We start from the raw sequence: 288,358 nt of genomic DNA, 5'->3' as shown, positions 1-288,358 counted from the left end.
GCGGAGGGGAAGAAGCTGTTCCTGAATCCTTATTGCCAGGATGAGCTTCACTGATGACACAAAAACTGCTTTTTTCCAACAAGACCTTCAGGGAATTTTTGGTTGTTTTTTTATGGATTAAAATTGAAAAAGTCACGTGCTTACTGGTAAGGTTGGTGCTCTCATTAAGACATTTTCCATCAAATAATTGGAGCAAAAAACTGCAGACAGTAAAAATCCAAAGCATAAGCAGCAAATGGCAGAAATACTCAGCAGGTCAGGTAGCATCAGAGGGGAGAGAAACTGGAGTCAACACTCAGGGCAAGGATCCTTCATTAGAACTGGAAAAGTGAGTAAATGTGCATGTTAATCACCAGGAGGGGAAGAGGTGGAGGGAACAGAGGCAATGTTAGTGATAGGGTACAGACTGAAGTTGCCAAGGTAACAATTACTGACCACTAATTCCTGGAGGGATCATCAGTCAGCAGAAACTCAACTGGGCCAGTCATATAAGAAGTGTCTTGACAAGGACAGGCCAGAGGCCGGGTATCCTGCAATGAGTGACTCATCTCCTGACACCCCAAGACCTTTCCACCATCTTCAACTCAGGAGCAGGATGGAATGTTCTCCACTTGCCTGGATGAGTGCATTTATGCAAGCAATAAAGAAAAGGAAGATAGATTATGAAAGTAAACTAGCACAAAATATAAAAACAGATAGTAAAATTTTTCATAATTATATAAAGCAGAAAAGGGTGGCTAAGGTGAACGTAGGTCCCTTGGAAGATGAAAAGGGGGAATTAATATTGGGTAATGTGGAAATGGCTGAGGCTTTGAATGACTATTTTGTGTTGGTCTTCACAGTGGAGGACATGTGTAACATGCCAAAGAGAGATGTTATTGATGCAATGGGAGGTGAGGATTCAATCACTACAATCTCGCCACTCGATACAATCGCTATCACTAAAGAGGTAGTGCTGAGCAAACTAGTGGGCCTAAAGGTAGACAAGTCCCCTGATCCTGCTGGGATGCATCTCAGGGTACTGAAAGAAATGGCAGAAGTTATAGTAGATGTGTTTGTGATAACTTACCAAAATTCTCTGGATTCTGGGCAGGTCCTGGCAGAGTGGAAGACAGTGAATGTCATGCTACTGTTTAAAAAAGGATGTAGGCAAAAGGCAGGTAACTATAGGCCAGCTAGCTTAACATCTGTAGTCGGGAAAATGTTTGAAGCTATCATTAAGGAAGAAATAGTGAGGCATTTGGATAGCAATGGTTCCATCAGGCAGACACAGCATGGATTCAGGAAGAGCAGATCCTGTTTGACCATCTTACTGGAGTTCTTTGAGGATATAATGAGTGCAGTGGATAGAGGGGAACAGGTGGATGTTGTATACTTGGATTTCCAGAAGGCATTTGATAAGGTGCCGCATAAAAGACTTATCTATAAGGTAAGGACGCACGGAGTTGGGGATGAAGTATTAGCATGGATAGAGGATTGGTTAACCAATAGAAGGCAGAGTGTTGGGATAAATGAGTGTTTCTCTGGTTGGCAATCAGAGGTGCCGCAGAGGTCGGTGCTGTGTCTGCAACTGTTCATGATATACATTAACAATTTGGAAGAGGGAACCAAGTGTAGCGTATCTAAATCTCTGACTTTCCACTCGATCTATGCCTCTTATCATCTTGTACACCTCTGTCAAGTCACCTCTCATCCTCCTCCTCTCCAAAGAGAAAAGCCCTGGCTCACTCAACCTATCCTCATAAGACATGCTCTCCAATCCAGGCAGTATCCTGGTAAATCTCTGCACGCTCTCTAAAGCTTCCACATCCTTTCTATAATGGGGTGACCAGAACTGAACACAATACTCCAAGTGTGGTCTGACCAGAGTTCTATAGAGCTGCAACATCACCTCATGGCTCTTGAACTCAATACCCTGACTAATGAAGGCCAACACTCCATAAGCCTTCTTAACAACCTTATCGACCTGTGTGGCAACCTTGAGGGATCTATGGATGTGGACCCCAAGATCCCTCTGTTCCTCCACACTGCTAAGAGTCCTGCCATTAACCTTGTATTCTGCCTTCGAATTCGATCTCCCGAAGTGTATCACTTCACACTTATCTGCCACTTCTCAGCCCAGCTCTGCATTCTATCATTCTATATTCTATATTTTATATTCTAGGAAACTGCCACCTCAGTGCACAACCACTCCCCCACTTGGTTTAACAACCTACGCCCCCAGAATAGACGGTGCGGTTGCGATCATCCAGGCCATACTCACGTGGGTGGTCTTCTCTTTCAGCCCTTATAACCGGGATGACAAACCAACCTACGTGGCCCCCAAGGACGTCAATCTGGTCAGCGCGTCTCTGTTGAGCTTGCATAAGGCCACGGTGGAAGAGCAGAACTTGGGCCACGGCAGGTTGCCGAGCAACAGCGCGGCCACGGTGAAACGCACCCAGAGCGCGCCAGCGCGGAAGAGACCCAGCGTAGCGCAGACCTCGCCCACTTGCCAGCCAGGTTCGGACAAGGGAAGTCACGCTGACCGAGACACTATCGCCAGTTTGCCAGACAGAGGCTACAGCACCTTAACGAAGATGCCATACTCTGGCACCCACTCGCTAAGGTCGCCACACCCTCGCACGCACATCAGCCCCCATCCGAAGATGCAGGTAACTAAATAGTCCCTCAGCAAACTTTACTCAGTGATTTTGTGCGTGAGTCAATAGGCACTGCTCACATTGAAATGAAAAAGCAGGAAACTGGCAGCAGATTGCAGGACAGGTTAATATTTTCATCAGAGACCTATTGTTCGTCAAGGACTTGCTCATTTCTGGAGGTGAAGCTGTGAGGCAGAAACGGGATCCTGTTTCGACTTCACGTGGAGGATTGTGCCGAGTTCTGGTCTCCAGGTTGCAGTGAGGTAGAAAGTCAAGGGAAAGGGCAAAAAAAGATTCACAAGGAGTTGAGAAAACGTAGCGAACAGGAGACAGTCCAGGGCTCTTGGTGTACACGTTCAAAGATCGTTGAAGGTGGCAGCGCAGGTTGAAGAAGGTGGTGAAGAAGGCCTTTGTTAGCCAGGACATAGAATGGAAGTGCAAGGATGTCTTAATACAACTTTATAAGACATTGGGTAGGCCACAGCTGGAACTTTGTGTTTAGTTTTGGTCACCATACTATAAGAAGCATGTAGTTGCGATGGAGAGGGTCCAGAGGAGATTCATCAGGACGTTGCCTGGGATGGGCTGTTTACAGTTACATGGAGAGACTGGATGGGCTGGGCTTGTTTTCTTTGGAGCAGAGGATGGTGAGGAACGACAGTGACATATATATACAACATTATGATAGGCATAGATAGGGGATCTAATAAGAAAGTTTTCCCAAAAACAAGACCAGAAGGCATGGGTTTAAGGTGAGGAATAAAAGGTTTAGAGGGGATCTTGAGGAAGAACTTCCTCACCCAGAAGGTGGTTGGAATCTGGAACACACTGCCTGGAGGGGTGGTGGAGGCAGAGACTCTCACAACACTTAGGAGTCAAGCATTTGAATTGCCACAGCACAGAAGGCTATGCTCCAAGTGCTGGTAAATGGGATTAGTATAGATAGAACTTGATGGTTAACATAAACATAGTGGGCCAAAGGGCCTGTTTTTATGCTATGTCGCATGATTTCTCAGGGAGACGGAGGAACATGCATAGACTTCTGAAGAACGGTGCATGCAGGAGACAGCCTCACAGTGCCAGAGACCCGGGTTCAATCCTGACCTTAGGTGCTGTCTGTGTGGAGTTTGCACGTTCTCCCCGTGACCGCGTGGGTTTCCCCCGGGTGCTCGAGTTTCCTGTCATGTCCCAAAGACGTGCGGATTGTTAGGTTAATTGGGCGCGGTAAATTCCTCTAGTGTGTAGCTGAGTGGTAGAAATCTGGGGGAATTGATGGGAATGTGGGGAGAATAAAAATTGTGACTAATGGAGGGGTTTAGTGTAAATGGGTGTTTGATGGTCAGCATAGACATGTTGGGCTGAAGGGCCTGTTTCTGTGTTATATCTCTCTGTGATGCGTGCTCCTTTTATCGGCCTGGACTTTGGGGACAATGCTCCCTCCAGCTCTGAACGTTAAAGCATTAACCAAAAATGAAAGGCTGCCCATTGTGTTTGTTGAAGTTTTATTTTGACTCCTTCAATGCAACTGTAAGCAGCAAATTGTTATACCTGAACAGAAGCAATCTGCAAGTATGAAACTTTTGTTGGGCCGCATAGAGTATTGGGTGCACTTCTGGTCGCCCCATTACAGGAAGGTTTGGAGAGGTTTCCATGATGTTGCCTAGATGAAAGGGTATCAGCCTCCTACACTCCAGGGAAAAAAGTCTCTCGTTATAACTCAAACCTTCCAGTCCTTGTGAATCTTTTCTGTACTCTTTCCAGCTTAATGACATCCTTCTACGACAAGAACTGCACACAATACTCCAAGTGTGGTCTCACCAACTTTTTGTACGGCTGTAACATGACTTCCCAGCTCTTGTACTCAGTGCCCTGACTTCTTCATCACCCTGTCTACCCGCATTGCCACTTTCAAGTAACTATGTACTTGTATCCCTCGGTCTCCCTGTTCTGCAGCACTCTCCAGGGCCCTGCCATTTACTGTGTAAGTCCTGCCCTGGTGTATAAAAGTCAGGAAGTAATGTTTGAGTATAAAAGTCAGGAAGTATTGTTAAGACTGCATAAGACTTTGGTTAGACCACATTTGAAGTATTGCGTGCAGTTCTGGTCACCCCATTAGAGGAAGGATGTGGAGGGTGTGGAGACGGTGCACAAAAGCTCACCAGGATGCTGCCTGGATTAGAGGGTATTAGCTTCAAGGAGAGGTTGGACAGACAGGAAGAGCAAAACCAGGGTATACATGTAAGGTAGTCCTCTATAGGTCAATATAGAATTCAATCTAGTTAACTGTTCCTTCATTGGCTGAGGCCGATTGTGGCACTCTGTTAGTTGAATCAAATCGTAGCACGAGGCAAATCGTGTTGTCCTCTTGGATAAGGAAGCAAAATGTCTCATTTGCTGACTTGGTTGGTGTCACCCCATCTGTTTCCTCCTGCCACCCTGACCACCTTTGCTGTACCTTGAGATCTCAGAGCAGTTCAGAAGAATTCCTCTTGGTCTGTATCCCGGATGCATTAACCACCTTCTTTTTGTGACAGACCCACCACCCCCGCCTAATGCCGGTCGATTCATTCAGGAAGTCCCAAGTCCCTTGGGAACGCAACGCTGGAAGTGAGAAGTGGTCTTCGCAGACAGAGTCAGAAAATCAAGGCAACAAACCTTTCGAGAAGGTAAGTATTGCATCTAATAGTTCCTAGTGTATTACTCTATGACTCTATATCTAAGGCACAATTTCTCTCAATGTGAATATTCTCAGTTGAACATTGTTTGGAGCCATTTACCTCATTAAGTTTGTTGTCTGAAACTGCAGCCACGTCCTATCTTGCACTAATTCACGCACCCCTGCATTTTCTGACCTAACTAGTGCCAGTAACCTAAAACCTTGATATTAAAATTCTCATCCTTGTTTTCAAATCTCTTCATGACCTTACCCCTCCCCATTTCCGTCCTCCAACCCTCTCTGATCTCTGTGCTCCTCCATTTCTGGTCTCTTGCTCTTCCTTGAATTCGCTGTGCCTTCAGCTGCCAGGGGCCTAAGCTCTAGATTTCCCTCCTTAAACATTTCCCTCTCTCTACCTTTCTCTTTTCTCTTCTCTTGACCAAGTTTTCATGCACTTTCCCTAATATCTTGTTATGTGTCTTGGAGTCAAGTGTTATTTGACAACACTCCCGTGAAGTAACTTTGTTTGCTTTGCAGCTAATAAGTTATTGAGGTAGGATGAAGTAGGACTTCAAGTCTCACATTGGTAGTAGTGGAATTTAAATTCAAGCTTATATTCTCTTATGAAATAGAAGGGACCATTTGGCTCATTTAGTCTATGCCAACTCTCAGATGAAACTTATCCCCCCTTTTATTTCACTATAACTTAATCTGCTCCATATATCCATCAACTTCACCCTGATTCTTCTGTCAACTACCTATACCAGTGAAAATTCTCCTCATCTTAGTCCTTACCCTACATCCTTGGGCTGTGATCCCTGGGTTCTGGACCATCACATTATTTGGAACATCCTTCCTACCTCCTGTCTGTCCAGTCCTTTCAGTTTCTCTAATTCTTCTAAACTTGAGCAGACTTAAGCCCAATTGTCCCAATCTCTCTTCATATATCAGTCCTGCTATCCCAGGAATCAGTTTGGTGGACCTTCACTTTACCCCTTCGTTACTGAGAACACCTTTCCTCTGATACAGGGACCAAAACCATGCACAATATCCAAGGTGCAGTTTCACTGAGGCTCTGTATAATCGAGCAAGACACCTCTGCTCAAATCCTCTCACTATAAAGGTTAACATATCATTTGCCTCTTTGTAGAGGGTATGTATTAACCTATCATTTGCTTATTTGCCTGCACTTGTTGCATATGCATGCTTACTGTCATTAACATGTGCACAAGGACATGCAAATCTTATTGCACTTCCCCATTCCTAATTTAGCGCTATTCAGATAATAATCTGCCTTCCTGTTTTAGCCACCGAGGTGGAGACCTCACAATTATCTGCATCATGCTGCATTGGCCATACATTCCCACACTCCCTCAACCTGTACAAATCACACTGGAGCTTTTCTGCATCCTCCTCACTGCCCAGCCTGCCACACAGTCTTTGTGTCATCCACAGACTTGGAAAGATTCATTTAGTTCCCTGATGTAAATGATCAATACCTAGGGAATAGCTGTGGTCCAGCCACCGAAACCTGTGGAACCCACTGTCACTGCCTGATACTTGGAAAGGACCTGTTTATTCCCATCCTTCTGTTGTTATACAGCCACACAACACTGAAACAGGCCTTTCGGCCCATCATGTCCATGCCGACCATCAAGTACCCAACTACTTTAGTCCCATTTACTAACGTTTAGTCTGTACTCTTCTGTGCCTTGACAACTTAAGTGCTCATCTAGGTGCTTCTTAATGTTGAGAGAGTCTCTGCCTCCAACATAGGCAGTGCCAACTTGTTCCTTGTCCATGTTACCCCCCAATTCCATGTGCCTTCATTTTGTGCACTAATCTCTTACGTAGAACTTAACAAAAGCCTTCTGAAAGTCCAGATAAATCACATCCATTAGTTCTCCCATCCATTCCTCCAGTTACATCCTCAAAAAACTCCAATAAATTTGTTAACCATGATTCTCTTTCATAAATCCATGCTGACTTTGACCAATCCTGTCACTGTTATTACACATAACATTTCCCCATGACCAATGTCAGGCTAACTGGTCCATAATTCACTGTTTTCTCTCTCCCTCCTTTTCTAAATAGTTGTGCTACATTACCTCCTCTCCAATTGTGTTACGTTAGCTCTCCATTAGCTCCCCTCCAATCTTCATGTACTGATCCAGAGTCTAAAGGATATTGGAAAATGATGACCAATGCATCCACTATTTCAAGGGCCACTTCCTCAAATACTCTAGGATGCAGACTATCAGTCCCTGAGGATTTAACAGCCTTTAATCCCATCAACTTTCCTGACACCATTTTCCTAACATAATAAAAGATTTACTATCAGATATACATGCAGAATGGCTTTCGTTTCCATTCCAGTTTTCTCTCTTTGCCTAGGTACCCAACCCCTTTCCATTTGTTTGACCTTCTTCAACAATTCTATATTCACCTGGGTGAGTGCAGCTTCAACAACACTCAAGAAGCTCGACTCCATACAGGACATAGCCACCCATTTGATAGGCACCCCATCCACAACCATTCACTCACTCCCCCACCGACACACAGTAGCAGCAGTTTGTACCATCTACAGGATGCACTGCAGCAACTCACCAATACTCTTTAGATAACACCTTCTAAACCCACAAGCTCTGCCAGCTAGGACAAGGGCAGCAAAAGTATGGGGGACACCACCCCCTGGAAGTTGCCCTCCAAGTCACGCACCATCCTGACATGGAAATATCTCGCCGTTCCTTCACCGTCACTGGGTCAAAATCCTGCAACTCCCTCCCTAGCAGCAGTGTGGTACACCCACACCTCAAGGACTGCAGCGGTTCAAGAAGGCAGCTCACCACCACCTTCTCAAGGGCAACCAGGGATGGACAATTAAATGCTGGCTCAGCCTGTGAAACCCACATCCCTTGAATGAATAGAAAAACCCAACACAGACAAATACTCTCCCCAGGAGATCAGTCCTTCCTGGTGCAGTCATCCTGTTTGTACAGGTCCCACTGTCCCGTGAGACGCCCAAGGCAAGGTGTTTCTTAAAATATGTAGCCGGCCTAGAAATCGGTAATGTTCATTTCAGTTGAGCAAATAAATAGCGCCTCCTTTGTTTTCCCTTGGACCATCCCACAGCACGAGCAAGAAATCGCCAGTCTGCAGGAGGCTGTGGGGACAATCGACCAGGAGATGAAGGATCTTAAAACCTGCGTGACCGAACGTGTTGAGCAGACACTTCAGGAGAGTGAGGAGAAGCAGAAGAAAGAACTGGGAGAAAGGGACAAATTGATCACAAAACTCACCAGCAGGTGAGGGGGAGAAAAATCCTCTTTAATATGATCAACTGAGAGTATATGGCTATTAGCTCAACAAAAGAGGAAGGATGTATTTGGGAAGCTTATTTCAAAGTAGATTTTCAAGGGTGGTTACTGTTAAAAGCAATCTGTGCACTGCCACCACTAACTGTGTGATCATGACCAAATCATCTTTGTTTAGCAGTGTTGGTTCAGGAAGTAAATTATACCAAATTAAAAGAACACTAAAATGCTATCAATTAAAAGCAAGTGCTGTGCTGTACAACTCTATGTCTCTATGACTGATGACAAACAGGTATTGGGGAATCAGCCCGCTGTTCCAAAGTAGAGCAAGGAGATTTATCTCTGGGAAAATGGCTGATATTTATCCCTCAAACATAAGAAAAACATCTGGTCGTTATCATATTGTTGCTTGTGGGAGCTTGCTATGCATAAATTGGCCGCTGAAGTACAGCAGTTACCGCCATTCAAAAGTACCTCATTGGCTTTAAAGAGCTGTAGATATGCAAGTCTTTCTTTTGATTGAAAGACAGGCATATGTAACAGCCTTGTGGTAGTCAAGTCAAGTTTAGCTATAGACTTGACTTTAAGTCTATAAGTACCGTGAGGTACAGGTACAATGAAAAAGCTTTCTTGCAGTGGTATCACAGGCAACACACAGAACATAAATTATACATATGTTATACAAGATCATGAAAGAAAAAAAGGACCCTGAGAGGGTAACGGTTAACATGAACGTGTGGGGCTGTGGATTAGTCACCCTCAGCCTCCTGAATAGTCCGGCAGTTTTCATCTGCCACCTTGCTCTTGATGGCCGTCTTCGTTTGCTGTGTCCTGTGGTTTCTGTATTAACTGTGCCATAGCCCGATCGCACATTGAAATGTTTTCTGCTTCTCCAGGCTCGAATCGATTGAAGAGGAAAGGAAAAAGGATATTGAAAAGTTAGAAATCGCTGCCCAGAACCAGCAGAAGATTGAGAGTTTGGTAAGTGACATGTCACTAGGGCTGCCTGCTTGCTCTTTATGAACCACAGACATATTGCAGAAAAGGACTATTTGAGCCATCTTTGCAGAATCAGTCTTTCCTCAAAACTCTGCAAATTTATCTCACTCCCTCTGTGTGAAAGTCATTGGGTCTCCACATTTGCCCTTCGTAACTAAACCAATTACTTTAGTGGTTTGCCCCATGAGGAGAAATTAAGCAAACCGGGCTGTATTCCCTTGAGTTTAGAAGACTAAGGTGATCTCATTGAAACATATACATTTCTGATTGGTCAACTCTGTTAACTGTTCCTCTCTCCATCGATGCTGGCCGACTTGCTGAGTATTTCCAGAATTTCCCACCATTATTTCCAATTTCTTGACTTTCATTGATACTCTTATCCCTTAGCCAATCATGTATGCAGGTTTCAGACATCTCTTTAAATCCCACATACTATTTTCCAAATAATGTTGCTTTGTGGGATTCAATCAGGTGCCTTCTGAAAATCTATAAACACAAAATCCACTGCAAGACCTTTATCAACCTCCTGTTAATAAATCAGTCCACTTACAGATGTTACTTGCTTTTAACAACAACTAACTCAGTTATTAGTTGCAATTCTCCAATGACTTTATGTTCAACAGTGGTTCTTTTCCTATCAGTGGCCTTTGGTTTCTTGATTTGTTGTTCTTCCCCTTCCTGGAGAGGGGTGTATCACTGACAGTTCTTCCACACCAATTCTCCCATATCCAATGAGGATTGGAAAACTGTGTTCCAGGCATCCACTGTCTCCACTTCATCATCCCTTGCCCAAATGACTTGTTAACTCTTGAGATGATGTCAACATATCCAACACCACCCTTCTATCTAGGGTTATTCGTCTTGTTTAATATAACCTGCACCTCCCAGCCACTCCTTCCCCATCCCACCAACTCCCCTACAACAATGAGGCAAGTTGGATGTGAGTAGCTCTCTCTAAGAGACAAAACATGCAGAATGTGCCAAATGGTCTCCATTGTTCCATTATACTGTTTTCTTGTCATATTCTTTTATGGGATGTGGGTGTTGTTTGCAAACTGAGAGATTATTGCCCTTGAACTTAATGTCTTGAACTAGGTGTCTTGCACTTCAGAGGTTGACTATGTTGCTCTGAAGTGTTGGGGGAATGGGTGGGATATCCCAGATCATGTATCTCCCCCCAAAAGAAGCAGGGACAGGACAAATTTCCTTTGCTCAAGGGCATTTGTGAACCAGATGGGATTTTATGACCAAATTCTTTGCTTACCCTTATTAATATCAGATTTTAAATAAACTCCAGATTTATTTAACTGAATATGTAGTGACAGATTGATCCATGTCTATCACTGTCTAAATTGCTCATCTTATAACAACCAGTAGAATTGCATACCTGACACTGGTTCAACGCTTGATTCCAAAGAGAAACAAGACCAGGGAAATAGGCCTTTCGAGTGTTTAAGAATTACAGTTTGTTCCACAACCCAGGGGTTCTATTTATGGCTTGTGTGAAAACAGGACTGGATCTGTCAATAAATGTTCTCTTATTCCTGTGCTAATCCCCTGCAGTCTTGGACTTGGCCATGGTGGGAGAGGAAGCTCAAGACAAATTTTTAGTGCAACTTTTTTTACTTAAAGCAGAAAAAAAAACAAACAGCTACAATATAAAACGTGACAATGATATAAAAAGCAGAGAAATGTCTGAGGTATCTCTGACTACCAGTGTAAAGCGATACATCAGTTCCATTTTCATGTGCAACTGCAGTAATATTTCGATGCAGCCAGATTTTTTACAGTCCAAGAATTGTCTGAATGCTAAGTAGCCCAGCTTCTATTATTACACTTTCTTGGACGAGGAATGGTGATGCTTCTCTGAATCTTGAGACCAGTGTCCTGGTGCTATGGTAATTACAAAGTCAGGTTTGCCATGTTTGTTTGCAAACCATAATGGTTAGTTTGGTCAAGTTTATTGTTTTCTTTAGAACACTTGGTTCTCATCTATAAAATAATGAGGGGATCTATATAGAGTAAACGGGAATATTTCCCTTCATAAGTTTCAAAGGAAGCTGGATATCTATCTGAAAGGAAAGAATTTACAGGGCTATGGGGAGAGGGACTAACTGGGTTGCTCTCTCATAGAGCTGGTATAGACTTGATGGGATGAATGGCCTTTTTTCCACGCTGTAACATTTCTGTGATTCTGAGGATTCAAAACGAGGGGACAACATATAAAACAATTGGTGGGGAGGTGAGAGGGGGAGCTGAGGGAAAAAAATTACCCAAGCGGTGGTGGGGTCTTGAACTCACTGCCTGAACGAGTAGCGGAAGCAGAAGTCCTCATCACATTTGCTGTGTACTGGAAGAGCTGTGATCTGCAGGGCTAAGGTGGGATTAGACACAAGAGGTCTCTTTCAACCAGCCTGGACATGTTGGTCTTAATTGTAAATTACGTACGATTCAGATCCGTGGTTTAACCCGAAGTGCTTCATTACAGGAGAGTCGCCTGCTTTCAATGGAGGAACAGTACATGGAATTAATGAACACTGTCAGCAAGATGAGGGACAACCAGCAGCCAGCAGTCCCCAGCCAGGTTGCTCCTACAGATGCCTTGGTCGAGGCTCCTTCAAGCCCCAGCCTCCCTTCTCCATCTGAACCCAAGACACAACCAGATCCCACTGAGCCTCAAATCATGGAGAATGGCCAAGTCGAGAATGGCAGTGTTTAAGAACTTCCTTCAACCCCTGGACTGTGGTTTCACCATGTGAAATTTCAAAGAAAAAAAATCACATGCATTCATAATTCTTCCTGGTTACACATCCAAGTTTATTGTCATGGGCCTACATACCTAGGGTATAAATGCCATGAAACTCTTTAAGTGTTTTCATTATGTATGGTCCAAGCCTCGGATAAAGCCATCAATATTCTTAAGGACCAGGTGGCCAAACTCCTTTGAGGTCAGGAGTGTTAGCAGAGGGGTAGGCAATCATTGCTGGAGCATAAAAATGGGGATCCAATTTGGAGCTCAACGTACATGGAGTCCCATAACACATACACCACAGAAGCAGCTCACGCGACTGGAAGTCTGTACTCTAGTTGAATCTCCACACACCGTTCCTACTTCAAACCCATTGCATCTTCAAAAGTCTGGGCCACATTAAATTTCTGATTTTGCTTGTCACATTTGCTGCTGCGTTTTTCACCATATTAGCTTACCATCTGAGACCCTTCCTGCTGGGCTCTGTACATGTCACACCCCTCCTCATGCTGAGACTGCTGTTACACAGATCTTTGAGACTTTCAGTCAAATTGTGACCAACTTAAATTGAAAACATATTGTAGGTTGCAATTAATCTAATATGTCTTGCTGTAAATAGTGTGTTTTTTTAAAAAAAGAAAATGGTTCTCAGGGCATTTGTTACTCACCTATAATTGTTCGTTGAGAAAGTGACGATGAGCTGTCTTCAACCACAGTAGCCCCACAGCATTGCTAACTAATTATATTTCCTGTATTAAGCTAGCAGCAATAAAGGAATATCAAAATGTGTCAAAGATGTTGTGGTCTGCATTTTAAAAGCAAACGTTGGAAGGGGTGTAATTTTGGAAGAAATATTATTTTGTAAACAGTTTCAAATGTAAGATTTCTATAGTTTTGTACAATATTTTGATCAACAGGTGATTAAAAATGTGAAACATTGCTGGAACAAAAAGCATATTTTGCTTTGGATTAGCAAGGTTCAGTGTTTGCTTCCTGATTGGCATTGATACGATGAGCTGGAATACCTTGTTCGTTTTGCAACATGATTTAAGAAAGGTTGCATTGGCAAATCCTTCATTCCCCGAAGTTGTCACACAGGAAGAACAATAGCTCAGGTGAATAAACCTTGATCTTCCTAAATGCTTTGCAGATGAATTTTGAAAGATTTAACAACATTTTATTAGATATTAAAGTGGAGTAAAGGATTTGAAGGAGAGCCTTAAAGTAAAAGCAAGAGATGGAGATGAGGGAATGGCTGCTAGTGGTTTTGTGATTAAACTTGGGGATGTACCAGAGGTCAGAATTCAAGAACTTAGAGGGATATGGGGGCTGGGGGGAAGTTGCAAAGACAGGGAGAGACATTGAGGGATGTTAAAACAGGACTGAAACATACAGGGAGTCAGTGTAGGTCAGTGAGTACAGGGATGTTGGCTGATTGGCAGTTGGTGAATGTCTGACAAAGCCCGCAGAGTTTTGAATGGTCTTCAGTTTACAGAGATTAGGATGAGGGAGTGTATCTGATTAGTTGAATCCGGCAGGGATGAGGGTTTCAGCAACAGATGGACTGTGGTATGGAGGGAAAAGTGCAATGCTGAACAGATAAGAAGTGCATGGTACCAGAATTATTTGTGATCTCGGTGTTGCCTCATGAACCAACCCTTCCAGTTTCACTAGTTGATTCATGTATATGCAACTATCATTTGTTGACAGTTATTTATTTTTAATTTGACTTTTTCTTTTTAGATTTTGAGTAATCATTGTTGTAAGCAAATGGTGCACAGATACTAATGATAAATTGCAACGGATACCTTCAGAGAAAATGGCCACCATTTTGTGACATGATCTGTGTGCCCAACATTTTGTCATGTCATTTGGCTTGCGCATCATTTTATGAAATGAGGTGTGTGCCAATCATTTTGTGATGTTATATGGGAAGGCCATGCTTTTGTGAGATAATGTGTGTGCATCTACTATATTGTGATGTAATATGGCATGACCACTGTCATTTGATAAGGTAATATATGTGTCCACATTTTGTGATGTCATAATGTATGGCTATTACTTTGTGAGGTGTTATATGCACCCACCATTTTGTGAGGTGGGAAATGCACCCACCATTTTGTGAGGTGGGAAATGCACCCACCATTTTGTGAGGTGGGAAATGCACCCACCATTTTGTGAGGTGGCACATGCACCCACCATTTTTGAGTAAACAAGTACTGAAAAAGTGTATATTTGTACCAAACTGGCCCTTACTTTGTTTTGAAGCATTTCTAACATCTGCATAGCTACTCAAATAAATAATAAAAAATATGTTAACCTCCAATTTTTCTTCAATTAATGTAACCCACAGAAATAAATAGACAATAGTCTAGAAATTGTAAACTGCCTAAATCCTCACATTAAAGTAGTGCTGTGTAGGGATTGCACTGGTTTAGTGAAAGGCCCCAATCAGCGATATACTCTCAGGCACTTGACCCAAGGTATCATGCACAAAGGATAGCCCTTGCACATGGGAACATCTGCGAATGGTAGGTGCCTACAGTACTGGTTTAGGCCTTGCACTTTAAGCATGCTCAGAGCCATATTCTTAAAAGGGAAATACGCATTGTGCCTGGATACAACAGTGCAACTTTGCAGCTGAGAATGTGGAGGAACTGAGTCAGGAACCGGGGTGATAGGGAGGGTGATCACTAGGTTGGGGGCAAGGATGGACTGGTGGGGAGAGCTTGCCAGGGAGAGGATTCCCAGTGAGTGGGCATTGGCAGTGACAGCAATTGAGGGCTGGTGGGTTTGGACCTGATTAGGATTGAGTGGAAGCTATGTGCAAGCCAGCATTAACAAAAGAAACATGAAGAAGACACCATCCTGGAAGAAGTTGCCTGTCCTAAGCTTCCTGGTTGTTTAAATAATGGTGTGGCAGCCTCAACCCTTTGATCCATGCCATTCATGGACGCTCTGTATGAGGGACAATTTTATATCATCTACAAGGACTGCATACCATTTGCTATCACTGCACGTGACTGGAGTGTGTATAAGCATTTTATGCTCCGTAAACCTCCTTCCAATTTCAGGAAGTGCATTACTAGCATTAACTTTTTTAGAACATTCCATCCCAAAGTGCACAAAGCACATTGCGCTGCTCGACAGAATTTCTTGGCCACCATTTTGTGAAATGAGATTGTGCGACCACCATTTTGTAATGTTATGTCATTCAGCCACCATTTTGGGAGATGATGTGCACCCACCATTTTGTGAGGGCAACCAAGCACATACAAATGCTGTGTGCTGGTGCTGTGCCTTGGAGATAGGCAACACAATAGGGCTGAGGACATACCTGGTATAAACCTTTAAACTCTGGATAGCTCAATGGAGCTCAGTGGCTCCAAACACAGGAAGATATAGTCAGTCTGCTTTTCATATTTTCACTCTTTCCAGCTTAAAGACATTCTTCCACAACCAGAATTGGTCACGATGCTCCAAGTGCAGTCTCAGCAACGTCCTGTACATTTGTAACATGACTTCCCAGCTCTTGTGCTCAATGCCCTGACCAATGAAGGCAAGCGTGCCAAACACCTTCTTCATCACCGTCTACCTGTGACACCACTTTCAGGTAACTATATATTTGTATCCCTCGGTCTCTCTGTTCTGCAACACTTTCCAGGGCCCTGCCATTTACTGTGTAAGTCCTGCCCTGGTCTATAAAAGTCAGGAAGTAATGTTGCAGCTGGATAAAATTTTGGTTAGAACCACATTTGGAGTATTGCGTGCAGTTCTGGTCACTGCATTACAGGAAGAATGTGAAGGGTTTGGAGAGAGTGCAGAAGTGGTTCACTGGGATGTTACTTGAATTAGAGACTACTTGCTATAAGGAGAGGTTGGACAGACTTGGGTTGTTTTCTCTGGGACATCAAAGGCTGAGGGGAGACCTGATAGAAATATATAAAGTTATCTGAGGCATAGATAGAGAAGATAGAGTCTTTTTCCCATGTTGGAAATGTCAAATACTGGAGGCCACAGCTTTAAGGTGAGCGGGGGGGGGGGGGGGGGGGGGGTGGTGGGGAAATTTTAAAAGAGATTTATGAGGCAAGTTTTTTAGAGTGATGGGTGCCTGGAATGGGCTGCCAGGGGAGGTGGAGGAAGCAGATGTGACAGCAACGTTTAAGAGGCATTTAGACAGATGCATGAACAGGCAAATGAAGGAGGGATATAGACCATGTGTAGGCAGATGGGATTAGATTAAATTGGCAGCATGGTTTGCACAGACATTGTGGGCTGAATGGCCTGTTCTTGTCCTATACAGTTCGATATTCTATGTTCTACACATCACACCAACAGGCCACTCAGCCAAACCAGTCCATTCAGTGACAAGCTCCACTCGAGGCTTCTTCCCCCCTTTCCTCAGCTAAATCCGTCAGCATAACTCTCTATCTCTCTTCCTTCATATGGCCTCCCCTTAAATGTATCTACACCGTTCACCTCAACTACTCCCCATGGGAATGAGTTCCACCTTCTTCCCACTGTTTGGATAAAGAGGTTTCTTCTGAATTCCCCTGCAGATTTCTCATACCAACAGCTTCTCATTATGCTTCTTGTGGCAGATGCAAGCATTCCCCGTCCAAACTTTTGAAGCCTTGCATCATTTTAGAGTTCTCCCCTCTCCCAAACAACAGACTGAGTTTGCTCATCATTTCCTGACATTTACACCCTCGTATAACTGGTATCATCGTTGCATATCTCCCCTGCAGCCTCTGTGACAACCAGAACTGGTAAGTGTGGTCCATTTGAGGTTTACTACAGGTTTATCATAACTTCATTTTAATTCCGTCCTCTAGAAGTAAACTCTGTTGCTAGGTTTGTCTCTTTAATGACCTTGCTATCTTTAATGATTAGTGTGTCTGTACTCTGAGATCTCTTTTTTCGTCTATTCCACCTAGATTCAGACCTTCCGAACAATAAATGATCTTCTCATTCTTCCCATCAAAACATGCCACACTCACATTTCTCTTTGGTGATCTTCATTTGACAATAATTTGCCCATTCTGCTCACAGCAGTGGACCATCTGGCCCCTTAAACCTTCTCTTGTGTAATCTGTTACAATCCTTCTTCGTATCTACGATCCCTTCTAATTTGGTATCTCTGCAAGGTTAGAAATTACATTTTTGATTTTTTATGTAAATTGAAAAGTTCATTGAAACTAAACTGATCAGGGTCTTCAAGAGAGACTTGGGAAGGCAGCACATGTGGGGGGAAGTGGACAAGTCAACGTTTTGAGTCAAGACCCTTCATCAGTGATCTTGTCCCCACCCCCCCCCCCCATTCCCCATTCCCCATTTCTCATTTCTTTTTTTCCCTTTTCCTTGGAGCAGACTCGATGGGCCGAATGGCCTGCTTCTGCTCCCTTGTGATCTTGTGATCAGGACCAGTTGAAGGGTCTCAACCCGAAATGCTGATTGTCCATTTCCCTCCACAGATGCTGCCTTACCCGATCAACCTGCGCAGGCGCTTTGAGTGTCCTATGGACTTGGACCCCAAGATCCCTCTGATCCTCCACACTGCCAGAAGTCCTACCATTAATACTATATTCCGCCAACATATTTGACCTACCAGAATGAACCACTTCACACTTATCTGGGTTGAACTGCATCTGCCACATCTCAGCCCAACTCTGCATTCTATCTATGTCCCTCTGTAACCTCTGACAGTCCTCCAAACTATCCACAACACCCCCAACCTTCGTGTCATCCGCAAACTTACTAACCCACCCCTCCACTTCCTCATCCAGGTCGTTTATAAAAATCACAAAGAGTAAGGGTCCCAGTACAGACCCCTAAGGTAACAAGCACATGGTTCCTGAAAGTGGTGTCACAGGTAGACTGGATGGTGAAGAAAGCTTTTGGCATGCTGGCCTTCAGTCAGGGCATCGAGTATAAAAGTTGGGATGTTATGTTTCATTTGTACAAGATGTTAGTGAGACTGCATTTGGAATATTGTATTCAGTTTTGGCAACTCTGCTGTAGGAAGATACCATAACGCTGGAAAAAGTGCAGAGGAGATTTACAAGGATGTTGCCAGGACTCGGCACTGAGTTATAGAGAGAGGTTAGGCAGGCTAGGACTTTATTTGGTGGAGTGTAGGAGGGTGGGGCTGTGTGACCTTAGAGGTGCATTAAATAATAAAGGGCATAGAGCATAGCTAGGGTGAATGCACACCGCCTAGTTCCAAAAGTTGGGGAATCAAGAACTCGAGGGCATGAGTTTAAGGTGAGAGGGGAGAGATTTAATCAGAACCTGAGGGGCAACTTTTTTTTACCCAGAGGGTGGTCACTATATATGAAATGAGCTGCCAGAGGAAGTGATTGAGGCAGGTACATTAACAACATCTAAAAGGCACTAGGACAGATACATGGATAGGAAAAGTTTAGAGGGATATGGGCCAAATGTAGGCAAATGGTACTAGCTTCGATGGGAATCTTGGTCAGCATGGACAAGTTGGGCCGAAGGGCCTGTTTCCATGCTGTATGACTCTATGACTCTATGACCTGCTGAGTAGCAGTTTGTTTGTTGCTCCAGTTTCCAGCATCTCATTCTCTTGTATCTCGACTTGGGAAGGCATTTGAGACAAAATAATTTGTAGGGTTATGGGAAAAGACTGAGGTCGACAGGATTTCACTGCAGCATAGACTTGATAGGTCAAATGGCTTCCTCCTGTGTTATAACAATCGTATGATTGTGTAATAATTCTCTCTTGAAGACCCTGAACTTTACAATCTATGTTAATGATTTAAACTACGATTTAACCAACAGAATTAAAAGTGTGATTTCTAACTCTGCAGATGATACCAAATTAAGAAAGCCTGTCAATACTGAGTTGGACTGTAATGTTTAGCAATTACAGAATGTACAAAAAAGCCCTCTAAACTACAATTGAAATTTGTCCATTATTGGAATTCTGCTCAGCTCCGAAGAACTTGGACAAGTAATCTTCCAGTGTGACTGGATGTCTTCCAGTGCAGAAGAATAATTGTTAATTTGGGTGAGTCTTGAATGAGAGGTCAGAGTTTCAAGATAAGAAGCCAGTCATTTAAGACTAAGGTAGAAATTTCTGCTCACAGAGAGTAGTGAGTCACTGGGATTGTGGCAGCTAGATCATTGAGAGTTGTGGAGGACAGGTCATGGGACATTTCAGAGACTCTTAGATAGACACATGAATGATAGAAAAATAGAGGGCTATATGGGAGGAAGGGTTAGATAGATCTTAAAGCAGGATAATCCTCATTATAGGAAGGATGTGGAAGCGTTGGAAAGGATGCAGAGGAGATTTACCAGGATGCTGCCTGCTTTAGAGAGTATGCATTATGAGGAGAGACTAAGGGAGCTAGGGCTTTACTCTTTGGAGAGGAGGGGTTAGATAGTCTTAGGCGAGGTTTAAAGGTCGGCACAACATTGTGGGCTGAAGGTCCCATATTGTGCTGTACTGTTCTATGATTATATGAAAACGTCGGCACAACATTGTGGGCCAAAGGGCCTGTGCTGTTCTGTAGTGTTCTATGTTCCATGTTCTAAGTATTCAAAGTGGAGGTAAATCATTTCTGAAAGATTGAGGGCATTGGTATCTGGCACAGAAGAGGAGATGAGGCTTGAGATCAATCAGCCATGATCATATTGAATGACGGGGCAGGCTTAAGGGGTCTGATGACCTACTCCTGCTCCTATTTTCTCGTCTTCTTGTGCTTTTGCTCCACTTGTTGAACAGGGTAAGGACTGGGCTGGGCAAATTATTTTCTGATGGGGCTGTTCCCTTCTGAACTCTGATGATCAGGAGCTATTGATCATTGGTAAATTTGATCTAGCTGCCATGGGCTTGAAATACAATTAAAATTTAAAAAAGGGAGAAGAAATTTTTTAAGCATAATGCTGTAGCAGGAAGAGGAAGAAGGAATTAAATGTGGAGCTACAAAGGTGTTGAGGAAGTGGGATTGTCCTCATTAACAACGGAGAAGATTAAGCAGAGAACTGATTGTTCAGAGTTAAGGTGGATTTTGATTGAGCTTCCAGGAGAAGCTGCTTCCACTGACAGGAGGAGTGATTCCCAAAGTTTGGACATCAAAGGTAATTGGCAAAAGAAGCAGAAAGGACTATTTTACAAGGAGAGTTGTTCAGATCTGGATTATGCTGGTTGAAAGGACAGAGGAAGGAGATTCACTGGGAATGTTCAGAAGGAAAGTGGGCAAATATTCCAAAAGATAAAACTTGCAAGGCTCTGGAGAGAAAGTGGGGAATGTGGCAAAGTAGATGGCTCTTGCAAAAAGCCAGCGGAGGGGCAAAAGGGCCGAGTGCCTGAGACTCTATGACCTCTCTGTTGGATAGTACATGGCCTCCAAGAAGCACCATATTGATTGGGAGTTGGATACGTGGCTTCAGAAGAACTTCCAGCTGTGGCGTTGTAGGTAATTGTCTGAGTTTTTCCTGAACCCCTCTGGGTGGGGTCAAGCTAGTTCAAGGATCATCATCCAACACAACCCAGAACTCATTCTATTGAGCAAATGTCATAAATACAATAAAATGAATACAAACATTACATATAACATGACATTGGATGTTATATGAAGTTACTGGAGATTACACAGTGTAAAATATTACCAACTATTGTACAGTAATATGACCACTTTACTGTGTACTTTAACCAGCTTTAACCTATAACGGCAACTATCACATCCACTCAAATGTACTTGTCGCTGACTCTAAATGTGACTCCACCAATTACTTGGAGCCTGCTTTCATTTCTGTAAGGATGAGCAACCACATCTGTAGTTTGCCTGCACACTGCTCTTTAAATATTACTCACTCTTTAACCTGGCAGAATGTCTTTGGTCCTTTCTGCAGCCTCCTATGGGTTGCTCAAGTCTTTCTTGAACTTTCCATTTTATAACAAAAAAAATCACACCCACAACAATTTGACTGATGCAACCTTCCCTGTTATGGACCATTTCCATCTGGATTGCCTGCTGCAAGACCATGAACTGTTTGATATAGAAATGTTTGATGTTCAGCAATTATTATAACAAGAATTCTTTGATGATGAAAGATCTAAGCTTATCAGCATTCTGAAAATTTGGTGATAGCACCGTTTCTGATGTTTACCACTTTGAAAGGACTGTTGGGGTCAGAACCAGACATCACCGCAAAATCTTTGTTACTTATGACTTTCAAATCCACGGTGACAGCCACTCCACAAAGGTCTGGAGAAGCTCGGCCCTGATGCAGCATCTCGACCCAAACGTCAACAATTCTCCTTCCCCCACAGATGCTGCTCGACCCGGTGAGTTCCTCCAGCAGATGGTTTGTTACTCTGGGGAAGCTTGTTTGTATAAACTTTAAAGGTGGTGGAAATAGAATCAGTCAGGGTCTTCAAAGGGGAATTGTATAGGCACTTGAGAGAGGGAATAATGCAGGGATACAAAGAAAGATCAACAATAAGTCCTCTCAGCTCAGGGACTGTTTGAAAAGTTCATTAGAGAGCCCCTTAATCCTTCACAAACGATGTGAATTAAAATCAGGAGTGGACCATCTGGCCCCTTAGCCCTGCTCTGTCACAGCACACTGAGACAAAGACATTGGCTGATTTTTAGTCCAAGATGGTTTGCTATGAATCAAAATGAATGTTCTGAAGAATCTTTTAGCTATGTACGTGGGTACTATGTTTGACATAATATACTAACCTTTTGTATATTATGTCAAACATAGCAGCTCAGACAAGATCGGTGGAGGGAAGCTGTTCCCATTAATGGGTAAATTAAAATTGGTAAATTGGTTTATTATTGTCACATGTACCGAGGTACAGTGAAAAACTTTGTATGTCACTGCACTTCGGTACATGTGACATTTAAATTTTTGAGTAAAATCATATAAAGGAGGGGCGACATGCATGAGGAAAACATTTTTTAATGGAAGAGTAGTTTGGGTCTGAAATTCATTAGTTTACATATAAGGGAAAAACAACACAGAAAAAGGCCATTCACCCCAACAAGTCCATACTGATGACTATGCTGCACTTGAGTCTCCTCCTATCCTCATCTAGGTTGATTAGTGTAATCCTCTATTCTCCCTTATATGGTTGTCTAGCCTACTCACTCTCCTGGTGAGTTCCACTTTCTTCAAATTTTCCCCTCGGTAACTACCGGCTGTGGTACAGCTGTACAAGACACTGGTGAGACTGCACCTGGAATTTTGTGTGCAGTTTGGTCGCATTACCATAGGAAGGATGTGATTAAGCTGGGAATGGTGCAGAGTAGATTGGATGTGGCCAAGTCTTGGGTTCTAAAGAGAGACTGGATAGATTGGACCGTTTCCCCGGAACGAAGGAGGCTGAGGGTGACCTTATAGAGGTTTATAAAACCATGAGGGGCACAGGTAAGGTGGATTGCTACAGTTTTCCCCAGGGTAGGGGAGTATAAAATTAGGTTTAAAGTGAGGGGGAAAGACTTAAAATGGACCTGAGAAGAAAGTTTATGGTGGTGAGTGTATATGGAATGAGCAAGTAGTAACGGTGGGTACAATTACAATGTTTAAAAGACGTTTGGACAGGAACATGGATAGGAGACGTTTAGCTGGATATGGGCAAATGGGACTAGCTCAGGACGACACCTAGGTTGGCATGAAAATTGACGCAAAGGGCCTGTTTCCGTGCTAAGACTCGATAATTATATTTTATTGGTGATTTCTAGTTAGTTGATGATGCAGAATTGAGGTCTAAGCCCATTGCAAGGGCAGTGGGACATCCATTTTGCCTCAGACTCCCAGTATATTCCATTCCAAAAGGTACTGAGGGCACTGGAAAAAGCCACTGAAAAGTGCACACACTGTTAAAGCAAGCATCTGCCAGATTCAGGAACAGAACAGAAATTTAAATAAAATTCTTAAAGTAAATAACTACACTTGCTGGGAAACTGAAATAGAGCTCGTTTTGATGAAAGATCATCGACTTGCATTGTTACCCCTTTTCCCTCTCTCTCAACAGGCGCTGCCTGACCTGCTGAGTTGTTCCAACATTTTCTGATTTTATATTACACAAGACTAACAGTGGTGGAAGACAGAGGCGTAATCTGATCTTTTCTGATACCAGTTCCACTATTTTTTTTCTGGTACATCATTGAGATAAGCAGAGGAAGTGTTAAAGATAACATCAGCTCCCTACTGAACCCAGCTCAGAATTAAAGTGCCTTCAGAGTAAAATTCGACTGACGAATAAAATCAAAATAGCAACACCCTGCCCACCTGTCATTTAAGTAAAACCCCCAGATCAGCTTCTCATGTGCTGGTGATTCTGTTTCCACGAGTAAATTGGGCCAGACTTATCTACGGTCGCAATTTGTCCAGATACATGGCTCATGATCCAACCTACACCAACTTCCAGGTTGCCCGTGGAAGCAGGGAGGACGACAATGTGTACAGCAACTTCTGCAATCACCAGCGGCGTAGCGACATTCATCGAGGGAAACAAGGTAAAAAGCAGTTTGTAAATAGTCCGCATCCCAAGCAAGAGCAACCAGGGCTTACCAGGTGTTCGTAATAGAAAGAAAAATTAAATTAAAACTGCAGATGCTGGAAATCTGAAATAAAACTCTGAAAATGCTGGAAACACTCAGCAGGCCAGGCAGCATCTATGGGAAGATAAACAGCTCCAAGAAAACATCCCAGATTTGAAACATTAACTCTGTTTCTCTTTCCACAGACGCCACCTGACTTGCTGAGTGTTCCAGAATTTTCTGTTTTTATTTCATTAAAGGAATATCTGTGGGGTTTCTGTCAGACTTTACAGGGAGAAGCCCTTTCCACCGGTGAAGGTTTCAGTAACCAAAGTGGACGGAAGGTTTTATAATGATTCACCAAAAATTAGAGGGGGAGAGGGGGAGAACTTTTGTCAAGGTGCTAAGGTGTCGCTGATCTGTGGTGCCCGAAAGGAGGGTGAAAGTAGATTTAGTTTAAAATCTACCTGTCTGAAAACCAGACATTTTTGGAAATATTCCATTGATAGTGAGTTGAATGAAATTCAGTCTTATTCATTAAATACTGGACAATCCAGCTGGGTGCTAAGTGTCAGGGGCAGCCCAGAGCAGCTCCCAGCTTTGCTCTTCGCTTACACATCTGTGCTGTTCTGGCCTTTGTGCTTTGAGTTGACTTGACTGACCCTCGAACCCACCTGGCCTGGTCTGAGCTGTCCCTGTGAAATCCCTGTGATATTCTCTGTGACTTTGCCATCACAATCAGTTGAAGATGTCAACATGTAGCACTACAAATAAGAAGAATGACCCACAGTTTATTTGGTATTGAAGTAAATGTTCTTTTTTTAACAAAACCTCCCCATTGTCAAAACTCCAGGAAAAAATCCAAAATTCAGCGCAGTCCTCAATCCCTAGGGTGCCACATTTTTGACTTGGGACAAATTTTCAAAAGAGAATCTACAAAGAAGAAAAGGCTGCGGGTAAAGGGCTGGGGGTAGCACAAGTAGAAGATAAAGAATCAGGTCTGGCATGATGGGTTGAATGGCCCTAATTATGTGAAGTGAGCTTTCTCAATTCTAGAGGTGGATGCTCAGTTGCTGCATATTGGAGTCTGAGGTTGATGGGGTCCTGGTGGGAATGGAGGGGTATGGGGAACGGATAGGGAAGGGGAGAGGCAGCGGGCTAGCAGTGGAATGGCAGAACAAGCTTGCTGGGCCACATGGCTGACCCCTAGTATTTATTACCTTGAATATTTAGAGCCATAGATCCATTGAGTTATACAGCATGGAAGCAGGCCTTTTAGCCCAACTGGTCCATGTCAACCAAGATTCCCATCTAAGCTAGTCCCATTTGGCGACGTTTGGCCCGTATCCCTCTAAACCTTTCCTATCCGTGTACCAGTCCAAGTACCTTCTAAATGTTGTTAATGTACCTGCCTCAACCACATCCTCTGGCAGCTCATTCCATATACGGACCACCCTCTGGGTGAAGAAGTTGTCCCTCAGGTTCCTATTAAATCTCTCCCCTCTCACCTTAAACCTATGCCCTCTAGTTCCTGATTCCACAACCCCTGGGAAAAGACTGTGCGCATTCACCCAATCTATGCTCCTCATAGAACCATAGAACCACAGAAAAACTACAGCACAGAAAACAGGCCATTCGGCCCTTCTAGTCTGTGCCTAAACATTATTCGGCTAGTCCCATTTACCTGCCCCCAGCCCATACCCCTCCAGACCTCTCTCGTCCATGTATCTATCCAATTTACTCTTAAAAGTTAAGAGCGAGCCCGCATTTACCACATCAGATGGCAGCCCATTCCACACTCCCACCAATCTTTGAGTGAAGAAGTTCCCTCTAATGTTCCCCCTAAACCTTTCCCCTTTCAACCTAAAGCCATGTCCTCTCGTATTTATCTCTCCTAATCTAGGTGGAAAGAGCCTACTTGCATTAACTCTGTCTATGCCCCTCATCATTTTATAAACCTCTATCATATCTCCCCTCGTTCTTCTCTGCTCCAAGGAATAAATCCTAACATGCTCAATCTTTCCTTATAACTCAACTCCTGAAGACCCGGCAACATTCTTGTAAATCTCCTCTGCACTCTTTCAATCTTACTGACATCCTTCCTGTAGTTCGGCGACCAGAACTGCACACAATATTCTAAATTTGGTCTCACCAATGACTTATACAACCTCACCAAAACATTCCAACTCCTATACTCAATACTTTGATTTATAAATGCCAGGATGTCAAAAGCCTATTTTACAACCCTGTCTACCTGTGACTCTACTTTCAAGGAATTATGTATCTGAACTCCCAGATCCCTTTGTTCCTCGGCACTCCTCAATGCCCTACCATTTACTGTGTATGTCCTCCCTTGATTTGTCCTTCCAAATTTTTTATATTTCATGATTTTATATTTGGACCATATTTGCATTTCTCTTCGGTAATGAGGCAGAATACCCTCCACTAACACCTCCACCCAATCCTGGACTCTCACACCGTAAGAGGCGGCTTGTGCGAGAGATGACCTCCTCATCTTCGGATCATAGTCCCTTCAGACTGAAAGAGCGCTGGATTTACAAAGGTTTTTTTTCTTAATTGGGATCACCATTGCTTTGACCTCGCCATTTATCAAGAGACTCTCGCTGCCTGTGACACAAATGAAGATCTCACCCTCAAATACAATGTCGAAAAATATATTTACCAGGGAGTGAAACTGAAAAATACTTAAACTAACAATAATGATCTCACAGAGGCTTCAGATGGGAGGCATAACAGTATAACAATTTTTTATATATATATATAAATATATAAAATATATCCTTGGCTAGTGAGTGAAATCATGAGCTGGGGAATTTAGATACTTTTAATTAAATTATCCGGAATATAAAAAAACGAGCTTTAGTAATGATGTCCACGAAACTATTAGATTGTTGTAAAAACACTCGTGATACACTAATGTCCTTTAGGGAAGGAACTCTGCCATTCTTACCTAGTCTGGTTTACAAGTAACTCCAGTGGCATGGGTCTGGATCAGTTGACCAAGCCAATTAGTGTCAGGAATGGGCAGTAAACGCTGGTCTTGCTGATGACTCTCATATCTGCAGAAAAAATTTAACAAAAGGGTATAAAACATTTATAGAATTGTACAGCACAGAAACGGGCTCTTTCAGTCCACATTGCCAATCTTGACACCTATCAACGCTCGTCACGTTGGCTTGCATTAAGCCCGTATCCCTCTCTGCTTTTCCTGTCTAAGTACTTGTGCAAATGCCTTTTAAACATAGTAAATGTTGTAATTATATCTGCAACACTGTAACTGTATCTGCAATTGATAATCAACAGCTCAACGTAAGTAAGCGAAGGCAATCGTTGCTAATGAGTTGGGAATGAGTTCATTTTTCAAAGCACTTCTTAATAAAAGAAAAATGATATGGGATTAAAAAATAAAAATGCATGGTGGATTTAAGCTCACTCATTTTACATCCCAGACATTCAAAGCAATAAAATGCAGAGACATTGTTAGGGAAAGGCTGGGAATCTTTCTCCTGGGTGACCATACAACCAAGAATTGTTGCAGTGCAGAGAGAAGTCATTCAGCCCATTATGTGTATGCTTGTTCCTAGAAGAACACGCTGGCATTTTTATTCCCCTGCACTTTCCCCATAGCCCAAAAGATTATTCTTGCTTAAATAGTCATAAATAGATAGAGCACGGAAACAGGCCCTTCCCCACATTCCCATCAACTCCCCCCAGATTCTACCACTCACCAACACCCTTGGGGCAATTTACAGCAGCCAATTAACCGACTATTTCTCGGGCATGAGAGGAAACTGGAGTTCCCGGGGGAAACCCACGCAGTCACAGGGAGAGCATGCAAACTCTACACAGACAGCACCCAAGCTCAGGATTGAACCCGGCTCACTGGCGCTGTGATGCAGCGTCTCCACTAGCTGTGCCACTGTGCCGCCCTGTCCAATGACTATCCAATTCCCTGATTCAATCCATTTCCACCATTCCTACAGAAGGTGAATTCCAGAACATGACCGCAGTCTGGATAAAATGTTTCGCCTTCACCCCTCCTGCACCTCTTGCCCAAAATTTTGTCTGAGCCCCTTCTACTCCTCCATGCACTTAAAACACCCGCTAATGGGAACATCTTCCCTCTGTCTTGTCTAAACCCGTCAGATTACCTAGACACTAAAACTGATGAGACTTTTCGCCTCGAACAACCTAAGCTACAAAGAATGGCTGAATTAAATTTGATAACATTATTAACATTCCCTTGTTGTGGGAGGGAAACCAGAGCTCCATTGCATTAGAGCCACCCAATTAAAGAAAAGGACATACAGAGGAGGTATAATTGAGGATTACATAATTGTACAGTTAGGGTACAGAGGAAGCAGCCATTTCCTTTACCAAAGGATAAGTAACTACAGAGCATAGACTTAAATTATTTGTACGTACTAGAGAGTAGTTGAAGAACAATTATTTCACTCAGTTGTTAGTAGGCGCCTGGAAATCGTCTGAAAAGATAGTGGAAGGAGAAAGCTACAATGAAAGGTATTTGGATAAGCCGTGGAGAGCTTGACCTACCTGGCTAGAAAGGGGATTAATCTAAAATCATGTTTTGTCCAGCAGGGCTAAAGTGCACAGAATTGTCTCTTTCTGTACTGTACATTTCCCTGATTCCCAATAATATGCATCTAGGTCGGTAACAACTTGCTGAAGAGTTAAAGCAATTAACAAGAGATGCTAGAATTTGTTGTGCAGGGTCTGAGAGATTTGTTGTGGTGCTTTCACTGAGGGCTGTCATCAGAAGGATTCCTTCCTTCCTTTGAATTCTTCCACAATGTATAAGCTGAACAATGTTCCCAGTGTGAGAACGTCAAACCATGTGCCTCCACTTCAAACTAATTGCCTTTAAATAAGGATATACTGGCACTGGAAGCAGTTCCAAAAGGATTCATGAGTTTCCCAATTTCTGGGGTGAGTGGATTGTCCTATGATGTACAGCTAAAGGAGGGATGGGATCCAGGGAAATGTGGCTGTGTGGATTCAGAGTTGGCTCGCTCATAGAAGACAGTGGGTGTGATAGATGGAGCGTATTCTGCTTGGAGGTTGGTGACCAGTGGTGTTCCACAGGGATCTGTTCTGGGACCGCTGCTCTTTGTGATTTTTATAAATGAGGTAGTGGAAGGGTGGGTTAGTAAGTTTGCTGATGATACAAGTTTGGTGGTGTTGTGGATAGTGTCGAAGGTTGCTGTAGATTACAACAGGATGTTGATAGAATGCAGAGCTGGGCTGAGAAGTGACAGATGGAGTTCAACCTTGAAAAGTGTGAAGCGATACACTTCGAGAGATCGAATTTGAAGGCAGAATACAAGATTAATGGTAGGACTCTTAGCAGAGTAGAGGAACAGAGGGATCTTGGGGTCCACGTTCATAGATCTCTCAAGGTTGCTGCACAGATCGATAGGGTTGTTAAGAAGGCATATGGTGTATTGGCCTTCATTAGTCAGGGTATTGAGTTCAAAAGCCATGAGGTAATGTTGCAGCTCTATAGAACTCTGGTTAGACCACACTTGGAGTATTGTGTTCAGTTCTGGTCGCCTCATTATAGGAAGGATGTGGAAGCTTTAGAGAGGGTGCAGAGGAGATTTACCAGGATGCTGCCTGGATTGGAGAGCATGTCTTATGAGGATAGTTTGAGTGAGCTAGGGCTTTTCTCTTTGGAGAGAAGAAGGATGAGAGGTGACTTGATAGAGGTGTACAAGATGATAAGAGGCATAGATCGAGTGGACAGTCAGAGACTTTTTCCCAGAGCGACAATGGCTAACATGAGGAGGCATAATTTTAAGGTGATTGGAGGAAGGTGGGGGGGGGGAATGTCAGAAGTAAGCTTTTTACACAGAGAGTGGTGGGTGCATGGAACGCACTGCTGGCAGAGGTTGTGGGGGCAGATACATTAGAGACATTTAAGAGACTCTTAGATAGAAATATGAATGATAGAGAAATGGAGGGTTATGTGGGAGGGAAGGATGAGATAGATCTTAGAGCAGGATAAAATGTTGGCACATCATTGTGGGCCAAAGGGCTTGTACTGTGCTGTAGTGTTCTATGTTCTACGTTCTGAAGAAACTAGATCTGCATTCTTTGGAATTTCGAAGAATGAGGAATGACCTTACTGAAACTATACCATCCTGAGGGGACAGGACAGGGTAGATGTTGAGATGTTTCCACTTGTGGGGGAATCTCAAATGAGGGGGAGTAATTACAAGATAAGGGGGCAGTCATTTAAAACTGAGGTGCACAGGAACCACACAGAAGGTGGTGAATCCATGGAATTTTCTACCCCAGAGGGTTGTGGAGGAAAAATCACTAAGTGTATTTAAAGAGGAGGGAGAAAAATTTTGGAAGATTGGGAAATTGAGGGCCGTGGAGAACTGGCACAGAGAGGAAATGAGGCCTGGGACAGATTAATCATGATGGTATGGAATGGTGGCTAGGCCTTCAGGGCCGAATGGCCTACTCGCAACTATTTTATGATATTCTTATGTTCACTCAGAAGAGGAACTGTAAGAGTTAAGTTCTGAATTTGCTAGAATCAGCCGGAATTCACAGACAATTGAAGGGAAGGAGAAGGATTGAAATCATTTTTGACACCCTGTCTTGGATGCCACATTCACAATCAGAGAGCCCACACAAAATATGGCCCATTAAACTTTTCCCTGGGTGAAATATTGGGGGACACTGCCCTGCTCCTGTGGCTGTGGGTTTGACATAGAAACAGGAAATGAATATTAAAAAAAACTGCAAATTAAAACAGAGGATGCTGAAAACTCTCAGCAGGTCAGGCAGCATTTGTTGAGCATCTGAGATGGAAATGTTTCCGACTGAAAGACCCTTCATCAGAACTGGAGTGTTCAAGACCCTTCATCACTAGGAGTATTGTGTGGAGTTCTGGTCGTCATGCTATAGGAAGGATGTGATTAAGCTAGAGAGGGTAAAGAAGAGATTCACAAGGACGTTGCCAGCACTGGAGAACTTGAGTTATAAGGAGAGATTTGACGGGGTGGGCCTGTTTTCTTTGGAGTTCAGGAGGCTGAGTGATGTCCTTATGGAGGTTTATAAAATTATAAGGGACACAGATAGGGTAGATGGTTACGGTTTTCCTCTCAGGAGAGTTTAAAACTAGAGGACATAGGTTTAAGATGAGAAGAGAAAGATTTAAAGGGGACCTGAGGGACAAGTTTGTCATGTAGAGGATAGGGGGTATATGCAACAAGTTGCCCGTGGAGGTGGTTGAGGCAAGTACAATAACAACATTTAAAAAACACTTGGACAGATACATGGATAGTAAAGGTTTAGAGGGATATGGTCCAAATACAAGCAAATGGGACTGGCTCAGATAGGCATCTTCTTTGGCATGGACAAGTTGGGTCAAAGGGCCTGTTCCCATAGTGTATAAGTCTATGAATCTATAACCTGAGAAAGGGTCTCAGGCCTGAAACGTTAACTGTTCCTCTCTCCACAGATGCTGACAGATCTGCTGAGTGTTTCCAACATTTTCTGTTTTTATGACATAGAAAGATGGTGGACACAAAGGGGTGCCAACCTCAACCTCATTTTCCCAGAGTAAACCAGTGACCATGGCAGGCAGTTGATGTGGCTGATACACTGGCAAGCTCAAGGGATATGAACAGACTCAGCCACTTGTATATAGAATGAATGGAAATATCCCTGAGGGTTAATAATATGTTGAGGTTCCAGGGAAGGTCACAGAACAAAGAAACGTGGCCGTACTCAAGGTGGTCAAATGGAGTGGCCAATAAAATCTCTATTCTAGTCTCTCCCAACAAATTCATTCTCAAATGCAATGAATGTCTTCAACCCGTGTGAATCCCCTGTTACTAACCTCAAATAACCTTCACCTATTGGACCGATGTTACAGCACAGAACCAGGACATTTGGCCCAACTAGTTTATGTTGGCATTTCTTCCCCACTCATGAACAATAATCCTAGTTTCATGTGGGTACAACTCTTTTCTATGAACTCTTTCAACCATTGGTCAATTTATTCAAGATCTCAGGTCCAATTACTAAACCCGGGAATGTGATTTAGGTCCCGCTAACAGTTGGTTCCTGGTTTGTTTATAACTTCTCTTTTCTGAGGTGAAAATGCCTGTCACTTTCACATTGAATTGCACTCCAAGTAAAGTTGCCTCCTGTTCTCAGCCACCATTGACATACTGGTGGCCAGTCTGCATGCTACTCCAAGCAATAGATCCTCCAGTTTTACACGGACATTCTCATCAACCAGCCCATATACCAAACAAACCTACGATGCTTTATCTCAAATGGTGAGGAGACTGCACTGTTCTGTAACCGCTTGCAGCTGACTATATGTTCACTCTTTCCTCTGGTTCCTGGTTGCAACTTTGCTCTCAGAAATGGTGCCAGGTTAAAAATGTGCCTTTGTGTTCACCATGTATGACCTCTTGTCTGTAGTTTGCCGTGGTAGTGGATTCACCAACATCACAAATCTACCTGGCTCCGTGACCAGCAAGGATTTTGCCTTCCTCTTCCATGTTTCTCTGTTCCATGTCCTTCCCTGGAAACCCAACAATATTGTTATGCTAATTTGCCTATGTTAACTTACGTTTGTCATGTTTGTGATGTACTGTGTTGTTGCAAAAAGCTAACTTTCATGACATTTATATCCTGGGTATATATGCCTTTGACAATAAACTTAAAGACCTCAGGAACATTTCCACTTGTTCTATACAGTATATCAGGCAAGTGGCTGACACCTCTTGTATCCCTCGAGCTCGCCAATGTATCAGCTACATCTAATACCTACCATTTTCACTGGTTTACCTAGAGCACGCCATTCTCTATTTACTTTGTTTTGGTATTGGTATTGGTTTATTAATGTCACTTGTACCGAGGTCCAGTGAAAAACGTGTCTTGCAAACCGATCGTACAGGTCAATTCATTACACAGTGCAGTTACATTCAGTTAGTACAGAGTGCATTGAGGTAGTACAGGTAAAAACAATAAGAGTACAGAGTAAAGTGTCACAGCTACAGAGAAAGTGCAGTGCAGGTAGACAATAAGGTGCAAGGTCACAAGGTAGATTGTGAGGTCAGAGTCCATCTCATCGTAAAATGGATGGATACGATGTCGTGTCACATTCACTGCAGCAGAAACATCCCACCCCCATCTCCAGTGTAGTGTCTGTGGGCTCTGTACTGTACTTACTAAGGCAAATAACAGGGGCAGAGTAACGATGGAACATCCTTTACTGAAGGCAAAACCCTCAACGAAACTTCAGAACTGGTACAACAATGTACCAAACAATGTGCTGCAATCCATTCTTAAAGACAACCTTACATTTATACAGACTACACATCCCTCTACAATTTTAAACATATCTCTCCATCCATCCCAAAAGCCCTTCTGCACCAATACCCACCCTGACCTGTTCTGTTCTTCGCGGACTGTATCTTTAATAAACCGGCAAGCATCTGGTAATGCCTGGTCATGTTACTTTTTAATATTTTATAATTTTGCTTATTTGTGTCTTATTTTCCTCAAAATGTCACTTTCGCCCTTGGCTCCACTCTTGCGCTCTCCCTTCTCAAGGCAATCACTGGAAATGAAGTGACCACAGCCTGCAATACTCATCAAACCAAATCCTTCTTGGAACCCAGTAATGGTGTTTGAAGCGGAGCAGATCCTTGTCCAGAACCTCTTCCTGATCACACAGTGCTAGAAGTTCATGGCAATTAGAGATAAGATAAGATAAGATAAGATAAGATATCTTTATTAGTCACACATACATCGAAACACACTGTGAAATGCATCTTTTGCGTAGTGTTCTGGGGACAGCCCGCAAGTGTCGCCACGCTTCCAGCGCCAACATAGCATGCCCACAACTCCTAACCCATACATCTTTGGAATGTGGGAGGAAACCGGAGCACCTGGAGGAAACCCACATAGACACGGGGAGAACGTACAAGCTCCTTACAGACAGCGGCTGGAATTGAACCCGGGTTGCTGGTGATGTAAAGCGTTATGTTAACCGCTACACTACCATGCCTGCCATCATAGGTTAATGGTCACCCATGAAAATTAAAAGTCAGGAAAAAAAAATCTGCAGAATCTATAAATCTAAAACAAAACCAGAAAATGTGGGAAATGCTCAGCCTGAAGCATTAACTATGTTTCCCTCTCCACAGATGCTGTCTGATCTGCTGAGCATTCCCTGCATTTTTGTTTTTGTTTTATAATACTACTCTTCTCACTGCCTTGGTAAAGCCTCTTTGTATCTTCTATCCTGCTGTTATGAGACTCTTGAACGATTCCCTAGTATGACAAAATGGACTCTTTACCTTACAATCTACCTCATTATGACCTTGCACCTTATTGTCTGCCTGCACTGCACTTTGTCTGTAACTGTAACACTTTATTCTGCATTCTGTTATTGTTTTCCCTTGTACTCAATGCACTAATGTGATTAAATAATCTGTATAGATGGTATGCAAAACAATGTTTTTCACTGTACCTCGGTACGTGACAATAATAAACCAATTTACCAATTTAATAGACACCCGTTGTTGTGTACACTGGACTCACATGCTAGGTCAGACTGAGTAGAGAAATTTCACTGGATTACCTGGGATTACATGGGATATTTATTACAGAAACAGTCCATGCAGCTCAATCAGTTTCTGCTGGCATTTGTGGTCCAGTTGAATCTTTTCCTTAAACCAAGGAACTGAGGTGGAATCATTCATAGAGACACTGATGGTTGACAGACTCAGAGCACGGAAGTATCAAGCCACATTTCTTGGTGACTTGTATCAACTACCTCTCGTTATGCTTCTCACCACAAATGGAAACATTCTCTTGAATCCACCCATCATCATTTTAAAGATCCCTGTTCAGACAAAGAAGGAAAACCCCAGAGAGTCATGAGTGAAAAATCTGTCGTCACAACAATCCTGGCAGTTTCATGCTCACCATTACTGAGACTGGCTGTTTATTCCACAATTAATTCAATTAACACAATTTAAGTTCATCATCAGCCATAGTTCCCAGAGGTAGGGTGGACAGAGTCTTTTTCCCAGAGTGGAAATGTCAAATGGCAGAGCTCATAGCTTTAAGGTATTTAACAGAACGTTTCCACTTGTGGGGAGAGGCGTAACAAGGGGTGGTTGATACAAGGTAGTCACCAAGTGACATGGCCTCCTACTCTTCTGCTCAGTCCATTAACTATCGGCATCTCTGTGAAGGTGAGAGAAGTAAAGTTTAAAGGAGATTTGTGAGGGAAGTTTTTTATACAGAGAGTGGTGGGTGCCTGGAAGGGGCAGCCAGGGGAGGTGGTGGAAGCAGATACAATAGTGGTGTTTAAGAGGTATTTAGACAGGCACATGAACATACAGGGAAAGAGGGGATATGGATCATGTGCAGGCAGATGGGGTTAGTTTAATTTGGCACCGTGGTTGGCACAGACATTGTGGGCCAAGGGGCCTGTTCCTCTTCTGTACTGTTCTATGTTCCAGATCAATTGCCTAGGGCTCTGATACTAGTCCAGTAACACAGCCACCATACCCCCAGGATTATTGCGAATAACTCCTGTGCTTTCCTTCAAAGTAACGTGGGGGATTTTTCACTTCCACTCGAGAGGGAAGAACCTCATGCTTAAAAAATATGATGAAGGGAGTGACAGAGGGTTTTCTAACAAAACTTTTCTCTGCCATAGTATTCAGGGATTTTGCATACACCATTCACTTTATTCTCCCAATGTAGTCGCTGCTGCCAAGGCCAGCATTTAATGTCCCTTCCTGACTACTCTTGAGACAGTTGTAGTGAGGCATCCTGTTGAACTGCTGCAGTCCATCAAATGAGAGTTCTGTTGGGTCTGTTGTTCGACCCAATGGTAATGAAGGAACAGCGATAAATTCCCAAGGTAGGATGGTGTGCAACTTGGAGTAGAGCCTGGAGATGTTTCTGGCACCCATTGCCCTGGTTTTTCAAGGCACTTATAAAGTTTTGGGTTTTGGGAAGTTCTACCTTAATGAGTTGCTGTAGTGTATCTTGCAATCTGTCGATTAACCAAAGACATCTGGTTTACTTATTTCTGTCATTTTTATCTGTTCCTGTACATCTACATATATTTTGTTTTTCGTTGTATCTAAAATGTGATATCTGTGCTGAAAAAATATAGATACACAGACCTAGTGGTTATGCTAGCCAGTATTCTGGACCACTGATACAGAGACGTGAGTTCAAATCCCACAACATGGGCTGGAAGTTAAAATCAAATAATTAAATAAATCGGACACTTAAAAAAATGCTCAGTAGCTGTAACCATTATCGTAAAACCTATACGGCTCGCTAGTACTCTTCTGGGAAGGAAATCTGCCATCAAGTGTAGCTTATGTGTGACTCCAGACCTAACAATATGATTAACCAAATTAAGGGATAATTATGGATGGACGATAAATGCTGGTATTGTCCTCAGTGTCTATATACGTGCCTGGAATGTGCTGCTAGGGGTTGTGGTTGAGGCAACCGCGCTAGGGGTGTTTAAGAGTCACGTGAATGTGCAGAAAGTGGAGGGATATGGACATTGTTTATGCAGAAGGGATTAGTTTTGTTAGGCGTCTAATTATTAGTTTAATTAGTTCATCACAATGTCGTGAGCTGAAGAGCCTGTTCCTGTGCTGTACTGTTCTATGTTCTATGTTCTATCCTGTGAAACAATAAATTAAATGATTTTGAGTAAAGGCTGTAAATAGTTCTCAAAGCAATCCTCTAAGTTCTGGCTAATCATGTCTCGATGGAGTAAATAAGTTAAGGTTCACAGAGCAGCACAACTCAGAACTCTTTGAAACAAAAGCTTATTAAAACCCAACCAAACACCACAAATAAAATAATATAAATACACACAATATGAATAATATGATATAAGATGTTATATGAAATTACTAAAAGTATGGCATAAAATACCACAAGCTCTGTATTTTAGTAGGATCTCTGTACCTTATACAGGTTTAACCTTAATTGTAACTTCTGGCATCTCTCTCTCTCTCTCTCTCTCTCTCTCTTACTCTATATACAGATGGTCAATTCTGTTTGCAGTTCCTTTTGCAAGTTACCCTTTAACCAAAATTTTACTTGTTCTTTAATTTTAGATCACTTTAGGCTGAACTCACCATGCTGACTACTCAGGATGTTCTATCTACAGCTCCTTGTAGGTGGCTCCCTCTCTCTGTGCCCTGTTTATACATATATAATCCAAAAATCACACCTGTGACAATCTAATCGACACAACCTTCTCTTTTGATCGTATAGACCAGCCATGGTCATGTTGAGTGGTGGAGCAGGCTTGAGAGGCTGAGTTGTCTAGCCCGCTCTTATTTTCTTGTGGTCTTGTGTACCACTTCCATTCTATTTGTCCAAAATAGGAATGCTTGATGTCCTTCCCCTCAAAGATCCTTTGATGGAGAAAATTTTGAGTTTGTCACCAGTCTACCAAGCTGTTATGAAGTATTTCTCCTGATATTTAAACTCGCAAGTGCCTTAACCTCATTGGAGCCACCTTGCTATTTATGCGATGACCTATTGCAATCTTGTGTTTTCATAAACACAAAACTTGGGGCTGAGCTCTTCCCAAACGGCAAGCTGTAGCAATATTTACTCAGCAGTACAGTATGAAGGTTATTGTTGGATCACCCCTCCAAAGCAGCTGCTTAGTGCTTATCTATTCTATGTGGTGAAGGAACAACAGACACTAATTTAAGCCAAATTTAAAAGTAACAAAGGATTGCTCTGTTTGAGAAATTAGGTTTCAATAAGGAGCTGGGGAGATACCATCACCATCACCGCTCAATATTTGAGATTTCGTTACTGAACTCTCCAACTTTAGGTAATTCACTGCTTCCAACAGAATCAGAATCAGAATCAGAATCAGGTTTATCGTCAAAAACCTTATGGTGGAGGGGGAGAAGCTGTTCCTAAAATGTTGAGTGTGGGTCTTCAGGCTCCTGTACCTTCTCCCTGATGGTAGTAACATGAAGAGGGCATAATCCAGATGGTGAGGGTCCTTAATGATGGATGCCGCCTTCTTGAGGCACCGCTTCTTGAAGATGTCCTCAGTGGTGGGGAGGGTTGTGCTCTCTCTGTATCAGACCTATAACACCTCAGGATAGGAATTTTAGCCAATATTTTGTTCAATTTTTTGTTCACTGTGAGTTATAGAATGATAGTTACACAGCATGGAAACAGGCCCTTCGGCCCAACTGGTCCATGCTGACCAAGGTGCCCATCCAAACTGCCACATCAAAGTCCAGGTGAAGGGTCTCAACCTGAAACATCGACTGTCCATTTCCCTCCACAGATGCTGCCTGACCTGCTGAGTTCCTCCAGCATCTTGTGTGTTGCTCCAGATTCCAGCATCTGCACTCTCTTGAGTCCCTCTCTCTGGATGAGAGTTTAGTCAATAGATACAGAGCTTGGGCTGGACCGCTTAGGGCAGAGTTCCTAAAACCATGCTCCTTGGGTATCAGCAGCCCTGATTGTGACAGAATTGTAGACTTACCTGTAAACATTATCATGTTACACCTCAATCAGACATCTTCCTCTTTCTTTTAAAGGTTGGACAGGAGAAGTTTCGTGTGGAGGCTGGACCTTCCTCTGTGGAAAAGCTTGCATCTTCTACTTCATTCTGGTGATCTCTTTCTTAATCACACTGATCCTGCTCATTACCTGTCTTGTAAACAGTAAGTTCTTCAAAACAAACTAAAGGCTTGTATTTATGGAGTACCTTTCACATTGCTATAACGCAGGAAACAGAGGGCCAACATGTGCAGAGTAAGATCCCACAAGGAGATGTGTGATGATGACCCAGTTCTAATGCTGTTGGTTAAGGGATAGATGTTGGGCAGGACATTGAAGATAACTCCTCTGTGAAATATTTCCATGTATTCTGAGAGGTCTAAGACTTCAGATGACAGTGGTGTCACTAATAGTGCAATACTCCCTAAGTATTGCACTGTAATGCCAATCTGGATTTTGTGCTCATGTCGTTGGAACGGGTCCTGAACACATACCACTTTGTCTCAGAGGCAAGTATGTGACCTACTAAACCATCCCAATGATGTATTGCACTGCAGGTAAGTGCCTGAAGGCAAGAACCCCAAGTAGCTCGACAGGGAAGTTAGATTATCCAATACCTTCCTGGGAGTCAGCACTCATTGGCAGTCAGGAGCCTATAACTTGCCTCAGTGCTTTTGGATTAAATAAATGAGTCAGGGTCCCATGATCCAAGGACCCTTGTTAGATGTTCAGAGCAAGCAGAGAGTAACCTAATTCCCACTGGGTTAAATATTTTGCTTCCACTCAACGTCGTGGCTCACAGCGAAGGTCAGGGGACCCATGAAACAAGGTGAAGGTCGGTTTGGATTCATGAGAAGCTGATCCCAACTCCTCAGAGAATGATGGGAGGGAAGGGGAGTCCAGGGAATTGGAATCGGTTCATTATTGTCACTTGTACCGAGGTACAGTGAAATACTTGTCTTGCATACCGTTCATACAGATCAATTCATTACACAGTGCATTGAGGTAGATCAGGTCAAAACAGTAACAGAATGCAGAGTAAGGTGTCACAGCTACAGAGAGTGCAGTCCAGGTAGACAATAAGGTGCAAGGTCACAAGATAGATTGTGAGACCAAGAGTCCATCGTATCATGCTAGGTAACTGTTCAATAGTCTTATAACAGTGGGATAGAAGCTGTCCTTGAGCCTGGTGGTACGTGCTTTCAGGCTTTGTATCTTCTGCCCATGGGAGAGGGGAGAAGAGAGAATGTCCGGGGTGAGTGGGGTCTTTAATTATACTGGCTGTTTTACCGAGGCAGCGAGAGGTATAGACAGAGTCCATGGAGGGGAGGCTGGTTTCCGTGATGTGCTGAGCTGTGTCCACAACTCTCTCCAGTTTCTTACGGACCCAGGTGGAGCAGTTGCCATACCAAGCTATGATACATCTGGATAGGTGCATCGATAAAAATGTACAACCCACCCAAATGACACATGGCTTTTGTACTGAAGAACATCAGGGTATCATTTTGTCCTCAGCTGCCAGTGCTGAATGGAAGGCATAAGAGTGGCTGGGCACCATACACAACTTCCAAGATATTGGTGAAGCCATAATCATATCACACATACAGTGTGATGTCTGAGGATGCACTGACGTCCCATTGAGTCCACAGCTGTGAAATAGGCCAACAATCTCCTTACCATGAGCAGGTCACTTTTCAAACTTCTCTCTTCAAACCCTGCACCTTCAGTCTATCCACACCGCTGAAGTCTCCCGTTCCTGGAATCATCTCTTCTGCACCATTTCTAAAACCCGAGCACTTTTTTATAGAGTTATATGGCATGGAAACAGGCCCTTCGGCCCAACTTGTCCATGCCAACCAAGGTGCTCTCCTGAGCGAGTCCTATTTGCCTGTGTTTGACACATATCCCTCTAAACCTTTCCTATCCATTATTTGTTCAGATCTCCAGGTTAGACCATCACTATTACATAGGGCAGTACAGCACAGGAACAGGCCCTTCAGCCCATTATGTCTGTGCTGACCATGATGCCAATCTAACTAATGTAGCGGTTAGCGTAACGCTATTACAGCACCAGTGACCCGGGTTCAATTCCCGCCGTTGTCTGTAAGGAGTTTGTACGTTCTCCCAGTGTCTGTGTGGGTTTCCTCCCGGATGCTCCGGTTTCCTCCCACATTCCAAAGATGTACGGGTTAGGAGCTGTGGGCGTGCTATGTTGGTGCCGGAAGAGTGGCGACACTTGCGGGCTGCCCAAGCACATTCTCAGTTACGCAAAAAGACGCATTTCACTGTGTGCTTCGATGTACATGCGACCAATAAATAAATACCTTATCTTATGCCTGTGCATGGTCAAATCCCTCCATTCCCTGCCTGTTCATGTGTCTGCCTAAATGCCTCTCAAACATTGCTATTGTATCTCCTTCCACCACTCCCCTCAGCAGCCTGTTCCAGGCATCCACCAGTCTCTGTATAAAAGAATTTGCCTCACAAAACTCCTTTGAACTCCCCCCCCTCGCCTTAAACCTGTGCCCTCTAGTGCTTGACATTTCCACGCTATAAAGTGTGGCCCCCAGAATTGTACACACTCCCCATTTGTGGCGAAACCAGTGTTTGCAAATGTTTATTATGACTTCCTTCATGTACACGTTCCTGTTTATAAGGATTAACATGGGATCTTAACCAGTTTCACAACCTGCCCTGCAATTTTCAATGAACTGTGCACATATAGAGTCACATACCATGGAAGCAGACTGTTCAGCCCACCATGTCCACACCAACCAGTAGACACCCATCCAAGTTAAACTCATCTTCCAGCACCTGGCCAGTAGCCTTCTATGCCTTGGTGATTCAAGTGCTCATCTACATACTTCTTGAATGCTGTCAGCAACTCTGCTTCCACCAATCTCTCAGGCACTGTGTTCCAGGTACTCACCACTCTCTGGGTGAAAATGGTCCCCCTCCACTCTCTTCCAGATCTCTCTGATTGTATCCTCCTTTTGGAAGTCTGACCACAAATTTATATTGCTTCTTTTTATTCTTCCTACAATGTAATACTTCACGTTTCTCAGCATTATGGTTTATCTACCATTAATCCACCACTTCACCATCCGATCTATATCTCCTTGAAATAGGTTCCTATCCTCCTCTTAGTTCATTGTACATTCTCGTTTTGCATCATTTGGCAACTTGGACACCAAATTCCAAGTCATTCTAACGTAGACTGAGGAAAGCCCCCATGCCCACCCTGGGGAGCTCAACTGGACACTTCTCTTCTGTTCAAAAAGCAACTTTTCACCACTGCTGTCTGTTTCCTGTTTCTGATCCAATTCCCTCTCCATGATGGCACAACACTTTGTATTCCATGAACTTCATTCACAATAACAAACCTATTATGTGGCACTTTATCAATCATCGTTCGGAAGTTCATATATACTACATCAGCCGCAATCCTCCCATCAACCCTCCCTATCATTTCAAAGAAACGTTATCATTAGTTCAACACAATTAACCTTGAACAAATCTATTCCAGGTTTCTCCAAACAGTCCACATTTGTACAAGTGACTGGTAATTCTATCCCTCATTACAGTTTCTAGAACATCCTCAACCATCAAGATTAATTGTCTACAGTTACTGGATCTATCCTTTTATGAAAAGGAATGCAATTTTCCAGTACTCAGGCACCACCTCTGAACCTAAAGATGTTTGGAAAATTATGGTCAGGTCTTCCTCAATTTTCTGCCTTTCTGCCCACAGAAGTATGGGATGAATTCCATCTGAACCAGGTGATTTATTTATTTAAGTACAGCTAGCTTTCCTGTCACATCTTTATTCATCTTCAACCATTTAGTTCTTGAACCAGCTGGCACAAACCCTAATCACTACAGTTTAGCAACACTGTGACCACTTTGATCACTTTGCACTAAAATGGACTTTTGTTTGTTCAAATTGTGTTCTTTCTTGTAAAAAAAATTTTGTATTGATGTAAAGTGCACACATATTACTTCATTCAGGCCCTTTATCTACACAACTAGGTTTCTTTCATGGTCTTTGATCAGCTCCACTTCTCTCTGTTTACAATCCACTTCCTGTTCATGTGTCTACAGAAAATTTTCACCTTCGCTTTTATGTTTGCTGCAAATCTTTTCTCACCATCTCTTTTTGCCTCTCTTGCTCCTTTTGCAACTTTCCTTCTGAACTTGCATGCTCGTGTTAACAACCGTTGTCTGTTTTTTTTCTTCCCTCAGGATTTAAAGTTAGGAATTAGAAACTAAGTGTCAATAAGAGTGGCTCTGAGGGTGTTGGATTGTTGTAAATGTCCTTTGGAGAAAGAGATTTTGATAGAAGTTTACCCTGGGAGAAATTTATAAAATTATGAGAGGCATTGATAAGGTAGACAGCCAGAATCTTCTTCCCAGGGTAGAAATGTCAGCTACTAGAGAACATAGAAAGTGACACAAAAAGTTCTGCAGATGCTGGAATCTGGAACGATACACAAAAGAAGTACTGGAGGAACTCAGCAGGTCAGGCAGCATCCATAGAGGGAAATGAACAGTCGATGTTTCGGGCCGAGACCCTTCATCAGGACCGGAAAGGAAGAGGGCAGAAGCCAGAATAAGAAGGCGGGGGGAGGGGGAAGGAACACACTCAGGCAGGGGATAGGTGAGTTCAGGTGAGGGGGGAAGGTAATGGGCGGGGGAGAGGGGGAAGATGTAATAAGCAGAGAAGTGATGGGTAGAAGAGGCAAAGGGCTGAAGAAGAAGGAATCTGGTAAGAGGGGGCAGTGGTCCATGGAACAAAGGATGGGGGAGGGAAGGAGAGGAGATGGGGGAAGGGAGCCATAGGAATAAGGGAAGACAAAGGAGTGGGGGGTGGGGGGGGGTTAAGAAAAAGAAGAGGTAGAGTTACCAGAAGTTAGAGAAATCAATGTTGAAGCAATAGACGTGGAGAACATAGAACAGTGCAGCACAGGAACAGGCCCTTCAACCCACGATGTCTGTGCCAAACATGATGCCAAATTGACCTAAATCTCTTCTGCCTGCACATGATCCATATCACTCCATTCCCTGCATGTTCATGTGTCTATTTAAAAGCCTCTTAAACCCCACTATTGTATCTGCTTCCCCCACTACCCATATTATACAGGCAATCCCTAGGTTATGACAGGAATCCGTTCCTGAGAACTGTTTGTAAGTCGGACACAAACAATAACTGCGTGTGGCAGAAGATCACAGGTGACGGGGGGAGAGAGCAGATGTGGGAAGAGCAGGCCTCACTGACTCAGCGAGTGAGTGAGTGAGTCTGCTCAGGGCTCCCAGCTCTATTCAACTCAACATGTACTCCAGCAATGATCTTCAGGATCTAGGACTCGGAATGCATCTCGAACCCAGCCAGAACTAACCTCTTCTCTGTGGCACCACAGAAAGATTACGCTGTAGCCCACATCAATCCCTCTTAAGAGTTTTTAGCTTGCTGTTTGATCCTCAACTATAAGAAACTGTGTTTCTATGGTAACCGTGCTAAAGTTTCACCAAGGGAGAGAAAAAGTGAGCAAGTTTTTTTTTCCTCCACTCTATCACAGCCATTAATTTGTCCAGTTGAATTTGTCAATAATTTCATTCTGATATGTAATGGTTAGGTCCAATGTCTCTGCTATTGCTTTTATGTCTACGAAAACATTTCTTTATCAGAATCAGAAAGTGCACCCCCATTTTAATCTTGGTTTCAGTTTTAGCTGCCAACCTCATCATCTCATTTACTGGTTGCGAGATATTACTGAATATACATTTTCTTAACAAAGGTCACAACTAGGATTTCACGCCCTTTACCGGTTGCTTTTAGAACATAGAACATTACAGCACAGTACAGGTCCTTTGGCCCATGATGTTGTGCCGACATTTTATCCTGGTCTAATATCTATCTAACCCTTCTCTCCCACATAGCCCTCCATTTTTCTATCATTCATGTGTCTAAGAGTCTCTTAAATGTCCAGCATGTCACCTCTGCCAGTATTGCATTCCATGCATCCACCACTATCTGTGTAAAAAACTTGCCTCTGACATCCCCCCTCTCCCTTCAATCACCTTAAAATTATGCCCCCTTGTGTGACCATTTTCGCCCTGGGAAAAAGTCTCTGATTGTCCACTCAATCTATGCCTCTTATTACCTTGTACACCTCTATCATCACCTCCCTTCTTCCTTCACTCCAAAGAGAAAAGCCCGAGCTCACTCAACCTATCCTCATAAGACATGCTCTCCGATCCAGGCAACGTCCTGGTAAATCTCCTCTGCACCCTCTCTAAAGCTTCCACATCCTTCCTATAATAAGGCAAACAGAACTGAACACAATACTCCAAGTGTGGTCTAACCAGAGTTCTATAGAGCTGCAACATTACCTGGTGGCTCTTGAACTCAGTACCCTGACTAATGAAGGCCAACATGCCATACGCCTTCTTAACAACCCTATCAACCTGCCCAGCAACCTTTGAGGGTTCTATGGATGTGGACTCCCTTTGTTCCTCCACACTGCTAGGAGTCCTGCCATTAACCTTGTATTCTGTCTTCAAATTCAATCTTCCAAAGTGTATCACTTCACACTTTGCTGGGTTGAACTCCATCTGCCACTTCTCAGCCCAGCCTATCAATGTCCTGTTGTAACCTACAGCAACCTTCTACACTATCCACACACCACCAACCTTTTTGTCATCTGTAAACTTACTAACCCACCCTTCCACATCCTCATCCAAATCGTTTATAAAAATCACAAAGAACAGGAGTCCCAGAACACATCCCTGTGGAACTCCACTGGTCACCGACCTCCAGGCAGAATATACTCCACCTACCACCACCCTCTGTCCTCTATGGGTGAGTCAACTCTAAACCCACACAGCCAAGATTCCCTGGATCCACGCCCCTTGACTTTCTGTATAAGCCTTCCACAAAGAGCCTTATCAAATGTCTTACTAAAATCCATGTACACCACATTCACTGCTCGACCTTTATCAATGTGCTTTGTCACATCCTCAGAGAATTCAGTCAGGCTCATGAGGCATGACCTGCCCCTCACAAAGCCATGCTGACTGTCCCTAATCAGCCTATGCTTCTCTAAATGCCCATAAGTCCTGTCTCTAAGAATCTTCTCCAGTAATTTGCCCACCGGTGAAGAAAAACTCACTGGTCTGTAATTCCCAGGGTTATCACTACTCCCTTTCTTAAACAAAGGAACAACATTTGCCACCCTCCAATCATCTGGCATTACTCCTGTCGCCAGTGAGGATGCAAAGATCATCGCCAAAGGCTCAGCAATCTCTTCCCTAGCTTCCTGTAATAACGTTGGATATATCCCGTCTGGCCCTGGTGACTTATCTATCCTAATGTTTTTCAAAAGATCCAGCACTTTTCTCAATCATTTAATCGGCTCAACAGTGAAATGTATCTGAAGTTTATTAAATATATAAGACTGGGTCTTGAAGCCACAATTTGTGCAGAGAGACAGCACACCAAAACCTTTGGGTGTTTGGAGTCGAATCAAGATAAGATTGTCCCCCAGTAACAACAAAGTTCGGCATGTACAGGGGTACTGGAATATCTCTCTGTGCTATAGTTCAGAGTGCAATGTATAAACTAGATCGAACAAGCTTAAACTAAACCGTATAATCTTGACTAAAAACTCTCCACAGAAGGATAGAGAATGAATGACATTTTATATATAATTGCTGACAGGTAGGAGCTGGATGAGGCCATTCAGCCCATCAGTGAAACATATTCTATATCCTTATGATTTGGCCCATCTAGTTTATGATGGCTCACAGAGCAATCCCATTTCCCTACTCTTCCCATGACTCCCCCTACCTGTGCACAATCTTACCCTCAATATCCCTACTTTACAGAGAGAGTTCCATATTGCTGCTGTCTTTGTGTAGAAGTGTTTCCAATCTTTCACGAAGCATGCAACAAACAGAGCTAAGGGATCTCACACCGAACAAATCAGAGCTCAGCGATCCTGCCACATCCAGTCGTGAATGGTGGTGGATAATTAAACATTGAAGAAGCAGGCCCCACATATATCCCCATTCTCAACGATGGGGGAGACCAACACATCACTGCAGGGGAAGCTGAGGCAATTGCAAGAACCTTCAGCCAGAAGTGCTGAGTGGACAATCCATTTCAGCCTCCTCCAGGACCCCAGCATGATAGACAACAGTCTTCAGCCAAGTTGATTCATTCCATGTGTTAACAAGAAACGGCTAAAGGCATTGGATACAGCATATAGAACCAGAAAACAGGCCATTCGGCTCTTCTAGTCTGTGCTGAAACATTATTCCACTAGTCCCATTGACCTGCACCCAGTCCATAACCCTCCAGACCTCTCCCGTCCATGTATCTATCCAATTTATTCTTAAAACTTAAGAGTGAGCCCGCATTTACCACGTCAGATGTCAGCCCGTTCCACATTCCCACCACTCTTTGAGTGAAGAAGTTCCTCCTAAACCTTTCCCCTTTCACCTTAAAGCCATGTCCTCTCGTACTTATATGCTATAGGTCCTGACAACATTCTGGCAGTAGTACTGAAGACTTATGCTCCAGAACTTGCTGTGCACTTGACCAAGCTGTTCTAGTACAGCTACAACACTGGCATCTACCCAACTATGTGGAAAAATTGCCGAAGTATGTTCTGTCTGCAAGAAGCAGGCAAATTCAGCCTGAGCAATAACTGCCCCATCAGTCTACTTTAGTCATCAGCAAAGTGATGGAAGGGATAATCGATGGTGCTATAAGGCACCACTTGCTAAGCAACAGCCTGCTCACAGAAGCTCATTTTGGGTTCCGCCAAAGTCACTCATCTCCTGACCTCACTACAGCCTTGGTCCACACATGGACAATAGAGCTGAACTCCAGAGGTGTAAGTGAGAGTAACTGCCCTCGACATCAAGGCAGCATCTGATCGAGTATGGCATCAAGTAGCCTTGGCTAAACTGGAGTCAATGGGAATCCGCTAGATGGAATCTTACCAAGTGTGAAGGAAGATGGTTGTGGTGGTTGGAGGTCAATCATCTCAGTCGCAGAACATCTCTACCAGGAGTTCCTCAGGGTGTCCTAGGCTCAACCATCTTCAGCTGCTGCATCAGTGACCTTCCTTCAATCGTAAGGTCAGAAGTAAGGATGTGGGCTGATGACTGCACAATGTTCAGCACCATTTGTGACTCTTCAGATAACAAAGCAGTCTACATCCAAATGCAGCAAGACCTGGACAATATCCAGGTCTGGGCTGATAGGTGGTGAATAACATTCACACCACACAGATGCCAGGCAATGATGATATACAACAAGAGAAAATCCAGCTCTCACCTCCTGACATTCAACAGCATTACTGTCACTGAATCCCCCACTATCAATATCTTGAGGGTTACCATTAACCAGAAACTGAATTGGAGTAGCCATTGACACAATGAGGCTCCAAGAGCCCGTCAGAGGCTTAGGATCCTGAGGTGAGTAACTCCCCTCCTGACTCCCCAAAGCCCATCCACCATCTACAAGGCCCAAGTCAGGAGTGTGACGGAACACTCTCCACTTGCATGGGTGAGGGCAGCTTCAACAACACGCAAGTAGCTCCACACCATACAGGACATAGCAGCCCGCTTGATAGGCACCCCATCCACAATCATTCACTCACTCCACCACCAATGCACAGTAGCAGCAGTTTGTACCATCTACAGGACGGCACCACAGCAACTCACCAAGATTCCTTCAACAGTACCTTCTGAACCCGCTTCTACCAGCTAGAAGGACAAGGGCAGCAAAAGCATAAGGAACACCACCACCTGGAAGCTGCATTCCAAGCCGCACACCATCCTGACAAAAGAAATATATGGCGGTTCCTTCACCGTTGCTGGGTCAAAGTCCTGGAACTCTCTCCCTAACAGCATTGCGGGTGTACCCACACCTCAGGGACTGCAGCGGTTCAAGAAGGCAGCTCACCACCACCTTCTCAAGGGCAATTAAGGATGGACAATTAAATGCCAACTCAGCCTATAAAACCCTATTTTGTTTAATATATAAAACAAAACATAAAGACTCAGGATGGGTGTACGAACAATCTTCTTTCTGTTGTATTAACTGGATGAGGTAGTGTTGATGCTGTAATACAGTACTGCCAGTGAGAAGTCCCCAGGACATGGTGAGATATACCCCAAGTTATTGAGAGAGGCAAGAGATGAGATAGCTGGGGCCTTGACCAATATCTTCGTGTCCTCTCTAGCCACAGGCGAGGTCCCAGAGGACTGGCAAGTACCTAATGTTGTTCCACTATTCAAGAGGGGAAACAGGGACAATCCTGGTAACTATAGACTGGTGAATCTCACGTCAGTGGTAGAGTAGTTATTGGAGAGGATTCTTTGGGGTAGAATTTGTGAGCATTTGGAAAACCATAACCTAATTAGGGACAGGCAGCATGGCTTTGTGCAAGGCAAGTCGTGCCTTACTAACTTGATTGAGTTTTTTGACGAGGCGACGAGGGTGATTGATGACAGTAGAGCTGTGGATGTTGTCTACATGGATTTTAGTAAGGCGTTTGACAAGGTCCCTCATGGGAGGCTCAGCCAGATGCATAAGATCCATGTTGAATTGGCCATTTGGATTCAGAACTGGCTTGCCCGTAGAAGACAGAGGGTAGTAGTTGATGGGATATATTCTAGCTGGAGGTCTGTAGCTAGTGTTCCTCCTCAGGGATCCATACTGGGACCTCTGCTGTTTGTGATGTATATAAATGACCTGGATGAAAATGTACATGGGTGGGTTAGTAAGTTTACAGGTGATATGAAGATTGGTGGTGTTGTGGATAGTGTAGAAGACTGGCAAAGGATACAGCAGGATACAGATCAGATGCAGATATGGGCAGAGAAATGGCAGATGGAGTTCAACCCGGCCAAATGTGAAGTGTTGCACCTTGGGAGATCAAATATAAAGAGACAGTACACTATTAATGGCAAGACCCTTAACAGTATTGATGAGAAGAGGGATCTTGGGGTCCAAGTTCATAGCTCCCTGAAAGTGGCTGCACAGGGTGATAAGGTGGTAAAGAAGGCATATAGCATGCTTGCCTTCATTTGTCGAGACTAATGTTTGCACATTCCCTGTTAATGGTAAAGGGTTGCCCTGTGATTAATTGCCTTGTTTAGAACTCATCATTACTGAGTAAGTCTTCAATTTTTTGACCATTTTTTTGATGTTGATGCTCGGCTGGTGTTTATTTGATAATTGAATTATTTCTCCTTTAGTCTCATCACTGGCAACAAACGTGCGTGACACACAGGAGAAGCTGACCCAGATTAAAACAACAGGTAAGTTGATCAGATCAGTTCTGAAGGTTGTTTAAATCTTTGCAGAGCCCACAAGACAGCCTGGTCAAGAGAGAAGGGGAGATTGGGGATCAGTCACTTATAGTGGGGGAAGCGTTCTCTTGATTGACAATGTAGGCATGTTTAATCCGCTTATGGGATATTTCACAAAATATTACAAATAATAAACCAGTTAAAACGGCCTGCAGAAGGATTCACAATGGGTGTACGAGCAATCTTCATTCTATTATGGTAAATGGATAGGGTGTAATTGATTCTGTAACATGGTAAACCCAGTGAGGAGTAGCAGTCATACCCACATTGAGGTTCCCTGGTCCTAATACTTACATAGCCAGGCTTGAATTCAATGGACAAGGCATCACACTGGTAGCATTTTACAGAGATTAACTCCCAGTGAGCAATCAAAAACACCAAGTTTTTGAATGAATTCCCACAATCTGCTCGACACAAGCATGAAGATAGGAAATACTGAGCAAGTTGAATATTATCCATGAAGAGATAATCAGTTAAGTTTTGTGTCGAGGACTGTGGACCAAAAGGATCAGAGTTTATTCATTGTACAGAGCCAGGGCGGGATTATTTGTAACTGAATCTGTGCCTCTGAACACTGAGGCCGAGAAAGTGCACTGAGGAACCAATGAGTAATGTTTGTACATTAATTGTAAAGGGTTGCTCTGTGATTAATTGTCCTTTTTAAAACTTATCAGTACTGAGTAAGTCTTCAATTGTTATGTCGTGTCATCTGATGTTGATTCTTAACTGGGGTTTATCGATAATGGAATTATTTCTCATTGGCAACAAACATGGAGAAACTGACCTAGATTCAAACAGAAGGTAAGTTGATCAGATCAGTTCTGAAGGTTGTTTATATTTTTGCAAAGCACCCAACACACACTGATCAAGAGGGAAGGGCAGACTGGGAATCCATGACACATGGAGGAGGAACTCACAGAGTCACACAGCATGGAAACAGGCTCTTTGGCTCAATTGGTCCATGCCAACCAAGATTTCTGTCTAAGTTAGTCCCATTTGCCCACATTTGGCCCACATCCCTCTAAACCTTTCCTATCCATGTAACTGTCCAAGAACCCTTTAAATGTCTGTAATGTTCCTGCATCAACCACTTCCTCTGGCAGCTCATTCCATATACTGACCACGCTCTAGGTGAAAAATGTGCCCCTCAGTTTGCAAATAAATCTTTCCCTTCTCACCCTAAACCTAAGACCTCTAGTTTTTGATTCCCCATCCCTGGGGTAAAAACAATGCGCCCTTGCCCGATTTTACCACTTTGATTTTAGAACTTCATGAGATTACCCCTCATTCTCCTACGCTCCGATGAACAAAGGCCCAACCTGCTCAACCTCTCTCCATAACTCAGTCCCTCGAGTCCCGGCAACATCCTTGTTAATCTCCTCTGCACTCTTTCCAGCTTAATAGCATCTTTCCTATAGCAGGGTGACCAAATCTGAACACAATATTCCAAAAGAGCAGCTGATGTCCCTAGTTTTGGACACGTCTACCTGGGGGAAAAGACATTGATATAGGTGACAAATAGCAATGGCCTAGCACTGACCTCTGGTTAACACCACTACTCACGGGCCTCCAGTCCGATAAACACCTTCTACATCACCCGGAAGTGTTCTTCTGATTGGCAGAGTAGGCACTGGATATTTAATATCTTTGTGGGATATCTCACAGTATAGTATAAATATTAAACCAGTTAAAACAGCCCACAAAGGAATTCAGAACAGGTGCACAAGCAATCATTATTCTCTTGTGGTAAGTGGATAGGGCAGCACTGATGCTGTAACATGAAACTCCCAGTGAGGAGTTACACTCATACCCACTTAGAGGTGCCATGGCACTAATACTGACATAACCAGCCCTGAATTTAATGGGCAAGGCATCGCACGGATTAGCTCCCTGTGAGCAATTAGGAGCACCAGGTATTTGAATTAATCCCCATATTCTACTGGACACAAACATGAAGATTGGAAATATTCAGCAAGTTGAGGATTACCCGTGGAGAGAGAATCAGTTATGTTTTGTGTCAATGACTGTCCCCCAAAAAGATCAGAGCTTATTCATTGTACAGAACCAGGGCAGGATTATTTGTAACTGAATCTGTGCCCCCGAACACTGAGGCTGAGAAAGTGCACTGAGAAGCCAATGACAAATGTTTGTGCATTAATTGTAAAGGGTTATTCTGTGATTAACTGGCCTTTTTAAAATTTATCACTACTGAGTAAGTCTTCAATTTTTTGACCATTTTTTTGATGTTGATGCTCGGCTGGTGTTTATTTGATAATTGAATTATTTCTCCTTTAGTCTCATCACTGGCAACAAACGTGCGTGACACACAGGAGAAGCTGACCCAGATTAAAACAACAGGTAAGTTGATCAGATCAGTTCTGAAGGTTGTTTAAATCTTTGCAGAGCCCACAAGACAGCCTGGTCAAGAGAGAAGGGGAGATTGGGGATCAGTCACTTATAGTGGGGGAAGCGTTCTCTTGATTGACAATGTAGGCATGTTTAATCCGCTTATGGGATATTTCACAAAATATTACAAATAATAAACCAGTTAAAACGGCCTGCAGAAGGATTCACAATGGGTGTACGAGCAATCTTCATTCTATTATGGTAAATGGATAGGGTGTAATTGATTCTGTAACATGGTAAACCCAGTGAGGAGTAGCAGTCATACCCACATTGAGGTTCCCTGGTCCTAATACTTACATAGCCAGGCTTGAATTCAATGGACAAGGCATCACACTGGTAGCATTTTACAGAGATTAACTCCCAGTGAGCAATCAAAAACACCAAGTTTTTGAATGAATTCCCACAATCTGCTCGACACAAGCATGAAGATAGGAAATACTGAGCAAGTTGAATATTATCCATGAAGAGATAATCAGTTAAGTTTTGTGTCGAGGACTGTGGACCAAAAGGATCAGAGTTTATTCATTGTACAGAGCCAGGGCGGGATTATTTGTAACTGAATCTGTGCCTCTGAACACTGAGGCCGAGAAAGTGCACTGAGGAACCAATGAGTAATGTTTGTACATTAATTGTAAAGGGTTGCTCTGTGATTAATTGTCCTTTTTAAAACTTATCAGTACTGAGTAAGTCTTCAATTGTTATGTCGTGTCATCTGATGTTGATTCTTAACTGGGGTTTATCGATAATGGAATTATTTCTCATTGGCAACAAACATGGAGAAACTGACCTAGATTCAAACAGAAGGTAAGTTGATCAGATCAGTTCTGAAGGTTGTTTATATTTTTGCAAAGCACCCAACACACACTGATCAAGAGGGAAGGGCAGACTGGGAATCCATGACACATGGAGGAGGAACTCACAGAGTCACACAGCATGGAAACAGGCTCTTTGGCTCAATTGGTCCATGCCAACCAAGATTTCTGTCTAAGTTAGTCCCATTTGCCCACATTTGGCCCACATCCCTCTAAACCTTTCCTATCCATGTAACTGTCCAAGAACCCTTTAAATGTCTGTAATGTTCCTGCATCAACCACTTCCTCTGGCAGCTCATTCCATATACTGACCACGCTCTAGGTGAAAAATGTGCCCCTCAGTTTGCAAATAAATCTTTCCCTTCTCACCCTAAACCTAAGACCTCTAGTTTTTGATTCCCCATCCCTGGGGTAAAAACAATGCGCCCTTGCCCGATTTTACCACTTTGATTTTAGAACTTCATGAGATTACCCCTCATTCTCCTACGCTCCGATGAACAAAGGCCCAACCTGCTCAACCTCTCTCCATAACTCAGTCCCTCGAGTCCCAGCAACATCCTTGTTAATCTCCTCTGCACTCTTTCCAGCTTAATAGCATCTTTCCTATAGCAGGGTGACCAAATCTGAACACAATATTCCAAAAGAGCAGCTGATGTCCCTAGTTTTGGACACGTCTACCTGGGGGAAAAGACATTGATATAGGTGACAAATAGCAATGGCCTAGCACTGACCTCTGGTTAACACCACTACTCACGGGCCTCCAGTCCGATAAACACCTTCTACATCACCCGGAAGTGTTCTTCTGATTGGCAGAGTAGGCACTGGATATTTAATATCTTTGTGGGATATCTCACAGTATAGTATAAATATTAAACCAGTTAAAACAGCCCACAAAGGAATTCAGAACAGGTGCACAAGCAATCATTATTCTCTTGTGGTAAATGGATAGGGCAGCACTGATGCTGTAACATGAAACTCCCAGTGAGGAGTTACACTCATACCCACTTAGAGGTGCCATGGCACTAATACTGACGTAACCAGCCCTGAATTTAATGGGCAAGGCATCATACGGATTAGCTCCCTGTGAGCAATTAGGAGCACCAGGTATTTGAATTAATCCCCATATTCTACTGGACACAAACATGAAGATTGGAAATATTCAGCAAGTTGAGGATTACCCGTGGAGAGAGAATCAGTTATGTTTTGTGTCAATGACTGTCCCCCAAAAAGATCAGAGTTTATTCATTGTACAGAACCAGGGTGGGATTGTTTGTAACTGAATCTGTGCCCCTGAACACTGAGGCCGAGAAAGTGCACTGAGAAACCAATGACTACTGTTTGTACATTAATCGTAAAGGGTTGTTCTGTGATTAATTGTCCTTTTTAAAGCATATCTCTACTGACTAAGTCTTCGATTGTTTTTCTGTGTCATCTGATGTTGACTTTTAGCTGGTGTTTATTTGATAATGGAATTATTTCTCTGTCTTTTAGTCTCATCACTGGCAACAAACGTGAATGACACACTGGAGAAGCTGAACCAGACTCAAAGAGAAGGTAAGTTGATCAGATCAGTTCTAAAGGTTGTTTATATTTTTACAAAGCACCCAACACACTCTGATCAAGAGGGAAGGGGAGATTGGGAATCCATGGCACATGGAGGGGGAAGTCATAGAGTCATACAGCATGGAAACAGGCCTTTTGGCTCAATTGGTCCATGCCGACCAAGATTTCCATCTAAGTTAGTCCCATTTGCCCGCATTTGGCCCACATCCCTCGAAATCTTTCCTATCCATGTAATTGTCCAAGAATCTTTTAAATGTTTTTAATGAGCCTGCATCAATCACTTCCTCTGGCAGCTCGTTCCATATACTGACCACCCTCCAGGTGAAAAAATTGCCCCTCTGTTTATGAATAAATCTTTCCCCTCTCACCCTAAACCTAAGAGCTCTAGTTCTTGATATCCCATCCCTGGGGAAAAAACGATGCGCCCTTGCCCGATTTTACCCCTCTTGATTTTATAGAACTCATGAGATTACCCCTCATTCTCCTACGTTCCGATGAATAAAGTCCCAACCTGATCAGCCTCTCTCCATAACTCAGTCCCTTGAGTCCTGGCAACATCCATGGTAGTATAGTGATTAGCGTCACACTTTACAGCGCCAGCGACGCGGGTTCAATTTCAGCCATTGTCTGTAAGGAGTTTGTACGTTCTCCCCATGACTGTGTGGGTTTCCTCCAGATGCTCTGGTTTCCTTCCACATTCCAAAGACGTACAGGTTAGGAAGTTGTGGGCATGCTATGTTGGCGTCAGAAGCGTGGCGACACTTGCGGGCTGCCCACAGAACACCACGCAAAAGATGCATTTCACTGTGTGTTTCGATGTACATGTGACTAATAAAGATATCTTATCTTATCCTTGCTAATCTCCTCTTCACTCTTTCCAGCTTAATAGCATCTTTCCTATAGCAGGGTGACCAAAACTGAACACAATATTCCAAATGAATTGCTGATGCCCCTAGTTTTCGACTCCCCTATCTTGGGGAAAAGACATTGACATAGATGACAAATAGCAATGGCCTAGTACTGACCCCTGGTTAACACCACTAGTCATGGGCCACCAGTCCGATAAACAACCGTCTACATCACCCAGAAGTGTTCTTCTGATTGGCAGTGTAGGCACTGTATATTTAATATCTTCGTGGGATATTTCACAGTATAGTTTAAATATTGAACCAGTTAAAACAGCCCACAAAGGGAATCAGAACAGTTGCAAAAGCAATCTTCATTCTGTTGTACCAACTGGATGGGGTAGCACTGATGCTGTAACATGAAACTCCCAGTGAGGAGTTACACTCATACCCACTTAGAGGTGCCATGGCCCTAATACTGACATTACCAGCCCTGAATTTAATGGGCAAGGCATCGCACGGATTAGCTCCCTGTGAGCAATTAGGAGCACCAGGTATTTGAATTAATCCCCATATTCTATTGGACACAAACATGAAGATTGGAAATATTCAGCAAATTGAGGATTATCCGTGGAGAGAGAATCAGTTATGTTTTGGGTCAACGACTGTCCACCAAAAGGATCAGAGTTTATTCATTGTACAGAACCAGGGTGGGATTGTTTGTAACTGAATCTGTGCCCCTGAACACTGAGGCCGAGAAAGTGCACTGAGAAACCAATGACTACTGTTTGTACATTAATCGTAAAGGGTTGTTCTGTGATTAATTGTCCTTTTTAAAGCATATCTCTACTGACTAAGTCTTCGATTGTTTTTCTGTGTCATCTGATGTTGACTTTTAGCTGGTGTTTATTTGATAATGGAATTATTTCTCTGTCTTTTAGTCTCATCACTGGCAACAAACGTGAATGACACACTGGAGAAGCTGAACCAGACTCAAAGAGAAGGTAAGTTGATCAGATCAGTTCTAAAGGTTGTTTATATTTTTACAAAGCACCCAACACACTCTGATCAAGAGGGAAGGGGAGATTGGGAATCCATGGCACATGGAGGGGGAAGTCATAGAGTCATACAGCATGGAAACAGGCCTTTTGGCTCAATTGGTCCATGCCGACCAAGATTTCCATCTAAATTAGTCCCATTTGCCCGCATTTGGCCCACATCCCTCGAAATCTTTCCTATCCATGTAATTGTCCAAGAACATTTTAAAACCTTTTAACGGGCCTGCATCAACCACTTCCTCTGGCAGCTCATTCCATATACTGACCACCCTCCAGGTGAAAAAATTGCCCCTCTGTTTGTGAATAAATCTTTCCCTTCTCACCCTAAACCTAAGACCTCTAGTTCTTGATACCCCATCCCTGGGGAAAAAACGATGTGCATTTGCCCGATTTTACCCCTCTTGATTTTAGAACTTCATGAGATTACCCCTCATTCTCCTATGCTCCGATGAATAAAGTCCCAACCTGATCAACCTCTCTCCATAACTCAGTCTCTTGAGTCCTGGCAACATCCATGGTAGTATAGTGATTAGCGTCATGCTTTACAGCGCCAGCGACGCGGGTTCAATTTCGGCCATTGTCTGTAAGGAGTTTGTACGTTCTCCCCATGATTGTGTAGGTTTCCTCCAGATGCTCCGGTTTCCTCCCACATTCCAAAGACGTACAGGTTAGGAAGTTGTGGGCATGCTATGTTGGCGCCGGAAGCGTGGCGACACTTGCGGGCTGCCCACAGAACACCACGCAAAAGATGCATTTCACTGTGTGTTTCGATGTACATGTGACTAATAAAGATATCTTATCTTATCCTTGCTAATCTCCTCTGCACTCTTTTGAGCTTAATAGCATCTTTCCTATGGCAGGGTGACCAAAACTGAACACAATATTCCAAATGGGCAGCTGATGCTCCTAGTTTTGGAATCCCCTATCTTGGGGAAAAGACATTGATATAGGTGACAAATAGCAATGGCCTAGTACTGACCCCTGGTTAACAGCACTAGTCATGGGCCACCAGTCCGATAAACGACCGTCTACATCACCCAGAAGTGTTTTTCTGATTGGCAGTGTAGGCACTGTATATTTAATATCTTCGTGGGATATTTCACAGTATAGTTTAAATATTAAACCAGTTAAAACAGCCCACAAAGGGAATCAGAACAGTTGCAAAAGCAATCTTCATTCTGTTGTACTAACTGGATGGGGTAGCACTGATGCTGTAACATGGTACAACCAATGAGGAGTTACACTCATACGCACATAGAGGTGCCCTGGCACTAATACTGATATAACCAGCCTTGAAATTAATGGGCAAGGCATCACACGGATTAGCTCCCTGTGAGCAATTAGGAGCACCAGGTATTTGAATTAATCCTCATATTCTACTGGACACAAACATGAAGATTGGAAATATTCAGCAAATTGAGGATTATCCGTGGAGAGAGAATCAGTTATGTTTTGGGTCAATGACTGTCCACCAAAGGATCAGAGCTTATTCATTGTACAGAACCAGGGCGGGATTGTTCGTAACTGAATCTGTGCCCCTGAACACTGAGGCCAAGAAAGTGCACTGAGAAACCAATGACAAATGTTTGTGCATTAATTGTAAAGGGTTGTTCTGTGATTAATTGGCCTTTTTAAAGCTTATCACTACTGAGTAAGTCTTCGATTGTTTTTCTGTGTCATCTGATCTTGATTGTTAGCTGGTGTTTATTTGATAATGGAATTATTTCTCTGTCTTTTAGTCTTATCACTGGCAACAAACGTGAATGACACACTGAAGACGTTGACCAAGACTCAAAGAGAAGGTAAGTTGATCAGATCAGTTCTAAAGGCTGTTCATACTTTTACAAAGAACCCAACACATTCTGATCAAGAGGGAAGGGGAGATTGGGAATCCATGGCACATGGAGGGGGAAGTCATAGAGTCACACAGCATGGAAACAGGCCCTTTGGCTCAGCTGGTCGACGCCAACCAAGATTCCCATCTAAGTTAGTCCCATCTAAGTTAGTCCCATTTGCCCGCATTTGGCCCACATCCCTCTACACCTTTCCTATTCATGTAACTGTCCAAGAGGTGAAAAAATTACCCCTCAGTTTGCAAATAAATCTTTCCCCCTCATCCTAAACCTAAGAGCTCTAGTTCTTGATTCCCCATCCCTGGGAAAAAGACGATGCGCATTTGCCCTATTTCACTCCTCAGGATTTTATACACCTTGATAAGATCACCCCTCATTCTCCTACACTTCAATGAATAAAGGCCCAACCTGCGCAACCTCCCACCATAACTCAGTCCCTCGAGTACCAGCAACGTCTGTGTTAATCTCCTCTGCACTCTTTCCAGCTTTATAGCATCTTTCCAATAGCAGGGTGACCAAAAGTGAACACAATATTCCAAGTGCAGCCTCACCACCGTCTTGTACAATTGGAACCCAACATCCCAACTTCAGTACTCAATACCCTGACTGATGAAGGCCATCTTCCCAAAACCTCCTTCACTATCCTGTCTGTGATGCCATTTTCAGTGAACCATGTACTTGTACTCCTGGGTCCCTCTGTTCTACAACACTCCTCAGAGCCCTACCATTCAGTATGAAAGTCCTACCTTCATTTGTCTTCCCAAAATGCAACAACTTTCACTTATCTGAATTAAACTTCATTTGCCATTCCTTGGAACATTTACCCAGCTGATCAAGATCCAGCTGTAAATCCTGATAGCTACCTTCATTGTCTGCGAACTCATCTATTTTTGTGTCACCTTCAAACTTACTAACCATGCCTTGTACATTGGATAGACCCATTGTCATGCGGAGTGAGGATTAGCTGGAAAACTAACACATTCACTACATATTCTGTTCTTGCATCAGCTGATAAATATATCCTTTAAGATGTTATCCCAAGGTCTTCTGATAATTTTTGTCGCCAATCTCAACCACCACACTTTGGCCAAAGGCACGAGAGGGCTGGGATGGGGCAGGGTTGGAGTGGGCAGGGGTGAGATGGGGGTGGTGGAGAATGGAGATCCTTTCCCTCAATCTCTCTGTCATTCACTGTGTCTCCATTCATATTTTTCATGCTTGTTTCAGTAGGCACTGATATGCACTGTTTTATAAATGGGAGCTCCTGTGGTGGGAGATGCTGCCTCTTGTTGAAGCAGTTGGATGGGAGAAAGGCCGACAAACTATGCCCATCGATAGAGGTTCGGCTTGTAACAAACAACAAAGGGAAGGAACAGGTAGGAAAGCTGTTATAAATTCCAGTCACACTCCACCAAGTAGCTCTTCAACTGATGGTCGCAAACCAAATGCTGCTGGGTACAGGCCTTGTTGGGGTTGGGGGTATATCCATTCCTGTGGGCACCCCTTGGCTTGCCAACTCCCTGCCCATCCAAGCCCACCACCCACCCCACATGGGGAGCAGACGTACCCCATCAACACTGGGCATCATTGGATGGGCATCTGGAGCTCCCACAAGGTTTTCTGTGGATTGGAAGGGGGAGGGTGGGGTCGGTAGGATAGATCTTGGGTGGCATAGTTGGTAGGACCAGTGGTTTGAGGGGGGACTTGGGAAATCTGTGGTCAGGGGGCAGTTTCACCCTGGGATAGGTTGAGGGTCTGGAAGTTAGAGAGTTGTGGGGAGGGGGTTGGAATTGGTGGGAGGGGTTTCGTGGGCGCAGTAGATGTGAGAGAGTGGCAGGGAGGGGCGCAGGATTTGAGTTGGGGGGTGATGGGAGGATAGGGTGTGAGTGGCAGTGTAAGGAAAGTGAGTGTGGGAGGGGCAGTTGGAGTGGGGAGGGGATGGGGGAGTAAGAGAATGGGGATGTGTGGCAGAGGGATTGGGAGCTGGGGAGGTGGAGAGTGGGGGGAGCAGGAGTGGGAGGGGGTGAAAGTGGGGGCAAGTGGTAACGTGGAGAGAGAAATGGGAGAGTGGAGTGCGAGAGAGAGAAAGGGAGGGCAGTGTAAATGTTGGGGGGGACAGAGAGGCAGGGCAAGGGGGTTGGAGAGATGAAGGGAAGGAGGAAGTCAAGGTTCAAGAGCAGGTGATGAGATTAACAGTGCGGTCTGGGTCACTGCTGTTGGAAGGGCACCTTACAGAACTGCCCTCCCCAGAATTCCTCTCCTCCAGACCTACACCACTTCACTCATGGCCCAGGTATCTCACTGGAGGTCCTGATCTGAACAATTTCAGAGTCTCCAATACTGAATACTGAAAGGCTTGGATAAAAGTGAACGTGAAGAGGATGTTTCCATTAGTAGGAGAGTCTAGGATCCGAGGGCACAGCCTCAGAGTAAATGGATGTCCCAGTTAAAACTGAGATGAGATGGAAGTTCTTCATTGAGGGTGGTGAATCTGTGGAATTCATTGCCACAGATGGCTGTGGAGGCTGAGGCAGAGGTTGATAGGTTCTTGATTGGTAAGGAGGTTGAGGTTTACGGGGAGGAGACAGGAGAATGGGGTTGAAAAAGAAGATCAGCCATGATTGAATGGTGGAGCAGACTTGATGGGCTGAGTGGCCTAATTCTGCTCCTATATCTTATGGTCTAAAGTTCCGTGTGCTGAGCTTGTGCTGAAGTTAGTGCCTAGAAGTGGAAGCATCGCCCTGTTGATATTCAACCCCATTGTGCTCCAAGGATTAGCTCTCTTGTCTGCCTTTTAATAGTAATCATGCACAAATTGCCTTGAACAGGACTGCTCAGAGACAAATACTGATAACTCCAACAGCATTGGAACCCAATACGAGACAACATCAGTTAGTGGTGTTACCGCATCCAGCGATGACCAGGTCAGTTATCTTTACATTTCCAGCTATCGTAGTCCAATGAATGAATCTTCTTCTGGATTCTGAGCTTCCTCTCAACCTATAGCCCAGGGAAAATCACCAGTGGTGATTTATTTATTAATTATTCTGGATTGGGGGAAATAGTTATCAACAAAGCCAGAATTTATTGCATTTGTCAATTGCCCTTGAGAAGGTAGTGGTGAGCGGCCTTCTTTAACCGTAGCAGTCCTTCCTGAGAAGGTGGTACCACAGTGCTGTTGGGTAGGTGGGGTTTAAGGATTTAGACCCAGCAACGATGAAAGAGCTGCAATAAGTTTCCAAGCCAGGATGGTGTGTGACCTGGAGGGGAACCTGCAGGTGGTGGTGTTCCCTTGTGCCTCTTGCCCTTGTCCTTCTTGATGGGTCTGGGAGAGCATCAGGGTGAGTAACGGCAGTGTATTCTGTACGTGGCACATTCTTCAGCCACTGTCCGCCAGTGGCAGAGGGAGTGAATGTTTTAACGTGTTCGATGGGATATTTAAAATGGTCTAAAATTAAATGGAGGTAAAGAATGAGAGAATTGAAGAAGAAGAAATTGGAAATGCAAAGCAAATTGGTGAACAATGGGTTAAGATTTCGAATGAAACCTTTTTTAATAGTGTGACAAAACTTACATACAAAACACTCCCAGTTTTTCTATTCAGAACCAATTGATGAAAAGACTTGACAACATTCTTTGGATTTTTGAACTTGTTTATCTTGCAGGTATTTTAAAATTGACATCCTGTTTTCTTGATCAGTCATGCTCTTGCGAAGTGCTCTGTCGACTGAGGGAGTTGTCCTTGGTGGTGGGTGGATTTTGACTCAGGAAGTGCCCTTGAGTGGAGGCCTTGGGATGTGACAGTGAACTAGGGAAGATGGTGTATGGGGGCTTGCCCAAGAACTCTGTCATAAGAAGATAAGAGATAGGAGTAGGAGTGGACCATTTGGCCCCTCAAGTCTGCTCCGCCCTTCAATATGATCATGGCAGATCTGATCTTGGCCTCAGTGACTATTTTCCTGCTGTTTCCCATAATCCTTGGCTCCCTTTAAGACTGAAAATCCAACAGGGCATGACTACATCCAATGACTCATCATCCATGGGTCATTCTAGGGTCAAGAATTCCATACATCCACAACTCAGAGGAGAAATTCCTCCTCATCCCCATTGTAAATGGGTAACCCCTTGTTCTGCAGTTATGCCCCCTGTTCTAGATTTCCCCACTAGGAGAAATATCCTTCCAACATCCACCCCTTCAGAACCATACACTTCAATAAGATTCTTCTAAACTCCATTGAGTGTAGAATCCAGCCTGCACATTGTAGACAACCCCTTCACTCCAGGATTCAACCTAGTGAACCATCTCTGAACTGACTTCAATACAAGTATACCTCCCCTTCAATAAGAAGACCAGAAGTGCATGTATTACTCTAGGTGGATTACATCAACCATTGTAATAAGACTTGACATGTTCATACTCGACTCCCTTTGCTATAAAGTAGGGTGTAGAGTGAATGATGCATCATGATATCTTCTGAAACTTCCATCTTGGTTTTGACTTAAAATTAACTATTAGCCTCTTGATTCCCACATGAATGGTACTGGAGTGGTGTTGTGAGGCAGGGTTCTTCGGGATCTTCTGGGATCAGTGAGTGGCCATCCTTTTGAGCTGCCAGTCATGAGGTCTGAGCGGGATCTTTCTGGATGTGAAGTTGCATAGCTGTTTGGTATTGAGGAGAAGGTAGTCATCTCTGATGTCAATGGACTTTCTTCTTTAGCTGAGGGTATTATCCCCATTTCAAATGACGTCATGACTAAATTTTTGGAATTGAAGGCAAAATATGGTCCACTGGAATGTCAGAGCACTACTCAAGGGCTGGGGTTCAATGCATCACTAAAGAAGGAACAGACTTGCAATCATTTTGTATGATTTGATTCCCAGCATTATTCCAAAGTGAAAAACGGCTAATACATCACATTGGAAGAACTGCCTCTATTAAACAGGTGAGCTACCTAGTTATTTTGATGCTCTTTCAATTTGTTGTAAAGGTAGACGGTGGTCCTGCTAGAAATACTTAAACATATTAATGGATTGGATAAAGAAAATATTTTCTTTTTTGGGAAAAGCCACAAGACATTGAGGAGTTACTTCAGTAGAGAAAAGAGGAACAATGAATTTTCCAAGAGAATGATTGGAACCTGCCACCATAGTGCTGCTTCAGTGCATTTGAAAAGAGACTAGATTACATGAGAAAAAAGGGAATAGAAAATGTGCTGAAGGGCTGACAATGCAGATTGAATTGGAGGATCTGTGCTGAGGATAATTACAAACACAAACTGGATGGGGTGCACAGCTTATACATACTGGCTGTACATTCTTTATGCAATTTGATCTCATAAACATCTGATTCAAGTGAAAAGTATTGACAGGGATGGTGGGGCGAGCTTAGTGAATGATCTGACTGTTATTGATTCTTTCTTTCTTGGTTCTTGGCGGACCATAAACAGACACATTCTAGGAAATTAGCCTATGTTTACCGACTGCACAATTACTAACATGGATTAACACGGCAAGTACACGGGGCTACAAGAGGATCTGCCAGAAGACCACTGATGGAAGAATTGGGATAACATGTTAAAGGATATATTTATCAGCTGATGCAAGAACAGAATGTGTGTTGAATGTGTTAGTTTTCCAGCTAATCCTCACTCCACTTGGCAATGGGTCTATCCAATCCTACGTACATTTCCACATCACTTTCCATAGGGAGCTGAGTGAGCCAGTGACCTGATCGTTCTTGGCTAAACTCAGCCACACCCATTAAAATCCCACCCAGTCAAAGGGTAGCTCCCTCCAATGGGTGAATTGAAGTGTTAGGGGTCTTCATTCAACCCTAGCCTCACAATGCATGCAAACACAGATGTAAACACACCCACCCAAACACACACATAAGTGCACACACACAAATACACATGTGCACATCCCCACACAAAAATACACATGCACTTCATACAAATTCATGCACACATACATAAATGCACACACATTCACAAATAAACATACATACACAAACATGCATGCACACATGCATACATAAATACACACACATTCACAAACATACACACACACACACACAGACCAAGCCAAGGGCAATATGTTCAGTTTGATTTATTCACCACTTTTGCAGAGTAGAGGACAGGATGAGGTGATTGGGACTGATTATGGTGAAGGAGAAGAATCATAGCTTAATTCGCCTGAACAACCCTGCAAAGCTTCATCTCATCAGAGGAAATTCCCAGGGAACTTTACCTCTGCCTAAAGCGATGGAACTTGACCCTACTTTCCCAAACATCACCCACTCTCACTGTCAGAGGGATGGAACTGCGAATGAATCTGCTCCCATTGCCCTTCCAGATCACAGCTGCTCACTGCATTCAAAACAACATCTGCCTCCTTGGCTAACCCGATGATGAAGGGAAAGAGTTCCCCGTTGTCAGAACTCTGTAATATCATGATTTAATCTCTCTTTCACTCTCCTTTTCTCAGGTTCCTACCCAATCGGGGGAGGGCTAGGTTGATCCAAGGGGTAAATGACCTGCTCTTGCTTTTAAATAACAGAGCAAACTGCTTAAAACTGGTAAAAGGAAAATTTTGGGTTACTTTGCACCAAGAATGATCCACATCTGAAGATGTTGATTTTGTTAGACTCAAAGCCAACACTGTTGGAACTGGGGCCTAGCTTCAAACTCTAAATCATCTCCAATTCTCTTACTTCTCTCCTTATTAAAGACAAAACTTGTTTCTTTAACCAAGCTTTTTTGTCAACTGTCTAAATAGTTATGTTATTTTGTTTTTGGCTAAAGCAACATTTTATTATATTAAAGATGTCTTATAAATGCAATGTTGTTTCTTTCTCTGAACTAAGTTGGCCTCATGTATTTAACTTGATGTACGCAACTCTTTTGTAAAAGTACATGCATTTCTGGTTGTTTTATGCTAATTATTCACTGATGTATATTATGTTCTTCCTTAATTACATTCTGAGTGTGTTTAAATTGATTATTTTTTTCTGAAGTGTTGGTGTGATGAGCACTTGGTGTTTGGTTACTGGAGGAGCCAGGATCTGGAGAATAGGTAGCGAGACTGATGGCTCTTTCTAAACTGAAAGATCAGATTAGCTTTGCATAATTTGATTTCAGTAGAAGAATTTTAATAAAGTAATTGCTTTTAATGAAAAGATAAATGAAGCTTAACCACACAGTTTATTAGGAATCTCCAGAGTTTTTAAATATAATTATGACTGAGGGGAATTTCAAACATTATTGATTCAGTCAATGCTACTAATTTTCTCTCTCTCTCACACACACTCTGTCTTTCACACAAACCAAATCTACCCTATCAATACCCCTCATCATTTTATAAACCCCTATAAGGTCATCCCTCAGCCTCCTGTACTCCAGTGAGATTAATTCAACCTATCCAATCTCACCTCGTAACTAAAGCCCGTCATTCCAGGCAACAACCTCTTCTACATTCTTTCTAATTCTACCACATCCTTTCTATAATGTGGGTGACCAGAACTGCGTACAGTGTGGCCTAACCAACATCTTGTACAGCTGTAACATGATGCAACTCTTATACTCAAAACCCGTGCCTATAAAGGCAAGGAAGCTAAATGCCTTCTTTGGTACCCCATCCACCTGTGTTCAGACAGTGGGGGAGGATGGGTGGGTGATATAGCAGGGACTCCATCCCTGGGCCTTTACACACATGGGAACTTCTCCAGACTGATGACCTTCAAAAGAAAGACCTCAGGTTCGGCTTCTAACACTCGGCCTGTGATCCAGCATTTGTGATGGTCATGTAGTCAGAGTGGAAACAGGCCCATCAGCCCAACCCATCCATGCCAACAATGGTGCCCATCTAAGCTAGTCTCATTTGCCCACATTTGACCCATATCCTTCTAAACCTTTCCTATCCATGTACCTGTCCAAATGTCTTTTAACTGTTGTTATTAAACTAAATTACAAAAATTGCAGGGAGATCTTGTTCAGCTGAGTAAGTGGGCCAAGGAATTGGCAAATGGAGTTTAATTCAGTTAAATGGAGTTTTTGCATTTTGGAAGGTCAAATAAAGGTAGGACTTTCACAGTGAATGGTAGGGCCCTGAGGAGTGTTGTAGAACAGAAGGACCTTGGAGTTCAAGTACATGGTTCTGAGAGTGGAGTCACAGGTAGACAGAGCAGCTTTGGCACACTTGCCTTCATCAGTCAGGGCATTGAGTATACAATTTGGGAGGTCATGGTGCAGTTGTACAGGACACTGGTGAGGCTGGACTTGGAGTACTGTGTACTGTTTTGGTCACCCTGTTGTAGGAAAGATGTTATTAAACTGGAAAGAATGCAGAAAAGATATACAAGGATGTTGCCAGGACTTAAGGGACTGCATTATAGGGAGAGGTTGGACAGGCCAGGACTTTATTCTTTGGAGCGTTGAGACTGAGAGGTGATCTTAGAGGTGTATAAAATCATGAGGGGCATAGATAGGGTGAACACACAGCCTTTTTCCTAGAGTTGGAGAATCAAGAACTAGAGGGCATACGTTTAAGGTGAGAGTGGAGAGACTTAACAGCAACTTTTGTTTTACACACAGAGGGTGGTATGTCTGGGGAATGAGCTGCCAGAGGAATTGGTTGAGGCAGATAAAATAACAGCTTTTAAAAGGCATGTGGACAGGTACATGGATAGGAAAGGTTCAGAAGGTCATGAGCCAAATGCTGGGAAATGGGAGTAGCTACGACGGGCATCTTGGTCAGCATGGACCAGTTGGGCTGAAGGGCCTGTTTCCACATTGTATGACTGTTTATTGAACTCAATGTTATCAAGTCATCACATTTCAAGATGTGTGGAGAAACCTCCTAAAAGGTACAAGTACCCAGGGCCATTTCTTCTCCAAGGGCCCGAGTGGTTTGAATGCCAGACGGGGAGCTGGAGTTGACCCATTTACCAAACTAAAGTCTGCAGCAACTGCTCTGAAAGCAGTGGCTCAGAGACTGTAGAGCTGCAAAGCACCACTGCCTGAGGTGTATGAGGGAGGCTGACTACTTCCGTACGTCATCGCTCCTCTGCCGCAAGATATGGTAAATGCAGCAGATTTTATCAGTATGCCTCTTGCACATCTCGCTTGGAAAGATTTTGAATCAGCTTAGCATTAAACCGCAAACGAGCAGAAAAATAGCAACAACATTTGTCTGATTAAAGTTTCCGTTCCTCCGTTAGAATTTCGGCACTGGTTGGAGACAATTTCAGGGTTCTGGCTGTGGGATGTGATAAAGACATTCAAATCAACCACATTGGTCCTTTATGGATATCAAGGCAACAAAGGGGACTAGGTGCTTACTTTGCTCTGGGCATCTATATATCAATTCTTCCTTTGTGTGGGTCCTTCAAGTACAATTACAAATTTAGAAACATAGAAAACCTACAGCACAATACAGGCCCTTCGGCCCACAAAGCTGTGCTGAACATGTCCCTACCTTAGAAATTACTAGGCTTACCCATAGCCCTCTATTTTTCTCAGCTCCATGTACCTATCCAAAAGTCTCTTAAAAGACCCTATTGTATCCACCTCCAACACCGTTACCCATTCCACACACTCACCATCTGAGTAAAAAAAACTACCCCTGACATCCCCTCTATACCTACTCCCCAGCACCTTAAACCTATGTCCTCTTGTGGCCACCATTTCAGCCCTGGGGAAAGGCCTCTGACTATCTACCAGATCAATGCCTCTCATCTTATACACCTCTATCAGGTCCCCCCTCATCCTTCGTTGCTCCAAGCAGAAAAGGCAGAGTTCCCTCAACCTGCTTTCATAAGGCATGCTCCGCATTCCAGGCAGCATCCTTGTAAATCTCCTCTGCACCCTTTCTATGGCTTCCACATCATTCCTGTAGTGAGGTGACCAGAACTGAGCACAGTACTCCAAATGGGGTCTGACCAGGGTCCTATATAGCTGCAACCATACCTCTTGGCTCCTAAATTGGAAAAAAAACAGAAGTCTGATATAAAAGCAAACCTGCTGGAAGCCCTCGGTTGGTCAGGCAGCATCAGTGGAGAGAGAAACAGAGCTAACGTTTCAGGTGTGAAGGTTCTACAACCAGAAACATTAACTCTTTCCCTCAAAGCAATTGCCTGGTCACATTGTGACATTAAATGAAAGGAAGAGAGATTGGGTTAACAGAGGAAAAAGATAAAAAGGAATGTTTAAATTCTAAGAATATACCTATAGAACTGATGCTCAGGAGTTAAAGTTGTTCACATACTGGGTCAGAGAGGCTGATTGGTGGTGTTGCAATATTAAGACAGTGACTCTTCCTTGAAGTGGCTGTAACACACTGTGGGAACTGCCTGTGGCACTACAGAAATGCACTTTTCTTTTAGTAACCCACAGTAACCAACCCAGGGGCCTCTGGGTAAGGTAGCAACTTGGCGATGATCATCAATAACTGTTGCACATCTTCTCACGATTAGCAAGATTCATGACTGTACATAGCCAGAGGAGGACATAGTGAAAATATTGCATTAGATGCCACTGCTTGGTTTGCAATTCAATGCCCAGTTTTAGGTCCCATCTGAACCAGTGTTTTTGCATCTGCTGTTCCAGAGCTCCCAGAGACTGAGATGGAATAGCAAATCCAACCGCGGCACCTGTGGCTCAGGGCAGACTCAGAGATGCTCTGCTCTTCTCTCTGCCTTGATCACATACCCTTTTGACTCAATGACCCCTCTGTGCTTGATGATTGCTGAGTAGCGAAGGATCCACCTTGGTACCCACTCAGAGATGCCAGGGTCCTGTAGGCTGGCACTGAGGGCTTCCTGGAAGAGTTCAACTGGGAGGATATCTGGTCAGGGGAGAAAACCTCAGTGAAATATTGTTACCCATATAAACCATGTAGTTAAAGCTTTACCAGCTATTGGTCCCTGCTGTTGTGATTTCTGACCACAAATATTTTTCAGCCGATTTTAAGAAAGGCTACATAATCATAAATCTGACATCATCCAGTCCTGATTATGGTTTCCAACTTTGCAGGAGTCTCTAGAAATTCGGGGGATCGTTGCAATGAACCCAGGAAATAAATAATGGGGGGAATTAATAAGTTGTGTTCATAAGCAGTCTCGGTGAACAGTTTTGTGAACTATACCATTAAAAGATTATTGGATGTGGGGAAAAAAATGGGTTTTCATGAAGACAGTACACAGTAAGAGGCCAGGTTTACTTAACACTTGGTTGGACCTGCAGCAGATATAACCTGACTTAGAACAGTTGCACAATGGGTAAAGAGTCAGCCAATTAGTGAATAAAGAGCCTATTTGCTTTCTGATTGGACAGGTGAATGCAGGGATGGACAACATAAGCGACCAATGGTGGGAGAGTCAGAGGCAGGAGAATAAAGCTCCAATAAAGTAGTCAAGTATGATTAGCACTTCTACTCTTGGTGGTGCTGGTTACTCTGTAAACTCAAACGGATAACCAGCCTGATTAATCTGCTTTCATTAATGTCACTCCATTTTGGAAGGATGTGGAAGCTTTGGGGAGGGTGCAGTAGAGGTTCACCAGGATGCTGCCTGGATTAGAGGGTGTTAGCTATAAGGAGAGGTTAGACAAACTCAGATTGTTTTCTCCGTAGCGGCAGAGGCTGAGGGGAGGCCTGATAGAAATTTATAAGATTATGAGAGGCATAGCTAGAGTAGACAGCTGGTATCTTTTTCCCAGGGTCGAAATGGCTAATACTAGAGGGCTTGCATTTAAGGTGAGAGGGGGTAAGTTCAAAGGAGATGTGTGGGGCAAGTTTTTTTTTTAAACAGAGTGGTGGGTGCCTGGAGTGTGCTGCCGGGGGTGGCGGTGGAGACATATGATAGAGGCGTTTAAGAGGATCTTAGGTAAGCACATGAGCATGCAGAGAATGGAGAGACATGGACATTGTGTAGGCAGAAGGGATTAGTTTAGTTAGTCATTTAATTACTAGTGTAATTAGTTCAGCACATTTGTGGGCCAAAGGGCCTGTTCCTGTGCTGTACTGTTGTATGTTCTATGAATGTTGGCTGGGATAACCTGATGGGTTTCTACTGGATTATGTGGGATTTCCTACATCCCCTTGACCCAGCTGATGCAGAGTCAGCTCAACATCTCCTCCAAGAGAAAAGCTTGCCAGTAATTCCCCAATGCACTAATCACGCCTGGGTGCATCTTCCCATGTTGGATTGGGGCTTGAACAATGTACTCCTGACTCTGCCAAGCTGATCCACAAATGGAAAAGAAAAATCAGCAAAGGAGAACAACGAGGACACCAAAGCAGGAAGATCATTGGATATTTCACCTGCAGGGTCGTTATGGGTCAACAATTGAATGCCATTTTCACCAGCCCAGGCAGTCAGTTCAGGTGGTATTACGCAGCAAGAGGCAAGGTTCACCTGGCAGCTGCTTGGTTGAACCTGCAGCAGAGATAAACTTGGTTAGAACTGTTGTAAAAGGTAGCTGGCAGCATTTAGATTCTTCATTTCAACCTCAGTTTTTCACCCACCCTTCTGCGAGCATGGTTGGCACAGACATAGTGGGCCAAAAGGTCTGGTTCTGTGCTGTATGACTATGAACTATAAGCTGGCAGAAGCTCTGACTATCTGGTACCTGGTCCAAGTGGCCAATGTTTAGGTGTGAGCCCAGAGGACCTGCTGTTCCACTGTAGAGGGCATCTAGTCAGACCACAGCATGAATGTAGGCCAACCACCCATCCATACACCCACTCCCTAGCAACCAGGGTCAGAAACCCTGGCCGATTTCAATCATGTTGGCACTGAAAGATGCAGCCTCTCTTGCAGCTTTACTGGAAGCAAGTTTGTCTGACCCACCAATTAACCCATGAAATTTAGATCTTAGTGGCTCCCTTCCTGATACTGTAATCCTTCTGTTTAATGTCAGCACTTCAGTAGGCAATCAGCAAACTCCCACAAGCACTGATGTGGTAACAGGCCACTTTAAAATTCTTGTGTGTTCTGTATTATAAAGGACACAGATAGGGTGAATGCACAGTCCCAGGGTTGGGGAATTAAGAACTAGAGGGTATAGATTTAAAGTGAGAGGGGAGAGATTTAATAGGAACCAGAGGGGCAATTTTTTCACCCAGAGGGTGGTCAGTATATGGAATGAGCTGTCAGAGAAAGTGGTTGAGGCAGGTATATTAACAACGTTTAAAAGGTACTTGGACAGGTACATGGATAGGAAAGGTTTAAGAGGGATGTGGGCCAAACAGGGGCAAATGGGACTAGCTCAGATGGGGATCTTAGTCAGCATGGACCAGTTGGGCCGAAGGTTCTGTTTCTCTGCTGTATGACTGTGATTCTATGTTCCAGCCATTCCCCCACTTCTGCACTCTCCCAGAACCCTCCAAGACCTGTACTCCCCTCCATTCCTGAGCCTTGCCATTCATGAACAGAGTTGGACCACTTAGGTAGCCATGCCTTCAGCTACCTTGGTCTGGAATCTTTCCCCTAAAACTCTGCCTTCCTTTCCTTTCAGATGCTCCTTAAACATACCTCTGACCAAGCCTTATTTGACAACATTCCTGTCTTGGGAATATTTGGCAACATCAAAGGCACTATAAAAATGGAAGTTGTAGCTGCAGGATTTCTTTTGTATGTGCATATTTGCTTGGGGATATGTTTTAATGTAGAATCATGGAATTGTACAGCACAGAAATGGGTCCCTACAGCCCACCTCATCCATGCTGATCATAATGCCTTTCTACGCTGATCCCATTTGCCCACATTAGACCCATATCTCTCTACTTCTTTCCTATCTAATTACCTGGCCAAATTCCTTTTAAACACTGTAATTGTATCCACCTTTATCACCTCCCCGGCAGCTTGTTCCAGATATTCACCACTCTTGTGTAAAACACACAGCGTGCCTCACCTTAAACCTGTGCCCTCTAGTTCTAGACTCAATTATCTCGGGAAAAAGATTCTGACTATGTCCTGTCTACGCCTCTCATCATTTTATAAACCTAAGGTCACCCCTCAGACTCCTACGCTCCATTGAGAACAAACCCAGCCTATTCAATCTCTCCTTGTAACTTCAGCCCTTTATTCCAGTCAACATACTGGTGAATCTCTTCTGCACTCTCTGTTGCTACCACATCTGTCCTGTAGTATGGTGACCAGAACTGTACACAATACTCCCAAGTTCAGTCTAAACAATGTTTTGTATAACTGCAACATGGCATCCCTACCCTTATACTCAATACCTTGGCCTATGAAGGCAAGCATATCAAATACCATATTTACTACACTACGTGTGGCACCACTTTCAAGGAACTACGAACTTACACCTCAAGATCTCTCGGTGCATCAACACTCGCTGCCATTTACTCTGCATGTTCTACCAGAATTTGACCTCCCGAATTACCTCACACTTGTCTGGATTAAATTCCACCTGTTACCGCTCTGCCCTGCCTCCCATCTGATCTATATCCCACCGTGTCTTCAAACAACCTTCTTCATTACCTACAACTCCAATAATTTTCATGTCATCTGCAAACTTACTAATCATACCCCTATACATTCTCATCCGAGTCATTTATGTATATTGCAATCAACAAGGGCCCCAGCACTGATCCCTGTGCTACACAGCTGGTTACAGATTTCCAGTCAGGAAAACACCCATTCACCATTCCCCTCTGCTTCTTATTACCTAGCCAATTTTGGATCCAGTTTGCCGACATGCCTCGCACCGCTTGCACCTTAATCTTCTGGACCAGCCTACCACGAAGACAGAAGGGAGATATCCCTTATTCTTCAAAACAGTATCCTTCACATTTACTTAGGGAAGCAGATGGATTGTCAATTTAATGTCTGACAGATAGTTCCTTCGACAGTGCAGCACCCCCTCAGTGCTGCACGGGGGTAGAAGCCTAGATATTCAGCACAAGAAACAGGAGCCACCCGACCCTTCTCACTGCTCTGCTGATAAAGACCACGGCTGATTATCTACCTCAGGCTATTTTCCAGTTCTATCCCCACTTCCCTTGATTCCCTCAATGTCCAGAAATCTATCGGCCTTTGTTTCAAATGAACACAGTGATCGAGCCACCACAGCCCTCCAGAGAAGAGAATTCCAAAGATTCCCACTTCTAGTGGGCAAATTTCTCCTCATCCCAGTCCTCAGCCCTTATTCTGAATGTACTGACAGGGGGTCTCTGACCTGAAATGTTAACACTCTCTTGCCCTACAGATGCTGCCTCACCTGCTGAGTATTTCCAACATTTGTTTTTATTTCTGAAACTGTGCCTCCTGCTCCTAGATCCCACAGATGACGGAAACATGTTCATTGTCAAGCCCTTTTATAAATATAAGTTTCAATGAGATCTTCTCTCATTCTTCCAAACTAGAGCGGGATCTGAACACACGGCAATCATGAGCTATAATGACACAGGGCTATAAAGTAATCTTAGAAATGGTCTTTCCCACTCGAGTCGTAGGAGGCAGGTAAGTCCCATTTACCAGATGATGAGGCTGGCATTGGCAAGCTCAGTACTTATTGTCCATTCCTAGTATAGTAGAATCCAGAACACAAGAGTACAGCACAGGAACAGGACCTTCGGCCCACCATGTTGTGCCAAACTAATTAAATTGGTAATTAAACACCTAACTAAATGAATCCCTTCTGCATACACAAGATCCATATGTGTCCATTCCCTGAACATTCATGTGCCTATCTGAGAGCTTCATAAACACCTCTATCGTATTTGCCTCCACTACCAACATGGCAGGGCATGTAGGATCTGGGTTGCTTGGGCTTCCTCCTGGGTAGGGAACCGGGAATGGAACAGATACGGAAACGCAAGATTCATAGAGTCATACAGCACAGGATTTGAGTGCACCCTCTAGATTCTTCCTAAATGTTATGAGTGGACCCTGCCTTCACCACCTTCTCAAGCAAAGTGTTCCAAACGCATCCACCCTGAAGGAGTGGGTCAGAAACTCAGCTCCTCATGGACATTCACCGAAAGGGCCTCTCCAGCCTGGGCTGACAGGCCTCTAAAGAGCAGCCACTCACAGCACTTTGTACGTAATGAAATTCAAAAGTCGAGTTTATCGTCATATGCACAAGTACATGTGCACAGGTGCCGTGAGAAACTTACTTGCAGCAGCACAGGTCCGTAGCATCAGATGAGCAGCATTCACAAGGAAAACATAAATTAAACATAAATTATACACAATTTTTTTTTACAAGAAAGAACACAATTAGAACGAAAAAGAAACAAAGTCCATTGCAGTGCAAAGTGGTCATAGTGTTGCTGTACTGTGATTAAGGTTGTGCAGGTTGGTTCAAGAACCAAATGGTTGAAGGGAAGTAGTTTTTCTTGAACATGGTGGTGTGGGACTTCAGGCGTCTGTATCTGCCCTAAAGCCACAGTCACCCTATAACACCAGATAATCAGTACACTGCTTCTACTTGTCACTGAACTGAATGAACGTGTCCTAGGCAACTAAAAGTCAACCACATTGGTGGATCTGAAGTGACTACAGGCCAGACCAAGTAAGGATGCAAATTTTCTTCCCTTCAGGACTTTAGTGAGTTTTTACATGATTGATACAGATTTTATCTATCTAAATTCTAATTTTATTTGATTATTTGTATATAATGCCCATAGATGCTATTTGAACTCCTGATTACAGATTAATATTCAAGGTTTCTAGACATGAACCCAGAAATTTAATTACTACACTGTAACATATTAGAATTGGTTTATTTTTGTCACATGTACCAAGATGCAAACAATAGCTTTTCACTGTATGTCATCCAGACAGATCATGCCGTACATGAGTGCATTGAGGCAGTACTAAAGGAAAAACAATGCAGAATATAGTGTTACAGTTAGAGAAAGTGCAGTGCAGGCAGACAAAGTGCAAGGCCACAATGAGGTGGATTTGGAGATCAAGAGTTCATCTTTAGCGTATGAGGGGTCTGTTCAAGAGTCGATAACAGCAGGATAGAAGCTTGTCGTTGAGCCTGGTGGTATGTGCTCTCAAGCTTTTGTATCTTCTGCCCGATGGGGGAGAGGAGGAGAGAGAATGACCGGGGTGGGAGGGGGACATGGTGTGAAGAAACACATTCACCTGGGAGTGTCAGGAAGGGAACATACTCATGGGAACAAAGCAAGAAAGAGAAGTTGGGGATTCCCACCTGTGCACTTAGGCAAAGGGCCTCCAGTAGTTTCTGGTCCAAGTCTGACACTCCAATTGACATGACCTTCTGCTCTCGGATCAGCGACTCCAGCTCCTCCCAAGGAGGCTGCAGCTCTTCTAGGGATCGACATTTCCCTTCTGGCAATGGGGGCAGGGCAAGGATTATGGAATCTAGCTGAGCCACTCCCAGCTCTAAACAGACTGCGATTGAATAGAGAAAACATGTCACTTAATGCTCTACTTTCTGCATTCTCATCTGAATGACAGTGGACTGGTTGGACTCCAGATTAACAAAATGTCGATTTGAAAATTCTCACTCAAGGCTTTGCCCCTCCCTGGTTACATAACAATCCATCTCCATCGTGGATTGTAGCTCCATCATGGGCACAACCATCCCTGCCATCGAGGACATCTTCAAGAGGCGGTGCCTCAAGAATCCATCACTAAGGACCCTCACCACCCAAGACGTGCCCTCTTCACGTTACTACCATCGGGAAGGAGGTACAGGAGCCTGAAGACCCACACTCAACATTTTATGAATAGCTTCTCTCCTTCCGCCATCAGATTTCTGAATGGTCCACGAACCCATGAACACTACCTCATTATTCCTCTTTTACACTATTTATTTTATAACTTACAGTAATTTTTATGCCTTGCACTGTACTGCTGCCAAAGAACAAATTTCACAACAGATTCTGATCTCCTCATTATGGCTTCCTAAACAGTGCCTTAAGATATGTGCTCTGCTAACGTTACTCCAGATTCTTATTCTTGAACCTACGGGGCTGTTCAGGCTTTGTATTCTAATGCGATGATGAAGATACAAGAGACTGCAGATCTGGAATATGGAACAAAGAACAAGATGCTGGAGGAACTCAGCAGGTCAGGCAGCATCTGTGGACGGAAATGGACAATTGCCATTTCGTGTTGAGACCCTTCATTCAGACTGGAAGATGGAGTTGAGATGGCCAGTATAAAGAGGTGAGGGGAAGGGCCGGAGCAAGAGCTGGCAGGTGATAGGTGGATCCAGGTGAGGAGGGGAGAGTGAAATAGCGACAAGAGGCTGGGAGGTGATGGGTGGAGGTGTCAAAGGGCTGAAGGTGATGCAATCTGATAGGAGACGAAAGTGGAGCATGGAATCTGTGAGGGAGGTGGGCAGATGGGGTGGGTGGAGGACGGGAAAGAAACAGGGTGATGAACTTTCTGGCAAACATAACAGATGAATCTTACCATAATGTACATGGAGAACCCTTTGGCTGATGGAGGGGAAGCACAGTGGCAGAGTCAGTGGAGCTGATACCTCATAACTCCAATGACCTGGGTTCAATCCTAACCTCTGGTGCTGTCTGTGGAATTGTCCCAGTGATCACCAGGTGCTCCAGTTTCCTCCCAGATCCCAATGACATGCGGGCTGGTAGGTTAATTAGCCACTGTAAATTGCCCACAGTTTGTAGGTGAGTGCTAGAATCTGGGAAGTTGATAGGAATTTGGGGCAGAATAAAATGGGATTAATGTAGGATTAGTGTAAATGGGTATGGACAAAGGAACGGAACTCGGTGATTAGCTTTGATTGTCCACTGTGAACTATCCCTGGGTGGCAAGGGAATCGGGGCAGTTGTTGGACATGTGGGAGAGAATATGTTGCAGGGGAATTGGACTGATGGGAATGCTCTGAGAGCTGGCATAGACTCAGTGGGCCAAATGGCCTCCTCCTACTTTGTGAGAAGTATGGAGCTAGTGCAGGGAAGTGGTGGCGAGGTGCAGGAACAGCCAGACACGAAGGGCCAAGTTGCCTACTCTTGCTTCTAATTATAGTTTGAAGGGTGTGGCACATGGATATGGTAAGGTAATGGTGCAGGAGAAATACAAGAGTGAATTAGGGCAAAGCCACCAAGAGTAAGTGTGCACAGCAGTGACAAATAACCCACTAATCTGTCTTTACCCACACTAGAAGTTGGGTGAGGACAACACTGTGCCAGAGAAGTTGGCGCTGCTGGGCTCCAGGGTTTGATCCTGACCTTGGGTGCTGTTTGTGTGGAATTTGCATGTTCTCCTGTAACTGTGTGGATTTCCCCTGGATGCTCCCAGTTTCTTCCCATCTCACACAGATGTGCTGGCAGGTTAATTGCCCTGGAGTATTTATTTGGTACTGGTTTATTATTGTCACTTGTACCAAGGTGCAGTGAAAAACTTGTCTTGCAAACCGATCGTACAGGTTAATTCATTATACAGTGCAGTTACATTGAGTTAGTACAGAGTGCATTGAGGTAGTACAGGTAAAAACAAAAACAGCACAGAGTAAAGTGTCACAGCTACAGAGAATGTGCACTGCAGGTAGACAATAAGGTGCAAGGTCACAAAGTAGATTGAGAGGTCAGAGTCCATCTCATCGTATAAGGGAACTGTTCAATAGTCTTATCACAGTGGGATAGAAGCTGTCCTTAAGCCTGGTTGTAAAACATCCAAGGGGATTTGATGGCTAAATGAGAAAGAATAGTTTGCAGGGGTACAGGGAAATAAGGGGAATGGGATTGCTCCATTGAGAGCTGGCATGGACCTGATGGACCAAATGGCCTGCATCATAAAGTAGTAAATAAATAAATGATAACACCCAGTCCACTGGGAAATGGAATTAACTGTGGTCAGGACTGCCTGGGAAGGTCTCTGGTTAATGTTTTGTAAAATCAAGACCCCAGCTGAGCTCCACTGTCAGGACAGTGGAGCATACATCCTGCACAAACAAAGGTTGCCTTGACCATAAGTTCCCAATTGGCAGTCACAGGACCTCTGTTGCACCTCAGTACCCTGCAGGAGGATGATGCAGGTTCCATGATATCCAATCACCTGCTTTGAATCTTAGCAAGTTTACAATGCAGGAGCCCATTCTACCCATCATCTCCATGTGCCACAGAAAAGAGCCACCCAGCTCAGTCCCACCTTCCATCACCACCTCTGTAGGACACAGCAGTCTCAGTGTAGTAAAGTGCAGCAATTTCCCTGGTATTAGGAGCCCCATCCATACAACGAGAAGAGATTTACTTGCTGGTCCACTGGAGAGTCCAAGTTGGTTGTACCTACCTCTCGTTGCAGCCTCTTTGATGATTCCAGGTTCATATCTGCAGATGAACAGCTTGGCTAAATAAGACGGGAAGAAGATCAGCAGTTATTCATACAAACAAGCCCCATCTCCGTAAATTCCCCAAACCCTATCCCACACCTGAGGAGTTGTAACCTACAAAGACAAGAGCTGAGAAGGGGGATGAATCTACATAGCTTTCTTTTTTTGACCAGTATGATCACAATGGGCCAAATGGCCTCTTTTCCATCATGGATTTCAATGATCCTAACATCCTTCAGGATCTTCTAATGCCACCATTGATGGCCTTGCTAATGAGGTCCTAAACTCTGAAATTAGGGGTCATCAATTTATTATGGAGATGACAAAATTTTCTCCCCTCAGGAGGTTTGAAGTCTCTTGCTGAAAGGGAAGTGGCAGTCATCATCTCTCAATGTTTTTAAGACAAATGTAGCTTGTAGTTTGGTAAGCAATATGGGGAAATAAGGTGGGAATGTTGAGGTTATAAGATTAAGGCAGCAGTGGTTAGTCCTTTTACCTCACAGCTCCAGTGATGCAGGTTCAATCCTGATCTCAGGTGTTGTCTTTGTAGAGTTTGCACATTCTCTCTGTACCTCCATGGATTTCCCCCAGGTGCTCCAGTTTCCTTTCACACCCCCAAAGATGTTCTGATGGGTCTAATTGGCCTCTAAATTACCCCTCAGTGTAGATAAGTGGTGAAAAAATTCAAGGGGAGTTGATGAGCATGTGCCAGAGAATAGATTGCAAGGGTACAGGGAAACAAGGAGAGGCAGAATGGAGACACAAAGACTGCAGATGCTGGAATCTGGAGCAACAAAATCTGCTGGAGGAACTCATCAGGTCAAGCAGCATCTGTGGAGGGAAATGGACAGTTGATGCTTCAGGTCAAAACCTTGCATCAGGATTGTTGCTGAAAGGGAAAATGGGATTGTTCTGTTGGGAGCTGGCATGGACCCAATAGACTGAATGGCCTTCTTCCCTGCCATAAGTAAATAAAGATCAGCCATTATCTTATTAAATGACTGAGGAGTATTGAAGCCAACTCTAACTCCTTATGTCAGGATGTCAAGGAAAGAGCAAGATCACAGAGAACCCAAATGCAGAACATCAATACAAGACTGGAGTCAGGATGCTTCCTCAGGACCAAACACAGGCAGCAACCAGAAGGAATCTTGCCTCAAAGATCTGAGGCAGAGTCCCAACACAGAAACAGGATATTTCAGGAGAAACAGCAAAACCAGGACTGCTCTAGAGTTACCATCTCTAAGCAGCCAAGAGCTGACCTATACCCAAAAATTGACCAATACTCTGGTAACCAGTGCTAGTGAACCAGGGTTCTTATACTAGTCTCCTGATGGAACTCAGGTGTGTGTTATTATGCAATTAGTGGTGCATGGAATCCATGTGCTGCACAACAAGACACCATCAATGGGGCCAAATCGAGGACCAGCACTCGGAACCGTGACATCTTATTTGTAGGTTCCCTCTTCAACCCTCCCCAATTCTTTCTCCATTGTAAGATTCTTTAAACTTTTGCCTGAGTTTTTGATCACTTCCCTAATATCACGTAATGTAGTTCCGTGTCACACTTAGTGTGATAATGCTCCTGTGAATCTGAAAGAACATGTTACACACACCACCAGGCTCAAGGACAGCTTCCATTCCACAATGATAAGACTATTGAACGGTTCCCGTGTATGATGAGATGGACTCTGACCTCACAATCTACCTTGTTGTGACCTTACACCTTATTGTCTACCTGCACTGCACTTCCTCTGTAGCTGTGACACTTTACTCTACTGTTATTTTTTTTTACCTCAGCGCACTCTGTACTCACTCAATGTAACTGCACTGTGTAATGAATTGACCTGTATGGTCGGTATGCAAGACAAGTTTTTCACTGTACCTCGGTACAAGAGACAATAATAAACCAATACCAATACTCCTTTAAGGAAGCAGTATAACTCTGGCTAGAAATTCCCCTGGGCTTCCAAAGGTGTGTCAGACCAGCGATACATGTGGCACCACTGCACAGCCCATGGGAACATGGTTGTGGTGTAAGAGGCAGCAAATGAATCAACGACTTTTCCACTGTGGAGCTGGTGGAGGTTCTCCGCCTGCAGATCGTAGTTCACTTGGGTACCAAGGGTTGTTGTCGGGAGAAATCCAGGACAGAGAATTCCCGAGAATCAGTCCGGATGGTTTGCAAAGAGGGAGAGGGAGGCTACTTGTACCTTAAGTTTGGATGCAGATGTGGTGACGGTAGGGTTTGATTTGCTGCCTGAAGGGCTCAGGCCAGGATTGCATGTTGGATCCCAAGAGGAATCCGTAGTGAGAACATAGGACAGTACAGCAAAGGAACAGGCCCTTCGGCCCACGATGCCTGCACTGAACACGATGCCGAATTAAACTAATTCTTTTCTACCTGTACGTGATCCATATCCCTCCATATCCTGCATATTTATGGGTCTAACATCCTCTTAAATGCCACTATCATATCTACTTCCACCAACAACTCCAGCAGCCCACTCCAGGCACCCACCACTCTGTGTAAAAAAAACTTCCCCCGCACATCTCTAAACTTTCCCCCTCTAGTGGGATGTCAAGGTCCCCCTCCAAGTCCCGCACCATGCTGACTTGGAAATGTATTGCTGTTCCTTCCTTGTTGATCAAAGTTCTGGAACTCAGTGCCCTGCAGAACCTTGGGAAGACCTTCACTAGAAGGACCGCAGTGCTTCAAGAAGACAACTCACCACAACCTTCTCAAGGGCAACAGCCAGATCCCAAAAAAATAGGTAGTAAAAAGGTGGGGATAACCCTTATAGGGGAAGTATGTCAGAGGTTCCGTTCAACCTCCACCAGTTATGTCTTTAGATAAAGCATCCTATGAAGTCTGGTTTCTGTGTGGATGTTGGTTGAGAAAGAAGTTGTGTTAAGTATGGAAGAGTTTGAGTTGTGCATAGAAGGGCTTCTGTTGAGCAAGGAGGGTTTTCTGTGAGTGGGGAAGGGGGTTGTGGTTAGTGGGATAGACACAAGTAAGTGGAGAAGGAGTTGTGGAGAGTGCAATAGAGCAATGGTGAATAAAAATGATCACTGCTGGGTGGTGAAGGGGTAGTGTTAAGGGGGTAGACAATTCAATTAGGTGATAAATATTGCTCAGGGGAGACCTCACCTCCTCTTCCTCATTATAGGACCATGGGGTCACTCACATGGGCCTGAGTGAGCAGATGTGGCCTCATTCAAAGGAAGAACTCTGTTACAGTGTGGCACATCTTCACTGGAGCACCAGCCAGTGTCCACCAGGTGAGGGAGTGGGACCTGAATTGTACATCATTCAACGGCACTGTGTATCAGCAGCCTGTGCATGGGTGCATCGCATGAATAGAAGATCCAGACTATATCCGGTGGTCTACAGGAACGGTGCAGTAGGGGCACCATTGCTCATCTGATTCAATTCCTTCAAACTGGTTGGTTACACCAAAGAACTTGCAGGTTATTATTGCTGTTAAGTGAAGATTTGCATTTAGAATCTGAGTCATACAGCACAGAAACAGGCCCCTTGGCCTAACCTGTCCATATCAATCAAGATGCCCACCTAAACTGGTCCCATTTGCCCATATCCCTCTAAATCTTCCCTATCCATGTACCTGTCCAAGTGCCTTTTTATTGTACCTGCCTCGACCACTTCCTCTGGCAGCTCACTCCATATACTGACCACCCTCTGGGTGATAAAGTTGCTCCTCAGGTTCCTTTGAAATCTCTCCCCTCTCACCTTAAACCGAGATTCCCCAACCCTGAGGAAAAAACTGTGTGCATTCACCCTGTATTTCAGTAGCGCCTTCCACGCCCCTGATCATCTTACATCTAATGAAGTGCCTCCTTGAAGTGTAATTATTGTAGGAAGGACAACAACTGAAATGTGCACAGCAAGATCCCAAAGCAGTGATCAGATAATAAATGATCATGTAATCAATTCTTTCAGAAAAGTTAAATAAGACACATGTATCTGGCAGGGTACAACACCTCTATTGTTCTTCTTTCTCATCCCTTGGGTGGGGGGGGTGGGGTCGCGGGTCTTTCATTTCAGTCTGAGAAGGCAGGTGTAGCCTCATTCAAAATACATCCTCTTTAATAATCCTGAGTACTACAGAGTCACAAGAAACTGCAGATGCTGGAATCTGGAGCAAAAACCGAGCTGCTGGAGGAACTCAGCAGGTCGGGCAGCATCTGTGGAGGGAAATGGACAGTCGACGTTTCGGGTCGAGACCCTTCACCTGGACTGAGAGGGGAGATGGCTGGTATAAGGGTGAGGGGCGGGGCAAGAGGTGGCAAATGATAGGTGGATCCAGGTGGGGAGGGGGTTGATTGGCAGATGGTCAGGTGGGGGAGGGAAGGGTGGAGATAGTGACAGAGGCTGGGAGGTGATAGGTGGAGGCAACAAAGGGCCACGGGTGATGGAATCTGATAGGAGAGGAAGGTGGGGCGTGGAGCCAGATGAGGGAGGGCAGATGGGAACAGTGGGAGAGGGGACAGAGGACCCAGTGATAGCGGTGAGTGGGTGATGGGCGGAAGGATAGGTGAGGGAGGGGAAAGAAACTGGGTTATAGGAGGCTGGGGGGTTGGAAAGAAGGGTGTGTGTGAGAGGAGCTGGGTAGATCAGAAGGAATGATAAAGGGACAGAAGGGGTGCAGGTTACCTGAGACTGGAGAATTCAGTGTTCATGCCATTGAGTTGTAGACCACCCGGATGGAATATAAAGTACTCTTCTTCCAACGTCTACACTGGAACACCAGCTAGTTCACTGTGAAGGAGTCTGACCTGAACTTACAACCTTAAGGCTGAGGAGAACCACCTATTATAAGATAGCTTTCAATGTTTCGATGTACATGTGATTAATAAAGAAATCTTATCTTAATTCTGAGAGGCATAGATAGAGTAGACAGCTGGTATCTTTTTCCCCCAGGGTCAAAATGTCTAATACTAGAGGTCATGCATTTAAGGTAAGAGGGGGTAAATTGAAAGGAGATGTGTGGGGCAAGCTTTTTTGTTTTATTTTTACACACAGAGAGTGGTGAGTGCCTGGAATGCACTGCCAGGGGTGGTGATGGAGGTAAATACGACAAAGGCATTTCAGAGGCTCTTGGATAGACACATGAATGTGCAGGGAATGGAGGGATGTGGACATTGTGTAGCCAGGAAGGATTGAATTAGTTAGGCATTTAATTGTTAGCTTAATTAGTTCAGCACAATATTGTGGGCTGAAGACCCTGTTCCTGTGCTGTACTGTTCTATGTTCTATATACAATGTAAATTCATCTGGATTAAAAGATAAAACATATGATGGTGACAATTTTGAAAATTAGGTCTGTGTAATTGACTCATCCTGTTCTAGCAGTTCAACAGCTGGCCTTGGTTGTTCGAGTACACCTGTAACCTACACAGATACTGAGGCATGACTAACCCCTGGTAGAGAATAGTTTTATACTGGTTCAACAAGTGGGGAGTTCCTGACACTCTAGAAATTAATTCTGGGCTCTGCCTGGTTTATCTTCACGTCCGATTGAAAGCTGGTTTAGTGGGTAAATCTCAGAAAGGGCACCTTCCACCTCCCCCCCCCCCCCCCCATCACACCAACGGCACAATGACAAGGATAACTAGATAACCGAACATACAGCACTTCTGAATACTGCATGCCCGTTGGGTGATAATTGCTCAAACCATAGCTTTAATCAATGCTTCGCCCCCAGCTCAACAGGATTGATGAACTCACCCTTGTATTTCTTCAGTTTGTCCAATGATTGGTTCAGAGAGAGTTCATTTCATCCAATGACATGAAGGCCTATCATAACCCACAACCAATGAGAAGAATCATTTCCGCAGGTCCCATTGATCCAACACAAGTTTCCTCTAGGAGAGATCTACCTGATAATTTGATGTCTTCTCTCTCTTTAGTTTCAATCCTCTCATGATCCTGCATAAGATTGCAAACAACGTGCTCTGCTAATCCCTGGCAAAATTAACGAGAAAAATAAGATTATGTTAAATAAATACTAAAGAGAAGAATAACTTCATTAATCTAGGATTCCACAAATTTAATTCCTTATGTGGCCATCACTGACAAAGCCAGCATTTATTGCCCACCCCTCATTGTCCCAAAAGAAGGCAGTGCTGGTCAAGCTTCTTGAACCAAAGCAGTCTGTTTAGTGAATGTCCAGGAGTTAGACATAGTGATGACAACGTAACAACCAAAGCAGAAGCAGTGGAGAAAGTCGGAATGAGGACATACAGCCCATTGAGACTGTGCTGGCCCTTGGTAGAGAAATCCTGTCAGTCCCATTGCTGATATTTTCCCTGTAACCCTGCAAATTATGCTCTGCTCAAATTATCTCCCCTCAACCTTCCTTGCTCCAAGGAGAACAACCTCAGCATCTCCAAGTCTAACCTTGAAGCTGAAATCCCTCATTCCTGGATCTGTTCTCTGCTACCCCCCACATCCTTCCTAAAGTTTAGTGACTGGAATTGGATGCAATATTAGACTAATATGAGTTCAACATAACCTTCCTGTTTTTAATAGACTATTTATGAATTCCGTATACTTCCAAGTCAGAACTTGAAACCATGGAATTCCCATGCACCTCCAAATGTCAGAGAAATCTTAGCTAATTACTCCCAAGTAAATCTTTGAATTCCCAACATTGACCACCTCCCTTGCCATTATTGGAGATTGGAACCACAACAAGATGTGACCGTGAACAGATTCTCTCAGTTAGACACCCCCCAAAGTCAACACCAACAGCATGGTGCATCTATCCAAAGGGAGTTTGATTCTGATTCCATACCTACTTTAATACTTACAAAATATTTAAATATAAAAAAAATTGGGAATTCTTGTGCTGGGGAATGTTATGTGAACATCCACAAAGAACAGGAGCAGAATCAGTACTAACAGGATTCAGGTCTCAGCTGTTGGACAGTGTCCGACCATATTCCAAATAGTTACCATGAGCTTCCATGATTTAAAATGGTGGCATGAATCACACACTCAGCTCCACAAGTAAGACCATAAGATATAGGAGCAGAATTAGGCCATTCAGCCCATCGAGTCTGCTCCGCCAATCATTATGGTTGGTTTTTTTTCAACCCCATTCTCCCACCTGCTCCACACAACCCTTAACCCCCTTACCAATCAATAACCTATCAATCTCTGCCTTAAGTGCACCCAATGACTTGGCCTCCACAGCCCTCTGTGGAAATGAATTCCACAGATTCACCACAAGGTAAGTTCAAGTGTTGGTGTTTAGATAAAATGTAGAAGAAAACAGTCAGAGGGAGAATTAATAATTTAAGCCTGAGTGCAATTTAGGTCACATACCTTCAGTTCAACTTGATCTGGATTGAACTTTGAAACCCATTCAACCAAAGCAGCCTTGATACAGTCCAGAATCTGAAAAAAAGTTTTAACATCATGTATTAAAGAGTCAGTCTGCAAATTGGCCAGGAAGATAGGTTAATAGAAGATGTGGAGAATTTGGATTTACAAATTGTGTTAAGTTACCGAAAGTGCTTCACCGGAGAGATATCAGACAAGATCTGACAGTTTAGGGCGTAGCAGCAGAGTATTTGGGTGGATTGTGGTTACCTGTGGTAAACTTCTCTACAGAGTGTGGCAGACTGAGACCCTTTTGTATCTCTGATTTCGCTGCTTGTGCATTGCAAGTCAGATATGACCAGGAGGTCAAAGGCTACTGAATCGATCTACCGCTGGACCCCAGGGGAACACCACCGAGATCTGGATACTGGATGCACTTTGTACCTGGCTCCCCAGCTGTGATCATTGGATAGATTTAAGGTGGAGATAGATAAATATATGAAAGATTGAGAATTGAGGGTCATGGGGAAGAGGATTTGAGGCCAGCATACATTATAGCAAAGCTATGAGACAGAGCATGAAGTGGGCTGGAAGGACCATTGTCACAAGGCAATATCCCCCCCATCAGAGGGCAGGCAAGGAATCCAGTTGTCAAAATGAATGTTATGGCCTATGATGCAAGGTTAAAGCAAGAATTAAAAGCAATTTTGATGACAATTCAAAAGGACAACAGAGAGACCTTCATGGATCGGACTTCATTCAGAGACAGTGATGAACTGAGATTATGCAGAACCTATGCCGTGATCAGTACTGGCAGCAGAACTTTCTAGCAAAGGTGCTGATTCATTACCAACTCATTGACATGCAGATTGATATCACCTCAAGCTGATCAATAATTGGTCAGGAGAAGTTCAGTCAGATGTTTGTGATAGAAAACACCATCAGGCTAAACACTTCCTCGGGCGAGGTTTTACAGATATTTTCGAAAAAGGAATGTACAGTGCAACAAAGCAGACATTGAGAATGACTCCACATCAACATGCAGATACAGGCCAACTTCAAAGGGCAGACTCTAGTTGAGGAAACCGGGCTGGATGAATGTTTTCAGCATTGGTTGGTACACTAAAGGTTGTTGAAAGGTTACGATGATAGGTTTAAACAAATCTACATTGATGTAACAGGGTAGAAAGTTCATACAGGGGTAATGTAGTGACACAGAAGGCAGTGTCATGGAGTCATAGAGTTGTACAGCACAGAAACAGGCCCTTCAACCCATCAAATTCATTCTGACCTTCTTGCCCATCTACACTAAACCTATTTGCCTGTATTAGGGCCATATCCTTCTATCCCTTGCTTACTTAGGTGCCTGACTAACGGCATCTCAAACGTAGTAGTTATATCTGATTCCGTCACCTCCTCTGCAGTGTGTTCCAGATGTCAACCACTCTAAAAAAAAAATTACCCCTCAGATCCCATTTAAAACTCCTTCCTTTCACCTTAAACCTACGTCCTCTTATTTTTGAAACCCTAATCATGGGGCAATGATCTACCCTATCTATGCCTCTCACAATCTTATATACTTCTTGTTTTGCCTGGAGCATCAGAGACTGAGGTCATCCCTCAGTCTCCGATGCTCCAAGGAAAACAAGCCCAATCTATCCAATCTTTCCCCTTAACTGATCCTAATCCCTAGTGCTCTCTCATTCGAGTTTACTCATTCTCCCTGTAAATGGCCTGTAAATTCTTGGTCCATGACTTGTCTCCATTGGATAACTGTGACAGCATGGGGTTCCTCAGAGTGCTCCAGTTTTCTCCTGCATGTGGGTTGGTAGGTTAATTGTAAATTAGCCCTAGTGCTTGTTAGTGGTAGGAGGATCAAGATGAGGTTGATAAGTGTGTGTTGGAGAATAGGTCGCAGGAACAATAAGCTTTCTTTGTTTATCCTAATACCACACGCAGGCTGAAGATGGTAGGTGATGTGCCAAGTTATGGTGTAGGTGCAGTGATAATCACGAGATAGGTGAGGAGAAAGAGAAGCTTAATACTTGCACATTCCACATTCTCACAAGGAGCAAATATAACTATGGACAAATTGAGAAAGAAGTTCTCAGAATAGTGTTGGCAGACACCAAGTGTTAAGGCCCATCCTCTCATCTGCTTCAGTGAATGAGTTATTGATATTAGAGCTTGTCCTTTGAATGTGTGCATTAGCTAGTGTCTTCTATATGCTGGAGCTCAGTGACTGAGGTTGGAGTGACCTTGGTTCTGGAATGAAGGTGATATAGATTGAAGAGATCCCCATTTGTCTCATTTCTGAAACATCCAAACTGGAGTAGGATACTCCCCAGCCTCCTTGTTCTTGGCTCTCTGTGGGGTAGGGCCAGGGGTGTTTGGGCCATAGATGTCCTGGACAATGCCGAGGAATGTGTATGTGTCATGGTTATCAACGTGTCCCTCTTCCCACCCTCCATCTGTACATTAGATCCAGGATTTTCTGTTGGACCTTGCCTTTCTGATACTTGTCAAGCTTTACCTTGTCCCTTGATTTGTCCTGAAGCCCTGTGCTTGCAGATCTCCTGGTCATTCACATTAAAACCTGATACTTCTGGGCAGAGGAGCCAAGTGTCTCTTCACTGCTTCTAACTATGGTGGAGTTCAGTTCAGACCAGGTGCTACAGACTCTGACTCCCATTAGTTGGAGGGTTATTCAGGTTCTTTGTGAGTCACTGTTTCAAAACAGCTATTTTTTCCAGTGTCCTTAAGACAAAGGACACTGATTTTCTTCTGGCAGTACTACTGATCATTCTGGTGGAGTTAACAGTGTGGATCTGAATCAGAAAGTAGAAGACGAAGTCTGTACATAGGTCGAGTGTTCTGCCTTGCAAATAAACCACTGCGGTGTGTGCACTTCTGGTGTGCAGTGTCTTAATATATTTGTGAATACCTGCTCATTATGTTACCAGACTAGTATTCACAACCTAGGCTACAGATTCAAGCTTAACTCTCACTAAGGCAGCTGGAGAATGTATATTTAAAGTAAATAACACTGAAAATGAAGGGAAAATATCAGTAATGGTGGCTAAGAAACTACCAAACTGTTGATAAAACCAACCGGTTCAATAAATGTTCTTTAGGGAAGAACATTTACCATCTTTACCTATTCGGATGTACAAGTAACTCCAAACCATCAATGTACCTCCCTTAAACAGTCCAACAGGACATCTAGTAGAGTGGCAAATAAAGATGGGGCATAAATGTTAGCCCTGCCAGTGGTGCCCTCTTCTGGTGAAAGAATTAAAAAATATACTCTGGACAAAACTAGACCTCTGGATCCAGTAAGCTTACTGTATTTTAAAAACTGGATTTACTTCAAACCTTCACAACACTATGATCATCCCGTTGCATTGGCTTCCAGCTGGAACATCATGCCTAAAACTTGATCATTATTAGCATCAAAACTATATTCATCTCTTAATAACTTTAACTTGCTTCAGTCTCTCAAAGCAGCCGTTCTAGCTCCCAGTTGGAGGTGAGTAGTATAAGGAGATAGTGATGGGACAAGATGAATTGGGGTGGAGTTTAAATCATCACCATGGAGTAGTAGGGCCAAATGGCCTTTTTTACACTGGTCATTCGATGCTAAAAGGATGAAATAACCATGGCACTCTCCTTGACCCAGGAACTTTTCCCGGGAGCCGGGAGAGACCCTCCAAGTCTCTGAGGTTCTGGCTGATATATGAGCAGACCTCACGTGGAAACCCCTGTGCTCTGGAATTCCAGACAAAGTACAGGAATTTTCACAAACCACCAGAAGCTGGGACATACCCAGAGGTTCCTTACATGCCCATTAACCTCACCCCTCCAGAGTACCATAACTAACAGGTCCCACCTTGGAATTAGAATATTATTGTTACATGTACTTGTCTTGCATACCGTTCATACAGATCAATTCATTACACAGTGCATTGAGGTAGTACAAAGTAAAACAATAACAGAATGCAGAATAAAGTGTAACAGCTACAGAGAAAGTGTAGTACAGTGCCTTATCACTGACCACACACTACCTCTTGCTCCGGTGTCATTGGATATCTTCTTGCAGATTGGCACCACCTCACCACGTTACCAGTATACACAGTGATTGATTTCACTGAACTGAAGTCAGGCATCTGGGAATTCAGGTCAGTCATTTCAGAAGCCAGAACGTCCATGGAACAAGATATCAAACTCAATAGCAAAATTAAAACTCCAGGCCTCTAGATGAACATAGTTTCATTTGCACCAAGCTTTCCAATGATTAGCACACCCACAGTGACACTAGACTGCCTGGTGTAATGTATAAATAGAGAAATCCTGCCCCAGGATACGTGCAAAACATAAGTAGGAGCCAATCAGAATGAAGTATTTGCCTGAACTATACAACCAATTAGGGATGCTGGGCGGAGATCTTACTTGGATGCTGAGTCACTGTTGGATAATCTGTCAATAAAATGACTCTGCAAGATTCTGGTATCCTCCCCACCCATGCAGTTATTCACTCTGGTGTCGATCCACTGTTAGCGGATGAGTCAATGATCTAGAAATGACTGTGTGGAATTCTAGGAACACTCCGGTATAGCCAATCAGAGCTCTGTAGGTTTAGTTAGATCACCCACCAGTTGAAGCACTACAATATGTAAACTCCGAATAAAGGTGTAATGGGGTTTAATCTATGTCTTGTGACTGCGAATCTATCCTAAGAGCTTTCCTCTCTTGTCCATCCTCATGACTTGGAACAGACGGAGTGCAGCAAAAATTCATCAGGCCATTTGTTAGGATGCAGGGTTTGTCAAACGAGCAGAGAACCTAGAGCATGGAACAGTACAGCACAGGAACAGGCCCTTTGTCCCACAGTGTCTGTGCCAACTGTGATGCCAATCCAAATGAAACCCCTCTGCCTGCACATGGTCCATATCCCCTCCATTCTCTGCCTGTTCAACATGCCTGTCTAAAAGTCTCTTAAACATTGCTATTATATCTGCTTGCACCACTTCCCCTGGCAGTACATTCCAGGCACCCACCGCTCTCTGTGTTAAAAAAAAATTACCTCGTAAATCTCCTTTAAACTCCACCCCCCCACCTCACCTTAAAGCCTTGCAGAGATCAGAAGACCGTCTATACTCTCTTAAACTTAAAAGTGATTTGATTGAAAATTCTTAAGGCTTTTAACAATGGCTGGACACGTTTGAAGCAGAGGTTCACAGATTCAAATGAAGGGTCAGCCATTCAGAACAGAGACGAGAAGAAATTTCATCTTCAGCGGGTGGTTAATCTTTGGAATCCTCTGCCCCAGAGGGTTGTAAATATTCAGACACTAAATTCAACACATGAGGTCAACATTTTTTTTAGATGTTGAGGGAAATGGGCAAAAAAATGCAGGAAAGTGGAACTGAAGTAAGAGATCGTGTTAAGTGGTGGAGCAGGTTGAATGGTCTCCTCCTATGTTCTTGTGATTCAATGGGTTGCACTCTTGCCTATGAGTCAGAAGGTTGTGGGTTCAAGCACTTTAATCTGATGCTCTGTGGTTGCATTTTCTTGTTACCCTGCAGTCTGAGGCAACCTTTCTCCATTATGCATTTCTCCTCATCTCTGTCTATTGAGCTCCACAGTCGCTCGCAAAGAGAGGGTCTGATGGAATTCACATCCATTCCTCATCGTTAATACCAAAGAGACCTGTATTTCATCTTTTCTTTCTGATCAGAGTTTCATTGTGTGAAATAGGGGGTTGCATACTTAAGAAAGAGATGAGGTGAAATGTCTACGCACAGAGCATTGTGAGTCTTTGAAACTCTCTTCCACAAAGGAGATACAAGGGATTCTGGTTCCTGGAATCTGGAGCAACAGGGAACCTGCTGGTGAAACTCAACGAGTCGAGCAGCATCCGTGGGGGAGAAAAGGAATTGTCGACGTTTCGGGTCGAGACGCGTGTAAAGAGGAGAGGGGAGGGGGAGACAGGGGCCTGTAGGTGATTGGTGTACCATGAAGGGGGATGAGCAGATGGAGCAGGGTTGAGGAGGGGATGGGGTGGAGTTGGGAAAGAGATCTGCCCCTTTTCCTTCATCCGCCTCCATCCATTACCCACCTGCCTCTTGTCTCCCAACTCCACCCCTCCTCTCCCGCTACCTGGCTCCATCTGACCATCCTCCTCCACCCCTCCTTGGTACACCAATCACCCTCAGGCTTCTGTCTCCCCCTCCCCCCTCGATAGTAACTATCTCCTCTCCCCACTCAGTCCCGATGCAGGGTCTCGATCCGAAATGCGGACAATTCCTTCCCCCCCACAGATGCTGCTCGACCCACTGAGTTCCTCCAGCAGATCGTTTGTGGCTCTCTCCCTCAAAGGCTGGTGGAAACAGAATATATGAGTGTTTATAAGTCAAAAGGATAAGCAAAGGAGTGATGGAATGCAGGGGATAGATAGGAATGGAAAATTGTGGTTACATTTACCTCCAGGGCTGTTCACAGCTCTACTATCTGCTGCAGTTAGACTTTATATCCAGTTAGCTCTTTTGTTCCAACTGCGCATTTTATCTCAGAAGGAAATTAGCTGCATGATCTTACTAAGTGAAAGAGGAGGCTCAAGGGGCCGAGTGGCCTACTCCTTGCTGCTGATTCATTCATTTGAATGAACCTACTCAACCAGTCAGCTTGCTCCTTGAACTGTGGTTCAGGGGATTCACCTTTGAATCAACAGGTCATGGATTCAAATCCCACCCCATAGTTGATGCTTCTGTGGGGCTCTGAGGTTCTGCGGGCTCGGATGTGATGTTGCCAGGACTGGTGGGTTTTAGCTATGAAGGGAGGTTGTCTGAACTGGGGTTGTTTTCATTGGGAAAGAGGAGGTTGAAGGAGATTTAATCAAAGTGATAACATTTAATCAAAGTGGCAAAATTATTATAGATGACAATATATGGTTTACAGCTCATTATTTTCAGATATAGTACACAGTGCTCTAAACCACATTAATTTAACTATAAACTATATACTGTTTAATGCTAATTATTTGTTAGATATACTGCATATTGCTTTTAAACTACATTAATTTAACTATAAACTACATACGGTTTTGCAGTTCATTAGTTGTTAGATGTAGTGCATTGTGCTTTTAAACTACATTAATTTAAGTGCATGTAAATATATTTTTAGCTTCATCACTTTGGTCTTGCACTACCTTTCTGTACATTTCAATGGCTAATAGTTTTAATTAAAAGCCTTAGCACAAAGTTGTTAAATATTGTTGAATGATGATTAATTTCTTTCCACCAGTAGAGATATATATTGGGGATACCCAGGAATGTGTGTGTAGAATTGTGGAGTCACACAGCACAGAAACAGGCCCTTCGCCCCATCACATCCATGCTGGCCAGTATAATTGGAACAAATAACTGTAGTAGATATATGGCCTTAGAGGAGAAAATCCTGGAACTGTGTGCAGAACCTTGGACTACACAGTGGTGCAGCAGGTAGAGTGTTCCTTCATGGCTCCAGTGACCCAGGTTCAATCCCGACCTCAGCTGCTGTCCATTTAGAGTTTCTGTGTTCTCTCTATTATCGTGACGGTTTTTCCCCAGGTGCTCCAGTTTTCTCCCACATCCCAAGATCGGGCTAGGAAGTTGATTGGCTGCTGTGAATGGCTCCTAGTGGGGAGGGGGAGGGGAAATTGATGGACATGTGTGAGAGAGAATGAGTAGTAAGGAAAAAAGTGGGAGAATGGGATTGATGGGATTACTATGTGTGCCAGATGACTCAATGGGCCAAATGGCCTTCTTCGCTGTCATATGAAAATACGTTATTTTAGGTGGTTCCAGAACAAGGAAAGAAAACGACATTGTCACAGGGAATTTTACTGGACGGAATGTTCAGGATGATAAAGATCACACTGACTCAATACCGTGGGTGTGTGGTGGTGTGTGGAGCAGAAACCAAAACAAAGTTACTGGCAGAATTTTTAGTTTTGTTGAAGTTAAAATTGAACTCTGGGTAGACAATAAATTGAGTAGGTTAGAAAACTGGATGCAAATTATTGATTTTTAATGGATTTACTCCAAAGAAAATCTTCTAATTTTCTATCTATTGGGAAAAGACCTTGATTACATAGAGAATAGAAGTGGAACAGGCCAATTGACTGGTTGCATCATGGTCTGGTACGGCAATTCGAATGCACAGGAACGCAAGAAGCTGCGGAGAGCAGTGGACTCAGCCCAATACATCAGGGGCACATCCCTCCCCACTATCGGTAGTGTCCACAGGAGGCACTGCCTCAAGAAGACAACATCCATCATCAAAGATCCCAACCATCCAGGCAGGAGGTACAGAAGCCTGAAGTCCCACACCACCAGGTTCAAGAACAGCGACTTCCCTTCAACCATTCAGTTCTTGAACCAACCTACACAGCTCTAATCCACTACCCCATTACCAACAACATTATGACCATTTCGATCACTTTGCACTACAATGGATTTTGCTTTTTTCTAATTCTGTTCTTTCTTGGAAAAGTGTGTATAAATTATGTTTTTCTTGCAAATGCTGCTTATCTGATGCTCTGTGCCTGGTGATGCTGCTGCAAGTAAGTTTTTCATTGCACCTGTGCACACATGTACTTGTTGCATATGACAATAAACTTGACTTGACTTTGGTCCTGTCTGTGAGGAAGGTCCATGAAGCTGAATCACTTATCAGTGCTCAGGTTGAGACTCTGCAGGTCACAGACCATCCTCCGCAAATTACTTAAATATGGTGTGAGCTGCTGCCTTCCCTTAGGCACTGGGCTCCAGAACTCTGCTGTTGTCAAGAAAAAGAAGTCAAATCAAGTCAAGTTGAGTTTATTATCCTGTGCACAAGTATGGTGAGGTACAGTTATAATGAAAAACTTGCTTGCAGCAGCATCACAGGCACACAGGTAGAGACAACACACAGATTACAAATTATACATAAAATTATATGTAAAAAGACTGCAAAAGCAAGACAGTGCAAAAAAAAACCAAAGACACAATCAGAGACAAATCCATAGTAGTGCAAGAGGTGGTCCGTAGTGTTCTGTTGCTGAGGTATGGTTAGGGTTGTGCAGGTTGGTTCAAGAGCCTGATGGTTGTAGGAAAGTAGCTGTTCCTGAACCTGGTGGTGTGGGACTTCAGGCCTCTGTACCTCCTGCCTGACGGTAGCAGCGAGAAGAAGGCTTGACCCAGATGGTGGGAATCTTTGATGACAGATGCCATCTTCTTGAGGCAATGCCTCCTGTAGATGGTTTCAATGGTGGGGAGGGCTGTGCCCGTGATAGACCGGGCTGTGTCTACTACTCTCTCCAGCCTTTTGCATTCCTGTGTGTTGGAATTGCCGAACTAGGCCATGATACAACAAGTCAGAAAATGAACCTCATCTTCCCCCAACCATCCCACAATGAATTTAAGTCATTTTCTCCCTAGTTACTGACCCTTGCATTTTTTTTTGAGATTAAGGGAATCAAGGGATAAGGAGAACAAAATGTCAGAAAATACTCAGCAACATCTGTGGAGAGAGGGACAAAGTTAGCCTTTCTTTGGAATGAGGAAACGGGAGAAAACTAAATGTTTTAAGTTGCAGAGAAGGTGAAGAGGTGGAGACAACAAGGGGAATGTCTGTAGCAGGGTGGGGACCAAGGGAATGCGGGTGTCACAGATAACATCAGTGCTGCCTGACAGATGGGGTTGATAGTTGATCTGTCTCGAGAAGGTGTTGATAAAGGGAAATCAATGAGAACACAGGAGAGAGCAAAGTCCTGGTACTTCGAGATACAGAGCACAGCAGGTGCTGGGAATCTGAAGCAAAAGGGAAGGTTTGAAATACCCAGAGGATGCGCCAGCATCTGCAGAGAGATAAAAACTGAGTTAATGTTACAAGCTGATGACCTTACATCAGAATTGTCCAGTTCTGAACCACCTGAGGGCTACAATATACTTGACATGCTGTTCTGTAAGCTTATGTTGGGCTTTATTTGAACAACGTATGAAGCCAACGACAGAGAGGTCAGAAGGGGAGTCAAGGGAGACAGGGAGATGAAACCAGGGATTTTGAATGGCTGAACAGTTACAAGGGTCCAAATGGCCTGTTCCTGCTTCCATTGTTTTATATATTCCTTACTAAGGTTCTTTCTAACCATATAATTACAGTCCCTCATAATTCCACACATCTCAATAAAATCTCATTAACTACCCTGAGATTGTGGATGATCTGTGACCTTTGTAATGTCTCCATGAATACACTGAGACACTGTATATATGAGGTGAATGTTCATGCACCCTTAAAAGCATTTACACTTTAAGTTTTTAAGCTGTTGCTAATTGTATCTACCAGGCTTTCTGTTAAATTGTTCTATTCTTTGAGAAGCAAGGACCCACATAACTCTGCTATCCAATATCTTCACAATCTAAACACAGGTGTAGAAAAGCAACACACTCCCTGCTTATATTACCATTTCTTCATTTCTTGTATTTGTTATCATTAACAAAAAATCTATCAATCTAACATTCTGAAATTAACTTTTGGCCCTGCTGAAGAAAGTTCCAAATCTCTATCACCCTTATGTGAGTGATTCTACAGCAATGTCAGATAACCAGCCTTTCCAGTTTTTTACCAGAATGAGTCAGTTCAATGTAAGACCATCACCCTGTAACTCATTTTTCCCTCCACAGATGCTACCTGACCTGCTGGGCCTTTCTATCATTTTTCTCTTTCATACTTCCAGCAAATGTTGTGTTTAGTATCTCAAGAGTTCCAGCATTTTTTATCCATTGATCTCATGCATCTGCCTCTATTTACACCTCCCTCAGACAGATTAGCTGCTATTAACAAACATCTGCTTTCAGTTAACTCCAATCTGTGCCATTCTATGTGTCTTGGTTTCCGTCCTATCACAGACTCTCCCGTTGTTCTCTCCACCCCCAACTTCTCACTGCAACTTCAAATGTGCTTGAAGTTCTCTTGAGCTTCACTTTTCCTAGTTCTGGTGAAGGGTTATCAACCTGTTTCTCCCTCTACAGATGCTGCCTGACCTGCTGAGTATTTCATGCATTATCTGTTTTCAGTTCAGATTTACAGCATCTGCGACATTTTGCTTTTCGTACAGATGTTTGACATTTTATGAGCATAGGGACATAGTTTAGCAGCAGGAGTAGATCACGAAGACTCCTCCAGCACGCTGATCAAAGACTTTGCTTCTAACACCCTTTGAGGAAGAGAATACCAAAAACTCAGAGACTAAAATTTCTCATCGCTCTCCTAAATGAACAACTTTTAATTTTAAACAGTGACCATTAGCTCAAGGTTCTCCCCCACAAGAGGTAACATCCTCTCCACATCCAGCCTGTCGAGACCCTCAGAATACTATTTGTTTCAATAACTTCTTGCATTTCTCAACTTCGATGGGTACAAACTTAACCTGTCCAACCTTTCCCCATAAGACAACCAGCCTAACATTACCAACAGTCTAGTAAACCTCTGAACTGCTTCCAACACAATTATGTTTCTTCACAAGGAAGGAGACCAGTACTGTATACAGTACTCTTGGCATGGTCTCACCAATACCCATATAATAGAAACATAATTTCCCTAGGGCAGGCACGGTAGTGCAGCGGTTAGTGTAACGCTTTACAGTGCCAGTGACCCGGGTTCAAATCCAGCCACTGTCTGTAAGGAGTTTGTACGTTCTCCCCGTGTCTGCGTGGGTTTCCTCCAGATGCTCTGGTCTCCTCCCACGTTCCAAAGACGTTCGGGTTAGGAAGTTGTGGGCATGCTATGTTGGCGCCGGAAGCATGGCGACACTTGCGGGCTGCCCCCCCAGAACACTCTATGCAAAAGATGCATTTCACTGTGTGCTTCGATGTACATGTGACTAATAAAGAAATCTTATCTTATTGTATAAAGTTCTCCTAGAACAAAGAATAACACTGTTAGGATTCCTAATTATCCACAGTACCTGCACACTGGCCTTTTGTGAATGACAGGGGAAAATGTAGAATTCTAACAATGATCACCTCTTACATCCCATATTGTTGTGGTCCTGACTGTACCTGTGGAGGCAAAGGGACTGTCAAATTTTTGGGTCGAGATCCTTTGCTTCCACAGATGATAGCTGACCTGCTGAGTTCCTCCAGTGGTTTATATTTTTCTGCCGACCTGAACTTCTCTTCTTCAGGACCACAGACCATCCAAACTTTGTGGAATGTAAGAGGTGATCACTTTTTGCTCCAGATTACAAGTGTGCTCTTTGCTCCAGATTCCAGCATCTGCAGTCTCTTACGTCTCCAGTTTAGGACCAGCAACTGCCTTCCACATCGGGGATCTCCCCTCTCTATCCCCGAGGAGATCTGTGTCCCTTCAATCCTGGTCCCTTGCACACTCCTCCGCCACTGAGAGTCCCAGTACTCTGAAATCCCTGAACCTCGTTGCCTCTCCCCTCCCTTAAGACATCTTGTCATAACTACTTCTTTGACCGAGTTTCTGGGCACAGCTCTAATGAGTTACTGTCTGATGAGACATCTGTGTGGTGCTTTACGTTGGTTCACTATGTTGAAAACATGAGAAATAGGAGCAGAAGTAAGTAGGTCATTTGGCCCTTTGAGTTTGCCCCGCCAAGTGAATAAGGACATGGCTGATCTAACCTTTGGCCTCAGCAGCTCGGTTTGCCTGACTCTTTGTTTCTTTGCAGTCCAAAAATCATTCAGAATCAGAATCAGAATCAGGTTTATTATCACTGACTTAGATGACATGAAATTTGTTGTTTTGCGGCAGCAGTACAGTACAAGATATAAAGATCACTATAAGTTACAGAAATAAATAAATAGTGCAAAAGAGTAACGACGAGGCAGTGCTCATGGGTTCACGGACCGTTCAGGAACCTGATGGCGGAGGGGAAGAAGCTGTTCCTGAATCATTGAGTGTGGGTCTTCAGGCTCCTGTACCTCCTCCCTGATGGTAATAACGAGAAGAAGGCATGTCCCGGGTGGTGATTGTCCTTAGTAATGGACGCTGCCTTCTTGAGGCACCGCCTCTTGAAGATGTCCTCGATGGTGAGGAGGGTTGTGCCCAGGACGAAGCTGGCTATAGTCCTCTGCAGCCTCTTGCAGTCCTGTGCATTGGAGCCTCCATACCAGGCTTGATGCAACCAATCAGAATGCTCCCAATATGTTGGCTTCAGGATAGATCCTCCTGGGCATCAGCATCTCAGAGGATCGATCCTGGACCCAACATATTGATGCAATCACGAGGAAGGCACGCCAGCGGCTCTACTTGCTTAGGAGTTTGAGGAGATTCGGTATCAGCCACTTTTGGTACAGTGATGCAGCTAGTAGTGCTGCTAACTCACAGCTCCAGTGGCCCCAGTTCAACCCTCCAGTGCTGTCTGTGTGGAGTTTGCACATTATCTCTGTGACTCCGGGTGCTCCAGTTTCCTCCCACATCCCAAAGACTCTCGTCAATGGATTCACAAGAGACTGCAGATGCTGGAATCTGGAGCAACAAAGGGTTGGCAGGTTAACTGGCCACTGTAAATTGCACCTGGTGTGCATGTCAGTGGTAGAGTCTGGGGGAAGTTGATGGGAAAGTGGGAAATAAGATACAGGTAAAATTAGGGGGGCATGGGGTTGCTCTTTGAGCTGACACGGACATGATCGGCTGAATTGCCTCCTTCTATGTTGTAAGGAAATGCGGACTATGGAACAGGGGTGGGAATACTGAGAGAAGAAATTCCTGCTTATCTCCATCTTAAGTAGGCAATTCTATAACTTGAGATGATGTCCTGTCACTCCGGATTCCCTCACCAGAAGTATCCTCCCAGCACCAACCTCCCTGTAGGTCATCTCATACTCTTCTGAACCCCCAGCAGTACAGGCATAATTTATTCAATAGGAAGATGATACATAAATTGAAGTTAGTGCTATCTTTTGTGAAAGTACTAAACATCACGACATGGGCAAGTTCCTCTATCTGATCCAGAGGGAGGTAAAACCAACAACGTAAGAGGTTTTGGTACAGTACAAAAGGAATTGCATTTCCATAGCACCTATCACAGTTTCAAGATATTCCAAAGTGCTTTACAATCAACTAAATACTTTTGAAGTGTAGTCAATGTACAATGTAGGAAAGGAGGCAGAGATTTTTCATACACTGTCACAACCAGGAAGACATTTCTATTGATTGCATGTTAGAAGCTATATGAAAAATATTTCATATTTTTATACACTGTAGAAGGAGGCCTTTTGGCCCATAGAGTCTATGCTGGCCCTTGGAGCATCCTCATCAGTACCATTCCCCCACTTATTTCCCTGTACCCTTTTCTTGTCCACATGCCTATGAACTCTTCCCTACTTTTCTGCCATCCATCTATACCAGGGATAATTTAGAGTGGCCAATTTGAGTAGCAACCAGGACAACCAGGGGAAACCCACACGATCACAGGGACAACATGCAAACTTCACACTGACAGCAGCGGAGGTCAGGATCGAACCCGGGCCCCTGAAGCTGTACAGCAGCTGTGCTACCTGGCGATAACAGGGAAATCTCCTCTGCTGCGGGGTTTGGAACATCCACCTGAGCGAGCGAGTTTGGCTGAAGTTTAATGAGAGATAGCACCTCCAACGGTGCAACATTCCTTCAACATCAGCTGAGATGCAACAATGACTACTCCAGGAGTAGGGTTTGGAAAGCAGGAGCATGCATAGGCACCAAGAACTGATTCAAAGAGTCTACAGTTTCATTGCCAAAACTTGCCCATGGTAGAAATTTGCCCTCAGGGTCTTGTAGCCACTAAAGGGCCATCTGTGTATTTTACTCCACTCGTGAAATTCAGTTCTATCAATTCTGGTGCAAATAAATAGTCACAAAGTCATACAAAATGGAAACAGGCCCTTTGGCCCAACTGGTCCATGGTGGTCAAGATGCCTGCCTAAGTTAGTCCCATCTGCCCAGGTTTGGCCCATATCCCTCTAAACCTTTCCTATCCATGTACCTGTCCAAATATTGTTTAAATGTTGTTAATGTACCTGCCTCAACCACTTCCTCTGGCAGCTCATTCCATATACAGACTACCCTCTGCGTGAAGAAGTTGCCCCGCAGGTTCCTATTAAATATCTCACCTCTTACTTTAAACCTATGCCCTCTAGTTCTTGATTCCCCCAACCCGTGGAAAAAGTGTGTGCATTCACCCTATGCTATTAGATATAGATATTTGTTTATTAGTCACATGTACATCGAAGCACACAGTGAAATGCATCTTCCACTCTTCCGGCGCCAACATAGCATGCCCACAACTTCCTAACTTGTACGTCTTTGGAATGTGGGAGGAAACCCACGCAGACACGGGGAGAACGTGCAAGCTCCTTACAGGCAACAGTGGGAATTGGACCCAGGTCGCTGGCACTGTAATAGCATTACGCTAACCACTATGCTACCGTTCCCCTCATGATTTAATACACCTCCTATGCTCCAATGAATAAAGTCCTAGTCTGCCCAGCCTCTCCCTATAACCCAGTCCCTCGTGTCCTGGAAACATCCTCATAAATTTTGGGAGCATGTTACAATTCACCGCCATTCACTGACTCATTTTGCACCGGCGTTGGGATTGGTTGACATTCTTCACTACGCCAGTAGATGGCTGTAGAGTACACACATTCATAGAGGATGGCAAAGTGGTGGTTTTACCAATGGACTCAAACTCCAGGGAGCCTGAACTAACAACAGCAAATGCTGGAAATACTCAGCAGGTCAGGCAGCATCCATAGAAAGGGAAGCAGAGTTAACCTTTCAGATTCTGAAGCCGCCTTTGACTTGAAATCTTAACTGTTTTCCTTTCCACAGGTGCTGCCTGACCTGCTGAGCGTTTCCAGCATTCGCCACCTTTAGCAACACTGGGGGCAATTTACAGCAGCTAATTAACCTACCAATCCTCACGTCTTTGGGATGTGGGAGGAACCTGGAGCACCCGGGGGAAACCCACGCAGCCACAGGGAGAACGTGCAAACTCCACACGGTGTGTTGGGGGTAAAGCAGGTCAACCACAGTCTTTTTGGATGCTGAAGGAGGTTCAAGGGGGTAGAATGGACTACTCCCTTATGCCGATCCCAAATGTTCCGGTTAATATTAAACCCAGATTTTCTTTCTTCATCACACTGTTCGTGGGAGCTTGCTGTGCACAAATCTGGCTGTCACAGCTGCCTCTTTGGGACAGTGACCACACTTCAGCAGTGACTGCAATGACTGTGCGTTGCAAGGAGCTGAGGGTGAAGTACAAGAGGCACTTTTATTGAACACGTTATTGCTTAAGGCTGGGGGAGGGGGAGGGAGAAGTGAACGAGAAGGCTTTGGGGAACCTGAAACACAGAAAAAAAGCTGGAAGGAAAATAAGGACTTCCTCCTCGAGTACAAACTGTTAGCCCGATACCGTGTGAAATGGAATGAATCATCCCCATTCGTTGCAAAGCCTGGATGTTCAGCCAGTGACGTGCAAACTACAAATCCCAGAGCGCTTTGCAGCTGTGTAAGTGAGACTTCTATTCAAGCCTTGGAAGAGGAAGGAACTAGTGGTTTAGCAAGCTGCTGCTCTCTGGAGGAAAGAATTAACAACGGAAATGAAATGAGCAGGTGACTGGTGTGCTCCGGGCTTGCTTCAGCTGAATTCTCTCGCTCTCCTGTCCTCTGAAACTCGCTCACGCTTGTTGGTGGGAGATGGAGCACTGGAGACAGTGTGCCAACTGGCTGATCAACTGTAAGGTGCTGCCCCCGAATCACCGGGTGACCTGGGACAATGCTCAAGTCTGTGACCTTGCTTCGGCGCTGAGGGATGGAGTCCTCCTCTGCCAGCTCCTCAACAACCTTCAGCCACACTCTATCAACCTCAAGGAGATCAACCTTCGACCACAGATGTCCCAGGTGGGCCCAAGCGTTTCGGTAACCTCTGCCCCTTCGCCTCGGTTTCCTCTACTGGGGCCGGTGGACCTTAGGTTGGGGATAATTCCCCTCAGTGCAGAACACGTTGACATCCTCAGCCAAACCCCACCCAGGCGAGAGGCTCAGAGGGTTGGTGTTACTGTGTAGATCAGATCAGCAGAGTCTGGTCTGTGGGAAACAGCGGACAGAAGGACAATCTTCCCCTCCAACCTGTTCCCCCATTCAATTATATCGTGGTTGATCTCTAAGCTTTCTCTGATTTCCTTCGAGAATGCCACTGCCTAACAGTAAAGATAACCATTACGTTTTGGCTTGTAACTTTTGAGTAAGAGAGTTCTGCATCTCTGATATCTTCTAGGTAAAGCTGCTGCCTTGCTCCAACTTTAAAGGCATGCTCCCTTTCACTGAACTCCCTCATGAGGTGAAATGGTTTTGACCCATTCTTTCTGCTCTTACATTCCTCTGGAATACCCCGCTTGGGTCACCCCTTCAACATTCGAGACAGTGTGTGTCCACTCTTTATAGCATTTTCCTTCCTTCATTTGACTCCCTTCAGTATTGCTTGACTGGTATAACTCCAATTGGCCACAGTGCGAGAGATGAAAAATCTGTGTTGGATCCCAATGGAAGTCCACAAAGGCAGTAACTTACATCTCCCCTCAGAAAAACTGCCCTATTTCATATGAGAAGGGTCACCATTTGTCCCGTCGAGTCTCTGGCAGCTTTCAGAGCAATCCCCTCAATCCCGTTCCCCAGTTTCATTCCCTGGAACCCATACTCTCTCACATGCCTGTCCCTCAGATTCTCCAGACATCCACCAGCACTAGAGCTGACCTATAGTAGCCCATTAAACTATCAACCGGCACAATTTGTGGGATGAAACCAGAGCAACTCGGGGAAACCGATGAGGTCAAAGGGAGAATGTGCAAACTCCACACAGACAGCACCCTAGGTCAGGATTGAACCGGGGTCACTGGAGCCTTGAGGTACCAGCAGTGCCCCACTATGCTACCCAGTTAACTCCACAGCCTCAGCAAACAGAATCAACCCCAGGGTTGAAATGGGGAGAAATTTCTTTATTGTAAATCCACCCCAGAGAACACCAGAAGCTTCCTCATTGTATGTCTAGTACTAGGGTAAATACGGAGTTTGGACACAATGGGATCAGATGATATTGGGAACTGGATGTGAATGCGGATGAGGCAGGAACAGTCGTGATATCGTACAACAGATCAGACTCGAGGGGTTGAGTGGCCAATTCCTGGTTCTTCTGCTGCTGTTCTTAAAATAGCTGGGCTGTATTATCTGAGCACCCATGTAGAATAGTCGTGACCAATGGGATATTGGGGATCACTACCCACTGGTGGATAGGAAAGGTTTAGTGGGATATTGGCCAAACACGGGCAAATGGGACTAGCTTAGGTGGACATCTTGGTCAGCATGGACCAGTTGGGCCTAAGGGCCTGTTTCCATGCTGTATGACTCTATGACTATCTGGGCTGGGGTCAACATATTCTGGCTGCGCCCTTGCTAATCATCCCTTCAGCTGCTGAGGTGCTAACTCTGGAATTGCCTCCCTAAATCTCCCCGCCTCCCTCACCTTACAGCCACCATGACTGTGTCTTTGGTCACAGTCCTGGTTTCTCCTCTTGTGAAGTCTTTAGAAACACATTAAGTTGGCATGAGGGAACTAATGCGCATCACCTTCGTATTGTTCATTCGAAAGGCACGCTTACTGGGTGAAGGGTCTTGTCCGTGAATTTCCCGCTGCTCCATAATAGTCACAACTTCTGTTTGACTTACAAAGGAAGGGCTGTTGATGAGGGATTGGTGATGCCTGGGTTGGAATGTGCCCACAAGAAGAGCCTCTGGATGGCAAGATAGTGGAGCAGGACGGGTAAAATAAATGGAGACAAACATTTCCCTCTGAGTTAGTGAAGTTGGATTTGAAGTTGTCAAGAAGTTGTCTCTGTAATTGTAATGCTATATTCTGCATTCTGTTATTGTTTTCCCCTTGTACTACCTTCATGTACTGATGTGATTAAATGATCTGTCTAGTTGGCATACAAAACAAAGTTTTTCACTCTACCTCGGTACATGTGACAATAATAAACCGATTTATCAATGTACCAAGAGTGGCGGAGCAATGGAGATTGTTCTGTTTGTGTGGGGTAAATTAAAGTTGTGTTGAGCCGTTAGATTATTTTGATAAATAGCCATCGGGGAGATCAGGACATTAGCAAGGTGCATGAATGATACCAGTACTCTATCTGTCGGTGTCCCTGCTACTTAAAAACAGTCCAGGAGTGAGTAGGAACAGGAAAAGGACATCCACAGACCCCAATGAGCTGCTGTCTGAAAGGTTAAATCTCCGTACTGAACTTCCCTCTTTCAATATGCTTAACAACCTTGGCGGCACAGTGGCACAGCTGGTAGAGCCGCTGCCTCGCGGCTCCAGGGACCCGGGTTCAATCCCGACCTCCGGTGCTGTTTCTGCGTGGAGTTTTCACCTTCTCCCTGTCGCCACGTGGGTTTCCCCCAGGTGTTGTGGTTTCCTTCCACATCCCCAAATAATATGAGGTTGTGTTCCTAGTGTGCAGGTGAGTGGTGGAATCTGGAGGGGGCAGGTGAGTTGATGGGAGTATGGGGGGGAGTAAAATGGGTGAGGGTAGGATGAGTGTAAATTGGTGGTCAGTACAGACTCAGTGGGCCGAAGGGCCTGTGTCTCTCTGGGATTTTATGAAGAGCCATTGTAAATCAACAGGTCGAAACATGTTTGAACCAGTTCACACCCCGTGAGATCCTTATTGTCGAGTTTACCTTTTGCAGCGGCTTGACTCCCAATGACCTTGATGCTGCAATATCTTGGCCATCTCCCATGACTGGAGGCTAGAACTGAGGTGGTGGAGATTGAGTTCCCATCTATAAACTGTTCTAATGATCTACTAACAGTTAGTGGTGATCAGAGACATATAGAAACAGTGGAAATATATTACAAAAAAAATGAAAATGTATCTTAAACACATCTAACAAAAATTAATTGGTAGTATTTATAAGGTATAAGACACCTGTAAGATATTTATTTATTAGTCACACGTACATTGAAACACACAATGAAATGCGTTACTGAGAATGTGCTGGGGGCAGCCCGCAAGTGTCGCCACTTTTCCGGCGCCAACATAGCATGCCCACAGCTCCTAACCCATGCATCTTTGGAATGTGGGAGGAAACCGGAGCATCCGGAGGAAACCCACGCAGACACACTGGGAGAACGTACAAACTCCTTACAGACAGCGGCGGGATTCGAACCTGGGTTGCTGGCGCTGTAATAGCGTTTCGCTAACTGCTACAATACTGTGCTGCCCCCATTTATGTTAATTCAAACAACGTTAAAAGAAAATGTTCTCTTTTTAATAAGAGTCAGTAGCCCCATTTAAATGATTGAGGCCAGGGAGAGGGGTTTGCATGGTGGTGTGGTGAGGGCAGAAACAAAATCTGCTCCACTCAATAAAGAACCATCCGAGGACTCAGTGGTGAGAGCAGGAATGGAGTGGGAGGTCAGGTGTACGGACTTCTGGCATGTTCTGTATTTGTGCATTGCAGTGTGCAGGCACGCACGCCCTGAGTACTCTAATGTGTGCGGTGCAGTTAGTCAGCAGTTCTTCATAGGCTGCTGGCTGGCCGTCAGTGAGGTCCAGCCCGGAGTACAGCTTACTCACAGTGAGTGGAGTTGTGTAACAGGAGGTGCAAGTCCTTCCTTCATGTCCCTTGTTAAAATAGGTCTGTGTATCACATTTTTTTTATTCCAACATAAACTTTATTCATAATAAAAGACAAACTATATACAAGTATAAAACAGTGCAAGCCTTTAGATTCTTGTACACATCATTCATTAGTGTTACCTCTTTATATAAAAAACAGCACCGATGCCACACGTGTGGCTCCCTGGGGGCTACCCAGTCCCGTATTTACAATATTTAGGGGCTTCCTCACCTGCCCCTGCCCCTCCCTCTCCAGTGGCAGAAGAACCCTAAACTGTAGTCCTTCCCCACCGAGCCTTTGCGTTGTCTGCACCCAGCTTCAGTGCGTCCCTCAGCACGTACTCCTGCAGCTTGGAATGTGCCAGCTGCCAGCATTCCCCTGCGAGAGGTCTGTGTATCACAATTTTTTTTACAAAATAAACTTTATTCATAATAAAAGACAAACTATATACAATTACAAAACAGTGCAAACCTTTACATTCTTGTACAGATCATTCATTAGTGTTACCTTTTTATATAGAAAACAGCACTGATGCCACACGTGTGGCTCCCTGGAAGCTACCCAGTCCCATATTTACAATATTTAGGGGCTTTCTCCCTGTCCCCACCCCTCCCTCTCCAGTGGCAGAAAACCCCTAAACTGTAGTCCTTCCCCACCGAGCCTTTGCGTTGGCTGCGCCCAGCTTCAGTGCGTCCCTCAGCACGTACTCCTGCAGCCTGGAATGTGCCAGCTGCCAGCATTCCCCTACAGACATCTCGCAGTGCTGGAAGACCAACAAGTTTCGGACAGACCAAAGAGCGTCTTTAGGTCTGTGTATCACAATGAAACAGGACTATCACATTGAAACAGGGTTGTGTGAAACAAGGCAGGCATGGTAGTGTAGTGGTTAGCGTAGCACTTTACAACGCCAGTGACCGGGGTTCAATTCTGGCCACTGTCTGTAAGGAGTTTGTATGTTCTCCCCGTGTCTGCGTGGGTTTCCTCCGGGTGCTCTGGTTTCCTCCCACATTCCAAAGACATACGGGTTAGGAAGTTGTGGGCATGCTATATTGGCGCTGGAAGCGTGGAGACACTTGCGGGCTGCCCCCAGAACACTCTGCACAAAAGATGCATTTCACTGTGTGTTTTGATGTACATGTGACTAATAAAGATATCTTATTCTATCTTATTCTTATTATGTTGAAACAGTATTGTCTATCACACTCAAACAGAGTGGGTACTACATTGAAACACGGCAACATATCACAGTGAACCTGAGCCGTGTATCACATTGAAACAGGGCTGTGTACCACATTGAAACAGGGCTGTGTACCACAGTGAAACAGGGCTGTGTTTCACATTAAAGCACAAGGACTATGTATCACATTAAGGCCATTGCTTTAAAACAGGGCAATGTATTGCACTAAAATACAAGGCAATATGACGCATTTAAAACTTGGCAATGTATCATATTAAAACACAGGACAATCTATCACATTAAAACATACAATGTATCACAGTAAAACGCAAGGCAACATATTGCATCAAGGCGGGGCAATGTAATGCATTTAAATACAGAGCAATATATCATTAAACCAACAGGCAATGCATAACATTAAAACACTGGGTAATGTATTTTATTAAAACAGAGCGGAATCCAGCACATTACAGCAGGGCAATGTATCACATTGAAATACAGGGCAATGAATTATCTTGAAATAGTGCAGTGTTTTGCATTAAAACACAGGGCAATACAGGATAAATGTAGCATTAAAGCAATGGACAATTCACTCTAATATACAGAACAATGTATTGTATTTAACAATGTGTATAATTTGATGGGGTAATATATCACAGGACGCCTGTAAAAAAAAAGGTCAATGTATTTCAGAGGAAACTAAGAGTCTGTACCTTAGCATTCCATAAGGATTTGTCTTCCATGAAGACTCAGTGAGAGGAAAATATGGATGTAAAGACCAAGGAAACCCATGATTTGGTGATGAGAGTGTTGAAAATTGTTCTGAGTAAGTCTGAGTGAGAGGTGGTGACGAGTCATAACTTCAGCACATGGAGAAACCACAGTCTCAGAGGTGATCCATCGTTGCTTTATTCTCAGTCACAACAAAACTAACACAACTCAATTGGACTGCAGGAGTGACACTGAAATCTGAAGCTGTGCTACAATTCCATTCACACCTCTGGTCAACTGGTGCTAAGATGAGGCATATCTTGATGGCAGTGCACACCAACAACATTGGAGACTGCAGATGCCGGAACCTGCAAATGAAGAAACAAACTGCTGGAGGAACTCAGCAGGTCGAGCAGCTTCCGTGGAGGGAAAGGAACTGTCGAGACCCTGCGTCAGGACTGAGAGAGGAGAAGGAAGATAACTCCTTTTCTTCCACAGATGCTGCTCGACCTGCTGAGCTCCTCCAGCAGTTTGTTTTTCACACCAACTATATCCTTGGTATGTGATTCCCTCAACCATGTTTCTACCAAGAGGGATCATTTCTTGATATGACACCAAGAGGGATCATTTCTTCTGGTCACTAATGTAGGCGTATTGATCTGTAATGTTGTTGGTGTTGGAATAACTCATTTCCTGTAGGTTTGTTCATGCATGATAAACGTGTCATATGTGCAAACTAATCCTGACTACTTCATCACCTGTGCAGTAGCAGAGTGCATTGAAAGTGTCAGCCATGGATCAATGGTGGGTCACACACGAGACTGCAGATGTTGGAAATCTGGAGCAACACACAAAAAGCGCTGGAGGAACTCAGCGGGTCAGGCAACATCCGTGGAGGGAAATGGACTGTTGACGTTTTGGGTCAAGACCCTTCATCCGGACTGGCCAGTGCTTTTTGTGTGTTGCTCAATGGTGGATTATGTGTCTGAGCCCCATTCTAGAAATCTGAGATCAAAATCCAGGCTGATGCTCCAACCCAGAAATGTGCTGTGGTAGGTGGGATAATAAACAAAGGCTGCATCAGGTGGATGTGAAAGATTTGCATGGAATTATTTGGAGAAGAATGGGGCAGAACTTGCTGGTGTCTCAGCCAATGCCAGCTCTCATCGCTAAAACAATGTGGGTCTTTATAAAGCCTTTTTTGCATTTTCTGCAACAGTGATTTTACTTCAAAAGAGCTTTTCACTGGGGCTCTGGGACACCCCAAGGTTCCAAAAGATGCTATAAAAATGCAAGTCTAGCAGTGGAATTGCCAATATTAAGTGTAAAGGGAAAAGTTAAGTTTATGGATCTAAAAGAGTGAAGCAGATTGCCAACTCATTAAACACACTGGATTTCAAGAGAGTGTAATATATAGATTTTAACACTTCTACTGTGTCTAGATGTCCCATCACATTTTGCACCTTCAGTGCATCCAATGCAGCAGCCAGGATCTCCCGGTGGCCAGCCACTTCAATTCCACTTCCCATTCCCATACTGACATGTCTATCCATGGCGTCCTCTACTGCCACTTTGACGCCAGATGCAGGTTGAAGGAGCAACACCTCATATTCCACCTTGGGAGTCTCCAGCCTGACAGCAACATTGATTTCTCTAACTTCTAGTAACACTCCCCTCTGTCTTCCCCCCTTTCTCCCCTTTGTTTTCCCTTTTCCCATGGCCCTCTCACCTCTTCCCTTTCCCCTCCCCCACCCTCACGACCTGCCCACCTCCTCCCCTTTGTTCCATGCCCTACTGTCCTCTCCTATTGGATTCCTTCTTCTTCAGCCCTTTGCCTCTTCCACCCATCACCTCCCAGCTTCTCACATCCCCCTTCCCCCACCCACCTACCTACCCCCTCTCAGCTGGACTCACCTTTTACCTGTCAGCTTGTGCTCCTCACCCTCCCCGGACCTTTTTATTCTGGCGTCTGCCCTCTTCCTTTCCAGTCCTGATGAAGGGTCTCGACCCGAAACGTCGACTGTTTATTTCCCTCCATAGATGCTGCCTGACCTGCTGAGTTCCTCCAGCATTTTACGTGTGTTGCTCCAGATTCCAGCGTCTGCAGAATCTCTTGTGTCTACAATTTGCTCCTAACTCCTTCCATGCTAACTGTGTCATTGCAAACAATTGCCAGTTTCTTCTGTGTTGTGATGTCCCGGTCTTGGCTACTGATGCAGCTTTTGTCCTTTGAAGATAGAACTGGTCATTAGCTTGACTCTTGTGGGTAGTTACAGAGAAGGCGTCAGTGTACTGATGGAGAAGGTTTCCATCTGTCATGATCTTGTGTGGTTTGGGTTGTGAGGCTCTTACTGCATTGCTGAAGAGGACAGATCACAAAGAGTTGAATTATCGGACTGCTGTGGGGAAATCTTTGACCATGTACATTGTTGGCTGATGGACTATTTCCTCTGGAGCTTCAGTGAACTCATTCAGTAAACTGCTCAGGGACTTGGATGCCACTTGGAAGTTTCTTCAGGATGGAAGACCTAGAACTAGGGGGACCAGCCTCAGGATGAAGGGTTAGTCATTTAGGACTGAGATGAGGAGGGATTTCTCCCCACAGAGATCTGTGAATGTGGAGTCATTAATCACATTCAGTGTTACGATAGATACATCTTTGGGCTACGTAGAATCAGGGGGACTGGACCCGAAGAAAGGGGTAAGGGCCAATGATCATCCATAATTTACCCTGAGGGCTCCTGCTACTCTTATCTCTGTCTTATAAGGGGCAACTCATCCTTGTTTTCCGATCACTGGTTCACTCCTTCTATCTCCAAAACCCTTCCATTTCTATGACCCTCCACCATCTCCAACTACCTCCAGCCCTCAACTTTGTGCACTTCAGTCCATTCTTTGGAATCTCTCCACTTTGGAATTTGTTCCCTGAAATCACCTTCTTTATTAAAGCTCTTGGTCACCTAAACTAGTATCTCCATATGTGGCTTGATTCATAGAAAGTCGGCCCACCAAGTCTATGCTGACCATCAAGTGTCTATTTACACTCATCCCATTTTATTCTCCCGATATTCCCATCAGCTCCCTCCCCCACCCATCCCCAGATTCTGCCTCTCACCTACACACTGGGTACAATTTCTGTGACCAATTAACCCACCAACCTGTACTCTGTGGGAGGAAACTGGAGCATCCAGACGGAACCTGCGTGGTCACGGGGAGAATGTGCCAATTCCAGACAGACAGCACCCGAGGACAGGATTGAACCCGGGTCGCTGGAGCTGTGAATAAGCAGCTCTAGTGACTGCACCACTCATTTGGTGTGATAATGCTCCTGTGAAATACCCTGTGGCTTTTAAAAGGCACTATTGTGATGTCTAAAAACGGGATGTATCATGTTACAAACTGGAAGGTTTGTCCAGGCTTTGCAACTGAGTCGCATTCACTAAAACTTTGCTGCTTTTGGGGCAGGGGTTAAAGTAATTTAAAAGGGGTCCCACTTGAGAATAGGGGAAGAGAAGATAGCAGAACTGTACCCCTCTCTGCAGTTGATTGCAGAAGTTCAGCTATGAACTGAAAGTGAAACATGCAGAGGAGGGTACAATGAAGAACAGAGAGAAGCAACACATTCTGTGCAAGGATTGGGGAACTGCTGCACGTTTTACAAGCAGCTGCTTGCTTTACACATGCGAGAAACTGTAATTCATAAACTTGTTTTAACCTAAGCCCTGCAAAACAGAGAAAATTAAGATGTCAGCTAATTGAGATATTTAAGTTGAGATATTTAGGTTTGATTGGGGGTAATTGGTAATTGGTTTACTATTGTCACATATACCGTGATACAGTGAAAAGCTTTTGTTTGCAAGCCATTCAGACAAATCATTCCATACATAAGTACATTGAGATGGTACAAAGCGAAAAGCAATATCAGAATGCAGTTTATAGTGCTACAGTTACAGAGAAAGTGCAAAGCAGGTAGACTGCTTCTTTAAACATGAGCCAAAAACAAACTGCTGGAAGAACTCAGCGGGTCAGGCAGTATCTGTGGAGGAAAATGGACAATGCAGATGAAGGGTCTCGACCCAAAATGTCGACTATCCATTTCCCTCCACAGATGCTGCCTGTCCTGTTGAGTTTCTCCAGCAGTTTGCTATTTTTTTGCTCTAGATTCCAGCCTCTGTAGTCTCTTGTGTCTCTCTTTATTTAAACCTGAACCCTACAGAAAGAAAAGATTAAAAGTTAGGTTGATTGGGGCATTCAAGATGATCCAAGGGTTTGATCAGAGGACATGGAGTATTTTCTTTAGGTGATCCAGATGGTATGTATCTCCACCATCTGGAGATACATACCCCACAATGGTGGGATATGGTACATACTCCACCATCGTGGGGCATGTATCTGGAGATTTGAGGGCAAAGGTCCTGGTTGATGATCCAGTGCAGTGCTGAGAGAGGGTTGCACTGTCAGAAGTGCCATCTATAAAATGAAGCACCGAACAGGAGCTCTCTCAGGCTGATATAAAAGGTCCTATGAAGAACGAGGCTGTTATTATCTCCATCCACCAGGTCGATACTCATCACTCAATCACAGTCATGTTGCTATGTGTAACCTCCCATACTGTTTGGCTGCCTGTTCTCCATATTGACTCTGAAGCACTTCAGGGAATAATAAAAGGCAATATAGAAAAAGTGGGTCTTTCCTTTTCTTGTCATCCCCGTGAAGAAATTATACAGATTCCCAGTCACCATAGCTTAATTAGGGCAGTCTCAAATATTAACGGAATCAAGGGTTGAGCAAGGATGCTGTGCTGAGGTAAGTTGTCACCCATAATCTCTTTGAATGGTGGATCAGGCAATCTGTTTCTTATGTTTCTCAGTATCTCCCTCATTCACTCTGGAAAGAGACAATAATTCAAACAATCATTAGAGGGATTTTATTAATGAAAGAGTTTACATTTTTGGCAGTCAATAGAGAGACTTTATTAATTTTCCCTTCGCTCTCCTCTGAACAGACTCCCTCTGGAACTTGCTTCTCTCGTCTGTTGCAACATTAGATAGCCATTAGTCATATCAAATGATCCTTAAAGAGCTGACGGCATTAAAGGAATAATTATTGGCCATGAATTGGTATATCATGTGACACATATGTTACATCCCTCCTTTGTTGATGGAACTAAGAAAAATAAGGGAAAAATACCAAACATCCAAATAAATCTATGTCACAGTCAAAATGTACTTTACTTTGGCACAAGAATATCCTTGAGGTGCTGCCTTTGATAGACTATCTTTCGCACTAATTGGTCACTGTTTCCAGAGGCCTGACGTTCTGGTTTTGTAGGGTTAATGATGCATTCTTTGGTGTCTCTATTTGTTTCTGTCAAACAAGGGCTCTCCGGTGGTAAACGGAAATCAAAAGAACTGTAGACACTGGAAATCTGAAATAAAAACAGAAAGTGCTGCAAACACATTGATTTCTCCCCAGATTTTCTGTTTCTATTTAATTCTCTTCAGTGGTCTTTCTGAGATGCCATCTAGTCCTCTGACATGGGATGCCTCCTCTGTCATGGTCTGCAAGATTTGAGTTGTGATATGTTTGAGTCACCTCTCTCTTCAGCAACATCTTGCATTACCTGAATAGGGATTCGTCCTCATCGAATGTCATAGATTCATCGAGTAATATAACATGGAAACAGGCCCTTTGGCCCAACTCATCCGTGCTGATCAAGATGCCTATCTAATCTAGTCCCATTTGCCTGCATTTGGCCCATATTCCTCTAAACCTTTCCTATCCATAAATCCTCCTGTCTCCTTCTCTCCTTCTCTCGTGGTGACATGCCCTTAGCAACTGTCCTGTAGTAGTTTTCCTGTCAACACTAGTTATTCTCCTGTTCTTCAGATGACTCTAACAGACACTCTGTTATTGAGAGTAGAATTCGAGTTCATCAATTCAGAAACCAAACAGACAAGCTACTACAGGAGAGAGGCCAAGGACATGTCACTACCAAGAGAAGGAGACTGGTTCACCATCCTATGGATTGGGAGAGAGCAGAAAGCTAGGACACTGAAATTGAAGTCTGATAGTAATGCTTATCCTTGGCCACCTCACAGTGTTCTCTGCTTTTCCATTACTTTGTTGAAACCGAAACAACATTGTCTGGCGATCAAACAGAAATCAAGGGTCTGTTTGGTATTTGATGAGGGTGAAGTTACCATCCTAGAGATCGGCTGGTCTCTCATTTCTCAAAGATCCCACTCTCGGTCATGGTCTAACTTTGCTACTTCCACAAAGTTCTCCAACTGCCAACATGTCATTGGCTTTGACCTTTGCCCCTCAGAGACCAAGTCCAGCATCCATTCTTCAATGGAATTCCACTGGTGCTGTACTGTACTGTGAGGTGAAACAGGTTAAAATGAGCTCTTTGAGCTCTACATGTCAGAACTCATCTTTGCCTCTAGTTGGCTGAAAGCCTTTGCTCTGCTCAGGTCTGACAAAGCTCCACAGTTGTACCTGTATATACTTGTCTCTGTCTCGTGTAGTTGCTGTTTCTTCAGGCTGGATGCCAGGGTTCCACATCTAATCCAATCTCTGATGAAGTGTGTCCTTCAAATCCAGGAAATTCAATCCAGCTCTTTTAAGAATGTATAGAAGGGCTCTCTTCACTCCAGAATATGCGCAGAAAATTGGGTATCAATGCACCTAATGCATTCTCCAGAGTTTTGATAGAGGGATTGTGAATATGATGCAATCCTCTCCACTTCTGACTGATGAGATATAACATCTTTACTTCCATCTGTTCTGCTTTATCTCACTTTCTGTGCAGAGTAAACTCTCTCTTCAACTTCCTCTATTCTTTAGTTAAGGTGGTGGCCTAGAAATCTAGCTGCATGGTTAGCTTTTGGTATGTGTTTCATAAAATAGCAAAGAGCATAGCTACACGGAGAAAACCTCCTCTTCTCCGCACTAACCCCAACCCTTGCTTTTACCAAGGGAACCTGCATTAAGCCTATTAATAACTAGCCTTTGCTGGTCAGAGACTCATTGTGAGAGAGTTACTAATATTGGGCCAACATTGCACATTGTGTTGTGATCTATCAGCTCCCTGAGACATGTTGGAATACATCTATAAATTACAAAAATAAATAATTAGTGCAAAAAAAAGGAATAATGACGTGGCGTTCATGGGTTAATGGACCGTTCAGATGATGGATCCATGTAGCCTGAGTTCTACCCTCCTGGTTGCTGGATGAATCAAAAATACTTGTTCTCAACTATCAGGTTCCATCAATGCACAGACTAAAGCAGGTCAGGGGCTGGGTATCCCTCTTCTTAACACCATAAAAACCTCTCCACCATCTACAAAACACATGTCAGATAGAATACACTCCACCTGCCAAGAAGAGTTCAGCTCCAACAAATCCCGATGTGGTCAATACCAACCGGGACATATTCCGATGATTCTTACCAAGTTTTATGGAGGCATCAAAGAAAGCATTCTATCCGGATGCATCACGGCCTGGTATGGCAACTGCTCTACCCAAGACCGCAAGAAACTGTAGAGAGTTGTGAAACACGGCAAAGTCCATCACACAAACCAGCCTCCCCTCCATTGACTCTGTCTACACTTCCCACTGCCTCGGCAAAGCAGCCAACATAACCAAGGACCTCTCCCAACCTGGTCATTCTCTCTTTTCTCCTCTCCTGTCAGGCAGAAGATACAAAAGCCTGAGATCATGAACCACCAGACTCAAGGACAGATTCTATACCACTGTTAACAGACTTGAACTAACCTCTCATACGCTAAAAGATGAACTCTTGATTTCCCAATCTACCTCGCTGTGGCCCTTGCATTTTATTTGTCTACCTGCACTGCACTTTCTCTTTAGCTGCAACACTGTGTTCTGCATTTGTTTTCTTTTTACTACCTCAATCTAATTATCTATGGAACGATCTGTGTGGATGGCATGCAAAACGAAAGCTTTTCACTGTATCTTGGTACACATGACAATAATAAACCAATACTAATTTCCATCAAAGACACTAAACATTCATTCCCTGCACTACCAATGAACAGTGGCAGCAGTGTTAGAGTAGACTCAACCAGGCTGATCCAGTGGCGCCTCCCGAACCCACAACCTCTATCATTTGGTAAGATAAAAGTAACAAGGGCATGGGAATACCCTAAAACTTGTACCATTCCATCCACCCAATACACTGAGCTCACTGGCATTGACTCCTGATCCAGCAATTTCAGGTCCTCTCCATCTAAAAACACAAGAACACAAGAAGATAGGAGCAGGAGTAGGCCACTCGGCCCCTCAATGCTGGCCTGTCATTCATTATGATCATGGCTGATCTACCCCAGGCCTCGATTCCTCCTCTGTGCCAGATCCCTGATCTTTCAACAAGTTATTTACCATCTCGAAGTAGAGAATTTCAGAGGTATATCACTCTCTGAGAGAAGAAATTTCCACGTACCTCTGTTTTAAATAACCACCCCCTCATCTTGAAACCATGTCTTCTCATTTGAAACTCTCCCACTAATGAAAACATCTCAACTGTAGCCTGTCAGGCCCTCTAGGATCTTATATGCTTCAATAAGTTCACCCCTCACTCTTTTAAGCTCCAAGGAGTACAGACCCGACCTCAACAGGACAATTCTTTCATTCCAGGAATTAGTCTGGTGAATCTATTTTAGATGTCTGGTATATCTTTTAAAACAGCCTGTCTTGGATATATATCCCATTCCTTCATTGCCATTAGGCCAAACTCAGAAATTTCTTATCCAACATCACCATGGAAACACCGTCGCCACAGGAACTGCAATGGTTCCAGAAAGTGGCTCACCACCATCTTCTCAGGATCGTAAGTAACGGATTGTGGTATATCGACAATGCACACTTCCTGTGGAGGAAGAAAAAAGAGGCCATGGAGGGACGTGAAAACAGGGATGGAACTTTTCAAACCGAGTTATTGCTGGATCAGGAGTCATTGCCAACGAGCTCAGAGTGATGGGAGGCTGGGAGTTTGGACATGAATATCTCAGGCATGTTCCATGTTGTAACTGCATCACAATTGCTCTTAACTCCACCTCTCCTAGCCAGTCTAGACACAGGGAGGATCTTCCCAACGGCAGGGGAGACCAGAGCTAGGGGTCACAACCTTAGGATACAGGGTAGGCCCTTCAGAACTGAAATCAGAAGTATCTTCATCCAGAGTTAAACCTGTGGAATTCTCCACCACAAGGGCAATGGAAGGCAAATCATATACTATACCCAAGAAGGAGGTAGATACATTTTTTCAGTGATAAAGGGATCAAGAAATATGGGGAGAAGGCAGGAGCAGAAAGTGATTAGCCATGATTATATTGAATGGTCATATCATGGCCTCTGTGTTTCAATTCCATGAACAAAAGATCAATCTCAGAAACGCAACGTTCAGTTGACCTGTAACCATCAACAGCAAGTTGGGGGAGAACATTGCACCCTGTGTGTTTGAAGAAGTGCTACTTGACAATGTTCCTCCCGTGCTCTACCTTTAAGGAGGTGCACCCCATAACTGGATACCCTTCCAATGGAGGAAACTATTTCTTCTCTGAATGGGCTTAGAAATGGCTGGCAGGAGTAGGCCACTCAGCCCCTCAATGCTGGCCTGTCATTCATTATGATCATGGCTGATCTACCCCAAGCCTCGATTCCTCCTCTGTGATCCTGCAGTCATGAAGTGGGACTGTACTCTCTCAGGAGCCCGTTCTCTCTTGCTAACCCCCTTCTGGAAGAAGCAGACCTTGGTGGAGGGGGGGAAGGGGTGGGTAGGGGTTGGATGTAATCATCACTCCCACATCCTTTCTTTTTTCATTGTTTTGCAGAACACAATTGTTACAAGGAAATGATCAGGACTTGGTCCTGGGTCCCTAACATTCATCTGAGCACGTCTTGGCCTCAGTTCACTGTCCTGCCTGATCCCCATAACCCTCGACTCCCCTATAGATCAAAAATCTCTCATTCTTGAAGGCTAGACTCCTTCTGTCCATTCCTGATTGCCCCTGAGATATTTCAAAGGACAGTTGCAAGTCAACCATTTCATCGTGAGTCTGGAGTTACATATAATCCAGGCCAGGCAAGGAAGCCAATGACTGACTTGTTCACAAGTTGTGGACATCGCTGGCAATGCCAGCATTTATTGTCCATCCCTAATTGACCCTGAACTGAGAAGGAATGACATCATGGCAGACCCATTCAGGCTACAGACTTTCCAGTCAGAGTTTAATGACTACCCAATTGTTTCATGGACACGATCATTGATGCTAGTTTTTTTTTAATTCCATGTTTAGATTTAGTTACTTGAATTTAAATTCTCCAATAGCTGGCAAGGGATTCAAACTCAAGGCAAGCATAGTAGCTCAGGTTTCTGTAGCCTAGCCTATAGCTTATCACACCCTTTAACACTAATTTTGTGATGTTCCTTCCTTCCCCAGAGAGGAAAATTCCTCTCTGTCCTGTTCTGCCTTTCACAAGCTGTCTTGAAAGTGCTCTAGACATCTCCTGCCTTTCACAGTTTGGCGATGCCCAAAGCACTATCATGGCCGGATACATCCATAGAAATGGCTCCGTGAGATGATGGAGAGAGTGGAGGAGTCCCCGACCTCACTCTCTCGGGGTTGGTGCAGTTTGGGTGGAGAAGATGTTGGGTACTGAACCCTCACAATGAGCCCCTTGGGTGGCTTCCACCTTGGAAGCCCTAATGGCCAAGTGCATTGCATTAGTGCATGCATTGTGGTGAGTGTTGCGATGGCAGCAAGCACCCCCTAGCTAGTTTGACTGCTCTTGCGGGTGGAAGGAAAAGTGGAGGCAGCTATAATGTTAGTGAACATTCTGGTTATCATCTTCCAAAATTCCAGAGATCCTGGAATTCCCTACTGGGAGAGTCATGAACAGGGGGACAGAGTTACAAGAATAAAGGACTGGTCATTTAAAACTGAGGTCCATAGAAATTTCTTCTCTCAAAGAGGGTAGTGAATATCTGGAATTCTCTGCCTCTGAGGGTGGTGGAGGCCAGATCATTAGATATTATTCAGGTAGATGTAGACACATATTTGAAAGATTGGGGAATTGAGGGTTGTTGGGAGGTGGAACAGAAGAGGAGTTGAGGGCTGGTAGAGATCAGCCATAATCATATTGAGTGGCGGGGCAGGCTTGAGGGGCCAAGTGGTCTACTCCTGCTCCTGTTTTCCTATGTTTTTTAGGATGTTTTCACTGCATGCAAATCTCAGAGGCAGAAATATGAATATTGACAGTCCAAATTTGCCCTTACTCCAAAAATATCATTTTTTAAAGTGCTCCCTAATACCTAGATCATTGGATACCACTCCTAATATCTCCTTACCTCGTGATGCCAATATTGTACTTGATCATCTAAAATGCATTGGCACCTATTTGGTATGTTATAGAGGTTTTCCTTTATATCCTGTACTATTGCAGCCAATATCCCTCTCCCTCACAGACCAAACTTCCCCTCTATCCTTTGTGGGATTGCCGGGGAACACAGGGCTCAACCCAGGTGCAGTCGGAATTAGACTCCCATTTAATATTCAACTTAATTGCCAGAGAAAGTTGATCCATGCCTAATTTCCTTTTAACGATTCCTGAATGAATCAAAACCAAAGATACTACGGATAGTTAGAAGGTCAGGCAGCATCTGTGGAGGGAGAAGCAGAGTCAAGCCAATGACACAAGAGAATAGGAGCAGACGTAGGCCAAGCAGCCCTTCCAACCTGCCCTACCATTCAATATGTTCATGACTGATGTATACCAGGCCTCAACTCCTCTTCTGTGCCAGTTCCCCATCATCCCCAATTCCCCGATCTTTCAGATATTTATCTATCTCCACCTTAATATCTAGTGAGCTGACCTCCACCATCCTCAGGGGCAGAGAATTCCAGCGATTCACTACGCAGTTGAGAGAAGAAATTTCCACATACCTCAGTTTTAAGTGATTGGCTGCTTATCTTGACCCTTCATCAAAAGTGAGAATGCAAGAACACAAGAAAATAGGAGCAGGAGTAGGCCATCATGATCTTCAAGGCTGTCCCACCATACAATGGCTGATCGAAGTCCATTTTAAGTTACAGAGAGTGAGAGAGGTGGAGAGAACAGAGGAAATATCTGTGAAAGGAAATAGATCAAGGTTGTCTGGGTGAAACACTTGCTTTTGGTGTTGCCTGAAAGAGCCAATGAATGTTTATTCATCATAGCTGATCTATCTCGAGGAACTTAAGTGGAGGAAATTTAGGTATTGATAAAGCATGAATAATGGTCAGGAGATGAAAGAAAAGTTCCCCAAACTTTCTTCAAAATGGCATCAATTGGATCTTTCCATGCAATTGGGTGAGGGGGGGGCCTCAATTTAAAGATGACACCTCTGATGACTTCAGCACTCCATCAACATTACACTGCAGTATGTAGGTGAGGGGTAGAATCCGGGGAGAATTGATGAGAATGTGAGGAGAATTCAAACTGGGATTAATGTAGGATGAGTATAAATGGGTCATTGATGGTTGGCACTAACTTGTTGGGCCAAATGGCCTGTATTTAACAATGACAAAACTAGGCAGCCAAATGTCAGTAATAAAATTAATGATCTTGGTGTTGTTGGTGTCACCAATGTTCCAGGTTTTGGTTTAAAACATTATATAATGCTTCTCTTTATGCTTTTTGAAAACAGTGCAACTTCTTTAACATAAGCCCGCTGGCCACATAAACTGAACAATTCAAAAACACTTCCTCTATTTCAGGAGGTTCCTTGGTCAACGAAAATAGATAGAGCATTTGTCAGAATATTCTAGTTCCCTTTGAAACTAAGACCCTGCTGCAGCCTAATATGTTAACATGAAAACCAGCTTTGAAAGGAATCAGCGACTCACAGAGTGTCCTGCTCCTACAAAGCACCTGGTTAAACATTATCTGCCACCACCTTTAATTCCAGCACAAGCTGGAGAAAATTAAAACATGATTGAAAGCTCTAGAAGGAAATTGACATATCTAAGTTGTTAGTGTTCTTGACATGACTGTTCCAAAGCATTCCAGGAAGGCCTCTCTTGTTCTGCTCTGTGCAATCTTTAAGTCTTCTAAAACTCATTCCCCTTTGCTCAAGACTCTCCCTAGGCTCACTGTCCCACACTGTCTCCCAGTTAAGCAACATTTCAGTTTTAAACGCACACCCATGTTTTCACGTCACTCCATGGTTTTCTTGCAAACAGATACTTCCCTCCAGAGGTTCCTTCACATAGGACGGCCCTGGGGAGGTGTGGGGTGTGGAAGGCAGCGAGAGTGGGAAGGGTCTTGTAGGGGAGAGTTGGGACAACATTCTGGCTGGATGGCTGAGGTATTAAATGGGGCAGAGTGAAGAGAGAATGGGATGAGACTGGATGGGGCGTTAAATAGTGCAGGGAGTGATAGGAGAGTGAGATAGACTATGGACTTGTCTGACTGTGCTTTTATTTGCACTAATGTCTTGCTCTGCACAATCCTTTTTTTGTCTTCACTCTCTTGTATAATTTATGTATAACTTATGTACTGTGTGTTGTCTGAATTTACATGTCTGTGATGCTGCTGCAAGCAAGTTTCTCATTGTACCTGTACCTCACTGTACTTGTGCACATGACGATAAACTCGACTTGACTTGATCAAGTTCTGTGAATGAGGGTAGGGTAGGATTAGACTGGGTGGGGTACTAAACAGTGAAGGGAGTGACAGGAGAGTGGGATCCGATTGGCTGAGCTATTAAGTAGTGCGGGGGAGTAAATTGGACTGGAAGGGGTTGTGATTAAATTGAGGAGGCATCTATTAGGAGGAAGAGAAACATCCTTACCCTAAATAGAAGCTTCATCAATTAAACTTGCTGGGCCATGCCACAAGACAGTTAAAATTCAACCATGTTACTCAGGAACCACTGTTGTTGGAGACAGATTTGAACCTGCTCTCCTCTCATTTACAGGCAAACAAATTAACATTCTGAGGTTTTTGCAGTTACAAGAGGCCAAGATGGAGTGAACAGGAAATATCAAATTCCCTTCGCAGTTCAGGCACTAAGCAGGGGGCATAAACTCCCTGCGCTATTTAAAAGCCCATCTGATCTAATTAGGAGATCATAAGGGGGTTGAGGAAACCGGGGGTTGTGACTCAGACCCTGAAAGGGGAGTCCAGTAGCTAACAAGGAATTGTGGGGCTCTCACCCTCAGGGATTTTTAAACAAGATGCCCTGCCCCCTAAACACCCTGATAGCTTCTGGCAGGAGGCAAGGCTGGGGGGGGGGGGGGGGGGGGGGGGGGGACTGAGCCTCACCTCTTCTCTCAGCCGTCATGGCATTTAAAGATTACCTGAAGGACCATGTGGAGCTGTAACCTACAGGACTCCAGACCAAGAGCTGGGAAGTGAAGCAACACATGAAATACTGGAGGAACTCAGCAGGTCAGGCAGTATCAATGGAGGAAAATAGTCAGTGTTTTGAGTTGAGACCCTTCACCTGGACTAAAAGATATTTTTATAGATATTTATTTATTAGTCACATGTACATCTAAACATACAGTGAAATGCACCTTTTGTGTAGAGTGTTCTGGGGGCAGCCTGCAAGTGTCACCACTCTTCCGGCGCAACATAGCCAGCCCACAGCTCCTAACCCGTACGCCTTGGAAGTGAAAACCCAAGGAAGGAACCCACACAGACACAGGGAGAATGTACAAGCTCCTACAGACAGCGGTCGAATTGAACCCGGGTCGCTGGCGCTGTATAGCGTTTCGCAAAACCGCTACACTACGTGCAGCCACTGGAGAAGCCAGTGTAAAAAGGTGAGGGGAAGGGGTGGAGCAAGAACTGGTAGGTGATAGGTGGATCTGGTGAGGGGGGCGGCTGGTGTTGGTAGGCACAATGGAGGAGGGGAGAGTGGGAATGGCTTCAGAAGCTGGAGGATGATAGGTGGAGGTGACAAAGGGCTGAAGAGGGCGAAATCTGACAGGAGAGGAAGGTGGAGCGTGGTTTATTCAGGAAGGAGGGGTGGGGGAGGGCAGTGGGAGTAGTGGGGGGAAGGGTGTGAGAAGGGAAAGAGAGGGTGATGGCAGATGCAGGAGGGGAGTGAAAAGGGACAGAGGGGAGGCAGTTACTGGAAGCTGGAGAAGTCAATGTGTCACTACCACCAGGTTTGTAGGCTTCTCAGGCAGAATTGGGAAGTGGGATAGGTCCTTTGCAGGCTAGTATAGATATGATGGAGCCAAGGGCCTGCTTCTGTACTGTCAGCTTCTATGATAAGCAGAAGATATAACGCTGGTTAAAATTCAGCATATTTTCATGTCCACTTGCCGCTGTCAATCATGTTTGAAAGTTATTTAGATTTTAATACATGGGTAACTTCCTCTGTGAACGACTTCCTATTATTTTCTCTGAAGGTTAAGACATTTTGTTTGAATTTAAATGGTCACCATAACATCAGTATGATTTACGTTGCCTGTGTGGAGTTTGCACGTTCTCCCTATGACTGTGTGGGCTTCCCCATTGGTTGCCCTGGTTTCCTCCCACGTCCCAGAATTTGAGCCGGTAGGTTAATTGGCTGCTGTAAGTTACCCCTTAGTGCAGGGGTAGAGTTTTAAATAGCAAAGGGGAGTTAATGTGAGAGACAGTAAGTTGCAGCGGTATGGGGGAATTAGGGAGCAATGGGACTGATGGGATTGCCCCAATAGGAGCCAGCATGGATCCAAAGGGTCAAGTGGCCTCTTCTTGTGTTGTAATAGGTAATTAAGTTCGCATGTCCTCATTTATTGCTGCAACATCCATCAGTTTATATATCATGTGCAACTGTAAGAGATTACGACACCAGAATCTTCTCTTTCCTTCTGCTTTATGGTGCAAAACTGTTTAACCTTCGGCCGAGTCATATTGGCTCTGTCTGGCATTCCCGTAGGAAAACATTGGACTGCGTCCAGTTACGGTCGCCTCATTATAGGAAGGATGTGGAAGGATGAAGGATGTGGAGGCGTTGGAAAGGGTGCAGAGGAGATTTACCAGGATGCTGCCTGGTTTAGAGAGTATGCGTTATGAGGAGATACTAAGGGAGCTAGGGCTTTACTCTTTGGAGAGAAGGAGGATGAGAGGAGACATGATAGAGGTGTACAAAATTTTAAGAGGAATAGATAGAGTGGACAGCCAGCGCCTCTTTCCCAGGGCACCAATGCTCAATACAAGAGGGGATGGCTTTAAAGTAATGGGTGGGAAGTTCAAGGGAGATATCAGAGGAAGGTTTTTACCCAGAAAGTGGTTGGAGCATGGAATGCGCTGCCTGGGGTGGTGGTGGAGGCAGGTACGTTGGTCAAATTCAAGAGATTACTAGATAAGCATATGGAGGAATTTAAAATAGAGGGATATGTGAGAGGAAGGGGTTAGATAGTCTTAGGCGAGGTTTAAAGGTCAACACAACATTGTGGGCCGAAGGGCCTGTATTGCGCTGTACTGTTCTATGTTCTATGTTCTGCTGCTCCCAGGCGAGTAAGTCCTGAGCTTGGGAGGCTCCCCTGTCACCCCACTCCCAAGTTAGACTCCTAAAGGACATTGCTCCACATTATACCAAGTAGTCCCAGAATCTGCAGGCTCCACATGGTGTCCATGGAGAGCATGGAAATACTGGGATTATGCTGGGAGGTCCACCTCCCCAATCCGATGACAACCAAGCCTGGTTCAGGAGATCCCATGATGATTCACCACCAGGAGATGAGGTTGAGATTCTGTCCTGAAGAAAGATCCTGACCCAAAAAAAACATTGACTGCCTACTTTTCTCCACGGACGCTGCCTGGCCTGCTGAGTTCCTTCAGTTTCAGTAGTGTAACGGTTCGCGTAATGCTTTACAGCACCAGCGACTCAGGTTCAATTGCCACCATTGTCTGTAAGGAGTTTATACATTCTCCATGTGTCTGCGTGGGTTTCCTCCGGGTGCTCCGGTTTCCTCCCACGTTCCAAAGACGTATGGGTTAGGAAGTTGTGGGCATGCTATGTTTGCGCCGGAATCGTGGTGACACTTGCAGGCTGTCCCCAGAACACTCTACACAAAATGTGCATTTCACTGTGTGTTTAGATGTGCATGTGACTAATAAAGAAATCTTATCATAGTGTTTTTCATTCAGTTTGAAAAAGGTAGTTTAAATTGTTAATCGTTTTCACTTGGAAGCAAACCCTTACCTCCTACCAGGGCATTGTAACAGTGGTTGGATACCTCTGTCTCTCAAAGGCATTTAAGATCTATTAATGTTGTCCTTAATATTTAAAAAAGTGCACTAACTACCAAGAAATTATTAAAAACATTGAAATAAAGTGTGACACAGTTGCCCGACCGTGGGGATGTGGTGTTTTTGGAATTTCAGAAGGCCCACATGAGAGGTTAATGTGCAAGATTAAAGTACAAGGGGTTGGGAGTAATATAAGGCATGGACTAAAAACTGGTTAACAGAGCAGTGGGGTTTTGCAGGGATCAGTGCCTGTGCCCCAGGTATTCATTATACACATGAATGATTTGGATGAGGGAACAGAATGTAATATTTTTGAATTTTCCGATCACCCACAATTAGATGAGATTATGTGCATCGTCCCAGAGAGTGGTGTTTAAGAGGCTGTTAGATAGATACATGAATATGCAGGGAATGGAGGGATATGGATCACGTATGGGCAGAAGAGATTTAGTTTAACTTGGCATTGTGTTCGGCGCAGCCAATGTGGGCCGAAGGGCCTGTTCCTGTGATGTACTGTTCCATGTTCTATGTTCTCACCATGGATTCCTCTTGGGTTCCAACACCCAATCCTGGCCTGAACCCTGTTCTATGTTCCATGAGGAGGACACAAAGAGGCTTTAAAGCAATGTTGAGTGAGTGCGGAAATTCACAGTAGATACAGAATAAATGGATAAACATGAAGTTATCGACTTCAATAGGAGAATCAGAGATTACTTAAATAGTGATAAATTGGAAAATGTCGATGCATATAGGGACCTATATATCCTGTACACCAGTCACTGAAAGCAAACACACAGGTACGGTAGGCGAGTGGTATGTTGGCTGTCATTGTAAGAGGTTCTGAGTACAGGAATAAGGATGTCTTGTTTCAAACATGCAGCACCTTAGTGAGACCATGCCTGGAGTACTGTGTGCACTTTTGGTCTCCTTAACTAAGTACTTAATGTTAATTTAAGTTCATGTTGACTTATGTTTGTCATGTTTGTGATGTATTGTGCTGCTGCTGCAAAAAGCTCATTTTCATGGCATTTATACCTGGTGTATGAATTGCCTGTGAAACTGGTAAATTGGTTCATTATTCTCACATGAACTGAGGTACAGTGAAAAACTTTGCTATGCATTCCATCCATACAGGTATTTTCTTCACATCAGTACAATGAGGTAGTAGAAGGGAAAAGCGGTAACAGAAGGCAGAATATAGTGGTACAGTTACAGAGAAAGTGCACTGCAGGCAGACAATAAGGGGCAAGGCCATGACAAGGTAGATTTTTATTAATGCACCATAGAAAGCATCCTACCTGGATGCGTCACGGCTTGGTATGGCAACTGCTCTGCCCAGGACCGCAAGAAACTGCAGAGAGTTGTGGACACAGCCCAGCGCATCACAGAAACCAGCCTCCCCTCCTTGGACTCTGTCTTTACTTCTTGCTGCCTTGGTGAAGCAGCCAGCATAATCAAAGACCACACCCACCTGGGTCATTCTCTCTCTCTCTCCTCTTCCATCAGGTAGAAGATACAGGAGCCTGAAGGCACATACCAATAGGCTTAAGGACAGCTTCTATCCCACTGTGACAAGACTATTGAATGGTCCCCTTAAACAATGAGATGGACTCTGACCTCACAATCTACCTTGTTGTGACCTTGCACCTTCTGGCACTGCACTTTCTCTGTAGCTGTGACACTTTACTCTGTACTGTTATTGTTTTTTACCTGTACTACCTCAATGCACTGTGTACTAACTCAATGTAACTGCACTGTGTAATGAATTGACCTGTACGAACGGTGTGCAAGACAAGTTTTTCACTGTACCTCGGTACAAGTGACAATAATAAACTAATACCAATACCAAGACTCCATCTTAATGTACAAGAAGTCCATTCAATAGTCTTATAATAGTGGGATAAAAGCTGTTCTTGAGTCTGGTGGTGCCTATGACAACAATAAACTTGAACTTGATGCACTTGGCATGGAGAGAGTGCAGCAAAGATTCACTCGACTGATTCCCAGGAAGACCACATCATCAGATGAGGAGAGATTGGGTCGACAAGGTCTTTTTTCACTAGAGTTCAGAAAGTCAAGCAGTATCCATGGAAAAAGAAACACTTCATGTTTCAGGTCAAGATGGAGGGTCTTTGCCCTGAAGTGTTGACTCTGTTTCTCTTTCCAAAGACGGTAGGCCTCATTCCCTAAGGGACCTTAGACAGATCTTCACATAATTCTGTTAGTTTGCTGGTCAACATTACTGATACTAACTTTTATTCATGACTTATTTAACAAGGGGCAGCTAGTGTCACGGTAGTGCAGCGGTTAGCATAACGCTTTACAGCGCCAGCAACCAGGGTTCAATTCCAGCCACTGTCTGTATGGAGTTTGTACATTCTCCCCTTGTCTGCGTGGGTTCCTCCGGGTGATCTGGTTTCCTCACACATTCCAAAGATGCGCGGGTTGGTAGGTTAATTAGCCGCTGTAAATTGCTCCTAGTGCGTAGGTGAATGGTGGAATCTGGGGGGGGGGGGGTAATTTGATAGGAATGTGGGGAGAAATAAATGGGATTAGTGTAGGATCAGTGTAACTGGGTGCTTGATGTTTGGCATGGACCTAGAGGCCTGTTCCAAGTGCTGTATAGCTCTATGCTGAATTTCAATTCACTGTGACTTGGACTAGGTGAATTTTTCTTTTGTTGTTATACACAACCTGTCACACAATCACTTTATGTCTCCAATGCAATGTGTTCTGGTCTGAAAATTGGCGTCCATGTCATGTTGGGATCACACCCTTGTAATATAAAGACACCATAGGGTAAGGACAAGTTTACAAAAGCTTTATAACAAAGCCAGCGATTTACATAACCATTTATCAGATTAACAGCTAATGTCAATACACAAAGCATTCACATTATTTTCCAGTTAATTTTGAAAACAAAAGGAATTTACACATTCATTTCAAACAGAGGAGTGGAATTTGGGGAATTTGCAGATAATTGTTGAGAATAATTTCTTTACAGAAACTCTCTGCTGGGATATTTCTCAATTTTCATTTTTTTAAAAGACAGGTGAAATAGGATAATTATTGCCATGTTCCCCTCAATAACAGGCATACCGCTTTGGATACTATTGGGAGGCATGAGCTACCAGGGGAAAGCCACAGCGGTCAGGTCGCTGGTACTGAGTCTGGCTCTGTGGCTCAGAAGGGAAGGGGGGAGAAGAGGAGAGCAATAGTGATAGGGGACTCCATAGTTAGGGGAGCAGACAGGAGATTCTGTGGATGTGAAAGAGACTCCCGATGGCATGTTGCCTCCCAGGGTCAGGGACGTCTCTGATCGGGTCCACAGCATTCTGAAGAGGGAGGGTGAGCAGCCAGAAGTCTTGGTGCACATCGGGTACCAAACGATGTAGGTAGGCAAAAGGATGAGGTCCTGAAAAGTGAATATGGGGAACTAGGTAGGAAGCTGAAAAGCAGGACTTTAAGGGCAGTAATCTCTGGATTGCTGCCTGTGCCATGCACCAGTGAGGGTAAGAATAGGTTGATTTGGCAGATGAATGTGTGGCTGAGAAATTGGTGCAGGGAGCAGGGTTTCAGATTTGTGGATCATTGGGATCTCTTCTGGGGAATGTATGACTGTACAAAAAGGATGGGTTACACCTGAACTGGAGGGGGACCAATATCTTTGCGGCAGGTTTTCTGGAGCTGTTGTGGAGGGTTTAAGCTAGGTTGGCAGGGAGATGGGAAGCGGAGTGATAGGTCAGAGGATGGGACAGTTGGTGTGCAGGTTGACGCAGTGTGTTCAGAGACTGTGAGGAGGGGTAGGCAGTTGATTGAGCATAATTGCAGTCAGTTAGATGGGTTGAAGTATGTCTATTTAATGCAAGAAGTATCAGGAACAAGGGTGATGAACTTAGAGCATAGTCAATACATGGAACTACGATGTTTGTGGCCATTACAGAGTACTCGGCTGTCACAAGGGAAGGAATGGCTGCTGGTTGTTCAGGGTTTATATATTTCAAAAGGGAAAGGGAGGGATGTATGAGAGGTGACGGAGTGGCTTTTCTAATCAGAGATAGTATCAACAGCTGCAGAAAGGGTAGATATCCTGGAGGATCGTCTACTGAGTCAGTGTGGGTGGAGGTCAGAAACAGGAAAGGAAGCGATCACTCTATTGGGAGTATTCTATAGACCCCCCCCAATAGCAACAGAGACAATCGAGGAACAGATCGGGAGGCAGATTTTGGAAAGTGCAAAAGATTTGGATGGGGTGGAATTTCTTAGGTGTGTTCGAAAGGGTTTCCTGACACAATATGTAGACAGGCCGACTAATGAGAGGCATTCTGGGTCTGGGTACTAGGCAATGAACTTGGTCAGGTGTCAGATCTCTCAGTGGGTGAGCATTTCAGAGACAGTGACCACAACCCCCGACCTTTACCCTTGCCTTGGAGAGGGATAAGAGCAGACGGTATGCAAGCGTATTTAATTGGGGGATGGGGAATTTTGATGCTATTAGGCAGGAATTTGGGAGTGTAAATTGGGAGCATATGTATTTAGGGAAATACACAATGGAAATGTGGAGGTTGTTTAGAGATCACTTGCATAGGGTTCCGGATAGGTTTGTCCCATTGAGGCAGGAAAAGGATGGTAGGGTGAAGGAACCATGGTTGACAAGAGATGTGGAATATTAGTGAAGAGGAAGAAAGAAGCTTACTTAAGGTTCAGGAAGCAAGGATCAGATGGGCTCTAGAAAATTACATGGTAGCCAGAAAGGAGCTTAAGAATGGATTTAGGAAAGCTTGAAGGGGGCATGAGAAGGGCTTGGCGAGTAGGATTAGGGAAAATCCCAAGGCATTCTACTCGTAGGTGAAGAATGAAGAACAGGAGGATGACTAGAGTGAAGGTAGGACCGATTAGGGAGAGGGGAGGAAACATGTGCCTGGAATTAGAGGAGGTAGGGGAGATCCTTAATGAATACATTGCTGCAGTATTCACCTGTGAGAGAGAACTTGACATTTGTGAGGACAGCGTAAAACAGGCCGATAAGCTAGAACATAGGGACATTTAAGAGACTCTTAGATAGGCACATGGATGATAGAAAAATGGAGTGGTATGTGGCAGGGAAGGGTTGGATTGATCTTAAAGTAGGCTAAGAGGTCAGCACAACATCGTGGGCTGAAGGGCCTGTACTGTGCTGTAACGTTCTATGTTCTATATTTACACTGCTGTTTGAGACAAATATAAGACACAAAGGGATTGAATGGCTGCTTATGCTGCTAAATTCCAGCATTGCAGGTAGATAGAACAGATCACAAGGCGCTATTCTGAAAAAGGCTGGGGGCAGAAGAGGTGGTGAGTGTTTGCATGCCAGCCAATATTTATTTCCAACTATCTACCAGAGTAAATTCATCCTGTTCTGTGTGGGATCTTGATGTGCCTTATTTCCTGATGCACAACAGTAATGGACTTCAGAAATATTCTATTGGCAGTAAAGTACTTCGGACTTATTAAAGTTGCCAGAACTGGAAGGTTGTAGCCAAGAGGAAAGACCAGATGGACTGGAGTTGTTTTCTTTGGAACAGAGGAGGAGTAGGGGAGATTTAATTGAATAACATTAGGAGGGCCCGATGGGCCCTATATAGAATAAATAGCAAAGACCTAATTCCCTTAGGAGAAGGGTCAAAAACCAAATGGTCAGAGTTATAAAGTAATTAGTAGAAGGATTAGAGGAGAGGTGAAGAAAACTTTTCACCCAGAGAGTGATGAGGGTCTGGAACTACCTCCCTGTAGAAGCAGAGACCCGCATCACATGTACTTACCTCAGCCAGAAAGCTGCACTCCAGCATTTCTTATCTATCTGACACATACTTTATCATCATCCTCTGTGGTGCATATCTTATAGCTCTGCTCTGAAGTCACTTGGGATAATTTAAATAACTATTTAAAAACAAAACCTGCAATTATACACCTACCTTTTAAGTCCTCGGAATGAGCTTGCAGAAAATAAAGCACTTCTGATTGTCACTGTTCTAGTGTCAGTGGTCACTCAGTGGATGACATCCTTGCTTCTGAGTCAGACATTTGTGGGGTTGCCGTGCTCAAGAAAAATAGTTCCGGGCCAACTCTCAAGTGCAGCACCCTGGGAACACTGCATTCACCGTAATTATGCTCTTTCAAATGAACATGATGATAAACCAAGATTCTGTCTGGATTTTCAGGTGGATATAAAAGTCCCACAGCATAATTTTGGACGGTGTTTCTTCCAGCCAATACTTACCTCAATCAATATCACCAAGAAGGCACTAGATGGTTGCTATTTATAATTATTCAAACAGCCCAAATGTATACAGGCTATTCAAATAGAGGGCTTTTCAAACTGCTTCAGAAGTGAAATTTGCATAGATGTTAATAACTGATTAACAGTAAAGTGACGGAGGAGCTCTGCCCCATTGCTAACATGTTACGATAATGTAGGCAACCAGTTAGAAAATGAACTATTCAAGCCATGACTCATGGATTTAGAGGAAGTATATATATTTATATGAATATATATATAACTGGTTCTACAGTATGATGGACAGCTCTTTATTCAGAGCCTCAGTAGGCCTTTCTGCTTTACTCCTGTCATTCCTGAAGTACATACAGATTCTTGATTTGTATACTCATTATAAGAAAATACTGGGCCAGTTCACCCAGCTGCTCTACCACTAATTCATCTGTCAATTCATCCAATAATTGTTACCTCCACACCCAATCACTCTCTCTGCCTCTCTATCTATCTCTCTCTCTCTCTCTCTCACACACACATACACAGAGACACACACACACACACACACACACACACACACACACACACACACACACACACACAGACACAGTTTCCTCCCTGTATTACTCTCTCTCTCTCTGTGTTTCCCCTCCCTTTCTCTATTTCTCTATGGAGACACAAGAGACTGCAGAAGCTGGAATCTGGAGCAACAAACAATCTGCTTGAAGAACACAACGGGTTGACCCGTATCTTGGGAGGAAGGGAATTGTCGACCCAAAATGTTGACAGTTCATTTCCCTCCACAGATGCTGCTCAACCTGCTGAGTTCCTCCAGCAGATTGTTTGTTGCTCTATTTCCTTATCCCTCACTCTACATAACAAAAGCCATAGTCGATACATTTTGCCCTGATGCCAAATGACAAAGCAGTGGTGCAGCCAGTAGAGCTGCTGCTTCAGAGCTCCAGCAGCCCAGGTTCAATCCTGACCTCCAGTGCTGTGTGTGTGGAGTTTACAACTTTTCTCTGTGACCGTGTGGTTTCCTCTGGGAGCTCCGGTTTTCTTCCACGTTCCAAAGACATGAGGGTTGGTAGGTTTATTGACCCTCAGTCTGTAGGTTAGTGTTGACTCTGAAGAGAATTGATGGGAATGTGAGGAGAATAAAATGGGATCACTGAAAAATGGACATTTGATAGTTAGCATGGATTCAGAGGGCTGAAGGACCTGTTTGCTTTCTGTATTACTCTACAGTTCTATGAATTGGTCGCCTACACTCTTGCATGTCTGGTCTGTGGGATTGGAGCAACACTTCCCCATTGTTGTGGGTGTCTGTTGAAATTATTTGTTGTATGCAGTTGCCAGGATTAACAATCAAAGCAAACATGATTACTGGAAGGTGATGGTGAAGGTTTGTTTCCTTGAATTAGTGAGCTCTGGACTTCCCCTGTGTTACCAAGGACAAGGCGTCAACTCTCACAGAAGCCCAGCCCACTAGAAGGAAATTAGGCAGCAGGAAGATCACAAACAGGAGGTGGGTGTGGCCCCATGAAACTGGTCTTCCATTCAGTCAGATTGTAGTTGAACTAATCCTGCCCTCAGCTCCACTTCCCTCATCCTCGTAATCTTCTTCATATATCAACCAACCTGGATCTTGAATATGCTTGATGATTTGACATCGTCAACTCTCTGGGATCAAGACTAACAACTTCCAAGAGGTTGCCCTACCCATCTCCACCTTCAGTGGTCTTGAGATTGTGGACCCCGGTACTTGGGGAAATGAAGGGGTAATGGAGTTGAGAGCGATTGGGTCAGCAAGATCAATGGAATTAACAGGATTACGAGAACCAAACACACAGTTAAGGAGACACCAGAGACTGCAGATGCTGGAATCTGGAGCAACACACAAAACGCTGGAGGAACTCAGCGGGTCAGGCAGCATCTGTGGAGGGAAATGGACAGTCGACGTTTCGGGTCGAGACTCTTCATCTGGACTGAAAGAGAGAGGGGACAGAACCAGTGTAAAAAAGGTGGGGGGAAGGGGTGGAATAAGAGCTGGGAGGTGATAGATGAGGAGGGGTGATAGACAGATGGGGGATGGGATGAGTGGAAATAATGACAAGAGGCTGGGAGGTGATAGGTGGAGGCAACAAAGGGCTGTAGATGACGGAATCTGATAGGAGAGGAAGGTGCAGCATGGAATAAAGGGAGGGAGGTGGGGAGAGGAACCAGTGGGAGGAACGTGTGGATGGTGGGCAGATGGAGAGCATGGGACAGGGGAAGGAAACATGGTGACGTGGTGCAACTGAAATGAGAAAAGGGACAGAGGGGGAGCATCTACCGGAAGATGGAAAATTCAGTGTTCATGCCACTAGGTGGGATATGAGGTGCCGTCCCTCCAGTTTGCGTTTAGCCTCGACTTTGCCACAGAGGAGGCTGAGGACAGACATGTCAGTGTGGGGAATTAAAATGGCTGGCAACCGGGAGATCCAGACAGCCAGTAAAGGAGTAGCTGGCGTTTTACACCACATCTGAGATCCAGTTCCACTGAACTCGGCTCAATGTGCAGCTGCAGAGCATGAATGTCCCCTGAGAAATTTCTATCCCGATGACTCAAGCTGAGAACGCACAGTTACAAATTTGTTGGACGCAATTTTAACCTAACATAGTGAGGTGGGAGAAACAAATAGTAATGTTAACGTGTTAAATCAGGCGGGGTTATACAACCAGCAAGGTAGTTTCTCAGTACTGTATTTCCTTATAACATAGAATGAGGCCATTCAGCTCATTGAGTCCATGTCAGCTCTCAGGGTGATTCCCACTGGACAATTCCTCCAGTTACTTCCCTGTAATCTATTCCCCTCATGCTCATTGGCTCTCCCTACCACCCACCCACACAGTGATGCAGCGGGTAGTACGGCTGCCTCACTGCTCCAGTTAACCCGGGTTCAGTCCTGATCTCTATTGCTGTCTGCGTGGAGTTCGCACATTCTCTCTGTGACTGGGGGGAAACCCACCGGAATTTCAGCTAAGAATGGCATTCGGAAAAAAACAGAATCTTTTTAGCTTTGAAAGGAAGGGGTCAAGATGGATTTTTATCAGTCCAGGAAACTGGAGGCTGATAGATCGTTGTCTTGCTCTGTCAGTTCTCCTTTAAGAACTGGGTGTGAGCACATGTAACAGGTTGCAGATCAATAAAGGAATAACATGGCGTCTCCATTTTGTAGAGCAGCAATGTGTTCATTTAGTCATTAACGCAAGGGTTAAAACACTAATGCTTACGGGTAGACCTGTCTAACAGAGGTATGGAAAAGAGAAGGGGACATGCAGTTATCAAGCTGAGTAGTTTTTAATCAATGCTTATCATTAGAGTGAAGGGGTGGGGCTGAAAACTTTCTTTGAAAGGAGACGCAAGAATAATATCAAGGGAAACTGCTCCAAGCCACAAACAATAAAGGGATGACTTGCATTTCTATTTTACCCTTTGCAGCATCAGGATCCTCATCAAGGCAAATTAAATGCTTTGTGAAGTGCTAGAACATAATGTAGAACAGAGAACAGTACAGCACAGGAACAGGCCCTTCGGCCCACAACGTCTGTGTCAACCATGATGCCAATTTAAACTGCACATCTACCCGCACATGGTCGCTTTACAGTGCCAGCAACCCAGGTTCAATTCCGGCCACAGTCTGTAAGGAGTTTGTACGTTCTCCCCGCATCTGTGTGGGTTTCCTCCAGGTGCTCCGGTCTCCTCCCACATTCCAAAGGTGTATGGGTTAGGAAGTTGTGGGCATGCTATGTTGGCGCCGGAAGCGTGGCGACACTTGCGGGCTGCCCCCAGAACACTCTACGCAAAAGATGCATTTCACTGTGTGTTTCGATGTACATGTGACTAATAAAGAAATCTTATCTTATTTATATCCCTGCATTCCCTGCTTGTTCATGTGTCTGTCTAAATGCCTCTTAAACATTGCTGTTATATCTGCTACCACCACTTCCCCTGGGAGCACGTTCCAGGCACCCACCACTCTCTGTGTGAAAAACTTGCCTCATAAATCTCCTTTAAATTTTCCCCCTCTCACCTTATAGCTATGCCCCCAAGTATTTGACATTTCCACCCTCGGATAAAAACTCTGACTATCTACCCTATCTATGCATCTTATAATTTTTGAAACTTCTATCAGGTCGTCCCTCAACCTCTGATGCTCCAAAGAAAACAATCCAAGTTTGTCCAACCTCTCCTTATAGCTACTACTCTCTAATTCAGGAACATCCTGGTGAGCCCCTTCTGTCCCCTCTCTAAAGACCCCACATCCTTCCTGTACTGTGGCAACCAGAACTGCACACATGACTCCAAATGTAGCCTCACCATAGTTTCATACAGCTGCAGCATGACTTCCTGACTTTTATATCAACACCCCAACCAAAGAAGGCAAGCATGCCGTACGCCTTCTTTACCACCGTACCTACTGTACTTGTGTTGCACTTTCAAGGAGCTTTGGACTTGCACCCCAGGATCCCTCTTCCCATCAGTGGTCCTAAGAGTCCTGCCATATACAGAATACTTTCTCTTTACATTTGACCTGCAAAAGTACTACACATTACACTTGTCCAGATTAAGCTCTATCTGCCATTTCTTTGCCCATGTTTCCAACTGATGTATGTCCTTCTGACTCCTTTGACTACTTTCCTCACTGTCCACATCTCCACCAATTTTTCTGTCGTCTGCAAACTTACCAATCAGCCCTCCTATATTTTCATCCAGAAGGACCCAGCACTGATCCTTGTGGAACACCACCGGTCACAGACCTCCAGTCAGATTAACACTCCTCCACCACTACCCTCTATCCTCTTCCATCGGGTAGAAGATACAGGTGCCTGAGGGCACGTACCACCAGACTTAAGGACAGCTTCTACCCCACTGTGATAAGACTGTTGAACGGTTCCCTTATACGATGAGATGGACTCTGACCTCACGATCTACCTTGTTGTGACCTTGCACCTTATTGCACTGCACTTTCTCTGTAGCTGTGACACTTTACTCTGTACTGTTACTGTTTTTACCTGTACTACATCAATGCACTTTGTACTAACTCAATGTAACTGCACTGTGTAATGAATTGAACTGCACGATCGGTTTGTAAGACAAGCTTTTCACTGTATGTCAGTACAAGTGACAATAATAAACCAATACCAATACTAATATGTCTGAGCCAATTTTGAATCCAACGTACCATCTCCAAGGATTCCATGTACCTTAATCTTCTGGGTCAGCCTACCATGAGGGACCTTGTCAAAAGCCTTAATAAAGTCCATGCAGACAACATCCACTGCCTACCCTCATCAATCACCTTCATCAGCTCCTCAAAAAACTCAAATCAAATTTCTAATACATGACCTCCCCTACACAAAGCCGTGCTAACTATCCCTAATAAGTCTATACTTTTCCAGATACAAGGACATCCAACCCCTAAGAATCATCTCCAATAATTTCCCTACCACTAATGTAAGGCTCGCCTGCCTATAATATTCTAGTTTTTCTCCATTGCCCTTCTTAAACAGAGGAACAACACTGACTATTCTCCAGTCCTCTGGGACCTTGCCTTTGACTAAAGAGGGTACAAAGATCTCTGTTAACACCCCACCAATCTCCTCTCTTGGCTCTGCCAATAACCTGTGATAGATCCCTTCAAGACCTGGGGACCTATTCTTCAAGGGACCAAATACCTCCTCCATTTTGATTACAAAATGCCCTAGAATATCAGCATACCCCTTCCTGATCTCACTATCTTCTATGTCCTTCTCCTGGGCGAATACCAATGCAAAGTATTTGTTTAGTACCTTGCCCATTCTCTCCTTTGTCTTTGAGTGGTCCTACCCTCTCCTTAGTTACCCTTTTGTTTTTAATGTATGTAAAGTGTTGTCACTCCTTTAAGTAGAAAATGCGGTAGTAGTGGAGTATATCAATGACTATTGTTGTTGTGAAGGGAGCTGTGGAAATCTAAGTGTAGTTCAATTAGTGTGGCTATAGTTAAACAGACTTGTGGGCAGAATTTGCCCGATTCAAGTATGCAGCATTGCCAATGTACATTTCCAGTTTACTCATTTTGCATGATGCTTCTTGTTTTACAGTTTCTCTGCCTCAAGAACATTAGGACCTTTTTAAATGCTTGCTGTGAAAAGTTCAACATGAAGAAGAGTGAACTATTTGAAGCCTTTGACCTGTTTGATGTCCGAGATTTTGCTAAGGTATGGTTTCTACTTTCCAGACTGGAATTTTGGGCTCAGTGCCTGGTTGGTTTGGAAAATACAAACCTGGCATGAGGATTGAGTCAATTTTTATTCTTTTTTGGCACATTTTAGCTTTTTTTGAAAGTGAATGTGTGTTTATGTTGTAAATTGAGAATTGTATGAATGCTTGATTTATAATTAAATGGGACATTGTCAGTATGGTTGTTTGGAATGATCAATTGATTTGTCCCTCTAGTTCATGAATTCCTGGACCTCACTGCAGAGAGGCACTTATCGATCATCTTGGTGTCCTAGAAACCAGGTGATTAAGAAAAAAAACAGTGAGATTACCTGCAAAGGGGAGTTAACATTCAGCTTCAATTGTAAATGGCTCATGATGGGGCCCAAACAGGTCAAGAGGAGGATTCAACAACTTTCTCATGAACCATTGCTATGTATGTCAGGAGAAGCAAACCATGCATCTAATCCTGAAATACCTTGCACACAACAAGATTTGGTAAAACCAATACCAATTCCCTATTGGTAAATTTTGGTAATTGGTAAATTGGTTTATTATTGTCACATGTACCAGGGCACAGTGAAAAACGTTGTTTTGCATGCCATCCATACAGATCGTTTCATTATAACAGTGCATTGAGGTAGTACAAGGGAAAACAATAACAGAATGCAGAATAAAGTGTTACAGTTACAAAGTGCAGTGCAGGCAGACAATAAAGTGCAAGGTCATAACGAGGTGGATTGTGAGGTCAAGAGTTTATTTTATCGTACTAAGGGACCAGTCTTATAACAGGGAGATAGAAGCTGTCCTTGAGCCTGGTGATATGTGCTTTCAGGGTTTTCAGGCTATACAGAGCATGGTGGATAGACAATGTGGGGAGGACTGTAAACACAACATGGAAGGTGTTTTGTTATTTGAATTGACTGCAGCCATTCAAATTAGATGGAAGACTTGGAGTTAGGAGCCTTACCAGACTGAATCCTAGGATGACTGGGCTGATGACTGAGGAAAGGTAGGGTCAACTCGGTCCCTACCTCTGAGGTGATAGAAGAATGAGAGGGGATTTCATAGACACCTATTAAATTCTCACATAACTTGTCAGGCTAGATACAGGGAAACGTTGTAGATAGCTGGAGAGTCACAAACTCAGGATGCATGTAACGCCATGTAGAACGGAGATCAGGAGCAAAGTCTTCACCCTGAGGGAATTCTTGACCAGAGAAGGTAGTGGAGACCGTCATTAATTATATTCAAGAAGAATGTGGCAATATTTCTTAATGCTAAAGGGATCAATGGATATGGGGGGAAGGTGGAAGAATCAGACAAAGTCAGAATCAGGATTATTATCACTGACAAATGTTGTGAAATCTGTTGTTTTGCGGCGGCAGGTACAGTGCAAGATATAAAAATTACTATAAGTTACAAAAATAAATAAATAGTGCAAAAGAGGAAGAACGAGGCAGTGTTCATGGGTTCACGGACCATTCAGAAATCTGATGGTGGAGGGGAAGAAGCTGTTCCTGAAACGTTGAGTGTGGGTCTTCAGGCTCCTGTCCCTCCTCCCTGATGGTAATAACATGAAGAGGGCATGTCCCGGATAGTGAGGGTCCTTAAAGATGGATGCTGCCTTCTTTAGGCACCCTTCTTGAAGATGTCCTTGATGGCGGGGAGGGTTGAGTAGGATACTGAAGTGGATGATCAACCATGAACATGCTGAATGGTGGAACTGAATTGAAGGGCAGAATCACCTACTCCTGTTCCCGCTTTCTATGCTTGTACATTTGGAGAGGTGGTATACCTTCAAAAGAAGGAATTTTTATTAATGTGTGCTGGGATATCATTGATGGTACCTGAGGGCTGCTTTGGCTATGGAATGCCATGGGTGGATGGGTCAGGGTGGAATACTGTGGAAGACTAGCAATTCACAACTTGTCTCATGCCCTCGGTAGCATGGTGGTTAAAATACTGGACTGGAAGTCAGAGAGCTGATTATTTGGCCTCGGGACAGGGGTTCAAACCTTACCACCACTGCTGGGGAGTCTCAGTTCAAATAATGGAATGAAGAACCAGTCTCAGCAATGGTGACCTAAAGCTACTGGATTGTCCATCTGGTCCACTTATTGCCTTCAGGGAAAAGGAATCTGTCGTCCACACCTGATCTGGCTGATACATTGCTCCAAACCAATCAAATTCATTGCCTGTAATGGAGACACAGGAGACTACAGATGCTGGAATCTGGAGCAACAAGCAAGGTGCTGGAGGAACTCAGCAAGTCATGCAGCATCTGCGGAGGGAAATGGACAGTCGATGTTTCAGGTTGAGACCTTCGACCAACGATGTCGTCTCTCCATTTCCCTCCATAGATGCTGCCTGACCTATTGAGTTCCTCCAGCATCCTGTTTGTTGCTCATTCCCTCTAACTGTTGCTCCAGCCCAAAGGGTAATTAAAGATAGGCAATAAATGGTGATCTAGAAACTGACATCCATACCCCCTGAACCTGCATATCCCAAAGTGCTTTACAGCCAATGGGATCTCTGTGATAATTGCTTCATAACATGGGAACCAAAGAAACAAATTAATGCACAGCAGACTGGGGCAGACCTGATCTTGTTATAATGATACCGTAATCTATTCAAATGAAATTTTTTATTCACTCATGAGATGTGGGCTTTGTGGGTTGACTGTATCTAAATGTCCATCCTTAGTTGCCCTCGAGAAGGTGGTAGTGAGCTGCCTTCTTGAACTGCTGCAGTCCTTGAGGTCTGGGGTGGATAAATATCAACCATGAACATTAGGGTAACTGCCCTGCCATTTAGAATAGTATCACCTTATCTTCTATCTTTACCTCAGAGAACAGACAGGGCTCAGTTAACACATGGCCACTCTCTGGTCTATGGGCTGTTCCCAGGGACACACAGGGAGGCAGATGTCAAGTGCTGCTGGAAGATCATCAGCTCAATGAAAGGCACCCTTTGGTCTGCCCAAGGTTTTCCAGCACAGCGAGATGTCCGTAAGGGAATGCTGCTGACTGGCACATTCCAGGCTGCAGGAGTAAGTGCTGAAGGACACACTGAAGCTCAATGCAGCCAATGCAAAGGCTCTGTGGGGAAGGACCACAGTCTAAGTTCCTTCTGCTACTGCACATGGAGGGTGGGGAAGCCCCTCAAACAACGAAAGGGTGCATCACCCCAGGGGGCCACATGAGTGGCAATGGTGCTGTGGTTTAAAAAATGTGTTAACACTACTGAATGAATTGACCAAGTGACACTAAGAATGTAAAAGGTATTGCACTGTGTTTTGCTTTTAACATATATGTTTTACTATGAATCAATTTTATTTTTGGAAATTTATTTTCATGGCCAGACTTGAAAATCCCATCAGTGCCAACTGAAACAGTTTTCTGTACTTAGTGCCAGCCGCAATATCACATGCTCACTGGTGGGTGAGACGGAAGGTCCCCAGTGCTATTTTCTGTCCTCTAACACTAAAAAAATTGTTGTCAGTGAGATTTTCAACCACAAGGTTCTGAAGGATGAGTGGTGCTGGTCACTCACAGCCCAGCTGACACCGAAAGTTCAAATGCATTGCTGAACAGACGGCTGCTCACCACTCTCCACGCCCACCATTTGTTCTGCACACTACTCACACTCAACATTGATCTTTCGCTGCATCTCTTAGCCCATATTTATACTCCGATATTTTCTTATGATATAGAAGGAAGCCATTTGGCCCATCGAGTCTATGCCAGTTCTCAGAGCGTAGCAGTTAGCGTAATGCTATTACAGTGCAGTGAACTGGGTTCAGTTCCCGCTGCTGCCTGTAAGGAGTTTGTATGTTCTCCCAGTGTCTGCATGGGTTTCCTTCGGGTGCTCTGGTTTCCTCCCACATTCCAAAGACATACAGGTTAGGAGCTGTGGGCGTGCTATGTTGGTGCTGGAAGAGTGGTGACACTTATGGACTGCTGCCAGCATATTCTCAGTAATGCAACAAGACACATTTCATTGTGTGTTTCAATGTACATGTGACTAATAAATAAATATCTTATATCTTATTTCCCTGCTATCTATCCTCCCGCATGTGCCCATTAACATTCCCCCTGATTTTCCTACCAGCCGCACTAATTTTCAGCAGCCAATTAATTACCACGTCTTTGGGACGTGGGAGGAACCTGGAGCACCCAGGGAAAAGCCCATGCAGTCACAGGGAGAACACGAAAACTCAACACAGACGGCACCAGAGGTCAGGATCGAAAATGGGTCACTGGAGCTGTGAGGCAGTGGCTCTACCCACTGTGTCACTATGCCATAACAGAAACAGTATTTTACTGTCTACTTGTGTAGATTTAACATTCTGCTTCACGGATGTGCAAGAGATGCCTCCCAGGCACCACATCACCCAAACCTTAATCATCCTGGCTTCACAGAGAGCTTCACTCTTATCTACAGGACTGGAGAAGTAATATGTGCAGAGATGATGCTTCTACAGGGTAATCCGTTCCACACCTGTGATCAGATTACAGCTGTATAAATTGTTGGTGAGATCACACTTGGAGTACTGTGTACAACAAACAATCTGCTGGAGGAACTCAGCAGGTCGAGCGGCATCTGTAGTGGGAAAGGAATCAATGTTTTGGGTCGAAACTCTGCATCAGGACTGATGTTGGACAATTTCTTTCGCCCTACAGATACTGCTCGACTCCCTTAGTTCCTCCATCAGATTGATTGTTTGTGGCTCTAGATTCCAGCATCTGCAGTCTGTATTGTGTGCAGTTCTGGTCGCCTGACTATGGGAAGGATGTCATTGAGATGGAGAGGGTACAGAAAAGATTCATGAGGATTGGAGGGCTTGAGTTATAAGGAGAGACTGGATAGGCTGGGACTTCTCTCCCTGGAGCATCGGAGGCTGAGGGGTGACCTTATAGAGATTTATTAAATCATGAGAAGCATAGTTAAGGTGGATGGTCACACTCTTTTTCCCAGGGTAGGGGAGTTTAAAACTAGAGGGCATAGGTTTAAGGTGAGAGAGGAAAGATTTAAAAAGGACCTGAGGGACAACTTTTTCACACAGAGGGTAGTGGGTACATGGAACAAGAGGTAGAGGCAGGTGCAATTCCAACATTTAAAGACATTTGGACAGGTACATGGTATTAGTATTGGTATTGGCTTATTATTGTCACTTGTACCGAGGTACAGTGAAAAACTTGTCTTGCATACCAATCATACAGGTCAATTCATTACACAGTGCAGTTACATGGAGAGGAAAGACTTAGAGGGATATGGGCCAAACGCAGGCAAATGACAACAGCTCAGTTAGACAACTTGGTCAGTACGGACGCGTTGGGCCAAAGGGCCTGCTTCCAAGCTGTATAACTCTATGACCTCACAGTACAGGCTTATCTGCTGGTCTCACAGACGAAGCCAGTCACCCTCACTCTTGGCTTTCTAGCCTCAAGATCATTCCAGATATCATCTGCCGAAATATCTTACGTCTCACAGTGTGGTGAGAACTGCTGAATAAGAGAGGTCAATAGCACTCACTACAAACAATCTAAGCAGGAGGAGGCTGTTGGGCTGTCCATTCCTATTCCAATAGTCACGAAGATCATGGCCCATTCTTTACCTCAACACCATTTTGCCCCACTATCCTCCTTGATTCCCTTAATATTCAGAATCTATTCATCTCTGTCTTAAATGGATGAAAATAACGAAGCTTCTTCAGGCCCCCAGTTTAAGAATTCTAAAGATTCACCGCCTACTGAGTGAAGAACTTTCTCCACCTCAGTCCTGAATTGCCGGCCACTTATCCTGAGACTGTGATTCCAGGGTCATTAGCCAGGGACTCTTCCCTGCATCCAACCTGTCAAGAATTTTGTAAGTTACAATGAGACCCCCTCTCATTCTTTGAAACTAGAGAATACAGATCTATTCTACCCACTATCTCCTTGTACAGCAAACCCACCATTGCTGAAGCACGTCTCGTTAATCTTTGCTTCACTCCTTTTATAGGTAGGGAGACTGGAATTGCACATAAAACCCCAAGCACAGCGTCACCAAGACCCTATACAATTGCAGTAAGACATTTTTACTCCTATACTCAAATCCTCTTGTGAGAAAAGCCCACATATCATTTCCTTCCTAACTGCTTGCTACACCCACTTGTTGGCTTTCAGTGCACAAGGTAACCCAGGTCCCTTTGAGCATCGATACTTCCCAATCTCTCACCATGTAAAAGATACTCTGCTTTTCTGTTTTCTACACAAAAGTGGATAACTTCAGATTGTCATACAGCTGCCATGTTCTTGCCTATTTATCCAACTTATCTATGTCTCCTTGAAGCTTCTTCACATCCTCACAATCCCAATTAGTTTTGTCTCACTAGCAAACTTGGAAATATGACATTTGGTCCCCTCAGCTGAATTGTTGTTATGGATTGCGAATAGCTGGGACCCCACTAGCGATCCCTGTGATAGCGATCTCTAGTGGCAGCCTGCCAACCTGAGAAAGATCCTTTCTCCTGCTATCTGTCCAATAATCAATTCTCAATCAATGCCAGTGTATAACCACCAACTGCATGTGCTCCACTCCTGTTGAATAATGTTGGACCTCATTAAACACCTTCTGAAAATCCAAGTATACCACATCCACTGGTTCCCCCTCACCTAATCCACACTGTCAAAGAACTCTGGTAGATTAGTCAACATCAATCTCCTTCCATAAATCCATGAAGACTCTGCTCAATCTATTATTCTTTTAAAGATGTTCTCTAATTATATTCCTCATCATAGATTCCAGCATTTTCCCTACCAATGGCTGGTTGGTAGTGTCCCATTTACTCTCTCCCACCTTACTTAAATAAATTGCTCCCTTTCAATCCCATAGGAACAGTTCACAAGAATGCAAGAAAATAGGGGCAGGAGTAGGCCACTCAGCTCCTCAAGCCTGGCCCACCAGTCAATATGATTATTGCTGATCTTCGCCAGGTCTCTTCTGAGCCAGTTCCCCACAATCCTCAATTCCTCGATCTGTCAAATATTTACCTATCTCCACCTTAAATATATCTAATGAACTGGTCTCCACCACCTTTGAGGGAAGAGAATTCCAGAGGTCCGCTACCTTCTGAGAGAAAGAATTTCTACGCACCTCAGTTTTAAATGGCCTGCCGCTTACCTTGTAGTTATGTCCCCTTGTACGTGACTCTCGCATTTAGTGAATTCCAGAATCTTTTGAATTTGGAAGATGATAACCAGAACATTCACCTTCATTATAGCTGCCTCTATTTCTCCTTACACCTCCAAGAGCAGGCAGTGCTTGCTGCCATCATAAACTTCACCACAATGCATGCGCTAATACAATGCACCTGTGGCCATTCAAGCTTCCAAGGTGGAAGGAACCCATGGGGCTCACCATGAAGGAGGCAGACATGGGTTCAGTACCCAACATCTTCTCTACCCAGACTGCATCAGCCCCCGAAAGAGTGTGGACCAATTTTTACGGATGCACCACAGAAAGCATCCTATCTGGATGCATCACAGCTTGGTATGGCAACTGCTCTGCCCAAGACCACAAGAGATAGCAGAATTGTGAATGCAGCTTGGTCCATCACACAAACCAGCCTCCCCACCATTGACTCTGTCTACACTTCCCCCTGCTTTGGGAAAGCAGCCAACATAATCAAAGACCCCTCCCACCCCAGTCATTCTCTCTTCTCCCCTCTCCCATTGAGCAGAAGATACAAAAGCTCAAGAGCAAATGCCAGCAGGCTCAAGGACAGCTTCTATCCCGCTGTTATTAGACACTTGAACGGATCTCTCATACACTAAAGATGACTCATTGTTCTTTTAATCTACCTTGTCGTGACCCTTGCACTTTATTTGTCTACCTGCACTGCACTTTCTCTGTAACTGTAACACTATATTCTGCATTATGTTCTCCTTTTACTACCACCATGCATCTATGTATGGAATGATCTGCTTGATATCACACAAACAAAAGCTTTTCACTGTATCTCGGTACATGTGACAATAATAAACTAACTCCAATGCTGATACCAATATACTCTCTGCCATCTCATGGAACTGGTCTGACATGATGGACACTCCTCCAGACATCTTAGGATGCTCACCCAAGACCCATCTCCTGGGTGCTTCCCAATTGTGAGGTTTATCCGATCCCTCGGAGTCAGCAGCAGAGACTGGATCCTGCCTCTATGGAGTTCCAACAGAACTTGTCCTCCCGCTCCTGCCTGTCAGCAGCTGACTAACGCCAGGTTCCTCCCCTCACGAAGCCCACCCTTCTAGTCTACTCCCTCTACTCATGGTGCCTTGCATCTGAGCTGGTGCCCTGTGGGGGCAAGTGCTAGGTGACTGAAATAGCCAACGCCTCCACCTCCTCCTCTGGGGTAGTGAGCTGGGGCTGGGGCTCCCTAACACACGTTACGGGGTCCTGCAGCAATGTTGGGCTACAGATATCGTATCCCGTCACCAACCACATCTCATAACTGCAGTGAGAATGCTTGCAGTGCAATGCTGTCTGCAGATTTCTGCAAATAATGACTTCTGGTTGATCTGAAACCATCTGTTGATAAGCTTAAGAAAACAAGAAATAGCAGCAGAGATAGTCCATTTGACCTGCTCAGTTATTCATTCATTCCTGATCTTCTTAGCTCAGTGTAATTTTTCTGTGCTTGCTTCATGCCCATTGATTCCCTTAATATCTTAAGACAAAATCAAAGAGTAATACAGCATAGAAGTAGCCCCTTTGGCCCACCTCATCTATGTCGACCACGATGCCCATCTAAGCTCATCCCAGTTGCCTGCATTTGGCCCATGTCCCTCTAAATCTTTCCTATCCATGTACCTGTTCAAACGTCTTTTAAATGTTGTCATTGTACCCGCCTCAACCATCGATCTATCGAGAACATAGTCGATAACTGAGCCTCCAAGCCTTATTGTATAGAGAATTGTCAAGGTTCACCATTAGTTGAAGAAATATCTTCTTATCTCATTACGGATTGGCTGACCCCTCATTTTGATACGATGATATGATATGATATCATATGATATCAGTCATATGTACATCGAAACACACAGTGAAATGCATCTTTTGCGTAGAGTGTTCTGGGGGCAGCCCGCAAGTGTCGCCACGCTTCCGGCGCCAACACAGCATGCCCACAACTTCCTAACCCATACACCTTTGGAATGTGGGAGGAAACCGGAACACCTGGAGGAAGCCCACGCAATCACGGGGAGAACGTACAAACTCCTCACAGACAGCGGCCGGAATTGAACCTGGGTCGTTGGTGCTGTGTTGTGTGACTGTGACCCCTGGTTTAGATAGTCCAGCCAATGGAATTATTATTCCTGCATCTGTCCTGTCAAGAATTTTTGACTTTTCAATGAGAAAACTTCTCATTCTTCCAAACTCTAAAGACCAGAAGCGCAGTCTGTTAAATATTTCCTCCAAGAATCAAACAGGTGCATCTTTGTTGTATTCCCTTCATCATAAGTATATCCTTCCTAGGTAAGGAGAACAAGTCTGTGCACAATATTGCAGGCACAGCCTTATCAGAGACCAAACGAATTGCAGGATGATGCAATTAAAAATTGATAAACTGCAAATGCTGGAACTGTGAAATAAAACAGGAAACTCTCAGCAGGTCAGGCAGCATCTGTGGAAAGAGAAAGGCTTTCAGGTTGAAGAACATTCATCCATTTTGTTGAGTGCTGAGTGTTTTTCAGCATTTTCTGTTTCTATCTCTACATGGCATCTTTACCCTTATAATCCAATCCTCACATCAGAGGCTGTTTACCATCCTAATTGCTTGTTGCACTGACACGTTTGTGTAAAGGATACTCTGGACATCAACACTTTGCAAACCCTCACCATTTAAACAATATTGCGCGTTTGCTATTTTCACACCAAATTGGTTGAGCTCAACATTGTTGGCATTATATTCCATCTGCCACTCTCTCGCTTCCTTGGGTTGTCTGCACGTGAAGGTATGTGCTGGTTTAGACCAGCAATGTGGTGAAGTCACCACATTGTGCTGGGTTGTGAAGGAAGTGGGGTTGTTGCAAAGGTAAAATGCACAGACCTTCCACTCTATTGACAAGCTCGCTTGTCGATGTGTAGTTCCCGGCCTTGTGCATGATAAGAGGCATTTCTTTTCTCATCACTGTCACTGTCTCCATCCTTTGTCCAGAAAAGCCAGGTGCTTTGTAAACCCAGTGCCATATCAAACCTTGAGATGAGTTTAAGTTATGACCTGTGTCCTTATATCACCCAACTTCACCCCCTACCTCAGCTCATCTCTGCCCCATCACCTCCAGCCTTGTCTATTCCCACACACTCCTGAAAGGCCTTTCTCATTCCTCTCTCCTGAAATTTCTGCTGCTCATGATCTCACTCATACATAATCCCCACATCATCAACCCTGCACTCTCTGATCTACCGTGTTTCCCGGTTAAGTTAAATTCTCACCCTTATTTTTTGCACATTATCATCTCACCCCTCCCTTCTGTGTATAACCTCCACTTCAAGATCTCTGCACTCCTCCTACCCCGACCTCTTGGCCATACCCTCAGTTGTTGACTTGTTAAGCTTCAGAATTCCCTCCCTGAACTTGAACCTCTTTGTCTCTCTCTCCCATCCACCCCCCTTTAAGATGTTCCTTAAAATCCACCTCCGTCTCGAAGATTTTGGTTATATGCTTCTCTGATTTACCCTTAATTATATTTTTGTTCCGATGTGAAGCGACTTGGATTGTTTTTGCTACATTAAAGATGCTATTTAAATGTTGTTGAGCGATGAACTTGGAAAAACCTGACAGAAGAACTGATTCATGTCCAAGTCAGGATAGTTGGAGAAAAACATAGAGGTCTTGGTGCTCTTATGAACTTCTTGCCCTTTGTCTCCCTTGAGAATTGAGAAGTTAGAGAGAGAGAGAGAGAAAGTGTGTGCATGTGTGTGTGCGTGCATATGCGGGTGCGTGCGTGCGAGTGTGTGCGCGCGTGTGTGTGCGTGCGTGCGCGCGTGTGTGTGCGTGCGTGTGTGTGTGTGCGTGTGTGTGTGCGTGTGTGTGTGTGTGTGTGTGCGCGCGCGCGCACGTACGTGCCTGAATGCTGTGGGTTTCCTCCAGGTGCTCCAGTTTCCTCCCACGTCCCAAAAACGTGAGGATTGGTAAGTTAATTGGCCGCTGTAAATTACTCTGTGTGTGTGAATTTTAGGACCTGAGAGGAGTTGATGAGAATGTGGGAAGAGTAAAAAATGGTATAAATGGGTGGCTGATGGTTGGCATAAACGATGGGCTGAAGGGCCTGTTTCCGTGCTGTATCTCTCCATGACTCTACATGTATGTGTGTATTTAGCCAAAGGGGAAGCATCTATCACTGCGTGAGGAGTTCTGAAGTTTGCTGAAGAATATCAAAGGGGGATTTAAGAGAAGTGTTCAAGGTAGGGTAGTTGAAGGGTGCTTTTGCTTCTTTGTGGTATATGATGCTAATAGCAGGGCTGTGGGACATGACCTACTGGTCAGGCTATACCAATGGAGAGAGAACAACTGAACCACATCACAGGTGGATGACATGCAGCAGAAATGGCCAGTCCGCACACAGAGGAAGTAAATTACCTTAAATTAGAGAATTCCAAATTGAGTCTGGAAGATGGGATTTTTTTCCCCAGGTAGATAGGATTAAAAAGTAGGAAAGTTGCACTAAACCTGCAGCAAACTTAGGTTAGACCACACACAGTATTGTATACAATCCTGGTCATCATCATATACAAAGGACGCAGAGGCCGTGGAGAGGTGCAGAGAGGATTTACAATAAAATACCAGCAATACAGAGATGTTCATAATTGTAAAGGATGAACAAACTGTGTCTGTTTTCTCTTAGAAAAGAAGGACAAAGGGTGATTTAATAAGGTCTTTATAATGATGAAAGACTATTTTTGATAGATTGGATACTGACGGAATGTTTGTACTTGTGGATGGAGAAAGCCTGAGGCAGAAGATCATAAACAGGGGCTGGAGTAGGCCATTTGCCCATAGGCCAAACCCTTCTGATGTGGTTGGTCATTGAACAGCTGAGCTCGCGTTCCCTGTGAAGCTCGTGAAACTGGATAGACAGTCAGGATCTTCTTCCCAGGGTAGAAATGTCAAATACTTGAGGACATGAACTTAAGGCAAGAGAGGAGAAGTTCAAAGATGTGTGAGGCAAGAGTGTCAAGATGTGTGGGTGCCTGGAACGGGCAGCCAGGGGTAGTGGTGGAAGCAGATACGATAGTGGCTCTTAAGAGGCTTTTAGGCAGACAAAATGAAAAACACGATGATGCTGGAGGAACTCAGCAGGCCAGGCAGCATCCATGGAGAAAAGCAGGCGGTCAACGTTTCGGGTCAGGACCCTTCTTCAGGACTCAGGTAGACACATCAATTTGCAGGGAATGGAGGGATGTGGATCATGTGGAGGCAGAAGAGATTAAGGTTAATTTGGCATTGTGTTCGGCACAGACGTTGTGGGCCGAGGGGCCTGGTCCTGTGCTATACTGTGCCATGGTTCTTTGTTGTAACAGCTTGCCGTTTTAAAGTTCAAGGGCACTGATCCCCTGGAAACTGTGCAACCCACATGCACTACTCCTTGTTCATTGTGTGTGTATGTGTGTGTTCACGCCCAGCACCAGCAAATAAAACTCTAGGTGACTCCCGCCCAGCACCATTTTCCTACTCACAGAATATTTTCTAGCCCATTGCTGGGCTTGTAGGTGGCTTCTTGAGTGAGGTGAGAAGCTTAGAAGCATTAGTCCAGCAAAGTATCAAGGAGAAGCAAACGTCTGACTGAAAACTTCTAAAATTCACTGCCAGGAAATCAAACTCATTGAAGTGGTGACTGAAGGAGATTAAATTTAACTGTTGCTGAGCTAGTACAACCCTTTATTTCCCCTTTTACATCGAGCAGGATTCTGGTTGTAAGATACTTCTTTGCACAAGCTCCTTTGTGTTTCCTTCATCAGAAATGTGTCCGATACTTGGCCGTAATGAATTGTCTGTTCTTCATTAAAGTGTCTCTTTGACTGTTCTAAAGTTATGTTGCTTTGTCTAATTACTGCCTTTGAGCTTTGAGGTTCTCTCTCTGTTTTGATATTGTCGCTCTCTCTAATTGTGGAGCCTCTTTAGGCCAATTAAACTCTTCCTATCATTTTTCCTTGGGAGCACCCAGTTGCCAAGTGAGCCCCGAATCCTTGCCTGTGACACCTCGGATGGCTTGTGAGCTGGAGGAGGACTCCTGGCACTCCAAATGGGACTGGGCTGGAGTCTTCCTCTCATTCACACTGGGAGCACTACATGGTCGTGTTGAAGGCACCTCCCAATGGGTTCCCAAGGATTGGACAAATTTTGGTGGAAAGCATACCGGGAATGAGTGCCTTTACAATGAAACCCTGTGCACCAGAGCTGCTGCAGGTTGAAAAGGCGTTTCCTTTTGAGCTGAGACTGGGGACCCTAACGAGCGGCTTTCTGCTTCAGTAGATCAGTCAGGATGAAGGTTCGGGTTTGTGTAAAGTGCACAGCTTTTGCTGCCAGATCGTGGTTTCTGTCAGGAAATGGCTCAGAGGCGTACATGAAGCTGCAATGCTGTGCAGTGCTCCATCACAGCACAGTAACCTTTGAACCACTGAAGGAAGATTGCAAAGGCCAAATAAAACAACGTCAGCTCATGCCTAATATGGCCCTTCCTCCCCATCAGGCCCTACTTTCCCAGTACTTGTTTTGATGCAGCCTCGATTGTGAAGGCTGGATTATTCTCACTCTTGCTGACATAGGGTAGACATTTTGCTGCCTCATTGTGTGTTGCTGAGAGCTTAATTTCCCTTATAATAATGGTGATTAATTAGTTTTCGATCCTCTCAGAACAGGGAACTATTGAGAAAAGTCTGTTCTCACTGAGTTCTTGAACCTGCTCTTTTGTTTATCCACGATCTTTGGGGCTGAATGTTAGTGAATGTCCAAAAGGCAAACCCTTCATTTGCCACCTCTGCAGTTCCTGCATGTGCTTTCTCCTTAATCCTTGGTATATGTTCTATAGTTTACACATACACGTTCTCACACCGGATGTAGGTGTCACTAGCAAGGCTAGCATTTATTACTCATTCATAATTCCCCTTTTAAAAGGTGATGGTGAGCCACGTCCTTGAACTGTTGCATTCCTTTTCATGAAGGATAAATAGGTAGCGAGCTCCAGGATTTGGACCGAGCAGCGATTAACGACCAGTGATATATTAACAACCGGAATGATTAACGACCGGAATGAAAGGGCTTATGTACGATGAGCGATTGTCAGCTCTTGGACTGTATTCATTGGAATACAGGAGAATGAGAGGGGACCTCATAGAGACATTTCGAATGTTGAAAGGACTGGACAGAGTAGATGTGGCTAAGTTGTTTTCCTTGGTGGGTGAGTCCAGGACAAGAGGGCACAGTCTTAGAATTAGAGGGTACCCATTCAGAACAGAAATGAGGAGAAATTTCTTTAGCCAGAGGGTCATGGATTTATGGAATTCGTTGCCACATACAGCTGTGGAGGCCCAATCATTGGGGGTGTTTAAGGAGGAGATTGGTAGATATCTAATTAGTCAGGTAATCAAAGGATATGGGGAAAAGGCCAGGAATTGGGGCTAGATGGGAGAATTGTTTAGCTCATGGTGAGGTAGCAGAGCAGACTCGATGGGCCGAATGGACTGCTCCTGCTCCTTTGTCTTCTGATCTTGTGATCTTGTGATATTTCCAAGTCAGGATGGTGTGAGACATGGATGGGATCAGTTGGTAGTGTACCAATGTACCCTGCTGCCCTTGTCCTTCAAGATGGAAGAGATTGTGGGTTTGGAAGATGCTGCTGGAGTCGTCTAGAGAATAATTGCAGTGCATCTTGTAAAATGGTGCCTACTGCATCCACTGTGGACAAATAGTCAGGGGAATGAATATTGACAGCAGGGGATGAGGAGCCAGTTATATGGGCTGTTTTGTCTTGGGTTCTTTTGAACTTCTTAAGTGTTTTTGGAGCTGAATTCACTCAGGGAGGAGGCAAGTATTCCATCACGTCTTGTAGATTGTGGACATGCTTTGCTTCATTCTTTATTTACCCTACTGTGGGTATGAACAGGGGCTGATTTCCTTCTTACACCTAGTCCAAGCCAGTACGCCTTTGTGCTTGCCTGAGGTGCTTCCTCTTAGTGGAGCCTATCCAAGATGGTTAAGTAAAAACATAAAGCTTTAATCAGAAGTACAAAGGCTGTGTGTAATATTCAGTGATGTACTGAATCTCTCAAGTCCAAGGATTTGGGCAGAGTTGATGAATTGCTGGTAAGGAGGGAATTAGGATTTGCCATTAGGTTAGAGAAGGTCAACACTAACTCCTGTACATGCAACCATACAATAAAAAAGACTTCACAGTATTTGAGGGCAGCGCAATGGTGCAGCCAATGGAGCCACTGCCTCACAGCCCCAGTGACCCAAGTTCTATCCTGACCTCCAGTGCTGTCTGTGTAGAATTTGTACATTGTCCTTATTATCGTGTGGGTTTCCTCCGGGTGCTCTGGTTTCCTCCCACATGCTGAAGTGTGGTTTAGTATGTTGATTGGTCACCATAGATTGCCCCTAGTGTTTAGGTGAGTGGCAGAATTTGGGAGGAGTTGATGGAAATGTGGGGAGAATAAAATGAGATTAGTGTAGGATTGGGGTAAATGGGTGCTTGATGGTTGGTGTGGACTCACTGGGCCAAAGTATCTGTGCTGAATGGCTCTATGACTCTCTATGACTCTAGCTATCACTCCATGACTGAAGTACAATCCAGTTTCTTCTCCTGTTATAGGGTAGACATGTTGCTGCCTCACTGTGTGTTGCTGAATGTTTAATGTCCTTTGTGAATGCACTTTAGAATAATTAGTGATAATTCTCCTCTTTGGTATGATTCAATTTAGATTGACTGATTATTGCTTCATTCTGGGGATTGCCAATCACACTGGGTAAATGGAATTAAGACACAGATCGGCCATGATGTGATAAATGATGGAGTAGACTAGAAGGGCTGAATGGCCTTCCTAAAATCAAGGTGGCTTTGTTGGTAGCACTCCTGAATCAGAGAGATTGTGAGTTCGAGCCCCAGTTCAGGACGAAGCCTGGCCCAACAATCCAGTGCATTACAGAGGGAGTGCAGCATTGTTGGTGGAGCTGTACTTCAGGGAAGAATTTGAACATGGGCCCTGTTGGATTACTCTGGCAGCCGAGATAGTGACACAGTGAGAAAGGGAGTCCCACATTCCCACTGAGATGGTGAGATTGGTTTCCCACCCAAGTGACCTAATCAGATGGTGATTAGGCTGAAACTGAGAAATTGAGTTGGGGTGAAAACAAAATGAAAAGTATCTGCTTGACAGTTAACGAAACTGGATGCATTAGTGCATGTGGTGACCACATATTGACCACAGTACCTCTGGAACGGATGTTCAATGCTGACAGCATTCACTCCAGTCAAAGTCAGTCTCAATGTGTTACTCAGGGACAGTCGACCCTATGGCCTGACCTCAATCTTTCTCAGAGGATTAAGGTCCAAGGAAGCTTCAACACATAGAGGGAAGCATCAAGGCTATCCCTGCAGTTTGCAGTCCTGTGTACCAGGAGCATCGACCACACTCACTGCAGTAAAGTAAGGTCCACAGCTTACCATTATCATTTCAGCTTCAGGTCCAGGGTGTGCACAAAGAATTATATTTCTACATATCACAGTAGTGTAGCAGCTAGTGTGACGCTATTACAGCGCTAGCAACCTGGGTTCAATTCCCGCCACTGTCTGTAATGAGTTTGTACATTCTCCCCGTGTCTGCGTGGGTTTCCTCCAGGTGCTCCGGTTTCCTCCCACATTCCAAAGATGTACGGGTTAGGAAGTTATGGGCATGCTATGTTGGCGCCGGAAGCGTGACGACACTTGCGGGCTGCCCCCAGAACACTCTACGCAAAGGTGCATTTCACTGTGTGTTTCAATGTACATGTGACTAATAAACACCTTTATCTTTATCTTATCTTTTAAAATAAGTGTTCCGGACAGATTTGAACAGATAAGGGGATTTACAGAGAAATCAAATTTTTGTCTCTGTATCCTGGGCCCCATATTCTCTCTCTGAACCTCTTAGCCTCCTCTAAGACACTCTTTAAAACCTTGCTCTCTGACCTGCTCTAATATCTCCTTATGTGGCGAGTACCAGTTTTGTGTAATAGTACTCCTGTGAAACAGTTAGGAAGGAACATGTTACATCAACAAAAGTGCCATATATAATGCAAATGTGCTCATTCTTGTTTGGTACACAGCAAGCTCCTGCAGGTGACGATGAGATGATGGTTTGCTTCACGGAGGGGTGAATATTGATCAGGACGCAGGAGGGAACTCCACTGCTCTGCTTTATCCCAATGGCAATGGGATCCTTCCTGTGCAGCTGGGAAAGCAGACAGGGACAATATCCAACCGCTCTGTGTGGCTCGAATTAAAAATGGGAGTGTTGAAGACATGGATAAGAAAGGTTTACAGGGATATGGACCAAACACAAGCAAATGGGACTAGCTTACATGGGCACCTTGGTTGGCATGGACTGAAAAGCCTGTTTTGGTGCTGTATTAATCTATGACTGTAAAGATGTTTCCACTCTATGTTGGGCTGGCCTTAAGTGATGTTACAATTAATCTTGCACCACTGGTTAAGGAGTGGACCATCCCACCAGGGTTCCCATTACATATTTTTGAATGGGCTGGAGTGAGAATAAGGATGGACCTCCCAATTAGCACCTCCTGGTTCAATAGGTTGCCAAAACCCCTCGCCACCAGTTACCAACCTGTGATGATACATCACACATGTTCATAAGAAATGGAGCAGGAGTGGGTAATTTGTTCCTTCAAGCCTACTCCGCCATTCATTGACCATGGCTGATCTTCTACCTCCATTTTCCTGCACTTTTCCCACATTTCTTGTCTCCCTTAATATCCAGAGATCCATTGAGCTCCCTTTTGAATGAACTCAGTGATTGACCACCTGGAGTACAGCATTCCAAAGACTGAGTGAAGAAACTTCTCCACATCTCCGTCCTAAATGGCTGACTCCTTCTGTTGAGACTGTGACCCTTGGGTCTAAGCTCTGCAACCATGAAGACCTCCTCCCTGCATCCAACCAGTCGAACCCCTTTTATGCTTTTGTAAGTTTCAATGAGATGTCCTCTCATTCTTCTAAACTCTGGCCTGGTTTGCACAATCTCTCCCACCATTCCTGGAACTTGTTTGGTGAATCTTCAAAGCATTTCCTCTGGGGCAAGGGTATTCCCTTTGTTAGGTAAGGAAACCAAACCTTACACAATGCTCCAGGTCCAGTCTCACCAATGCGTGTAACAAGTCTCGTGTAAGTGGGTAAAAACATGTGCAACAAGTCTTCCTTATGCAGGTCCTCCCCAAGTTAGGAACGCCTGACTTATATACAGTCTATACATACGAGCGAGCGTTTGGGAGACTGGCGGGATGGATTTGCTGGCTGCTGAGGAAACTTGGTTCATGGACACATTTACGACTTGCCAACTGTTCAGGTTGCGAATAATTCACAGGGGTGGAACCTTGTCTTAGCTTGGGGGCGGACCTGTAAAATTGCAGTGAGACATCTTTATTTCTGGTTAGTTCAGCAAGTACATTGGGATTGTAATCCTGGAAAAAATAAGAATATTGAGGGAAAATATTTGCATTTCCATAGCTACTGTTCACCACCTCAAGTGCTCTACAACCAATGAAGTTTTGACAATGTGGCCAATACAGCCAATGTTTGCACAACAAGCTCCCACAGAAAGCAAAGTCATTATCCGCAGAGGGATACAAGAGACTGCAGATGAGGGAATCTTGAGGAACTCAGTGGGTCAGGCAGCACCTATGGAGGGAAATGGACAGTCGACATTTCAGGTCAAGACCCTTCATCTGGACTTTGCTACCAATTTCCACCCTGCCCTCAAATTCGCTTGGTCTACCCCTCTCCTACTTTGATCTTTCTGCCTCCATCTCAGGAGACAGGTTATTCGCTGATCCCAGATGTTATCTGTTATGGGCAACATGGTGCCACAGCTGGTAGAGCCGCTGCCTCACAGCTCCAGAGCCCTGGCTTCAATTCTGACCTCAGGTGTTGTCTGTGAGGAGTTTGCACGTTCTGCTTGCAACCACGTGGGTTTCCTCCCACATCCCAAAGACGTGCAGGTTGGTAGGTTAATTGGACATTGTAAATTCCTTTAGTGTGTAGATGAGTGGTGGAATCTGGAGAGAGTGATGATAATGTGAGGATAAAAATGGGGTTAATGTAGGATTAGTGTTTAGTGTTAAAATTAGTGTTAAAATAGAGTTAAATTTAGTGTAGATTAATTAGGATTAGTGGAGACACAAGAGACTGCAGATGCAGGAATCTGGAGCAACAAACAATCTGCTGGAGGAACTCAGCGGGTCAGGCAGCATCTGTGGGAGGAGAAGAATTGTCGACATTTTGGGTTGAGGATTAGTGTAACTAGCTGCTCGATGGTCAGTGTGGACTCAGTGGACCGAAGTTTGCAAGCTCCGTGACTCTATGATTGCATGATTAATTCTGTGGAAGATTGAGACCTTAGTGGTGAATTGTTCCAGTTTGCATTGAACTTGACACATTGCTCCTTCACATTCCCATGACCAACAGTGAGTCACTGCTGAGCTGTCTGCCCAGACCATATTGCTGTTACTCAATATGCGGGATACGCACTGAGCTAATTGTATGGCAGATGGAAATTAATTATTAGTTTGTGCCTGATGTCTTTTTTGTACCACAGTGGAGAATTCTTGGTTGGTTGTTAACTACTTGTCAAGCCAAGTCGAGTTTATTGTCATGAGCACAAGTACAGTGAGGTACAGGGACAATGAAAAACTTGCTTGCAGCAGCATCACAGGCAAATAGGTACAGACAACACACAGAACATAAATTATGCGAGACAGTGAAGAAAAGGTAGACTGTGCAAAACAAGATGTAGACAAGTCCACGGTAGTGCAAGAGGTGGTCTGTAGTGTTGCATCGCTGAAATGGGATTAAAGTTGTGCAGGTCAGTTCAAGAACCTAATGGTTGTCGGAAAATAGAGACACAAGTGATTTTGCAGATGCTGGAATCTGGAGCAACACACACAAAATGCTGGAGGAACTCAGCAGGTCAGGCAGCATCTATGGAGGGAAATAAACAGTCGACATTTCGGGCTGAGACTCTTCATCAGGACCCCAGACTTTGACTGTTTATTTCCCTCCATAGAAGCTACCTGACCTGCTGAGTTCCTCCAGCATTTTGTGTGTGGGTTGCAGGAAAATAGCTGCTCCTGAACCTGGTGGTGTGGGCTTCAGGCTTCCGCACCTCTTGTGTACTGCTAGCTAATCTTTACAGAGCAACCTTAACAGGCAAAACATTTCATTTTTCCTCTCAGGAGGGCCACCAAACATAATTAGCCATTGAGACACAGTAAGGAGATAAAAAGAGAGCTTGACGATGGGGCAGATTGGTCAGCTGAAGGGTGTGTTTCCATGCTGTGTGATGCTATGGGTCTAACAATCAGCCACAGACACAGGAATCTTGCAATTCCAGAGAGGAATGCTCCACATATAGACCGTTAATTCAGCCAGTACTGGAGAAATGAAAAGGAAAAACTTGCATTTCCCTTGCAAACTTTCACCAAACATGCTGATCATTGAGTTTGTACATTCTCCCCATGTCTGCGTGGGTTTCCTCCAGGTGCCCCGGTTTCCTCCCACCTTCCAAAGACGTACAGGTTAGAAAGCTGTGGGCATGCTATGTTGGCGCTGGAAGTGTGGCGACACTTGCGGGCTGCCCCCAGAACACTCTACACAAAAGATTCATTTCGCTGTGTGTTTCGATGTATATGTGACTAACACTTCTTACAAACTGTCAAATACTTAGGAATAAAACATACATAAGAAAATTACCAATAGGTGCAGGAGAGACCATCTGGCCCAGTGAACCTGTTCCGCCATTCACCAAGATCGTGGCTAATCTTCTACGTCAGTTCCATTTTACAGCAGTAACCCCATGTCTCTTGATTCTGTTGATGTTCAGAAATCTATCAATCTCTATTTTGAATGAACACAGTGACTGAGGTTCCACAGCCCTTTGAGGCAGAGAACTCCAAAGGTTCATCATCTTCTGAATGAAACAGTTTCTGCTTATCTCAGTCCTAAACAGCCCATCCCTTACTCGGAAACTGAGCACCCTGGTTCGCAACTCCTCAGCCAGGGGGAACACCCTCTCTGCATCAAGTCTGTTGAACCCTTTTATAATTTTGTAAGTTTCAATGAGATGTCCTCTCTTTCTTCTATATTCCAGAGACTGTAGTCCCAGCCCATTCAATCTGTCCTTATTCACCAATTCCACCGTCTCTGGAACCAGTTTAGTGAATCTTCCCTGCACTTCCTGTAGGACAAGGAGGTAAGAAGACCAGAAGGGCATAAGTGTCACCAAGGCTCTCTGCAAATGCAATAAGATTTCTTTACTACTGTAATCAAATTCCCTTGTGCCAAAGGATGTAATTAAACTGGAAATGGTGCAAAGAAGATTTTACAAGGTTATTACCAGGGCTGGAGGGTTTGAGCTATAAGGAGAGGTTGGATAGGTTAGAAATTGTTTCCATGGAGTATATGAGGCTGAGCACATGATCGTTGGGTGTTGTTGATGCTCAAAGGGACCTTGGTGGGCTTCTGCACAGGTCCACTGACAACAAGCCTGCAGGTACAACAGGTGATTTTAGAGGACAAGTGGTATGTTGGCCTTTCGAGTTGTAGACTCATGGAGTCATAGAGCACGGTTTATAAAATCATGAGGGGCATAGATGAGGCCACAGTCTTTTCCCGAGGGTAGGGGAATCCATTTAGACAGGTACATGGTAGAAAAGGCTTGGAGGGATATGGGCGAAATTGAGGTAAATGGGACTATCTCGGACAGATAACTTGGTCAGCATGGACGAGTTGGGCTGAAGGGCCTGCTTCTGTGCTGTACAACTCTATGACTCTTTGTATCTTTAGTAAGCAGACTTTTAAAAATGCATTGTTGCATTAAGGACAAAAGGAGTTATGCGGATAGTTTAATAACTGGAATTGGAAGCCTTCTTTTAAAATAAGACACCAGTTATGAGAAATGACCAGAGTGACTGTACAAGCAAAATGTCATTAAAGTAACTGGATTGTATGCAAAAGCACTAACAACTGAAACTGAAGGCGGGTAACTGGAAATCAAGTGGTCAGAAGTGAAACTCCTTGCAGCAGTCATCGACTGTCAATGCATTCCTACTCCAAATAGAAACAGACATCCTCCATCTCTGCCGGCTCTCCTCAAACCAGTTTCTTCCTGATTCAGCACACAGCATTTGATGAATCAGCAGATTATATGAATTAAGCAACTTCTGCGTTGTAGCACATGATTGCTGGGTGTTGTTGATGCTCAAATGGACCTTGGTGTGCTTCTGCACAGGTCCACTGACAACAAGCCTGCAGGTACAACAGGTGATTTTAGAGGACAAGTGGTATGTTGGCCTTTCGAGTTGTAGACTCATGGAGTCATAGAGCACGGAAACAGGCCCTTCAGCCCAACATGTCTCAGCTGACCAAGTTCCCTAACTGAGCTAGTTCCATTTCCCCACATTTGGCTCATATCACTCCAAACTTTTCCCATACTTGTACCTGTCTAAAGATCTCTTAAATGTAATTATACCCGTCTCTACCACGTCTTCAGGCAGCTCATTCCATATACACACCACCCTCTGTGTGAAAGAGCTGCCCCTCACGTCCCTTTTAAATCTTTCCCCTCTCACTTTAAACCTATGCCCTCTAGTTTTAGACTCCCCTAACCTGGGAAAAAGACAAAAGAAATGATCCATCTATGGTCCTCATCATCCGCATAATCACCACTTGCCTGGATGAGTGCAGTTCAAACAAGTTGGTCAACACCCTCAGGTTCTTGAACTGACCTGCACAACCCTACGGAGACACAAGAGACTTCAGATGCTGGAATCTGGAGCAACAAAAATCTGCTGGAAGAACTCAGTGTCGAGCAGCATCTGTGAGGGGAAAGGAATTGTCGACGTTTCGGGTTGAAACCCTGCATCAGGACGCTTCATCAGTTCTTCCAGCAGGTTGCTTGTTGCTGCACAGTCCTACCCCTCCCTCAGCAACAGAACACTACGGACCACATCTTGCCTGGTTTATCATGGACTTGTCTCTGATATTTGGGTTTTTTTGCACTACCGTCTTGCTTTGTGCAGTCTTCACTCTTATATAATGCATGTTTACTTTATGTATAATTTATGTTTTGTGTGTTTTCTGTGATGCTGCCGCATGTGACTTTTTCATTGTACCTGTACCTCACCGTACTTGTGCACATGACAACTAACTGGGCTTGACTTGACTTGACAAAGCAGCTGACTTGATTGGCACCTGGTCCACCAGCCTAGGTGTTCCTTCTTTCTATACTCAGCACATCATCGCTCCAGTGTGTGCTGTAACAAAAGGATCTGGAATCATAGTAGTTAATCTACTGGACTAGCAGCCAGAGTTATGGACCATTGATCCTGAGACATGTGTTCATGGCAGTTGAGGAATTTAAACTTAAGTAATTAAGTAATTCTGGAACTTAAAAAAAATGCTAGTCTCAATAATAACATAACTACCGAATTGTTGTAAGAACCCACTTCGCACAATCACCATCCAGGGAAGGACATCTGCCACCCCTACCCAACCAGGACTGTATGTGACTCCACACACACCAATTTTAACTGCTCCTCAATTAGAGATAGTCAATTTTCAGTGACGTCCATATAACATCATAACATTAAATTCTTCTGTTGCTGTTGTGTACAGTCTTTGAGGGAGGAACAAGGCTGGATGTTGCTGTGGTTATGTAACAGTCCCACAGAGAAATAACCTGTTACGTCCACCTCCCAGGCCCAGCAATGACAATGACCTCTCAAGCACTTTACAGGACTAGTACTGGCAAGGGGGCCCGATTCTGTTCTGATCAAGAATTGTGGGGTTCAACACGAAGGCAGAGTTAAGGTTCAAAATCAGATTGGTCATGATTACAGTATGTGTAAGTAAGTGTGATCTCACTGTAGGATATATCTGATCGGGAGTGTATCGTTGTGCACATGTGCACAGTCGGTGAAGGTCTTTGAATAAGCTAAACATTTCACCTACCACTCGCTGTGCTTTTTGTGTTTTATTCTGGGCGTTCTAGACATCTATTTCACTCTAGATTAGGTACCCATAGGAGGCACGTGTACTTCAATGAGTTCTCCCTGGATTGTCACCTTGTTGTGGTAGAGAAGTCTGTGTGGTCCTGAGATCCCGAGAGTGGTGCTGTCTGGAGCTTTGCTTCTGGTAGGGTCACCCATGGCAGTAAGGTTGATGGTGAGGTCCCTGACAAAGAACAATCCAAGCAAGACCTCAACAGTGGAACAGGTGGACGAAGTTATTTCGAACTCAATGGCTGTGAAGGCGGATGAAGGCTGCAACAAATCCATCAGCTCTAATCATCGTGGTTTCCATGCCATTGGAATCAGTTGGTTGATTTGTAAAGTATCATGTGCTTTTTTGTAGTACAACATCAAGTACACGTTAAACAAATACACACACAGGCGTCTTCGCTCTGTGGGTTACTTCTCCAAGATTGGACTCATAAGCCACTTGAGAGCCCATAAATAGATCAACAGAACAAAGACCATCATCCTCGACCTCGAGGGATAGCCATGACTTCAGTGGACTTATTGAATAGCGGAGTGGTCTGGAGCGACAGTGTGACCTGCTCCTCTCTGGTTTCCTGAGCCAACGTACATCATCACCTCCACTGATGACTGGGAGGAAATTTTGCAAGGATTCTGGAAAATGTCACTGGAAATCTAGCAGGCATGAAAGCATTGAGAAAGTCTCAGGCCAATGTCAACCATTGGCATGTTGGTGGGATTTGTTAAGGAAATTCCAAGATATAAGAAATATTCTATTTTCAAATCCCTCCATCTCACCCCCTCCTCCATGTGCAGCCGCCCTCCAGCTCTAGAACTCCCAAGGGCTCTGCTAGAATTCTGACCCCACAGACTGATTTTGTCTCTTCCACCATTGGTTTGGGTTGGATTGATCTAATTGTCTTTACGCTTTAACAAATCCCGACTATGTGCCGAAGGTTGACATTGGCCAGAGATTTTTCCAATGTTTTCACACTTGCTAGATTTCAGGCGATATTTTCCAGAATCCTTGCACGTCAGCCAATGTATTACATCCAGGGTGCAACTTAGGTGATGATAAAGTCAAAGTCAAAATCGAGTTTATTGTCACATGCACAAGTACATGTGTGCACAGGTGCAATGAAAAACTTGCTTGCATCAGCACCACAGGCACATAGCATCAGATAAGCAACATTCACAAGAAAAAACATAAATTAACCATAAATTATACACAACTTTTACGAGGAAAAAAACACAATTGGGACAAAAAAAATCAGTCCATTTTAGTGCAATGTGATTGGAGTGGTCATAGTGTTGCTAAACTGTAGTGGTGATTGGGGTTGTGCTGGTTGGTTCAAGAACCGAATGGTTAAAGGGAAGTAGCTGTTCTTGAACCTGGTGGTGTGGGACTTCAGGCTTCTGTACCTCCTTCCCAATGGTAGCTGCGAAAAGATGGCATGGCCCGGATGGTGGGGATCTTTCATGATGGATGTTGACTTCCTGAGGCAGCGCTTCCTGTAGATACGACTGATGGTGGGGAGGGATGTGCCCGTGATGTACTGGGCTTAGTCCACTGCTCTCTGCAGCTTCTTACGTCCCTGCACATACGAATTGTCATACCAGACCGTGATGCAACCAGTCAGGATACTTTCAACAGTACATCTGTAGAAGTTTGTTAGAGTGTTCAGTGACAAGCCGAACCTCCTTAACCTCCTAGGAAAGTAAAGACACTGGCGAGCTATCTTCATGATTGCATCTATGTGCTGGGCCGAGGATAATTCAGTGTTAACTGAGGGAATAATACAGTTTGTTTGCTGTAGTCTGACCTATTATGTTGCTACTGTGAAGTGCCTACTCCTTCCTGGAATATGGCCCAAAACCACATTACTTGTTGCGGGTGAAGTGTGCTCCTGAGGTTCAGAAGGCTGTGAGTCATTTCAAATGACCTCTCTATCTCTGTCTCTCTCAGCGCCGATACCAGTCAGCTGAACTCTTGTCTGAATCTGAAGTCTGTGGCCTCAAGGCCCACTTCAAAGGTTTGAGCACAAGATCAAGGCTTAGGTTTCAATGCAGTAAGGAGGGAGTGCTGTACTGCCTGAGGTAGTGTCGTGGGAAAATTGAATGAAGCTTGGGAGGAAAGCCGTTTGATTTTCGAGCGTATTCAGTCAAATGGATTGGGTGGTGGGCAGTGGTGTCAGTGGGGGTGAGCAAGTGCTGTCAGCAAGTTGACTGCATTGGCAGTGAGGTTCAGAATGTCCTCTTAACTTGAGTCTCTGGGCTTGTTGATCCTACAGCACTGAGGTGGGACAGTCAAAGTCAAGTTTATTGTCATATGCTCAAGTGTGTGTAATACAGGTGCAATGAAAAACTTACAGGCACGTAACATCAGGTAAGCAGCATTCACAAGGAAAACAAATCTTAACAAAATTATACATAATTTTTACAAGAAAGGAAACAATCAGAACAAAAAGAACAAAGTCCATTGTAGTGCAAAGTGGTCAAAGTGGTTATAGTGTTGTTATGCTGAGGTCGTGATTCGGGTTGTGCAGGTTGGTTCAAGAACTCAATGGTTGAAGGGAAGTAGCTGCTCTCGAACCTGGTGGTGTGGGACTTCAGGCTTCTGTACCACCTGCTTGATGATAGCTGCGAGAAGATGGCCTGGCCCAGTTGGTGGGGTTCTTTGGTGATAGATGGCAGCACCTCATGTCGAACAGGTAGAGCTGCTGCCTCACAGTGCCAGTCTCTTGAGTTTGATCCTGACCTCCGGTACTCTCTGTGTTTGGAATTTGCGTGTCCTACTTGTGAACGGGTGCTCTGATTTCCTCCCACATCCCGAAGATGTGCGGGTTGGTCGGTTAATTGGCCACTGTGCTAATTGACAGGTGTTGGAGAAGAGGGTGCAAGGAAATAAGTGAAGAATGGAATTGATGGAATGCTCCTACTTGGCAAAAACATGATGGGACAAATGGCTTTTTTCTGTATCTTAAGGATATATAATAGTATTTTGATGAAGAGCAAGAATGGGTAGTATTTATCCATTTATTTACTGGAGTATCTGGTTGTTTTTTTTGTTCAGTCAAGGGATGTGGGCTTCGTAGGCTGAACCAGCATTTAATTGCCCATCCCTAGTTGCCCTTGAGAAGGTGGTGGTGAGCTGCCTTCTTGAACCGCCGCAATCCTTGACGTGTGGATACACCCTCAGTGCTGTTAGGGAAAGAACTCCAGGACTTTGACCCAGCAATGGTGAAGTAACGTCAATATATTTCCAAGTCAGGATGGTGTGTGGCTGGGAGGGAAATTTCCAGGTGGTGGTGTTCCCCATGGTTTTGCTGCCCTTGTCCTTTTAAGATCTAAGATTTCTTTATTAGTCACATGTACATCGAAACACACAGTGAAATGTATCTTTTGTGTAGAGTGTTCTGGGGGCAGCCCGCAAGTGTCGCCATGCTTCTGGCGCCAACATAACATACCCATAACTTCCTAACCCGTACATCTTTGGAATGTGGGAGGAAACTGGAGAACCCAGAGGATACCCATGCAGATACAGGGAGACCGTGCAAACTCCTTACAGACAGCGGCCGGAATTGAATCAGGGTTGCTGGCGCTGTAATAGCATTATGCTAACCGCTACACTACCATGTAGTGGGTTTGGAAGGTGCTGTCTGAGGAGTCTTGGTAAGTTGCTGCAGTGCATTGTGAAGATGGTACAAACTGCTGCTGCTGTGCTTTGGTGGTGGAGCGAGTGAATGGTTGTGGATGGGGTGCCTATCAAGCGGGCTGCTCTGTCCTGTATGGCGTCGAGCTTCTTGAGTGTTATTGAAGCTGCACTCACCCAGGCAAGTGGAAAGTGTTCCGTCACACTCCTGACTTGAGCCTTGGAGATGGTATGCTATTGTTACTTGTGGGAGTTTGCTGTGCTAAAGCTTAGCTACTTATTGTGGCTCTCTACTGTTTCGTAGCCTTCATGTTCACAGAATGCATCTTGTTCCCTTGCTCCAAGTGTGAATATGCCCCCTTGTAATAAAAAAACATACATTTGGATAGCAACTCTCACAGCTTCAGGACACCACAAAGCACTTGACAGCCAATGAAGTCCTCTGGAAATGTTGTCACTGCTGTTGTCCAGGAACCCACAGGAGGCATACTTAAGTGAACGACAATCGTTGAATAGCAGAGCAGTCTGCAGAGACAGTGCTCCACTTCTCTCAGGTTTCCTAAGCCAACATACATTATCACCTCCAGTGATGACGGGAAGGAAGATCCGAGGAATGTGGGATTCTATTCCGCACTCCCCGTCCTTCCGATCCTCCTCTGCTCCTCCTATTTTTGTCCCCTTTCCCTTATTCCCTCCCCAGCCCCCTTCACCCATCTTCATACCCCTTCTCCTCCTGGTTCTATCCACCTACTACACACACACACACACACACGTCACCCACGGCTTCCCACCCCCTGCCGCCCCTACACCATCTGCCATGCACCTTTCCCCTGATGGCTCCCATCCTCACCTCCTTTACTTATCAGGATCCAGCACTGGAAGCCCTTTATGTTCCTGCTTATCTCCCTCCAACCTTCACACTTCCCTCTCTCCCCCACCTTGCTTTTCCTGCCTCTCTATATTCTTTTTTTCCTCTCTCTCTCTTTGTCTACCTCCATCTATCATTCACCTGCCACTGTCTCCCAACTTCACGCCCCGCTCCCCTCCCCCGCCTGTCACCTCACACCCCTCCTCAGTCCACCAATCACCTCAGACTCTTTCCTCACCTCTCCCCCTCAACTCTTTTTACTGGCCGTCTCTCCTCTCCACTCTCAGTCCTCATGCAGGGTTTCGACCCAGAACATTGGCCATTCCTCCCACACCCCACAGATGCTGCTCGACCCGCTGACTTGCTCCAGCAGATTGTTTGTTACATTATATTTTCAAATCCCTCCATCTCACCCCCCTCTTCCATGTACAACCAACCTCCAGCCCTAGACCCCCCAAGAACTCTGCTAGAACTCTGGCCCCATGGACTAAACTGATTTTGTCTCTTCCACATGTGGTTTCAGCTGGAATGATCCAATGCTCTTGCTTTAGTGAACTCAACCACATACCAAAGGTTGACCGTTGACCAGAGATTTTCCCAATGATTTCATGCTTGTTTGATTTCAAGTGACATTTTTTTGGAATTCATGCTGATGCTTTCAGCCTGCACATTACATCTGGGGTGCAACTGAATAATATACATGATAGCCAAAGAGCTATAGAGTCATACAGCACTGAAAGAGACCCTTCAGCGCATCACGTTCATGATCTCCTTTTTGCCCATTTATACTAATCCCATTTGCCTGCATTAGGACCGCATTTTCTTTTTCTGTGTAAATGCTGCTAAAACATAGTATCTGATTCCACCTCCTGCATCAGTGAGTTCCAGATATCAATCACTCTGTGTAAAGAGCAACAAACGATCAGCTAGAGGAAATCAGTGGGTCGAGCAGCATCTGGTGGAGGGAAAGGAATTGGCAACGTTTCAGATTGAAACTCTGCATCAGGACTGAGAATGAAGAGGGGAGACGGCCAGTGTAAAGAGATGATGCAGGGTTTCGACCCCAACCGTCATCGATTTCTCTCCTCTCACAGATGCTGCTCGACCCGCTGAGCTCTTGTTGCTCCAGATTCCAGCATCTGCAGTCTCTTGCGTCTCCACTCTGTGTAGTACTTACTCTTAATATCCTCTCACTGTTACCTCTCACTTTAAACCTATATCCTTTTGTTTTTGATATATCCTACCATGCGATAAAACCCAAACCATCTCTTTCTGATTAAACACTGCCTTCAGATGCTCGTCTTTGAAATATCTTCATATGACCATTTTCATCCACGAGAGCACAGGCATTAACAGAGGAACCCTCCAACTCTGCAGCATAAGGATCAGCTTAGACTTTTATGTTCCTTCAAATAAACTGCAAGATGTTTTCCAATTTAAAAATAACTCCAGCAAAAATATCATAGCCATTAATTCCACCTTATATCATTGGTGCAGAGCCATTGGCAATGGAATATTATGTTGATATGTATAAGGGGAGCTTTGCTAAAATATCTTGGGATAAAGACACTGCTCAACAGAACTGACCAACACTGCTCAACAGAACTGACCAACACTGCTCAGAGATGGTTGTCAATTTGAGTTAAAGTAATGGGGTCTTATCTAGGTAGTAGAGTTGCTGGTCACTTCTGGGTGACTCCTACTAAACAAGCCTGGACTTTGCTGTGCACATTCCAATCCAGCTTCAGTGCTTCAGAACAAACCAAAGATATTGCTAAATCAGAAAGCCGAAGCGTTTCTTTTGATGGAGCTGCAGACTGGAGAGACACCAATAGAAAGGCTTCCTGTTTCTGTAGGTAAAAGCCTCTTCCTGTTTAGCTGATGGCTTTGTTTCCTGTCCTGTCTCCTCCACTGCTCCTCAGTTTGGTTCAACTCAGCTCGGAACCAAGGAACTGGGTTTGGCAGAAGATTTCCGGTGGTTGAAGCCTAATGCCACCATCTCAACTAGCAACAAATTCCTGAAAAATTAATGTCTTTTTTGAAAAAAAAAAGTGGAAGTTCAGAGGCTACGGAGACACAAGAGACTGCAAATGCTGGAATCTGGAGCAGAAAACACACCGCTGGGGGATCTCAGCAGGTCGAGCAGCATCTGTGGGAGGAAAGGAATTGTCGAGTTTCAGGTTGAGACTGTATCAAGTACAGAGGCTAGTTTCCCTCACTGCTGGTGAAGCCAATATTCCCACTGTGGATAACCATGGAAGGCAGGAACTAATGATCCCTCCTCCAGATAATTAGCACACTGCCCCCAACAGCTGGCCAGCTGCACACCTCCCACTCCCATCTTGCTAGACTGGGCTCCTTCTTCCTGCACATGGTATGGGTGTGGCCTCTGATTGGCAGGCCAGCACCCAACTCATTGACCAATGCCAGGGTAGCTCTGCTCCTACCCCAATACAGCTGCACATATAGAATGGCCTCGACCGCCGGTGAAGCTCCGCCCTTCCCCCCCTCCACCCCCACAGACCCCAGGCTCACCAGATGTCAGCCAATGGATATTTGTGACTGTCACTTGTGATCCAGTAAGAAAGGAAAAGTGACGTTAATGTCGATATTTTTTTAATTTAAAATATTTTTAAGAAGTGAAGCAAACTTATTTAAAAACATTTAAGCTAATCTGTTAATTGACATTTGCTCTCAAAGGCTTATTTCAGTAGGCTCACTATAATCACGATAGGTTGGCCTGACACAGGCTCTGTGGGTAGAGTATCCAGCCTGAAGGATGGGAAATATTTGAATGGTCGTGCTGTCCCTGGGATTTTCAAGGAGTCTACCACTAATTTTTGAGCAGAATATTGACACTGCCACTGCTTCGCTTGGGTGTACTTACTGGCAGAGAAGTGTCTTGGTGGTGGGTTTGGCCTAATGTGTCATAGAATCACACTGAAGGGATCTAATCCTATACTGATTTCATTTTTCACTCCAAATGTTCCCATCCAACTCCTCCCCTCCCCCCAGATTTTCCCACTCAGTGGTGGGGGGGGGGGGGTGCAATTTACCAAGGTCAATTAACCTACCAACCAGCACGTCTGTGGGAGGAAACCGGAGCACCTGAGGGAAACCAATGGGCGAATGTGCGTACGCCATACAGACAGCACCAGAGGTCAGGATTGAATCTGGGTCTCTGGAGAACTCTTCTGTTCCGCCCACTTGATCTCATACATTCACAACCCTAACCCTAACTGTCAGATACCTTAAAGGGATTAACAGGCAGCAAAGTCCCTTTGAACTGTTCTCAATATCAATTTCAGTGACTGTTTCAACAACATCGTCTAAGGGATAAACGTTGGACCTGGTCTTCATCAGAATGATGGTCATTGTAGAATCATAAATAAAGGAAGCAAATGGGACATCGGTTTGGCATCTAATCTGGAAGCTGGTAGATTCTTGGCCCCTCCTTCTAATTCTTTAGCTGTAGGTCAATGGGAAATTGGCCTGAAGTTAATCACCAATGCTGAGGCTCTAACATAATGCTTGATGCATCCAAGGTGTGAAAAAAATAGGATGGGACAAAGATTCTGACTGGCTACCCTATCGATGCCTCTCACAATTTTATAAAATTCTATCAGGTCTCCCCTTAGCCTCCCGACACTCCAGAGAAAACAACACAAGTTTGTCCGACCTCTCCTTATATCTCATACACTCTAATCCAGGCATCCTGGTAAACCTCTTTTGCACCCTTTCCAAAGCTTCCACATCCTTCCTGTAATTGGGCACCAGAATTGCACACAATACTCCAAGAAAGTCAGTAAAATCGAGCTTATTGTCATATGTACAAGTGCAATGAAAAACTTACTTGCAGCAGTATCACAGGCACATAGCATCAGATAAGCAGCATTCCCAAGAAAAACGTAAACTAATCATAAATTATAACCAATTTTACAAGAAAAAAATGCAATTAGAACAAAAAAAGACAAACTCCACTGTAGTGCAAAGTGGTCATAGTGTTGCTATACCGAGGTAGTGATTAGGGTTGTACAGGTTGGTTCAAGAACCGAATGGTTGAAGGGACATAGCTGTTCCTGGTGGTGTGGGACTTCAAGCTTCTGTACCTCCTGCCCGATGGTAGCTGTGAGAAGATGGCATGTGCGGCCTTACCAAAGTTTCATACAGCTGCAACATGACTTCCGTACTTTTATACTTAATGCCCCAACCAATGAAGGCCAGCATGCCATACACCTTCTTTACCACTCTAACTACTTGCATGTTGCTTATAGTGTAATTGTTGCTTTAAAGTAGTTACCTCTGTAAGTACAGTGTTGAGTTGACTGCTCTTTGGCAACATTGTTTGCAGAAGGAGCCTTTGGAATGAGCAGTCATACTTTTTGAAGCTCTTTGTGTCTTAGTGAGTCTGTCAAATGTAATGTTGGATACTACAGGAGATGAACAAGAGGCCAGACCTAAAAGAGCATCAAGAGGGCTGTGGATCTGGAGGACATTACGGAGATAGGGAGGGGTTGGGTGTGGAGAGCTGTGGGAAAAACTAGGATGAGGATTTTTAAACTGAAATAAAGGGAAGTTACCTATTCTTCAAATAACATTTATCGGAAGCTTGTGTGCATGGGAGAGCGCCAAAACTGGAGGTGCCGTGTGCTCTTTGGAGGCAGACTGCAAATTGTATGTTGAGGTTTGAGTGGAGCCGAGCATGCAAGATCAAAGCAAACATCATTAGCTCCTTGAAGCAGAAATTTTGCAATAAAACACAGCCGGCTAGCTGTTGCTTACAGCGTGCTCTGCGTTGCTAGTTGGTGTAGGAATATGTAAATAGCAAAGTTGGCAGATCACCCAGATACCTTGTGGCAAGCTTGCTGGATCAACCAGAGGTTCCGAGACCCACACGCCAATTTTGATCTTTGATATCAGGGGTTCAGCTCTGACTATGTTAGTAATGTTTTCCCACTGGGATTTTGGAAATATTCCAACAACAAATTTTAGTTTTAGCCAACAGTAATTCACTGTTTGTAGGAGGGCAATGAGGCTGTGTTGGGATGGGGGAACATAGTTTTTTATATCCAGGTTTGCTGCTTTACGAAGACTTGGGAGTGCTTGGGCAAGAAAACTTGTTGATTATGTAAATATCCAAGCAAATGTAATGATATACTAGATACAGCGAATTGAGACAAAAAAGTATCCAGCATTGTATGATTGTAAATTTCACGAACCAAGTATATTTTGAGGAGAAAGTGTTCCTTTTGGTGATTTGTAGCAATTTCTACAGTGAAGTGTGCTTTGAAGAAATATTTGGTGTCAATCTAGGATGGCTTGAGACTACTGACTCCTAAATGCTTCTCTCTCATAGGCACACATAGAAACGTGCAAACACACACTTATGTATGGACGCATGCTAACATATGGATACATGCATGTGCGCAAACACACACACACACACACACGCACACGGTGAGGCAGCTCCAGTGATCCAGGTTCGATCCTGATCTCCGGTGCTGTCTGTGTGCAGTTTGCACGTTCTCCCTGTGACCACGTAGGTTTTCTCCGGGTGCTCTGGTTCTCTCCCACATCCCAAAGATGTGCGGGTTGGTAGGTTAATTGGCTGCTGTAAATTGTCCCTTGTGTGTGGGTGACAGAATCTCCGGGAGTTGATGGGAATGTCAAGAAAGTAGGTTACAGGGAAAATAAATTGGGATTGGAATAGGGATTGATCTATAAACCAGCATAGAATCAATGGGCTGAAATTGTCTCTTCCTATGTCAGTGGGAAATGGAACATAGAACGGTACAGGACAGGAACAGGTCCTTCAGCCCACAATGTCTATGCTGAACACAAAGCCGAATTAAACTAAGTCTCTTCTGCCTGCATGTGATCCATATCCCTCCATTCCTTGCATATTCATGTGTCTATCTGAAAGCCTCTTAAGTGCCACTATTGTATCTACTTGCATGGATGTAGGTAGACATCTGCCCACTTAAAAATGGCTAGCGGATTAGGAGAACGAGTTCTTGTAAACGAATGGAAACTATCAAAGTCTGTCAACTCATTGATCTCTGGAGGATGCACCGCTGTAAGCCCCATCACCCTCCTTGGGACACTTCCACTGATGATTTTGAGATGTTAAAGGGCATTGGTGGCAGCTTCCGAGTGACACAAGCCCAGGGGCATGCACGCCAATCACAGCTTGTGCTTTGTAAAGGTTAAGGATTGGGTACACACTCACCGCCACGTCCCATTACTGGAGACTGCAGTTCAAAACTGAGGAGTTTCCAGTAAAGCAATGTGCCAAGTCTTCGACAGCAAGTCCACCCAAACTCACAAACCTCCAGCAGATAGGGAACGCCATCCCTTCCAATCTCCCCTCCAAGGCTCACAGAATCTTGACGTGTACAAGGTCTCCATCATAGTCGTGGTTCTACACTGCCACTCGCTAACAGCACTGTGAGAGCACCTTCACTATGTGAACTGCAGAAGTTGGCAGGAGGCTGACCACAAGATGAATGCAATACATTTTTAGCAAGCTTCTGAAGTTGTACACTTCTTACAAAAATATACATAATGAAACATTTTTAAGGCCACGTTTGACGTCATGCAAATCTCTGCTGCCCATGACCTAATTTGCATTGTCCCATTCACCAAGCCCTCCCACTGTGCTTGCTGGCCCACATTGGTTAAACAATATCTTTTGACTTTAAATTCCTCACTGTTGTTTCCCTGGTCTTACCCCAGCTCTATAATGCTCCGAGGTATCTGTTCTTCTCTATTTCTGGCCATTTGATCATCTCCAAATGTAATCATTCACCACTACAGCTGCCAATGTCCCAAGATCTGGAATCCTCTCTACCCCTCTCTCTTCCCTTAAAGCTCTCCCTGAGAGAGAGAGGTAGAGAGGTTGGGGAGGGGATTCCAAAGCTTGGGACATTGACAGCTGTAGTCCTGTTTCCTTGACCAAGCTTTAGGTCACCGGTCCTAATATCTCCTTACGTGGTTCAGCATCACACTTTCTTCGTTAATGTCCCTTGGAAGCACGTTATAATGCTTCTCAGTGTTAAGAGTGCAGGAGCAAGGATGTTTCCCTGAAATTGGTGGTCTCACCAAGGCCCTGTATGCCTTGGTGAGACCACATCTGGAATATTCATGTAGTTCTGGTCTCCTTACTAAGGAGGTCCTTACCAAAAGGAATGCAAACTGATTCCTAGACAGTCATAGAGTCCTACAGCATGGAGACAGGCCCTTCAGCCCACTGAGTCCCTGCCAACCATCAAGCACCCATTTACAATAACATATACACAGGAAGTGCTGGAAAAACTCAGCAGGTCGGGCAGCATCTGGAAATAGAAACAGAGCTAATGCCTTGAGTCTGGGACTCTTCATCAAAATGTTCTGATGAAGGGTCCCAGACCTGAAACATTAACTGTTTCTCTTCCCACAAGTGCTGACTGACTTGCTGAGTATTTCTAGCATTTTCTTTTTAATATCTGCACTTTTATGATATTCATCCATTTACACACCCCAATTTTATTCCCCCATCAACTCCAACTCCCACCCCCCAGACACTACCACTCACCTGCTTGCCAGGGGCAATTTACAGCAGCCAATTAACCTACCAACCCGCACGTCTTTGGAACGTGGGAGGAAACTGGAGCACCCGGAGGAAACTCATGCGGTCACATGTAGAACATACAAACTCCACACAGATATTGCCAGGGGACAGATTGAACCTGGGTCACTGGAGCTGTGAGGCAGAGACTTTCCCAGCTGTGCTACTGCCCTGCCACTCTGTGATTCCTGGACTGGCATGACTTTTATGCATAGAGATTGGGTCAACTAGACCTGTAATAACTAGAGTTTAGAAGAAGAGGATCTTATCGAAATATGCAAAATTCTGACTGGGAAGACTGGCTGGATGTGTTTGTCCTGTCTGGAATCTGGAACCAGGGGCTCAAAGTCTCAGGGTATGGAGTAAGTTCTTTGGGACAGATCTGTAGAGAATGAGGGCGGTGAACATAGAACAATAGAACGTAGGACAGCACAGCACAGGAACAGGCCCTTCAGCCCACCATGTCTGTGCCGACCATGATGCCAATTTAAATTACACATCTGACTTACAAGGTCTATATCCCTCCATTCCCTGGCTTTCTATCTAAATGCCTCTGAACCATCATGATCACACAAAATCACAAGACAAAGGAGCAGAAGTAGGCCATTCAGCCCATCAAGTCTGCTCTGCTACCTCACCATGAGCTAAACTATTCCCATCTAGCCCCAATTTCCGGCCTTTTCCCCATATCCCTTGATACCTTGACTAGTTAGGTACCCATCAATCTCCTCCTTAAACACCCCCAATGATCGGTCCTCCACAGCTGTATGTGGCAACGAATTCCATAAATCCACAACCCTCTGGCTAAAGAAATTTCTTCTCATTTCTGTTCTAAATGGGTACCCTCTTTATTCTAAGACTGTGCCCTCTAGTCCTGGACTCACCCACCAAGGGAAACAACTTAGCCACATCTATTCTGTCCTGTCCCGTCCTTTCAACTGCTTCCGTCACTTCCTCTGGCAGCTCACACTGCACTCTGTGTAAAAAAACTTAGCCTGTAAATCTCTTTTAAACTTTCTCCCTCTCACCTTAAAGCTATGCCTTCTAGTATTTGACGTTTGCACCCTGTGAAAAAGAAGCTATCTACCCTATCGATGCACCTCATAATTTTATAAACTTCTATCAATTCTCCCCTCAGCCTCCGATGCTCCAGGTTTGACCAATCTTTCCTTGGAGCTAACCTGTGGAATTTTCTCCTGCAGGAGAAGGTGGAGGACACGTCACTGAATATACTTAAGAAAGAAGCAGATAGATTTCTAGACACAAAGGCATGAGATGGAAGATCAGCCCTGATTATATTGAATGGCAGAGTAGGTTTGAAGGAGTGACCTTCTCCTGCTCTTATTTTTCTGTAGAACATAGAACAGTACAGCACTGAGACAGGCCCTCTGGCACACGATTTTGTGCCAAACTAATTAAGCTAATGACACTTAATCTCTTCTGCCTGCACATGGTCCATATCCCTCCATTCTCTGCATATTGATGTTCTTATCAAAGAGCCTCTTAAATGCCTCTGTCGTATCTGCTTCCCCTACCACCCCTGGCTGCGCATTCCAGGCACCCACCACTCTCTGTGTAGAAAACTTGCCCCGCACATCTCCTTTGAACTTTCCCCCTCTCGCCTTAAATGAATTCCCTCTAGTATTAGACATTTCAACCCTGGGAAAAAAGATGCCGGCTGTCTACTCTATCTATGCCTCTCATAATTTTATAAATTTCTATCAAGTCTCCCCTCAGCCTCTGCTGCTCAGAGAAAATGACCCAAGCTTGTCGAACCTCTCCTTATAGCACATGCTCCCTAATCCAGGCAGCATCCTGGTGAATCTCTTCTGCACCTTCTCCATAGCCTCCACATCCCTCCTATAATGGGGCAATCAGAATTGAATGCAATACTCCAGATGCAGCCTAACCAGAGGTTTATAAAGCTGCAACATAACTTCTGCTTATATATTTCTGTATTTCAAATGCAAACACTCTCCACAAACATATCCAGATGTTGTGGGACGCCTTGATCCAACAGACAGTGGAAGAAAAGAAACGTCAGGTTAGTGATACACGAGTGGCCTTTTATCGGAATTAAAATTTAAAACAGCAGTTGAGAATCACTGGGGAAATTCAAGGGAATTGTGACAAAAGCAGCAGTAAGTTGCCTGACTTCCTCCTTTCTAGCTTCCTCATTCCTGTCTTGCTCTCTGTGCCTGATGACATGCGAGATGACAATTCGCATCACTTATGTTTACCATTGCACAAGCTACCCACTGTGATTCCTTACTGTACAACATTTCAAAAGTAGTTCATTGGCTGTAAAGCATTTTGGCACATTCAGATGTTGGGTAAGAATGGTAATTTTATTGTTATATTTAATTGCTGCCTTCCTGATTAAGCAATTAATATTCCCACCCTTGTTTCAAACCCTTCCACGATCACACTCTTCCCTGTCCCCGTAATTTCCTCCAGCCCTACAATGAGATATCCTCATCTAATTCTAGACTCTTAACTATCTCTGGAGTAGTTCTACCATTGGCAGGTCTGCCTTCAGCTACCATGGCCCCAAACCCTAGAAATCAGTGAATTGCAAGGGCTACCTTCTGGTTTCATGGCTGACACTCTGCCCTCTTGTAGCAAACCGTCCCAGGCTGGTTACAAAATATATTAAGCACCCAATCCTGTGGGCACACACACACAGAGCAGGCAAGGTAGATGCAAACAGGTGAGTAGCTTCCAACAGGCCTGCCAACTTTGGTTGGGCAAATATCTGGATCATCACTTGATCTCCAGCCATTTCATCTGTCAAACACTTCCCACCTCCAGAGTTCCAATAATTAATAAATTTATGTTTTCCAAAACAAAATGGAAAATAAAAAATTAGGTATTGAAGTTCAAGTTGAAATGTTCCTGACACGGTAGTGTAGCGGTTAGTGTAACACTATTACAGCGCCACTGACCCGAGTTCAATTCCGGCCACTGCCTGTAAGGAGTTCATACATTCTCCCTGTGTCTGCGTGGGTTTCATCTGGGTGCTCTGGTTTCCTCCCACATTCCAAAGATGTACGGGTTAGGAAGTTGTGGGCATGCTATGCTGGCGCCGGAAGTGTGGCAACACTTGTGGTCTGCCCCCAGAACACTCTACGCAAAAGATGCATTTCACAGAGTGTTTTGATGTACATGTGATTAATAAAGATGTCTTAAATATCAATTCTCTGTTGGGTCCTTCACTCCCCTCCACGGAGTCAGTCTACACTTCTTGCTGTTTCGGTAAAGCAGCCAATCTAATCAAAGAACCTTCCCATCCCGGACATTCTCTCTACTCCCCCCTCCCATCAGGCAGAAGATACAAAAACCTGAAAGCACGTATCACCAGGCTCAAGGACAGCTTCTATCCTGCTGTTATAAGACTATTGAACGGTCTCCTAGTACGATAAGATGGACTCTTGACCTCACAATCTACCTTGTTATGGCCTTGTACCTCAATGTCTACCTGCACTGCATTTTCTCTGTAACTGTAACACTTTATTCTGCATTCCATCATTGTTTTTCCTTGTACTACTTCAATACACTGTTGTAATGAAATTATCTGTTTGGATGGCATGCAAAACAAAGTTTTTCATTGTACCTCGGTACATGTGACAACAACATACCAATTTATCAATCTAATTTACCAACTTACTCCTATCTAACTCACTCCCAAGTCCCTTCACTACTTCCATTTAGGAGTACAAAGAACCAATGGGTATGTCTGCTTCATTGTGACTGGATGTAGTAACCCAATAGAAGCTTGGCTTTCATGGAAGCTTGCGTGGTCCTCATGCCCACATTAGTGGTAAGGTTGACTGGATGTTGCTCACACACTGAAGGGAATGAGTTGCAGGCTGAATCTTCTTTACGGATTGGTGTAAGAAACAATAGATAGCCAGGAGTGAATGACAGTTCAGAATTTAATTGTTTGCAAGATTTATATTTAATATTAATATTAAGATTGAGTAATACACTATCAAATCAAGAGGTGTAGACTATCTAACTTGATGAATACAGATCCCACAGACTGGAGTGGAAGCAGGTTACCCTTTATTCCACGTGACCGCCTGAGAGAAAGATCTTACTGAACCTTTACCAAATAACCAACAGAGCCTGTGTAAACATCACAAGGTCTGGGGGAGGATAGTTTGGAAGATGTTCAGTTCCTTCATCCAATTACACAATACTCCTGATGTAGAAACTCAAGGTTTCAACGCCCTCCTGCATGTGCCTTCTCCATCTTAATTGGCCATGGGCCAGGGATTCCTAGGAGTCAGTGAAGATATTATTTTCTCAAAGGAGCTTTGTAAGGATCCTCAGAGTAGAGTGTTTCTGGAGTTTGCAGGTGAGCAAGCAAACTCTGACCTACCTAATAGAGCTGACTGGTGTAAGTGGAGTGTCTGTGCTGGGAACATTGGGAGAGGACACTGACGATGATTTGCTTATTCTGCCAATAGAGTTGGTGAATTTTGTGAAATCAACATTGGTGGTATCTCCTCATGGCTTTGACATATCCTGCTGTAAGTAGTCCACATCTCTAGAGCATACAGGAGGGCAGGGATGATTAGTTCCTGGTAGACCTTGAGTTTAAATTGGTTTATTATTGTCACATGTACTGAGGAACAGTGAAAAACTTTGTTTTGCATGCCATCCATACAGATCACTTCATCACGTCAGTACATTGATGTAGTTCAAGGGAAAAGCAATAACAGAATGCAGAATATAGTGTTACAGTTACAGAGAAAGTGCCATGCAGGCAGACAATGAGGTGCAAGGCCATGATGAGGTAGATTGTGAGGTCAAGAGTCGGCGGCGGCACGGTAGTGTAGCAGTTAGCGTAACGCTATCACAGCGCCAGTGACCTGAGTTCAATTCCTGCCGCTGTCTGTAAGGAGTTTGTACGTTCTCCCCATGTCTGTGTGGGTTTCCTCCAGGTGCTCCGGTTTCCTCCCATATTTCTAAAGACGTACAGGTTAGGAGCTGTGGGCATGCTATGTTGGCACCGGAAGAGTAGCGACACTTGCGGGCTGCCCCTAGCACATTCTCAGTAACGCAAAAAGACACATTTCACTGTGTGTTTCGGTGTACATGTGACTAATAAATAAATATCTTATGTCTTATCTTATCGTACAAGGGGACCATTCAATGTCTTATCTTATCATACAAGGGGACCATTCAATAGTCAACAGCAAGATAGAAGCTGTCTAAATTTCTTTAGCCTCCTGAGGAGGTAGAAGCGCTGGTGAACTTTCTTGGCCGTGGCGTCCTTGTGGTTGGTCCAGGACAGGCTATTGGTGATGTTCACTCCTGGGAACTCGAAGCAATCAACCCTCTCGACCTCAGCACCGTTGATGTAGACAGCAGCATGTGCACTACCCCTATTCCTGAAGTCAATGACCAGCTCTTTCGTTTTCCTGACACTGAGGTTGTTGTCATGACACCATGTCACTAGGATCTCTATCTTCTTCCTATACACCAACTCATCATTACTTGAGATTCGGCTCACTACGATGGTGTCATCTGAAAACTTGTAGTTGGAGTTAGAGCAGAGTCATGAGTTTATAGGGACTAAAGTAGGGGGCTGAGGATGTAGCCTTGTGGGGGCATTGGTTCTAAGGTCTTAAACAATTTTTGCTTCTGATAGCCAAAGACTATGTTGGCACTGGTAAATTTCATCAGAGAATTCCTCAACCAAGACTCTTTCCTTGATGTGACTTCCTTGACACCACTCAACAACACACAGTCTGGTCCAGGGCGATTTAATTACCTCTGTGCGGCTCTTTTTTAGCTTGTTGCGTGCACATGTTTAAATTCCTATTGTTAATCATTAATCCGTCACTTTCACATTGAAACTCGTTGAGCACATACACCAGGTAAAAATTAACACACGGATGTGGCAATACTTTAGAAATATGTTTGTGTCTGCAATCTGTAATACTCAAGATATAATGTAGGGAATCATTTCCATTTAAGAAAGTTGTGTCCATGTTTGCATAAGGTTATTAAATCAGGTTATATTTTTTTATTCCAATTCTGATAAACTGGGAAGACAAAGAAGTGTGTGCAACTGAATGCTTCCCTCTGCAGCTCAAACATGTACAAGCCCACTTTGATGCTGTTTGTAGTGAGACCTGTTTGGACAACACACAAAATTGCAAATATAGAGAGGAGGTGAACATCAACAACACTGCAGATGCTGGAAATCCAAAATAAAAACAGAGAATGTTGGAAACACCTAGCAAATCAGGCAGTACCTGTGGAAAGGGGAACAGAGTTAACGTTTCAGGCCAAAGACCCTTCATCAGTACAGGAAAGGAGAAAAACCAATGGAGGGATCCATACGACAAAGGGAGTATCTCTGTTAGGGTGAGGGTTGCCAATGGGAATAGGCTATAATCAAGGAGGTGTTGAAGTACACCTGTTCATACCTATAGTGCCTCAATGTAGTTCGGTTAAATGTTTCCCTTCACCACCTTCCCACACATACCATATATACTTAGTTTTAGTCAAATTAAGCTCTACATTGGTCTCAAGAGGGCATTCAAGATATTTTGAAGCATGTGAATTATTTCACTTTCTTGATCAACATTTCTTCTTCAACCAAACCACTGAACTCTTTAGTCCCAACTTCATTTCCATTGAAAGTGGAACTACTTACTGGTGTGCAGAAAGAACCAATAGATGCCTCTGTTTCTTTGTGACTGGATGCTGAAACCCAATCATGGGTTGACATTCATGGAAACACAACATTATTGTCAGAAGCTCTGGGTAAGGAACAGGCCTATGCTCTTGCGAAGACCATCCTGTTTACACATTGTCTACATAAAGGTGACTCATTGCTGAACAGTGTGTTTGGATGAACTGATACCAGGGCAGGTGCAATATGAATGGAAGGACTTTCGTTATCAGCTGGTGGTAACTTTTTGCTCTGCCAAGTACTTCTCAATGTGCCAACACTACTAATGAGTGTTGGAAGGTAAAACCACATCCAAACTCACAGCAAGTCCTGGTCATCCATCATCGACCACCCTTGTGGTCCCTGACCTACACTGTTTCCCCATCGAGCAGCCTTTTGATTCAGTTCCTTGTCTCTGAATCCCTTCATGTCCCTGCCCCTCTGTCTCCTCCAGCCTATAACACACTGAAGTATCTGTGTTATTCCCTGAATGGATATATATCATGCCTCTATTAGCCTTTTGAAAATGACATGTCATAGAGTTATACAGCATGGAAACAGGCCCTTTGGCCCAACCGGTCCATGCTGACCAAGATGCCCATCCATTTGCCCGCATTTGGCCCATAACCTTCTAAACCTTTCCTATCCATGTACCTGTCCAACTGTCTTTTAAAAGTTGTTATTGTACCTGCCCCAACCACTTCCTCAGGCCGCTCGTTCCACATACATACCACCACCTGTGTAAAAAAATTTGCCCCTCAAGTTCCTGTTAAATCTTTCCCCTCTCACCTGAAACCTATGCCCTCTAGTTCTTGATTCCCCAACCCTGGGAAAAAGACAGAAAAAGTTCATTCACTCTATCTATGCCCGTCATGATTTTATACACCTCTATAAGATCACCTCTCTATCTCCTATGCTCCAAGGAATAAAGTGTTAATGTGTCCATCCTCTCCCTGTAACTCGTCCTGGCAACATCTTTGTAAATCTTTTCTGCACTCTTTCCAGTTTAATAACACCCTTCCTATAGCAGGGTGACCAAAACTGAACACAATACTCCAAGAATGGCCTCAACAGCATCTTGTACAAAACTACCCTACCTCCCGCTACCTTGCGTTTTCTCCATGGAATGACAGAGATCCTCGGTGGAAACCTTTGCTGGTTTCTGACAAGTCTGAACCTCAAGCAATAAAAGTGAAGCCTTTGAGAAAAGCTTACTTTCAGAAGTTGCACAAGTTTATCCGGAAATTTGAAAATAATTATAAACTTTAACCTAGTCCTAAAAAAAATTGACAAGTTCATTGTGGGCTTTAGACCAGCTGCAAATGTCTGCCAAAGAAAGATATGTATCAATATTGTAATCCCTCTCTGTCAAGTTATTCTTGATTATCAACTACTCCCTGGATACAAACAAGTAGACATTATTGCTGGGAAATCCCCTTATCAGTAGGTATTCCCATTATTCCTAAGAATTCCCATGAGGTATTCCCATTTGCTACTGTTGCTGGATATCCTACCCTAAGTATTGTTGGGTATTCCCAGTGTTCCTGAGAATTCCCATTAATGCTGGTTATTCCTAACTAGCTGGTTTTGCGGGATATTCCCAAATAGTCATTAATATTGGGTATACAGATTAAACCAGCATATTCCCATGGTGATTATTCCAGGATATATCCATTGCTCCCAGGGATTCCCAAATGACTGTTTTCCCTGGTATTCCCTATTCCTGGGAATTCGCAAGTGGAATAATTTCTGGATAAAACCAAGTAACCATTATTTTCTGGTGAACCTTGAACATGACTGGCAGCAGACTATTTAACCGCATGACACCCAGTGGCAGCAGTTTGCTCATGACAGTCACTCACTGCCATCATAACCAGAAAACCAGGTCAAGGTTTAAACTCAGGTCTAAGGGAAGGGTACTGGGAAAGGGGAGGAGTTGGACCATAAGGACTGTGTTTTCATAGAATCATGGAAAATTTAAAACAGAGAAGGAAGCCATTGAACCCATTCTGTTCAAAAAGGAGGTACACAGCTTAATCCCACATTCCAGAACAGGGTCCATAGCCCTGCAGGTCACACCTCTTTGTTTACACATCCAAATACTTCTTAAAGAGTTTCTGCCTCTACCACCCTTTCAGTCAGTGTTCCAAACCCGAAACGCTATTTTTTCTTCATTTTCCCCCTGTAATACTTATTGGTAAGAGAAGTATAATTGATCTAAACATTTGTCTGGATTTTCTCAGTCTCTCGGGTATTTATTGAACCTCTTTCCTATTTATTTTATCTATGCCCCTCATAAGTTCATACACCTCAATTAAATCTCCCCTCATCCCCCTCTGTTCCATAGAAAACAAAGTCTGTCCAATCCTCCCTCAGAACCACAATTTTTCATTCTTGACAATATCCTCATAAACACCCAGTGTCTGAACTTCTTTTCCCTTTCAGAGGCTGACTGGACTTGAATTACCAGCCTTCACACCATCTTCATCATGTGTCCCTCCCTGTGGTATTTGGTTGTAGTATCTCTTGAAACCCGACATAACTCAATCTCCTCATGATTTTGTGGTTGCTTGACAGTCACTCATTAAGATCTTACACCACATCCTCTGCGTAGCTCAAAGCCACTCATTAATTCTCATTGTTCTCTTTTAGGTTATCGATACGTTATCGTTTTTATCCTACACCTCTGTAGCACAAAGCAAAGGGATCTGGTAAGTGGAACCTTATTGAATCTTAATCTTAATATATTTACTTGGGTTAGGTGGAGACCAATAAAAGTCCACTGGATTAATTTCCCAGATGTTAGTTTTGTTGTATGAGGAAATAAACAGCAAAGTCCTATGCTTTGTAGAACTTAGAAAAATAAAGACAATTCTCATTGAAACACATACATTTTTTATGGAAAGATGCTGGGAGGATTTCCTTCCCCTGTCTGCCACCAGGGATTAAATACTCAAAATAAGAGTTTAGCCATTTAGACTGAGATGTGAAGAAGTGTCTTTGAAATTCTCTACCCAAGGAGTCTCAGTGACTGAGAAGATCCAGACAAAAGTTTAGATACCAAGCGAATCAAGGGATATGGGGTTAGAACAGAAAAATGGCACTAGGAAAAACATCTGCCATTAAGTAGTGGATCAGACACGGGAAGCTGAATGGCCTGCTTGCACAATCATTTCTTACATTCTTATCTTCTCCTGGGAAAATATGCCATAGAACTAACTCCCATTCAAGGTAGATCTTATGTACCTTTGTGCTGTTTGTCTGGTCATGCGATACTATGGATAGTTAAATCTGCAGGGTGATCATTCAGAACACCGATAGCTTAGTTATTAATGGGTCTCAGGAACCACCGATTCTCTGCCGGCTCAGCTCAGGCCTAGTCTCAGCCGAGCACATGTCCAAAATATCCTGGAGGTCAGATGCCAGTGTGTCTAACCTCGAGATGCAGAATGCTAAGATAATAGTCCAGGAACTAGAGTCCTGGATCATAAATCCGGAAGCACAAGTTCGAATCCCACCTGGGGGTTACAACTAAATATATCCTGGATAAATGGAAAGACAGACTCAGTAAACATGAAACTTCCAGCCTGTTGTGACAACTCAGCAGGGAAGAAAACCTGCAGCCTTACCCAATCTGGACTGTATGTGACTCCAGCCCCACCAATGTGGTTAAAGGTCAAGCACATTGAAGGTGCAGGGGGCCAGCTCATTGTGGAAACGGGAAGCTTTGGTGGACAGGGACCAATGACAGTGAATGTAGGTCAGGGTCTGAGACAATCCTACGTTTGTATTGGCAATTCCAGCTGGGCCAGAAGGCCAGATTTGATGCAACAAATGGTCACTCTGCTGTAGGAAAAATGACATCAGACTGGAAAAAGTGCAGAGGAGATTTACGAGCATGTTCCCAAGACTAGAGAGACTGAGTTATGGAGAGAGGTTGTGCAGGTTGGGGCTTTTTCTCATTGGTATTTGGTATTGGTTTATTATTGTCACTTGTACCGAGGTACAATGAAAAACTTGTCTTGCACACCAATCGTACAGGTCAATTCATTACACAGTGCAGTTACATTGAGTTAGTACAGAGTGCATTGAGGTAGTACAGGTAAAAACAATAACAGTAAGGTGTCACAGCTGCAGAGAAAGTGCAATGCAATAAGGTGCAAGGTCACAACAAGGTAGATCGTGAGGTCAGAGTCCATCTCATCGTATAAGGGAACCATTCAATAGTCTTATCACAGTGGGATAGAAGCTGACCTTGTCTGGTGGTACGTGCCCTCAGTCTCCTGTATCTTCTACCTGATGGAAGAGGAGAGAAGAGAGGATGACCTGGGTGGGTGGGGTCTCTGATTATGGAGTGTAGGAGAATGAGGGGCATAGAAAGAGTGAATGCACACGGTCTTCTTCCCAGGGTTGGGGAATTAAGAACCAGAGGGCAGAGGTTTAGGGTGAGAGTGGAGAGAATTAATAGGAACCTGAGGGACAACTTTTCACCCAGAGGGTGGTCAGTATATGGAACGAGCTGCCAGAGGAAGTGGTTGAGGCAGGTACATTAATAACATTTAAAAGGCACTTAGACAGCTACATGGATAGGAAAGGTTTAGAAAGATATGGGCCAAATGCGGGCAAATGGGACCAGCTTAGATGGGAACCTTGGTCGGCATGGACCAGTTGGGCTGAAGTGTCTGTTTCTGTGCTGTGTGACTCTATAACTGTAAGTCAAGGTGTTTATTTCACATATCTATCACTTTTAAAAGTTAAGAGTACATTCTGCTTCCTTTGCTTTGTCTGATAAAAGAAAGAAATGTTATTTTTATAATGCCTTTTGCAACTGTAAGGCATCCTAAAGCACTCTGCAACCTTCAAAGCACTTCAGGAAGTAATGTAGGAAGCACGACAGTCAGGTTGCAGATGGAACTGGCCCCCTTACACATAGCAGGATGATAATAATCTGATAGTGATCTGCTTCCGTGATGTGGGTAGGGCGATAAGTATTGACTCAGTTAGTAAGCTAATTAGCTATTGTAAAACTATCTTGGCAAGAGGGGGGTGAGGGGTGAGGGTGGAGTTGATGGGAATGTGGGGAAATACAGGGAAATAGTGAGAGAATAATATTACTGGGATAGGTCTGAGAGCAATGGGCCAAATGCCCTCTTTCTATGTTGTAAGGAAGTATGATCCTGGACACTAGGGACCATGGCAATGCCCTTAGTCAAACCAATGGAACCTCTGACTTCCACCTGGAGGGAACCTTGATTTAGTGACTGGAGAAGGTCACCTCTGACAGAGAACAGCTGCTTCACTTGCGTTGGTTCAGCTGAGGAGGTCACAGTGTAATACTCAGCGAGGAAAATAGCTGCATCAGATCTGCAGGAGGTTAACAAAATCCATTTCTTCCAGCTCCTTCCCGACTGAAGACAGCTTGTCCGCCGATGAGATCTACAGTGGGCTCTCCGATGTCATTGAGTAAGTTGCAGTTTATTGCTCCAGCCTTCCGCACTCTCCACACCCAAGGCCGTCCAAACGTCTGCTGCCCATGTCCCACACCTCATGGAGACCCATATACCCGTCATCTCCCTGACCATATACTCACTCCTGCTCAAGCATCACCTTCATTTTATAATTCTTGTCTTTGTTATCTGGCCTCTCCTATCTCTGTAATCTCCTCCAGCCCTACAGTTCTAGCTAAAGTGGCACAGGCAGCACCAGAGGTGTGAGGTTGTGGCTCTACCAACTGTAATTGTAATCATTTTATTATTGTCACATGTACCGAGGTACAGTGAAAAACTTTGTTTTGCATGCCATCCATACAGATCATTTCATCACATCAGTACATTGAGGTAGTACAAGGGAAAAGCAAAAACAGAATGCAGAATATAGTAAACATTATTTATAATTGTTAGAGTCTCAGAATTTAGATTTAAATTCTGGCACCACTTTCAGATTCCTTTGGGATTTCTGCGCTTCTTCACTGTGGCCTTGTGACCTTTAATATTGACAACTATTCTTTTGGCTGCCTAGGTCCCAACCTCTGGAATTCCCTCCTTAAGCCTCTCTCTCCTCTTCACTCATGTCCAATTTACATCAGTTCCCCTAAGAGGTCGGTAATATGAATGTTGAACCCCGCGGCCACCCCTCCCAAATGGGCTTGAACTTCTTTAAATATTTTAATTATTTTAAATCTATTTGAACACTTTTTAAATGTCACTGGGTATCAAAAGCCAGCCGGAAATTCTGGGAGCAAGGTCTCAGGGTAAACCCTCCTGAGGTTGTGTTGTCTCTGGAAACCCACTCCTCCTCCTCGTGGGTGCAGATGCTCAACGTTCTCAAGTTGCTTGGCTCTGATTTTGTTTATGAATATCCCCTGCTATGATACATTTTACTGTACTGAGAGGTTCTATATTAATGCAGTTGGTTTTGTTGTTGACTGATGCTTGTGTGTGTAAACCAAGGTCATTCATTCGGGCTTCCTCCAGCCTACTTTGAAGCTCCAGAGGACGCCACTGAATGAAGGGAGTATCTTGGACATTACTGGCATCTTATGCCAAAAGTCAGCTAATGGGGGTGGGAGCAGGAATGATGTGTTGATCAACCCTCTCATCCCAGGGATTAGCCTGGTGAATCATGGGACATGAACCCATAACCTTTTGACAGGAGCAAGGGAGCTAATCACTGAACCACAGCTTCATGTTACATTGCCCTGACGGTTTTGGGGATGGTTGGGTGCGGGTGTGAGTGGACTGATTGAAACCGGAAAGACAAGTAGACAGGTTTGATGGACGTCCCATCCATCAATGGTTCTGTCCACCCTCTGCACCCTAGGAATAATGCTAATCATCTCCCAACAGTTGTCAATGGTTGCCCAGCACTTGCTATTATCTGAACACCATCTTGTTCTTTCTACATCCACAGTGATACGGGAGAAGAAGACGATGACCTTTATGATTGCGTGGAGGATGAGTATGATGAAGGAGGTGAAATCTATGAAGACCTGATGAGGACGGAAGTTACGATGGTAGTGGTATGTACCGCCAACCCTAACATTTCCAATTCTCCTTCCATCTCCAAGTGCATCCAAAGCACTTTTCCTTTTACAAGAGGTTGGATCAAGACTATTAGGTAGGAGAATCAAGCATGGTGGACATCATGGGTGCCAACTTAACCTAAGGTCGACAATTTGACCTTCTAAGAGAAAGGATGCTGATTGGGAACAGGTCCTTTAGATTGTGTGAGATTGTCAATGACAATGAGAAACAGTCAAGAAAATCCAGAGGAAGGGTCTCAACCTGAAACATTGGCTGTCCATTTCCCTCCACTGATGCTGTCTGGCCCGCTGAGTTCCTCCAGCCCTTTGAGTGTTGCTCCAGATTCCAGCATCTCTTTGAGTCTCCACAATAAGAGGTTGGCTGGATTTGTTCTCCCTGAGGTGGAGGAAGCTGAGGGGTGATCTGATATGCAAAGTTATAAGGGAGATAGATAGGGTAGATAGTAGGAATCTTTTTAAGGTGAGGTTTAGAGGGGATCTGAGGGGGATTTTTTTCACACAGAGAGTGGTTGGCATCTGGAACATACTGCCTGAGGAGATGCTGGGGCAGGTACACTCACAACATCTAAGAAGCATCTAGACAAATGAATTGCCAATCCATTGAAGGCTACAGAGATAATGGGGGTAAATGGGATTAGTATAGAAACATGCAATGGTCAGCATGGACACAGTGGGACACAGTGGGCCTGCTTCTATGCTGTACAACTCTATGACTCTCTGATTACTGGAAAGGTAATGTGCTCTTTGCTTATTGACACTGCTGGGCCTGAGAGCAACTCTGAGTGAATTATCCTGCATGGAGTTATTTCCCATTGACAGGCTGAAGTAGCAAAACTGCTGCCTAGAACCTGATGAAACCTCAATTGATTGCTACCTGCAGGAATACAACCCCAGGAATTGGCCAATGGTATTCCCTGAACACACTCCTACCTTTGAACAAGTTAGATGTTAGTATCAGTTTGCATTAACTTTCTCAGGGATTGTTGATTATCTGGATTGGAACTAAATTAATTCTCCAGTCATAACTGTCAAACTATGAACATACAACCCTTACACAGTGTAGTGGAGATGAATCAAGAATGTCTCACCCTCCCTGCAACAGGTCCACAGCAACCCTCAAAGGCCCTTTTCTAAATTATTCTGAATTTCAGAGTTTTCTGAACACAGGAAGCAACTGAGGGTTAGGAACCATGTTTCTATGGTTTCTTTACAATTGGAGAAGGAAGGTCCCATTCAGTACTTGAGATCTTCAATGAGATTTTGGCTGATCAAAAACACAAGAAAATCAGAGCAGGAGGAGGCCACTTGGCCCCTGAAGCCTGATCATGGCTGATCTGCCCCAGAAGAGGCCCGATCTTTCAAGAATTTATCCACCTCCTCTTTAACTACCTCCATTGATGGAGCTCTACAAACCTCTGGGATAAAGAATTCCAGAGATTCACCACCCTCTGTGAGAAGAAATTCCTACACACCTCAGTATTAAATGACCACCCTCTAATCTTGCAACTATGCCCCTCAGTTGACAGTCTACCACTTGTGGAAACATCTCGACATCTACCCTGTCATGCCTTCTATAGGTTTCATCTGTTTCACTGATTCCCCATCATTCTTTTAAACAAAAACTATGGATCTAACTTTTTTGGTCACTTGTGACAGGACAACTCTCTCATCCCCGGAATTAGCCAAATGAATCCCTTCTGAACTGCCTCCAATGTCCGTATATCCTGTCTTAAATAAGGGGACTAGAACTGTACACAGCCTCACACACTTAACACCCCAAATCTCATAATTAATTAACACAATTTTCTCAGTCTCAAATTTAATATTAATATTTGGTCTGGCCTCAACCACAATTCGCGGTGGGAAGGTCTGAATTTCTACCATTCTCTGCTTGTTTAAGTCATGGAGTAATACAGAAGGGAAACAGGCCACTCGGCCCAACCTCCATGCTGACCATGGTGCCCACCATTTGCCTGCATTTAGCCCCTATCCCTCTAAAACCCTCCAATCCATGTACTAATCCAAATGTGTTTTAAATGTTGTTATTGTACCTGCTTCAACCATGTCCTCTGGTAGCTCATTACATATACCCACCAGTCTCTGCGTGAAGGAGTTGCCTCTCAGGTCAAGCAGACACAACTGTGGCATTTACAGAGTGTTTAGACTAGCACATGAACGTGCAGGGAATTGAGAGATATGCATCATCTGCAGGCAGATAAGTTTAGTTTATTTTGGCATCCATGGTTAGCACAGACATTGTGGGCCAAAGGGCCTGTTTCTGTACTGTACTGTTCTATGTACATAATTACTAAGTCTCCTCAGGCTTCACTGAGTCAACATTTAGAAAGTATTCTTGAAAGCCAATTATATCATATTTGACTGCAGTGTTCCATTTGACATTGTTCTGACCAATTAAACTATTGATATCCTGTCCATTTTATTCTTCTACCTGCACTGTTTACAATACTCACCTAAACTTGTGCTTTTGCATAAATAGGTTTTGTGACCAAGAAGTAATGTTAAAGAAAAATGGTTTCAAATTAACTGCAGTCTTTAATTGGAACATGTGCTTCAACCTCAGAGACAGGAACTTGACAAACGGACCTGCTGCCTTCAGGAGATTAGACAGACAGAGGAGAAATACACGGAAACGTTAGAATCCATTCACCAGGTATGAGCAGGACTAGTTCCTTAAGTATGAACCACTGTGCACTAGCCTCTTTGAAAAATACTTAGTTGCACTGGCATTGTGTTTGGCTTACAGGTCCAACCTCCAGGGACACGTGACCAAATCTGAGAGCCGAGAAAATTAAATCTGAGTAATTAAATAAATCTTGAATTAAAAATAAATTGGTTTATTGTTGTCACATGTACCAAGGTACAGTGAAAAACTTTGTTTTGCATGTCATCCATACAGATCATTTCATCACATCAGTGCATTGAGGTAGTACAAGGGAAAACAATAACAGAATGCAATCTAATGGACTGTATAATTGTTTCTACTGACACACATTGCATAACTTTACAGGAATCTCTGTTTCTCTTTCTGCAGCATTTTTATAAACCATTGCAACGATTCCTTGAACAGCGAGATCTAGAGGATATATTTATCAACATTGAGGTAAGCCCCTCTCTATCCTAGAGTCTGTGACTGTCGATCTGATCTTTATTTTACACTGAGTATTTGGATTCTATTTGCCATATTCCTGACCAAATAAATGAACAGGCAACATACATCCAAACCCTTGATGCTGTCCTCTCTTTCTCTCCCTTCCTTCAAGATTCTCCTTAAAACCCGTCCCTTTGATTGAGCTGCCCAAAATGTGATGTATATATATTTTTTGATAGACAACACAAAGCCCCTTGGTAGGCCAATGTCAAAGGTGCTACATAAATAGAAGTTGTTGTTGTTCAGTTTTGCTTCAGAAAGCTTGATGCTGACACTGGCTACGCTAGTGCTCCCGATGCTTTGTCCTGAATGAACACAAAATTAATGAATTAAAGGATCAGCTACTAACAAATTCCTAACCATAAAGGTTTGGGAGTGAAATCAGTTACTATCAACTGGGTCAACACAAACTGGCACACTATTTTATACTGCAACAGCAGACCAGTGGTGTAAACCAGCTTATGCCGGGCACCCAGTCCAAGTTCACTACTGTTCTTATTATCTTTTTATTAACGTTCATGGATTGGGAATGCCATCTTGGGTACAGCTCTTCCCGTCATCAAGGACATCTGCAAGAAGCGATGTCTCAGGAAGGCAACTTCCATCATTAAGGATCCCACCATCTGGGCCGTGCCCTCTTCTCATTGCTGCCATCAGGCAGGAGGTACAGGAGCCTGAGGACCCACACCTCAAGGTTCAACAACTTCTTCCCCACTGCCATCTGGTCCTTGAACCCACCTGAAAGACCCTAATTCTACCACGGACTATATTTCCCTCAACTTGCACTGATGTTGTTATGTTTATTTTTACACGTAAGTTACATATAATTTATGTTAATTAAAGTTTATTGGTAATTGGTATTGGTTTATTATTGTCACTTGTACCGAGGTACAGTGAAAGCTTGTCTTGCATACCGATCGTACAGTTCAATTCATTACACAGTGCAATTACATTGAGTTCGTACAGAGTGCATTGATGTAGTACAGGTAAAAACAATAACAGTACAGAGTAAAGTGTCACAGCTACAGAGAAAGTGCAATGCAATAAGGTGCAAGGTCACAACAAGGTAGATCGTGAGGTCAGAGTCCATCTCATTGTATAAGGGGTTTTGTATGTACTGAACTGCTGCAAAAAGAATGATTTCACCCTGGGTTTATATGCCCATGACAATAAACTTGAACTTGAACTTGAAGGCTAGCTTTTGTTGTCCTTTGCTAATTACTCCTGAGCTAGGGAGGTAATGGACAACAAATGCCAGCCTCACCAGTAACGTTCCCAATCCATGAACAATTAAATAAAAAGGTACAACTAGTCAATGACACAGAAGAGTCTGGAGTCACTTATATGCAGGACTAGGTAAGGCTGGCAGATTTTCTTTCCTTAAGGCTGGATGTGGTTTTACAAATCATCAGTACTTTCGTGGTCATTGTTACTGAGGCTAGCTGTCAGATTTCAGTTGTATCTACTTAGTCATAGAGTCATACAGCCCAGAAACAGGTCCTTCAGTTTGCTGTGTTCTTGCCAACTATTAAACGCCCACATCCCATTTTTCCACTCTCATCCCCTTCAACTCCCCCTCCCTCAAGAACCCAACTACACTAAGGGTAATTTACAGGAGCCAATTAATCCACACAGACTTGGGATGTGGGAGGAAACCGGAGCACCCGGAGGACACCCATGTGGTCATGGGGAGAATCTGCAAACTCCGCACACAGATGGGAGCCAAGGTCAGGATTCAACCTGGGTTTCTGGAGCTGTGAGACAGCAGTACTGAGTACAGATTAAGTCCAAACCCACATCTCTGGATCAGTGGTCCAGAATCCAGGCTGTTACTACTTGAAGAGGTGACCTACGTACTGAACTAATTTTGAAGCCATTCTCATTCTCTTTGGCTGTCGCCTCAGTCCACTAGGGAGGGAAAGAGGGTACAAAATTGTCTCGTTGCCCATCAGTAATTACCCTTAGAACTGAAAGCAGTTAGGAGCCAACCTCATTGGAGAGTCAAGAGTCACGTGTAGGAAAAACCAGGTGAGGGTTGAGGCAGAAAACCAACACAAATGATAAGCAAACATCCTTAATCATGATGAAGACGACTGGTGGGGTTGGGCTGGAGGGGCTGTTCTTCTGAGTTTGCACTACCTTGCACTTTGGCTGCACATTGACATTGAGTCCAGATGATGAGGTATGAAGAGCAGGGGGCTTATGCAGTAAGTCATCCTATAACTTTGCACCTGTCTTGTCTCCGCAGAAACTGCTGTATGTGCACAAGTCTTTATTAGAAGAAATTCAAATCTCTATCAAATTAAACAATGCCCAGAACCTCTATGAAATCTTCAATAACTACAAGAAAAGGTGAGCATGTGACTGCCTAGTGGTACTGAGATGCATCTAGTCCCTTTCCACATGTGAAGGTTTGAGGAGACGTGGTCATGTCAATGCGGGCCTTGTACATTCACTGTCACCCTTGAAGTCTATGTGCTTCTTTCCTCTCCTGGTTTACCATCCCTTGACCCTTCCCTCCTCATCTCCTGTGTACCATTCATACTGGATTTGACTCCAGAGGTGTAACGTGGTACCACAACCCATTCTTATTATGTGAAGTGCATCCTTGACCACTTGTGTCAAGGATGTGTCAAGGTCACATAGACTACTGCTCTTGTGGTGGAAAATTATGGTCACAGAGCCACATGTCTGGATTTAAAGTAATGCGCCGGAAGCTCTGGTATTAGGCAAGTCTGAAAATCTATTTTTTTTGCCTGGTGCAACAAGAATGTTATGAACCTTGGAAAAGACTTGTTCAAAGTAAATAAGGACTGCATTCTGGAAATCCAGATACAAGAGGTTACATGCTGTTGGTCTGAGGAAGGGCAGGGAACTTCTCAACAGTGTCCATTTGCTCCTTATAATCAACACCAAAGAACAACATACTTGGTATTGGTATTGTTTTATTACTGGCACATGTACCGAGATACAGTGACAAGCTTTTGTTTTGCATGCCATCCAGACAGATCATGCCATACGTAATTACATTGTGGTAGAGCATCATTATTATTGCATTTTGTGGAGGTGTTATGTGCATACGTTGGCTGGAATGTTTCCAGTATGACAGCACTTGAAAAGTACGTCATTGGCTGTAACATGCTTCGGAATGTTGAGGTTAAGAAAGGAAAACGAAACAGAAAATCCTTGAGATACTCAGCGGATCAGGCAGCATCTATGGTGAGGGAAACAGAGTTAATGTTTCAGGTCAATGATTGTTCAGAGATCTCTAACTTTATTTAATACTGATGACCTGAAATGTTAAGTCTATTTCCCCCTCCACAGATGCTGCCTGACCTCCTGAGTATTTCCAGCATTTCAGTTTTACCATCCATAGTATTTAGGGCTTGTATAGAATTGTCAGACCTTTAAAAGGAGGTTATAGAACAGAGAAATCAGTAAAGTCACAGGCTCAAAACTGGAGAAAGGTGAATTTAACACCATAATTGGAAGTTTATGTAAACATCTACCAGCATTAGGAATGGATTTACAGGGCAGCCTAGTACAACAAAACCCATGGGGGCATTTAGAAAGAAGATGTTGGCTTGGTTGAGGTTCGTGAACAAACCGGTTATCTCATCAGCGTCCATCTTGCAGTCTCTGAGATTGATTCGAAAATATTTCAGGAAGAACTAAGACAGTAACTTAAAAATGTTTCTGCTGTTTGAGAAGGCTGTTCTGGTGGAAGGGTCTAAATATTAGTGCTAGACCTTTCAGCAGTGAAAGTGGAGACTCTTCCATACACAGAGAATGGTGGAGATTGGGATCTCTCTTCCGTAAATTGATGTAAATGTTCATTGTTCAGTCTGAGATTGATAGATTTTAGTTAATTAAAAGTACTCAGAGATATAAGGTAAAGGTAAGTGTACCAATTTAGAACGAAGATCAGATTACCAAAATAGTGTAAAGACTGCGGTCTAAATCGGAGTATAGGTGCATCAAAATAGGTTCTTGAGCAGCCCTGATTTTATTGAATGGCAGAAAAGGTTTGAAGGAGCTGAATAATTTCCTGTCTACCTACAAGTGACCTGGCTGTTCTGCTGGTGGATGCATGAATAATGTTGGGTTTCCAAAGTCAATTGTGAAACAATAGGGCTCTTAAAGGAATCAGTCAATTGGTGTTACTTTCATTTAGGCGCTACTTCTGCCTTCTGACAGTAGTAGTACTTGAAGACGATTGGCACGGGAGTGTTGGCGGCAGGGCTGACCACTATCTCTTGTTTCTCTGAAGGTTGCTCCTGTATGGAAGGTACTGTAGCCAGGTTGAGGCAGCCACGAAACACCTGGACAAGATAGCGAGCACAAGAGAAGACATTCGGTTGAAATTGGAGGTGGGAGCCTTAGGATGTTGCTGTGTTACCTTATAATACTTACTCCACTGCCACCTTTTCCAGAATTTCCTGGTCTCAGCATTCATAGCTTGGGAATGTGTGGTGGTGCAAGGGAATTGGGATTGGGAGATTCTGTGATGTTGAATTCCTTTAAGACTTTGGAACAAGGTGAAGTCCTATAACTGCAGAGAACCCAGACACACTATAGAGCAGTGGTTGTATTAATTGAGTCATAGAGAATTCTAAAGTTAGACAGCACTGAAACAGGCCCTTCGGCCTACTGAATCCATGCCAACCATCACTTACCCATTTACATTAATCCCACACTAATCCCATTTTACTCTCCTGATATTTCCATCAATATTCCCCGTCCCTGGATTCCACCACTCACCTACGCACTAGGGGCAATTTACAGTGGGCATGGTAGTGCAGAGGTGTGCGTAATGCTATTACAGCTCCAGCAACCAGGGTTCAATTCCCGCCATTGTCTGTAAAGAGTTTGTACGTTCCCCCCGTGTCTGCGTGGGTTTCCTCCGGGTGCTCCGGTTTCCTCCCACATTCCAAAGACTTACGGTTTAGGAAGTTGTGGGCATGCTGTGTTGGCGTCGGAAGAGTGGCGACACTTGCGGGCTGCCCCAGAACATCCTCAGTAACACAAAAAGATGCATTTCACTGTGTGCTTCGATGTACATGTGACTAATAAATAAATATCTAAAAAACCTACCAACCCACATGTCTTGGGATGTGGGAGGAAACCGGAGCATCCACACAGTCACAGGAAGAACGTGCAAACTCCACACAGACAGCGCTGGGGTCGGGTTTGAACAGATCACTGGAGCTGTGAGGAAGGGGCTCTACTGGCTGTGTCACTGTACCACCACTACTTGTCTGATATTCAACACCTGCGACTGCATCAAGAGATTTAAATAAATGTGAAATTAAAACAAAAATGAGAATAATCCTTTTTTCAGTTTGGTTAAAATCTGTTAGGTCTACTACTGGCTATAAGGGAAGGAAATCTGCTGTCCTTGCCTAGGCTGACCTGTAGGTGACTCCTGACCAACTAAGTTGTGGTCGACTTCGAACTTCCCTCTGAAGTGGTCTGCCATGCCCCTCAATGTTCTACACCGCTACCACATGAACTGCAATGGTTTAAGAAGGTGGCTTGCCAACACATCCTTGAGTGAATTCAAGGATGGGTATTAGGCTCTCGTCTTCACACGCACATCCTGTAAATGAAGCTATTCAGCCATAGCTTAGTACAAAGTCAATCCTTTTTTCAGTTTGTCTCCTTAGCTGTTTCATTGACATAATGATTGTTCTTGAACTTCATAACTCAGACTGCTTTGCCTGGCTTGGGTCATTTACCATGCTGCCTTGAGCAGTAGTTCTCTCGAAAATATGGAACATAAGAGAGAAGAGACAATTTCCTACAGGGACATGAAGCCCCTGGCACATTCCCACTCTTGACAGTGATCCCAGTACCTGCCACAAACTGTGCACCAGCCACAGTTAATTGTCTGTCCTTCTAACCTTGTCATTGATAGACACTATGATTGAAAAATGGTTAAAAGGCACATGGATGAGGACTTCCATTGAGATTGGAATCTATAGATGGAGTCCCTTTGCTGAATGGGTTTGGTAAGATGGAGCATCATTGGTCAGGCTGTATTATGTAAGAGGTTTTGTTATTGGTGATATGTATTCTATGAGGAGGCCCTATTGGTGAAATTGTTTTCTGTAAGAAGGGATTCCATTGGTAAAACATCTTTTAATGAGAAGTGGTCGCATTGGTCAGATTGTATTCTGTAAAAAAATTTGTTATTGATCAGAATGAGTTTACCATGACCAGAATTCCTTTATGCTGCCATTTCATAAATCCTCCATACAGCTTGTCAAGACAAGTAAGGTGCAATATAGATATTGATTAAGCATTGACAGTAATTTTTTTACAGGAATGCTCCAAAAGAGCTAACAATGGAAGATTCACCCTTCGAGATCTGTTGATGGTGCCAATGCAGAGAGTCCTCAAGTATCACCTCTTGCTGCAGGTGAGGGTTGGCGAAGGTTTAAACCAGAAGTCCTGGAATACTTTCCTTCTCCAATACTAACCACCGTTAATACTACCCACCCTCGATACTGACCACCGTTAATACTTCCCACCTCCGATACTGACCACTGTTAATACTTCCTACCTCTGGTACTGACCAGCGTTAATACTTCACACCTCTGGTACTCACGAGCATTAGTACCTCGTACCTCTGCTACTGATTTTGGTTTTGCCAAATGTCTCTTTATTTCTTGCATTGTTTGTTAGCTAATTTTGATCAGGTGGTAATTGTCTATGTCAGGTACGTGAAATGACTACCATTGCTTTGGAAGATTAATATTTATTAGGATTCAGTCTAGACTCTATGCTGAGCTACACTCAGTTTGTGGGAAGTTTAAAGAAATCCTGTTGGCCGTTGATGGGATAACCAGCCGTTTTCTCACTCCTGATTTTCTTATGAAAGATTTTTTTGTAAGAGCATGGGTGTTCTGTGTAGAAACCTCGCCTGCTAAACCTGCTGGGATCCATGGTCTGGATGTAGATCTCTCTGGTGAATCCTTCCACAACTAAAACCCCGCACCAGTTACGTCAATCTTCAGTGAGGGGAAAATTATTTCTTGGACATTAATTCTCAGGAATTAGCCATTGCTGTCAAGGCTAGCATTTATTTCCCGTCCCTTGGAGAAGGAGGCGCTGAGATGTTTTGTTGAACTGCTCACTTGCTGTGGTGAAGGTATTCCCTCTCACTAAGCATGTGCCTGGTAGTGGATATATAGTAATCCAGATACTTGTCCTGTTGGGATGGTATGACTTGGGAGAAAGACAGATGTGTTTCCAAGTTGGGCAGGAGTGTGAGAGACCTGAAAGAGACATACTCTTTCAGTTTGCAACCTAACGTCTCACCCAATGTGTTCCTCCAGGAATTAGTTAAGCACACCACTGACTCAAGGGATAAAGACAACTTGCGAATGGCTTTGGATTCCATGAGGGTGAGTGAGACTACTAGATTTTTGTTTTGCTACTTGTGTTGTGCTGCTTGAGAAGTTATTTCAAGAACAGGAGGGTTGGTTTATCATAATTGTTTCCCTTCCCTGCAGGATTTAGCCCAGTGTGTAAATGAAGTGAAAAGAGACAGTGAAACTCTCAAACAGATCACAAGTTTCCAGTGTTCAATAGACAACTTGGTGAGTTTATCAGCTACATCTTGTGCATTGGGGTTTGGCCAGTTGTTGGGCAAGGTTTTCATTGTCAAGGTTGATTCAGGGGTCACACACGTCCACCATGGAGGAGTCTAATGAAAGGAAACATCCTGCGATCACCATCTTCTTGGGTTAACTCAGGCCTGGAGGCAAAGGATGACCTGTTGCATCAGATAGCCCCGGGGAAGGAGCCGGGCAGTGAGATGATCCCCGGCTGACTGAATGGCCCTTTTCCTTTGTTGAGTGATTCTACACGGATTCTCCAATGGATCTTTAGCCTGGTGGCAGCAAGCACCGCCCAGTGTATGGCACTGACTCAGACTTAGTTCCACATCTGCACTTTGAAAACATCCTTAGAGTGATATAGTGATACAGCAGGGAAACAGGCCCTTCAGCCCATCAAGTCCAACAAGCACCCATTTACCCCAATCCTGTACCAACCTCATTTTTTAAATTCTCCCCACATTCCCATCAACTCCTCCCAGATTCTGCCACTCACCTACACACTTAGAGCGGCCAATTAACCTACCAACCTGGGAGGAAGCCGGAGCACCCAGAGGAAACCCATGCTGTCACAGGGAGAATGGGCAAACTCCACACAGACAGCAGCAGAGGTCAGGATTGAACCCGGGTCTCTGGCGCTGTGAGGCAGCAGCTCTACCTGCTGCGCCACTGTGCCATCTCCTCTGTTTCTTGCAGAAGCCAGCAATCTTAGGAGGGCTTGACAAGATGGCTATGGAGTTGAGGTTTCCTTGGGTTTGGGCATCCAGAGCCAGGGCTTCCCAGTGTAAAAGTGAGGGGTCAGCCCTCCAGGACAAAGATGAGAAACAAATTCCTTACTCAGGGGATGGTGAGTCTTTGGAATTCTGTACGCAAGAGAGCTAAGTCTCAATTGACAGGTGTGCTCAAGGCAGATCAACAGATTTTTTAGATGTTAAGGGAATTGAGGCAAATGGGGTTCATGCAGGAAATTAGCACAGTGCAATAAATCAGCATGGCCTTATTGAATGGGATAGCAGGAAAATAGGGCTGAAGGGCCTGCTGCTGCTTCAATTTCAGTTTTTGTATTTAAATATGTCTAATCCCCATTGTGTCTGAGCTGGGTCTATTTGGAAGACAATGGAAGTTGTTGATAAAGTGTGAGGAATCTTTACTGACAGAAGGGGGTGGATATAGTAACTTGGTCTGATCTCACTTAAGAGCATTGATAGGGATTTTGGAATGAGCCATAAAAGAGGGGTGCATAGGGCTTGGACCATCCGCCATGTAATTGGGAACGTTAAGACTCTGGGCTGGGAGTGGGGCAGTCAAGGTATCATTTGTACCTCGTACTCGTGAGACTTCAATGTCTCTTGTTTATTGTTGTTTTAATTTTGTCCTAGAACCAATCCCTGGCCAATTACGGGCGACCCAAGATGGATGGAGAGCTCCGACTAGTGACTGTGGACAAACGCTCGAAGCAGGACAGGTAATGGAGTCTTTCAGAGAGGCGGCTGCAGAATGGGGAATGTTTTGGAAGATTTTTTCCATCTTCAGCTTCAACCTGTTGTTAGACAAATCCGCTATACCTATTAACAGCAATAACCTTTGGCAATATGTGGTAAAAGCTTGGTTATTCAGCACATTCTGAGGGCACAGCCTCAGAATAAAGGGATGTCCATTTAGAACAGAGATGAGGAGGAATTTCTTCAGCCAGAGGGTGGTGAATCTGTGGAATTTGTTGCCATAGAGGGCTGTGGAGGCCATGTCATTGGGTGTATGTAAGGCAGAGACAGGTTCTTGATTGGTAACGGAGTTAAGGGGTACTGGGAGAAGGCAGGAAAATGAGGTGGAGGAAAAAAAAGTCAGCCACAATTTAATGGCAGAGCATTAGATGGGCTGAATGGCCTAATTTTGCTCCTGTATCTTATGGACTTACAAGCCAGACTTGACAGTTAGGCAAATGTACGAGTTAACCTGTCTTTGGTCTAGTCACTCCCTTTTTGCCAACCAAATGTCAGCCTGGGTCTTTCTGTGTCTCAGAGGCAGCCCACATGCTCTCTCGCTCTGTCTCTGAGGTGCCCATTACTGTAGTGTGTGGTCAATGAAGAGCCAGGTAACAGAGCTAACTGTACCACAGCATTTCACAGGAACATCATCTAATACAAAGAGATATCAGGCAGATGTCCATGAGGAGTGTCTTAGAGGAGGATGGAGGGGGAGAGTTTTAGCGAGGGAATTTTAGGGCCCAGGCAGCTGATGGAATCCAATAGAAGCAGATATTGCAGACATCTGGGGGAGGTATAAAGAGACACAAGGGAGCTAGTAAGATGGATTTCAAGTCCTGGAGCTCACTTCCATTCAGGGACTAAGAACAAATAGCAGGCCACAAAGGTTCTGCTGAAGGGTCATCAGCCTGAAATGTTCACTGATTTTCTCTCTCCACAGATGCTGCTTGACATTCTGAGTATTTCCCACCCTCTCTGCTTTTACTTTAGTACACACGTCATTCAACGAAACAAGGACATGTCCTTCCACAATACCTTTCACTTTTAAGACATTTGACAGCACTCTACAGCATGTGAAATACTTTACAAAGTGCAGTTGCTGTTTTAATGTGGGGAATCTTCCCTGTTATTTGGTTGTCAACAGTGTTACAATTCAGCCGACTTTCTCACCCAAACCTATTGTTCCCAGGTGGAAAATGTGGGCCATAAAGATATTGGATGCTAGAAGTCTGGCAAAGGTTCCCGGAAGTCAAATATGAACTGTTTCTCTTTCCATTAATGCTGCCTGATCTGCTAGGTGTTTCTGACAATTTCTAACATTTTCTCTTTTATTCAATATCAAGTTTGGGGATGAGCAAGAGGCCAGAATTGGAAGAGCACAGCAAGGGGAAGGTGTAGAAAATATTTTTAAACTTGGAGCATATTATGATTCGGAGATTACTGGTTGTGGAAACAATGTTAATCAGAAGGCTTAAAAGGGAATTGAATAGATACTTAAGGGGAAATAACTTACAGGGCTCCAGAGAATGAGTGCGCCAGTGGGACTGGGGCCCGGTGCAGACTCGATGGGCTGAATGACCTTCAGTATCATAATCATTTTGTTAACATAAAACAGTACAGCACTGGACAGGCCATTTGGCCCACAATGCTGTGCCGATCTTGATGCCAATTTCTACTAAATGTCCTCCTCCTGTGTATCATCCCCATATCCATTTCCTTCATATTCATGTGTCTATCTAAAAGCCTCTTAAACTCCACCAGACTGACTGCTTCCACTACTACACCTGGTAATCCATTCCAGGCACCCACCACTCTGCGTAAAAAGCTTGCCTCCCATGTTGCCTTTAAACTTCCCCCCCTCTAACTTTAAAAGCATGTCCTCTTGACATTTCTACCCTGGGGAAAAGATTCTGACTGCCTACCCTATCTATGCCTCACTTCCTACAAATGAAGGTATTACTGAGATGTTAGAAATCTGACAAACGTTTCCGGAACTGAAACATTAACTGTTTTTCTTTCCATTGATGCTGCCTGACCTGCTGAGTATCTCTGACACTTTCTAACACTTTCTGTTTTATTCTGAATCCCTATTCGTGCTTTCAAATCCCTCTGAGGCTTTGCACATCCTCATTACTGTAAACTTTTGCACAATATTTTCACACCTCAAATACGGGGGATATTCGTGATAACGTTGTTGTTTCTTTAATGCCATCAATGCTGATAAAACATACAACTTCACAGATGTACAAGAGAAAATTGAGTGGGATTGTAGAACAGAGGGGGTTCAGTATTAAAGGTGGTCCACAATATTGAAATGAGGAGAGTCAAGATGTCATGTTGCTGTTGTATAAAACTTAGATTAGTACACATTTGGAGTATTGTGTTCAGTTCTGGTCACCCCATTACAGGAAGCATGTGGAGGCTTTGGAAGGAAGCAGAGAAGGTTCACCAGGATGCTGCCTGGATTAGAGAGTATTAGCTATAATGAGAGGTTGGACAAACTTGGATTGTTTTCTCTGGAGTGTCAGAGGCTGAGTGTAGATGATAGAAGTTCATAAAAATATGATAGGATAGATAGTCAGGGTGTCTTTCCCAGGTTAGAAATGTCATATACTAGAGGACATGGCTTTAAAATAAGAGGGGAAAGTTTAAGGGAGATGTGCAGGGCAAGTTTTTTGTACATAGAAAGTGGTAGGTACCTGGAATGTACTGCCAGGGGTGGTGGTGGAAGCAGAGGTGATAGAGGCACTTAAGAGACACATTGAACATGAAGGGAATGGAGGGATATGAATCATGTGCAGACAGATGGGGTTAGTTTCATTTGGCATCGTGGTCGGCACAGACGTAGTGGGCCGAAGGGCCTGTTCCTGTGCTGTACTGTTCTGCGTTCTCCCAGTGGCCTGTGAATCTTTGGAATTCTTTACTCCGGAACGGTGCGGATGCTGAGTTACTACATCCATTTAAGGCTGAGATGCAGAGATCTCTGAGTGACGTGGAAAATAAATGGTTATCAGGATTGGGCAGGAGAATACAGTTCAGGCCAAGGAACATTCAGGCCATAAACTTACTGGAGGAAGCTCGAGAGCTGTGTTGTTCAAAGTGAGGAAGTATGTCACCATGCCTTCATCTTTATCGGATCTAAATCCTGGAACTCCCTCCCCAACAACACTGTGGGAGCACCTTCACCAGAAGGACTGCAGTGGTTCGAGGTGACTCAACCCACTGCCACCTTCTCAAGGGCAGTCAGGGAGGTGCAATAATGTTGGCCTTGCTAGTGACACCCAGGAACACATTAAGAATGGCTAGGACGCACTCAAGTTCTCTCATTCATTCATTAAGGTCATGACCAGTCATGCTTACGTGGCACTCATTCCAACCCCTATATCCCTTGGTTCCTTAATATTGCCAGTCTCTGTTTTGACCAAGTTCAGTGAGCAATCACAGGCTAGGGAGGCAGAGATCAAACATACAACAGCACAGGAACAGGCCCTTTGGCCCACGCTGCTGTGCCAAACTAATTAGGCTAATGACACCTAATCCCCTCTGCTTGCACAAGGTCCATATCCTCGAATTCTCTGCTTATTCACGTGCCTATCTAAGAGCCTCTTAAACGCCACTATTGAATCTCCCTCCACCACCACTCCTAACAGTGTACTCCAGGCACCCACCACCCTCTCCTTTGAAAGCCTTGCCCCACACATCTTCTTTGAACTTTCCCCCTCTCACCTTAAATGCAGGACCTCTAGTATTAGACATTTCAACCCTGGGAAAAAGATACCGGCTGTCTACTCCATCTATACCTCTCTTAGTTTTATAAGCTTCTATCAGGTTTCCCCTCAGCCTCCGCCAGTCCAGAGAAAATAACCCTAGTTTGTCCAACCTCTCCTTATAGCACAAGCTCTCTAATCCAGGCAGCATCCTGGTGAACCTCTTCTGCACCCTCTCCCTAGCCTCCACACCCTGCCTGCAATGGGGCGACCAGAATTGAATGCAAAAAAAAATTGAAAACCTGAACTTCAAAATTCCTCAAGGAGTAGACAGGTTTGCAAAGGGAATTCCAGAGCATAAGATTCCAGTTAACTGGGTCAAGATCTACGTTCAAGCGAGAGGCCTGGGGGTGCAGCGGGTAGTGCTGTTGCCTCGCAGTGACACAGGTTCAATCCTGACCTCGGGTGCTGTCTGCGTGGAGTTTGCACGTTTTCCCTGTGACTGTGTGGGTTTCCTCTGGATGCTCCGGTTTCCTCCCACATCCCAAAGGTGAACTGGTTATTCTAAGTTACTTCTTAGTGTAGATTGGGCAGCAGGAGAGTCAGGAGTTAATGGGCATGTGAGAGAGAATAGGTTAAAGGGATATAAAGTGAGAGAATGGGATTGCTCTGAGCCAGCATGGTCTTGATAGCCCTAATGGCCTCTTTCTCTTGTTATAAGGAAATGTAAGGAAATGCATGAGTAAGTGAATCCTCAAAATCCCATTTGACTCAGGATTGTGGACCAGAGCAGAATCCCTGTTACGCTTTTTAACAGTATGAATGATATCCCACTACGCTGGGCTGATTGTGCTGTGGTTCCAGAACTGGGTAAAGGACACAGTGGGGAATTTGGAAGGCCAAGTGCGGTAGCCAATGATCCTGCCTGGCACTGTTGTCCATGGCAACCACTAGCAACTTGCTACATGAAAGAGTGACAAAGACTTCAAAAATATTTGGGTGTGTATTTGAAGAGCTGTGATCTACAGCACTACAGACCCAGTGCAGCAATGTGGGATTAAGTTGGGCAACCTTTTTTAACCATCATGGATACAGCAAGCTCCTTCTGCTTCATAAAAGTCAAAGTTTATATGACAATGTTTACTGCCATATGCACAAGTACGTGTGTGCACGGGTGCAGTGAAAAACTTACTTGCAGCAGCATCACAGGCACACAGCATCAGATAAGCAGCATTCACAAGAAAAGCATAAATTAAAAATTATGCACAATTTTTACAAGGAATATTGGGCGTTAATGTTTGACAGTCTGTGCACTGCAGTCATTAAGTAGCACCCGACTCCTTTTTCTGCAGGTATGCATTCCTGTTTGATAAAGCTGTCATTATCTGCAAACGTAAAGGAGAGAACTATGAAATGAAGGAAATAATCGACCTGCCCTATTACCGGATAAAAGACGATCTGACGTCGAGCAAAGACGCCAAAAAGGTATGACTGTAGTGCATGAATCCTCTCTGATGACCTTTCACCCCTCCCATGTTATCTCCTAGTGATAAGTTCAGTGGCTCATTGAGTAGAGGCAATGATAATGCTCAGGGGTGGAAAGAATAGCTAGCTGGAATTGTTGAACATTGGTGGTTAGTGTCTGTGAGTGTGTGACTCAAGGCTGGAAGCTCCCTGATGTTCACTGGAAGCCAGAGTTAGATGCCAAATCGAACAGATGACCAGCTGACATCGAACACTCTCATCGGTCCCATTACCTAGGAACCAGCACCCTCAGAGAAAGGGAGAGGGAAATGATCAAGGGGAAAGCTGGTGGCTTGGTGCAGGAGAACATTATATCCATGGGTGTGGATGGCTTTGGTGCAACTCTTGGCTCTGAGACTGGGTTCTAGGCTGCTGATTGCTGTCATGTTGGATGGATCATCTTTCACTTGATGGAACGTGCGAAGAGTAGGTTACAGGGAAAGTTAGTGGGGGAATGGGATTGCTCTGTTAGCTGGCATAGACTCAATGGGCTGAATGGCCTCCTTCTATCTCGTAGGGAAATGTTTCACCATTCTATTAGAATGAGGCCAGGGTGTCCCACCCAGCAGCTTGACCAACATTTGTCCCTGATGGAGAATCACCAGACAGATTAGTGAGCCAATCACTTTCTACTTGGAGATGTTGCCATAGCATTTTCTTCAAAGCAAAATGGTCCATGGCAGAACACAAAAGAAAATAAATGCTGAGCCAAAGAAGGAGATATTCAGGTGACTAAAAGCTTTGTCAATAAGGGAAGTTTTAGCTGATGTCTTAGAAGAGGAGGAGGAGGAGTTGAAAAGGTTTCTGGGTGGAGTTGCAGAGCGGAGAGCCTTAGCTGCTGAAGGCCACAGACACCAGAAGTGGTGCGATTAAGTTTGGCAGTGAGGAAGATGCCAGATTTGGAAGAGCACAGAGTTCAAGGGGAAGGCATAGAAAAAGTTTTAAACTTGGAGCATGTTATGATTCGGAGATTAACTGGTTGTGGAAACTAAGTTAATCAGAAGCCTTAAAAGGGAATTGGATAGATACTGTACTTAAGGGGAAATAACTTGCAGGGCTCCAGAGAAAGAGTGGGCCAATGAGACTATGGAGGCCAGTACAGATTAGATGGGCTGAATGATCTTCGGTATCATCAGCATTCTGTTCCCTGATTCGATCCCAGAGGACTGGAGGGGATCAGAGATTTGGGAAGGGAAGAGACTGAATGGATTGCAAATAGGGTTGAGAATTTTAAAACTGAGGATTTTTTTTTAACCTGGGAGCTGGTGTTGGTGAACAAGCACAGTGGTGATAGATGAGGGCAATTGGTCTAAACTTGCTCACGGCTTGTGACTTGAAGCACTTTGAATGGCGGTAATTGGTTTCTTATTGTCACATGTACTGAGATACAGTGAAAAACTTTGTTTCGCATGCCGTCCAAATAGATCATCTCAAAACACAAATATATCAAAGTCAGACAAAGGGAAAAGCAATAACAGGAAGCAGAAATATAGTGTCACAGCTACAGAGAAAGTGCAGTGCAGACAGACAGTAAGGTGCAAGGGCCACAATGAGGTAGATTGTGAGGTCAGTAAGTCATCTTTATTGTATAATGTCCATTCAAGAGTCTTATAACAGTGGGGTTAGAAGCTGTCCTTGAGCCTGGTTGTACGTGTTTTCAAGCTTTTGTATCTTCTGCCCGATGGAAAGGGGGAGAAGAGAGAATGACCAGGGTGGGTGGGGTCCTCGATTATCTTGGCTGCTTTCCTGAGGCAGCGGGAAGTATAGACAAAGTCCATGGGGGGGGAGGATCGTTTTCATGATGGACTGAGCCGTAGCCACGATTTCTTTCAGTTTTGGGCAGACCATTGCCATGCCAAGCTGTGATACATCCAGATATGTCTCCTTACGACTGCAGGCATTACTGAGACTCTATATGTTTTCTCTGCCCCTAACTAGTGGAGCCATATGTTTCTCCTCATTAACCTGCACGGACAACACGGCTATGAGTTCTTCTTCAAGACCAGAGAGCTGAAGAAAAAGTGGCTGGAACAGTTCGAAATGGCTCTGTAAGTTTAACATTTAAGTGGGCGCAGTAAGAATGGTATGGCAATATTTCCCTGTAGGAGCGCAGTGTCACGTTTGAAGTGTTGGAAGGAGGGTCAGCAAGTAGTACCTCACCTTCCCCTGTAAAGATGAGGCAAGGAGAGATATTTGAGTGGTTAGACCCTATCTGTGTTCATTTTTGGGCAGTGCCCCCAAGAGAGAACGGATGTGATCTTCTGCTCTGCTGAACTGCCTCCTGGATCTGTGGAGAGGGAAAGGGTCAATGTTTTAGGTCTGGGACCCTTCATCAGAACCGAGAAAGAAACAAGTCAAAATGTCAAACTCTGCTCCAAGGCAATACAGACACTGGGTTGCAATTAGTGTTTTTAAGTGATTGATGGAATTTTATTAGATGAGGGTGCAAAGGGCTGTGGGACAAAGGCGGACACATGGAGGTAAGATAGGAAATCATGATATAACTGAAAGGTGAAAGATAATTAAGGTGGTCAGTGATCCTCTCCTGCACCTAATGTAACACAGGACATGGATATAGAGAGCTGATGTATGGCCATAGAGGTAAATGTTTAAGGAAAGGTTTAAGAAAAATGTATGGATAAATGCCCGAATTGATAGTAGCATATTTTTTACATTAATTTGCGGTGTATGGTGTTGCTGGCAAAGCCAGCATCTATTGCCCATCCCTAATTGCCCTCGAGAAGCTGAGCCACCTTCTCGAACCATTGCAATCCTCCTGGTGAAGATGTTTCCACAGGGAGTTCCGACGTGTTTGCACCCAGCGACAGTGAAGGAGTGCCGATATATTCTGAAGTTGAGATGGTGTGCAACTTGGAGGGGAATCTTCAGGTGATGGTGACCCCATGCATGTATCACCCTTCTAGATATCACAGGTTTAGTGGGGGTACTGTCAGAGTATTCATGGCACGTAGCTGAAGTGCATTTTGTGGATGGTACATCGTACATAGAACAGTACGCAAGTTAGTTTAATTTGGCATCGAACTCGGACAGATATTGTGACTAAACTAAATCTCTTCTGCCTGCACATAATCCATATTCCTTCATACCCTGCATATTCATGTGTCTATCTAAAAGCCTCTTAAAAGCCACTACTGTATCTGCTTCCGCCACCACCCCTGGCAGCCCGCTCCAGGCACCCACCACTCTCTGGGTAAAAAAACTTGAGCCGCACATCTCTTTCCTCCGTTCGCCTTAAGTGCATCTCCTCTAGAATTTGACATTTCCACCCTGGGAAGAAGATTCTGACAGTCCACCCTATCTATGCCTCTCATAATTTTATAAACTTCTATCAGCCCCACAGCCTCCACTGCTCCAGAGAAAACAACCCAAGTTTGTCCAACCTCTCCTTATAACTCAAACCCTCTAATCCAGGCAGCATCCTGGTGAACCTCTTCTGTACCCTTTCCCAAGCCTCCACATCCTTCCTGTAATGGGGCGAACAGGGTACACACGGCAGGGAGAATAAAAAATGGGTGCTTAGTGGTTGGGACTGTTTCCGTGCTCTATCTCTCTGTGACAGCCATAGAGTATGGGGTGCAGAGATTTGGTAGAATGGTCCCAAAGATGAGGAACCAGGCACAGGAGGGGACTGGAGAGAATGGAAGCTGAAGAAGAAGATTTATTAGAGGCTCTCAACATTTCAAGGATAACGAGACGAACCGCCGAGGCGAATGGTCTTCAGAGTACTTGAGATCAAGGGCAGTGGAGCAAGGTGGGAGGGTGAGGGTTTTTAAACATTTTTCACAGGGTGTTCTGGTCTGGATCACACTGTGTGGAAGGGCAGAGAGTGGAGCTTCAACGGGAACAAAAAGGGAGTTGGATAAATAGTTGGAGGAAAGTTTCTTGGGGCAAAGTGGATGAAAGGTTAAGGTTTCTTTATTAGTCACATGTACATCGAAACACACAGTGAAATGCATCTTTTGCGTAGAGTGTTCTGGGGGGCAGCCCGCAAGTGTCGCCACGCTTCCGGCGCCAGCATAGCAACTTCCTAACCTGTACGTCTCTGGAATGTGGGAGGAAACCGGAGCACCCGGAGGAAACCCACGCAGACATGGGGAGAACGTACAAACTCCTTACAGACAGCGGCAGGAATTGAACTCGGTTCGCTGGCGCTGTAATAGCATTATGCTAACCGCTACACTACCGTGCCTGCCTTAAAAGGGTCAATGAGAAATGGTTAACTGTTTCAAATGGCCTCCTCCTGTGGTATGGTATTCTTATAAACAGAGCAGTCACCCCATGGTGGGGGAGAGAGGTGTGCTATGATCTTAATGTAGTCCTCCTGATGTTGCTTTGGAATTGAAATGCCTTCCAGGTCGAACATCTTCCCTGAGAACGGAGTGGCGAACAACCACGATTTTATGATGCACTCGTTTGATGAGACGGCAACTTGCAAAGCCTGCCGGATGTTGCTCAGGTATTGTTTCTGATCCTTGGCAACGGACCCTTTCCCTTGGCAGTTGCTGAGAGCAGTCAAAAGTCCGGGTTCCTCCTCATTGTTCAGATGTGGGTCAGCATGAAGCACTCTGGCCCAGGAGTCTGGTTTGGGTTCCAATCCCACTCCCGATGTGTAAGCACGGCGCTGAGGGAGTGCTGCGCTATCGGAGAATCAAAGTAAGATCCACTCTGCCCTTTGAGAAGGACAGAAAAGATCTGCAGTGTGACTGTTGAGGAACAGCAAAGGAGCTCTCCCTAAGTTTCCTGGCCAATGTTTACCCCAAAGTTGATATCACGAGAAGCAGATGATCTGCTCACTATTACCTGGTTGTCTGTGGGATCGTAAATTGAGAAACACCACAGCTGCTTTTGTAGGGAGACTGGGAAGTCCTCAACGGGATGGGAAAGGTATCACAGAAATACTACTTTCTTAGAAACATAGAAAACCTACAGCACAATTCAGGCCCTTCGGCCCACAAAGCTGTGCAGAACATGTCCCTACCTTAGAAATTACTAGGCTTACCCATAGCCCTCTATTTTTCTCAGCTCCATGTACCTATCCAAAAATCTCTTAAAAGACCCTATCGTATCCGCCTCCACCACCGTTGCCGGCAGCCCATTCCACGCACTCACCACTCTCTGAGTAAAAAACTTACCCCTGACATCTCCTCTATACCTACTCCCCAGCACCTTAAACCTGTGTCATCTTGTGGCAACCATTTCAGCCCTGGGAAAAAGCCTCTGACTATCCACACGATCAATGCCTCTCATCATCTTATAGACCTCTATCAGGTCCCCCCTCATCCTCCGTCACTCCAAGGAGAAAAGGCCGAGTTCCCTCAACCTGCTTTCATAAGGACTTTCTTCTCCGTCTTTTACTTCTAACTTGCTCCTGAATCCTGTAGGAGGTGAGGAGAGGGTGGAACTGGGTGGGCGTGTAGGCTCGTGAATATTTGGTCCGCGTATTTCTTCCTTGACTGTGGGGTATCAGCCCCTCTCCAGGACAGGGGGTGCGGGGGGGTGGTGTATTTGACCCTAATGCTAGCACGGGTCTGAAATGCTGAGAGGTTTCAGTATTAACGTCTGACTCCTGGGTCGAGGTTGTCTTTGTCTCAGATAATCATCCCACCAGAACACATGGGGAAAGGGACATTCAGTCCGCTGCCTCACGTACAGCAGAAATGAGACTGTTATGTACATTTTGCAAAAAGTATATAAAACCTTTCAAGAAACCAAGATATTTTTGCATCTTATGGTAAATCCTTAAATACCCATACACTGTGGTTGCTGATGCAGAGATTCGAAGCATTGTTAGAGAAAATGGGAACTAAAAAACCAGATTAAGTGTCAAAGCAGCAGAACTGGCTCGAAATTAGCCTTTGGGTGATTCTGTTGTGCATAGCAGTGAAATAGGATGTCAAAAAAAGATTGTGAAATTGGAACGTCCTTGCTTTTTGTTGTGGTTCACTCCCTTTAAGAAGCATTAAAACGCTGAGGCTGTGCATCTTGTCGACATTGCCACTCATCCATGGGTCAGCCCTCTTCAAAGGATCTGTGTGTCTCCCTGCCTGTCTCCTCCTCTCCCCCCTCCACTCTCCCTCCTCTCTTCCCCCTTCTCCCCCTCCCCACCTCTCTCCCCTTCCCACTTCCCTCTCTCCCCCTCTCTCCCCTTCTCCCTCTGTCCCCTTCGCCCTCTCTCTCCCCCTCTCTCTCTCCCCCTCTCTCCCTTCTCTCCCCCTTCTCCCCTCTCCCCCTCTGTCTCTCCCCATCTCTCCCACCCCCTCTCTCCCCCCTTTTCCCCCCCTCTCTCTTTCCTCCCCCTCTTTCTCACCTCTCTTTCGCCCTCCCTCTCTCTCACCCTCCCACTACTCTCCTCCCTCTGTCTTCCTTTCTCTGTCTCTTTCCCTCTTTCCCTTGGGCTCTCACATTTCGGGTGTAGGGCTCCCATGAACCACCCCTTAAATGGGCAATATTTTATACGCCTGGTACTTGTAATTTGCTGGTGATTTCCTGTAGATAGTGCTATGGCTCGTGCTCGCCACCTGCAGGGAATGAGTGTAACTACAAGTGAGAGTTGAATGCACCAATTCCAACTCAAGTGGGTCTCTCTATTGTGCAGTTATAGAGCTGTGCAGCACAGAATGTGTCTACACCAGCCCCATTAGTCTTCTATGCCTTGGTGATTCAAGTGCTTGTCTAGATGCTTCTTAAATATCGTGAGATTCTCTGTTTCCACCACCTCTTCAGGCAGCGCATTCCAGATTCCAACCACACTCTGTGGGGAAAAAAAACCCTTGGTCCCCCTCTAAACCTCCTACCTCTCACCTTATACCTGTGTCTTCTTGTTTTAGACAACTCCATTAAGGGAAAAAATATTCTTACTATCTCCCTTTTCTATCCTTCCCCCTCAAAATTTTGTATCCCTCTATCAGGAACCTCTCAGCCTCCAGGGAAATGATCCCAGTCTATCCAGTTTCTCCTTATAACTGAAATGATCCAATCCAGGCAAAATTCAGTTGTCTCCTCTGCACTCTCCAGCGCAATTGTATCCTTCCTCTGATGAGGTTGATGGTCCCCACACACCGTCCTCTATTCTTCACCTAACCCAAAAACATACCCTCCCATGTTCTTGGATTCTGCACCCCTCTCCTTTCACCCCTTTATCTACCCTCCACTTCAATGCATATATGTTAGTTACCTCAACCACACCCTAAATAATCTTTTTTGGAAATCAAGTTTCTCAGTATCTTTTTGGTGGCTCCTATAGTCATGGCCTTTTGCACCTGTTTCTGTGTAAGGGGAAGAATCTTCTCCAGATCTAAACAACAGTCCGTCTTAACTTTAATCTTGATGAGAACACCACCGCTTCCAGGTTCCTCTCTCAGTCATGCATCATCCTTACTTGGAAGCAGCTCTCTATTCTTTCATTGTCACCTTGGTACCCAGCAACACTGTGAGGGCACCTTCACCACATGGACTGCAGAGGTTCAAGAAGGAGGCTCACGGTCACCTTTTGTTTATCGAAACTCTGGCAAGAACGCAGCCAGTAGAGCCGCTGCCTCACAGCTCCAGTGACCGGGGTACAATCCTGACCTCTGGCGCTGTCTGTGTGGAGTTCGCACGTTCTCCCTGTGATTGCCTGGATGTTTCAGTTTCCTCCCACATCCCAAGAGCATGCAGATTGGTATGTAAATTGCTCCTTGTATGCAGGTGAGTCTGTGGGGAGTTGATGAGAATGTGAAGGGGGGAATTATATAGGATATGTGTTGGATTAGTGTACCGGGTGCTTGATGGGTTCTGTACAGCATGATCCCAGGACACCTCAATGTCCACCATTGCCCACTTCCTGTAAATGAATACAGTTCCCCTCTTTCATTTAAAAAACCCAAACAAGTTCATTCTAACCTGACATCAGAACTCCTATAGTATTGCCTGTTTTTAAGTGCCTCGATCTTTTATTACACAGTATTTGAAGTGTTTACAGTTCTGATCTAATCAAGATTTGGTAGAATGGAAAATTAGCCTAAATCACTCATGTTGTTCTCTACCACTCAACAGAGGCACCTTCTTCCAGGGCTATCGTTGTAGCAGGTGCAAATCTGCAGCTCATAAGGAGTGTTTAGGAAGGGTCCCTCCATGTGGTAAACAAGGTAAGCCTTGCCTGTGTCAATCAGCTCACTAAAGTGCAGGTTGGTTCAAGAGATCATGTGCTAATGGAGAGTTTGCTTGTGCCCATTAACATCAGATTTTGCACTTATAACTAAACTGTTCATCTCAGTTGGACAGCGCTCCTGTCTCTGAGTTGAGAGGTCGTGAGTTCGGATCCCACCCTAGAACCTTGAGCACAAAGCTCCAGGTACTTAAGGAGTACCACATTCCTCAAACACAAGAAAATGGGAGCAGGAGTACCTGGTTCCTAGATCCTGTCCCATCATGGCTGATCTGCCCCAGACCTTCAAACCCTCTTTGCGCCAGTTCCCCACAGCTCTGAGATTAGAGAAGATACTCTCCCGATGAGATGCCACTGTCTACATCTAGAGTGGGGAGAAAGATCGTAAGAGCAGACGTGTCCTCTCCGTGTCCGAGTCAATATTTATCGCTCAATCAACATCAGTCTGATAACTGGTGTCGTTATCAGTCAATGTCACGTCAGAGTTTGTTGAGTTCAGGTTTTTCTGTGAAGAATTTCTTACCTTAAATCCGATTATCATTTATTCACAGATACAGGAACTTCAACACTGACTAAGGTACGTGTGAAATAAGTCTTTATTTCCAAAACAAAAAAACGTTTTAAAATCAGAACAGAGCTGAGGAAGTAGATTATCTAGATAATTTGGGGAGTACCCAGTGACTAGAGGGGCACCAATGGCAGAATTGGGGCTAGGAGAGAGCACCTTTAAATGGGTGAGATAGAGGGGCGCCGGTAAATGGGGCAGTTAGGGGAGGGCACTTTGAAAATGGTGTAGGGGTGGTAAAGGGTTGAATTAGTAGAGGGCACCAGTAATGGGTGGAATTGGGAAAGCTAGCGGGAAATGGGGAATTAGGGGAGGGCAACAGTAAATGGGGGAATGGTCGCATTTCACCTGAATCCTCTGTTACAATTAATGTTACACTTGCCTTAGTTTGCTAAAATATTTTCCCATGCAGAGTAAAAGCAGCCGAACACCCCCATCCCGACCAAGTACAACGGGTAAGCATTCTGTTTAGATTGAGCTATTGAGTTTAAACCATTATGTTGGTGTCATCGAGACTCTTATTTAACTAACTTTTATTGCATGACTTGAATAACATCACAGTGAAGAACAAAATTTCCATTCTCATTATTCATAATCCAAAAACTCTGATAATCCAGCACATTCTGGACTTTTATAGTGCTGGATTGGAATTAAAAGTTGTTAAGGAAATAACTTGCATTTAATGTGTGACAGTAGCACATGGGCGCAGAGTGCAGTAAAGAATAGAACATAGACCATAGAACAGTACAGCACAGAACAGGCCCTTCAGCCTACAATGTTGTGCCGACATAGCTAATCCCTCCTAGGACCAGGAACAACACAGAATTGGTGGGAGTGCTCAGATGCTCAGGCAGCATCTGAAGGCATCAAATGCTGGATTGGTGGTGCTCAGGTCCCAGGAGTGCACCCCACTAAATGTCCTTTTAGCCACCTCTATTCCAGTGGGAAATAAACCCAGTCTGGCCAGTCTTCTTTCATAGTTCACCTTCTCCATCCCTGTCAATGACATTACAGACATCCTCTGCACACTCTCTATCTGATTCTACTTGCAGTGTGATGACAGGAAGTGGAGGGAGGCAATAACAGTCAGTCCTCGGATGAACAGCGAGATCTAGGGGTCCAAGTCCATAGTTCATTGAAAGTGCCTTCTTCACTACCCTACCCTAGTGGATAGGACAGTCAAGAAGGCTTACGACATGCTTGCCTTCATAGATCAGGACATAGAATATAAGAGTTGGGATGTTATGTTGCAACTTTACAAAACATTGATTGAGCCACCATTGGATTATTGTGTGCAGTTCCAGTCACCACACTGCAGGAAGGATGTGATTGCACCGGAGAGAGTGCGGAGAAGGTTCACCAGGATGTTGCCTAGATTGGAGGGCTTTGGAGGATTGGATAGGCTGGGCTTGTTTTCTCTGGAGCAAAGGAGGCTGAAGGGTGACCTGATAAGATTATAACAGGCATAGGTAGATAGTCAAAATCTATTTCCCTTGGTAAGGGTATCAAACACAAGAGGCCATAGGTTTAAGGTGAGGGAAAGGAGTTTAAAGAGGATCTGAGGGTTAAGTTTTTTTTACACAGGGAGTGGCTGATATCTGAAACTTGCTGCCAAAGGAGGTCGTGGAATCAGATTCAGTTTAGAGGCATTTAGATAGACACTTGAATCGACAAGGTATAGAAGGATACGGCCCTAATGCGGGCAAATGGGATTGGTGTAGATGGGCAAAAAGGTCAGCATGGACATGGTGGGCCGAAAGGCCTGTTTCTGTGCTGTACAGCCCTGTAACTGTGAGTTCCAGGAATGACAGTACCAACTACAGGGTTAGACTGCAGAAGATTGTTCTCACTGGAGCAAAGAAGATTTCACAGATGTGTTAATGGTCGTGACTGATCTAGAGAAGTTATATAGGGAGAAGTGCTCCTGTTAGTAAATGGTTCAAGGATCAGTTGGCAGTGTTTCAAAACTGGGAAAAAGATACAAGAAGGTTGTGAAGAAAATACTTTGGGTGTAGAGGATTCTATGAATGCCATGTGTGGATTGGGTTAGGCTGAGTATGATGTTTCAGTCATTCAGTACAAGGATGTCCCTTAGACCCTAGGACATCGATGGGCTGTGGGGAGGAAGCTCCACTAGATTGGGATAGATGTTGCCATGACATTATGACATGGAGTAAGGAGTCTGGGGGCGGTTGGGCTGGGAAGGGGTGACAACTTTGGCAAAATTGAACAAATCCCATTGTTGAGAATCAACTGACACACTCTTTTGTCCCCTTTTCCTTCTTTTTTTGGCTTCTCCCAGGTCTGCCCAAAACAGAAGTTTGCCTAGAGTATTATGGGATGCCTCCACCACCTGTGGCCTTTGGACCTGCTCTGAAGCTGCAGTTAGGGGATATAATTGAGCTCACAAAAGCAGAAGTGGAGCAGCAGTGGTGGGAGGTGAGTCTGGATCAATCTCTCCTTGATGATGTGAAGCACTAAGTTAACTATCTTTTCTTGGACCTTCCAGTTAACTTGCTCAGCATCCATCCAGAGACAAAGTATGGAGTGACCTTCTGCACTATTCAGCGATGCTATTCGTTGTTTTTACCCAGTAGGCGTTAATATTTTAATGGGCTGAATGGCCTTTTTCTGCGCTATAACCTTTCTGTGATTGCCTCACTGCAATGCAGGAGCAGTGACCCAGGCCAATATTTCCAGCCCTGGAATTGGGACAAAGCTAGGACTCAGAATGAGATAAGTGGTCACTGTAAATTGTCCCTTGTGTGTAGGTGGGTGGGAGATCCTGAGGGGGGTTGATGGGAATATGGGGAGGATAAAATGTGGGGAGTGTAAATGGGTGCTTTACAGTTGGCACAGACTTGATGGGCCAAATGGCCTGTTTCTCTCTGTTGTATGGCTCTGAGATAAGCTACTTCAGTCAGAGACTAACCCCAAGGCCACCTATAGCCCTCCACCCCACCTGCGCCTCCCAATGCATCTGACCCTCTGCACCTGAGAGGCGGAGTGAGACGGGGCAATGGGGCAACCCCAGAACACACCAACATTTCATCAGCTGGCAAAGGCCTTTTAACAGTTTTTTTTTTAATGTCTCCAATCATCAGAGATACTTTCAAAAATATTTGAGTAGATTCAAAAAGCAAAGGTTTTTTTTAGAAAAGACATTAAAACAAACAAATAATTAAAAATGTGAAGTAAGGAAAGCACTTACCTTTCTCTGCTGGGTCAGGTGCTACCAGTGCTAACAGATGGGCTTGCTGTTCCTATGGCAACCTGCCCTGGGGTAAAGCACCACTGGGCCGTCTCCTCAGCAAACTTCTGCTCTGTCACTGACTCAATGGCGAGTCAAGTGATGGAGGAGGCAGACAGATGCATAGGTATCTAAGCTTCAACATCTTCCCACACTACAGTCCCTCCCCACAGATGCAGGGAAAGTCCGACGTGTTCTGTGGTGTGAATGGGGTGAAGGCTGGTGGTACAGGAGACCTGTGGATCACCAGCCACATTGAGCTTAACCTGGAGCTGCTGAAGTGAAGGACATGACCCTCCCTGGTCAGTGCTCCAGTGAAATGGACCCATTCCTGCATCCCTGGGGGATTTCCAGAGGAGGATATGGAAGGCAAACATCTCCAATAATGCATGTGGTTCCTCAACCTACTGGAGACGGATTGGAAGTTGACTCCCTTTCTCTAGGCTTTTGTGAGCTCTCAGTTTTTTTGTGAGATTGAGCTTCCTGTTTTTACAGTTATGCATCCACATTGGTACTAAAGTTACTTAATACACTTTCTTTCAGGGAAGAAGCACATCCACCAACGACATTGGTTGGTTTCCGTGTAATAAAGTAAAACCCTTCGTTTGTGTAAGTAGAAAATCTTGACTTATGTATATTACAGTAGAGAAAATGGTTTGGTTGGCTACTCGATGTCAAACATGTGAACACAGAGATTCAGGACAGAATGGCCTCTTCCTGTGCTGTATCAATCTTTGTTCAGAGAACTGGCTGTCAGCATAATCTGTTTGTGGTAAGGGTGGCTAAATTAAATGAAATGATTAAACATTTCATTCCAGAACACTTTGGGGACCTGGATACTTTGAGGTGCCCCTTTCCTCCCACTCTCCTTGGACTCAAGTCATTGCTGCTTCTACCACCAATAACCTGGGTCTATTGTCATTTTCCACCAAGCAATTATGAGCAGAAAAGATCCCAAGAGGAACTGATAAACCTCATTGGTGAAATCAAGGAGAGTGTAAGGAAGGATGGGTCCTATTAGATGCCAAAATGGCTGGCTGAGTGTGAAAGAGTAAGTCTTATAAAGTTCTGAATGGATGAATTCCTTGCACCCATCTTCATCAAAGAGGGAGTTCATGTAGGTGACATTAAGGAAGAAGGTAAAGCATTGGAAATGATCAGCATGTAAAGAGTTTGAGTATACTTAAGAGCGGATAAATCACCAGGCTCAGATAAAAATGCATCCAAAGAAGCAAGGGAAGAAATAGTGACGTCTTTTGCTTTGTTTTCCAAAGTTGCTTTGGTCTGGTGCTAGGCCACTAGAAGGTTGCTGATGTGGACAGAGTAAAGTGGAAGGACTATGTATGTTCCTCAGCAGAGAGCCCAGTAGCTAAGGAATCAGGCAATCTATTGGCAAGATACTGTTGAGCCTGATAATGCTAATAGCGGAAAGCAACGAACTTCCCATTAACTCAAAAAGTCTAAAATGTAACATAAAATACAGCATGCATTAAAAGCTAGCTTCACCATTAAAACTCTGGTACTTTACCAACTAACCACATACTTCAGCCCAAATCCCATGCAATAAGTAGCTTTGGAATTGAGAAGATGTTCTAAAATTTTTGAGTTTACATTAACTGATAATCCAAGCACGGAGTTTAAATTGAGCAGGTGTCCCACCACTGCTATATACCCTGCCCATTGCTCAACCCATCGACTGTCACTGCATCCCTCCCCAACACCAACACACCGACCGTCACCGTATCCCTCCCCAACACACCGACCGTCACCATATCCCTCCCCAACACCAACACACTGACCGTTGCCGTATCCCTCCCCAACACCAACACACCGACTGTCACTGTATCCCACCATCAGCGCATCCCTTCTCAATATTCAACACTGGATGCATTCCCCCAATACCCAGCCCATCTATCTTCACAACGTCCCCAAAAGAAAACAATAATAAAACACAATCAGATAAAAAAATCAATAAGCTACTAGGTTTAAAGTATTTAGAAAGTGATATTGGTGCATATAGTTTTCAATGTACTTTGTATCTTGCAGGATCTTGTGAAAGACTATTCCACTTTTTCCTGGTAAGTACAATATATTTTAGTTAAGAATAAACAGTCTTTTTCCCAGGGTAGGGGAGTCTAAAACTAGAGGGCATAGGTTTAGGGTGAGAGGGGAAAGATTTGAAGGAGACCTGAGGGGCAAGTTTTTCACACAGAGGGTGGTGGGTATGTGGAACGAGCTGCCAGAGAAAGTGGTAGAGGCGGGTACAAATACAACATTTACAGGACAGTTGGACAGGTACATGGATAGGAAAAGTTTAGAGGGATATGGGCCAAACACAGGCAAAGGGGACTAGCTCAGGTTAGCACCTTGAGTTGGCCTGAAGGGCCTGTTTCCATGCTGTGTAACTCTATGAATCTGATAAATGTTTCACAACGAAGCTATGTTTTGTGCTGCCTAGGCTGGCAGTGTGGCACTGGGAAGTGGTACTGTTCTACATCACTGGCTATTTACAACTGATTTACAGCACACTTCATAACAGGGAAGAACGAAGGTTCCTCAATATTAACCTTGTGCTTTATCTCCTGCAGGTATGCAGGTCCAATGGAACGCAGTCAGGCAGAAACAATACTGAGCAGTCGCTCGGACGGCACCTACCTAGTGAGGCAAAGAGTAAAGGACGCTGGGGAATTCGCAATCAGCATCAAGTAATGATTGATAATTAGCACAGAGTGTGGCAGTAGAAGTATAACCACGGTCTTTGCATTTTATTTTCTGCTGGGTTTATAGACTGTGTAAATTCCCTAGTACAGAGGGTGTGCAATTGAATTTTCTAACAGTCAATGAGAATTGGTAATTGGTTTATTATTGTTACATGAGATACAGTGAAAAGCTTTGTCTTGCATGCCTTCCAAACAGATCATTCCATCCATAATTCCATCAAAATCAGATTTATTATCACTGACATATGACGTGAAATTTGTTGTTTTGCAGCAGCAGTACAGTGCAAAGACTTAAAATTACTAAAAATTACAAAAATAAATAAATAGTGCAAAAGAAAAAGGAATAACGAGGTAGGGTTCATGAACTGTTCAGAAATCTGATGGCTGAGGGGAAGAAGCTGAGTCTGAATCGTTGGGTGTAGGTCTTCAGGCTCCTGTACTTCCTTCCCGATAGTATTAATGAGAAGAGGGCATGTCCCGGATGGTGAGGTAGTACATAAGGAAAAACAATAACAGAGTGAAGAATGTAGTGTTAACAAGTTGATGGTGTGTGTGGGTGTGTGTGTGTAGAGAGCTAAACCGATGAGGTGCATATTTATTTATAACAGTGTAATATTGATGTGGATAATGTTCAGCTAAACATCTGTTAACCCAGTTAATCCATGCAAACAGGTTTGCTCAGCTCATTCCAGGTTAGAAATAAAACATTGATAGTTGCACATTTAATCCATAATTCATTGAGCTGTAGCATTAACTTAACCTCACCCACAAAAGTGGCACAATGCTCCCTTAGCATTTGAACAGAAATTGGAAGTACTCAGCCGGTCGGGCAGCACTTGTGGAGAAAAAACACAGTTAAAGTTTCAGGTTGATGATCTTTCATCAGAATTCTGAGAAGTTTCTCTGCGCAAGTCTCGAGAGAAGGGCATAAATTAGACAAAAGCCTCATCTGATTCTGTTAATCAGACTTGCTTGGGGCAAAATCATTTGGAGGCAAATAGGATGTACAGCAGGTAGTGCCACTGCCTCAACAGCTCCAGCGACCCCAGTTTGATCTGACCTCGGGTGCTGTCTGTGTGGAGCTTGCACCTTCTTCCTGTGACTGTGTGGGTTTCACTCAGATGCTTCCGTTTCCTCTCACATTAGGATGATAGGTCTAATAGGTTGTCTGTAGTGTAAGTGGGTGGCAGGGGAGTTACTGGGGAGATGATGTGTGTATGAGAGAGAATAGATTACAGGGAAATAAGTAGAGCAATAGGATTGACGGGCTTGCTCTGAGAGCTGGAATAGACTTGATGAGATAAATGGCCTCTTACAAACTAGGAAATTTGTTAGCCCTACCTTAGCAACTGAATGTAACCGAATGAAAGCAACACTTAATGCAGCTTTAAATGTATCACGCATGATAAATTCAGTAGAATGATTTTAGACAATTGTTTGTTAACATTCCCTGGCACTTTGTGACAGGTACAATGTAGAAGTAAAGCACATCAAGGTGACAACGACAGACAGTTTATTCCGCTTGACAGAGAAGAGAGCCTTCAAGTCATTATTGGTGAGTATGAACTTCAACTAGCAGTAATCAGAGCTGATACAACAGGATTAATAATGTGTAAAGAGATGTCCCATATGCATCATGATAAGAAGACACTGCCTACATGATCCACTGGGTATAATACTAACTGTTTCTCGATTTTTTTTGCAACGCACTGTGGTTCTGCCCTAGGATTGTGTTGGGGACTTGGAGGGGGTTGGGGGAGATCTTAAACTAGAGTGACAATAGAGGTCATTGTCCTATTGAGCAAGAGACTGGAGAGGTCAGAGTTATTCTGCTTGGAGTGCAGGGGGATATAAAATTTATTATGCAATTAGTCCCCCTCTCCTGTTCTAATCCCATGGCAGCTGAACAAATTATTTTCATGTCCAGCACCCTTTTGAAAGTTGCTCTTAAATCTTCTCCCTTTGCAATTCTTGCTGCGTAGTCTGGTTGTAAAAATTCACCTAATTTTAAATCTGTTGCTTAAAATTTCAAATGCACAACACTACCCTTCATTGTTGTGCAACTGAAATTCATTTTCTTGCTGTTCCAGAGTGAAACACAATAGCCTTTTCCAGGTCACTTCATGCTTACTTTCCAAATTTGATGATGTGTTTCTCAGTGTGATTCACCCTTGTGTGCCTGATGTTCCCTCGTCAAGAGGCACAAGGGTATATAATGCTTAGAAACACATCATGTTGTCACTTCCCATAGTGCATGTGGAGAAACCGTTTCCATTGGTAGGGAACGCATGTCAAAGTATTTCTGCTGCAGCCCTTTCTACCAATGGAGATGTTTGTCCATATACATTCGGGTGCTGTGTAATGGTTAGACCAGGTAGAGTCGATTGCCCAATGACAGTGGGTGGGACTTTTCTTATGAGAATGGGGAGTGGCATCATGATGTGTTTATAGGCATCTTGTATTCTTTGGCCCCTTGAAATATAAAACCCGGGGGTACAAGGGTAAATCACACCAAGAAACTTCTATCAGGTTTCCTCTCAGCCTCCAGTACTCCAGAGAAAACAACCCAAGTTTGTCTAACCTCTCCTTATAGCTCATACCCTCTAATCCAGGCAGCACCCTGGTAAACCTCTTCTGCACCCTCTCCAAAGCCTCAACATCCTTCCTATTATGGGGCAACCAGAACTGCACACAATAGCTGTTATAATTTATAACTCGGCCTTTTCTCCTTGGAGTGACGGAGGATGAGGGGGGACCTGATAGAGGTGTATAAGATGATGAGAGGTATTGATCAGCTAGATAGCCAGAGGCTTTTGCCCAGGGCTGAAATAGTGGCCACAAGAGGACATAGGTTTAAGGTGCTGGGGAGTAGGTACAGAGGAGATGTCAGGGCTAAGTTTTTCACTCAGAGAGTGGTGAGTGCGTGGATTGGGCTGCCAGCAATGGCGGTGGAGGCGGATATGATAGTGTCTTTTAAGAGACTGTTGGATAGGTACATGGAGCTGAGAAAAATAGAGGGCTATGGGTAAGCCTAGTAATTTCTAGGGTAGGGACATGTTCAGCACAGCTTTGTGGGCCGAAGGGCCTGAATTGTGCTGTAAGCTTTCTATGTTTCTAAATTGAAAATACCTCCTCAGCCCCAACGAGTCATTTGTAATGAACATTGGTAAGTCAAGGGATTAGTCCACCAGACATCATTTGTTGGCGTCAATAGGTTGTTTTCTGATTATTCATTGATTTTGAGTTTATTACACACCTGCTGCTAATGTGGATCATGTCCTGAGATCAACTTGGGTCACTTCAACTTGGTTGGGTTAATCAGCAGTGAGTCTCTGCGGTGGGTATATTTAAAGCGGAGGCTGATAGGTTCTTGATTAGTAAGGGCGTAAGTTATGGGGAGAAGGCAGGGGAATGGGGTTGAGAGGGAAAAATAAATCTGCCATGATCGAACTGCAGAACAGACTCGATGGGCCGAATGGCCTAACTCTGCTCCTATGTCTTATGGTTCCTCTGTTGAATCCCATTGTTATTCTCCCGTTTTCACCAAACGTAAATCAATTATTTGTGTCCACTACAGGATTTGGTGGAGTTTTACCAACGTAATTCTCTAAAAGAATGCTTTAAAGCGATGGACACAACTTTACAAAATCCTTTTAAGGAACCCGAGAAAAGAATGGTTCCCAAATTATCAGGTGAGTTGACAACGCAGCAATCCTGTCTGGTTCTCCAGGGAACAGTCGTATGTGTGTTAAATGGGTTTCCATCTACTGCTAATCGATCTGGACGCAGCAAGCACCCACAACAAAACATGTTTGTATCAGATAATTTTTGGTGACGTTGATTGAAGAAGAACTTGCTGCTCTTCCTCAAAATAGTGGGTGGGACTTTTTTTTGAAGAGAAAGCAGAAGAGGCCTGGTTTAATGTTTCGTCCAAAAGGCCTGGAGAATCTAGTTCGAATCCCGTTGTTCAATAAATGGAGAATTATCTGCTCATAACCATTAAACTACTGGGTTGTTGTTAAAAATCGAGCAGGTTTGCTTAAGAAAGGAAATCTACCATTATGTATGTGACTCCAAACCCACAGCAATGTCACAGAGTCATACAGGCCCTTCAGACCAAAGGGTCCATCAAGCACACCTACAATGATCCTCCCCACATCCCCATCAACTCCCCCTCAGATTCCACCACACACCTGCACCAGGGGCAATTTACAGCGGCCAATTAACCTACCAACCTGCACGTACCTGGGACGTGAGAGGAAACCCGAGCACTTGGGGGAAACCACGTGATCACAGGAAGAACGTGCAAACTCCACGCAGACAGCGCCTGAGGTCAGGATCAAAGCCAGGCCACTGGTGCTGCACCGCTGTGGTCGACTCTTAGCTCCCCTCCGATATAGCCCATCGAGTTCAAGAGCAATTATAGGATGCACATACCCTGTATAGACAAGTAAAACATTATTTTAATTCTGATTTTGTCAGGAGCCAGCCTGAAGTGCTACGGGACGGCAAAGGTTCGGTACGACTTCTCGGCAAGGGACCGCTCGGAACTGAGTTTGAAGGAAGGAGATGTGGTGAAAATCATTAACAAGAAGGCATCACCTGGATGGTGGAAGGGGGAAGTCTATGGGAAGGTCTGTATGGAAAGCACCCACAAACAAGCTACCTCTTTTTCCCTACTGCGTGTATTCACGAATGAGCATAAATAGAAGCAGGAGGAGGCCATTCTCCCTCTGATGCCTGCTCTACCATTCAATAAGATCATGGATCATCTTTCACCTCAGCAACACTTTTCTGCACTAAGCACATAACATCCAAAAATCTGTGATCTGTCTTGGAGCATCCAGTGCTACTATAAACCCTGTTGTGCTTGTTTATTAAGGGAAGTGAAGCAGATGCATTTATATAAAAACTTTCAAATCAAATTAAGAGGAATAGATAGAGTAGACAGCCAGCCCCTCTTTCCCAGGGCACCAATGCTCAATACAAGAGGGCATGGCTTTAAAGTAATGGGTGGGAAGTTCAAGGGAGATATCAGAGGAAGGTTTTTTACCCAGACAGTGGTTGGGGCATGGAATGCGCTGCCTGGGGCGGTGGTGGAGGCAGGTACCTTGGTCAAATTCAAGAGATTACTAGATAGGCATATGGAGGAATTTAAAATATGTGGAAGGGGTTAGATAGTCTTAAACAAGGTTTAAAGGTCGGCACAACATTGTGGGCTGAAGGGCCTGTATTGTGCTGTACTGTTCTATGTTCAAAGCCTGAGACAGCACTTTTAAAATGGTAGAGACTTTACACAAGTTCCTACAAGTGTCCCAGTAACCTGCTGGGCAGGTTCCTCCAATTGTTATGGAGCGCTCCCCTGCCCTTAAATAAAGTGCAGTAGTTCACTTTATAATCCTGATATGGGCAGGTGGAGCCTTAGTTTAACATCTCATCCTCTGAAAGTGCTGCACACCCTCTGCAGTATCGTGGTCAGGGAATTGAGAGGGCTGTGGGGAACTGGCACTTGAGACCTGGGCAGAAGAGCCAATGTCATGTTGCATGGTGGGGCAGATTTTAAGGGCTGAGTGGCCTACTCCTGCTCCTATTTCTGAAAGTCTGAGCAAAAACTGGAATAGGAAAGGTAAAGATTGGATAAAAACTGAATGGCAAATTAACATCACAGGATCACATGACTGACTGCTCTTTCGTTTCTTATCCCTGGCCCAATGTTGAATCTGTTGAAGAACATTGAGCTTTCAGTTATTCACTTTCATGGTGTAGGTGCCTCTAGCAATGCAATTCGGAAGGCAAATTATAGAAGTGTTTAAGTACGAGAGAGTCTTGCTGAACCTTTTAGAGGGCCTTAGTGAGACCACACTTGGAGTACTGCATGTGGATATGGTCTCCTCACAGGGAATACTTGGGAGTTGCAATGGTGTGTCAGTCCAGTGGGATGTTAGATTCACTCGATTAATTCCCGGGATGAGAACTATTGTGCTATGATGTAAGCATGAGTAAGCTTGGCCTGTGAACACTGGACTTCAGAAGAATTCATTTATCTGAGAGGGATTGATATGGCAAGTGTTAAGAAGCTGTTTCCTTAGGCAGAGGAATCTAGAACCAAGGGTAAAGTCTCAGGGTAGGGACTGAGTTGAGGAGACATCCTCAAAATTCCTTGCCCCCGAAGTTGTGTTTGTTCACTATTGAATCTATTCAGGGCCAAGAGGAAGTCAATGCATCAGGTTGTAAGGTGTCAAGGAGGAGGATTGGCCATGACCTTATTGAATGGCAAAGGAATATCACATGACTGACTGCCCTCTCATTCCTTATCCCTGGCCCAGTGTTGAGAAGCTGGTGGGTGGCTTTTCCTTATTCATTTTACAGAACGCGAGCAGTGACAGTAGGACTGGCATTTGTAACCCACGATCACCTTCTCAGTGGTTGGCGGGGGAAGAGTTCCAGGACTTAGACCCAGTAAAGGTGAAGAACCAGTGATGTATTTCCAAGTCAGGCTGGTGCACAGCTTGGAGGGAAACCAGTAGGTCTAGGTGGCCCGGTGGCACAGTCAGGAGAGCTGCTGCCTCATAATCCAGTGACCCAGGTTTGATGCCAAACACAGGTACTGCCTATGTGGAATTTGCACCTTCTCCCTAGGGTTGCCTCCCACCTCCCAAAGGCAAGTGAGTTAGTAGGTTAATTGGTCACCGTAAATTGCCCCTTGTATGTAGGTAAGTGGTGGAATCCGGGCAAAGTTAATTGGCTTTTATATAACACTTCTTAAGTTACTGAGAAAATCAGTGGGAAATAGGATTGCTCTGTGATCTGGCATAAACGATGGGCTGAATGACCTCCTTCTACGCCGCAAGGGAACGTGCGCCTGCTGCCCTTGTCCTCTGAGCTGGTAGAGGTCACGGGTTGGGAGGTGCTGGGTGAGGAACTTAGGTGAGTAACTGGAGTACGTCTTGTAACTGGAGCCACAGAGCAATGGAGGGCATGTTCACATGGTGGATGCGATGAAAATAATATCGAACTTCTGTACTGGAGCAGTAAAATAGAGACACACGAGACAGCAGAGGTTGGAACCTGGAGCAAGATAAAAACAAGCTGCTGGAGGAACTCAGCGGGTCAGGCAGCATTTATGGAGGGAAATGGACATTTCCCTCCACAGATGCTGCCTGACCTGCTGGCTTCCTCCAGCAGCTCGGGTTTTGAACTTCTGCACACTGTATCGATGTTTGTAAGCTGGGGTGTGCAAGCGGCTCTTCTGTAACTCCATCCATCTCTGTTTTCAGGTCGGTTTGTTCCCTGCCAATTACGTAGAGGAAGATTATTCAGACTACTGCTATTGAAGTACTTTTGTCCCTGTGGTCGTTTATGGAAACATCCTCCCTGGATACAAAGATGATGCTACATCGCGACAGAGGTTCTTCTGTGTGGTTGTCCTCATCCAGAGTATTACAATGCCCTAACTATCTAAAGTGTATTAACCTCCAGTCCCTTTGCGAAGCTATAGACAAAAACTATGAAAATTGGGCTCTGTAATGTTCCACAGCCACATCCTTGTAGTCTTGGACTAAAAAAAAATTCACTGTTCTTTTGACTGCAGAACATTTTGATCTTTCTGTATTTATTAATACAGCATAAAAATATCTTCAACAAATCTTTGCTTCTTTTCATGTGAAAGTTTTGAGGTCAAAGAACACACTGTCTTGGGGAAAAGATAAGGATTTGTTTTCAATAACACCTTCTGAGCCCTCAACTATCCCAAAGGGGATTACAGATACTTTTGAAATGTAGTCACTGTTATGATAGGCTTTACATATTTAAAGGATTCTTTAGATATAGTACTTGGCCTTGGTGCCTAATAAATGAGCCCCATGAACTTAGTAATGGGGACAGCAGTCTGCATAGGTTGGGCACTATAATATTCAGCACTGACAGGGTTGCACTTTAGCCCAGCACAGTACTGTGAAATTCACGGCATCCGGTTTATACACAACAAGCTCCCAGAAATAACAAGGTGATAATGAACAAGCAATCTACTTTTGTGTTGGTGGCTACTTAATGCAGAGAATCCTTATTGAGTCAAGGGTGATCCCTTCTTGCTGTTCCATGGTGTAAAACAAGTGTTTCTTCAATGTTTACAAGGGGCCAGCATTGAACTTCTGTTGGTTGTACAAGAATCCAACTCAGGGGTTCAATAAATGATGATGGATCAGAATTTCTTATGGTTATCCCAACTTGAGACGAGAGATGACAATGACTTCATGTAATGCCTGATCCAACCTTTGACCCCATCTCTAAGTTATGAGCATAACTCCATGTACTCACAGCTGCCCTGGTGGTGACCTGGAGATTTACAACTTTTATTGACCAAACATGAAGCCAATTCTTGACTGCAGCCTCTGTCTCAGTGGTTAACCTCCCAGCATCATCTAGTGGTGACCAGGTGGCTGTCACTGCTCCCTGACTACCACATCTGTGTAGCTGAGAGGTCTACACTGTGCGGAGAAGGTGAATAGGCACAGGGAGCAGAGCTGCAGTTAGTGCAGCACTGAATGGAGTCCCATAATGCGCATAGAACTACAAAAATCTATAGAATCACCACCCTCAATAAAAGTCTGGAGCATCTGCAGATCAAGAGTAGAATGGAGCCAACAAGCAGTGGAGAGACATGGACAGTTGCTATCAGGATATTCAACTGCAGGAGTTGTCATTACCATGCCTGATCTTGTCCTTACCATATTTCCTTATGACATAGGAGTTTGCTTGGTCTACCAATTCTGTCTTACAGATAATCCCATTCCCCACCAATTTTCCCTGTAACCTACTCTCCCTAGACTCCCTTCAATTCCTCCCAGATTCTACCACTCACTACCATGTAAAAATATGCTATTGAGATTAGCCATTTCCAAAGCCAAGGGCATGCAATGTGTGAACACATCCTTGGTGTCTTTTATCATTGTTTAATATGTTAACAATGGCCACCCAGATGCACGGATGATAAATAAACTTCTGGGTGTCACTTGTGGGAAGAGGAAACCGTGCACGGAATCCAACTCTAGTAGGGCATTTCAACAAGACAACAAAGAAACCAAGAACATTGGACTTCAGAGACACAAGAGACTGCAGATGCTGGAATCTGGAGTAACACACAAAGGAGCTGAAGGAACTCAGCAGGTCAGGCAGCATCCATGGAGGGAAATGGACAGTCGACGTTTTGGCTTGAGACCCTTCCTCAGGATCCAAAATGTCAAGTGTTCAAAAACGTTGGACTTGTTGGGTAGACATTAATCTTGGCTAGTCTCAGGAAACCTTCATCAGGTGAGGCAGGATCTGTGGAAAGAGACCTGAAACATTAACTCTGTTTCTCTCTCCACAGATGCTGCCTGACCTGCTGAGTGCTTCCAGCATTTTCTGTTCTTATTTCAGATTTGCAGCATCTGCAGTCTTTTTAATTTTCATTTAAAGGAAATCTGCTTGTTAAAGGATCTTTCACAGTTGTTAGGGCACTGATCAACACTTCTAGAGGAACTAACACCAACCTCAGATCCCAGTCTTATTACCTGGTCAATGACCCCACAAACTTAACAGCGGGACCATCAGATAACATAGATTGAGTACTTCAAAAATCAGAATCAGGTTTATTATCACTGACTTATATGACATGAAATTTGTTGTTTTGCTGCAGCAGTACAGCGCAAAGACATAAAAAATTATGAATTAGAAAATAAATAAATAGTGCAAAAAAAATAGGAAAAATAAGGTAGTGTTCATGGACTGTTCAGAAATCTGATGACGGAGGGGAAGAAGCTGTTCATGAATTGTGGAGTGTGGGTCTTCAGGCTTCTGTACCTCCTCCCCGATGGTAGTAATGAGAACAGGGCATGTCCTGGATGGTGATAGATGCCGCCTTCTTGAGGCACCGCCTCTTGAAGATGTCCTTGATGGTGGGGAGGGTTGTGCCCATGATGCAGCTGGCTGAGTCTACAACCCTCTGCAGCCTCTTGCGATCCTGTACATTGGAGCATCTGTACCAGGCTGTGATGTAACCAGTCAGAATGCTCCCCACCGTACATCTATAGAAATTTGCAAGAGTCTTTGGTGACATACCAAATCTCCTAAACTCCTAACAAAGTACAGCCGCTGGTGTGCCTTCTTTGTGACTGTGTCAATGTGTTGGCCCAGGACAGATCCTCAGAGATGTTGACACCCAGGAACCTGCTGATCCCTCAGTGAGGACTGATGTGTGTTCTCTCGACTTCCCCTTCCTGAAGTCCGCAATCAATTCCTTGGTCTTGCTGACGTTGAGTGTGAAGTTGTTGTTGTGACACCACTCAGCCAGCTGATATATCTCACTCCTGTACGCCTCCTACTTCATACTTCATGGTATAATGATCATTGTGTAGTTCACCTTTGATTACTGTATTTGTGTGTTAAGTCTGGATACAATTGTTTGGAATAAATCATATGACAGCAGGGTTCGGAGAATTCCTCTCCCAGATCCATGGTTCCCGTGAAAGGGTGGTCTTGCTTTTCATAAAGGTAATGGGAGCAGTTTACCGGATTCATGGATACAGCACCGTGGCCCCAGCTGAGTTACTGTCTATGCTTCCTCATTTTCAAGAACCTTTGAACTACGGCACACTGCAGTCCCTTGAATGAGTCACAATTTATTGGTGATGCCACCGTGGACCAGAAAATAATGAGCCTGAGGGTGACATGATCAGCATTGATCCCTGGGGAATCCCACTAGTTACACCTTATGAGATTTTCATATTTCTAAACAGGTATTAAAATCGGAGTAAATAGGAAAAAAACTACTTCAATCTTCAAATTTGGGAAGCAAATTTGGATTTTGTACAAGAATAAAATCTTGGGAGTCTCAGAAGGACAGGAAGGAATGTTAAAGCAAGCACAAGGGACTGGTTGACTCTACGCTTGCTTTAAGACCTTGTGATATATTCTTGGAGGGGCAGTGTGGTGCAGCTAGTAGTGTTGCTGCCTCACAGTTCCAGCGACCCAGGTTTAATCCCAATCTCCAGTGCTGTCTGTGTGGAGTTTGCAGGTTCTCTTTGTGAATATTTATCTTCTTGGCATTTTCTCTGTTACTGGTGTTGGTCTATAATTCCCTGTTTCCTCTTTTCCTCCTTAAGTAATGTGGTTAAATTTACTACCTTCCAATCAGTGGAAACCATTCAATGATCAACAGAACTTGGACAGAAATTCAACCACCTTGTCCATAGCCACCTCCTCCAAAACCCTACAGTGCTGGTCATCAGCACTTGGGTACTGATTACCTTTCAATCTCTTTTATTTCTCCAATTATATGCTTTTACTAATGCTAATTTATTTAAGCTGTTCACTCATTAGACTTCTCGTCCATCACTACATCTGGGAGATTTCCGATATCATCTTCCATTAAGACAGACGCAAAATATTTAATTATTATTTAATTTTTCTGCCATTGTCTTGATTCACAAAATAATTTCTTATGTTTGAAGGTTTAAGGGACCCACATTAATTCAGCTAATCTATACATATCCGTATTAAGATCTTGGGTGGCAAGATATGTTGGTCTTTCACCTCTCTGCTGTAGGAAACTGGGTTGACTTGTAACCTTAGGTGCTCCCAAGTGAAGTCTGATTGTCCGGCTGTGACCATGTGGGTTTCCCCTGGGTGCTCCAGTTTCTTCCCACATCCTACAATGCTGGGTGATAGGTTAAATGGCTATTGTAAATTACCTCTAGTGGCAGAAGAATCAGGAGAAGGGTGGGTTGAGGGTAGTCAATGAGTATGTGAGGGAATGAGACTTAATGGGCTGAATGGCCTCCTGTGCAGTGAGAAACATGAAATGTTATAGTCTGTTTCTGTGTTTGTTTTTGCTTAATCTTGTATTCGACTTCCCCTTTCCTGATTACTGCTTTGGTTTCCCTTTGCTGAATTCTGAAATTTTCCAAGCGCAGGTTTATTGTATCTTGGTAACATTAAGCCTTTCTCATTAACTTCCCTTGACTGCCCCAACAGCACCTCCTTTCTTGCTGTTTTCTCTATTTACCTCAAAGGATATATTATTTGCAAACTGTATTGATACTTTCATTGAGTCATAGAGTTATGCAGCACAGGAACAGGCCCTTCAGCCCAACTCATCCATACCGATCAATTTACCTACCTGAGCTAGTCCCAATTGCCTGCGTTTGGCAGATATCCCTCTAAATCTTTCCGATCCATCAATCTGTCTAAATGTCTCTTAAACATTGCAATTGTACCTATCTCTACCACTTCCTCTGGAAGCTTGTTCCATATACCCACCACCCTCTGTGTTGTGCTACAGTTGCCTTTTAAATCTTTCCCCTCTCATCTTAAACCTTTGTCCTCTTTAGATTCCCCCACTATGGGAAAAAGGCTGTGACTGTTTACCTTATCTGTACCCTTCATGATTTTATAAACCTCGATAAGGTCACCCCTTGGCCTCGTACGCTCCAGGTAAAACCATTGCAGCCTGTCCAGTCTCTCCTTATAACTCAAGCCCACCAGTCCTGGCAATATCTTTATGAATATCTTCTGCACCCTCTCCAACTTAATCACATCCTTCCTGTAGTATTGCGACCATAACTCCACACAATATTCCAGGTGGGGTCTCACCAACGTCCTATACTCCCCTACTATTATAATCAATCTCCCTGGCAGTAAGCAGTTCCATTAGTGTTCTAAGTTACTTGTTATTAAGTTAAATTTTAAATTTTATTTTTAAATTTTAAATTTTAAAATTTTATTTACAGCGTGGTAACAGGCCCTTTCGGCCCAACGAGTCCACACCGCCCATTTTAAACCCAAATTAACCTACCCGTATGTCTTTGCAATGTGGGAGGAAACTGGAGCACCCGGAGGAAACCCATGCAGACACGGGAGAACGTACAAACTCCTTACAGACAGCGATGGGAATCGAGCCACGATTGTTAGCACTGTAATAGCGTCACACTAACCACTACACTACCGTGCCGTGCACTAGTATCATGCACTAGGACACCCAGATCCCTCTGCATCTCAGAGCTCCACCTTCCCTCACCTTTTAGACTATATGTTTCTTCTCTATTTTTCTGCTAACGTGGACAATTTCACCTTTTCCCACATTATTTCTCTGGTCTTTTTGCCCACTCATTTAATCTAGCCATATCCGTCATCATAGGGAGGTCCTCCTCATAGATTACTTCCTTTGTGTAATCAATTTATATAAATGTTTTGAACGGAAGCACCTATACCCATGGTGCCTTCATCCAAGTCATTTATATAAATTGTAAAAGGTTAATGCCCCAGTACTAATCTCTGTGGCACATCACTCATCACATCTTGACAGCAAGAGAAACAAATATTACATAGAACATAACAGCACAGTACAGGCCCTTCAGCCCACAATGTTGTGCCGACATTTTATCCTGCTCTAAGATCTACCTAACTCTTCCCTCCCACATAGCCCTCCATTTCTCTATCATTCATGAGCCTATCTAGGAGTCTCTTAAATGTCCCTAATGTATCTGCCCCGACCACCTCTGCCGGCAGTGCATTCCACGCACTCATATTTACCCACTCTTTATTTCCTATTAACCCCCAGCCAATCTTCTATCCATACAAATACATTACCTCTGACATCACGAGATTCTATTTTCCTCAATGATATAATACTTTACCATATGCCTTTTGGAAATCTACGTATGGTACATCTACTGGTTCCCCTTTATCCACAGCACGTCACTTCTTCAAAGAACTCCAATAAATTGGTCAAATGTAATTTCCCTTCCACAAAAGCACGTTGACTTTGCTTGATTACTTGACAATAATGTTTTTAATAGCTTTTAACATGTTCCCAATGACAGATGTTAAACTGACACCAGTGTCTGCACTTTGGCACGTTCCTGGTCTCATCACCAAAAGGAGGGAAGACAGCTCTGACCAAACCCCATACTCATGCCAGGGCTGGGAATATGTGCAGTGCTAGTATGGGAAAAGTAGGGGAAAATCCTCCAAAAATAAGGCACTGTCCCTTTAAATGTTTCTGCCTTTGTTTTAAACCTGGAGCAATTTTGACAAAAGTAACAGTGTGAAGATTTCTTGTGGATCTCACTCAATGTGTCCCCTTTAGAAGCTCCTAATGTGGATGAGGTCCTACACTTCCACACTTTTGTTCTTTAACTGTGCTACAAGAAACAGAGAAAAACATTCAAGGGGTCTCTATTAAAGAGGCAGCACCCTCCAGTTAGGGAAATTTCACAACTTTCTAATTGCTACAGCAAGAACATATTTAACTCATAGTAAACCAATATCGACTATAAAATGACTCAAAAACTTCTATGTCAGCCGTAACAAGAGCTGCTGCCTCACTGCTTCAGAGACCTGAGTTCAATCTTGACCTCCAGTGCTGTCTGTGTGAAGTTTGCACATTTTCTCTGTGATCATGTTCATTTCACCTGGGTTCTGGTTTCTGCCCACATCCGAAGGGTGTGCCGGTAGGTTAAATGGCCACTGTAAATTACCCCGTAGTGTAGGCAGGTGGTAAAAAGAATCAAAGAGGTGTTGATGAGCTTGTGAGCAAGAATAAGTTCAAACAGTTTTGAGAATATATTGAAAGGAATACATCCTCAAACAGCAGTTAATCAGGGAGACTTCTGGCTATATTACTTTGTTGAAGGCTGCTTGGCCTCCTGGATTTTAATCACACAGCTGTCGGTACTGATGCCAAAAACCATAATAGCCAATAGGATCATTTAACGGTGCAGAAAATAAAAAAAAGAATTGCAGATGCTGGAAATCTGAAATCAGTCCCAATCATCACTAACCAACCCAGAAACAATTACCAGTGTGAATTAATGCGCACAAAATGACGTTTGTGTGTGATTTATACATTAAAAAACATGGTCCAATTTTTAAGCTGAAGAAATTTACCACATAAAACAAGGACATTTAGCCCAACTGAAAAAAAAGCTGTTAAAAGTAATCTGACTTGCCAAGTCTGCTTTCTTTTGTTTACAGAAAGTGGGGATCAAAGGTTACACCAGAATTTATTGCCCATCCTGAATTATTCTTGATCTGATTGGCTTGCTCTAAGGACAAGGGATCAATGATGTTGCTGTGGTCTGGAGTCATGTACAAGCCATATGAGGCAAACGATTCTCTTCCCTGTAGAGCCAGATGGTTTGTCAAATAACAATCGGGTAGCTTTACTGTTATCAACACAAGGTTTTCACAGTGAGTTATTTAATTAACTTTAAGTTCCCAAGCTGTGAAGATGGGATATTGTAGATTCATACAACATGGAAGCAGACCCTACAAGTCCACACTAATCCAACTCAGAACTCATTTTATTCTCCCCACATCCTCATCATTTCCCCTGGATTCCACCACCCATATATACACAAGGGGCAATTTACAGGGGCCACTTAACCTATCAACCCACACATTCAGCATCATCGTGTTTTTCATCTAGATTCCAGCATCTGCAGTCCCCTGTTTCTCCACTTTCTTCAGGACACTGGTGTTAGTCATGTGATCAACATGGCCTACCCATTGGATTCACCTATTTCATTGTTTTAAAGTAATAGTCACTCCTTTCACCCAAAACCCATTTTCTGGCTGACTCAGTGGTGTGTAATGAACTAAAGCATTGCTCCATAACTCTGGGACCCAAACTTGCTTCAGCACGGGGTGGCAGGATCTAAAGGCCCCTCTCTTTTCCAATCATTATTTGAAGCAAACAACGCTCACCTTGCACCCTGTAACACTTACCACTTGAGAAACATGGGCAAACCTGCCAGGGTCCCAATCAAGGTCAGCAGGCCAATCCCACAATGCACTCTAGGAGACTCATCAATTTGAGAAGTCCCACCCTCTATGATGATGTCACAGATAACTGACATGGAAACCATGGCAGCACACACAGCTGGGTCCCTTTTCTGGGGTATGGAGAGCCTCACACCACTTCCACCCCATCTAGGGTACAGTTGAGAGATTATACCAAAGGATTCCATGTTAAGCGTCTGAAAGAGTTCAAAAATATTTTTTAAGTGTTTAAAAAGAAGTCATGGCCAAGTTCAAATTTCTGACCAAGGGGCTTTGACCTGAAATGTTAAATCTGTTCCTCTTTCCATAGACACTGCCTGGCCTGCTGAGTGTTTCCAGCATTTCCTGTTTTTATTTCAGGTTTCCAGCATCTGCAGTTTGGTTGATTTTCTAACTTCATTTAATTGTTTGTCGCAGATGCATCGTTAGAATCAGAATCAGTATCAGGTTTATCATCACTGACATATGTTGTGAAATTTGTTGTTTTGCAGCAGCAGTACAGTGCAAGACATAAAGATGTAAACATTACTATAAGTTACAAAAATAAATAAATAGTACAAAAGAGGAATAACGAGGTAGTGTTCATGGGTTCATGGACCTTTCAGAAATCTGATAGCGGTGGAGAGGAAGCTGTTCCTGAAACGTTGACCGTGGGTCTTCAGACTCCTGTACCTCCTCCCCAATGGTAGTAACGTGAAGAGGACATGTCCTGGGTGGTGAGGGTCCTTAATGATGGTTGCCACCTTTTTCGTGCCCGTGATGGAGCTGGCTGAATCTACAACCCTCTGCAGCCTCTTTCGATAATTTGGGCAAACAGTGATATGAGCACACAGTAATTACAAAGTTCACATACTCCTCATCCCACCAACACCTTCCCTATTCCCAACATTACCTCGTGTCCCAGACTGAGCCAGAGACTTGAAGAACATCCAGGAGGTCTCCAACCAGCCAAGAGTGCAGCAGTGTCATAAAAACCTCGACAGAGCTGGACAATAGACTATCGGGGGTCTAACTGTTGATGCAAAGGGTGGAGATCCCATGGCAAGGGATTGGCCTCAGCGTGGGAGGGGTGGTCAGAGGGCAATCAGTAAGCCACTCTGCCAGTCCAACCATCTTCCAATTGGGAATAAAGGTAAGTCCGAAGGTTACGCCAGTAACTGGTGATCGGAGGGTTAGACAATCCAGTCATTTCTACATGCTAATGAGATTTTCTTCAAGAAGGCAAGTCCATAGATTCAAAGAGTCATACAGCATGGAAACAGGCCCTTTGGGCCAACTCGTCCATGCTGACCAAGATTCCTATCTAAACTAATCCAATTTGCCACCCATCCAGGTCATTCTCTCTTCTCTCCTCTTCCATCGGGTAGAAGATACAGGAGCCTGAGGGCACGTACCACCAGGCTTAAGGACAGCTTCTACCCCACTGTGAGAAGACTATTGAACAGTTCCCTTATACAATGAGATGGACTATGACCTCACAATCTACTTTGTTGTGACCTTGCACCCTATTGCACTGCACTTTCTCTGTAGCTGTGACACTTTACTCTGTACTGTTATTGTTTACCTGTACTATATCAATGGACTCCGTACCATCTCAATGTAACTGCACTGTGTAATGAATTGACCTGTACGATCGGTATGCAAGACAAGTTTTTCACTGTACCTCGGTACAAGTGACAATAATAAACCAATACCAATACATACTTCATCTCATCCAAAGGGGAAAAAATAGAGAGTACTAGAAACGCTCAACAGGTCAGGCAGCATCAATGGGAGGTGAAACAGAGTTAACATTTCAGGTCCGAGACTCTTCATTAGAATTTTCTGGAATAAAAATCTAATATCAGAAACTGCGACATTGAAGTGAAGGATTGTTGAAGACCAATTTGATTTGTTGACATCTTCTAGGGAAGAAGATAGTTTGCCCTTACTCAGTGTGGTCTACATGTGACTCCAAAGCAAGCAATGTAGCTGACTGCCCTCAGGAAACCACTTATTCAAGGTCACTTAGTCACCCCACATCCTATGAATAAAATTAAAAAGTGAAGCATAACCTATGGTGGCATTTGAAATCTAAATTAGTATTGCAGTGTTAACATTTTATGTTATGGCATCCAATGTAAGAAGACCATGTATTTCCCTTTTAAGAATATTGTGTATAGTTTGGAACAGGAGGTAATAAGAAAGCAGCATGATGTCTCCATGTTCCTGAGCAGCAACGTGCGTGTTTAACCACTAATACAGTTTACAGTTACATTCTTCCATTGAATAATCAGCACATTTTCCCTTAATCTTAATATCGATGCAAACATTGAAGTAACCTGGGATTATAATCTAATGATAAATCAGCTTCATTTTACAGACAGCATCCACGTAAAACAAAGATATCATCACTCACATCTGATAAAGAGATCGTGCAATCCACCCACTGGTCCCCACGTCACACAAAAGGTCAAGAAAACACCTGCGAAAATTTGGGAAATCTGTGCAGTGCTTGAAAGCTATAAACTACCCTGGAGACCTCAGTGATTTATACTAAGCATTCCTATCTACCCTGTCACCTTCTCAGTTAACCTGAAGTGATCCCTGATCAGAGAAACTCATTCAGCCCCCCCCACCACCACCACCACCACCCCCCTTGCTACTCATGATTACTTAAACCCACTGAATAGGGATGTTAATCAAGTTCCTCCAAGATGTTTATCTGAGGTTCAAGAATAACATTGAGTCTCTAATTTGTTTATTGCTAGTTTAGTCCACATTTGGTTGTCCTCAAACAGTTCAGGGATTACTATTGGCTGCTTCTTATTGTAACGATGGAAGAACCTTTTCATTTCCATTTATTGAGTTGCTGCAAAGCTTTCCAGACACTTCACATAAACCACTGCAAATACCATCACTAATCTCGTAGCTGCCTCACTTAGATGAAGTCTGTTTTATTGAAAAGGTCCCTGTTCTACACTGCAAGTAACCATCAGACAGTAGTTGACTCTTCCCCTGAGATCCCAGATGCATTACAATAATTCAAGTATTGATGATTTTTCTCCAAAAGTGCCTTGTATGCAGAGAAAACACACAGTGCCTCTGTAATTATCAGTACCATCCTGACATTGATCATTACTTGGGAGCTAGAGGTGAGACGAGTAAATCTCTCCTGAATGAGAACAAACCTTTGAAACTTTTTGAGCGTACTCACAGATAGTGCCTTTAGATTGGCTTATTAATAAATTTTGTGATGAAATACCATCCTAATCAAAGGAGATGAGCAATTTAACACAACAAAGTAGACAAGAGGACAGTCAAAACACTGGAATATATTGCCTGAATGGTCGCTGGATGTAGATTTGTTTGAACATTGCAAAAGGGAATCAGTCAGACGGGAAAAATGAAGAGGATGGTGGAAAGTGGGACTAATCAGATAGCTCATTCGAAGAGCCAGCATGGGTATATTGAGCTGAATGGCTCCTTTCTGCATTATGCGATTTTCTAATTGAGCTCTTCACCGTATCTCGCATTTTCACACAGAGGAGAGAAATGCTTTATTTGTGAAATGGATACACCATTAAATTCCATTTTCAGAAACTGTACACTGTGGATTTGTTAGTGTTTACAAATAAAAATGGATTTTCTCCCTACTTTCTTTGGGACAATTTTATTCCAGGTTATAAAATATCTTTGCACCTTATTAAGAAAAAGGAACTTATTTCATTTTTTGCCAACCGTGTGCTTACAATTATTAATTTGCTTTCAAATCCATTTCTAGTTCAGATAGATATTCTGTATAGTGAATGCAATTAAACTGAAGTCATAAATCAAACTGAGTTTTGTTAAATTCTGGATCATCCAACATTGCTTTACTCATTCTTGAGATCCTTTAATTAAAGCTTGTTGCAATGTAATGAACCAGCTGAAGTTAATGATTCTGCGCTAGAACGAGATTTACATGGTAAATGTAGGCAGACAGTTGTGCAAATATGCTATGACAGTAAATAAATGCATCTTAAACCAAGAAGGCATGACTGATTGAGATTCAGCTCTCGAAATCAGAGTGTTTTAGATTTATATGCATTTCTGTATGATCTGCACATAAGAAAAAGGAGTAAACCATTCAGCCCCTCATGCGTGCTCCACCCTTCAACGAGAAGATGCCTAATCCAATCTTGGCCTCATCTCCACTTCCCTGTCTATTCCCCATAACCCTTGAACCCTCACCCTCATTTAGATCAAAAACCTGCCTAACTCAGCCTTGAATGTCTCAGTGATTCAGCCTCCATAACGTTAAGGTTCAGATAATTCCTAAGAGTCACGGCTCTTTGAGAGAACTGAGAGAAATTCCTCCTCATTTCCATCTTAACCCCTTATGCTGTAACTGTGTCCTCCATTCTAAAATCTTCCATTCTCTCAGTATATGAAGTACCCACGTTAAGCCCTTGTAGAAGAATTGTATCCTGAAATATTCAGAATAATGGAAGGTCCAACCTAAATTGCAATATTGCAAATGTGGAACGCACTGCCTGCAGAGGTTGTGGGGGCAGATACATTAGGGACATTTAAGAGACTCATAGATAGCCACATGAATGATGGAGAAATGGAGGGCTATGTGGGAGGGAAGGGTTAGATAGATATTAGAGCAGGATAAAATGTCGGCACAACATTGTGGGCCGAAGGGCCTGTACTGTGCTGTAAATGTTCTATGTTCTCTGTTCTAAAACAATAGTTACTTAGGTAAAATGGTCCATAGGCATGATTTAAGTGATTTTTAATGAAACTGCTGAAACTGTTTTTCTCCCAGAAACAAATATACCTGCAGACTTATGGAAATTAGCACAATTAAATATTACTTCTCTAGAATTCTGTCTGACCTTGTCATTTTTCAGCTATAATTTTTTGAGGTTTATCCAACAACTTAAGTGGGCCCTTCATTATGAGTTGACCAGCCTCTGTGATGGTGAGCTTGAGAAAATCCAAACAGATAAGGAAGAAGATTAGAAATCTGATTTCAACTGAGTCATAGAGAGGTACAGCACAGAGCAGGTCCTTCAGCCCACTGAGTTTGTGCTGACCACCAAGCTCCCAATCCTACACTATTCCCTATTTTGTAATTCTCCCAACATTCCCATCAACTTCCCCCCAAATTCTATTACTCGCCTACACTCTAGGGGAAATTTAGTGGCTGATTAACTTACCAACCCGCACATCTTTGGGATGTGGGGAGAAACCAGAGCACCTGGAGGAAACCCACATTGTCACAGGGAGAATGTGCAAAGTCCACTCAGGCATCACTGGAGGTCAGGATTGAACCCGGGTCACTGGAGCTGTGAGACAACAGCTCCACCAGCTGCATCATTGTGCTTCCCCAGACAAGGCAAATTTATTTTAATGCAAATTCTTTTCATGGAGAAACTCTTCGAGTTAGGTAATGATTTATTATTCACATTTGTGTTATAAGTAGCTTATTTCTTTTTCTTTTAATAGAGCTTTACATGATTTATGAAAGGCACGGTGTTCCTGGAAAACAATTCATTAAACAAAATTACTTTAATTGAAAAGGCTGGGCAAAATACATTATAGGTATACACTGTACCAAATGCCTACACAGATAACAGCCCGCTGTTATAATAAGAAATAGCTTCATAAATCAAAGTACCTACTCTAGTCAATGGCATCATAATGAAAATTTGCAAATAGATTATTCATTTGTCAAAGAATAATAGCGACACAGCAGGTAGTGCTGCTGTCTCACAGCTCAGTGACAGAGTTCGATCCCGACCTTGGCGCTGTCTGGTGGAGTTTGCTCATGCCAAAGACATGTTGGGTGCTAGGTTAATTGGATACTGCAAATTGCCCCTAAGATGGAGGAGATGGGAGTTGATGGGTATGTGAAAGCTAATAGGTGGCTGGAAAATAAGTGAGACAATTGGTGTATTGTGGAGGGTCGTGGCTGTCACATGACAGCACTGCTCACTACCTGGTCGGAAGACACACCACTGCCAATCAAGGTTTGGCCCCGCCCCACCCATCAGCACACACCTGACTATTGGCCCCCTGTAAATTACCTGGGTTGGACCCCCCAGCCCTCCAGCACGATAAAGGTCGCCACATCTGCTCAATTCGCTCTCTTTTGCCGTCTTCAAGGGACCACCCTACTTCATTCCAGGCCGGGTACTGTGGAACACTGCTGGAGAAATCGTTGGTGAGGTGTGCACTGTTAAAGGGTTGGGAGCGTTTTAGTTAGTGTCCCTAATAGTAGCATAGAGCTGTGCCTGCACTGAGTCAAGGGGTGGCAGGTATTGTATTACTTTCCCTGATTGTATGTACCTAGTTCAGTGTGTGTGTGTGTGTGTGTGTGTGTGTGTGTGTGTGTGTGTGTGTGTGTATTTTATCCCCGGTATGATTTTCCCCACACTCGCTACAAACCGTGCACGTGTGTGTGTTATTCCTGTTTCCATTTCCCCACACTCGTCTTTTGTAAATAAAATCATTTACTGCCAGACTGTGTTCAGAGTCCATGCTTTTGAGACCCATCGAATCTGTTTTCTCACTCACAACAATTGGTGCGTCAGCCAGCATTAACAAGGATGGGCTGAGTGGTCTCTTACATCATTAGAGATATGACAAAGACACATAAGTTGAAGGGAAGGAAGAGCTAGATCTCAACTCAATTGATAAAGATAAGCACTAAAAGACAATATATCTCAACGAAAAGAAAAGAAATTGGATGGAAACCTCTCAGTGCATGAGAAGAGCACTGAAGTGAAAATTATAGAAGATCAGATCGAAACTTTTCTGCCGAGGAATTGGCCAATAACAATAAAGTTAAATCTGTTGAAGATGATCAGTTAGAGGAATCAAGAGACAAGCATTGTAGAGAGGATGCTGAGGAAGTAACATTGATGATAAAGCAGTGAATTGGCTGCTAATAAATCAGAGTATCATAGATGAATCAATATTACATTTCATATCAATTTCTGTAACTATGTCTTGGAACTGAGAGAAGGACGGTAAATTCACCTGCAAACAATTTCTAAATTGGATGAATCTAATACTCCATCAACAAGTTTGCAGATGATACCACTGTAGTGGGCTGTATCTCAAATAACGATGAGTCGGAGTACAGGAAGGAGATAGAGAGCCTAGTGACGTGGTGTCATGACAACAACCTTTCCCTCAATGTCAGCAAAACAAAAGAGCTGGTCATTGACTTCAGGAAGCAGGAATGGTGCACATGCTCCTGTCTACATCAACGGTGCTGAGATCGAGAGGGTTGAGAGCTTCAGGTTCCTAGGAGTGAACATCACCAATAGCCTGTCCTGGTCCAATCATGTAGACACCATGGCCATGAAAGCTCACCAGCACCTCTACTTCCTCAGGAGGCTATAGAAATTTGGCATGTTCCCATTGACCATCACCAATTTTTATCGATGCACAATTGAAAGCATCCTATCTGGATACATCACGGCTTGGTATGGCAATTGCTCTGCCTGTAACTGCAAGAAACTTCAGAGAGTTGTAGACACAGCTCAGCACATCACATAAACCAGCCTCGCCTCCATGGACTCTTGTCTACGCTTCTCACTGCCTCAGTAAAGCAGCCAACATAATCAAAGACCCCACCCAACCTGGATATTCTCTCTTCTCCCCTCTCCCATCGGGCAGAAGATACAAAAGCCTGAAAGCACAGACCACCAGGCTTAAGGAGAGCTTCTACCCCACTGTTATAACACCATTGAACAGTTCCCTAGTACGATACGAAGGACTCTTGACCTCACAATCTATCTCGTTATGACTTTGCACCTTATTGACTACCTGCATTGCACTCTGAAGCTGTTACACTTTATTCTACATTCTGTTACTGTTTTACCTGTACTACCTCAATGCACTGTGTAATGAATTGATCTGTGTAAATGGTATGCAAGACAAGCTTTTCACTGTACCTTGGTACATGTGACAATAATAAACCAATACCAATTCCTGAGGTGCTGGCAGTGGGGTCATTTTATTGAAACACTTGTAACGATCATCCCACAGTGCCAGGCCAGAAGTTTTAGGTTATTCTCAGGAATGGTGATGTGTCCACATCAGGATGGTGCAATGTTGAGATGATGTTTTTAATTAAAGCCTTCTCCCAGCTGAAATAAAAAGTGTCAAGTCTGAAGTTCTGTGTGTTGTACCAGCCCCTGACCCATGGCTTAAGCCCACATTTATCTTTAGCAGATACACTGCCATCAATTGCATTGATTCATTGACTCAGGATCATCAGTTGATTCTGCTCCACCAGTTTGAGTGGAAAGTCATTGCCCTCTGACCTGGTAATGTCAGTCTGCATGTGCAGATTCCCAAGTAGGCAGTTCACTGCTGAGATCATTGCACTTACATCCAGTATTCTCAGAATGTTCAGCCTTTCCCTACATCTGTATTCTGTTACACAGTCCCCAGGTTGTGGCAGGGTTCCATTCCCGAGATCTGTTCATTAGCTGAATTTTTCATGAGTCAGAAATGAACGAAGACAGAAACAGCTGTGACGGGGCAGCAAGCAGGCGTGAGAAGAGAGGCCACGAGCCGGCCTCACTGATTCAGTGAGTGGATGAGCCTGCTCAGTGCTCCCTCTGCTCGGCTCGACCCCAGTTGTTGCAGCTCAGAGAGAAGGTGATGAGGAAAGAAGGCACACAGAAATACCCCACTTCCACCTGGCGGAAGATGCCTGCTGCCCTGCAGCAGCCAGCCAATCCATCCCGCTGGTCTCCCAAACATACATGCACGTGTAGGGGGTGTCCATAATTCGGGCATTCCTTACCTGGGGAGGAGCTGCAATATTCAAAAGCAGGCAGACACTTAAGTGGCTCAGGGTCTATCACAGTACTGAAATGGTGCAGATAAACGAGTCACTCTTCAACTTATATACTTTTTCACCTTATGCTGTGTCAGACACACACTGTAATTCTGTGTAAAATGGGCACCCTAACAACTTGGTCACAGTGTTTCAGTAATGTATAACTCTGAGATTCTATGGAACTCAGCAGGCCAGGCAGCGTCCGTGGAGAAAAGCAGGTGGTCAATGTTGACCGCCTGCTTTTCTCCACGGATGCTGCCTGGCCTGCAGAGTTCCTCCAGCATCATTGTGTTTTTCATTTAGATTCTAGCATCTGCAGTGCTTTGTTTCTCTGAGATTCTATATTCATGGTTGATCGGTCAAATTCTGCATCCTTCTATTGTAAAATAGGCGCCCAAACAAAAGGATGAAAACAGGATCACAGTATAAGACTGGCAATTGTTATAGGACTTTTCAATATGCTCAGGGTTCTCAAAAATTACATTTTTGATGTAGGAATTCTTGAAAAAAAAGTACATCTAAAATATTCTACACAGCGCAAGAACTGCTCACGACAGAGGTTGAGGGATAAGTATTAGCCTTTTATATTCTGAGGACTAGCAAGCCAGACATCCAAGGTTGTAGATCACTTGCCCACAGGCACACCACCCTTCAGGATGACAATGCAAGCTGATCAGCAGGATGTGATGCAGTGCAGGGCCTGTTGAATTAAAACAGGAAGGCCCCTCCTTCAGAAATATTGTGGGATATAGTCGAGGACCTAATCATCGACTGGCTTACCAGCGAGATAAAAGATTAAAAATGAGAAAGAAAACATGCATAAGTATCCTCTTCTAGCCATTTCTTCCCATTAATGGAACTGCTGGGCTCAGGTTGCATTAACCTGTTAGTTTCAGTAGACAGATCTCCCAGTGCCAGGAGTAGTGATCAGTTGTGCAGAAATTTGGGCATGCTTAGTTGCAAGGTAAAAGCTCCGAGAAGGAAAAGACAACAGGCTAGGCCACCAGATTTCTAACCCTGCTAGATAAACATGATTTATTCAACATTGCTTGCTTGGCTTGCTTTAATGTAAATCAGAGATTAGTACAGTGCAGAAAGAACACAAGAAATAGGAGCAGGAGTAGACCATCTGGCCTTTCGAGCCTGCTCTGCCATTCAATAAGATCGTGGTTGATCTGGCTGTGGACTCAGATCCACCAGTCTGCCTTTTCCCCATAACCCTCATTTCCCCTACTATGCAAAAATCTATCCAACTGTGTCTTAAGTATATTTAATGAGGTAGCCTCTACTGCTTCCCTGGGCAGAGAATTTCACAGATTCACTACTCTCTGGGAAAAGCAGTTTCTCCTCATCTCCATCCTAAATCTATTTCCCTGAATCTTGAGGGTATGTCCCCTAGTTCTAGTCTCCCCTACCAGTGGAAACAACCTTCCTGCCTCTATCTTATCTATCCCTTTCATAATTTTATATGCTTCTATAAGATCCACTCTCATTTTCTGAATTCCAGCAAATATAGTCCCAGGCGACTCAATCTCTCCTCATAGGCTGACTCCCTCATCTCTGGAATCAACCTGGTGAACGTCCTCTGCACTGCCTCCAAAGCCAGTATATCCTCAAGTAAGGAGACCAGAACTGCACGCAATAGTCCTGTACAGTTGCAGCGTAACCTCCCTGCTCTTAAATTCAATCCCTCTGGCAATGAAGGCCAACATTCCATTTGCCTTCTTGATAACCTGTTGCACCTGCAAACCAACCTTTCGCGATTCATGCACAAGCATGCTCAAGTACCTCTGCACAACAGCATGCTGCAATCTTTGACCATTTAAATAATAATCTGATCTATTTTTCCTTCCAAAGTTGATGACCTTGCATTTACCAACATTGTACTCCATCAGCCAAACCCTTGCCCTCTCACTTAAACCTATCTATATCTCTGCAGACTCTCAGCATCCTCTGCGCAATTTGCTTTTCCACTCAACTTAGTGTCATCAGCAAAATTAAATACACTACACTCTATCTCCTTTTCCAAATTGTTAATGTACATCATGAACAGTTGCAGGCCCAGCACCGACCCCTGTGGCACCCTGCTCACCACTGATTGTCAACCAGAGAAACATCCATTTATCTCAACTCTCTGCCTTCTATTGGTTAACCAATCCTCTATCATGCTAATACACTACCCCTAACTTGCATGCATCCTTATCTTATGGATAAGTTTTTTATGCGGCACCTTATCGAACACCCTCTGGAAATCCATGTATACAACATCCACCTGTTCCCCTCTATCCACTGCACTCGCTATATCCTCAAAGAGCTCCAGTAAGTTTGTCAAATAGGACCTGCCCTTCCTGAGCCTATGCTGTGTCTGCCTAATAGGACCACTTCTATCCAGATCTCTTGCTATTTCTTCCTTAATGATGGCTTCAAGCATTTTCCAGACTAGACGTTAAGCTATCTGGCCTATAGTTACCTGTCTTTTGCCTATATCCTTTTTTAAACAGTGGCCTAAAACTTGCTGTCTTCCAATCCTCCGGGGCCTACCCAGAGTCCAGAGAATTTTGGTAAATTATCACAAATGCCTCTACAACTTCTGCCATTTCTTTCAGTACCCTGAGATGCATCCCAGCAGGATCAGGGGACTTGTCTACCTTTAGGACCACTGGTTCACTCAGCACCACCTCTTTAGTGATTTGTATCGAGGTCCTCACCTCCCATCACATCCATAGCATCTCTTTGGCATGTTGGACGTCCTCCACCGTGAAGCCTGACACAAAATAGTCATTCAAGGCCTTGGCCATTTCCACTTTACCCAATATTAATTCCCCCTTCTCATCTTCCAAGGGACCTACGTAGCCACCCTTTTCCACTTTATATAATTATATAAACTCTTACCATCTGTTTTTATATTTTGTGCTAGTTTACTTTTGTCACGAACCAGCAACAAAAGAAACACACTGAGCATGATTCAGTGTTAAAAACTATTTTATTAATTACTACTTATGATAATACGTAAAATAAAAGTAAAAATGTTAGTATGTTAGAATTCAAAAATGTTAAACCTCGAACGTTAACCCCAAAACTAAACTCGTCGTGTGTGTGTTTGACAAAGTCCCAAACTCCAAGTTCCGGAATGGTTCTTAAAGTTCAGTTCCGCAAGCCATAAGGTGAAACGTGAGCAAGGGCTTCTTCAACAACCACCGTTGTCAGAAGATAAGACGTAGATGTAGAGAACATAGAGAGAGTAAATATGAAATCCAAATGTTCCACGATGGAACCCAAACGACACTTCAGGGTTTACTCGGTAATGACTTCCTCACCCCGAAAAGCATCCGAATCGTGGTCGTCCACACACAAATACCTGTTTCCCTCTACAGGTCAGCAACAAAGTGAACTCCACCGGATTACTTCCAACTTCCATACATGGATTTCAGTGGCAAACACAGTTATTGTTTCTCATCCATCGATAGAGAAAACAAGCAGGCTGGTGTCTCTCTCCCTTCTCTCTCTCTCTTCTTCTTCTGACTTCTCCAACAACGTCATTACGTCCTTTATCTTCTATTGACGTAAGCATGCCCCACACACACATACACACACACTCTCTATCTTAAAGGGACTTTCACTGAGTCCGTAACACTTTCATAATCTATCTTCCCTTTCCTTATTGCTTGCGTAGTGGTTCTTTGCTGCTTTTTAAAGTTTGCCTGACCTTCCAGTTTCCCACTACTCTTGGTGACTTTGTATGCATGAGCTTTCAGCTCAATGCCTTCTTTTATTTCCTTAGTTATGCAAGGCTGGCTCTCCCCACCCTTACTGTCCTTGCTTTTAACTGGAATATACTTTTGTTGAGCACTATGAAAAATCTCTTTGGAGGTCTTCCACTGTTCCTCAACTTTCCCACCATATAGCCTGTGTTTCCAGTCTACGCTAGCCAACTCCTCCTTCATCCCATTGTAGTCTCCCTTGTTTAGGCATAATACACTCATTTTAGATTGAACTATTGCACCCTCCATTTGTATGAGAAATTCAATCTATGATCACTCTTTCCAACTACAAGATTGTTAATTTTACCTGTCTCATTGGACAGGACCAGATCTAAGATAGCATTTTCCCTTGTAGGTTCATTAATATGCTGTTCAAGGAAGCTATCACAGATGCATTCTATGAAGTCCTCCTCAAGGGTGCCTCGGCCTACTTGATTCGCCTAATCTATGCGGAAGTTAAAGTCCCCCAGGAAAACTGCTGTTCCATTCTTACATACATCAAATATTTCTTGGTTTAAGAAAAGCAGTTTATACCATGCTCCCCCACTTTTTCCTTGCATCTCAGCAGCTTTTATTCAATTCCCTTTGAAGGCTGTTGTTGAATTGGCATCCACCAGCAGCACATTCCAAAACCACAGCACTCACTGCATTATCACGATTCCATATCACGCTCTAAACTCACCTCCCCAGTCATCAATCCCTTCAACAGCTGGAGTTTTCATTAATTCCTCCGTGCCTTTCGATTTTACAAACCTACTTGTTAATGTCATACAATCTTTAAACTGCGGTTCAAATTATTTCCCTGCCTTGAAAATGGCAGCATTAATTAGAACTGGGGCTAACACTAAGTACTTGACATCTGCACAGCAGTACAAAAGGCATAAAATGGTGAGGATGGAACTAAAAAAAAATCAAGGCACTCGGCAGGCTCCTGTTAGAAACAGCTGGCCATTGTTACTTTGAGCCTGCTTTAGCATCCAATATGGACTAGAATTTCTGGGCAAATTGTAGCTAGAAGGTACCAACCAGTGAGAGATGCGCACTAAAGGCCTCTGCAGTGCAGGATCTGGGCCATTCTGAGAGTTTGCTGCAATGCCAACTGTGCCATCTGACACCACAAAAAACAAATAAGAGGATGAAAGAGATGGGCCACCCATTTCACACTCAGATCAGACAGCTGCTAAGATTGGATGCAAAAAAAAACATTTCTCTTTGTTGAGTAGTCAACCTATGGCATTCTAACTGCCAAGCACTGCCACATGGTTTGAATATTCAATCATTTACTATTAGTGGGATGAACACAATTGGTTGATATGCACCTCAAGTACACCTGTTAGTTGCCAAGCACCAAGGGACAGGTACATGGATAGGAAAGATTTAGAGGGATATGTGCCAAATGGGACTAGCTTGGATAGATAACTTGATCATCATGTTTCAGTGCTGTATAATTCTATGAGATTCTTATATTCATGGTTGATCATTCAAATTCTGCAACCTTCTAGTTTTTGCCCCAGATCCCTCTTGTCCTAAGAACATCCAACTCCTTGACTATTAATTGACTTGGCTTCAATTGCTTTCTGTGGTAGAGAATGCCAAAGGTTCACAACTCAAAGAAATGTTTTTGCATCCAGTCTTAAAAGCCTTACCCCTTTATCCTTCAAAACTGTCCAGTCCTGTTAGAATTTTGTAGATTCTTACGAGATCTCCTTTCATACTTGTAAACTCCAGTGAATATGCCAGTCCCGCCATCCCAGCATGAAATTTGGGCAGACTTTGCAATGCGATGGATACAAAGGCAAACTCAGGGTAAAGAGACAGCAGGGATGGAGCAGGTTTGATGTTCAGTACGGAGAACAAAGAACTGGCTTTTGGCAAGTTCAGAAGGGTGATTTACATCTATTTAAAAATAACATCTCAGTAGCTGAAAATTAAAGACATATTACTCAAGACTAAATAGTATTCAAATATTTATCAGCTACAAAAGACTTTCAAAAATCAGCATAAACAAAATATATTACAATCAAATTTAGGCGGCACAGGCAAATGATTGCACATTTAAAAAAAACACGAAAAGGAAAGCACATCTCTAGGTTTTAATTCCATTCTACCAAGTGTACATATTCACATGGTTCTCGTCAATCTAAGCCTAGTTCACAGAGAACAGTAGTTTTCCGATAGCTGGCTAATGGTGCAAGTGCATGCAAACCAGTCAATGAACTTGCACCTGCAGAGAGAATGGGGGAAAAAATTCGATGAAGTATCCTCCACCAACCTTTGTTACACCAGATACAGAAGACATGCTAAACTTCACTAATCAGAACAAAAAGTTTCAATCTTCTGAAACTATTTCCTTTCTTCACTCAATTGCTGGCAATTCTTACAAATTTAAATCAATAGAAACAGTAGCAACTGCATGACTCCATTTAGCACGATGCTCAAGGCAATATCTAGTCTAAAAAAAATGCATGCTGAGTGAAACAAGTTTACAGTCAGGATGAGAGGAAAAAAAGATATGGTGTAATCACACAGATAGCCATTTTTATTTGCTAATAAACATTGGAAATTAAAAGCAACTTGTATTGGACAAAGTTGAGAAATCAGAGGCTAAGTGTTCCAAAACACAAAGAACTTTCTTTAAACAAAAATTAAGTACTGTTCAGGAAAGTACAGATAAAATGTTCATTCTGAAGCTTCAAACTCATTTTTCCACAAGCTGTTGATTATTTGTGGCAGACTTCTCAAGCTGCAATACACTTTACTGGTAATAGAGCTCCAAGTTCATTCCATCGTGGATCTCATCTGAAGGCAATTTCGTTAAGGCTTGCACACACACACACACACACACAGAGCAGAGAATGGTTTCTTTCAGGTGACTTTACAGCATGCAAAGATCTGGAAAACTCCAAATCTTAAAATGATTTTTAACCCCAGATTCTACCATTCACATACACACGAGGTAATTTACAATGACCAATTAATCTACTAACCCACACATCTATGGGATGTAGGAGGAAACCCGAGCACCCTGAGGAAACCCATGTAGTTACAGACTCCAGACAGCACCAGTATTCAGTATTGGACCCAGGTTTCTGGCACTGAGGTGACAGCTCCACTAGCTGTACCACTGTGCAGCCTTGCATAGATTCTGGAACTATAAAGCTAATGTCAGTATCTGTTTCAGCAACATCATACATGAAACTACCCATCTAGTTAGGGGAGGATATCTGCTGTCCTATGTGGTTGATTCTCAACTGAACTCTAAAATGGCCCACTCATTTCAGGGGATGATTAGGAACGGACAATAAAATTCAGGCCTAGATGATTCTGACACCCCACCTCATGAATGATATTTAAATACCAAATAAAAACCTTTTTCTATGGTAATCAAGTTAAGCTTTGTATTTTTTGTTTTTACTTACTGGGCATAATTTTTCAAAAAAAAATTTTAGAACATTTTCCTTTGACCAGTAGACAGTCCTTTGCAAATTTTAGGACAAACTGATAACATCTGGTCCTAATTTCCAAAGATTTGTTTCCGATCCCCCTACAAACACCTATAGATTCAGAACTGGTTGAAATCATCTGTGCAAATTCGTAAGAGCAAAAGATACAGTCCTCCAACTGAACGTGATTCTTGAAAATGGTGTACCTAAAATTAGAAAAAGTTAAAGTTAGAACAAGGGATTGAAGTACACATTTTTTTTTATTCACTTGGACCACTCCAGAATGACATTTGGTTCAACTTTAGTTGAAGGGCTAGAATTCTGATGAGCGTATATTTTTTGGGAGAGCAAAAAAAAACATTTTAATGCTTAAAGTAAGTCCAATTCAGGAATGTAGTGTCAATAAAAGCCAAGTAAGAGAACAAACCATTTCTTCAAGACGAGCTTGTCCCATTTTGTTCCAGTTTGTGCAGCTATCAATTTCTTCAGATCTTTTATGGTGTCGTCAGGGCTGGGAAATAGAAACATTAAGGAAAGAAAACACATTGAACTATGACATTCCATCCTACTGTCCTGCAAGTGGTCCTTTGTTTTTACTGTTTTCAAACACAAGATTAAATTCAAGTGTAATTCAGTATTTTTCTGCAAAATATCAGTCCCCAGCACAGCCTTGCATTTTAATTCTAAGAATCAGTGCAACTCAAGATCCAACTGATCCATTACCAACTGGTAACACACATACAGTGAACCATTCATAAAAATCAACAGCTTTTGAGAAGGTCACTCCAGAAGTCACATTTCTTGGCTGTTAGAACTTGAGCTTAATCATAAGCATGATATATTAGGTGTTACAGTCAGATGCTTAAATCACCATCTTGACCCCTTATTAAGGAGAGATTCATTAATGTCTCGTATTCCTAAAAATAAAATCATGTTCAACATCCTCTTCCTCACAATGATGGGAGAGAGATGGACACCCATATTCTCCCATAAGGATTTGACACATACCCCAAAATTGAGATCGCCCTTGCCAAAGTCACAAATGACACGGTAGAAATGACACATTCTCCCCTTGTTTTGCATGGCAGATTTCAATGTGGTGGGTTACACTACTCTTCCCACTCAACAACAACCTTCTCACCCTCACTGTCCTCCATTTACCTCTATCCTAGTAGCATAGTCAATCCTATAACCCTCCTTCCTTCTTATTGTTTTGACCTGTAGCCTTCACATTATACACTTGCTTCACCCACCAGTGGAAAACTGGAAACCATCCCTTCAGCTCCCAAAGTCCAAACATTCTGAAATTTTTCTCTATCCCTTTTCCACTTTAAGGTCTTCCATCTTTGACCTGTACCCCAATACTCAACTATAAGCACATTAGATCCATTCACAAGATCGGTTTTAGACCAAGGCTCTAAATTCATGCCAAGGTTTCTTTAATCCCAACAAACAAGAACATTGCACACCATTACTTTATCTTTAAAAGATAAAAAGATTTTCTGAAGCTTAGTTGGAAACAACGCTGATCATTATGCTTAGCAGAAGAACAACAAGACCACCAGTGGAATTTGTTCTATTTATTCATTTTTGGGATGTGTCATTGCTAACAAGGTCACAATTTATGGCCATTAATAATTTGAATTGGAAAGGGCAATTTCAGAACACACAAGCAGAAAGTTGGAAATCAGGAATTGAAAGGAATGGAGAAAACTTAGTACCCATTCCCAATTGGAATTTTCCTAAGAAAATTGTTTGGACTGTGAACAAGTATCCAGGTTCAGATGGATTTTCATCCTTGGATTTTATAAAGCACAGTGGTAGTGTAGCGGTTAGCATAATGCTATTACAGCGCCAGCGACCCAGGTTCAATTCTGGCCGCTATCTGTAAGGAGTTTGTACGTTCTCAGTATCTGTGTGGGTTTCCTCCCACATTCCAAAGAGGTATGGGTTAGGAAGTTGTGGGCATGCTAGGCTAGTGCCGGAAATGTGGCGACACTTGTGGACTGCCCCCAGAACACTATGCAAAAGATGCATTTCACTGTGTGTTTCAATGTACATGTGACTAATAAAGATATCTTAAAAAGCAAAATAGTTGATATGTTGATTTTAATTTTCCAAAATTCCCTAGATTTAGGGAACATTCCATTTAATTGAAATAAAAAAGCAACAAGAACTTTGTTCAAAAGAGACAGAAAGCAAGAACAAGAAAAAGAGGAGGAACAGGCCACCTGGCTCAAGCATGCCCCACCATTCAATATGATCATGGCTGATCCATGGTGGTCTCAAAACTACTTCTGTGCCAGTTGTCCAAGTTTATCTACCTGCACCTTAAATATTTAGCCTCCAGAACTCTCAGGTAGAGCATTCCAGAGATTTACCCCACTACAAAATTTCTGTACACCTGTTTTAAATGACAGGCCACTTATCTTATAACCCAGTTATCTTGTCCTCTCATTCAAGACTCAACCACTAGTAAAAACATGTCAACATCTACCCTCCTCCCTCAGGATCTTATATACATCTCAATAAGGTCTCTCCTCCTTCTTCTATACTCCTAATACAGAGACAAACTGTTTAGCTTCTCTTGATAGGTCAACTCTTTCATCCCTGGAATTGTCCTGGTGAATCCCTTTTGGACTGCCTCCACTGCTTTCTTTTTTTTGTTTAGGCAAGAGGACCTAAAATGCACAGTACTCCTGGTGTGATCTCACCAACACTTTGTACAACTTCAGCAAAACCTTCCTATTTTATAAACTCAAAACCCTTTGCAATAAAAGGCCAAAATGCCATTTGCCTTCTCAACTACCTGTTGGACTTGCTGACTAACTACAGGCCAGTTGCTCAACATCTGTCATTGGGAAAATGATAAAGGGTTTAATTAAAGACAGAACAGCAGGGCACTCAAAGATTCAAGGTATTCAAGGAAAGTCAATATAGCTTTGTGAAAGGGAAATCAAGTTTGACCCATTTATTGGACTTCTTTAAAGTAGCAGCACCTGCTACGGATAAAGGAGACCTTAAGATTACTTAAGATATTCGATAAGGTGCTGCATCAAAAGGTTATTGCAGGAAATAAAAAAGTCATGTCAAAGGTGGCAAACACATTAATGTGTATGGAAAATAAATGGCAAAAAGGAAACCGTAGACAATAATTGAACTCTTTCTGGTTGGCATGATGTAATGAGTGGTGCTGCTGCTTACAATTTATACAAATGACTTGGATGAAGGCACCCTGTGTCGAGTTGCTGAATTTTTTGATGACAAAAAATATAAAAATTATATTGTAGAGGATAAGGGATACAGCTGGGTTAAGTGACTGGGTGATCTGACAAATCAACCATAATGTGGGGAATTGTGAAGTTGTCCATGGTGGCAAGAAAATTGTTAAAAAGCACATGATCCAAGTGGCAAGAGAATGCAAAGCTCTGAGATCCAGTGGGATCTGGGCGCCCTGGTTCACGATTTGCTAATACACAAGGTATAGTACATAATTGGAAAAGCTAATAGAATATTATTTATTGCTAAGGAAATTGAACATAAAAGTAGGAGGTTATGCTACATTTATAATGGGGATTGGTGTGACCACATCTGGTGTATAAAATAAAGAGACATACTGCATTTAAGTTAGTGTATTGCAAGCAGTTCAAGCAAGAAATCTAATACCTGAACTGGTTAGACACGCTTGGCTTGTACCTGTTGGGAGTTTAGAAGATTGAGAAGTGATCTGATTGAAACACACAAGATCCAGAGATATCTTGATAGCATGGACAAGGTTTCATGTGGGAGAATCCAAAACCAGGGGACACTGTTTTAAAAACAAAAGGACCATTTCATTTAGAGCAGATGAAAAGAATTTTTATTCCTTTGAGAGTTGTGAATCTTTAGGACGTGCTACCTCAAAGGATGATGGAAGTAGTTTTTTTTTGAGATTTCTTTTAAGAGATTTTGTTTTTAGGCAAGGATTGATTTCTGATAATCAAGACCAAAGGTAGACAGGAATGCAGAGTGGAGGTTACAAATAGACCAGCCATGATCTTATAAAATGGCAGAGCAGGCTCGAGAGGCTGACTGCACTGCTCTCTCTCCTAATTTACATATTGAAATGCACATTCACGTGGTGAGCCACCTTCTGGAATGGCTGCAGTCCTTGTGGTGAAGGTACTCCTATACTCCGTTGGATAGGGAGTTCCAGGATGGAATAACAGCAATACATTTCCAAGTCAGAAATGCATCGACTTGGAGGGGAACTCACAGGTGATGTTTTCATGTGCCTGCTACTCTTTTTTTTGATGGTAGAGGTTGAGCTTGGAAATAACTCAGGCAAGACACTACAGTGCATTTTGCAGCTGGCACATACTTTAGCCATAATACACCACTAGTGAAGAAAATGAATTTTTAGAGAAAACTGATCTTGTAGGCATTTTGCATAACCCCAACTTAGTTAGATCATAAACAGTGTATTTGGACAGCATGATGTCAGCCAATGATCTGAAGCCAGAGCATGGTTACACCTCAGCTCACAGCAAATCAACTGTATAGGAACCAACATCAATTTTTTTCTACCAAGAAGGGGTGAAGAAAATAAAATTCAGCAACTTACTCCAAAAAGCAGGGCAATTATCTCAATACAGCAAGTGAAAGATTATTACAGATTGATTTCATGCATAACATTTCTCCATCACTTATAGCAGCAGGTTCACCAGAACTGATTGATAGAGGAATTACTTAATTATTGTGACTCCAGTCACAATATACACATTAAATTCCCCACACAAATCAATTAAGATTTCCATTCTAGTTTAGAAATAAAAGGAATGATTGAGGGCAGAAGGATCCAACATTTTTGCTCTGTTTCACTTTTACAAAGGCCACACCTCTACTGATATTAAAATAACTCAAGCTGCAGACACTGATTTACCATGGATGCTCAGGTTTAGCCAGCAAGAGGGAAAAAAAGATGCAAAGAACAGCTCTTAAAATCTCAACACAAGAAACTAAAACAGGGTATCAAGAAGAAATATGTTAAAAAAGCTAAATTCCCTTCATGCAACTAGTTATTCAGCTTGTAGGTCTATGCTACAATATCCACAAGCTTTACTCATACACTAATAATTTCCATATCCAATATATGCTACTCATTGCATGTATACAATTGTATTCATTATGTCTGGGGATGCAGGGGCACCACCAGCAGGGTAAATAGGGCACCAACTACTTAACCACCACCCGAGAACAGTAAATATCCCAATTCAAAAAAAACAATATTTACTACGCATTTTAAAAGGATACTTGCACTTCACGCGCACCTTCTTTCCCAAACGGTCATTGCAAATTATCTCAATCATTTTAAAGAATTCCTGGAAAGATGAGGAAAAAAAAGATTTAAAAGAAAGTAATGCAATTGTTGGAATATAATCCCAATCATAATTCTCATTGCAGGCACAGTAGTGTAGTGGTTAGCGTAATATTACAGCGCCAGCGACCTGGGTTCAATTCCGGCCGCTGTCTGTAAGGAGTTTGTATGTTCTCCCCATGTCTGCGTGGGTTTTCTCCAGGTGTTCCGGGTGCTCCGGTTTCCTCCCACATTCCAAAGATGTACAGGTTAGCAAGTTGTGGGCATGCTTCCAGTAAGGTGCTGGAAGTGTGGCGACACTTGCGGGCTGCCCCCAGAACACTCGATGCAGAAGATGCATTTCACTGTGTTTCGATGTACATGTGACTAATAAAGATATCTTATCTATTTCACAATGAAATTCAATCCACAATTTTGCTATCTATTTTGACTGTCAGCATATCCAAATTCAGCATTTAATGGAATGAGCAGACAAATTTACAGATGGGCAGATTTAAGCTAGATATTGTCTGCAGCTCAATCCAATTAAAAAAAAGAAAATGTGGGTGGGTATACTTCTTCAGTGCTGCATAAGAGCTATCCTGTTTTATCATTAACCTACAGGCTAAAGAATTAAGCTAATGTCCATGGGTCTTAGATTATGTGAACACAAGAACAATGGCACTCAGTCCATTGTGTCCAAATTGGCACTTTATTCAATTTCTCTTAATGATCCCATTCTCCTGCTTTCTTCAGCTGTGACTATCACCTGCTGTGCTGTATTATTTCTAATTTCATAAAATCAAGAAAAATTGGCTTAACTGAGACAATTGCTCTATTTAATTAGGCTATAGGTTCATAATAGAGAAAAGGCACTGATTACAATGATGATACTAATAACACACTAGAGATCATAGTAATGCTAATAACAATTTTAATGATAAAGACAATGCCAAGATATTAATGATATTGGTTGTGCTATTAACAGCAATGATAATTTTAAAAACTGCAGATGCTGGAAATCTGAAATAAAACTGAAAATGCCAGAAACACTCAGCAGGTGAAGCAGCGCTAGTAAAAAGAGAAAGAACGTTAACTTTTCAGGTCCAAGAAGCTTTGTCAGAATTCGGAAGGAGGAAAAACAAGTTAGTTTCAGTTGCAGAGAAGGTTGTTGGTGGGGTGGGGGGGGGGGGGGGGGGGTGGAGAAAAGAAGAGAAATGGGTCAAACAAATGGAACATCTCCAATAGGGCGAGACCAAATGAGTAAATGTGGCAGTTAGGGGCACATTATGTTTTTTGTCTGTGTTAAGTTGCGGAACATGATAAGCAGTCCAGTCAATACTAGTAGAGAAAGAAAAACCAAGCCAAAAAGAATTACAGATGGATGACAGGCAGAAATGACCAGCACTGATACAGGAAAAGAAAGAGGTACCCAAAGTTGGAGAATTCATTATCAAGTACAGAAGGCTGCATTGTGCCCAGAAAGAAGACGAGGTGCTGTTCCTCAAGCTTTTATGTTGGGTCTCATTGCAACAATGCAGGGGACCACACAGAGATGGGTCAGAGAGGGAGCAGGATGGATAATTAAAATGGAAAGCCACTGGAAGCTTAGGATTCCCCCTGCAGATTGAACAAGTGCCCCATAAGGTGATGACCAAATCTGTGTTGAATTTTTCCAATGCAAAGGAGGCCATAACAGTGATAACCTGTGATGATTAAATCAATGATGTTATCAAAAAGATTAAAAATGCTGATTGTTATCATTAATATCAATGGTACTATCAATCAGTGGTGATATATTATTAATTGTACCAATACACTGTCGGTAAGGCATAAATGCACTGGAAAGGGTGTTATGAAGATTCACCAGGATATCAGCTTGGGGTGTTTCAGTTATGAGGAGAGACTGGGCTTGTCTTTGTGGGGTGGGGGGAATCTGACAGAACAGTACAGCACACCATGTTGCTGCAGTACAGCTAGATTAGTTCAGCCCACAATGTTGTGCCAAACTAATCTAGCTAGTAACACCCAATCCTTTCTGCCTGCACATGGTCTATATCCCTCCATTCTCTGCATATTCACATGCCTATCCAAGAGCCCCTTAAAAGCCTCTATCATACCTGCCTGCACCACCACCCCTGGCAGCATATTCCAAGCAGCCACCACTTTAAAACAAAATACCTGCCCTGCACATCTCCTTTGAATTCCACACACCCCCACCTTAAATGTGTACCCTTTAATATTAGACATTTTGAATCTGGCAAAGAAGATCCCACGACCTTATAAATATCTTCTGTTGCTTCAGAGGAAACAACCCTAGTTTGTCCAACCTCTCCTTATAGTATAAACCCTCTAATCTAGGCAGCATCCTGGTGAACCTCTTCTGCACCCTCTCCATATCCTTCCTATAATGGGGCAATCAGAGGTATATCAAATTGAGGAATAGATAGTAAGAAACCCCATGGCAGAGATGTCCAGGACCAGAAAGTATGGGTTTAAAGGGGATCTGAGGAAGAAAATTTCCACTCAGAGGCTGGTTGAAATCTGGAACATTCTGCCTCACAAGGTGGTGAAGGCAGGTACTCGAACTACATTTAAGAAGCATCTGTATGAACACTTAAATTGCCACAGCATAGGAGTATAGATTATTAGTAAAAAACATGTAATTGATTGCCCTAATGTGTACATGGTAGGCCAACGAACTTCTTTCTGTGCAGTATGACTCTGATATTAACAGAAGGGATTTGGCTCTCAAGATTTGACAGGTTGAGCATTTTTGTTTCCCCAATCAGCAGTTGGGCTCCAAAAAGGTAGAGACACAAACCACATTTATAAGCCAACTTGTAGAACACTTGAACAGCCATGACCTGGAACAAGTACTGAGGTTTTGTTTTGTGTCTCTAGTTTCAGCTGGTATGGTCAGCCTTCTGTGCCATGATTCCTACGAAAGATATCTACAATAATAGAACATAGAAAACCTACAGCACAATTCAGGCCCTTCGGCCCACAAAGCTGTCCCGAACATGTCCCTACCTTAGAAATTACAAGGCCTACCCATAGCCCTCTATTTTAAGCTCCATGTACCTATCCAAAAGTATCTTAAAAGACCCTATCGTATCCACCTCCACGACCGTTGCCGGCAGCCCATTCCACACACTCACCACTCTGAATAAAAAAAACTTACCCCTGACATCTCCTCTGTACCTACTCCCCAACGCCTTAAACCTGTGCCCTCTTGTGGCAACCATTTCAGCCCTGGGAAAAAGCCTCGACTATCCACACAATCAATACCTCTCATCATCTTATACACCTCTATCAGGTCCCCCTCTCATCCTCCGCTGCTCCAAGGAGAAAAGTCCGAGTTCACTCAACCTGTTTTCATAAGGCATGCTCCCCCATCCAGGCAGCATCCTTGTAAATCTCCTCTGCACCCTCTCTATGGCTTCCACATCCTTCCTGTAGTGAGGCGACACTACCATATAAACCTTTGGCTTGGGGAAATTTCCACCGTGACCACCTCCAACCCTACCCCACGGTTACAATGATACCATTAAGCATTATTGATAGCAATAAGTGAAGGAAGTCAATGTTGTTGAAATTAACTTTCATAATATTGATGAGATGTGGGACTCCCAACCCCTCCACCTCTGAGGTGTTTGACAGTGAAGGTAACTTGTGCCTAGACCACTGTTAACAACAGCCCAGAGTAGTGGGTGTAGATATTATATAATAAAATTATTCCAATTTTTTATTAACTATTACATGTGATTAATTTAGAGCATTGTGATCTCAAGTATGATTTAACAGTAGTATTTTATCCTCTCTTTGATGCATGTACTGTATTTTTTGTGGAATTAATAAAAATATTATAAAAAGAAAACAACCCAGCGCTCAAGGATCCCTCCACCCCGAGGCCCACAGGCCGGCCGACACCAGATGATGTAGAGACAACCAATAACGCCCTAAAAGTTTAAAAAAACCTAAAGTTTAATGCCTAATATGATTTAAAATAAATGTCCCCGTCGACCACGGTAGACGACAGGATCACTTACCCGCCGCAGTACCACCACTCAGGCTCGGCTTCGCACAGCAACGACGACAAGGCCGCGGACCTCAGATAACCGCACCCTTTTCGCTGATTGACATTCGCGCCAGCCAATCAGCTGCCGCGACGCCGTGACTGACGTGTTGGTCGCCGCCCCCGAAGGCTCATCCAAGCAGTGCTCTCAAATGTGATGCCTGTTGACTCTTCCTCAGGTTAAGAGCAACACTTTGATGAGTGGCAATGGTACCATGTACAACAAATAAATAGTCGCACCCCTGATTGTATTGACCACATTACACCAAGAATGTGAAGAGCTTTACACTGTGTTTATTCTTTTGTACATATATTTTATTATGAATAAATATTCTTTTTGTACATGTATTTTATTATGAATAAAGTTTATTTTTGGACGAAAAAACGTTCTTCAAATGAGAACAATTTGCAAAACAAAAATCAAGACTGCTTTACTCCTGTAGACTGTTTCTTAATAATGTTATAAGAAATTTCGAAATTTCAGAATGTGTATGGATAAAATAAGTTGGAAAATGTATAATAATTGTGTTTATTTTGCTTTTGTCAATTTTCCTAAAATTCTTGTAATGTATTTTACAGATATAAAGTTTCTAATAAACGAATCAGCAAAACTGAGTAAACGTCTACAGTTGGATGCAGTTTCACCAATCGCTGCGCACCGATTTCTGACTGACGGGATATTATCCAATAGTTTCTCGGTTATTTACAGATAGGCGGGATCTTACTTAACAAAATTTCCGGTATGAGGGTAGGTTGCATGTTAGGCGGGACCTGCTAATGACTGACTTCCATGTTGGCGAATCACGATGCGGTATTTTAAGGGTGTTTGATGGACGTCAGGAACGACTAATCGGCTTTGAGAGGTGGAAGGCGGGCTCCTGGCTCCCGCAGTGCCCAGGTTAGGTTGCGCCTGGTCTGGGCTGTTGGCGGTACCGCGACGACTGAAGCAATGGCCGAGGAGGAGCCGCTGCCTCCCGGTTGGGAGAAGCGGATGAGTCGAAAGTCAGGTACCACACGTGCGAGGAAACACCGACTCAAAGAAACGACCCCTCAAAAGACTGTTTTTCTTTCCCCCCTAAAACAAAATGTTGATGAGGGGGCGCTGGGGGAGAAAGGGGCGGGGCGTGGGCAGGCCCGTGGCGCATTTGTGGGCCTGGTGATGGGGGGAGGGAAAGGGGAGGGAGTTGGGGGGAGGGAAAGGGGGGGAGGGGGAGGGAAAGGGGGGAGGGAGTTGGGGGGAGGGAAAGGGGGGAGGGGGGAGGGAGTTGGGGGGAGGGAAAGGGGGTTGGGGGGAGGGAAAGGGGGGAGGGGGGAGGGAGTTGGGGGGAGGGAAAGGGGGGGAGGGGGAGGGAGTTGGGGGGAGGGGGAGGGGGGAGGGAAAGGGGGGAGGGGGGAGGGAGTTGGGGGGAGGGGGAGGGAGTTGGGAGGGAAAGGGGGGGAGGGGGGAGGGGGAGGGAAAGGGGGGAGGGGGAGGGGGGAGGGGGAGGGAAAGGGGGGGAGGGGGAGGGAGTTGGGGGGAGGGAAAGGGGGGGAGGGGGAGGGAAAGGGGGGGAGGGGGAGGGAAAGGGGGGGAGGGGGAGGGAGTTGGGGGGAGGGAAAGGGGGGGAGGGGGAGGGAGTTGGGGGGAGGGAAAGGGGGGAGGGGGAGGGAAAGGGGGGAGGGGGAGGGAGTTGGGGGGAGGGAAAGGGGGGAGGGGGAGGGAGTTGGGGGAGGGGGAGGGGGGGGAGGGGGAGGGTGTTGGGGGGAGGGGGAGGGGGGGGAGGGGGAGGGAGTTGGGGGGAGGGGGGGAGGGAGTTGGGGGGAGGGGGGGAGGGGGAGGGAAAGGGGGGGAGGGGGAGGGAAAGGGGGGGAGGGGGAGGGAGTTGGGGGGAGGGAAAGGGGGGGAGGGGGAGGGAGTTGGGGGGAGGGAAAGGGGGGGAGGGAAAGGGGGGGAGGGGGAGGGAGTTGGGGGGAGGGGGAGGGAAAGGGGGGAGGGGGAGGGAGTTGGGGGAGGGAAAGGGGGGGAGGGGGAGGGAGTTGGGGGGAGGGAAAGGGGGGGAGGGAGTTGGGGGGAGGGAAAGGGGGGGAGGGAGTTGGGGGGAGGGAAAGGGGGGGGGGGAGGGAAAGGGGGGGAGGGGGAGGAAGTTGGGGGGAGGGAGTTGGGGGGAGGGAGTTGGGGGGAGGGAAAGGGGGGGAGGGAGTTGGGGGAGGGAAAGGGGGGAGGGAGTTGGGGGGAGGGAAAGGGGGGAGGGAGTGGGGGGGAGGGAAAGGGGGGGAGGGGGAGGGAGTTGGGGGGAGGGAAAGGGGGGGAGGGGGGAGGGAGTTGGGGGGAGGGAAAGGGGGGGAGGGGGGAGGGAGTTGGGGGGAGGGAAAGGGGGGAGGGGGGAGGGAGTTGGGGGGAGGGAAAGGGGGGGAGGGGGGAGGGAGTTGGGGGGAGGGAAAGGGGGGGAGGGGGGAGGGAGTTGGGGGGAGGGAAAGGGGGGGAGGGGGGAGGGAGTTGGGGGGAGGGAAAGGGGGGGAGGGGGGAGGGAGTTGGGGGGAGGGAAAGGGGGGAGGGGGGAGGGAGTTGGGGGGAGGGAAAGGGGGGAGGGGGGAGGGAGTTGGGGGGAGGGAAAGGGGGGGAGGGGGGACGGAGTTGGGGGGAGGGAAAGGGGGGGAGGGGGGAGGGAGTTGGGGGGAGGGAAAGGGGGGGAGGGGGGGAGGGAAAGGGGGGGGGAGGGAGTTGGGGGGAGGGAGTTGGGGGGAGGGAAAGGGGGGGAGGGAGTTGGGGGGAGGGAGTTGGGGGGAGGGAAAGGGGGGGGAGGGAGTTGGGGGGAGGGAAAGGGGGGGGAGGGAGTTGGGGGGAGGGAAAGGGGGGGGAGGGAGTTGGGGGGAGGGAAAGGGGGGGGAGGGAGTTGGGGGGAGGGAGTTGGGGGGAGGGAAAGGGGGGGGAGGGAGTTGGGGGGAGGGAAAGGGGGGGGAGGGAGTTGGGGGAGGGAAAGGGGGGGGAGGGAGTTGGGGGGAGGGAAAGGAGGGAGGGAGGTGGTTGGGGGAGGGAAGGGGGGAGGGAGTTGGGGGGAGGGAGGGAGTTGGGGGGAGGGAGGGAGTTGGGGGGAGGGAAGGGGGGAGGGAGGGAGTTGGGGGGAGGGAGTTGGGGGGAGGGAGTTGGGGGGAGGGAGGGAGTTGGGGGGAGGGAGTTGGGGGGAGGGAGGGAGTTGGGGGGAGGGAGGGGGGGGAGGGAGGGAGTTGGGGGGAGGGAAGGGGGGAGGGAAAGGGAGGGAGGGAGTTGGGGGGAGGGAAGGGGGGGAGGGAGGGAGTTGGGGGAGGGAAATGGAGGGAGGGAGTTGGGGGAGGGAAATGGAGGGAGGGAGTTGGGGGAGGGAAATGGAGGGAGGGAGTTGGGGGAGGGAAATGGGAGGGAGGGAGTTGGGGGGAGGGAAAGGGGGGAGGGAGGGAGTTGGGGGGAGGGAAAGGGGGGAGGGAGTGGGGATGGAGGGAGTGGGGGGAGGAGGGAGGGGGAGGGGAGGAGTGGGGGAGGGAGGGGGAGGGGAGGAGTGGGGGAGGGAGGGGGAGGGGAGGAGTGGGGGGGAGGGAGAGGGAGGGGAAGGAGGAGGGGGAGTGGGGGGGAGGGGAGAAGGGAGTGGGGGGAGGAAGGAGTGGGGGGAGGGGGGAGGGAGGGAGTGAGGGGGAGTGGGGGGTGGGGGGAGGAGGGACTGGAGGGGGGGGTGGAGGGCAGGAGGGAGTAGGGGAGAGGGGGTGAAGGGAAGGGGGTGAGGGAAGGGCAGTGGGGGGAGAAGGAAGGGTGGAGAGGGGAGTGGGGGGAGAGGGAAGGGGAGAAGGAAGGGGGAGTGGGGGAGAAAGGGGGAGAGGAGGAGGGAGTGGGGTGGAGGGGAGGGAGTTGGGGGGAAGGGGAGTAGGGGGTGAAAGGAAGGGGAGGGAGAGGGGGGTGAAAGGGAGTGGGGGTGAAGGGAAGAGGGGGAGTTTGGGGGAAGATGGGGAGGGGAGAGTGGGGGAAGGGGTGGAGGGGGTGGGAGGGGGAGGGGAGAGTGTTGGAAGGGTGGGGGAAGATGGGGAGGAGGGGGGAGGGGTGGGGGAAGATGGGGAGGAGGGGAGTGAGGGGGAGGGGTGGGGGAAGAGTGGGGGAGGGGGGAGGTGAAGAGAGGAGGGGAAGGGGAGGAGGGGGTGGGGAAGGGAAGAGGGGGAAGGGGTGGGGGGATGAGATGTGCTATAAGGTGGAGGTTTGGGGCCGGGGGTTTAGGGGAGGTGGATGCAGCCGAGGGGGCTCGGTGGGGTGAGGAAGGTGGGTGCAGCCGAGGGGGCTCGGTGGGGTGAGGAAGGTGGGTGCAGCCGAGGGGGCTCGGTGGGGTGAGGAAGGTGGGTGCAGCCGAGGGGGCTCGGTGGGGTGGGAGCAGTTGAGGGGGGTCGGGGAAGGTGGGTGCAGCTGAGTGGGGTCGGGGGGGGAGGTGGGTGTGACTGAGGCAGGGGTTCCAGGGGATGATGTGTAACTGGTGTCGGCGGGAGGTAAACAAGTGTAGCTGGTGGGTTGGGATTAGGGGAGCTCGGGTTCATGCGGAGTTTAGGGTGGGGATGAGGGAGGTGGGTCACTTGAAGATCTGGGAATTAAGGGATTGGGTTCTGGGGTCTTTCTGGCCTGGACACCTCTTTATCTTTGGAATTTGGTGAAGGATTGGAGTGGAAGGAGAGGTGAAGGTACATCATAATCATGCTGCTTACTTGGACTGTGTATGGTGGTGATGCAATACCTTAATAGTGCAGAGATTCAAGTTCAAATGCCAGCCTAGCTACTGTGAAATTTAAAGACAATGTAGAATTTAAAAACAAAAGTCTTGGTAATGATGAGTACGAAACCATCAGGTTTTTTAAAAATTCGTCTGGTTCACTGATGCATAGGAAATCATCACTTGGTCTGTCTGATGAAAAAATTCATACACTGAATTCTGAGGTGGTAAGGTCATTTTCAGTTGATCTTGTAAAGTTCTCCTCACAAACATCAGATGACATCTAAGTTGGGAGAGCAGTTCCACAGACTAGTCAAGCACCAGCCTTGTAGATGTTGGACTTCATCATAATCCCTGAGTATTTTCTATCTTGCTGGCAGAACAGACCCAACAGGTGGAGGATCCATGGTATACAGTCAGGTATATAATGCTACGGTTCCTTAACATTGATTCAGACCCTGCAAAGTCTCATAGCATCAGGTTAATGGGCAAGGAAACATCTGATCACCTATTGTCTCCTGCCAGTTTATGAATCAGTGCCCATTTGTATTGAATGTAGTCTGGATGTTCATTCCAAAAATGGCATGTTGGCACCATCAATAATCGAGTTCGGAAGTCGATGATTAGTGGTTAGAGTAAGGCTAGTTTTGTGGTGAGCAAAGCAACCTGAGAGAGAGTGAGACATGTATGACCTCGTCCTTACCTATCTGCCTGTTGCAGATGCATTATTTCCACAAGGACCAAGAGTTCTGTTTTCACACTGAGGATGCCATTCTGCTGTGTGGTAGTAACGTAGAGCTGAATGGTATAGGATAGCTCAGACTGAGCATGCAGAGGACACTGGACCACTTGCAGTAGAAATGTGCTCTACCACAATCTGTAATATCATAACCTGACATGTCCTGTTTCTACATAACAAGCATGCAAGGAGCAGCACCAAGTGTACCCAAAAATAAGCAAACTGAGCAGTAATGCAGCAAAGGATTAGAAGCGTGCTAAACCATATCCATGTTATCCCACAACCATTAGATGAATGCTGTGTAGTCCAGCCACATCTAGTCCTGTATCGGATGGACAAAAACAGTAATGAGAGGAGGTGGCATCAAGAACATCCCTATCATCAATGATGGCAAGACCCAGCATGTCAGTGCCATAGACAAAGCTGCAGGATTTGCACCGTTGACCAGCTAGAAGTGTCAAGTAGACCTCAGCTTCCACCTGAGATCCCCACTATCGCAGGAACTAGTCTTCAGCTAGTTTGCTTTACTTTGTGTGATATTAAGACGTAGCATGGGCTGTGGAAAAAGACAAACCAGCTGAAGTATTGAAGATGTGCATTCCAGAACTGGGCACTCTTCTAACCAAGCTGCCCCAGTGCAATTACTACACTGGCATCTAGCTTTCAAAGTAGAAAATTGTCCAGGTATATCTATGAAAAGTAAGACACATCCAGTCTGTCTAATTACTGCTCAAATTACACAATCATCAACAAAGTGATGCAAGATGTCATAGTGCTAACAGATGGCATTTAATCTCCAATAACTAGTGTACCAATGCCAGGGGGCAGTTGAGAATTGCCAGTAAATACTATTCTTGTTACTGGTGCCCATATCTCATCAGTAAGGCAGCATTTCTGAGAGTGAATGAGCCCAGATTTTTATGCAGAATTCGCTGAAGTCCAACAAACCTACCTCGATTTTTATTGTAACTAAAAGTTCTAAAATTGCAGTACAAGCCAGTTATCACCTGACACTGGTGAAAACAAACACTGAAGGTTAAGAGCACAGGAGGAGGCTATGCAGCCAATCATTATCTGTTCCAACCCTTTGTTAGAATACTCTAATTACACAGCCAAACAATCATCTCCCTTTATGATGTATCTTTAAGGTCATCTGGAATAAATGTAGCATCTGCGGAGACAGAAAAACAAAGTTAATGTTACAGGATGGGCCTTTTTGATACAAACAGGAAATCCTTCTTACCTGAAATTGTTGAACTCTGTTGAGAGCTGTGCCTAGTCAGAACTTGCAGTTTCTTGAGCTTGGGCCTCATTGGAACAGTACAAGAGGCCAAAGAGATCACAGTGGGATGCAGAGTTAAATTTGGAAGCTTTGGGACACCCTTGCAGACTGAAGAAGTGTTCCACAAAGTAGTCATCCAATCTGTGTTGGTTCCTCCATTGTAGAGGAGGCCATCATGTGAGCATCAGATTCAGTACATCAAGTTGGAAGAGGTATAAATGATTGCTGCGTCACCCAGAAAGGGATGTTTGGATTGCTGGATGATGGGAATGGAGGTGATAAAAGGGCAAGTATTGCATTGAGAGTGCCAGGAGAAGGAGTGTAGTTGGTGGATATTCAAAGAGTGAACCATGGAGTCACAGAGGCAGCAGTGCCTTCGGAATGTTGAAAGGAGAAATGTTACTGGTGGCCCAATGTTGAAGATGGCAAAAATTGAGAAGAAACTTTAGGTGGAAAGTGAGGGCAGGGGACCCCCCTCCTTGACGTTGGTGGGAGGAACGGAGGCAAGAGGGGAAAAGAAATGGGGGAACTGGAACAAATGGGATTTGAGAGCAAAGTCAACTGTGGAATGGATGCCCTGGTTGTGGAAAAAGGACAACTTTTGGAAGCGCATGTGGAAGATGTCATCATGACATGTTTGATGGAGCTGGTGAAACAGGGAAAATGGGTTGGAGTTCTTGTAGGAGGAATGGTGGGAGAAGGTGCAGTCAAGGTAGTTGAGGCATTATGGGCTTCTCATAGATATTGGTTACTAGCTTATCCTCTGTGCGTGGAGATAAGCTTTTGAGGCAGGGAAAAGTCAGAAATGGACCATTTGAAAGTGAGAACAAGTTGGAAATTATCAAAGGTGAGGAAAGTTTTGAGTTTTGTACAACAGCAGAAACCACCACCAGTAGTTATGAATGTGTTGGAAATAGAAGGGAGGTGGCCTGAAAAAGATGGGGATAGCTTAGACCATTGTGGGTTCTCATTAGCTACACCTTTTATTTGGATGAAGAGAGTGGAGTCCAGGGAAAGATTGTATAATGTGAGAATGAGTTCAGCCAGGTAAAGGAGGATGGTGGTCCAATATCAAGTTGTAGGAGTAGGCCACTTGGCCTCTTTGCCTGCTCCTTACTCAGTCTGGCATATTCCTTGACCCTTTAATATTAAGAAATATATCTATTTTCTTGAATATATTTAATGATTTGGTCCCCTTTTCATTTATAGAAATCCAGATAATGTACTGGTATGGATTGAGAACTGGTTGACAGGAAGTAAACAAAGTAGGAATAAATGGGTCTTTGTCCGGGTGGCAGGCAGTGACTAGTGGGGTGCCGCAGGTATCAGTCTTTGTGCCTCAGCTATGGAGGGAGTGCAATGAAAATTTTCTATTCATAGCTCAATGCACTTTCAATTACATTTTGATTTAGATGTTAAGATAAAGAACCAGGTAAGTAATGTATCTGGCGTCTTGAATATATTTAATGTCTTTGTCTCCTCTTTGCTAATGGTAGACGATTCCACATGTTCCCATTCCCTGGGTGAAGAAATTTCTCCTGATCTCGGTTCCAAAAGGTATACCCTGTAATCAGGTGTCACAATTTTGGCATCTGAACTCTCCAATGAATGGGGATGTTGTGCCTGTATCTCGTCTGTCCAACTCTATTAGAATTTTCAAAGTTTCTGAGATCTCATCCTTCTAAACTCCGGTGAATGTTGGCCTAATCAATGTAATCTTTCCTCATGTCAGACCTGCCTTCCCGGTCTAGTAAACTTTCATTGCACTCTCTCATACCTGGGGCGCAAGTACTAATGCATTACGCAATTAATGCAAACCCCACTAGTCAGTGCCTGCCACCCAGATAAAGACCTATTTATTCCTACTATTCAACAAGATTCTGGGAGTCCAGCTACTGGGAGAGAGAATACATTCCTTGTTTCTCTTATTGGATCCTGCACAACCATGTCTTAAAAATGATGGACAAGTGTCGTGTTCTATAATCCATTAAATGAATGAAAATAAGGTTGGCTTACTAAATGCATTACTACAGCTAACTGTTAAAATGTCAAACCTCCATGTTTCACTGGCTGTGTGGTCAACTCCACCTTGGATTTTAAATCTAGAATCTTGTTGAATAGTATCCTTTGTTGTGAAATAAATATTCTCTTGCTAAAAATAGGCAAACATATTAACTGTAACTAGAAAATGTTGGGAATAATACTTTCCTTCTCCCAACAACCAAGATAGGGCTTCGTCTCTTGCATAGTGTAATATTTATTGAGTTCTTAGTTTTGAGTTTGAACTTTATTGGCCACACTTCTTGACTCTAGCAGACTGCTGATATTAAACATACAATATTTAAAAGAAAAATACAAAGAACTGTCTTGGGACCTATGCTGGGAATCATCAATGAATTGTAATCTGAGATGGATCAGAAATCGGACCATTGCAGCTGTTGCGATCTCAGAAATGATTTTGAAACCATTAATGCAATCAAAAATCAATAATGTATGAGTGGAGGTCTTGGATCACTTAAGTGAAAGTCATTTAAGTGAAAAAATACTGCAAATGCTGGAAACCTAAAGTAAAAACAGTAAAATATGGAAATACAGAGCAGTTCAGAGTGCACCTGTGGGAAGAGAAACAGAGTTAATGTTTCAGGTCAAATACATTTCATCAGAACTGGGAAGGAGAAAGGGTCTTTGATCTGAAATGTTAACTCTGTTTCTCTTCCCACAGTTGCTGTCTGACATGCTGAGTATTTCCAGCATTTTCTGTATTTGTCTTTGATCATTTACCAGAAGAAATGAATCCAATTAAAATTGCGTGTGTGTGTATATATATATCAGAATATTGATTTTTTTTGTGAGAGATAATTATTGAGGCTTTTCAGCTATTGACCCAGTCATCCTAAAACTGGCTGGAAAATTCTTGATTTGAATACTTGGAGCTTCATATTCTGCCTCTTGTTCTTCCTGGAGAGTTGCCAGCAGATAATTGTCAGCGAGTAGTTTCATTGGGTGCTTTGGCATCTTTCATATTAGTTAGCTGTTTGGATACATCTCTGGTCGATTATCAAAGTCAGAGTAGTCAAAGCACAGTCCCCAGAGGAATAATGACTCTATTTTTTTGCTCAGCCCACATGTATAATTTTAAAATTGCATTACATGAATAAAAAATGGAGCAATGCCTTTGCGTTCAAAGAGCTCCATCTTTTTTATCCTACATGGACACATGAAGCTGCTAAATTTCTTGGATAACCAGGAATGGTGCTGCATTGGCTGCAAGCCTAGGTTGTGTGTGGAAAATATTCTACATATAACTTTAATTCTCTTCATTCATTGACATAATCTTCTGAGGACAAACATGTTGATTTACATAACTGGCTGTATGGCATAGCAAGCATCGTTGTCATGAAGCATAAATAGCGACCTGAAAGCTAGAATAAAAACAAAATACTTGTAAATACTCAGCAGTTTAGGCCTCATCTGTGGGAAGAGAAACAGAATTAATGTTTAGGTCGAATACCCTTCATCAGAACTGGGAAGGAGAAATAAGCTTGTCAAGCTACCCTGAAAGCCAGAACCGAGAGCAGTAGCTTTTCTGTCTTGTCTCAAACCTCTTAGTTGTGGCTCACTGTCATCTCATCTGAATCTATGCGTGGGTAATAAACCGTCATCAACGTTGTCCAGTCTTGAATGAAAATTAATTTGGTATGAGGTAATTCAGTTCAGTATGTTTTATATCACTGTGCTCTTTATTAATGAAGTTTCCATTATATTCTGGACCAAGGATTGTACAACTGACAAGTTATGAACAGGGTGTTTTTTATTAGTGCATGAACATGGACAAAAATTTCTAATTTAAAAAGGTATTTGAAAACAGTTCAAGGATCTTTTGATAGTACAAAGCTGTCAAAAGACTACCAGGACTATCCAGAGGACTTTTTTTTAAGGATCTACCATCTGAGGCCTAGTTGCTACTTTAGGTGACTCTGCTTCAGGACATGATTCTCTGATGGGGAGATTTGGCTCAGCTGGGTTTCTGTATCTGGAACAGGTTAGCATGGACAGACTAGCAAGTTTTAATTGTGGGGTAGATCCAGGGCACTTAATTGATTGTGACCAAGTTTGTTGTGTGAATTTCATATCCTTTTTGTTTTCTCAAATTGTTTCTTACCTTGCCTCTCCTCTCCAGTCCTGACCGTTCATACCAATTAGTCATTTGGTCCATCGTAAACATCTGATCCTTTTTGAGCAAGTGGAGACCTGGTACAAACATTAATAAACAGGAATTGGGTACATCACTATTTGAAATGAGAATAAATTTCTAACCCTTAGTTCTTGCAATTAAAGTTGAAATTCTTGACTACCTTGTGCAGTGTGCAATGACCCAGACTGTTTTATCCATGGACAAGGCTGAGCTCCTCATAATATAACTGACTATGGTTAAGGAATTCGCCATTGTTAGAGAATACATTGGAAGCAAAATAGCAATATGTTTGTGATAGCGTTAAATTCTACAAAAAACATTGTAGATCATATAATCCATGCTTATCTAATTCAAATTTATTGCAAAATCTAAAATTATGCAGAAGCTAGAATATATTAGCACAAAAATAGCACAGTACCTTATATAACCTGTTCCATAAAAAATTCAGTTGTATTCAGTCGCTTTTGAACAAGAGCCTATGATGAAAAGCTTAGTTACTAATGAACTTCACTGGGTCTCGGATTAGCTCCAACTAGCAGTGTGGAACAGCAAAACCGGCAATTAATGAACACAACATCAACCTAGAAATAATGTAAGACAGAACAATAGCCACTTTCCTTTACATCTCTAGCATACTAAGGCAGTAGGTAGCATTATCAAACAAAAACACCACCAAACCACTAAAGCAGGTTTTGGGGAGGATGACAATTGCTTGATCAAAGGGGTAAGTATACAGCAGCAATTAGCAGGCAGAAAGGAATAGTTGTTGTCAGTGGAAACAGGACATGCACAGCCTCAATGGTGGAGCAATTAAATTTGATAATGTTCAAGAGGTCGGAATTGAGTAGTGCACATATCTTGGGGACATATTAGGCAGGATTATAGGGATTGCGAGGGTCAACATCATGAAGGGATTTGATGAATATTTTAAAATTGAGTCATTGATTAACGGAGTTAGTATAGGCTAGCCAGCATGGTCATTATAGGTTATTGGGGCACAGGCAGAAGTTGTAGGTAACCTCGTGTTCAGATGGAGAATCAGGAGTGCGCTACACAATTTGAAGCATGGTTGATGGATTCAGTAGTAGATGAGATGGGGCAGAGAATACAGACATTTTGGGAGTAGAAATGAGAAGAGTGACACAATAATGCCTGAAAGTAATTTGGCATCGTGAATCTCCCACATTGCGAGTGGTCTGATACTGTTTTGGAGAACTGCCAAAGAGCAGGATGGAACTGGTGTCTAGGGAATAAAATCTGAGAGAGCACTGGAGTTGATGGCTTCAGTTTTCCCTTGAATTAGTTGGAGTAAACTTCTTCCAGTTCAGAAGTTGGATGTTAGACAATCATGCAATTTGGGTAGTAGTGCATGTAAACTGGATGTCATGGAAACTGATGCCATATTTTTGAAAGTTATTAGGGATTGGCTAGAAGAGAAATGGGCAAAGCATTACAACAGTAACTACATTCAAAAAAAACATAATTGGGACATCCTACAGTTGTGGGAAGCACTATATAAATGTGAAAATAACGCAGTAAGTGGAGGATGATTACATACAGATTAAATGCATAAAGTTGATATTATTTGGTATGGTTGCCAATATGATTGAAAGGAACATTAATCAATTCCATTCTGGCTAGGGATAGTGTTATCACTGTACACAGCTTAATTATGATATGGAATTATACCTAGAGCTTGATTTGTGCTTTCAAGAAGGGAAAATTATTAGAGTAGGGAGGAAAAAGCCATTTTGAAAGATTCTGCTTAACTGTGTTGGTAGCTTGAATATTAATGCCTCTGACTTAAGTGGATATCTTTATTTTGCAGGTCGTATTTACTTCTTCAATCATATAACCAATAAGAGCCAATGGGAACGTCCCAAAGCAGGTGGAAATTACGGTTCTGTTGAGCCTGACAAAGTCCGGTGCTCACACCTCTTGGTGAAGCACAACCAGTCACGGCGTCCGTCCTCCTGGAGACAGGAGGAGATCACGCGCAGTAAAGAAGAAGCGCTGGAAACATTGAATGGTAAGTGGATGGCGAAGCACACCTCACTGAAACCAAGCCTAATTCGGGCCATCAACTGGTTTGGTGATCTATAGTAACAATCAAACAACAAAAATGTTTTCCAAGTTTAAATTGTGGCTGCCATTGCTTTGATAGATTTGTTAATGCTACATCTTTTGTCATCTAAATCAATGAGAAATACTGAAAGTGAAAATTATACTTTAAATTTGCAACGTGAAATAAGTGTTAATTTAAAATAAGGAATGTCATGTGCACAGTTTCCAAGTGTGTCATTCAATATCAAGAGAAATACACTTTCTAAGTTTGATGAAAAGCTATTGCAGGAGCACAACGAGAAATCTAGGATATTGACTTTGATGCAATGAGCTTATTGTTGTCTCTTAAATTTAAAGAGATATTTGCTAGTGAGGTATTGAATAAATTTTGAAATTTAACAGTTTTTAATTTGGTTAATGTAAGTAGTGGATTAAGAGTGAATTAGTAATGGCAACAAACCAACTTCCTCTTGTTCAGTTGCTTTAATGTAGTAAAGCATCTCAAGGCATTTCACAGGAGTGTTTTGAAATGGGAATTGATGCTGAATCATGCAAGATATTAGAGCAAATGACCAGAAGGTTTGAAAAATTTAGGTTTTAAGGAGAATCCTAAAAGATATTAAGAAATTGAGATTTTAAATGACGAATTCCAGAAATTTCTGGCTGTGGCATTTGAAGACAGCCATCACACGTAGTGATGAAATTGGTGGGTCTTTGTGAAATCAGAATTAAAGTGCAGGTACAACGTTTCAGGGGCTGGGGAGATTAGGTGGGAGGGAGGATAAAACCAAGGATTGAATTGAAAGCAAGGATGAGCACTTCAAAATTGATGTTGGTTACCTGATAATCAGTGAATATCTGGAAGTGGAGGGTGGAATGTACATTAATTTGTGTGTCCATTAGGCCATGGGCAGTGAGTTTTAGACTTTAAGTTAACAGGTGAGTAGTTTCCTCACTCTCTGTCTGAAGTAACAGGGCTGTGATTGCTGCCCTCCAATCTGCGGGAACTATTCCTGAATCCACAGAATTTTGGAAGATGATAATTAGTGCATCCACTCTCCAAAGTTGCCTGATCGGTCTTAACCTATGTCTATAAGGTCTTTTGTCCTGCACCGCCCCCCCCCCCCCCCCCAAAAAAAACCCCAAGCTCTTTTTTTGTAAAGTGTAAACCCTACATTCTTTCCCCCCGCATCCACCCCACACCTCCTGGTCCTGAAAATGTTGATCAGAAACATCAACTGGTTTCTCTTTCCACAGGTGCTGCTTGATGCTGTTTCCTACAGCTGCCTTTATAACAAAATTATTAATTAACTTTAAATAAGATATCGTTATTAGTCACATGTACATTGAAACACAGTGAAATGCATCTTTTGCGTAGAATGTTCTGGGGGCAGCCCGCAAGTGTTGCCATGCTTCCGGTGCCAATACTAGAACTAAAATAGCTTGTTCCCTAGTTGGTTGTTCAACACGCTGATCTAGAAATCCAAATGTTATGCATTTCAGGGATTCATCCTCTACACTGTTAGCATATTTATTTGCCTAGTCTATATCTCGATTAAGCATCCCCATGATTACCCTTGTTACATCCTTAATTTCCTTGTTTGTACCACATCCTACCTCATGAGTATTTGAGAGGTCTGTAAACAACTCCCACCAATTCTGCCTGCTGTAGCATTGCTCCACCCGGATTCCAGTTCTATACCACAATCTGCTTTGCCAAGATTCTTAACTACTGATGTCACCCCTTATTAACAGTGCTACCCCACCTCCCTTTTCCTTTTTGTCTGTCCTTTCTGAATGTTGAATACCCTGGAATATTTAGTTTGTAATCTTGGTCACTTGCAGCCACGTTTCTGTAATGGCAATTAAATCAATATCCATTTACAGCTATTTGTGCCCTTAATTCATCCGCCTTATGCAGAAATGCCTTTGTGTTTGGCCTTCTAATACTTTTTCTGTATTTGGACCCTATTTGCTACCTGTCTCTGCTTCTGTTACCTGTTTATTTTGCTTACTACATTTCTAACTTAAAGCTTTGATTTTCTCTCTCTCCTGACTCATCTCTCAGGCTCCCATCCCCGTAGCTAGTTCAAACTTTCCCCAAAACTACTATCGAATGCCCTGCAAGGTTGTTGGTGCCAATCCTGTTAAGGTATAATGCATCTGACTTGTACAGGTCCCAAAGTCTCAGAAATCTAAAGCCCTCTATCTGGCTGAGTGAGCCATCCCTGAAACATGCATCACTCAGTGTGGGCAATGAGGTGATTAATTCTCTGAATGTCTGTCCTCCCCTTTTCGAGGTACTTGCCCTCTGCTCACTCCCTCAATTCCAATGAGTGTAAGTGAGATCAGGAGCTTTCGATTAGGGTAATAATTTGGTTCATGTAAATGTCCAGCTGCTGTGATCGTTGTTCCAGTGATGGGGAATAGGCCTAATGATTTTGTACGTTTCAGAGGAACACTTGCATGTTTTGTTTCTCCCCCGTTAGTTTACCTCTGCCATGACTCAAGGAGATGCAAGTAAATGATAGCAGTCTATCATTCCTCAGTGATTGTGAATGGACATGGTTTAACCTTCAGTTGCCATCCTTTGGAACAAAGGGGTTGTCTTTAATACACAGCTGTTTCCTATTTCCAGTTATTGACTGACTAATGTATTTCCGATATAAACTGGAACAGTTAGTTGACTAAAATTTTTATAGAAGAAAATTTCTTCCAAAAGTAAATATTTAATGTTTGGATCATAAGTGACAAAAGTCATTTTGTAATATATTGCGTGAATTCCCCATAAGCCGAATGTTAGTCTGAGTCATGCTATCTGGATGAGCTAAATAACACACTGTGCTTTCCACTTGAAGGATTCCTTTTTTTATGTTTGCTGGGTTTTCGGAACATGGCCGGGACTACAGTAATGAGTGTCAAAAGCCAACCAACCTGGAGACTTTCCATGTCCACTGAAGTTCCCCCATAGGTCCGTTCTAATACTAATGTTGCCTATGAGAGCAATGAGTTCATTCTCAATATCCTGGGCCATTGGTCTTGGTGTAAATAAAATATGGCAACGTAAATGCCTGGGAGTTGAATTGGAAATACAATGTGAAACAGCAGTATGGATATTCTGTCATCAGACTGTAGTAACATTTGACCTTTAATATTCTCAAATGTCCTTTGTTGTTTTTATGCTGCATATCTTCAGGCATAACCTCAACAGTGGACTATTGATTCCACCGCAGTAGACAGTGGATTAAATGTAGAGCTTATTGTGAATTGGCACTCGATGTGGTGCCTTCATGGTTTGGGTTAAGCGCTTTCTGTTCTGTCAGTGAGACTACTGTGATAATTTACAGGCCTAGATTCCACTTATGTAACACCTAAAGTGATGCGACGGGGCCTTATTTCAGATTTGATTGGATGTAGTTTCCAGCTATCAGCTTCCTAAAGTGAGCTTTCAGTGCTTCATTGTCTTCTACCCATAATGGGATTGCATTCTGTATGGTTCAGCAGCACATTGTACTATCAGAAAATTAATAACAATGTTGAGCAATTGGTCAGACTACTCTGTTAACCTTTGTATCTTTATTCAGAGTATATCCAAATGATCAAATCTGGAGATGCATCATTTGAAAGCTTAGCATCCAAATACAGTGATTGCAGCTCTGCAAGAGAAGGGGGAGATCTGGGCTATTTTGGTAAAGGTAAGATCTGATATCTTTATCATTTAACCAGTCTCGATGATTTGCAGTAATGATGACCAGCCACAGGTGGTTACTGCTTCCAACTCCACTAGTTTGATTGTACTGATAACCCAATAGCACAGACTCCAATTCTCCGCCATCGACTGTGACACAAATGGAACCTTGTCATATTTGATTGCGTGTGATTAGCAGCCATCAGCCTCCTATTGTGAATTGTCAGGACCTTTAATGCCCCATTATCCCCAGCAGTAATATGGTGCATGGGGATTACATTCTGCGTCACTGAACTTACAGCAAGTTACTTGCTGCCCTTTTTTCCCTGAAAGTAGTTCACTTAATTTTGATGTTGGCCTCTCTGATTGTGACCAAGGTGGCATTGGTTTAGAATAACGTAATTTCTTTGATCTTTAGAACATTACAGCACGGTACGGGCCCTTCGGCCTACGATGTTGTACCGACCTATTTAACCTACTCCACGATCAATCTAATTCTTCCCTCCTACACAGCCCATAACCCTCCATTTTTCTTACATCCATGTGCCTATCTAAGAGTCTTTTAAATGTCCCTATTGTATTAGCCTCTACCACCACCCCCGGCAGTGCATTCCAGGCACCCACTGCACTGTGTAGTTTTAAAAAAGACTATCTCTAGCATCTCCCCTAAACTTTCCTCCACTCACCTTAAACGGATGTCCTCTGGTATTGGCCATTGCCGCCCTGGGAAAAAGGTGCTGGCTGTCCACTCTATCTATGCCTCTCATAATCTTATACACCTCTATCAAGTTGCTTCTCGTCCTCTGTCGCTCCAAAGTGAAAAGCCCTAGCTCGCTCATCCTTTCCTTATAAGATGTGTTCTCTAGTCCAGGCAGCATCTTGGTAAATCTCTTCTAAAGCTTCCACATCCTTATAATGGGGCGACCAGAATTGAGCATAATACTCTTAAGTGTGGTCTAACCAGAGTTTTATAGAGCTGCAACATTACCTCATGGCTCTTGAGCTCAATCCCCCAACTAATGAAGGCCAGCACACCGTACGCCTTCTTAACCACCTTATTAACTTGCACGGCATCTTTGAGGGATCTATGGACTTGGACCCCAAGATCCCTCTGTTCCTCCACAATGCTATGAATCCTGCCATTAACCTTGTGCTCTGCCTTCAAGTTCATTCTTCCAACTTTTCCAGATTGAACTCCATCTGCCAATTCTCCGCCCAACTCTGCACCCTATATCCCGTCGTAACCGGCGACAACGTACTCTATCCACAACACCTCCCACCTTCGCGTCACCTGCAAACTTACTAACCCACCCCTCCACTTCCTCATCCAAGTCATTTATAAATATCACAAAGAGCAGGGGTCCCAGAGCAGATCCCTGAAGAACACCACTGCTCACTGACCTCTAAGCAGAATATGCTCCATCTACTACCATCCTCTGCCTTCTGTGGGCAAGCCAATTCCGAATCCACCCTGCCAAGTTTCTAAGGATCCCATGCCTCCTGACTTTCTGAATGAGCCTACCATGGGGAACCTTGTCAAATGCCTTACTAAAACCCATATACACCACATCCACTGCTCTACCTTCATCAATTTGTTTTATCACCTCAAAAACTCAATTAGGTTGTGAGGCACGACCTGCCTCTCACAAAGCCATGCTGACTATCCCTAATCAGACTATGCTTCTCCAAATGCATGTAAATCCTGTCCCTAAAAATCCTCTCCAATAGTTTGCCCACCACTGAATTTTCACACCAGTTTCTCAGCTAGTTTTCTTCCTTTTTTCCTTTAAAGTACTGACTCTTTCATTGGCAGCTTTCCCCTGCATCACATAAGCAAGTAACAGGATTATGTCTTACCTTTGTCATTCTGGAAATGTCTCAGAACGCTTGGATCCAATTCCCCCCACCTTCTCCCCAATCCCTCATCACCTCTTATGCTGCCTCCCACCTATCCACTACCCACACTGGCTCCACCCCACCCCCCTTTCCTATCTGGTTCCGGTTCCATCTGCCCTTCACCCCTCCCCTAATCGTTCCCATTATCACCTTCCATATTTATCAGATTCCAGCACTTACTGTCTTACCTCTTGTCTTTGTGCTGACTGTTAGCCCTCTCCACTCTTAGTCCTATTGCAGGGTTTCGACTTAATGTCATCAATTCTCTTTTCTTCTTTCCCCCACCCCAACAGATGCTGCTCAACCCACTGGGTTTCTGCAGCAGATTGCTTGTCGCCCCAAATTCCGGCATCTGCAGTCTCGTGTCTCCCTTGGAGCCAGTGGATTTTTCTTGCAGTGCACTTGCTGTTGTTGCTCAGACAAAAGTGTGAGGCTGGTTGGTCCCCATAATAACTGCTGAATGAATGATCATCCTTATCTAGAGGATAGTTGAGCTGCATTTTTATTTTGGCCAAAACTAGTTCTGCTCTTCAGCATACAAGTTAAATTTGCTCCCTCCTCTTTTTCAATGGCACCCATCCCCACAACCTCCACCCAATCACTCTGCTTTTTCACAGCTCTGAATCCCTTCTCAGACTGCCTAGTTGTGAGTGTGAAGTCACGATAGAAATGACAGGAAGGGTATCTGCATTGTTAACCATTAATGTGGTGCAGTAGTGTACTGTACATCCTGTTTGTTTGACTTGCTTGAAATGGTCAAAATGCCCCCTCTATATAATGACATTGTACGACTCCAAAAGTATGGTTTGTTGAAATATTTCAAAGGACATAATTTTGCAAAGAAATAAATATTATTTACTGAAAATGTGAGATTTCACTCGAATATCTTTCTACTTCGGGGGCCTGTCATTTCGAGCATAGTTTTCTCACTTGTCACTTTCCAGGTTTAGCTACAGCTGCTGGATAGCTGAGTGGTAGTGTAATTTCACAGAATGGTTACAGCACTGATGGCTGTGATTCAGCCCAAGAACTCTGCATCGGCTTTATGTAACAACAATCCAGCTAGTCCCATTCTCCCACCCTTTCTCTGTGGCCCTATAATTTTTTTACAGTCAGATAATTATCCAGTTTGCTCTTAAACATGTTAATTGAATCTGCTCCACTGCAACCCCAGCTATTGCATTCCAGGTACTAACTGTTCCCTGTATTGAAAATCTTTCCTGGAATCGCCTTGGTTCTTTTGCCGATGCCCATCATTCTGTTTTCTCTAGTTCTCAACGCTTCTGCCAATAGCAATGATTTTGATCTTCTCCATCATAAATTACCTCAGTCAGATTCTCTTGCAACCTCCAGGGTTCCAAGGAGCACAATCCCAGCTTCTTCAGCCTGTGACTCTATGACTCAAATACTTACTCATCATTTTAGTCATAGAGCCATACAGCATGGAAAACAGACCCTTCAGCCCAACTCATCCATGCCAACCGAATGGTCTAACTGAGCTAGTCCCACTTGCCAGTGTTTGGCCCATATCCCTCTAAACCTTTCCCTCCATGTACCCATCCAAATGGCTTTTAAGTGTCATAATTATACCCACCTCAACCGCATCCTCTGGCAACTTGTTCCATATACCCACCACCCTTTGTGTGGAGAAAGTTGTCCCTTGGGTCCCTCTTAAATCTTTCCCCTCTCACTTTAAATCTATGCCCCCTAGGTTTGGACTCCCCTGCCCTGGGGAAAAGAGTGTGGCTCTTCTTATCTATTCCCCTCATAATTTTATAAACCTCTGAGATCACCCCTCAGCCTCCCTACACTTCAGGAGGGTAAAAAAGGGTCATAGCCTATCCAGCCTTTCTAAAACCTCCATCTCTCCTAAAGTATGGCTTCCTGAAGTGGACATAATACTCCTTGTTGAACTATTATTTTATCAAGGTTTATTGTGAACCTTCCTCTCAATCCCTTCTTTTCTGGTAAATTGCTGTGTTATAGCTCTCTGCTGTTTCACTTTGTGGTATAAAATGGTAATGTCAGGCACAATTTAAAATGGAGAAGGAATTCTAGCTGACAAAAAAAAGCATCAGTCAGGTTTTAGATCTGGCTGCCTAGCTCTAGGCTTTTCAATGTCATCACTTCTGAAAAGCTAAGTACTTATCCCTTTCATTTAATATTTATTGTACTTATGACTTGAATTTTTTTTGGTTTATTATTTGGTTCTGTCCTAGGTGTGTTTTTGTTCATTAAAATTGATTGTTTTAGTAAACAAAACTAATCAAGATGTGCATCAGATTTTGGCATCTGAAGTTCAACTAAATTTGTTAGTAATCATACACTCTCAACTCCAGTGGGATCCCACCATCAACCACGTCTCCCCCATCCTCCTCCTGCTTTCTGCAGGGATCCCTCTGTCTGTTGCTCCCTTGTCCATTCATCCCTTTTCATCCACCCCTACCTGTCCCCTAGTACTTTCCCCTACAACTGTAGGAGATGCAACACTTGTCCCTACACCACCTCCCTCATCACCATCCAGGGACCTTAACAGCCCTTCCAGGTGAGGCAGAGATTCACGTGCACCTCCTCCAACCTGGTCTGTTGCACTTGGTTCTCACGATGTGGCCTCCTCCTCCTCGTTGGTGAGAATGAGTACAGTGTACACTAGGTGACCATTTTGTAGAGTAGCTGCATTCTGTCTGCAACAGCCATCCTGAGCTTCCTGTTGCATGTCATTTCAACTCCCCATTCCTACACCAACCTATCTGTCCTCTGCCTTCCCCACTGCTAGGGTGAGGCCAAAGGCAAACTAGAAGAACAGCACCTTGTATTCCACTTGGGTAGCCAGAAGCTCAATGACATGAACATCTGAATTTTCCAGATTCCGAGAATACACTATAATGCTCCCCTGTGTCCCTTTCCCACTCCCACCAGTCCGTCCGAGGGTCTCTCCCTTTGTTCATCTGCATGCTTGATGTCTGCTGCTGCCAAGGAGTTTCATTGGTTTGAAAAGAATTATTCTGCAGTGCATTATGTGGTCTTGTCTAAAGCTGACTAGCCAGCAGATGGCACCTAAGCTTGGAGCATTGTTGAAATAAGACAGACTTGGTGTGGATCTGTCTGCTTCCATTTGCTAAGTGTTTCCTGTCATGGTAAATAATTTTGGCAGACTATTCATCTCTATTATAACCTGACTTCAAATATTTTTTTAATTTTGGTTGACATCCACTTGGAAGTGGTGATTGGTTTTAACACTTCTTTGCCATATCTTCTGCAAGATTAAGTGCTCATGCACTGCAGGTGTGTCAAGTAAAATCGGGCAGTGCTCATGAAAACTCACCGTCTGTACCCAAACCTAAATAATACCCATGTGATGTGGGAGTGCCAGCACCTGAAAACAGGAGATGAAATTAAAAGTGCAACTGCCCTGCTTATCACCCTTTTATAGTCATCCCAAGCCCTACAATTCTCACTCCATTAAAATCGAGGCCTCAAAATTTTAGAGTGAAGAGGTGAAAATATATTTGAAAGTTTGCAACTGCTATTAGAATCCACTGTTGGCATCTGCAAGTCTGCTGGCTGGATGGAAGAAAGTTTCTGCTTCTTCCTGGATTTATTACCAATTGCGCTGTTTCTAATGCCTGAGATGAGAATAGTGGCAGGAGCATGAAGCGTTTCTTAACTGGAAACAAGCCAGCACAGACTCAGCCTATTGAATTATTACAAAGATGAATATCGTACAAACAAAACATTTCATTGGAGACATTTGGGAATTCTGTAATGTTTATTCTGGAAATTGCAAATGGAGCAGTGAAGGCTGGGAGATTTTGGAGGGATTTAGACTGGATTAGGTAGGGTGAATAGGGGGAAGTTTTTATCATTAACAGATGGTTCAAGGACTAGGGAGCACTAATTTCAAAAAAAATTTGGGCAAAAGAATCAAAAGGAATGTGGGAATAATTATGATCTGGAATTCATTGCCTGTGAGTGGTGGCAGTGGAATCAAGCACTGCCTTCTGATGGGAATTGCGTATGCATTGAATAATTTGCAGGGCACTGGGGGAGGAGTAATGGGACTGACCGGTCTTGGAATCAGAATGCAGTTGTTGGGCCAATGGTTTCTTTCTAAGCTGTGACAACTGATTCTAGTCGTGAATTGAGAATAGTGGACCTTGGATGACTTAACAGGAGCTGATCTTGAAAGGGAAAGAATAACCGTTTACTTTCCCAGTGGGATATGCAGGACTGCAACACCGTCACACTTCTCTGGGTGTTGGCCCTGCATCAACACCACACAGCTGCTCTTTGTTTCGGCGTTGGTGGCTGTTGGCATGAGCATTTTTCATCAACTATTGTTTGAAAATAGAACGGAGAAGGCAAGATATTTTACCCTTTGCTCTTGGTCAGTTGAGCACCCAAAGCAGTTGTGGAAGTCGGTTCAAATCTTGAGCATTTCCTTTTCTCTCAGTGTCACACCTGTGGAATGAGACTGATACTGCATTTGTATCATGGTTTTGTGTCCCAGTGCACAATTTGTGCTGTGGCAAATTCATAAAGAATTTAACTTGTGAAGGTGCTTTAAATTTTAAATAGTTGAAAGCAATTCTTAAATTAAAATTAAATATTTATACTGAAATCAATAGTTGTGGCTCTCTCTCTCTCTCTCTCTCTCCCTCTCTCTCTCCGTGTTGCAATTGACTGATGTTATTATCCGTAATGGATGCTGAGCAAAATACAGCTGGAATAAATCTGAAATAAAATTTTTAAAAAATTACTGGAAGTTCTCGGCCAGGAAGCATACGTGGAGTGAGAAACAAAGTTGACATTATCAGTTGATGAATTGTTCTACTCTGCTGCAAAAACCTGACAAGTTAATTTTCTCTCCGTGTACAATTTTAACACATACCTGTGATTAAAGGTCATCTAATTTCCTTTGCTCTGCCTTAGCAACTCAGCAGCTGTGGCAGGCCGTCTTCATGAGATGTGCCACATCAATTTAGCAAATTGTGGTGTGCCTGAAACATGCTGGTATTCCAGACTGGTTGTCCATGATTGAGTGCTGCAAACTGGCATGCTCAAAGATCTAGGATTATGTGCTATAACTGGGTGAAGCCACTGCAGAGGCTCTACAGGAAGCACCTCCTGCCATTGCACACTAATTACTTTTGGATCTGTTGAAAACCCTAGGATCTTTTTCTCAAGGGTTGTATACAAATGGTAACTAATGCCATACTGATTTGTGATGAAAATGTTGACTTGAATGTTCACATTCAAGTTGGAAGTAGTTGGAATTTTTATGAAGAATGTACATCTTGAAATTAAAAAAAAGCCCTGCAAAATGCAGGTGATCCAGGCGTTATGGCTGTTTGGATCACAGAAACTTGCTCTGACAGATCTCGCTAATTATCCAATACAGAATAAAATTCACTTCCACGGAATTTATGTGTGGGGGAAATGTAAATAAATCCACACAAACACAAGTTATAAATAAATTTTTCTTGACGCATGCACAGATGCTACAGCTTTGTGTTATAGAAAATCACGATATGGTCTATTTTCTAGGAATGCAGCGGCCCCCACCCCCCCACTGTAATGTGGGGAGGAGGCAGGCGGCTATATTGATTCGCCTGAGGACAAGCGGTTTGTGAATGTGATTGTGGAAACCACTTGTACCAATGAAGATAGCGTATCCACCAATTTATGGATTTTTCACGAACATCCTCTTCCTTTAAGAGGAACAATGATTCTTCCAATATGAGCCAGGACTTGTTATTGGTTTATTATTGTCACTTGTACCAAGGTACAGTGAAAAACTTGTCTTGCATACCGTTCTTACAGATCAATTCATTATACAGTCAGTTACATTGGGTTAGTACAGAGTGCATTGAGGTAGTACAGGTAAAAACAATAACAGTACAGAGTAAAGTGTTACAGCTACAGAGAAAGCGCAGTGCAATAAGGTGCAAGGTCACAACAAGGTAGATCGTGAGGTCAGAGTCCATCTCATCATATAAGGATACTCTACTGCAGCTCCTATAGTTTTCTGACTTTATGGAGGTTTTATAAAAAGATTTTCTGTAATCGTGGTTGAAATCAATATACACTGATCTTTGGTTTTTTACTTTTTGCTTTGTGTTACAGGTCAAATGCAGAGGCCATTTGAGGAAGCCACATATTCACTGAAGATTGGAGAAATGAGTAATCCCGTTTTTACGGATTCTGGTATTCATGTCATCCTCCGTACTGCTTAAGGTGCCTCCTTTGGTTTGTCTTTGCAGAGTGAATCACCCAGCCACTACTGAAGACCTTTATGGAAACATTCACCCACTTTGCATCATATATCCTGGTCTCCCTAGTATTTAACAATTTTTGTCTTCAGCCATTTGTCCAGCGCGCTTGCAGGCACTCAAGACACCAGGGGGAGGAATTGACCTTAACAATTATTGAAACTGAATCTTTGAAATAATGCTGTCTCTATGCAGCAGTCCAATTGTTGATCCAATATGTAGGGTGAGTGCAGGTTAGTGCCATTCTGAGCTGTATTGCCGTTACACTGTTGTAACGCTTCTGCTATACATTGTGTTAAAGACCGTTTAAATTTTATTGGAGTAACGCAGGCTTAATTTAGACAAAATTAATGTTTATTTTCCCAGCACAGAGATTGTGAGCGAGTGTAGCATCCCTATCTTTATCAGCACTATCCCTATCCCTATCAGCACTGCTTTAGTTATTGGAAATTGCACTAGTGCAAAAATTCATTAGGTGTATGTGTTTAGTCTCTTTATTATTGGAAGTGGAGTCTGTTAAGCCTATTGTTTGTAGTTATAGCAGGGCCCTTTACCACTTCCATGGAAATGCGTATGTGGGGAGTACTTCAGATCACTTGCCCTTTAGCTACTGTGCTCCTGGCATACAGCATTGTTGCTGATCTTAAGACCATTGCTGGTAGTCTTGGACAGTGGTTGTACAGGTGAACCTGCCCGACCATTCCACAAGGTACTAGTAGAAATGCAGTTCCAAAAAGTGGAGATCAGAACTGCTGGTAAAGAGAGAATGTGGAATAACTTTGCTCCTTTCTGTTGCTAAGATCCTTTTAGGCTGGTTAGCTTGCGTGTGTGTGTGCGTGTGTTTTCTTTTTGAACAGTTCATAGTGCACCGAAGCTACGAAAAGAAACAGGTTATGGGAAATGTAAGGTTATATTTGTCTGGCTAAGTCAAATAAAGAAATTCCACAAAAAGTACTCTCGGCCTGGAGTCTGTTGTTTGGTGCAGTTGATTCTCCTTCAGCAACAAACTGCCAGAGGAACTCAGTGGGTCAAGCAGTGTCTGTGGGGGGAGAAAGAATTGGTGATGTTTCGGGTCAGGGGAGAGGGGAAGTAGCCAGTATAAAAAGGACGGGGTTGGGGGTGGGGGGCGCGGTGGGGGGAGGTGGTATATGTTGAAGAATGAAGGGCAGATCGTGCTAGTTAGTGGAGGGGTGGAGTTGGGAGACTTGTCCTTTATCTGTGGTAAGTCAGGTTTTACCTAGCAGCTGGAAAACAATCTTCAACATACCTGGGCAATGGAGTAATAAAGGGTCCTTACTTTTAATTTCTGCTCACTGACGCATGGTGCGATGCTCCAGTGTGTGGATGTCACGAGTGGATGGCATATGGCTGTGATATTTTCTGCAGAGGAAAAGATCCCTGTCACTTGATTTCAAGGTAGATGAAGCATTACCATTTGGTGGGCTGTTGGTGTAAAATGGCAATAGTTAATGAGCT

At 44.0% G+C, this 288,358-nt stretch overlaps 6 protein-coding genes across 10 annotated transcripts in view; 4 read left to right on the top strand and 2 right to left on the bottom strand.

Moving 5' to 3' along the window:
* LOC127585051 (ras GTPase-activating protein nGAP-like) overlaps window positions 1-14,678 on the top strand; it is a 95,780-nt gene extending 81,102 nt beyond the window's left edge. For both annotated transcript variants that reach the window (XM_052042188.1, XM_052042189.1), the window contains 5 exons: window positions 2,285-2,654; window positions 5,177-5,308; window positions 8,431-8,603; window positions 9,509-9,593; window positions 12,100-14,678. In XM_052042188.1, the coding sequence (XP_051898148.1) occupies window positions 2,285-2,654; window positions 5,177-5,308; window positions 8,431-8,603; window positions 9,509-9,593; window positions 12,100-12,330 (991 nt within the window). In that variant the 3' untranslated portion in view covers window positions 12,331-14,678. The remainder of the gene's footprint in view (window positions 1-2,284; window positions 2,655-5,176; window positions 5,309-8,430; window positions 8,604-9,508; window positions 9,594-12,099) is intronic.
* Window positions 14,679-23,685: 9,007 nt separating this feature from the next.
* On the top strand, window positions 23,686-63,963 carry LOC127584957 (uncharacterized). 4 transcript variants are annotated; one of them, XM_052042007.1, is made up of 11 exons: window positions 23,686-23,864; window positions 38,534-38,659; window positions 49,767-49,829; window positions 52,176-52,238; window positions 54,590-54,652; window positions 56,448-56,510; window positions 58,304-58,366; window positions 59,648-59,793; window positions 61,246-61,341; window positions 63,300-63,361; window positions 63,866-63,963. In XM_052042007.1, exons 1-10 carry the CDS (start codon window positions 23,744-23,746, stop codon window positions 63,324-63,326), a joined length of 831 nt encoding a protein of 276 aa, XP_051897967.1. In that variant the 5' UTR covers window positions 23,686-23,743; the 3' UTR covers window positions 63,327-63,361; window positions 63,866-63,963. The 4 variants fall into 4 exon arrangements, with proteins under 4 accessions (XP_051897967.1, XP_051897969.1, XP_051897968.1 ...); XM_052042009.1 differs by lacking the exon at window positions 49,767-49,829; XM_052042008.1 differs by lacking the exon at window positions 52,176-52,238.
* A 5,114-nt stretch (window positions 63,964-69,077) lies between these two features.
* LOC127584956 (glutamate--cysteine ligase regulatory subunit-like) lies at window positions 69,078-90,347 on the bottom strand. The gene is made up of 7 exons (XM_052042006.1): window positions 90,134-90,347; window positions 86,073-86,144; window positions 84,623-84,707; window positions 78,682-78,738; window positions 75,602-75,804; window positions 70,737-70,851; window positions 69,078-69,260 (listed from the first exon to the last, which is right to left on the bottom strand). Exons 1-7 carry the CDS (start codon window positions 90,275-90,277, stop codon window positions 69,085-69,087), a joined length of 852 nt encoding a protein of 283 aa, XP_051897966.1. The 5' UTR covers window positions 90,278-90,347; the 3' UTR covers window positions 69,078-69,084.
* A 12,304-nt stretch (window positions 90,348-102,651) lies between these two features.
* LOC127584928 (proto-oncogene vav-like) lies at window positions 102,652-228,424 on the top strand. The gene is made up of 27 exons (XM_052041947.1): window positions 102,652-103,004; window positions 138,307-138,423; window positions 184,186-184,244; window positions 186,931-186,996; window positions 188,443-188,551; window positions 191,157-191,246; window positions 191,628-191,696; window positions 193,993-194,096; window positions 196,015-196,114; window positions 198,070-198,165; window positions 199,085-199,153; window positions 199,262-199,348; window positions 200,746-200,831; window positions 205,910-206,042; window positions 208,020-208,129; window positions 210,457-210,558; window positions 214,137-214,228; window positions 214,800-214,825; window positions 215,226-215,268; window positions 217,116-217,252; window positions 218,607-218,672; window positions 220,110-220,141; window positions 220,652-220,768; window positions 222,251-222,338; window positions 224,361-224,475; window positions 225,266-225,417; window positions 228,061-228,424. The coding sequence occupies exons 1-27, from the start codon at window positions 102,801-102,803 to the stop codon at window positions 228,115-228,117; spliced, it is 2,526 nt and encodes an 841-aa protein (XP_051897907.1). The 5' UTR covers window positions 102,652-102,800; the 3' UTR covers window positions 228,118-228,424.
* Window positions 228,425-251,267: 22,843 nt separating this feature from the next.
* ubl5 (ubiquitin like 5) lies at window positions 251,268-262,117 on the bottom strand. The gene is made up of 5 exons (XM_052042230.1): window positions 262,024-262,117; window positions 257,929-257,996; window positions 253,064-253,147; window positions 252,805-252,842; window positions 251,268-251,992 (listed from the first exon to the last, which is right to left on the bottom strand). The coding sequence occupies exons 2-5, from the start codon at window positions 257,982-257,984 to the stop codon at window positions 251,949-251,951; spliced, it is 222 nt and encodes a 73-aa protein (XP_051898190.1). The 5' UTR covers window positions 257,985-257,996; window positions 262,024-262,117; the 3' UTR covers window positions 251,268-251,948.
* An 810-nt stretch (window positions 262,118-262,927) lies between these two features.
* pin1 (peptidylprolyl cis/trans isomerase, NIMA-interacting 1) lies at window positions 262,928-287,836 on the top strand. The gene is made up of 4 exons (XM_052042070.1): window positions 262,928-263,056; window positions 274,791-274,991; window positions 278,611-278,721; window positions 286,737-287,836. The coding sequence occupies exons 1-4, from the start codon at window positions 262,999-263,001 to the stop codon at window positions 286,844-286,846; spliced, it is 480 nt and encodes a 159-aa protein (XP_051898030.1). The 5' UTR covers window positions 262,928-262,998; the 3' UTR covers window positions 286,847-287,836.
* Window positions 287,837-288,358: the final 522 nt, after the last annotated feature.

Source organism: Pristis pectinata, chromosome 31 (assembly GCF_009764475.1).
Source record: "Pristis pectinata isolate sPriPec2 chromosome 31, sPriPec2.1.pri, whole genome shotgun sequence".
NCBI classification, from domain to species: Eukaryota; Metazoa; Chordata; class Chondrichthyes; order Rhinopristiformes; family Pristidae; genus Pristis; species Pristis pectinata.
Note: the sequence above shows the minus strand (reverse complement) of the source record. Positions and strands in the feature narration are given on the sequence as shown.

Excerpts from the sequence above, each read along its gene's own strand:
- LOC127584957 (XM_052042007.1), top strand. The coding sequence starts at position 23,744 with ATGGCTCATGATCCAACCTACACCAACTTCCAGGTTGCCCGTGGAAGC. Across the intron at positions 38,660-49,766 it reads CATTACCTGTCTTGTAAACA|TCTCATCACTGGCAACAAAC; the intron begins GTAAGTTCTTCA and ends TTTCTCCTTTAG. Across the intron at positions 61,342-63,299 it reads CCGCATCCAGCGATGACCAG|CATTATTCCAAAGTGAAAAA; the intron begins GTCAGTTATCTT and ends TTTGATTCCCAG.
- LOC127584928 (XM_052041947.1), top strand. The coding sequence starts at position 102,801 with ATGGAGCACTGGAGACAGTGTGCCAACTGGCTGATCAACTGTAAGGTG. Across the intron at positions 184,245-186,930 it reads GCACAAAGCAAAGGGATCTG|CTCCTTCCCGACTGAAGACA; the intron begins GTAAGTGGAACC and ends CATTTCTTCCAG. Across the intron at positions 191,247-191,627 it reads CGTTAGAATCCATTCACCAG|CATTTTTATAAACCATTGCA; the intron begins GTATGAGCAGGA and ends CTCTTTCTGCAG.
- LOC127584956 (XM_052042006.1), bottom strand. The coding sequence starts at position 90,277 with ATGGACGTTCTGGCTTCTGAAATGACTGACCTGAATTCCCAGATGCCT. Across the intron at positions 84,708-86,072 it reads CAGATCAAGTTGAACTGAAG|GGATTAGCAGAGCACGTTGT; the intron begins GTATGTGACCTA and ends TAATTTTGCCAG. Across the intron at positions 75,805-78,681 it reads CAAAGAGGCTGCAACGAGAG|TCTGTTTAGAGCTGGGAGTG; the intron begins GTAGGTACAACC and ends ATTCAATCGCAG.
- ubl5 (XM_052042230.1), bottom strand. The coding sequence starts at position 257,984 with ATGATTGAGATAATTTGCAATGACCGTTTGGGAAAGAAGGTGCGCGTG. Across the intron at positions 252,843-253,063 it reads AAGCTCGTCTTGAAGAAATG|GTACACCATTTTCAAGAATC; the intron begins GTTTGTTCTCTT and ends TTCTAATTTTAG. Across the intron at positions 251,993-252,804 it reads TCACGTTCAGTTGGAGGACT|ATGAGATCCACGATGGAATG; the intron begins GTATCTTTTGCT and ends AATTGCCTTCAG.
- pin1 (XM_052042070.1), top strand. The coding sequence starts at position 262,999 with ATGGCCGAGGAGGAGCCGCTGCCTCCCGGTTGGGAGAAGCGGATGAGT. Across the intron at positions 263,057-274,790 it reads GCGGATGAGTCGAAAGTCAG|GTCGTATTTACTTCTTCAAT; the intron begins GTACCACACGTG and ends TTTATTTTGCAG. Across the intron at positions 274,992-278,610 it reads AGCGCTGGAAACATTGAATG|AGTATATCCAAATGATCAAA; the intron begins GTAAGTGGATGG and ends ATCTTTATTCAG.